Source organism: Talpa occidentalis, unplaced genomic scaffold, assembly GCF_014898055.3.
Source record: "Talpa occidentalis isolate TD23 unplaced genomic scaffold, MPIMG_talOcc4v2.1 talOcc4.16, whole genome shotgun sequence".
NCBI classification, from domain to species: Eukaryota; Metazoa; Chordata; class Mammalia; order Eulipotyphla; family Talpidae; genus Talpa; species Talpa occidentalis.
This window is the reverse complement of record NW_023601653.1, coordinates 10487407-10775764: the sequence shown is the minus strand read 5'-3', so window position 1 is coordinate 10775764 and position 288358 is coordinate 10487407. Positions and strand designations below refer to the sequence as shown.

The following is a 288358-nucleotide window of genomic DNA, read 5'->3' as shown; positions in this document are numbered from 1 at the left end:
TCTCTTCATTTTCATCATGTCCTTTCACTGCTCAAAACCCCTTTGGAAAGCTGTGCAGTTTTTTTTCAGCAAGATTTTAAAAGTCATCAAGGACAATGGCAATACAGAGAAATATCCTCCCTTGCCCCCCAGTCACTTTATTCCCCTTTCCAGAGTCAAGCAATGCTCTGGGTTGGTTGTGTATTCTCCCCTCTGATATTTTATGCATTCACTCACAAATACATAGATGTGTGTTTATCAATTCCTTTTCAAAATAACTTTATATTTTCAATTAGTTTGTGAAACATAATCCTCCCCAATGATAACATCTTGAATAAGCCCAGCCCATTCTTAAAACCAAAAAAATGACATTAGTATCCTTGGAATACAGCTATAAAGTCAAATACAGACCTTATGCCATCCATTCACTTTTATAGATCCTATTTTCATATGGTAGTGTATTATAATAATATAACATATTATACATTCTGTTCTGCATCTTACTATTTATATAACTGTATTATCCACTCCCTCACTCCTGAGTTTTTTCTCATTTCTTTTATTTGAAACACCCTCTCCATTTTTCTTGTCCAAATTCTGCTGTCACCTTGGATTGTGGTTGTCACTTAATTGGAGATCTGTACTTGGAACCTGGAGTGGCAGATAGATCAATCAGTCGGATTGATAGAGGCATAGTATTTGGTAAGGAGATTTGGGGGAACAAGATGATAATCCATGGTGCTATTAAGTCTAGATGAGTAAGCAAATATCACTAGTCAGTACCAACCCAAAAGTTCATGGGGATGAGACGTGGTATGCCTAAGGGCCATGAAGAGAGGCCAAGTAGCCACACAAGGGGCTTGGTGAAGCTAAGATGCTATTAAGCAGAGTGTGATGTCCTGAACCAGATGTTTTAGTAGAGGGTTCTGTATTTATTTATTTTGATAATAGACAATAGGCTTTCTACTACTCAAGGAGAGTAACCTTTGCAAGGTAGGGTCCTTGGATACTTTTCATATTTCTGCTACTCTAAACTTAGAGCTTCTAGCTTTGGTTTGCATGATCGATTGAAAGGAACACACAAGTATTTAGTAAAGCAAAGCGTAAAAAGTTTTATTGGATTCCGTTTTGGTATTTATCCCACAACAGTTGCACAGATTTTTTTTTTTTCTTAATATATTAACTTCTCTGTCTTGAATGTGCTCTCGCTTGCATATTTTCTTGGTAATCTAATTCAAAGGATTAGCTTCTGCTCCAGATTTGAGGAGGCACTCCAGTGGGGGTTAAGGGGCTTGGTCCAGGACCACATCTTTTTCAGTGAATCACTCCTTAGTGAGGTTACCCAGTCCACATGCAAACTTGGTAGGTTACAGCAATCATCTGCACTGCCATTTTTCAGTTCAAGTTTGTAGGAATGTTTTGAATCCAGCTTCATATTTACATGAGGGCTTAATGACTCCCTTGGGAAAAATAATAAGGAAATATTTGGAACAGAGGGATGGACATGGAAACATTTGCTTTCTTCAAGTACTTTCTGATTTTTCTCTCTCTCTCTCTTTTTTTTTTATTTTATAAATAACCCTCCTTGTTCCAAAATAGACTTACTATTTGCCCTTGGGGGGGAAAATAAAAAAAAAAACTTCATTTGCTGAAGCAAACATTTTATTTAGGAAAAAAATGTTCAGAAAATTGTTCCAACCAATGTAATTTCCATCCTCTCTAAATGATAATATATTTTTGCCAAAACCTTTTTCTCCACTTGATCACCTGCTGTCTTCACATTATCACATAACTGTTTCTGGCTTTTATCCCCTAACTCCAGAGAAGAAGATGTATTTTATTCTCTTTGAATATCCTTTAGTACTTAACACATCATTTGCAGTTAATATAAATGCAACAAGCATTTGCAGAATGAATGAATGAATAAATTGATTAGTCATCTGCTAAAAGCTTAACTTTGAGGCTGCCTGTAGAATTTTTCAATTTTTTGTGGGTTATAATTTGTCTTATAATAAAGCAATCTATAAACAGGCATTTCATATTTAGGCAAATCTACATTTTCAAAATATTAACAACAGCAAAAGTTCGTACAAACTTCTTGGACTAGAGACAGATGGTCTCCAAAGTTAAAAATGTGAAGATGTGAAGAGTGTTTGGAAATAAGGGTAGAAAAAAGGAGAAGGAAGCTCTTTAGAGAAACTGGAGATCAGCAGGCAAGACGCTTAAAGAAGAAGAGGGGACAACAGTGGCCTGCTAGGTGTTTTATTGGATTGCACAAAAAACAGAAAACCCCATTTGATTGTTAAACAGACGTGTGTTTGTCTCATGTGGGGAGGCAGGCCAGGGCTGTTGAGGTGGCTCATTGATATCTTCAGGGCCCCAAACCCCAGCATTTTCCTGCCCTGTGCATGTCAGCCTTCATCTTCACACCTCTCCCCTTGGGGTTTCAATGATTGTTACACTTCTAGGCCTTACATTCAAATTCACAGCCAAAAACAAAAAGGGGAGCATGAGGAAGAAATAAAAGGGGTGGGGGGAAGGGACTTGCTTTTTTATTCAGGAAAGAATGGTTTCTCTGGGGACTTCTGGGACTTTAGCTCACTGGTCAGGACCTGTATCTCGTGACCATTCTTAGTTGCAAAGAAAACTGGATAATGGGGTATTTTCAGCTGCCACCTCCTCCCTGCAACAAAATCCAGCTTAGTAAGGGCAAGGAGTGGGGGTGAGGATGAATGTTGGTTAAGCAAGACTCTCTGTCATAGCATGATGACATGATGAGTGCAATGTGGTTGGAGAAGCTGCTACTAGACTTGACCCATGTAACTGGCCAAGACCAGAAGAGAGAGACTATTCAGGGAGATTTCCATGGCTGGCAGCTTCATTGGGAATTCCTGATCAGCACTCAGGGCAAGGCTGTGGTCTGGCCTGGCCTTGAGAGTAACATGTAGAGACACTAAATGAAAAGGACATTGTTTTCTTGCTTTCTAGAAAAACCCATTAAGAGAATGTTTGTGGATTAAACAGAAGCAACTGCAGAACTAGGAAGGCACAGGGAGAGGTTCCATGAAGACCTGGTGCCTGTGTTAATTTATAGTACCATAAAAGTTTAGAGCTTGAAGAGACCTCAAAAGCCTCTATGCTCCTTCATTCAACAGGGAGAAAACTAAGTATACTTAAATGACCTGCCCCAAATAACCCAGACAGCACCAGACTTCAACCTCTAGCATCTAAGTACTTCAGCTTTCAGTTCAAGACTATCTTCCTTCCAGTGGTTTTCACATGGGGATCATCAACCTGACTAGGGTCATTGGCTAAAATTCAGATTCCTGGGCTCAGCGCTCAATTTATTGAATTCAAGTTTCCAGATATGGGCCCCAGAAATCTTGATATGATATGGCACATCATGTTGTCCTGATGGAGATCCTGAGTTGAGAATCATTTATATCTTGCCAAATTTCTATCTGTAGGAATGTCTGTCTTGAGTTTTCTTCATGTTTTCCTAAAGTTGTTTTGATCTCTAAATGGTAGCAGTAGGGTGTTGGACTAAGAGTTCTCCATGGAGGAAGATGAAGGAAAGTGAAGGCATATAAAAGTTACTGCCCCAAAGTTATAATTTGAAGTGTAAAAGATGTTCTTTGGAAAGTGGCAGTAGCATTTTACCACTGAGTAATACTAAAGAATATTCTGTTTGAGGTTGGACTCAAGTCTATTTCATCAAGACCTACAGCAAAATGGTGATTATAGTTTTCAATATAACAATTAATATGTTGCTCACAGGTCATCAAATCTCTCAGTAGGCAACTAAAGCAGTAAATATTTTAGGTTGATTTATAGCTCTTTCATTAAAGGAAGACAAAGTACTTTGTGGGATGTATAAAATGGTGGATGGGAATTTAGTTTCCCCATTTCTGTCTCTGTAAAAGTATTTTTAAGACTTTTTTCTCCTTGGGTTAGAAAGTTTCCACTTCCAAATTTCAATGAGTTGTTTGTTTTCCCCCTTGTCATTTATTTTCCTTTATTACCTTCTGTGTAGATTAGTGCTAGCAGGTGTCAGCATTGCTTTGAGGCCTGGTACTTAGAGGATAATTGGAAGAAGTTGCATTTTCAGAGAAAGCTTAATTTCTTTAATTGAGAAGTTAAACTAATGGACTTTTATCTCATTTGCCTGGTGCAATGGTCCCTGAAACTGGCTGATGATCAGAATGCCCTGGGAAACTTTTAGTGCATTTTTTCACTGTTGATTAATTTCAATTACAAAAGTAGTTTGTGCTTTTGGTTAAAATGATTCAAAAAATGCAAAAGAGCTAAAAGTGGAAAGTAAATCTTTTTCCCTCCTCTTTCTGTTTCCTAGAATAATCCCCCTGCTGTTTATTATTGTGTTGCCTTCCAAAATCTTTTGTACACAGTACAATCACTCATATTTATATCTCTTTTTCATACGTGTGACTATTTTATATCTACTGTTCTTTAACTTGCTTTTCCAGGCCATTGTCTCTTGGATACCTTTCTATGCATATGTAGGTCCACTTCAAATCTTTCAGATGGGTATGTTTCCCATTAAAATGATAGATTCATTTGGATCAGGCCAGGCCTAGGGGTTTATGTTTTTTAAAAGATGCTCCTCCATTACTTCTGATGTAAGCTAATCCACGAGCTAGCACTTATAACTGCTGTCTTGAAATAAGTTTTGCCACCTGAAGTAAGATATAGCATTTCCACTGAGGCTACTAGAAGTGTTAGGGGGAAAAGGATGTCCCAAAGCTAATTCCATACAGGCTTTGTGGACTCCACCCCCACCCCAGGTCAAAGCCAAAGACACTGGGAACTCCAAATCCCATCACCACCAAAGGGAAGGTAGCTGGGACCTGAGGGTGGGGTTAAGCAGCCAGGTGTATATAAAAGGCAGACACGTGGGCTTTGGGGATCCCCATTTTGGCTCTCCGCCAGCTCGCAGCATCCGGCCAGCTCTGAGAGTGACTTTGGGTTTCCAGGTCGTCGGATCGGGTAGGACGCATTAAAGACTTTATTTCCCTATTTTCTCCCTGAGTTGTACATTTTCCTTATTTCCTTTTTCCCTTGTAAATAAACCTTTTATTAACCTTTTGTGTGTGCCTGTAGTGGAGTATTCATAAGTCCCTTGTAAGCGCGCGGGTGAGGACCCACAGCCAGGAACCCGTCTAATATCGGGGCTGCTCTATAACAGCTTGGCGCCCAACGTGCTTTCCAAGCTTCATCCGTGGTTGACCAGCCCAAAGTAATTTTTCTTGCGTTGGTCACCATAAAGCGCATTAGGTCTGCAAGGTGGGGGCGGAAGCAAAGTGGGGAGTAAACCCAGTGGCCTAGGGTAGAGGACTGTGGGTGCTGTGTGGTGACCTACATCTGAGAAGGTGTGAATCTGTTCCCTTGAGTCATCTGCAGTGTTATAAGCCAATGTTCCCTCAATAAAAAGTAGAAATAAAAAAAACAAGCAATCAAAAACAAGAAATTAAAAAACAAAGCTCAAATTGTTAAGCTTGTCACTGTTGAGTATATTATTACCTCAACTTGATTAAGGGCATTAAAAAAAAAGATCATTTCCATATTTGGCTGAAACATTTCTTCATTAGGATTGGAAACATTTTTTCCCCCTTTTCATTGCTTAATAAGAATGAGAAATGCAGTTGACCCCAAAGAGTTTTTTGTTTTTGTTTTTTTAAAGAAATGACAATACATTTCTCTTATATACACAAGGAAAGAAAGGTTCTTGGGAGACTGGTGGCAAGTATGGAAGGAAATAGGTGGAATTATCATAAGAATAAGGTAACATTTCTGCTAAAAGAGTGTCTGCCTGTGGAACCCAGAACAAACACCTGATGTCCATAGATGAATAATAATGGCAAAATAATTAAAATTAAATGCTCCCTACCCTTTAAGGTTAAAAAACACCCTCCTCTGTCAAAATCATCTTTACCTTGAACTGAGGTCATGGTGAATTAACTTTTTTTCAATCAAGGGATGAAGACTTCATTTTTGAAAATGCCCTCCAAAGCCATGGGAAGCTTTGAATTGTCTTCTAGGAAACAATTAAAAGCCAATAAGCCTGCCAGGGAGATTCTCTGGGGTGCCCCTGAATTAGCGGCTTGTCATCCCCCAGTCATGAAATGTGTTTTTCTGCAGCACGAATCTTGGCTGGTCAAATTAAGATTTGCCAAGAACACTAATTAAAGCAATATTACGTTGGGGTCCATTTTCTCCCTTAAGGAAGATTATGAATGATGTGACGGAGGGCTCTTGAGAACATTGGAGGGGACTTGAGAACATTATTATGTTCCTTACCTTAGAGGAAGGTGTGGCCTCTCCAACCTGTGCATCTCCCCAGCTTGTGACAAATGCCAGAAATTAGCTCCCGAGGCAAGAAAATCAAGTTTTGTGTTAGCCACTCTATTTTCCAAATTGAAAATAATAAATCAAACAAAACTCAAAAGATTTTTAAAATGTGCCCCCCCGGCTCCCCCAACCCCAGCTATACAGGAACAGCTGGACTCAGCATAGAAGCCAAATCCTTTCAAAGAACACTCTCAGATATTCCAATTTGGATTTTATCAGTCATGGAACTCTCCCATTTTGAAAATTAGCACGTTAAGACGTCAAACGGCATGAGAATGCATATTACAATATGATAACTATGGAAGAACTCCGTATTTTAGTTTGTACTTCTAGGTTGGCTTTGAAGAAGCACTCATTAATCCATACATTTACTAATTATCTTATCAGTTACATTGTTTTGGCCCCTATTGGAAACCAAGGCAGATAAACTCAAGAAAAAAATGGGCTATAAAAGAAAATGTCTAGCTTTAGAGAGTCAAAGGAGGAATTTGCCATAGCTGTCATGGCAGCAAATCAAGTAAACATTTTCCAGCTGTAAGTGTTCCCTTTTATCAAAATCATCTTTACTGGGTGCTGCTCAATAGCTTTAATCAACTATTTTAGTTAAGGAAAGCAGGAAAAAAGTAACCAAGTTAGCTCCATGGGGATTCCATGAAGAGGCTCTTTTGGAATTTATCATCAAGATGACTCAGTGCCAAGTGCTTTGTCAGCCCAGAATGAACCGCAGCCCACTCCATGACTGATGCTCCTGTAAGTTATCGCTGCTCAAGGTCCCGTCAAGACCACACTGACTGGGAGCTGGAGAGTTTCCCAAAGGAAAGTCAGGTCTTTGACAAGAAGAAGAGAAAGGCAGTGCAGGGCAGGCAGAACCCAGAGCAGCCAACTACTGCCACTGGTGTGTCCATTATTATGGTTTCAGTGTAAGTAGCAATACTTAATGGTATTGTGAGCAGTGGAGATTTTATGTGTCTCGCCACCTTACAGGAAGTCCAGAAGTTGGTGGTCCAGGATGATACTCAACAAACATTCATGATGAGAAGACAGAGAGAGCTGGAAAGACAGGAGGTGGGCCATATGCTGGGGTAGTGAGAACAGCTAGAGCAGTAAGGATGGAATCAAGCAGTAAATTTCTACAATTGGGGTGTCCCTGGACAGCAGGGTGGACCCAGTTCCCCTTATTCCAATCCTAACCCCCAAAACACAGGTGGACATGCTGGGAGAGAATCCATCACTGTTCACTGTACCACCCTCTGCGATGGGGGGATGGATTGGGGGGCCCTGTCCCCAAACCAGGAAAGGGCTCTTGAGACCCTCTGGTCAAGCATGAAACAAGGACTCCAGAGACACTAGTGAGAGCAGGCAAGGAATCAGCATTTATTAATTAGTGAAAGAGCAAGGAAAGTGGGCTCCAGGGAGCCCTCTCTGGGCATGAGAGAGACTCCCCAGGGTGCTAGCTAGGGGTCTATATAGATTTTAGGATGGGGTTTGAGAACAAAGGAATCAAGCTACTGGCTGAGAGCAGGGAGAGTGGATTTGGCTAAAGTCCACTGTTGTTGCTGACTGTGGGCGCCCATCAGCCACAGCTCAGGGGTCGTGTGGGGTACGTGATCTCTCCAGGGTGAGCATCTCACGGAGGCTGTGTCCTGCAGCTCCAGGCTAAGCTGGGTTAGTCTCAGGTCTGTGACTCTTCTTTTGAGTCCGCAACTCCATTTTCCCCCACAGACTTCGATTGATAAGTTGTGGAAAAATAGCTCAAAAATGGTAAAACAAACAAACAAACAAATAAACAAAAACCACAATAAGCCAAGGAAGTTCATGGCCACAGCTGTCCAGACCTAGAGTCGCCAGGTTTTTAACCTCTTGTTTGACAGTCCATGGGAACAGCAAAATTTTGTCCTTGATTCCTGTCCTGTCCCCATTCCTGTCCTGGAACACTTCCTGTCTCAGGGGGAGACAATCACATTCTTAAAGCTGGTGAAAACTGATGCTCGCTGGAGGTGGAGGAAAGAGGTAAAGTGAGATACCTTTTTTTTTTGGTAGTAGAGAAAGTACATCTAGTGTAGAATGGGGTCGATAATGTCCATCTCAATTTTTGAGGAGCATGGCTGGACTATGCAGGCACCCCAACACCTGCCGTGGCAAGTGAGAAAGGAGAAAAGGTTGCTGAGTGTGCATAATCTTGTTCTACTGCTTTATTTTGCTGTTGACCTTCTATTACAGCAAAACCTTGTTTGTTCTCAGTGACTTGGGTGAAGCATTTCTCAGCACCATTCAGGTGGGGACCCGAGCACCAAGTGCCCATTTCTTTCTTTGTTTTTTGGCTTCTAATTCTTCCCTGTGTAATCTTTTTTTCTAAAGATTTATTTATTTATGCATGCAAGAACTGGGGTACAGGCCAGAAGTGTGGGGGGTGAGAGGATTCACCAGAGTGGGGAGCAGAACAGGCAGATCTGAAATACAATGCTAAGGAGAGCAGCAGGCAAGACAGGAGAGGTCTGCTGCGCCATGTGGGTGGCTCCCTGACAGGGGATCGAATTCGTGCTGCAGTGGCTGTGTATTGCTTCATAGTGCAGTGGTTAACCCCTTGTGCTACCAGGGAGGCCCTGATCCCGCCCTATAATCTTTTATTGTACTCATCAAGTGGTTGCATAGGGTATGAAATATTACAAAATATAATCTATAGAAACAATATTCTTAAATTTATTTTGTGGTTTAAGGTAAGATCATCGGGAGAAAATTGTTCATAAAGATGCTCTTCCGTGGTGTTCCTCAAGAGTACAGTTACCTTCTGTTATCTACAACCTTGAATAAGGTGAGCAAGGCTTATGTTGGTGGCAGGACCACACTTTATTCATCACACATCAACAGTAACACACTAAGAACCAATCGGTAAACATACTTAGTTCACACACAGTCTAAATAAAACATTTCAAAATCCAATCTGGTCATGTGTTGCTTAGAGACATTTTGGTCAACAATGAACTGAATAAGATGGTCCCAGCAAGCTCTCCCGTCTTGCCAGGGGTGCGAGAAGCTGTCCTGAGCAGGTTTGTTCGTTGTATACTCTGTGATGTTCTCACGACAATAAAATGTCCTGACAGTTGCGTTCTTCTGAACATGGACCTGTCATTAAGTGATGCATGACTGTCTCTGTCCCCTGGCCGCAGGTAATGAGAACCCAAAAAAGGCTTCTCTCCTGATAGGATGATTCATCTGAGCAGCAAGTGTGCAGGGTCTGAATTGGTCTCGTGGAAATCCCTGAGAAGCTACAGAGAAGGAGATTTTCACTCTGTGTCAGTTGGTAGGAATTACTTCCAATATACTGTGCAGGGCAATCTAGGTCACAGTCTCTAATCTCAAATGGCCAATGAGAGCTCATTGGATGACAGGAAAAGCTCAAATCCCAGACAGGGGTTTCAGGGGGATGTGGGACTTCAAAGGTGTAATTTCTACCAATTATTTTTTTCTTATTGGCTGTACATTTTAAAAGCAAGTGATTTGGGAGTCTAAGGACATGCTGCTTGTGTTTCCCTGCACAAAATTGCAGCGAACAATGTCTGAGCTGGTGGATTGACTACTTCTTCAACGTGTTCTCCTTCTACTGACTTCATGACTCTGGGAACATCTCAGCATCCATCAGGGAAAGACTAGCTCCATTTTATCAAGAGCTTCCCATGTGTTTGGGTAAACTCAGAATGCAAAATCCAATACAACCTGATCTTGTGTTGATCAATGGTTTGGAATTTGTATTTTAGTTTGGTTAGGGGCTTGTGGGACAAGAGGAAAATAAACAAGACAAAATGATACTATAATAATAATACTAAATTAATGTACCTAGAAAAGGAAGAGTATTCTTCCCTGCAAATAGAGGAGACCTTCCGAGGAAGTGATGTTGGGTGGACCTTGAAGGTTGAGTATGAAGTAGCTCAAGGGAGGCTGAAAGAAAGGAAAGGAACCGTGTTGGATAGGACTCTGTGGGTGGGCAAAGGTGGTGACAAACTATAGGGAGTGCTTAGAACCCAGTGCTTGTGTAGAGGAGTCACTGGAGTTGGCACTGCACAGGAGGCAGGTCAGATGGAAAAGTAGTTTAGATGCCAGATAGAGCTGGGTCCTTGTCCAGACTTTATCTTGGTGGTACATGGCCATGATGGGACGCAAAGGAGGAGAGTGGTGTGGGGTGTGGCTGCTTCCTTTCCTGGAATGCTCCCTTGTCTCCTCCATCAGGTTGGCACCACTCATATTTTGATTCAGCTCAAGTATGACCTCCTTTGCCCCCTTGAGATTTGCCAGTCTTCCTGGATCCCCCCCACCCCCAACTCTGGGCTGCCATGAAACCCTGTGTTAGTGTGTGACACGGGACCTAAGTCCCTCATCACACTTTTGTTTCCCTACTCACCTGAGGGGTTTGAGGACTGGCCTCTTATCTTTGCATCTCTGTAGCAAGTCTCCCGCACAGTAGCCAGCATTTCATACTCATCCAATGTGTTTAATGTTAAATCCATGAGATTAAGCAGCCCCTGCTTTCATATTTTCTGAAGCTGTGTATATTTAATAAACACCAGTGACTGAGGTGTGATGAGCTTCATGATGTCATTTAATTCACCCACAAAACTATTAGATAATAGTAATAATATCATCTCTACTAAGATGACAATGACTACTACTACTAATGAAATCTTATATGGTGATTATCATGTGCTAGAAGTAATTTGCATATATTAACTCGTTTAATTCTCCTGGCAACCCTCTGATAAAAGCACTATTACATCTCCCTTTTTTTTTTTTTTTTAACAAATAAGGAAGCTGAGACAGAGTGTGACTAAGTAACTAGTAAGTGATGAATTAGGATTGGGACTCTGGCAGTCTGACTCTGGAGTCTGTGTTCTGTCTGTTGCTTAGATTACGTTCATACCATAGGTTTAAAGAGGTTAGGAGGCTTTAGGTTACTCAGTGATAAATTTCAGGGCAGGGAATTGACCCCATGTATGTCTGGCTCCCGATCCCTGCCTTGTTTCATCTTAAACAGAATGCAAGTGTTCTCCAGAGAGATCACGAAGACATTCAGAAAACTGAATTTCTACAGATTTAAACAAAGCAGTGTAGAAGTCTGATTCATGGTGGGGTTGGCAGCAACCAGCTGTGGGGGAGGCTGGAGAAACTCGACGTGGGTGGACTGAGTGTCTGTATGAAATTGGGATTCAGAACATAGCTTCAATGGAGGAAGTTTCTAGCCTAAGACACTATATCTGAAATCACGTTTTTAAAGATCTCCAAGCAAGGAAACACTGTAGTAGTTTAATACATTTTTTTTTTGGATCATCTGTTGAAGCATTTAAAACCAGAAAGTGATGTCCTCATTTTCTCTCTGAATCCTGGCAGATTTTCTCTACTAAAAGGTTCTGAATTTGGAAATCACTTCCTTTAAAAATCTCTTTAAACCCAGACACAGGAGACTATGTCCCATGTACTTTAGCTAATGATTAAATGTCTCTTTTCACCTTTTTATGTTTCTTCCCTCTCTTCCAAGCAATTTAATCTTAACCATTTAGGTATGTTATTTATTTAGTCATGGCAACCAGGCCATTGGGTAGGCCAATTAGCAACTAAACTTAGACATGATATTGACAGTTTGGCCATGTTAGCCAAATTTTTGAGATTCTGGCATAAAGGCTGGACTGATTTCCAAGGCACTTGGAAATGTTGGTGGTGTAGCTAAAGAAAACATTTTCTTAGCGTTTTCAAATACATTGTTTTCATTTTCAATGATATTTGAAAGGCACTCAAGAGGGTGAGCATGTGAGCATGTAGTTCATTTGGTTTCATTAAAAGTCATTGATGAAAAAAATAATCCAGGGAGGGAAGGAATTCTTTTGGAAGAAAAGAACTTTTCAGGAGAAATGTGGATTTCAGCATTCAACATCAAGCTTCCTTTTATTTGGCTGTTTCAAGAAACAGACATGTATTTGTTAACATCCTATTTTAAAAAAGTGAACTAATGGAAGGACAGGCTGCCGTAGTGAAGACTTCATTTAAAATAGGTGATTTTTTTTTTAAAGATTTTATTTATTTATTTATACAAGCACTGGGTACAGTCAGAAGCGCGGGAGGGTGAGAGAATTCACCAGAGCCAGAGCATGGAACAGAACAGGCAGACTGACGAAATACACTGCTGAGGGGAGCAGCGGGTGCGGCAGGAGAGGTCTGCGCGCCATGTGGGATCTTCGCCGGCAGCGGGGAATCGAACCGGCACTGCAGAGGCTGTAATTCAACTGAAAGAACTATATTCAGTTAGTAGTTACGTCTGATGTTAAATTTGTAAATGAATCTATAATACTGAAAGACTTTCTGCCTATTTTGTAATTCATCAAAGATTATTCAGCCCTGTTGTAAATCTTTAGAATTAATACATAAACAAAAAAAAATTCTTAGGTAAATTACTTCCTACTCATGGTTTACATTTAATTTGATCTCTCTTCTGTTCACGGGGCAAGCCCACCCACTCTCCATGGGTTAGTAGGATGTTTAGGCACCCAAGGAAATGCTTACATTCCCCTGAGGGAAATGAAGATATTTTCTTAATAATTTGATTCAGACAAGGGAACAGGCCATTATTGATTTTACGTGTGTACTGAACTTTCCTCAGGAGGCTGGTAAGGCACTGGGACTTGTTAACTTTCCTGCTGTAAATCATTCTCTAGTTTCTCCTCATTGTTGTAAATATCACTGACTCTGGATACAATCTTTTTTTCCAGGTCTCTCTCAGATCTATTCAGTCTCTGACCACGGGAGCACTCACTAATGTACAAGTTTTGAGAAGAGGTAATAACCCCGCCTGTGACTGGTAATAACATCTCCATTGATATGAAATATCCAGAGACCATAGAGACAGAAAGTAGATTAGTGGCCTCAGGGGCTGAACATAAGGGTGGGTTATAGGGAATGACTGCTTAACAGGGCTGAAGGAAATGTCTGTAACTTGATAGCGGTGCTGGCTGCTGACATTATGAACACGAAATGCCACTGAACTGTGTGTTCCTCTATTAAGTGGTTCTGTCTGTTATGCTATACTATGGTATGTTACAGTGACACACCCTAGTCTCTCAATGGCTGAAACCCAACAAGTTTCTTTTTTGCTCATACTGTCAGTCCAGTGTGGGTGTGGGTGGGGACCTGCCTGATGTCGTGACTTCAGGATCCTGGTTAATGGACACCGCAAACCTCTGCTTCCAGGATGCTGGCAACTCTAAACCAACTTGCAATCAAGAACGTTGTCCTCTGCAGCAGGCTTGGAGGTGATTCACTCAGATCTCCCTTCAAGAGAGAAATTGTAGTGAGGATGGAAGCTGGCTGTCAGCCTCCAGCTGTTGGTACCTTGGCTGGGCTGCTGTATTCAAGCTGAGGACAAACTATCTCTGGGTAGCTCATACCCTAGCACCATTATTAGGGCTTGACCATGTCTGTCCAACATGGGAGAAACATACAGGCAAACTGCATTGGGATATCCCCTTGAACATGGCCCAGACTTTCTCAGAAGATCACCGTGGGAACTTCCTTCTACTCAGCCCTCCTTACATATCTTTCTTCCTATTTCCCCCTGACAGATGTCAGGCCAGCAATGCAGCCTGAAGATTTTTCCTGCTTATTCTGATCCCTCCCCCGGTATCTTTCAGACATTACTCATCATCAGCCTGTTACACTACTGATTCCTGGGTCTGGGCAGACCGGAGCTCAGGGAGCTATTCAGTCATATTTCACTGTCTTTGGTCAAAGCTAGTGGTAGGTCTATGTCCATCTTCAGGGAAGTCTAATCCAGCAGAGAAATCGATATTGAGGTTCATTTGTAATATTTATCACCTTTGTACTGATTCAGCCACTATCAATTAGCTTCCTCGTCTTGCCAGGTGAACCCCAATTTTGTTCTTGTAGAAGTGGCATGCACCCTGCCATGACTCAGGGGTAAATTGCCACTTAGCAGAGTCAATTATAGCCATCCTATTTACATCCCAGAGGTTGGGTGAGAAAGGGGCGAGTGTTCCAAGGATGGTCAATGAAAAACAGGAGAGAACGTGTTTTAGGTTCCTCCTGGCTTTAAAAAGTGATAGGAAAGGGTGAGTCCCCTCGCCCCCCACTTTGTTCTGCTGAGTACTGTGTGTGCAGATGAGCTCCTCAGAGCTGTGGCAGCCATCTTGGAGCATGTCAACAGGGAAAAGAGGAAAAACAAAATTAAAACTGGGGCTGTCAAACATTTTATGGGGGAGCTCTTTCTGGAAGAAAATCCATGATAATTGAGACTTATTTAGCTCCCTGTTCTCCTGCTGTTTGCCTTCTTTTTCCTGTCAGATCAATTTCAGTCACACACCTCTTTTCTCCTTCACACCACATCAATTCTTGTGTGAAGAATGAAAACAACAGCTAAATGATGTGATTTAATTGGCACAGAGAAAGAAACTAAAATTGACCAGTCAGGAAATGAGGCACACATTCATTATTTTCTTTTGACTCATTGTTTTTGAAAACATCCAAATGCAATTAATGCTTGCTGTAAAATAAAATAAATTCCTAAAAAGGCAAAAGGAGACAGGAAACTTATTACTCTCTCCTCATTGGGGACAGTATAACAGAGATGTCTCCGAACACCTCAGGCAGGTGGACTGGGCGTGGGGAGTAGCACAAGAAAGAGAGACACTGGGAGACTGGAGAAGAGAGATGTGTGGAGAAGAAGGACCGGCTTGCATCTTGGCTTTGGAATTGTACCCCGGACTTGGCGGTCTTGGAAGAGATACATGGAGGAGAGACATGTAGAGACATTCAAAAGAGACATGCGGGTGAGACAAGTGGGGAGGCTGACAATGGCAGCCGTTATCTTGATTTGTACTTTAATTTTGCTTCTTTCCTTCCAGACTTGCCTGGCCCCTTCTGCCCCTTTTGTATTTCCCAGGGTTCTGCCTTAGACTTGTAGCAGGTTTTGGGCCTCAGCAGACCTGCTTGGCTGGGCATTTACCTACGAGGACACGGCTAACTTTGGGTGTTTTGTTGGAAAACTGTTATCCTTTTTTCTCTTTTCTCTCTCTGCACACTAATCCTATTAAGGTTCTTTTGTACTAAATGTGCTTTGTCTCTGGGCACCGATGACTGAACCCCTTTAGAGTGTGCAAGTTTGGGGCTCCCAGTGTGCCCCTCAGTCTTCATACTAGAAGAGGACTGACATTGATTGGGCCCTTATCACCTGTCCGACACTTTATTAGGAACTTTTCATACATTATCTCATCATGTAATTTTGCTTGCCTCTTTGAATAAGATTTTTGGTCCTCGCCAGGCCCCTTAGACCCTGTGTGCTCTGGCCAACCTCTCAACTATTGGCTTCCATCTCTGCTCTAGCTGAGCCATCCTGGTCTATTTTTATTTTATGAAAGGAGTCCTGAATGTTCCTGCCCCAGGGCTCTTGCACTTGCCTCTCCCTGTGCCTGCGATGCTCTTTCCTTGGTCTTCACAGGTCTGCTTCTTCTCATCAGTCAGATCTCAGCTAATATATCCCTCCCTCAGAGAGGCCTCTACCTGAAATAGAACCTCTTCCTCTACCCCTAGCCTCCTATTCCAGTGTTCTGCTTTATATTTTTTCTATCACACTTATAGTATCTAAATTGCTCTTTTATTTGATTTTTAAATTTTTAAATTTTATTTTATATATATTTTTTACATCATTTTTCATTTTTGCACAATGTATGCATTTTCATCTTGGTTATAGTCCTCATACAATTCCCACCCCCCTTGTTTTGATCTTACTCCCTTCCCCCTTCCCCCACCCCTGCCCCGTAGTGCGTCTCTGGTTTATTGTTGCTTGTTGATTTTGATTTTTACTTTATTATAATTAGTCTTTTTCCTGGTCCCTTATTTAGATTTTCTAAATTCCTGCTGTGAGTGAGACCATCTGGTATTTTTCTTTTTCTTTCTGGCTTGTTTCGCTGAGCATGATCCCTTCCAGCTCCATCCATGTTGCTGCAAATGGCATGAGTTTATCTTTTTTGAATGCTGAGTAATATTCCATGGTGTATATGTACCACCTCTTCTTGATCCAGTCATCTATTTTTGGGCATTTGGGTTGTTTCCATAGCTTAGCTATTGTAAACAGTGCTGCTATAAACATAGGCGTGCAGGTGCCCTTTTCAATTAGTGTTTCTGTGCCCTTTGGGTAAATACCTAGGAGTGGAATTGCCAGATCCTATGGATGCTCTATCTTTAATAGGTTGAGGAACCTCCACACAGTTCTCCATATTAGTTGGACCAGTTTGCACTCCCACCAGCAGTGCAGGAGAGTTCCTTTTTCTCCACATCCTTGCCAACATTTGTTGTTACTAGTTTTTTTAATAACTGCCATTCTCACTGGTGTAAGATGGTATCTCATTGTAGTTTTGATTTGTATTTCCCTGATTATCAGTGATGTTGAACATTTTTTTCATATGCCTGTTGGCCATTTGCATTTCCTCTTTGGAGAAGTTTCTTTTTAGCTCTTCTGCCCATTTTTTGACTGGATTATTTACTTTGTTTCTGTCGAGTCTCTTCAGCTCTTTGTAGATTTTTGTGATCAGTGCTTTATCATTAGTGTTGTGTGCAAAAGTTTTCTCCCAATCAGTGGGGTGTCTGTTTTGATTACTGTCTTAAAGTAATCTTTTATTTGATTTTTATGTGTCTCTTCTCACTGGATATTTTTTCTTGGTGCTCTGTGCATTGCACAGAGCATTTAAGCAAGGATGCTCAATAGTGTCTGTTGAAGGAATGGACACTATAATGTTGTAAGGTAGAGTACGTATTTACAAAGGTCAATGTCCTTCAGCCAACCCCCCTTAGGAACACCCCTTGTACTTGAAGGAGTTGGATTTATTGCTCATTGCAGGAGAAGAGAATGCACACCAAGAAGAAACAGAGATATCTCAATAACAGGGTGTTATTCAATAAAGTTCTTTTATTGAAAAGAACTTTAATAGGATTTGTGTTTGAAATAGGTGATTTTGGTTGGGGTTTAGAAAGCAGGACTTTTTTTTCTGGATTGGATGTTGTCAGGAAGCAGGGACAATTCTATGATGGCATAGTTTTCATTAATCTCACCCCTAAGGCAGGAAGGCTGCAATGGGGATAAAAATGTAAATGGTAAAAAAAAAAAAAAAAAAAAAAAAAAAGCAACAGTTATTCATATAAGTGAGAACTGGGCGATGTTGGGTAATTTGTATTTTGCCAGTGATCTTGTTTTTTTGTCATACTTAGACAAGGGGTCTTATTTTTTTGGTCTTACTTTTTATCACACAGTTGTAGTGTGGCCTTGTGCGATCTTGGGGTTTTATGCCTCTGTGTGTGACAGGAAAGTATGAAGGGGTAGCTGTGTCAGGTCAGTTTTTGGATGCCAGGGTCTGATTTTCTTTTTCTCACAAGTATCCTTGGGCTGGAGTCCAGTGTCCGGCAATGCAGAAATAAACAAAAGCATTTCTTTTGGCTTTTTGATAGTTCCCCATCCCTGCCTCCCTGACTCTGCATTTAGCTAAACCACTCAACCAAGATAGTAAAGGCCAAGTTCGAGAAGTAGAGCTTATAAAAGTCAAATAACTCAAAGGCCCTTATTTGTTCAACAATTAATTACCATCTCAGCACACTCCCCTTAGTATATTTAATTTTCAAATGGAGAATGATGTAGCTTTTATGTCCTGAATGATAGGACTAGCCGGTCCTCAGTAGATAGGAAGAAATGACCTCACAGATCATGTTCTACAGTCCATCAGGGCCTTGGTTCTGGCTCAAGGATTTTTCTAAACATAATGCTGTGTTTTTAGGAAAGCCTCTTAACCATATCGCAGCAACCTCTGGGTTCCCTCACACTCTGTATTCCTCTGCTAGTATCCTTGCTCTATTGTAATTAACCAGCTCATAATCTGTCTGCCTGGTTAGACTATCTCCCACGTGTTTGTGTCCCTGGAACTTTTAAACAAAGGACTTGGCACAGGCTGAACGCTATAAATATTAATCAGATTTAAAATGGAGATTTAATTCCTGGCTTGAATTCATCTTAAAAAACATTTATTGAATCTGTTCTATGATCCAGGAAGACCTATGATAAATCAGATAGTCCTTACCTAAGGGAATTCATATTCAGCTTTAATAGATCTGAGAATACCTGCCATTAACTTAGGATCAGGCACTGTTAGGTGATTTATATATATATATATCTGAGTTACTGCCGTTTTACCGTGAACAAAGGATGCGCTGTTGCGTTAATAACTTGCTGAGGTCACACTGCTATTAAGGGGCAGTATAGGACCTGTAACTGGGGTGATCTCACTCAGCAACACTTGCCCAACTGTGAGGCTGACAGGTGTCTTGTAAATTCACAGTTTTGTCATTAAATCAGGGCGGAGGTCCTGGGTCCAGGTTATCGACATTGGATCAGAGGTTAACATTTCCAAAGAGTAGGTTATGGTGGGAACCTTAGGTTCTTTGCTAGTCAGTGACATCCGGGAACAGAGTTGCATCTGCTTTCTGTTAAAGCAGAGATGGATTTCGGCTCTGGCTTCAGACCTTCACAGTGTGCACTCATTTATTGGGCGCCCACTCTGCGCAAAGCAGTGCTCCCCACTGCCTCTCCTCCGCACATCCTGGAGCAGGGGAGGGAGAGTGGGGAAAGAAAAGGCACAGAGGGTGTGGAGGACAGACAGGTGGACACCCCCTGCCGCCCGCCCCAGCCCGCGCCAGCCACGCCCCTCAGCCTCGCCCTCACCACAAAACCCACTTTAAACTCCCGCCCCACGGCAACGAAGGCCAATGCCCGGGCGGGGAGCCCGCCGGAGGACGCGGGTTGGCCCACGCCGTGGTTGCCTAGGTGACGAGTGGGTCCGGCGGGGTCCCGGGGCGGGCGGGGACAGGGTGCCGGGCGGTTTCCGCCCAGGCGCGCCCCGGCCCGCTGCGCTCTGGCCCGCGCGCAGCAGCCGCGGGAAGGGGTGGCCCCCGCGCGCACCCCAGCCCGGCGCGCCCCCCGCCGGCCTCCCGCGCCCGGCGCGCGGCTCTCCGCCCCCGTCTCCGCCCCCAGGACCTGCGGCCGCCGGATCCCGAGCGCGGCTCCCCGGCCAGGGCGCGATGGGCTGCGGGAACTCCACCGCCACCAACGCGGGCGCGGGCCGAGGTGAGCGCGGCGGGGCTGCGGGGCACAGCGACGCGGGGGCGGTGGGCAGCAGGGCAGGGCAGGGCGGGCTGTTTCTGCGAGGGAGACCCCGAGAGAGGCGGCGGGAAGGAAAGGGGCCAGGGACCCGGGGGCGGGAGGGCGCGCAGCCCCTGCTTCCCGTCCCCATTTGTGGGGCTCGAGCGGTCGGCCGGGATTTGGAAAGCCCGAAAGCCGGGCTCCCCCCCCCCCCCCGCCCCGCTCCCCCGCGCGGAGGCGGGCACGGCCGGACGCGGGGAGCCTGCGGAGGCGCGCGGGGAGCCCTGGCACCCGGCTGCCCTGCAGCGGCTGCTCGGCGCCACCCGCCGGAGGGGGTTCCCAGGGGCACCGGGTGTCTGCGCGCTCCCTTCCCACACCTACTCCCCCACGTCTCGCCCCCAATCGCGACCGGGATGCTGCGCCTTGGAAAGTGCAGCAGAGCAATTCAGGACTTTTCGAATGTGGTGTTGGGGAGGGTGGGGTGTGTGTGTGTGTGTGTGTGTGTGTGTGTGTCGCGTTGAGAACTGCAAACGGGGCTCCAAAAATTCATCCGTGTCCCTCTCCATACATCAGACCGGCCGGCCAGCTTGTAGTGTTTCTCTGAGAAACGGCAATATTAAGGAAGCTTTAGATGTGTTTTTCAGAGCTCTCGTATTAGCAGTGATCTCTTTATGTATTTTTCATTAAAAAAGCCTGAAACTTCTTTTCACACCCCTTCGTTTTGTTGATTAGCAGGTGAGGTCTTCCGGATCCCCCATCAGCCTGGCTTTCTGTCCAGTAGCTTCTTCCAAACCTCAAGCCCCCCCTTTAACCCAGCTAATGTGTCTTGATTTAAGAGTCTGGATGTGTTTTGAGCAGCGTCTGCTGACCTGTTTAGTGTCCCTTTGGATAAAGATCGTCTGTCTCCTCCAATTGAGATCAGTCAGATGCCACATTCTGTCCCCCAGCAAAAGCAAAAATCTGTGTGATGCTGCAGTATTTCCTAGGAGAGCGTGTGCCCTGTCAATGACTTTGTGACCTTGGATCTGTCCCTTCCCTTAACCTAGACCTCAGTATAAGATGTGGTTTAAAATCCAAGTCCTATTTGCTTATTTTATTAAAGTTTATTTTGATGTTCGCATCGTGGAATCAGATGTGGGACTCTGCTTAGTTAATTGGCTAAGTTTGTTTTTCCACTTTGTGGGTAACCCCACATATAGAATATTCCATTGTAAGAGAAGGCACTAACATACCTCACCTTCTACTCCTAAAACTGTGAAAGAACTCAGTTATGATTCGTTGAAAGTTTCTCAGCTACAGGTCACCTTACCATCTTGAATTAAATTCCCATCCTTGTCATATACGAAGAGTTGCTGGAGGAGAAACCTTTTCAATTCTTGTAATAATGAGACACATTGGCTTAGTTAGGGCCTTGTGCTAACGAAAGAAGGACAGGACTTTAACCTGAGAATGGTGGAGAACTCTGCTTGGGGACCTGGAACCTGTCAAGGCTAGATCCTGCACCATGAGTCGGGGCTCTGAATGTCCCTGCTCTGTAGCCCTATTCAATGGACTGCATGTACGCACTACTTTGAGAAAGGTTTAGGTCTCTCCCTTCCCTCAGCCCCTCAGCAGCTTCATGGCTGGGTGCCTGGAACCTGCAGGGCCATCCTGCAGAGGGCTCCCGGGGAGGGCTGACCCTGGAGCTGCCCAGCAGCTACTTTAAAGAAAGTTAAGAATCATTACCCACCTTTACAAAAATTGCAGGACGTGTTTGTAATAGATTTCCTTTGAAGTGGGGCCAGTATAGTCCTTTGCCACTTTTATTTTTTGATGAACTGCTTGTCGAGTTTGGGGAGAAAGGGCTGTGTGCCCTTGCTACACGAAAATCCGGACGACGACAAGGTAGCTCTGAAATGTCGTTATAAGAAAACAGGAAAATATTACAAATACTTGGTTGGCACGCTCTTCCAAGGAGCACATCCCTCCCTCCTTTTACATCCCTCCTTATGTAAAAGACAGTTTAGTTATATTGCAAAAACCAAGCAAAGCACATGCTTTCATGGTGAGTAGCTTCACTGGTGTTTATGCAGGACAGCTCGTGTGAGGGCGATGTTCTGGCCCCTTGCTGCTCTGTGCTTACAGTGACTTTATGTGCAGGGGAGACCAAGGAGCAAGCACAGTCAAACACGAAGGAGAAAACATCGTGAGGAGGGTTATTTCATGGCCTCCACCATGGCTCTGCCCTTGTCTTTGAGAAGTCATTCCTCCAACATTTCCTTGCTAGGGAGGCCATCTGGCTAGCTTTGGGATTTGCTCATTGTTATTTTGAAATTTTCTGTCAGCTGGTGGTAGGACTTTGATTTCAGAAAGGAAATGCATCAGGATGAGAGATGGAAGGTTAAGAAAATAAACCCACAGTGCAGGGGTACTTAAATTTCTCTCAATTGTGAACTTGGACATTGGCAGCAGCTCCGCTGCAGACCCAGAAGCACGTGTGTGACACTGAACTCAAGCATGAAGTGGGTTGAGGGATGCCCTTGCCTTGCTACGGTGCACGAAATCTGAAATATCTCAGGTGTCATCCAATTCAACAGTCTTACGTTTTTCAGGGGGAAAAATTGCACAGGGAGAGAGGGTGGGAAGGACACTAAACTTGGAGACTTAAACTTCACCGTGGTGCTCTGCTGGTTGCTGTATTGAGGACATTTACTTCACTTTTTTGAATCTCAAAACTAAAATCTCCATAAGCCTTGTCTTGCTCCTTATGTAATTCATGTCAAACCAGATCATAGTTTTTCCTTTCCTTTTTCTTGGATAACTGCTTTTCTTTTCTTTTTTTTTTTTTTTAAGATTTATTTATTTATGCATACAAGAGCTGGGGTACAGGCCAGAGATGCGGGGGGTGGGGTGAGAGGATTCACCAGAGAGAGAGTGGGGAATAGAACAGGCAGATTGACTGAAGTACACTGCTGAGGGGAGCAGTGGGCGAGTTAGGAGAGGTCTGCTGCCCCACGTGGGCTACTCCTTGGCCATTGAGGATCGAACTCATGCTGCAGAGGCTGTGAATTGCTTCATAGTGCAGTGCTTAACCCCTGGTACCACCAGGAAGGCCCGATAGCTGCTTTTCTTGACTTTTGTAAGATGAAATTGGTTACTATGACAAGTTAATATTTAGTAGGGTACTTGGGTAAATTTGATTCTGCATATCCAATATGTGGAGAAACTGATAAGCAATGAAATGGTTAGATAGTCATAAGGAGTGGGCCCCTAGATCATTCAGGCTGTAGATCTTCCAGGTTGGATCTCCCCTACGGGAGATTTCTAACCACAGCTTATCCTCAGTACAGCTCTCTGCAGTGTGCTGTTCTTCTCTGGGAAATTGGGGTCAAGTATTGGGGCTGTGGGGGTTGTAGAATGAAGTCTAACTCTTGCTCTTCAGAGGTTGGTAGTCTAGGTAGGAAGATGAGATTAAATGCAAAGAATAATAGAATACAGATTGGATGCTGAAGTGCTCAGAAGATGTTGACTAATATAGTTTAGTCAGAGGCTTCTGGAAGAGGTGAGCTGTCTGTTTAGATGGGACCAAGAGAACCTGTCAGTTACACAAGAACATTCTCCATTGTAATGTTTTAGTGAGATCACTTCCTCAATGTAGAATTTTTTCCAACCTAGAGCTCTAGTTGGAGGACTTCTTATAGTTTCCATTCAGTGAAGGCTCAGTACATTTTCCTGCAGAATCTAGTCCTAAATTATAGAGAAACATCTAGATTTGTCTATTTCTAAAGTGCTGCATTTACTATAAAGCAGGGAGTGCTGGCCCTTTCTGTGTTTCTCTGCTCCCCACCCCATCTCTCTCTGCCATCAGACTCTCTATTTCCCTGTTTTTCCTTGGATCTAGTCCTTAACTAGGCAGAAAAGTGAGCAACCCTGAATTTGAGCGAATGATCTACAACAGGTCAGGCATTCCATTTATACAGTCGTACAGAGAAATTGGTAGGCAATTCTATAATATAAACCAGAAAATCCCCTTTTATATAAACCAGGAAATCCTTTAAAAGTTAGCATGGTTACAGATACCCATGATAACCCATTTCAAAGCAGATGAAGACGGTCGAGATTTTTTGCAGCAGTAATTATTTCAGAAGTATTCTGCTTGTGACAGTTGAGATAGTTGACTGAATTGGTAATTGCATCTTTTCTACCAGACATATGTAACTGGCAACCAGCTGACTATGATTTTGTGAGAAGTTTATTATCAGATTGTTTCTCTAAATTTTTTTTCTTACTGTAGAACAACAGTCTGAGGAGGAGGAGTTTAATAATTATTTATTATATTTTACCTATGTACCCAGGGAGTTAAAATAATCACCTCAGTGCCAGTTATTGAGATTAGTTATCTCTTAATTCTCAATTAATCAGGTAATTGCATTCTCATTTGATTTGGCTGCACAGGCCGGCCTTACTTACATCTATAAATGGTATTGGAGTATTGCAATGCTGCCACCATGCTTTACATTAGTCCAGGCCATGTTGGAGAAATAATATAAAATTTGATTGATGTCATCAAAGAGGCCATTTCTGCCCTCTGCTGTTGCCCACTTAGGCCCTACAGTCATTTTCATCTAGTCTTTAAACATGTGAAATTCACTCTTGTTGTTTTCTCTGTGTTGGGAACACTTTTTGCTAGAGAGCCAATATTTTGCTCTATCATCCATCCATCTCTCTCTCTATCATCTCTTTTTTTCCCCTCCCCCAATGGTAGATCTCATGCTTCTTGTTCACAGCTGTTCCCTCAGTCTCTAGACCAATACCCAAACTTCCAGTGGGATTTTTTTGGCTCTCAAAATATTACTTGTTGAATGAATGAAACCTATTTTGGAAGCAAAATACAAGAGTAAGTCCTAAATTGTGTGGGTCTACTGGGACTGATGTAGCAACTGAGAGAATAAAATAAAACCTCAAACAGTCAGGGAAGCATGTTTGGAAGAAGTGGGACTTGAATTGGCTTTGGAGAATATGTAAGATTTGAACAAGCAGAAAATGGAAGAGGGCATTTTTAGTGCTGCATGAAATCACAGGGACAGGAATGACTCAGTGCATGTCAGGGCAGGGAGAAGTTTGGCCTGACTGCCTTTAGTAGTGCATGTGAGTTGCAGAGGATTGGGAAGGACATAAGAATGGATAGGGTGGGGGGTGAGGATGACAGGAAGGAAAACCATATAGCTAACAGTCAGCTCTACTGTATTTGGCATTCCTGTAGGTCAATTTCCAACAGGGGTGTAAGTGCTGAGCCTTCCCCATACCAATAGGCAATTCTCAGACACCAGAAGTTTCCTGAGAATTCAACTCAGCTCTGACACTCTCTTCTTGGAGTTTGCTTAAGATTCCACAGGCAAAGGACTCAGTCTCCCAAGACTACCCTCTACTTCAGATACCTTCTGCAGGTCCAGGCTGCCCCCTGGCTTCCAACCAACTGACTGCAAATCAAAGATTCCGCAGCCCCTTCTCAGACTTCAGGTGCCTGTCCCAAACCCAGATCATTATCTGTGCTTCTGACCCATTAAATAAGAGTAAATAAGAGGTTCCCAGGTTACCCTCTGCACCATCCTTGATTAATTTGCTGGAGTGGCACATGGAATTCAGGAAATGCACTTGCTCTCTGGATCGCTGATTTATTATGAAGGGTGCTAAAGGATACCAGACAACAGCCAGATGGAAGAGATGCTTAGGGAGATATATGGGGAAAAGGTGTGGAGCTGCTATACCCTCTCCCTGCATATCACTCTCCTCTAAATCCTCACTTGTCCGCCCAGAACAGGTGAACCTAGAGCTCTCCAAACCCCAGTCTCTTTGGCTTTTGTGGTGGTTTCATTATAGAGGAGTGATTGATTTAACATATTGTCCACTCACAACTGAATTCAGCCTCTAGATTCTCCCTGGAAATCAGGGAACTGAAAGTCCCAGCCTTCAATTTCTATTGGTTTCTCTGGCAACCAGCTGCCATCCACAGGTGTTTTCCAGCTCTATTAACATAGCAAAAAACACTCTCACACGCACAACACTTGGAAATTCCAAGGCTTTGGGGGGAGCTGTGAAACCGAAACGGTTGCTAAAGATGACATACACGTGAGAAATATGTATTTCCTGTAAGTCACCATACTGCAAAGGCCCCACTTCAGATACTGTTTTTGCCCTTTCTCAGCTGTGTTACCTTGGGCAACTTGTTCAAACTGTCTGTACCTTAGTTTCCTCAATTGTAAAATGGGAGGGAAATAGTAGAATCTACTCAAGATTTAGCAAGTTAATGTATATAAAGTGTGTATTGCAGTGCTTCCTACATCACAAGCACGCAGTATGCTATTTATTATCAACATAGGGAAAGATTCATAACTGGTACAGCAGGAAAGAGAAAGTGGGAAACTTGATGTCTGGAATTAAGGATGTGACAGGGACCAGACCCTTGGAAGATGGCCAGGCTGAGGAAGGAATGGGCTTCCTGTGAGGTAGGAGAGCGGGGAGGGAAGTAAACATGAACCCAAAGTGTTAAGTCTAGTGTTGTGCAAGCATCCTAGGCTGGGTAGGCTCATTGTTGATTCGGGCAGATGAGAAGAGAATTTTGGAGCCCTTGATGGATTTGATAGGCCTTTAATGCTGAAGCAGGGAACAAGGCACACAGGCAGACCAGCAGGCAGGAAGGCAGCAACTGAGCCCCCCAGCCCCTGTGACTCTTCCCTTTTATTCCCCTCACTTCTTGGACTGGGGGTCCATTATCACATGTGTGCACCAAAACCTGGGAAGGAAGCAAAACTGCAGGTAGCACCTGTAACGCTGGTGGCGGGAGGTGAAAAAAAGCTGAAGCCACTCCATTTTCCCTACCCCTGGGTAACTGGAAGGAGATGCCACCACATCTAAAAGGAAGGTAGGAAAATGGGGTAGATAAACTCTTGGGTGTATTTTGTAGTGATGGTGAATGATGAGAGATGTGGAATTACCTCTTCTCAGACACGTTTCACTGACATGACAGAATCAGGAAGTTCACTTGTTCCACACCCCAGAATTAACAGTGCTACTCTCTGAATGGTTTGTTAAGGTGACCTAAGTGAATTATTCAGTTCTGTGATGAGCCATTCGCTTATAGCTCAGTATATACATGGCTGAAATCATAGAGCTGTCAGTGTGTTACATTGTGTCTGTACTTATATGGCTGCCTTTAATGTTAATTTCTACCCCACCAAAGTGTAGCTTCTCAACAGGAACAACCTGTAAACAAAGAGATTTTCTGTGAAAGCGCCTTTGTTCATTAACATAATTTTATATTTCTAGGACACATTGACCTGATTATTTTTCTCCATTACTGGAGAATTTTTTTTAAAATAAATTTTATTTTTATATTCCCCATACAATTGCAACCCCCTTATTTTGACCCCAATCCCTCACCTCCATGCCCCCCACCCCATTACTGGAGAATTTACTTATGAATTTATCTTTTATTGTTGAAAAATAAATACTGCTGTAGAGTGACTGAAGAACTGTAGTTCTATTTCTTTTGGCCAAACTGAGATCATGACGTAATTATTATGGGTCAAAGGAGACACAGCAAGCTGTCAAAATTAGAGAGAGTTTTGTTTACTTTTCTGTTGTTATATTTGTACTGTTCTCAGAGGGACTGTTTCCTTTTGTAACACAAATAAAAAGTAAGACATTCCTACTTATTTTTATTACTTCCTATAAGAGTCATAATTTATGTTTCTGATAATTCATGCTGAAAAAAGAGTGACTTGTAAATCTTCCATGCTTTTTAGAAATTCTTCATGTACATAATTTTACATTGGAGGTGTGTATGTGTTTAAATTGTCACTACTCAGTCTGCACCAAAAATGATTTAATATGCAGTTTAGCTTATGAATATTTCAACTTTATTACATAACCTGTATAAAGTGTCTATGAAATAGGGATGAAAATGGCATTCATAGATTTTTTTAAATGTAAAAATGTATGTGATCTTTCTTCTGAAAGAGATGTTTTCTTTATGTTAGAATTTGGCATGTGAAGAACCCAATAACAGTAACTATATAAATCTGAAAATATACTGGTCAGTATGACTCATTTGTCCTAACTTATGAGACTGGTCAGATTGCAAAGGAATCTTTGCAAAGGAACGTCTGTCCTGTAGGAACCCAGATAAGATTATATCTATTTAGAATTACTACATTGATGCAGTGTCCAGCAGCTAGATTGCTTTATCATTCACTAGGACTAAAATTTTGACTGTGTATATATGTTATCCTACATTTTACTCCCATATTGATTTTTCTATATGCTTCTTTTCAAAAGAGAATTTCTGGTTTTGGAGAGGAAGGAGGAGGGCAATGTAAGAAGCTATAGTGGTTGAAAGGTATGGCCATGTGCTCATCCCTGGAATGTATGAATGTAACCGTATTTGGAAAGAAAATGTTTTTGCAGATGTAGTTAAGAACTTTGAGATGAGGAATACATCCTAGATTATGTGGATAACCCCTGAATGATAAGTGCCCTCAGAGGAAGCACAAGAGGGGGAAGACAGAGAGGTGATACACAGATGGAGGGAGACTAGAGTGATGTGGCCACAAGCCAAGGAATGCCAGGAAATGCTTACTGCTGCCAGAGGCAAAGGCTGGCATGGAATGGATTCTCACTGGAGCCTCTGTAGAGAGAAGGAACTGCTGACCCCTTGGTTGTATACTTCTGGCCTCCATGTTTTCCTCTTCTTAGAGCCTATTTGTCTTGTTTTCAGCCCCCAGCTGCTATAGGAAACTAATACAGAAGGTTTTCCTGCTGTTGTTCTAGAATGAGACAAAATTAGAAAATAAAATAATAAATAGCTTAAAAGCTCTATACCTGGAGTGTAAATAATTGCTGAAATAAATACAGAACAATCTTGGTGTGATTCCTCGAGCACTTCAAGGTTTTTCAGAGCCAAGTGGCTACAAATTTGGGGGTTCCACTGCCTGTTCTTCAAATTCGGTATTTTCCTAGAGTGCCTTGGAACTCAGGAAGGTAGTTGACTACCAGTTTCAGCATACTAGTTTTTACATGAAGGACACGTCTGCACAGCCAGATGGAGAGACGCCTGGGACTTGAGTGCAGCAGACTCTGTCCCCATGGAGTTGGGGTGGACCCCCCTATTGGCACAGGAAGGCAGTGGCTAAGTGAGAAGCTCTCTGATCTGCCCTTTTGGTGGGAGGTTCATTAACCAGACACTGTTGATCAAGTCATTGGCTATTTGTAATTGATTCAATCTCCATTGCATTTGCCTTCCTGAAAGCTGGGGAGTGTATTGAAAGTTCCCAATACCTCATTAAGGCTCTGCTTTTCTGGCAACCTCCCCCACCCTGAAACGGGGGTTCTGTTGAGAGTCACCTTAGTGGAACCAAAGAGGTCCTGTCATTCTTATCATTCAGGAAACTCCAAGAGTTTGGAAGTTCTGTGCCAGAAAGAGACCTACTATCTTTCTATGACAACACAATATCAGACTAAGCCTTCAAAAAATGTTTGGGTAGCGCCTCCCCTGGTGGCACAGGTGGTTGAGCGCTGTGCTGTGAAGTTGTCTGCAGCCTCTGCAGCGCCGGTTCAATCCTGGCTGGCCGGCCAGGGTCCCACATACCTCACCCGCTGCTCCCCTCAGCAGTGTATTTCGGTGAATCTGCCTATTCTGTTCCCCACTCTGTCTGTGGTGAATCCTCTCACCCTCCCACACATCTGGCTTGTACCCTGGTTCTTGTATAAATAAATAAATAAATAAATCAATCAATCAATCAATCTTTAAAAAAAATGTTTGGGTAAATTGATTTTGCCATGCATTTTTTTAAGGAACAGACTTGACTTCGAGACTCATGAATAACTTTTTTTTTTTAAGATTTATTTTATTTATTTATTTATTTTATTTATACAAGCACTGGGTTCAGTCAGAAGTGTGGGAGGGTGAGAGAATTCACCAGAGCCAGAGCAGGGAGCAAAGCAGGCAGAAGGACTGAAGTACACTGCTGAGGGGAGCAGCGGGCAGCAGGAGAGGTCTGCGCGCCATGTGGGACCCTCCTTCGGTGGCCGGGGAGCAGCCGGGGATCGAACCGGTGCTGCAGAGGCTGCGGGCAGCTTCGAAACCCAGCGCTCAACCGCTGCACCACTGGGGAGGCCCATGAATAACTTTTGAAGCGTGTAAAGTAGGTGTACACAATCATGGTGAAATGAAGTGATATTGTGAACAACCAACAGTGTTAAAGAAAACCTTTCATTAAAAAAGTCCTTCCTTCCTTACCGTAACCATGACAGTTACTCTTCATCACTGGAACTGAAGGTGATACTTTGCTGAGAGCAAACCCCCCTCCATCTCTGTATTTTTGGAAGATACTTAAAATTATGATTATCATGTATACAGTTTGGGCATCATCTTGAGTCTTTTGTCTTTTGACCTACAGGAATGCTAATGGTCTGTATATTTTGTAGTGTTTTAATTCCACAAGAAATATTGTTACCTCCCCCCACTTCCACTTCTAACGCCATTACATTAAGGCACCAAGGCTGTGTTTCAACAGTGAAGAGTCATTTTGGCAAGAAGTAGAACTAACAGGGATGACTCCTCTATCCTGGGGTCCTAGAAAGAAATAGATCCACTATAAACATTTAATAAATGATAACTCACATGAGCTATAAACACAGTTTAAAGCAAGTGGAATTTTCCCACTATTTGAATAGTTCTAGTCAAAGTCTATTTTTAGCATAAATTATCTAGAGTAGGGAGTCTCCATCTGGTTAATTATAATTATATAGGTGAAGTGTGATTAAAATGTTGCAGTGAAGGGGATAATTCTATACTTATGTAGAATAAAGACATTTTATGTGTAGGTTTCTTCCATTGTATGAAACTGGAATGTTCCTATTTGGTACAATTTGGTGGGTTAGTTTTTGGGGTCTGGGAAAATGATTACCATTCATTTATATGGAAAAGTTTTTCAGTGTTCATAGAGGATCCAAAATGTAACCTACCAAATCATACTGAATAGGAACCTGAAGCTAGTAATTCTGATGGTTTTGCCAGTAGTTTGCCTGTCTGGGCCCAAAAGCAAAGTGATTAGTCACTATTAGACTAATGTAGGAGCCAGCACTTTTACTTGGGGCTTCTGCTGTCCAATTCGAGGGTGTTCTCACCTGTCCCCCTGCTGTCCCTGTGATGGGTGGGATGGCTTTGGTCTGCTCTGTAATTTCTGCCGATTCTAGATGGCCCATCACCTCTAGATGCTGAGGACTCACATCCACAAGTTGATCTTTGCTTTCATGCTCATGTAAGACTTCCACAGATCAAAGTCTCTGATACCTCTGATTCTCTCCCCTACTCCAACCCTGATCCTGACAAAACCCCAAAAGATTCCCTATCCTTTTCTATGAAAATATAACTAAGAAAATAAAGGGTGTTATTTTCTTTCTAGACTTTTTCGAGATCCTCATGCTTGTTTTGACTTAGAAAATAGTTTTTCTCGTGCATTTTGGGTGATGCTGATCCTTTATTTTTCTAATCAAAACATTTCACTGTTGGTTGTTAAGATTGTTCTTTTAATTTTAGGATTTTTTGATTTTGTGATTTCAGATTGCAAAGCAGTTTTTACTTATATGATTTTTAATGATAGTTGTGACACAGAAATATACTCATCCCTGAAAAAAGGAACTGAGGTACAAAGATTGGGCTTGGTCAAAACCTTAAAAGAATTTCTTTGAGAGATAATCGTGATTATGTGTATGTTCTGCTTTGAATTTGAAGTATTAGAGATCCCAAATGACTATCAGTGGGGTGTATGTCCTGCAGCTTAGGCAATAACTTTAGCTTCAGACCAATTTGCTTTGTAGCACATCTTCCTGTATTTTTACATCTCTGAAGTTATCTTAATTTCCATTTCATAGATATGGAAATTGAGATATTAAGTGAAATGTGACTGCTAATTATGACATAACGGCCTATTTTTATGTACCAGATTTTTTCAAATGTTTATATGCTTTTTTTTTCAATCTTCACAATAACCTTTGAGAAAGGTGCTTTACTGTCCTCATTTGACATAAGAGGAAGCTGAGGTTATAGGAGGTTAAAGGATGCTTAATGCTCCGTAGCTGGTAAGTTGGAAACAAATTGTGTCTCTCAGATAAGGTTGTTGGGAGGAAGAAATGGTGAGGTGAGTGTGTTGTACAGAGAATCTGTGATAACTGATAGGAATGCGTCCAAAGGACATGGGTTGTTTTTGGCATATAGGCGGGAAGCAGAAAGGAGAAGGTTCACTCATATTTAGAAGCAGAGTCTGAAATGCATGTAGTTCTTTTGGACCTGGGCGTGTCCCTGAGACTTCTCGATTCATCTAGGACACCACTTCCATTTGGCGTGACTCATATCAATGCTACTATACACTCTACTTTAGAAAGTCTGTGGCTTAGAAAAGGAAATATTTCCCAAGTGCATCAGTCTCCTTACCTGTAAAATGAGGAAATATGTAAAATCACTTTCAGAACCTCTATCTTACAATTTATAGGAATTGTTAAAATGGGGCAGAATAAATTCTAAACTTAAGATTTGAATTTTATGATGTTCTTATTCTTGCTATTTTTTAAAAAATGGTCTTTTAAAAATCTATATTCTTGGGCCTCCCCGGTGGCGCAGTGGTTGAGCGCTGGGTTGCGAAGCTGCCCGCAGCCTCTGCAGCGCCGGTTTGATCCTTGGCTGCTCCCCGACCACCGGAGGAGGGTCCCACATGGCGCGCAGACCTCTCCTGCCGCCCGCTGCTCCCCTCAGCAGTGTACTTCGGTCCTTCTGCCTGCTCTGCTCCCCGCTCTGGCTCTGGTGAATTCTCTCACCCTCCCGCGCTTCTGACTGTACCCAGTGCTTGTAAAAATAAATAAATAAATAAATAAATAAATAAATAAATAAATAAATAAATAAATCTTTAAAAAAAAAAATCTGTATTCTTAATCAGTTGCTTCCAGCATGTTATTTTAGTTAGTTTTTTGGTTTATGATTTTGTAGCTTTACCCTCACACCTAATATGTAAAACTATCTTTTTTTTTTTTTTTTAGGTCCTGCAGGAGCAGCTAAAGATGTGTAAGTACTTTATGACTTTCTGTACTCTTTCTGAGGACGACATTGTATTGTCATGATTATGACCTACAAATAATACTTTTCGGTATTATCATGAAGAGATATGAAGAGATATGAACATCCTTTCTTAACTAAAATGCTATTTGAATAATGTTTTTTACATGACTTTTCACTTTAGTCTTTTAGTAAGAGGGGATTCTGGGGCTCAGGAGCCTTTTCATTATTTCCCTGTGCCCCTCTTTTGTGTCCTACTATCTCCAGTCGGTAAAGACCCTGCACTGGTTCACTATTTATTTACTTTTTGCAGAGATGAGATGTAGGTATAGGAATGAGTAAGAAAAGCTGAGGGTGGTCTGGGGAGGGGAACGTGATCTGTGTGCGGGAGCTCATAATCGTGGAAGTAGGGCCTAGAACAGGCAAGGACTGAGGGTTAACCTTAGAAACTTGAGGTCAGGAGAAAGGAATGTGTGAAGATATCTACAAATCAGATCACCCTGAGACAGACTCCCAGGCTCATCAGGGAGTGAGCTTTCTATTTCTCTCTCCCTCTGTCTCATTAAATCACAGTGCTGAAGCAGGGAGGAGAAAACAAAAGTGAACTCACCATGATGTCAGTGGCTGTTTTCACAAACATGCAAAAATCAACCATGCTTTTATTTTGGTTCAGGAAATTCTTTTAGCTATTTGGCACAGATAGGTTGTGTTGGGATGTTTCTGATTGGGCGTAACACAAGTGAAGCTTCAATGGGCCTAACAGACAAACAAAAAGGAATTTCTTTGGCATGTGTAAGAGGAAAGCTCCAGGGTTCTGACCCCATCACAGCTGGGCCCAGGTGACCCAAGAGCAGGAAGAAACTCTCATCTCTGGTTTTGGCTCTCTTGTTAGGAAGCTTTACCCTAGTGGTGAAAGAAATGGCCGGCTTATGGCTTTTATCTTATTAACTTAATAATTCTTATGGAAAAAGGGTTTCTCTTTCCCAGTACTTTGATTCAAATTCCTGGGACTAGGTTCTGCTGGGGCTGTGGGCCTTTCTGATCAACCAGGGAACATGGGCTCATTGGCTGAGCTAGAGTCATGTGCTCACTGCTGGAACCAATCAGGATGCTCTACCTAATCTTACCGCCAAAGAGTGGGGGAGTATTTGTTCCCACACCAGAGAAAAATCGTGGCACTATTACCAAAATGAGGATAATTTTAACTGGGCAGGCAGAAACAATGCCTGCATTCTGTGTCCGTCAATCTTCATCTTATTTAAAAAGTGTTCTTTTTTTTAAAGACTTGTTTATTTATGCATACAAGAACTGGGGTACAGACCAGAGGTGTGGGGGGTAAGAGGATTCACCAGAGACAGAGTGGGGAACAGAACAGGTGAATTAACTGAAATACACTGCCGAGGGGAGCAGTGGGTGAGTCAGGAGAGGTCTGCTGTGCCATGTGGATAGCTCCCAGGCTGGGGATCGAACTCTTGCTGCAGTGGCTGCGGACAGCTTCATAAGTTGCGTCTTAACCCCTTGTGCCACCCCCCTCAAAAAGTTCTTGATTGGAACTTTAAGCAATATTTATAAGAATATTATAAGTGTTTCAAATAAGAAATAGCTGTTTCAAATTTAATGTTTTCTGTTAAATTAAAATTAAAAGATCATAGTCATTCAGTTGAAGACAGATAATAAATGCTTCTTTTATTTACAATTTGTAAAGTGACCTTTTATTGAGTCCTTTCTTGACAAAGCAGTTTTATCATTATGGAAGGTAGTAGCTGTAAAGAGAAATGTCTTGGAATGAGTTAACAGGAAATATGTTGAAGCTCCATCTTTTAAAAAAAAACAAAAAACCATGAGTCTCTTATCTTGAGTTTTCTTGGAATTCTTCATAAATTTCCCATGTCAAATGCACCTCTTTGCTCTGGGTTTACAAACTGAGAGTATCTGGTGTATTTGTCTCTTCCCTGGTCGTCTTCTGAGGGTGAGGAAATTGGGGTGGATGCAGCGTGGAAAAAGCACATGTTTGGAAAACAGAGAGATTCGCCTTCAATTTCCCTCCATCATTTACCAGTGATGTGATAGCGCGTCCTTGGTATCCTTCGCTCTGAGTATCTAGAGATACCCAGTGTGCATGTACCCCGGTCAGCATTCTCAGCCTGTAGCTCCTCTTTATCAAGGGCTGTATGTCCTGTAATGATTCCAGCATTTTAAGTTCATTATTGCCGTCTGTGCCCAGAACAGTCTGCTGGAGACGCGAATGTTACATTTTATGAATGAGGAGTTGGGCACAGAGATTAAATGATGAGGGTGGTGGGTACCACATATTCAGCAGCCTAGGCTTATCCTTGGTACTATGCTTTGTTGATCCCTGGAAGTGGGAGCTGGAATTATTAGGTGGTGTGAGGTTGTTGAAAAGACTCCGCAGGGCCAGTGCCAGGAGCACCTGATGGCATGAAACCTGGTGCGTGGAGGACCTTGTGTGTAAAACCTCACACCCTCCCAGGGGTTGCCCAGCATGGCAAGAGGAGATTTTCCTTAGGTTGGAGCCAGTGGATCAGGAGCAGGAAGAGAGAAAGCAGACGGTAGATTCAGCCTGAGATAGAGAGGACTGGTGGTGCCAGCAGGTGTTGCTGCCAGGCTTGCCTTCAGGGAACATGCTAGAAAAGGGTGAGGGAAGAAAAAGGGCTAATGAGTGGGGGAGCAGGAGGGTGTACCCTTCACCCACTTCCATCTTCCAACTCTCCTCCCTCTAGTAACCTCTAATTTGTTTTCTGTCTCTATGAGTTTTTTTCTTTTTAAGATTCTACATATAAGTGAAATGATGTGATAATTGTCTCTTTCTGACTTACTTCTAAATCAGTCCAGAAGAGGTGATGTACAGCGTGGGAGATAAAACCAATAATATGGGATTGCAAGCTTGAACGTTGCTCAAAACCTGGCAAACAGACTTTTGTTGAGCATTTTGCCTTGTACACAAGCATTCCTTGATCACAGTGTACACCTGAAACCAAAATGATGTTGTGAGTCTACCAAAAAGAAAAAAAAAAAGAAGCAAACAGGCTCCTTGGGAGTGGGGGGATTGGAAGGCAGATACCCCACCCCCGGGGGATTTTCTACTCTGAAATGTCAGAGGTGAAATAGTTCCAGGAACTGAGCCCCAAGGATAGCCTTGGGAGGAAGTCATTACAGTAGCAATAAAAGTCGCTTGTCTCCAGGAAGCCAGCAAGTGGTCAAGCAGGGGGTTGATTGCGTGTTTCCATGCTGTTCAAGATAATGATGGCTAGGAAAACCTCTGAGTCAGAAGCACCTTTTAGTGCCTTTGGGGCTGTTGGAGTAGGGCTCCAGGGCCAGAGGAGAGTCTTTGAGTGGAGGTGAAATGGCCTCATTGAAAGAGATCTCTGGGGAGTTTGGAGTGAGATGGCTCCGGCTCCTTTTGGAGACATTGGGGTATGGGAAGACAAATTGCATATTCTTGAGGTTTTGAGAAAAAGGATACCATCAGGGAAGAGCCAGGTTTCTTAAGGGAAGAAGGTGGAGAGGACATTCTGGTTTTGTTTACAGTGACTGATAATGTCTAGCCCTGACAGTATGTGCTTGTTGGGACAGCAGCAGAAGGGGAGGGACATGGCAGATGAGCTCGTGACCCATTACCCTCATACAAAGAGTGAATCTTACTCATGTTCTCTGGTAATGTCTTCTAGAAGAAAGAAAAGGGCCAATACTGGCCAAGGGGCTCATGCAAGGAGATATTTTCCAAGGTAGCTGTCCAAAGAAGTTTTGAAATGGTGAAGAGATGTCTATGATGATGACATATGGGGCAAAACAGCCAATGATAAAACATCAATTCTGTCAGGAATTCTCTGTAATGGTTTGGTAGAATTGATACTGGAACCACCATAAAGGCAGGGGCCATCACAGAACATATGATAAAGAAAATTACATGATTATACTTGTTCTGAAGAACTGTAGTGTAAATGGAAGTGAACAGGGTCCATAAATAAACTGATTCCAGAAGATTATCATGAATGGCAGTTAAAAATAGCTCATTAGAGCTACATGCATGGTCTCCAGAAATTTCCATATTAAATTTATACTGTTGACAAATCCAAATAAGTTTGACCTCTTGAGCAGCACTGCAGATATGGAAAAAAAAAAAAAAAGACTGTAGCCTGTTTTTCTGCCTCTTGGATCTTTGCTAATAACAGTTCTATATTTAGAACATTTTCCTTGATGAATAAGTAAAAAGTAAATCATTTCTTTGCCACATAACTATGTTAGTTCTGGGAGGCCAGGGAAGTGAGAAACTTTCTGAATTTGAAGGCAAAATGTAGCAGGATGGGGTAGAACGCTGGTGGGATTAGCTGGCTGCTGATCTCTCTCATCTGTATTTGTTCCTGCTAGCGTGCGTATTATAGCCAAGCTGTAGTTCATTATTTTATCCTTGAACCCCCCTTTTTTTAAGATGGGTCATTTGGGATAGCTGTTTTATACAACCCAGAAACTAAGGTAACATAGTGATGACAATACTTTGGGTCCCAATGTGTGACTGCGGAAGAGTGGTTTACATTTGATAGAGTTGCTGCTCATAAGGTTTCTCTTAATGAAAGTGACAGTGATAAGATGATAATCACGGTCGTATAAACGGATTGAAAGGATTTAGTGTTCTCCATGGATATTGGGTTGGAAGTAGGCATGCAGAAGAGAGCCAGCCCACCCGAAAGAGCCACCAAGACATGGGGCTGCTTTTAAGGCAGCCCCCTGCCTGGAATTTTGACTTTTAAAAAGTCAGAGCTTATTTACCGTCAAAGAGAAATCAGTCACTGTGTTTCATTTAGAAAAGGTCTCCAAAGCTAACAGGAAGCAGATGGATGTGGAATTACTTAGAGCATCTGGATCAATATAGATATTCAAGCTGAGACGCTGAGGGAGAGGACCTTGCTGGTTCACTGGAAATAGGCTACAGTCTTTGATGGAAACTCTGAGACACAAGAAAGCAGTTTGAAACCTGAAGTTCGCCCAACTCTAAGTTTAGTGCTGTGGTTGCTGGGAGTCTGTTGCTTTCTACTTTCTTCTTTTCTTTCTCTGTCTGACTTGGCCCTGGGTGGGCTGGGCCACCTCGGGTGAGATAGTCATCACTAAGCAGTATTTACCCTGCAAGGGTGAGTCATTTTTAAACCATCAACTGAAGATTTATCTTTTCAACAATCTCCAAAGCTGGGGACTCTGGTGACCCACCCTCAGTAACGCTTGTGTCTGCAGATGTTCTCGGGGACCCTGTGCCCAGGAGTGTGTCTGAGCCCAGAGGCGTATGATCTCACTCTGGAGAGCACCCTGGTGCCAGCTGGATGGCTGGACCCTCCACACGGTCTTTCTCCTCCAACTCCTGTTCTTTGATAAAAGAAGCTGAATCTTTGCTAAAGGAAAGAGCCCCAATTTTAATGACCTACCCAGTGTATTTTTTGAAACCTGGTTCGAAATTGTTCAGACGTGTTCTATGTGTTAGGACGTATTCTCGTGACTTTAAAAGGTTTCCCTCGTAAACTGGTGTGTGATTTTAAGATTAAAAAATACTTTACTATTAACAGTGGGGTTTTTTTTTTTGCCAATATTACATCACTTCACAAATTTTCAAATAAATGTCTGTGATTAGAAATAAATACTGCAGAAAGCTCTTCACCATCTTCTGTCATGTTCCCCTCGAAGGAAAAACAAGTGTGTCACACAGATTTCCTCTTTACAACAGCGGCTTCTGCAGAACTGGAAACGAAATGACTCCTCACTGAAACAAGTGCAGGCTCCGGAGAAGGACTTTCTCCCTTTGCTCTTTGGTCTACACAAGCTAAGTCTTCCTTGTCAGACTGGTCTTGGCTCAGCTGTCATGGATGGTTTAGACTTGGCTCCCAGCTCCTAGATCCAGAGCCTCCCTGTGGGTGCATCTCCTTGTCTCTCTCTCTCTCTCTCCCTACATCCCTCTCTCCTTTCCCTCATTGACACTCAGGCACATGTGACACGTAATGGAGAGCTGAAAACTTTAGCCAGCGGTCCTTTTAAAATATAATTAAATCTCAGCCATTTCAGACCATGAAATCGTTCAAATATGTGGCTGCTCATACCACTAAAAAAAGCCTAAAATCCCAGCCACCTGCCTCTTTCTTCATCTTTCTCTCCCTTCCTGTGCCTTAGCTGGGGAGGCCAGGACTCAGGGCAGGCCCTGGCACTCGTGTCTTGGTGCACTCGGCTGTGAGGTCAGGGCATCACAACCATGGAACGCGGAAGGCCCTGCTCTGTTAGCTCATTCAGATTCCGTTCCACGTTGCAGGGAGTATTTTGTTGCCTTTAGTCCCTCATTAGATTAGACACAGCTGCGGTAGCCTCTTCTGTTTCCTATTTCCTTTGGCAAGAGCCCTAGAAGCGCCCACATTCGCAGAGGTGAGGAGTGAAGAGCTGACTTTATTTCCCCATCTCTCCAGCCCAGAGCTTTCTGCTGTCCTGGCAGGCTTGGCGGTGCTGTGCCCCCATGGCCTTGGTCATCTGTGCAGGTGGCCCTTCCCCCTCATTGACCTGGGCCCCTGGCACCTTGATGGTGTAATTGGGGGCCAAGGCAGGGAGGGGAAGCACCTCTGACTTTTTATTTTTAGGGGATTTTGTTGGTACCTGTGCCCTTCGCTCTTGTAACGGTTTAGGTCCTCTTGGCAGAAACCTTCTTCACAAGGTCCGTTCCCACCTCTGGTAGATTCAGGGGTGCTCTGTTGTCCCCAAATCCCTTCTCTCACATTTCTCATTTTCAGTGCCTCTGCTTGTCGAAAGCTGGGCATTGGCTCCTGAACTACATTCTAGAACGGCTCTTCAGAAGAGGCTGACTGTGATGGACACTCACCCTCCGGGGTGGGGGATGGGTGCTCACTTTCTGCTCTCCTAAAGGAGCAAGGTGATGGCGAGGCTGAGTCTGTGGGGATATTAGGGTCAATTGGCTCCCGAGGAGTGTCATCAAGTGCAGCGGGACCGTTTGGCCTGCTTTCCAGGTCATCCACTGTGAATTGGCCTCATTTTCACGTTATCTTTTCCAGCATGGAATAATTCAATCTTCAGGCTCTGAGCTCTGAGGGAAGATTTAAGAATGAAGTCATCCATCTCTTTCTGTGCCCTTCCTGATCTGCCTTAGTACTGGCAGAGAATAGGGTAATGAGGCCTGTTTTGGAGAAACTTCTGGGCTCTCTGAGTGTCAGCTGTTCTCATAAAGCCGGGGGAAGGTGTGTCTTTGTGTTTTGCCCTCTCTTCCCCACTTCTTCCTTCATTGGTTTAGGGAACACATTTGACAGTCCCTCGCAGTCCATGCTATGGCCCTGCCCTCTCACTCAAGCTATAGTGGCCAGCAAAGGAAAAACAATCAAGTCATTGGTGAGAAACATGTGGCTCATCTGAGAGTTCTGTGGTGGGGCTGCTTGGCCAGACCAGGCCCTGGGCCTGACTTCCTGCATCATTAGGGGTGAGGGAAGACCACAGACTGTTTACATAGCTTCAGAAACGGCACATGTGCTTAAAAATAAGGCTGCCCAGCCTTCAAAATGTAAAATTTACTTGCCTTTGATTCAAATGACACAAATTCCCTGTGTGACCCTTAATTATCCCAAGTGCCTCAGACATTCTCTTTGGTGCTTGTCGGTCTACAAGAAGACCTGAAGAATATCAGCAAATGGATAATTTAGACCAGTTGATAAATAAAATCGTCAACATGTGTTTTATAAGGGGAAAAACCAGTGATTTCTTAAAATGATGTACAGGTGGGGCAGCCCAGCTCTTCAAACAGCCTGAGCTTTGTTCAGAAGTTGAGAATTTCCCCAAGAACAAGAATCTCAGAACTTGCTAAGTTGCTTAGTGGTAAGATATATTTAACTTCCTAGTTTTGAACTGCCTGAAGATAATACCTAGGTCTCTTGTCAACAAGAAATGGTATGTCAGAGAAGTTAGTCCTCTACACCAGAAGGTGAGATTTTTAGTGTCTCCTTCCTCCAATAGCCCCAACATGGAGCCACGAGTAAGCATGAGGCCATTGCACCAGCTTTTCAGAGCCTTTGGCTTAGCATCACCAGGCCTCCTTTTATGAGGGAGCTTTAATGTTCCTTGCGAGCCCTTCCTTTGGCTAATGCTACCTGTGCAGCTGAGACAGGACCACTCCGTTCCTGCTGGTAAGATGCTGTCCTCTCAGACCCAGCAGGACAGCCAAATATATAACAGCTCATGCCTGTATGTCCACAGGGGGATTCATTTTAGACCAACCACTGTATTTCTGATTTAGCCTCAAACTGGACTTGGTTGTCCAGTTTTTTTAAAAGATTTATTTATTTATGCATACAAGAACCGGGGTACAGACCGGAGGTGTGGGTGTGAGAGGATCCACCAAAGTTGGGGACAGAACAGGCAGGCTGACTGAAATACACTGCGGAGGGGAGCAGCGGGTGAGACAGGAGAGGTCTGCTGTGCCATATGGGTTAACTTGTGCCAATGGGTCATACATCCATTTTAATTGAAAGTAGTGAACAATGTTGTTACACTACTTCAGTCAGCAGGCGTCACACCATTTCTAATACAGTATGACTTTTACACCTTTGAATTAAAAAACGATCCAACTTTAGCAAGAAATAAATGAAGCTGATAATTATCTGGCACCTTTAGGTGATGTGCTCAATTTGGATGATTTAGAGCTTCAGGTGGATTTTACACTGTGGAGTATGAGCCGCGTGCATGGCCCATGTTCACCAGGTCACTGCCACTTGACACTTCCTCTTTATATACACTTCCCTTTACTGGCTGCTACAGTGAGGCAGAAGCTCAAGTATGTTTACATTTGAAAAATGTACATTTTTTGAATGGCTGAGACCACCTGAGACAATTCTTAGAAGATTTGGTGAAGCTGGCTAGATGTTTTCAGATTGCTTTCTTCTTGACTGAAGGCCCTTAGAATTACATGTTGAGTTCAGTTGGATACAATGGGTTCTTGTTGAATTTTTTTGTTCTTTCAGAAAAAAAAATTGATGTACGCTAGCTTGTGCTCATGGAGTGCTTCCTGAGCCTCTGTGAAACGGGCCAAGGAATTTAATAGAAGGTGGATTTCTTTTATGCAAGGAAAGAGGCTGTGCATTTTAAAGTAGTGATTTCCTCTATATACTTCCTTTAAAATATTTCCTCCTTTTTGCAGTAGATCATGTGTAAGACGACTAGCTTTTTAGATAAAAGGAAATAAAATTGGCATTGCCTTTTTTGCTGAAGAAATCTTACATGCCTACTGTAGTGTCCCTGAACTGGCATGAGGAACACAAAATTGTCATGTGTAAGCTCTGGAAGGGACCTCGGCGGTCATCTGGTCGACCCCCTTAACTTACAGGTGTCTTACAGGCAGGCGATTGGCCCACAGCCTGTCTGTCTGTCACACAGGGAGTGGGTGGTGTGGCCCAGATAAGAGCCCAGTCTTCCTAGCTCCAAATTCATGTGCTCTTTCCAATCTTGGCTGCCCTCAGCTTTTTACTTTGTTGAACAGTTGGGCTTTTGGTAAGTAGAAAATTATCTCTGGTTTTTTTTTTTTAATGCATGAGTGACTGAGATGGAAACAGAAGACTATGTTACAGAAATACTCTATGGAAGAACTTGAAATATAAATAAAATTGACTTTAACTCAGCATCCCCCTTTTTCTCATGACCAAAACTGAAGTCTAATAGAAAATATTTTTCACCTTCTAGAGCCGAAGAATCGATAACAGATGACGACAAGAGGAGGTATGTTTGGTACTGAGACTGACTTTAATGTGAATAATTTTGACCACCTCTTAGGGATTTAACATGTCATGGATTAATTTAAGTCATGGATTTAATTGAACACTGTAGCACATTCTCAATAATACAGATTCCACCAGGAAAACATTTGACGCTGAGGATACAGGAAGGAGCATGAAAAAGAACTTGCCCAGAATCCACAATCTTGGCTTCGGTCTGGCAGGCTTGGTTTTTGTCCTCACATGGCCTTTCAATCTTGTGGCCTTTGACCATTGGAAGTGTTAGTTTTCATGATTGGGGGACTCCCCCTTCATTCTCTCAGCCTCCTGTGTCCTCTCATCCCCACCCTGGTTCATTGCCCTCTACTCCTTAGCTCTCTTCCTACCTTTTGTGTTTCTGTCTGCCAATAGGACAGTGTTTTTTTGGTGTGTCCATAGCACCTGATACCATGTCGATCTCTCTGAATTCTTGATAAATATTGACTGATTTAACAGTATCCTGCCATTCTCCTATTTAAATGATAACATCCATTTCTCGTTTTAAGTAGAATATCTAAAAATTGTACTAACTTAATACAATTTCCCCCTCTTGATATATACATTTATATACATATACTGTTATTAACATAAAAAAAATAGTTGTATGTTCAAGGACAATAGTATCCTGACTTTAACTTTTAAAGTCAGTTAATGTTTAATATAAACATTATGTTTAGTTAGTTTATGTTTATATTATCAAGTATATCAAGTTAATATAATATTGTTTATATTAACATCAAGTTATCCGATGTTTAATATAAACAATTCTATAATTGTTTGAAGTCCTCTGCAGAGATAAAGTACCCTTTCCATCCATCTGACTTTTCTTATCTGCTGCTTTTCTTTTAGAAACTACGGAGGGGTGTATGTTGGCCTACCATCTGAAGCTGTCAATATAGTCTCCAACCAAACAAAGACTGTACGAAAAAGTAAGTAAAATGTGATATTTATTGTCTCTATTTTTATGTTTTGTGAAAAAATATAAAACTTGTATTTCAGCTTGTCTGACTCAACCTACTTATTACTTAGTTGCAGCGAACTGTGTAAAAAAGCCATGTATCTGTATGTTGTAATCATTTGGTGAAAGTGGTGCTGAGAAGATGGGATAATTCCAGAGCAAAAAAGATAGCATCCGTTTGTGGTTATGCTCCATGGATATTTTAAATTATTTGCTAATTTCAGTGATGATGAGTGTGAAAATGAAAGGTAACATTTCACTAAGTTTTTGCAGAACAGAATGGTAAATTCTTGTAATATGTTTTGAAGATGACTCACTGATATTAGTCTGGGGGTTGCAGGAAAAATGACTGCCTGTGTATAATGAAATGAGGGTTCTTTTCCAAGTTTTAATAGTAATTGTGGGGCTAATGAAGCCCCTTTGCTAACAAGCATGACTACAGCCTTGTCACTAGCTTCTTGCTTAAGTAAATCTTTAAGGGAAGCTGGTAGTAAAGAGTGCTGATTGTACAGTTGTACAATCCTCTAATATGTAGTATTGAAGGAATATTAATATATCTAATATGCACACAAGGCAGCACTACATTATTTTTTAACATTTTATGTTTATTTGTTGCCAATTGCTTCTTGTCTATGATTTAGATTAGCAGTTACACATGTCACTACTTTTTATAGTTTTATATGAACTTGGAATATATTTTTTATTCTGTGACCATTTAATTTTTCTTAATTTTCTCTTTAAGATTAGAAGAAAATAGTATCATGACTCATGACCAAGAGGTACTGTATATCTTTCTAAATAATGTTATATATTTAGCCTTGACAATGGAAGAAACATAGCTAGTATTGCTATGGATTTCTGAAAAAAGTCTTGAACTTCAAGACAGGGGGGCGTCTTATTTGGGGTGAAGCCTGTAGAATTGAACATGTTTTATTATAAAGAGGTTTTCAGTGGCTTGATCTATTGTCTTTGCTGCTCTTCCCCACCCCCCACCGTTTCATTTAGTTTAAAATGCAACTTTATTTAATAAGAGCAAACTAAGTGTCCACCTGAAACAACAAGGTTAGGACTTTGGAAATGTCGGGGAGATACTGGAGAGGCTAGGACTGGTAAATAGATTAGGATCAATGTTAATTGTTTGGCAATAGCCTGGGATTAGTTAATATACAGAGAAGAAAAGTATTGGTACCTAAACTCTGATGGAGATAGGTAATCATTAATATATAGAGATGCAGGAAGAAGAATGAAATCATAGGCCAAGGAAGAAGAATGAAATCATAGGCCTTCTTCATTTTCAGGAAGAAGAATGAAATCATAGGCCAAGTTACAGGTTGGGTATTATAAAACATGCTCAGTGTGGACAGAAGAAATGATTATCCAAAAGGTGAAGCACTGGGCATCTGGGATCCTGGTCAAGAGCTTGGAGTTAGAATAATGATAAGATGAGCAAGAATCAGGACAGAAGAAAAAGTGACTTTCATTTACTAACCACTTTCTATGTACCAGTCTCTAAAAATTATGAGCAACAGATCCACATAGGCAAAGACTCTTTGTTCACTTGGTCTAACTCTGATCATTACTAGATCCCAGCTTTCAGTATTGCTGACTGACATCCGACCTCTTGAATCTCAGTCATCAGAAATTCTCTTGTCTCCCGAGGTAGCCCATTCTTGGCAGCCTTGGATTTGTATTTCACTGGCTAGTTGGGCAAGTTACTTTAGCTTTGCAGCCTCTATTTTGTAATCTGTGAAATAGAACTAATGCTTGAATGAAGGGTTATTATTAGGATTAAATATGGAACAAGTGATAGTGTCTGCTCTCATTGCTGTGATCGTGAGCTTCACGATCATCATCATCATCAGAGTAATCAGAATCCAGCCACTGGCAGTCCAGCCATTGGTAGCCATCTAGTAGATCAAATCAGATCAGTACTGATTAGATGGAGAACCAACTTCTTGCCTAGATACAATACTGGAGCTGGTGCTTTGGATGGGGAAGGCTCATTGAATAAACTTACAGGCAGAGAAATGAGCTTTCCCACTGTGGGAAGGACACAGAAACTGGCACAAAATTCTTCCTAATAAGAACTATACCCATCTCTGGATGTCACTTCTTTGAAGATATTATCATAAGGCAGCAGCATTTTGGAGATTTATTAACTAGTTACTCATAACTAGGTAATGACAAATTCCGTATTAGGATGTTGAGTTCTCTTTGTGAAATTGTTGGAGATTTCCTATTTCTAGTATTTTTAATAGAGTTCTAAACCTCCATATAGATGTCTAAGTTCCCTGCTAGTTTTTCCCTGTGCAGGTATTCCTTTGTTATTAACATCGGCGGGAAAGGTAATCTAGTTGAAATAAGCACACATTACTGTTTACCCTCCTGCAAAGAGGATATATTTTAAAAAATCTGGGGATAGAGGAACGGGGTGCTGTGTAGACAGCTGTCAGGTCACGCAGAAGCTCTGCTATTAACACTGGATCTTAGACACATCTCTTCCCTTCTCCTAGCCTCCCTCAGTTTCAGTTTCTCATGGGAGAGTTATGCAAGATAAATTATCAACTTTGTGTGTGGTTCTAAAATTCCCTGATTCCCCGGCTGCCGACGAGGGTCCCACATGGCGTGCAGACCTCTCCTGCCGTGCCTGCTGCTCCCCTCAGCAGTGGATTTCGTCAGTCTGCCTGTTCTGTTCCCCGCTCTGGCTCTGGTGAATTCTCTCACCCTCCCGTGCTTCCCTGATAACATTTTATGAGTATTGCTGCTAAGCCAGCCCACATAACTTTAGACAGCTAGCTAGAATATTTCCTTACTGCACATGGCTATAAATATACATTATTTTATTCCCATCCCTCTCCTCAATTTTCCTCATTCTGTAACTACTAAAAATAAATTTGATCTAGACTTTCTTTTGCCTCCTATGAATTGCCTGAAACATGCTCTAAGTTGAAGGACTGTACTTTGCTTTAGTTCAAAGGTCCTCGGTGGTCCTTCTCTCCAATCTGTCTGAAGTCCTGACTTTCTTGGCTTTAAATTATCGGGCACACACCCTGATGAGGACTAAACCTTTGAAGAGAAAGACATTTTGTGGAAAGGATGGAGACACATTTTTTTGACAGAGCTTGTGAAATCACTCTAGAAATAAAGCTACTGGACTTGCTTGTTGACTAAAGTTCAAAGAGATTTGGTAACTTTCTGAAAACAAATGTGGAATGATTTCGGAATCTCTTAAAACTACTTTTATCATGATACAGATGTATAGGTTCTGCCACAGAGGACTAAAGGGTGAAAATTATGCCCCACTTAGATGTGTGGAGAGCTTCTAGCTCAGGGGAGCTTAAATAATAGCACTTAGTCACCTATGATGTGCTAACTACCCCAGTCCCTCCTGGGAGAGGAAGATCGATGTGATGGCTGTACCTCTCCCAGGAGGGCCTGACCACGTGCAGAATGGATGAGGTGGTAGCCGAGCAGCCTGTCTAACTGGAGACATGGGGTGTTACCATGTTGCACTTCATCTCAAGTTTTCTAGTCTCCATCTCCCCTGGAATTTGTCCCTTTATATAAAGATCATCTGTGTTTAGCACCACACTGGCCACATATTAAATTTTAAGTTAATCTAAAGTAAACATTGAACACATGTTTTACTTACATAGTCAGCAAGGTATTTATAGGCTTAACGCTGGTATATTTTTTTATCAAAGTTGTACATTTTCAAGCCCGCTAATTCTTTTCCTTTTTCTGCTTGTTGTCTTCATAGCACCCTTATCAAGATCTGGAAAGAATTTCTTCCCATGGGACATTGGAACGGGCACAGACATTCTAAGAAATTCTAAACATTCTCCTGTTCTCCTGGCCACCCACCTTCCCCAATAGTCTTAAGTCTAGAGTCTAGTTAAAACCGTGAGCACGTGTTGGCTGTTGTCCTAGGTAGGAATTGGTCCAACAATACACTCGGACGTGGAACTTTCTGTGGTACATCTGTAACAGATGAGCTGATGCTGTTTGGGTCTGCTGGGCTCCGGCTATTGTGGGCCCCCCACCACCTATGTCCTGGCCATGTGCCTGGCTCATGAAGATCATGTCTTTTCACTGATACTTTTTGATAGTTTTATATGATGAAATCCTTATACTATTTATAACTTAAAACAATAAGGCACTATAAATAAATTACCAAAGGTAATGTATTTGTCTGTGATCTTTCACTCTTCTTTACGTTAATTTTCAGCTGTAAAATTGTTCATTTGATTCTCACTGTGACTGCTTTCCCTTTTCCACGGCTTGATTTTCAGTTATTTAAATGTCAGAATTTCCTGCATAGGGACGTTGTATTACATGGCAACATTTAAAAATAAACTGTGGAAACGTGCATGCCATTCGCATACCTTGATTAGCTTCCTATCTTCGCTAGCCGAGGCTTCTGGGATGGCCCAGGCTTCACTGGCGTCGAGCGGCCCGCGTGCCCTCGGTGTGTTCACGGCATCTCATCACGTTCATTCGATACTATTTTTGAAGACTTGTGACTAATGGTTAGTAGGATGTTTGGAAAGTTCTTAATTTGCTAATAAGCACGTGTGTCCACTCGGTAGAGCAGTGTAAATTTTTCAATCAACCAGTGTATTTCAATAATTAAAACATTTATATCCTCTTTACCTGGATTTCTTAATCACTTGTCAAAAGAACGCATTCAAATGTGACATGGAGACACACAGATATATCAAGAGAGAAAGGGAGTGAGAGCACTTTGGCGCTCACATAGCCCTTCTCTAAATTTATCTTCTCTAAATTCAGTTTCATCCAATTGCTCCAAAGATATACTGAAACCATCGATGTCTTTTTTGTTGCTAGCCCCTGGGTCAAGCCAAGGCCAAGCCTAGATTGTGGCATAATCTTTCAGAATGAGGGTGCGCAGGGGTGTCAAGGCAGTGTCGTGTGACATTGCCAATCATTGTTCATTGACTTTTATACCTGGTAACCCCTGACCCCTCACCCTAGGGCAGTATCAGGCTCAGAGGAGTGATAACAAGGGTCCATTGAGCGTTGACAGATGAAAGAAAGTCCTTTCATTTGCTTGTAACCAGTCACTTATATATATATATATATATATATTCAATCCTTGAAGCAATCTTCTATACTTTAAGGTAACAGAAAAGTACTTTGTATCAATTTCTTCTTTAACAAGAAGCATGATATCTGCAATTAAGTTTTCTCTGTCTAATGTCTTAAAACACCCTGGGTTCCAACCATGTGGCTATAATGCATACCTCTACTGACCTCTGGTGGATTCCATTTCTAATAGCAGCTGACTTGTTTCCTTTCACTATTTTGATGGGAGTAATTCATAGCTTACTTTCCATGAGGTGTTCATGGATTCCAGGATCCAGCAGTTTCTTTATAATAGCACGGAGTTTATATGTTGGCTTGTCCACTTAATAGCTGTGGATCTTGGGCCATTTACTTCACTTTGTTTCTCAGTTTCCTAATCTATTAAAGTAAGGACACATTAACAATGGTAAGGTGGAAGGCTAATATGTATCAAGCACTTACTACATGCAATGCATTAACTTACTGGGTTTCCACAACAGACATATAGTAACAAATATTATTTCCATTGTTAGAAATGAGGAAACCAAGAGTCCAGAGAATAATAGTTCCTACTTATCAGAGAAATGTAAAAATCAAGTGAATTTTTATAGGCAGCAGCATCAGAGAAGGGCATGACATGGAGTCAGTGCTCAGAGACAACATCAGCATTACTGTGAACAAGTCTGGATCTGGGACAAAGTCATTGCTTTGCACCTGTGGATCCTTGTTTACACTTGGATTACTCTCATTTGTGACACAGGCCAGTTACTTCAATAATGATACACTACATCAAGTAGTAAGCTGTGTTTGTTTATGCATATTTTTTCTAGACACTATTCTTAAGTCAGGACATAGATCTCATTTCTTTAGGGACTGATATGTGGTCAACCTATATCATTCTTGATTGTACTGGGGAAATCCTGGCATAGGGGAATGCAGAGGAAGAGGGCAGTTGCAGTAATGTCAGCTTGCAATGGTCTGGAGGTGAATGGGACCCCTATACAGTTTCCCAGGTATGGGGAGTGGGGACGAGGGAACCTCAATGGTTCCCTCTGTTCGCATAGTTCCTTTGGGCACCCACTTCTGATCTACCCACTCAGCAAATGTATACTGAACCCCTCTGTGTCTTACACTGTCTTAGGCACTGGCCTCTCCCTCAACTCCCCTCTATGAAATTCATCTTCTGCTGACACCAACAGAAATAAAAGAAGCAGGGACATAGATTAAATTGGGCATGCAGCCAACACATGGATTTTCTCATGCACATATTTTAACATTGCCTTTTAAAAAGAAAAAAAGGTAGTGTTAAGAAATTCAATAGTGAGAACATTTTGAACTTTCAACTTTTGATGTTAATTTTGATAGTTCAAAGGGCTAACACAAAATTAATGCGTTGAACTTCTAACACATTAAGTTTAAGGAATCGAGTCCAGTATTAATGAGGTGGGAGGGAATATATTTTGGAACTTTTTTTTTTTTTTTTTGGTTTAATAAATGGAGCACGTGGAGAGCTGAGGAAGTTTTAGAGAACACTCAGTAAAATCTGTTTTAACTATTTTTAGTCAAAACTGAATTTATTAGAGTATATTAGGAGTTCAAGAATTGGGAGGGATGGAAAAGGAAGGCAGAGAGTGTCAGGCTCTGAGCCTGGAGCCCTGGAGCATGCCAGGGGCTGCTCAGCTCACTCATTGCTGTTCCCATTCATGATGCTGGGACTGGATGGATACCTCAGAACCTCAGAATGACTTTATTTATAAAAAGTCTTCACAGATGTGATTAGTTAAGATGAGGTTATGCTGCATTAAGTGAGCCCTAAGTGTCCACTGTAACTGATGTATTTATAAGAAAACAGAGGCACACAGGGAGAATGTTTGGGAAGATGGAGGTGGACCTCGGTGATACAGTTGCAAGCCAGAGGGTGCCAGGATTGCTGGGAGGCACCAGAAGTTGGAATAGGCAGCAAACGATTCTCCAGAAGAAGTATGGACCTGCTGACTCCTTAATTTTGGACTTCTTGCCTGAAGAACTAAGGAGACAATAAATTTCTGTTGTTTGAAGCCATCCATTTGGTGGTACTTTGTTATGGCAGCCACAGGAAGTGGGTTGGAGAATGTGGCTTTCTCTTTGCTTTGAAAGTGCCTTAGCTGTGAACAGATGGACTTTCCCACCCAGTCTTAAAAGCATTTCCCATGGAAATGCAAATCAAAACTACCATGAGATACCATCTTACACCAGTGAGAATGGCACATATTAAAAAAACTAGCAACAACAAATGTTGGCGAGGGTGTGGAGAAAAAGGAACTCTCCTGCACTGCTGGTGGGAGTGCAAACTGGTCCAACCACTATGGAGAGCTGTGTGGAGATTTCTGGACCTACTAAACACAGAGCTTCCATAGGATCCAGCAATTCCACTCCTAGGTATTTACCCAAAGGACACAGAAACATCAATTCCAAAGAACACCTGCACCCCTATGTTTATAGCAGCACTGTTTACAATAGCTAAGCTATGGAAACAACCCAAATGCCCAAAAACAGATGACTGGATCAAGAAGGTGTGGTCCATATACACCATGGAATATTACGCAGCATTCAAAAAGATAAACTCATGCCATTTGCAGCAACATGGATGGCGCTGGAAGGGATCATGCTCAGTGAAATAAGCCTGAAAGAAAAAGAAAAATACCGGATGGTCTCACTCATAGCAGGAATTTAGAAAACCTAAATAAGGGACCAGGAAAAAGACGAATTACAATAAAGTAAAAATCAAAATCAACAAGCAACTGTAAACCAGAGACACACTACAAGGGGAGGAGGGGAGGGGAGAGATTAGGGTCAAAATAAGGGGGGTGGAACCAATGGGGAATATAACCAAAATGAAAATGCATATATTGTGCAAAAATGAAAAATTATGTAAGAATTATATAAAATAAAATATATTAATAAAAATTAAATAAAAGCATTCCCCATGGGTAGGCTGGCTCCCAAGGAGGAAGATTAGCTGAGCACATCTAGTTCCTCTCAGAAATGAACTAATCAGAAGGGAAAGATGAGAGGTAAGAGGGAATCTAGCTGAAATTCCTGCCCTGGGAAACCTGAGGAGCAGGGAACAACAGTTCCTACCTAACAGTGGAGTGCAGATGCCAATTTTCAGCCTGCACAAAGTTTTTCTAAAAATATTTGAGTCCTTATCCAACATTGGAAAGTTGGAACATTTCATGTAAACTCCAGATTTCATGCTGCTCTTAGAAAATGGTCTCAGTGGGCCATATTCCCATAAGGCAATGACTGACTATTGCTGCAAAGAGGGACCTTCTTGAGGTTGGTGCAGGCTGTGCAGCTCCCCACTCTCCCAAGACTTCTCCCTGGCCTGTGACACTCCTTTTTGTTCCTGCCTGGTGCCTTTAGACATTTTGATTTAGGATTCCCAGAGTGGATATTAAGATTGTGAAGAGAAAAAGAGCTACCTTGGAGGCTGCTGAAGTCAGTAAGACAGTGGCTCCCATCTGCTGGAAGAGCCCTGTGCTGAAAAGTACAGGAACCTTCCACGGTCAGCTGGTCCCTGCCAGGTTTAGAAGTTGTGAGAAGGAGCGTGAGTAAAGGCCTCATTGTCTCCTGAAACCATTAGGGATACTTTTAGGATAAGGGATTTCAAGTAACCTTTGCTCCCTCCATTTTCCTAAACACGGACAGCTGTAACCAAATTAAATTAACTCTGTAAATTAACTCTCTGGATGGCTGTAAATTTATGAATCGTGCTTCTTTACCATAAGCTAAGTTTGTTAGACACCAACCTCCTTTAGTTATCTGAAAATATTTGAAACCATAGATGCCTTTTTCCTTTGTTAAGAACAAAATGTAGTCTTTCTGTACCCTTTCCTATCTAAATGGAGACCAAAAACTCTGAAGGTGGGGGCGAGTCATTGGAGAAACCTGTTCTCCAGGGCTAGGGTCCTCAGTTCAGCTCTGAATAATTTCTTTCATAAGTTTCTCTTATACCAAACCTTGAATTTGCCTCATAGTGGTGATTATTTCAGTCAACAGAACACAGACTCCGGAGTCAGGCAAGTCTTGTGTTCAACTCTGAGCTCAGTCACTTCCTAAATGTGTGAGCTTGTACATGTTACTTCACCTCACAAAGCCCCCTATTTCCTCTGTTGTACAACAGGAAAAATAACAGAATTTACCTTAAGATCCTGGTGTGAGAATTCAGTAATGTAAACACTAGATTTTTTTAAATTAAAAAATATTTATTTTGCTGAGGTAACATTGGTTTGAAACACTATATGTTTTAGAGGTACAGGCTCACACCTCTTCAAATGTCTGTCACCACACCACACCCACCACCAAAGCCCCCATAATCCTTCACCTTAGTTCACTGTTCCCCTCCCCTTTGCTCCCTACTTCCTTTCCCCACCCCCACCCCCTCTGGCTGCATCAGCTCTGCAGTCAGATTTCTAGGATTTGTTTTGGTTTAGTTTTGTCTGTTCCTTTGTTTTTGTTTCTTTATATTCCACATATGAGTGAAATCATCCAGTATTTATTTTTCTTCTGTCATCCCCTCCAGTTTAATCCATGTTGCTGTAAATGACATGATTTTATGTATTTTTATAGCTGGCTAGTATTTCATTGTGTATGTATGCCACAACTTTTTTTTCTTTATTTTTTCTATTAATTTTTTTATTTTTTTACTTCATAGATCATTAAGTCACTCATCTGTCTTTGGGCACTTAGGTTGTTTCCATCACTTGACTATTGAGATAGTGCTGCAGTGGAAATAGGGGTGCATCGAGCCCTTTGAATTAGCGTTTTGCCGTCTTCAGGTGGATACCTGGGAGTGAGGTTGCTAGGTCATACACGAAGTCTACTTTCAACATTTTGGGGTACCTTTATACTGTTTTCCATAAGGTCTGCACTAGTCTACTTCCCACCCACAGTGCATGAGGGCTCCATTTTTGTCCACATCAGTAGTTGTTTGTTTTTTTTAATCTGAGCTATTCTCACAGGTGTGGTATCTCACTGTGGCTTTGATTTGCATTTCCCTAAGTAACAAGGAACATTTTTCCATGTGCCTATTGGTCAGTGTATGTCTTCTTTGGAGAAGTGTCTATCTAGCTCTTCTGTCCGCTTTGTGATTGGGTTCTTTGCTTTCTTGTTGTTGAGTTGTATGTGTTCTTTGTAGATCCTGGCTAATAGCCCCTCATGGGATATATGATGTACGAATATTTTCTCACATTCGGTAGGATGTCTTTTCATTTTAATGAAATAATTTCTTTTGTTATGCAGAAGACTTTTAGTTTGACATAATCCCATTTGTTTAATTTTGCTTCTGTTTCTCTTGCTGTTGTAATCTGGTCCCCAAAATCATCAGTGGAGTCAATATCATAGGGTGTTTTTTTTTTTTTTTCCGTGTATTTTATGGTTTCAGGTCTTATAACCAGGTCTTTAATCCACTTTGAATTAATTTTTGTGTGTGGATCAGAGGTGTTTTTTTTAGTGTGTGTGTCCACATGCGAGGCATTTAATAAATGCCAATAAGTGGGAGCTGATCTTATTTGAAAAGTAAAGTGGGGCAATGTAAGAGGGAGCCTGGAGGAGAGACAGCCTCTGGCCTGAAGTGTGCTTTGTCTGGTTTAGTGCTGCCCTAAACCATCTCACCAATTTTCAGAAAAATATTTTAATAAGCCAGCTTCCAAGGAGCTCCTTTTGTGCAGTAACTGGTCCTATAGCAGTTTTGGGAATTAGAGGTCCAATTAAGGTGGTTTTCCCTCCTCCCCCAATTTTATTCTCTCCTGGAAGGAGGTTGCAGGGAAGCAGGAAACTCTGGATCCCATCCAAATACTTTGATGTCTGGGTTTTAAAATAACCATCATCTTAGCTAGCTTTCCAGACTTCCTAGTTGCCCTCCAAGGACAGCTTTTGCTCTGATGGATTGCTTCCTGGGGGGACCCAAATAATGGAAGATATAGGAGAACCTAACTGACTTCCAATAGCTTATTTTAAGGTATAGGTGAGAAACCAGCTGGAATTGGGGTAGAGGCAGGGTGGCGGAGAGGAGAGTTGTCTTTTTTTTTTTTTAAATGAATGACATAGACACAGTGAGGAGACCACCAACTTCTGAAACGGTTGCAAGATACAAAAAACCCGACTCAATCAAGTTCTTGTACAAAAAAAAATTAAATTTGTTTGGAAGAATACTGGAATATTCCATAGACCCCAAGGACTATGAGATTTTCAAGAGACTTGAACCGGGAACTGGAAAGTAATCACATGCAAGATGTGAACTGTTGATACAACTTGATTATTGGTACAACAGATGGTGACCTGGTTTTTCAAACATCAGGTATTGAACGAGCCATCATTTCTCAACTGGTGTGAAAGTGCCTCATTTATCCCATTCTAATTTGTGTGTGTGTTTGGTTAATTTATGGCAAAATTCTACTGCATTTCTTCTCCACAGTTGTGATGGCTTGAATTGTGTCCCATCGAGGAGATATGTTGAAATCCTAACCAACAAGACCTTAGAATATGATCTTATTTGAAGATAAGGTCTTTACAGAAGTGCTCAAGTTAAAAAAGAAGCCATTAGCATGGGCCCTAGTCCTATATGACTGATTTCCTTTATAACCAGGGGAAATTTGACCTCAGAGACAGCCATGCACAGGGGGAAGAGAATCATACATAAAAGGAGGGCTGGAGTGATGCATATGTATGCCAAGCAATGCCAAGATTGCCTGCAAGGCACCAGAAGCCAGGAAGAGGTGGGAAGAGCCTTCACTTCAGAGGGCGCCAACACCTTAAGTTTGCACAAATAGCCTCTGGGGCTGTGAAATAATATTTTTTTCTCCCATATTGTGGTACTGCTATGGCAGTCAAATGCCTGTGTGTAATTGTGGTACTTTGCTATGGCAGTCCTAGCAAATTGTGTTAATTGTTATAGATTTATAATTAAAAATGCCTGATTATTAAAAAAATGCCTGATTATGTTAATCCCAGAAGGAAAATTTTAAGATGGTAAAGATTAGAACCAATATAAATGCTGAAGATTATAATCTAGAATATAATTTAAAATTAATTTTAATTATTTAGAATGTTCATTAAAAGGCACTCTTGAAATGGGAACATTTTATTACCTGTCAATTATAGCTCAATAAAATTGATTAAAACAAACAGTAGAAATAACACAAACTAAGATATATTACATAAGAGAATTTAGTGAATGGGGCCACCACTTGCTTTTTAATATATGTTGCATGTTTTATGTATACTTTGGGCCAGAGCTCTGCATATATTTGAGATTCTTATGGACTGGGTCTCATCGACTTAAGGGGTGGGGGATATACATTAATAGTTGGAAATAATTTGGGCCAGCTCTCATCTGCTTGCCTAAAACTTATAATCCGTGTGCAGGTCATTCTCAAGCACAGGCACATGAGGCTCTGTCATAGCCTCACAGATTAGCTGGGAAGTGATAGCAGAACATGTGGAGTTGTGACAATATAATGTCAGAGATCATTTCCATATTTAAGTTTTTGGCATAATTCTGACTTTAGTAATGTGGAGCTCATTATACTGCCATGCCTACAGGAACAGCTAAATCCTTATTAAAGTAATTGAAAAATTCAATCTTGAATTCAACATTCAAAACCAATTAGAGAGTGTTGGAATATTTCCTGAATATCTGATTGGGATTTCTAATAATGAAAAAAGTCATTGAATGTTTCAAGATACACTTGAAAACTGTTCTGGTTTTTAAAAACAAGGAAAATTTAAATTGGATGAAGAAATTGTTCATCAAATCTCTTGTAAGGCAACATTTCATAATTAAGGGAATCTGAGCATTTATTAGACCAGAAATTCATTAGACCTACTTTCTTTCAAGTTCTGGGCCTGTTCCATTATACTGAGATGGCAACTGAGTTATTGAAAAACTGTTATGTGTGTGTATACAAATACATGTTAAGTGAACTGTGGTAGCAATGGATTTTGTCTGCCTGTAACCCTTTCTTTTCCCCCTGCATTGCTAGCAGAAACCTGTTTCCTCTGGGGATCCATTCCTCATGGATGGGAAGAGCCAACTTCTTATTTTCCCTTAGCATCAAGATGGTCGCATGATCCTCACATTTGGGGAAAAGTAAGAGTTTCCCAATTTTCTCTCAATTTTTTTAAACCCTATAATCCTCCCTCTGAGAAAGGCACATGACCTAAGACTTCCTCCTGGAATTTTCTCCAGAACTTTCAGGGCAAAATAAAAGCATTCTTTTATCCTCTAGGGTCATGAGCTTAACTGTACTTTCTAAGCCTGGAACCCTGGGACCATCTGTCCCTTTGCAATGGGAAGGTCTCTTAGAGTAAAACCAAGGTCTCTGAGAATAAAACCAACTTGAGGAGAGCAGTTGCTCTCATTCGCAACATAAAACTTACTGGTAAGGTATAATTACTGATAACTTGCCTGATAGTGAAAATTAGGATCATTTGTGCAGCTGTACAGCAGCAGTAGTACCATTCACAATAAGAACAGCAACAAGAGCTACAACAGTAACTACAACAACAAATGCAGATGCTGAAGCTAATGTGAACTGAACTGTGCTGTATTATGCAAATTTCCATGGTATACGTTATTAGACTCATCAAAAGAACCTCAGTCAAACTCACTCACAGACAACTTGGTATTAGAATGATACATTTGCATGAAAAATATTACTTTATCTCTGCATTTTTTGCATGAAAGTTTGGATAACATTCATTTAGCAATGTGTTTCCTTGCTAAAAATTATATGAAAATGACTATGTTGGGTGAGCTCTCAAGGCATTGCTAGCCTTGAAATCTTGAGATTTAGATATCCTTCTCTAGACTGAGTGGAAAAAAGAAATATATAATAAGAGGAAGTATTAGTCTTACTTATTTGTATTTTTTTTTTCGTTTATTTATTTCTGGACTAACTACTCTGTGTTGGTCTTCCACTAAATTGTGAAAGTAGGGAAGAGGCCTCTTTTGTGGATTCCTAGGAGCCTGATGCAGGGAGGAATTGCTCAGAGAAAATGGCCAAATAACTTTTGAAAGGCTGTAAGTGGAGCTTATGCAGACTCTACTCTTTATAGTAATTCATTGTGAAAGTGTTTAAATTGCTCTTCCTACCAAGAGCTGTTTGGTTAGGGACAGACAAGCTGATTTGTTTAGTAATAGTTTTCCTTCCCTGTCTCTCTCCCTTCTTTCAATGATGAAGAGAATGACTGATTTCCTCTTATTAACAACACCAAGGTGTTGTTAATTTCTGAAACCTTCCTCTATTGCCTCCATTTAAACACTAAGAGGTCTTTGTGCTGTTTTCTCCACTTGCTTTCTCTCTCTGAGAGGAATTAGTTTCCCACTCTGAATTTGCTCTGAGGCAGAATGAACCAGAGAAATAAATACAGGGCAGGAATGGCATGCTGAGAGGGAAACGTGGCATTTGTGCGACTTGTCATCTTCCAAGGCTGACATCTCATGGGCTGAGTAACAGAAGCACTGACCATGAACAGAGCTCTGGCCATATGCCAGGCTCAACCAGGCCCTTGGTCTCATTTAATCCTCACAAGAATCTCTGAGGTAAATACAGTTATTATCCATGACCTCTGTAGGCTGCATTAGTCATTCCCATATTCTAGTGTAATATTCTGTAATGTTCCCTCAGAGCATCTACAATTTGGAATTGTGTACATTCTCCAGGGGAATGTAAGCTTAATAATAACAGGATCTATGTCTATTAATGATGGATGCCCAGACCCAACACAGTGCCTGACACGTAGCAGGTGCTTAGCAAACATTTGTTGAATAAACAAATCCTCATTTAACATGGAGAAGTTAAAGCTCAGAGAAGAGAAGTATCTTTCTCAAGACTGCACATCTAGCAAACAGTGCAGCCAGTGCTGGCACCCATGTTCTCATCCCTTTGCCTCTCTGCAGAAATGTTCTCCCAGCTGCTTCACTCTAGGTAGAGATGCAACTACATCCACTGTAGCATAGCTGAAACATTGTGTTAGGTGAGTAAGCAAGTCCCAGTGGGTGGGAATTGGTAGAGCAGAAAGAGTAGACCCAGTATCACTGTGAAGGAGATGAAGTTGACATTTAGTACTTACCCATGGTCAGTCCCTAGTGTCTGACTTAAGTTTAGACACTGGAATATAGTCACCTAATACATAATTTTTCACAGAAGCATTTGAAACATAATAAGGAGTAGGTATTTAAATGATAGTAATGACTGTCTTGACTTGAGATCTCTAGCAGTTTAGCTGATTACTAAATCATTGTTTGGTAGAATGAGAGAGGTGTGTCAAAATCTCCCAGAGTTGGGCCTCCCCCGTGGTGCAGCAGTTGAGCGCCAGGCTGCGAAGCTGCCCACAGCCTCTGCAGCACCAGTTTGATCCCTGGCCACCGGCGAGGGTCCCACATGGCGCCAGACCTCTCCTGCCGTGCTTTGTCAGTCTGCCTGTTCTGCTCCCCGTTTTGGCTCTGGTGAATTCTCTCACCCTCCCGCGCTTCTGACTGTACCTAGTGCTTGTATAAATAAACTAAATAAAAAATCTTAAAAAAAAATCTCCCAGAGTTATGTCAGATTTATGATTTCTCTGTATAAGTATTTTTAAATTCAATTTCTGCCATAAGTATTTTGAGTACATTTTATTGATTTATACGAGAGTGTGTGTGTATATTCCTGTTTATGTCTTTTTGGAATATTGGAAAATTGAGATGTTTATATTATTCTGATTGCTATTTTATTGCCAGTCCCAATCCAGTCTTCATGTGAATGCAGTACTGGCCAGCATCCTCTGTACAGCCTCATGAGAAATTGAGCTAGAAATATCCAGCTAAGGTGCTCCAGAGTTCCTGACCCACAGGAACTGTGCAGGATAATAAATATTTATTGTTGTAAGCTGCTAAAATACGAGGTAAATTGTTATACCGTAACAGACATGAATACGCTGTCCTATTTCCTTGTTGGAAATTTTGAAATTGAAATTTTGAATTCTTTTCTCACTTTTCCTTCCTATGGCTCAGGTGTTCATGGGGGTAGCTGAGTCTTGTCTTTTCCTTGGCTCACATTTCTGTGCATTTATTGAACTTGTGTCATTTTCAGCCATTGCCTATTTCAGAGAAGGATTCAGGGATGGAAAGAGCTTCCATGTCATGCTTTTATTCTTCTCCCAAAACGTAAGCCAAGTTTATTGAAGTGGCCTTGAAGCCCATCCCTTGGGAGAATGTATCTGAAGGGGACTCGGGTGTTGGTATTGCTCAATCACCAGTGAAAGCCACAGGAATGGAAGCAGTTTATTTTGGCTTTGAAATGGAGGCTGTATTTTCACTAATTGGTGAGAGGGGTAGTGGGAGGCTTTGGCTGCAGAGAGTAAATTCTTCTTTACTGAACCATGGAAAGTGACTTTCCTTCCCTGGCCAGTACCTTCTCAGATGGCTTTTTAAATGGTGTTCTTCCAACTAAGGATGTGTGGTTGGGAGTTGGACTGTTGGAAAGGTTCTTGGCAGACTTGAGGACCCTCCCATGAACTACGTCCTTCCCCCTCAATTTTCAGCAGTACCCTGCTGAGTCCTAGCGACTGCCCAGATGTTTGCCTAAGTTCTTCACATTTGATGACTGGGGATATTATGTCCATTAGGACTGGCGTTTTGCCCTGCCCTCACCTCAACATCCAGACATTTTTTATGTGAGGAGATTGTAGGTTCTAATCTCCAACAGATCTTTGAAATCTCTGACGTTCTTGTTTTCTGGACTGAGAGGGGCTTTGTAGTTTTCTGCCCTAAAATGCTCATGTCATCCAGTGAAAATATGAACCACACTTTTGTGTTTACCTGGTGAGGCACTATGCTTGCTGACTCATCTGCCCTGCACTCACCTATGTGGTGAGGACCCCTCCTGCCATCCTGTGGGTGGGACAGTTGAGACTCTGACAGGGGAAGTCCTGCCACTAATCCAAGCTGGGGGAGAGAATAGACCCCAGGTCAGAAGGGCTCAAAGCTGACTGTTTAACCATGGTGCTGTGAGGGCACCCCTGCCATGCCAGGAGCCCTTTGCTGGGACAGCATCTGCAAAGCTGAGGGCAGTGGAACAGAGACGAGCTGCTGACCACATCACCACCTTGGGTTTGGGGGACTCCTGTTTTAGCAGGTCACCCAACCCCAAGTTTTGCTTAAACAGTAATTGTAACAGGGTGGTCCCCAGGAAAAGGGGAGGTTCCAGGTTCCCTGCCCCACCTAAGGGAGCTGAGCAGGGAGGAGAAGAAGTGGGTAGGAGATTGTAGAAGAGAAAAAGCAGGACAGAGAGCAAGAGGGAGACCTGGAGGAGGCACATGGAGCAGAGAGGCATGTGAAAAAAACTGCGCTTGCTTCTTGGTCTTGGACTGGTTGAAACATTTGTGGATGACAGACCCATGGGGAGGTTAACAGTGGCAGCTTTTCTCTTGATTTTGATTTTGCTCTTTTCCTCCCAGACTTGTCTGGCTGTTCCTGACCCCGCCAGAGGGTGTTTTAGACTTAAAACAGGCTTTTGGGCCTTGCTTTGGGCCAACCCTGTTTGGCTGGACATTTACCCACGAGGGGATGGGTAACTTCAGGTGCTTGGTTTGGAAACTATATTCTTTGTCTTTTCTGTATTACACACTAAATTGTATTAATGTGCCTTTCCAATAAAGGTCTTATGCACTAAAGTATGTTTTGTCTTGATGTGGCAGATGGCAGAAACTATTTAGAGCAGACAGATTTGGGGGTTTTGGGGTGCCCCTCTCCCTGCCCTGTAACATAATCACTATGACCATGACCTCAAAGACAACAACACAGGTCATTCAGAAGATTTTACCTTTCTCCAGAGAAGTCCCTATTGGGGAGACTTGACCCACACCTTCGTGAGATGTGTTAACTCTGCATGTATTCTGGGTGTGAGGGTGCAGCTGGCTCTCCTGCTCTCCCCTCCCTGCCACTAGCATCCTGGGTACCGCTGACTGGTGGTCATTTCCACCTGCAGCCTGGGAAGTTTAGCCACTCCCTGCTGATGTTGCCAACACCTTCACCCTCACTCTGCTGCACAGGGTATTCCCTTTAATGTTTTGAGGAGATCCCCTATATATATTGGCTGAGCTCCTCTTAATAATTGCCCAAGCTTTTGACAGAGTGAGCTCTTTCTTCTGGAGGCCAGTGGTGTGTCACTTCAGCGAGGTCCTCTGGAGTCAGGCTGCCCTTAATTGTACTTCTGACTTTACTCCCTGTGCAATGTGTGCGCTCACACATGTGGGTTAACCTCGCTGAACTTTAGCCTCTCCATTGGTGAACCAGCGATCATGATGCCCATCCACTGCTGGTGCTGGTATGAAGAGTAACTGCAATGATGCGCTGAGCACTAGTTAAGTCCCTGGGAAGCAGGGACTTAAAAAAAAAAAACAAACCTTCTTTTTGATGCAAATAGCTTATTTTCTTTATCTTCATCATGTCTTAAAGTCAGAGGGGATTTGTTCCAGCAGCTCAGGCTGCTTGGGGCTGTGGGTTCTCACAGACTGTAGATAGGTTTGGGCTTCAGCCCTCGGTGCTTCTGTCTTTGGTTTTCTCATTTTCCTTCACAGGTTTCGGAGGTGATCTCCACATCGGAGAACTCCATATGCTAAGTACCACCAAGCAGCCTCCTGGAGAGACTCCCCCCTCCCCGCTCTGCTCATGAGGCAGAGTGTGTGTCTTGACATGACCCTGTGAGGCACCGGGTTGCACTAGATACACTATCACCCACCATCCCGTTTCAGTATTAATTAGCCCGAGAGACCAAATCCCACGGGTGAAAGGGCTCAGGTGAGAGATTTCCTCTTTCCCCTGGCTGGAAAATGGTGATTCCGGCTGAAAGGCATTTTCAAGATATTTCATATGGGATATGAGTGCTAAAAAGGCTTTGAGTTTAAACTCCATTTTACAGATGGGGAAACTGAGGCCAGGAGCAGGACAATGCTGGGTGTTGTCAGAAGACAGTGTTGCTGCCTCATGAAGCCTATTCACGGTGAAATACCAATTCCGGGGGCCTCTCTGGTGGTACAAGGGGTTAAGTCTCAGCACTAGGAAGCAATCATCAGCCACTGCAGCAAGAGTTTGATCGCCAGCCAGGGAGCTACCCACATGGCACAGCAGACCTCTCCTGTCTTCCCCTCAGCAGTGGATTTCAGTAGATCCACCTGTTCTGCTCCCTCCTTCTCAGGTGAATCCTCTCACCCCCACACCTCTGGCCTGCACCCCAGCTCTTGCATGCATAAATAAATCAGTCTTGGAAAAAAAAATCCCAATTCCTTGACCTTGTAGCTATGTGACCTAAGCAAGTCCCCAAAGTCTCTAAATCCCGACTTCCTCTCCTGTAAAGGAGAAAGAAACAGTGCTATCCTCATCGCGGAGCCACTGAGAGGATTAAATGAGGATGTGTGTGTGCACGCGTGTGTGCACGTGTCCTCCACCCCCATGCCTGGCACAGAGGACATGCTCCACCAGCATTAATACTTGCCTCCCTGCTAATTCTCCTCTCCTCTTTCCGTCTGACCCTGGCCATGGAATGCATGCTTACAGCACCCAAGGGAGCTGCAGCTGAATGCTCTTGCCTTCTGTTTGTCCCCACGATGCTCACATGCTGAAATTTGGGGAACTGAGAATTGACCTCCTTTCATTTTTTAAGGTTTCCATAGAACCCCTGGTCACATGTGCTGCTTAAGCTTTGGGGCCCTGTTTGTTTTCCTTACTTATATCATAATCACAATCATTATATAATCCCAATATCATAAGGAGTATTAGTGAACATGTAAGGAGGGTATTCAATGTACCACTGTGCCAACTCCACAGCCACATTGGAGGCAGGTTCTATTTTTAGCACCCTGATTATTCAGATGAAGAAACTGAGGTAATGAGAGGATAAGTAATTTGTTTAAGGCCACCAGTTGCAAAGTGGGGTGTCTAGATGCTCCCAGAGCGCTCCAGTGTTGGTTACTATGTTTCCCTCCATAAACTCAGAAAACAGGACTTCGTTTTTCCATCGACCTTATTTAAAGAGGATCATTCCCTTTATTTTAAAATCCATGTTGATTTTTCAAGTTCTCTGAGCAGTGGTAGAGTTTCTCCGTTGTTGAGTCTCGGTGTGGGTATGGGTATGGGTGTGGGGTTGGTGGTTTCTCTTTGGATGAAACTGGAGATGGCTAAGGTCTACCAGTAAGCTCCAGCTATTTGACAATGAGTCTTCTCTGCCACATTTTCTCTTTCCATTTAGCAACTTTTGTTTCAGATGGAAAAATTTACAGCTTTTTACAAAACATCTTTTTAAAACATTTGAGGGTTGGAGGTGATGGATGGAAAAACAGGCAGGGTAACAGCAAAGGTCTATTTTTTCATCTGTTCTTAAAAAAGCTCTTTTTGCTTGGTCCTTAACATTTTGGCTTCCAAATTTTTCTCTTTTTAGTGGTTTTACCCTGTCTCTGTTTATTCTGTGATTCGTGCCTGGAGGGAGGTTTTCTCAGAAGAGAATCACACACTACATCTTGTTTTGGCCACGCGTTGACCACTGACTTGGTCAAGGCCTTTGTGCAGTAGAGAGGAAGGTTGATTCTTGTTAACGGAGTTGCCATATAGAAGTAAACCTTAGTTGGGGCAGGGATGGCATAAACTTCCATTGGAATAACCAGACATTTGAGTGGTCCTACCCATGACATGGTATTTTCCTGGCATGGAAACCACTTAAGTAGAGGTTTAGTACAAAGGAGTCTAACGTGTGTGACTAAAGCACATCAAGATGCTCATCATTTTAGTCAGAACTAAGGACAGAAAACTTCACTCCAGGAGGGCGGTTTGCTCCAGGGCTCGCCCATGAGCACTCGGTGGCCTTTGCCACTGACTTCCTCTGTGCTCACATGGCCAGACGTAGCCAGTGCCAAGGGTGGTATCAACCCTCTTCGTGAGAACCACAATTGCTCATATTTATAGAAGTGTTTTCTAAACATTTTCATTTTATTCTCATGAATATCACATTGAAATCGCTACCTTTATTATCTCCTGTTATAGATTAGGGAATGAGGTTCAAGGGACCAAGAAACTCACTGAAAATCACACAGGTCAACTAGAGTCAACCCCCCACATGCAGACTGGGGGGGCACTGTTGTGAACATCAAGGAGTCAAACTTCCTTCTGCGGTGTGGGTACCAGAGTAGCATGATGGGGATCCACAGTGATTCCCTCTCCTAGGCCAACTCCTCAACCTAAATATCTCATATAGTCTCATGCCAGCCTTAACCACTAGGCCGTGTTTGAGAACTAGGTGCAGCCCTGGGGTGCAGATTGTAACTGAGACATGGTTACAAACCAAGCGTTGCCTTTCTTTCCTTTTCCTGCACACAATCCTTTCCCTGAGGTGCTGACTCCTGTTGTGCAGACCCAGGTACTTAAACTCTGGCCAGTGAAAGTATTGAGTTGCTGTTTTGGTTTTGGCCCCTGGGTTAGGAGGTGGCAGGAGTTTTGAATATCAGAGGCTCAAGCTGTAAGTAACAGTTTGATCTATGAAGAGACACAGGTGATCTGACCTGGCTCTCTCTAGTGATTTGGGCTCCAACTGTTCTGTATTAGGAGCCTCCGGCTCAAGCCAGTAATCACTCTGCAGCCTGCTCCCATAATTCTCCAGTGTGCGCCCTCTGTCCTGGATGCCAACTGTGCACCCTCTTATCCAACTCAGTGCTGGCTCTCCAAAGTCCCTGATGAGGTCCTGCACTGCTGATTCAACAACTGGAGGGAGCTTTGTACAGCAGCTGCTCCTTCCTCTTATGAGTTATGCTGCCCAGTTTCACTATAAACACAGTTCAATTAAAGTTTTTCCAGTCCCTTTCTGCTGGACTGTTGCTCCTGGAGCATGCGGTAGTCGTTCATTATTTTTCAAGGGTTATTGACTTCATTTTGCTCCAATCCAGTTGTAAAGGTATGGAGGAGGTGAACTCAGCTTCTTCATTTTTGCAGCATCCATATCTTGCCGAACTCCCCAGTAGTTCAAATTCCTGAGAAGGAATGTGATGGGCTAAGCTCAGTCTATAAATCTCTCCCTCCGGCCTCCCTTGGGCTAGGTGTGCATTCTTGAATCACTTGGCTGTGGCTAGAAGGTGGGGTCATGAGGTTCCAACATGGCAGTCTACACATAGAGACAGAGAACTTTTCCCACAAAGGGAAGGGAGTAATCAAATCTTTCTATTATGCACCTCCCATTCCATTCTGAAACCCTCTCACTGTTCTCTCCAGAGGGTTATGGTAACTCGGCATTATGTCTGTGTTTCTTTTCCTGAGCTGTAGGCATGGGGTAGGGGCCGGCGGTGGGGGGGGCTTCACCAGCAGCTCAGTTCTGCCCAATTCTGGAATCAATCTACAGTGTTGGCAGTACATTGAGTGCCCTGTGTCTGCCAGTGGGTGGGGTTTGGAAATTAGTTGGCAGCCATAAGCAGCAAGTCTTTGTGTATCTACCATGTTGGTCTCTCCCTACCTCTGGTGAGGTCGTTCTATCTATGTTCCTGCCTCATTCTTGGTATTGTACCCGAGTTTTCAGTCTTTTGTTAGAGCCCTTCAAGGATCCTGCTATTTGCTCCCCACTCCCTGGGGTCCTCAATCCCTGGTTGATGTCCTGCCCTCATCTGAACAGAAAGCCGTGAAGCACAAACTCTTCCTTCCATGATCCACCCACCCATCAAATCCGGGTGGGTATTTTGCTTGTGTCTATTTTTCTTTGAACTTGTATTATGGAAAATTTCAGACATTCACAAAAATGTACAGACTCATAAATTAGATCTTCATGTACCTATCCCCCAGCATCAACAATGACCAAATGTGCCCAAACTTGATCAAAATGATGACTCAAATCTATACGTCCATCTAATTTTCCCAATAATATTTCAAGGTAAATTCCACATTGTCACTGCATCTGAAAATATTTCAGTTTCAGAGTTGGATCTCTAAATGATTAGAATAGTTTTCACAGTATCACAACGCTTTTATCACACTTAAATATAGTAACAATGATTCCTTAATATTGTCAAATAAACCAGCCAGTGTTTCTGTTAGTGTGTAGACTGAGGGGTGCTCCAGAGCCTCCAAATTTGCACATCCTAAATGGGTTCTGACTTCTACTGCATAAAGACAGAGCATACACTTAGTGTGAAAGAACTTTTTTTTAAAAAGATTTATTTATTTTATATAAGAACCGGGGTACAGGCCAGATGCGAGGGAGAGTGAGAGGATTCACCAGAGACAGAGCGGGGAGCAGAGCAGGCAGACGGATGAAATACACTGCTGAGGGGAGCAGCAGGCGAGACAGGAGAGGTCTGCAGCGCCATGTGGGACCCTCACAGGCCGGCGGGGATCGAACCTGTGCTGCAGAGGCTGCAGACAGTTTCACAGCGCGGCGCTCAACCCCCTGCACCACCAGGGGAGGCCCATAGTGTGAAAGAACTTTAATAGAAAAGAACTTTACAGGATGCGTGTTCCTAGAGAGAAAAGAGAATTTTACCAACAAAATATCCAGTTTCCCATCCCCTTGTGGGCAAATGCCCAGCTAAACAGATTTGGCCCACAGCAGGGCCACTGAAGCCTGGAAACTTGCCGCAAGTCTAAGGCACCTTCTGGTGGGGAACTATAGGAAAGGGGAATAACGGGCCAGTCAAGTCTGGGATGAAAAAAACAAAATCATAGTACAAATCATGGTAAGAGATGCCATTGCTAGCCTCCTCGCCTGTCTCATGTCTCTTCCAAGTGTCTCTACGTGCCTCAGCTCCCTGTGTCTCTTTCCATGTCCATGCAAGTCCAGTGCTGAGAAGCAGACAGGCCTTTTCTCTTCACAATCTCTCTGCTCCACGTGCATCCTTCAAGGCTTCTCTCCCAAGTCCTTCCTAGCTTCTCCACCCTGCTCAGCTCTACCCCCCATTAGGTGGGGCAGGGATCATGGAACCTCCCCTTTTATGGAGATTACACACTAACGGGTCTGTATCTAGTGCTCTCACAGATGTTTTAAAGGTCTTTTCACTTGTTGTTTGCACCAGCATCTGAGTAAGGACTAGTCATTGCGATTGGTTTATGGAATCTCTAGATTTTTTGGTCTCCATCTCTAGGTTTTTTTCCCTTTGCAATTTTTTTTTTTTATTTATTTATACAAGCACTGGGTACAGTTAGAAGCGCGGGAGGGTGAGAGAATTCACCAGAGCCAGAGCGGGGAGCAGAACAGGCAGAAGGACCGAAGTACACTGCTGAGGGGAGCAGCGGGCGGCAGGAGAGGTCTGCGCGCCATGTGGGACCCTCCTCTGGTGGCCGGGGAGCAGCCGGGGATCGAACCGATGCTCCAGAGGCTGCGGGCAGCTTCGCAACCCAGCGCTCAACCTCTGTGCCACCAGGGAGGTCCTGCAATTTATTTCTTAAAGAATTTGGATTGTTTATCCTGTCGAGTTTCCCATTGGGGTGTACTAATAAGATATCCCTGTGTACATTAGCTTTGGATAGAAAGGCTTGTATTTTGCTGGATTTCTCTTGGCAAGACCACTTCACAGGCCATGCCGTGCTTCCAGTGAAGGCACGGGGTGTCTGGTTGTCTCTGTGAGTGTCCATGCTGTTTGCTGGTCATGCACTGGGTACAGACAGAAGCGCGGGAGGGTGAGAGAATTCACCAGAGCCAGAGTACACTGCTGAGGGGAGCTGGTCTGCGCGCCATGTGGGACCCTCCTCCGGTGGCTCGAACTGAGAGGCTGCAGCTTTTTGTCAATGCTCAGTGTTGAAATGTATTAAATTTGAATAATGTGGTTCTTTCTTCATTTTAGGTGGAATACATTTTACAAAAAAGGGCCTCCCTGGTGGTGCAGGGGTTAAAGTCTCAGTGCTGTCAAGCTATAGCCAGCCACTGCAGCATGAGTTCTATCCCTGGCCGGGGAGCTGACCTAGATGACACAGCAGACCTCTCATGTCTCCCTGCTGCTCCCCTCAGCTGTGTATTTCAGTAGATCTGCCTGTTCTGCTCTCCGTTCTGTCTCTGGTGGATCCTCTCACACCCCCGTACCTCTGGCCTACACCCCAGCTCTTGTATGCATAAATAAATAAAAATAAATCTTTAAAAATACATTTTATGAAAGAAATTTTACTTCATTTACCATTTGGTTGCCCCATGGCAAAGTTGATACAGAAAAAGCAGAATAAATGCCTGATATTTTTCTTTATCATTTTGATGAGTATGGAGTTCACTTATTAGCCTTCTCCAACAGTGAACAGTAGGATTTTTTTTTTGGAGAAGTATCATTAAAATTCATAGATTAACTATATTCATGAGGTTTCAATTCATTTTGGTTATTAAATTTATTCATGCTCTAACTGTTCCACCATTTACCTGTGGAAGCCCCTTTTAATTGGCTTCTGAATCATTCATTTAACACCCCCATCTCCCTTGGTATGTGGATGGAGCCTAGATTGAACCCAAGTCTTTCAGGCCATTTATGTGTTTAGCATAATGTCTGGCGCACAGTGAGTGGTTAACAGATGGCAGATATGAATGCTATGGCTATTTATAGAAAACCTAGCCTCCCCATTCAGGGCCAGCACTGAGACTGGGATTCCTTATTCTTGCCCTGCCCAGCCTTGATTTCTGGGGTGTATGTGTGGAGAGGTGTGGGGCAAAGCTCCATTTCTCTCTTAATCTAGCTATGTCTTGACTGCTCTTCCGCTTACCGACTGCTCCCCTGGGGGAAGAGGGGCAGATCTCCGTGGAGAGATTGAGCCCAGGGGAAGAGCACAGGTAGTAGAGCCCCTTTGGGACCCTCATCCTCTCAGAGATGGGCATTCTCCACAGCCCCACGCGCTGCGAGCACCTGCCTTCTCTGCGGGCAGCAGCCCAGAGCAGCTCCAACATCTGGAAGGGGTTGCCTGGGATGATGGGAAATGGAGGTGCAGGAAATCTGCAGTCATACCTGAGAGAGAGCGTATAAATTTAATTCATGAAGAAGGGGTAGAGGTCCCCTATCCCTTGTGCTCTCTAATCAAGGGGTAGCAGCCACAAAGCTGGTAACATTGGTTCTTATTGGGGTCCCCTTTCTGCTGGGTCATTCAAAGGAAAAAGGTTGCACTAAATTTGCACCCTAGAAATGCCACTAGCTACTTTACTTTCCCTCCCTCCCCCCCCCCACAAAATCACAAGCTGTGAGGCCTCACCCTCCCTGGAGGCAAACCTTGCCCAAGGTCATTCAGAAGGCTCTTGTGGAAGTGCAGATGTCACCCAGATGAATAGCTGTGAGGTAACAAGCTGATCAAACAAGGCATCTAGCACATTTCTTAAGCAGGTGAGGGCTGAAGCAAGTATTCACTAAAGGAACAGAGGGAGTTTTTTCTATTTATAAACTTTTAGACTTTTAGGAAACCGGAAACTACTTGCCGTTGCGCACCCTACCACCAGCTTGTGAAGAAGCCCAGGCTAGCCCCCAGGAAAAGGAGGGGGGCCGTCTTCAGCCCAGGGGAGCCCCCCAGACCTGTGACTGTGGCATCCTGACCATGCAGGCTTGGGCAAAGGGCCCCAGACAAAATACCCAGGAGACCTCCAGGATCATGGGAAATAATGAGTGTGTATTCTTTTCAGCCATCACGTTTTTGGGGTCACTTGTTACATAACAACATAAGCCTGGCGCTTTGTCAGGCCAAATGGGGAAAGCATTTTTGTATTCAGCAGGCTTAGATGGTTTTCGTCCCCCTGCCTGGGTTTCTAGATTTCTAATAAAACTCTAGCCAAACCCATGTTTTCTCAGAGCCTTTACAAAGCACCCTTTCAATTACTTTCCTCAGCTCAGAAAAAAAGAATGTAAGAGACCTTTACCATTTATGTTTGCTAAAGAAAATACAGGCTTTCAGAGCTGCCAGGGTAACTGAACAGAAAACACAATTACTACTGGAAAAAGCCAACGACTGTTATTTGATCATAAATGTTCTAAAGATAGCAGCGTGCTGAATATTAGCTGAATTGAGTTTTTAGAGGAGCATTTGAAGACCTGATGCAGTGAGTTAAGTGGAAATGTGCTAAGATGAAAAAGAAAGATCAAACCAAAAGAAAAAGCAAATCAAGCACCTTCCAATTGCTTATTGGAAAAATATTTTCATAGTATGTAGTTCTTGGCACTTGATAAATGTTTGATGAATGAACAAATGAATACATGAATGGTAGGAATATGTGCTACTATGCTAGAGAGACTTGCAACCCTACCGCCTTGGCTTCAAGGTCCTCACCTTTGAGCTTGGAAAGATCAAATTGACATGAAAATAGAGGAGCTGGGTTTGGGAATCCTACAGATTTCTCTTTGCAGATCCCACAAATTTGAGAACTCACTCAAATTCTGGAGCCACCATCCTGAAGGCCTGCTGACCCTCTTTCCATTCCTTGATTTCTGCCCCCCCCCTCCCCGCCCCCTGAAAGGGAGGCCTAGGCTATCTAGAAAACCTAGCTTTGGGAACTGGTGGTGGGGTAATGGCTTGTGCCTGGAGAAAGAGTGATGTGGGTTTACTTTCTAACTCAGCATATCATCAGCCTGGTGTGTGTGATGGTGAGCACATTACTCAAAATCTCTGTGGATGGTGGACAATAACACGACTCGCAGGGTTATTGGGAGAATTGGGGATAATATATGTAAAGTCCTCAAATATAGATGCTAAATACCTGCACATTACTATTACTTGATAATGGGTAAGTGGTAGATGGGTGTAGAGTGGGGAGAATAATATTTGCATATTCTAATGACCTTGTGAAGTCTAGTATTTTTGATTTTGCTCAGTTATCAAAAATGGGGGAAATCTCTCTGTCCCATTCAGCTTACATCTTCATTGAGGTTCTAAACTCTTTCTCACTCTCCGCCCCTCTCAGCCCCCAAAGGGAGAAGTCACATTTCTCAAGCTGTTAAATCAGATGACAGCTGCCTCTTATTCCATATGTTTCTCATTCCAAAATGTTGTTTTGAACATTTTCAGCTACGAAGCACAAACTCTGCCTTTTAATTTTGTTGGGTGCACATTTCAGATGCCCGCTTTTGGGTTTTGCATTATTCTGTGGTTTCCTACTCGTTTGCCCCTCCCTTTAATTGCTCCACCAGCACTTAGTCTTTGCTGCCTGCCAAGGCTGTCTCTCCTTTTCCCTAATATCCCTGGCTTTCCCCAAGGGCTGTCCTTAATCCACCGAGCTCTTGAATGCTTTGCAAAATAGAGCCCCCTCTGTTTATCCTGCCCCCTCCCCTCAACGTTCATGGCGGTTATCTCGCATGGACTCCCATTTCCTGCTCTTATTCTTGGCTCCCTGCCAGTCATCACACATTCACATGAAATCCTGCCTCTCCTCACAGAAGGGAAAGGCTGTTTCCATTCATGGAATGCTCATTTGCCACAGAGATGCTACACCCTAGCCACAGGCAGGGTGTTCTCGGGTTTCCGGACATGTCCAGGGCAAGGCTGGGAAGTTTTGGCCCGGACAGTGATTTATGATAAAGGCAGATCAGGCCAGAGTACAGTGTGGTCTTTGTGGCCAAGGAGAGGAGCATGGACTGTCAGTGCTAACTGAGCTGGAATGTGGTCTATGTTCCATTACTGAGCCTCAATCTGTTTATCTGTGAAATGGGGATCATAATAGTACCTACCGCACAGTCTTGCTGTGGGGATGGCAATAGAAGGGGCTTTGTTCAAGGCCTGGAGAAAGGGTGTTTGCTCCATAAATATTTTATTTTCTCCCCTAAGGCCTTTGGGTCAGTCAGCGTCCCAGCAAGGAAGAGCTTGGCACCTCAAAGGTTTTAACTGGTGAGAGTGGAATAAAGATTATTCCTAGATTATTTGTAGAGGTGTGAGCAGGGAATGAGAAATACCTGAGACTAGCAAGCACCAGGAGCCTTATCACCGCTGAAGGGCAGGTGAGGGTATACACTATCCCTACCTGGTGAGAAATGGAGCTGTGATACCGGGGTTAGGGCAGAGTGGACTCGGAATGTGTTCTGAGATCTTAGCAAACTTAGATCATTTCCTCTTCTCTTTCTTAGGATTCTACATTTGTAATAAAGCCTAGACAAATCCCAGTGTTTTTAAAAAGTTGAAGTGGTTGGAAGAAGTTGTGTGGTTCAGGTGGAAGAAAGTAGCCACTGATAAAATGGAGAGAGAGAGAGAGAGAGAGAGAGAGAGAGAGAGAGAGAGAGAGAGAGAGAGAGGGAGAGAGGAGGAACAGAGGAAAAGAAGGGAGCTGAAATATTCTCTTTTCTCTCTTCCTGCACAGACCTTCTATTGGCTGACCCCAACTGGGGTCCAGTAGTGTTGGCCTCCTGGGCACAGAGAAAGGCAGAGAAAAATGGAGAATGACTAAAGAAACAGAGAATCATCTTGTTATTTCTTATCAAAATGATTAGCCAGTCATTTAGTGTGAGGTTCTGGACCCTGGTTTCCTATAAAGTGGACATAAAACTAAGCTGCGTATCCACCTCACGGTGTCACTGCAAAGATCAGGTGGAAGCGCTGTCCTCATCTGCTTGCACTGAGGACCTCTTCTTCGGCTACATCATCTCCCTGAATTACTCAACAACCAAGTAAGGTATCAGGCTTTGGATTCAGGAGAGGGTGTTCAGTTGTGGTTTGGCCAAGCTTTCAACTGTGGGATCGTGAGCAAGAAACAGCCTCCCCAGCCTCAGTGCAGTCTTTCTTTGGGTTTCCCAAAGCAGATCCAGAGACAAGTATTTGTGTGTACATGGTTTATTTGGGAGTTGATTCTGGGAAGCATGGCCTGGGGAGGGAAGAGACAGTGAGGCAGGGTAAGCAGGAAACCAACAGGGCCTCAGTCCTGTATGAGCCTTAGGGAGATGGTGCAGGACACCAGTGCTCCCTCCTTGACTGGCTGAGGGTTCCTCCTGGAATTTTATCTCCCTGGTGGCCTCTCTGTGGGCAGAAGAGACTCAAGTAGCCATAGACGCAGGAATCCACATTGATGCCCTCTGAGTGAGCCACGAGAAAATAGCTGGAGATCATCTGCTTTGGCTTCCTAATTTGTTTGATAAGGATGACACCTCTCTCACTGGGCAGTTGTGGAGATTAAATGAGTATTGATCAAATGATGAAATGCCTGCCAAGGGCCTCGTCCAGCATAGGTATCTGGTCAATAGCAGGCATTCATAATAAATATTATTCACATATTACAGAGTGAATGGGACTCCAAGAAATTAAGACATTTACCCTGTATCTTCCAGACAGTTCTTTAGTGGCCTAGTCAGATCTGACTCCAAGTTTGGTCCCCCTTCTGCTCTGCCTACTTGTGTTCTGTTAATGGACTGTACGTGTAGAGTGCTTTTGCATCATAAAGTGTGAGAAGCTCCATAAATATAAAATGTTTGCAGTCCCAGACGTGCCTGCTCAGATCCACTTAAATGGACTCTCAGTGGCTCTTCCCTCAGCCCTGATTCCCATAAGCTCGAATATATATTTTCTTAGTCCCCTGGGATCTCCCATTCTGTGCCCCCACAATCCCCAGTCCTTCATTAGTGATGCCTAGGTGTCTCCACATATTTCAAGGGGTGCCAGAAAGTCTCCAGACAAAATAAAATATGCTGTAAAACACCGAGGGCATAAAACTCTAGACACCTTGTTCTCCATGGAAGGTTTTGTTTTTAAAAGCAAATGTTTTCAAATGCCCTCTTTACTGTCCTGCTGATACACACATAAAAACCAATAAAATGCAGAACTATTTTTTAAATGGTAGTAAAATATACATAACATCCAATGTAGCATTTTTCAGTGTATATTTCCTGGGACTAACTAAATTCACGTAGCTCTGCAACCATCACCACGAGTCACCAGAACGTTCCACCTTCCCCAACTGAAACTCTGTCCCCACCTATTAAGTAAAAACTGCCCATTCACCCCCCTGACCTCCAGCCCCTGACAACCATAAGTCTACTCTCTAGCTTTATGAATCTGACTCCTCGAAGTTTCTCATATAAAATGTTTGCAGAAACTACAGTAGTTGTCCTTTTGTGACTGGCTTACTTGACTAAACATAAGGTCTTCAAGTTCCTCCATGTCAAAGCACTCGTCAAAATTTCCTTCCTTCTTTAAATAAATTAAAAAACAAATTAATCAGAGACACTCTGCAGGGGTGGGGGCAGGAGAGGAATCAAAACAGGGGAGAGAATGTGATCTTCCACAAGAGACTATGATGATGGTGTGCAGGTGAATTGGTGATGGGAATTTTGCAGTGACTACACCTGAGAGGAGAAAGCATGAATTGTACAAAAAGGAAGAGCAATGTAAAATATATATAAAATTAAATTAAATTTAAAAAAAAGAATTTCCTTCCTTCTTCAGGCTTACTGATATTCTATTGTGCGTCTGTCCACACCACGTTCTGTTCATCAGTCCATTCCTGGACACTGAGTTGTTTCCACTTTTTGGCTAATGTGAATCATGTGTACAAAGAATAAATAACGTGAACAATGTATACAGATACTGTGTTTGAGTCTCCAGTTTCCATTCTTTCGAGTGTAGACCTAGAGTGGGATTGTGGTTTACTTTCCCGAGGAACCGACCTGCTGTTTTCCATAGAGGCGCCATCATTTTATAATCCCACTGGCCCAACTCCTCATAATGGAGAAAAGTGGATCTTTCATTCATCATGAATTCATCTGGAGGGTTTCAGAACACCAGCTGGGCTGCCTAGAGACAAGGCAGCAGCTGCGTGCCTGGCCAGCGAGCCGCAGTGCAAGACACAGGTGCCTGTGACCCGGGCTATTCTTGAGGGCATCGCTGAAAATCACCAAGCCCTTACCCTCAGTGCCACCTTCACTTGCCTTGCTGCAGTCCTAGAAACTGGCGTGCACAGTGGCCCTTGAACAATTTTGGGGGCTAGGGAGGCTGACCACCTCTCCATTGAAAATCCTCTTTAGCTTTTGATTCCTTCCAAACCTAACTACTGATCACCTGCTGTTGACAGGAAGCGGCTGGGACAACTTAGATGGTTGATTAGCACATAATTTGTGGTTACTGCTCATTAAGTGGAAGAGGAACATCACAAAGGGCTTCATCCTCACTGTCTTCCCTTAGGTGGAGGAGGAAGAGGGGGGCTGGTCTTGCTGGAGGGGTGGCAGAGGTGAAGGGGGTGCACAGGGAGGGGGGAGAGGCAGGCACATTTGGTGTAGCATATTCATGGAAATAATGTCATAATTTCTCTGACTTACTTGCTTTTTCATTTCTCTACAAGTATTTTATACCAATCCTTTCACCATTTGCATTAGTTTTAGTGTCCATATCAAGTGGGGTCCATGTTTCCAAAGACTGCATTTGAAAGCAGTCTTGAGTAACAGGACCTTTCCTTCTGTCTGATGTAGGTTGGTTTTCTGGTTGCTTCTGTGTCTTCTTTCTCATCATCTGGGCTGATAACTTTAATTTATGAAAACTTTTTTTCCTATTGAGGTAACATTGGTTTATGGCATGGATATGATTCAGAGGCACAGGATCACAGCCTTTAGTGAACGTTGTTAACACTGTACCAGGGTGGTCCCCAGGAAAGGGGGAGGCTCCAGGTTTCCTGCCCCACCCAAGGGTGGGTGGAGCTGAGCAGGGAGAGAAGAGGCTGTGGAGGAGACTGAGGAAGGAAGGAAGCAGGATGGAGAACCAGAGGGATCCCTGGAGGAGGCACATGGAGCAGAGAAGAGAGACACGTGAAGAAACTGCGCTTGGCTTTTGGACTGGGTGACACAGATGTGGGTGAGAGAACTGTGGGGAGGTGACAATGGCGGTTTTTGTCTTGATTTTGCTCTTTTCCCTCCAGACTTTTCTGGTGGTTTCTGATCCTTTTCTGTGGGTCTCCACTGGAAGGTGCTTTAGACTTGGGGCAGGCTTTGGGGACTTGCTCTGGGCCAATCCTGCTTGGATGGACTTTTACCCACGAGGGGACGGGTCACTTTGGGTACTTGATTTAGAAACCAGATTCTTTGCCTTTCCTGTATTGTTTCATAATTGTGTTAAAATTCCTTCCCATTAAAGTCTCATATGTTTTGTGTTGTTGCGGCGGATGGCAGAACCCATTTAAAGTAGGCAGGTTTGTGGGGTCTGGGCTGCCCCTCTCCCTGCCCTGTAACAGATGTGGTGCCCAACGTGATTTAGGACAGAGCCATCCATGGTTAGTCAGCCCCATGGGGAAATTGAACTTCCCAATGGCATTGGCTACCATAAGTGCAAATGTGATTTTTGGTTTCTCTAGTGTGTTTGTTTCATATGTAGATTTGCTGTTCAAAAACTGGATTGGGCTTTGTGAAGATTCTGTGTGTCTGTGTGTGATTTGTTTGTAGTGACTTGCTAAGAGATTGGATTCTGTGGAAATTGTTCTGTGCAACAGTTTTACTCAAAAGATTAGGTGGTACCTTGGACCACGTGGCCAGATCAAAGATGGAGCCTGAGGCCACTTGGCAGGCTCCTGTAAAATTCAGAGGTTCTTGTTGCTAGGACTTTGGACCTTTATTTTTCTTTTTTGTGATCTCTGCTGTCTCATTAGCATTTATAAAGGCAATAATGATTCTTCATGACTTGTTGCTTTGACTTCCACTACTTCCTGACCTCTGCCTGAGGGGTTTTGCAAGCCAACTGTGGAGCAGTGGTGTTTAAATTAGCAAATGTATGCCTGGGTGTTAAGGAAAAGAGTAGCCTTAAGCAGTAACTGGTACCCATTTAGAGTAGGCAGGTTTGCGGGATCTGGGGTGCCCCTCTCCCTGCCCTATCACAATACCGCACCCACCACCAAGGCACCCACAGGCCCTCTCACCCGCAGTCCATTGGGTCCTCTCCACTATGTCCCCTGCCAGCCTCAGTTCTACAGTGAGACTTCTGGGGTTTGTCATTGGTTTGGTTCCGTCTGATTTTTTGTTTTATTCCACCTATGCCCACACATAAGCAAAACCATCCCTTGCTTTTTTCCTTTTATTTCTTAATTGGTTTATTTCTTCATTTCTCCTGCACATGAACACCTCCCCAGTGCAAAGCTTGCTCCAAGGAGCATGCCGTCCCGGGAAGAGCGGAGTTCACCAGAGAGCAAGCCCAGCGGCTGTGCATTTGGATTTGACATTGGCAGGAAAGTGGAGTTGGGTTAGGGAGGTGTGAAAAATGCCAACTGTGGGCTTAGCGTTAAACTGTCCTTGCCCATGGCTCTCCTATAGGAACCAGGGTCACGGAATATGTTACTCTTAAATTCCACCCCAGCTGCCCAGTGACTGTGGGCCACACCTCGGCTGGCCAGGCGGGGCGCCAAGGGAGAGCAGCTGGGGGAGCGGCCATCTTGCTGGTCCCACCGCAGTTGCATGGCGGTCAAGCAACTGTGGGTGGGTGGATGCATATTGGAAAGTGTGTTGCAAATATAAAGAGCAGTCTGCTGTGAGCTGCCAGAGGCCTCTGGCTTGCCTGGGCCCTTCCTCCCTTTGGTCTAAGGGGATTTGCTCCTCATTCCCCAGTTCCCCAGGCAAATGGAGCTGGGTAGACACACCACTACTCTCCTTCCCCCAGGGTCTCCAGTCATTTAACGGTGCCTGTCCTGTGTGGCTTGTTCCCCAGTGTGCTATAAAGTTCTTGTTAAACTGCCCGAGGGAGGCCTGAGATAGCTGAGGCCTCTTGCCTCCCCCACACATTCCTCTCTTAGCACATTGCCTGACTTCCTTTTTCTGATTCTTTCTTTCTTACCCTATGTGGCCCCCAGGCAGATTCCCAAACAAACTCTGTGCTTTCTTACCTTGGTTGGTCCCCACCCCAGGCCTGCCTTTGTTTCCACCTTTGTCCAAAGCCTGACTTCTCTCTTCATGGTTCAGCTATGTTTCCTTGAACTTCCAGACCCAATTCTATCCCCTCTGGGGCATTTCTAATGCAGCAATAACCTCTGTCTGTCCACTGAAGGGAAAAAGTGCCTGTGGATAACTGGAATTACAAATGTGGTCAGTGCAGAGAGATGTGACGCGCCAGGGATTTACTAGGGACAGCGGCTACGAAGGGTGAAGGAGGAGAGAGTGGGGTGGCCGGAGACTCTCGACCAGAGTGCAGGTCTGATACCTGTGAAGGGAGGGCAGGAAGGAAGGGTCACTGGCTAGAGCCTCAGGTGCAGAGCAGCTCAAGGGCGTCTGGGCCAGGCCAGTGGGGAGGCTCCAGCAAGATGCCCTGACAGGAGTCCTGCTTTGAGCAGAAATGGCCAGATTCTGGCTCTCTCTTCATTCCCAGGCCTTGACTGTGGGAACCGGGGAGAGCCTGGCCTCCACGCAAACACTGCGGGATTCTTAAGAAGCAGCAGCTGAAGGCTGAGCAGCCAACTGTGCCCTTCACCAGCTGTCTCCTGAAGGGAGAGGTGAGCGGCAGACCTCTGAGTGAAACAGCGAGGGAGCCAATGCTTTGAGCCCAAATATCTGAATTACTGGCCATGCGACCATAGGTAGATAATTAGGCTTCCTCCCTTTCTTCCTTGTCATCTTTTTTTCTTCAAATTCACTTATCTTCAGCCAGCGAGGTCAGGTATGTGAGATGCCTATCATAGTTTGGTTGCTCAAAAACTGTGAGTTATCTTCCCCTCCAGAGGCAATGTAGAAAAGTCGCTAGCAGGGCAGACACTGGAGAGAGACCACCTGGGTTCAAATCCTGTTTCCGCTACTTGTTAGCACTGTGCTCTTGGACAAGTTACTGAGCCCCTCTGGGATTCAGATATCTCCTCGGAAAAATGAAGACAATAGCAGTCCTTAATCCCATGGGGTTGTTGTGAGCTTTGAATGAGATAAGCCATGCAAAGTGGCTGGAACACAGCTGTCCTTTGCCTGGTTTCATCAGACTTCCCTGGGAGAGGGCCCTGCAGGGGAGTAGCCTGTAGAGGGCAGCATCCCCGCAGTAATCTGATTCTTCTCTGGCTACTGCAACTGGGCCTTTCAAGTTTAGGGCAGAGAAAAACAAGCCGGCATCTCTGGCCTGTACCCCAGTTCTTGCATGCATAAATAAATAAATTAAAAAAAAAAAGAAAAGAAAAAAGCAAGCTATGTGAATTAAGGGAAAGAGACCAGATGACAGAATGTACTAGAAGAGATGGGACGGCACAGGAAAATGGACAGAATTATAAAATAATAATATTTTTGGATGGGTGACTGCAGTGAAACAGAATGGAGAAAAAAGTAAACAGAATTTAAAATAAAAAGTCCACACACAACTTAAGGTGATCGTGCAAAAGAAAGGCACACTGAATATGACACACCTGCTCTCTGAGGACATGCCTTTCTGGCCCCTGGAGTCTGGTCACCTGGCCCTGCCTGGTTTGTTTGTGCAGTTCTTCAGAAACACTTGGAATGCTACCTACAGGTCAACAATCCTGAGCTGAGGAGTGGAGAGTGGCGCAGGGCTGGATTTACGGGCCGTCTGGTGTCTGATGACAGACAGCTCAGTGTCTGACTACTAGGTGACTTAAAGTGACCATGGGAACATCTGTCCTTCTGGTGCAAACAACGTTTGAGAATGGAACAATGGGCCAGGGTGGGGATTATCATTATCATCTTCCATGCCACATCCTCCCCAGGCCTCCTTTTGCTTGTTATCCTGCAGGTCATCCCTCTAGTATATCTAGAATAAATCAGGGGTGTGTTGGTGGGGGGATTTTTCCCAAGCTCCCAGCGATGCTGTGACTCTTTGCTCCTCATGACTAATTGTAACCTCTACTATCTGACCTCTTTGGAGTCTCCTGGGACCATCATGAACTATTGCTAAACACAGAAGCTCCTGCAGGCATTTGCCTTGGAGCCTCCACAAACTGCAGTTTTGTTTTATGTTGTTCTTAACCTAAATGCTTAAATCCCTGCCTCACCCTATACAGTCTGTCCTCCTAACCCTCTACCTGAGAGAGAATTTCCCAGGTCACAGGTACAATTTGACCTTGTTCTCCACAGCAGCCTGATGATGTGCTGTTGTATGACAACACCAGAATCTATATAAGAAATCAGGTGGCAGTGGGCTCTTAGACTCTTGGCAATTTCCCCCTTTCAAAAGCAGACTTGTAAGATCATCCTGCATCTGTCTCGTCCACATTTTCAAGTCTTCCACTAGCATGGGCACCTAAAAATGGAACTGCCAGGTTACAGGAGATGAACATTCAAAAATTTGACAGATAATGCCAAATGGCCCCCAAAGGCTGTGCCTATTCACACTTTCTTTTTCTAATGTGGTCTTCAGTGTAGTCCCCAGGTGGCAGGAAGTTTCTATGTTAAGAACTGAAGGATGTGGGCCTCCCAAGTGGCACAAGGGGTTAAGACACAACACTATGGAGCAATCTGCAGCCTCTGCAGCATGAGTTCGATCCCCGGCCAGGGAGCTACCCATATGGCACAGCAGACCTCTCCTATCTCGCCCGCTGCTCCCCTCAGCAGTGTATTTCAATTAGTCTGCCTGTTCTGTTCCCCACTCTGTCTCTGGTGGTTCCTTTCACCACCACTCCCTCCCCACACCTCTGGCCTGTATCCCAGCTCTTGTATGCATACATAAAATAAATCTTTAAAAAAGAAAAAGAGCGAAAGAGTGTGAGAGCAGTAAAGCTTAGTGGTCAAGGGCCAGACACTGCATTTAAACCCTCATTCTACCCCACACAAGTTAGGTGAATGTGGCCAAGTTACTTTAACCTCTTGTGATTTGGTTTTCTCCATGGTAAATGCTAACAGAACAGGCAGTTGTGATAACTAAATGAGTTAATGTATGTATATATTTTTTTTTAAAGATTTATTTATTTATTTATTTATTTATTTATTTATTTATTTATTTGTACATGCACTGGGTACAGTCAGAAGCGCGGGAGGGTGAGAGAATTCACCAGATCCAGAGCAGGGAGCAGAGCAGGCAGAAGGACTGAAGTACACTGCTGAGGGGAGCAGCGGGTGGCAGGAGAGGTCTGCGCGCCATGTGGGACCCTCCTCTGGTGGCCGGGGAGCAGCCGGGGATCGAACCGGCGCTGCAGAGGCTGCGGGCAGCTTCGCAACCCAGCGCTCAACCGCTGCGCCACCGGGGAGGCCCGAGTTAATGTATGTAAAGTACCCAGAACAGGTGCCTGGCAAGCAGCAGCCACTTACCCACCATTTTGTGTCATTGTTATACCAGCTTCTCTCATCTGTAAGGTTCTGGGGTGTTTGGTGGTGACTTAAATGTGTGAGAAGTTGAAAGGTGCATGTCAGATCTGAGGGTAAATGACATGTGTAAATGTTGATAAAAATATTAAGTAATGCAACCAACAAATACCTGCAAACATTTATATATGCCAGTGAATAGACACTCCATGGAGAATGTAAAAAACTGACATGACTTCAAAATAATGACATTTGAAAAGCTGAATATCTGTTGAGGGTTTGTGGATGAGATAATTTGACCCCCAGAGGGTGTGGGCTCACTTTGGATTATTCTGGTGGGAAGATTATTATTAGAATAACTCAGTAGAAATAACTCTGAACTGAGGGCTCTGGCTTGGCTTTCCCTGATTTCCTGCCACTAAGGACAGCTCCTAGCAATGACATGCAAATAATTCCTATAGACAACCTATATTAATTTTTGGAGTAAATCAATGAATAGACATTATGTGAAATGGCTTCTAACTAGTGTTCTGTAAGTAGCTGTAGTCAGTGAGGTAGTCAGAGTCATTTCTCATCTCTGTTGGGAAGCTGCTGGGAGAGATAGGTAAGCCGGAAAATGTTAGATTCTTACAGTCTTCAGAAATCATTGAACTTTATAATGGCTCACTGACAGTATCCTTCACTCTTTGTCCTTCCTTCACTCTTGTATTTCTGTTGTCTTTATCTTTTTTAACACTTGTCACAGCAATTATTAAAACTCTAGTTGTCTCTTCTCAGCAGCTCCTTTTGTCAAGGTGAAGTGAAGAAGCAACTTTGAATGTTAGCGTGAAATTAATAAATACTTGAAACAAATACTTGAACTGGGGCAAGTTAGCAAAATTCTTGGGGCCTCCTTTACCTCAGTTTACAAATGGGATCATATCTGTAGCAGGTAAGAATCCTTTTGCTGCAGAAACCGGAAAATATTCTGAAGTAAATTTACAGCCTCACATCATTGGAAAGGCTGTGAGTTCCCATTTTAGGTTTATTCCGATGCAGGAATAAACAGATACTCAGTTTTCATGCTTTGATTCATCAGTCTTGACTTTATTCTGAGACATCAAGAGGTAGCAAGATGGTTATAGGGACTCCATTCTGGGACACCCCGCAGGTTTCTATCCCAAAAGAAAGTTTGTGTGCTTTTGACCTAGAATTAACAATAAATAGCTTGCTGGGTCTCACGGAAGCTGATTGGGCCTTGCTTTATCCATGGACCAATCCCATCACTGGCTAGAGGGATGGGAGGTTCTGATTGGCTTAGGCTAGGTCACATGACTCTCTACCTATTGGCACCCCCTTGGATGCCTTAAACTGAAGGCAAGAGGAGGGTATCCCCAAGTCAAAAGCAGTTGGATGTTGCTAAGAAGGATCTTGGGAGGCCCAAGACAAATGTTTGCTGGCATATCACTTCTCCAGCAAGTTTGTGGTGTGGATAATGAGGTGAAATAATGACTGGTATAGCTATCTGGCAAAGTGACAAATAATGTGAGTTTTCTGCAAAGGTTTCCTGTCTGGTAATACTCTGGCCGCTGCTGCTTTCTCTAATTTTGTTCACTTTGCAACAGTTTCTCTATTTATATCTCCAGTCCAAGCCTCTCTCCATCATTTTAGTCTTGAGTCTCCTCCTACTGACTTCTGATCATGTTCACTCACCCTCACAGCAACCTATAGTTCAACATGGAAGCCCGGCCTCTCTTGGGTCTAAATGAGATCCTCATTCCTCAGTCCTTTACTTCTGCCTTGGTGTCCAGCATCCATCAGGCCTGAGGTTGCTTTGATATTGTAGTCACTTCCCTTCTTTAATGCCTGGAGCATTAAAATGGCCAATGTGTGGACCCTTCCTTGTGAATCCTGGATCACAGAGGAGAAGGTTCTGGAGTCCCACTGCCTGGGTGTCCTACCTTGATTACGAGTCTTACAGGGCATGAACTTGAGTAAATAACCGTCCTAAGCCTCAGTTTCTATTGTAAAGTCTACTTTGCTTTTTTCATGACTCTTTTCAATTTAGACTTAAATCAGACGACTAGTCTTTGCAGGAGTGTGCGGGCAGGCTGTTTCGTGGACATGGCTGCCGGGCGCTACCCTGTATGCTGTCTCCTAGCCCATAGTATGATTTAAGTTACTCATTCTTTTTTTCCCAGCAGCAGATATTTTTGATTTAGAAAGTGTTGGCCAGCCCTATTGAAATGCAACTTTCACACCTGTGGAATATCATGTTGCCAGACATTCAGTGCTAGAGCTTCTAATCCTCTCCAGCTCTGGGATGTGTAATTATATACACTCCTTCTCAGCTCTGGCTGTTACAGTCCCACTTCAGGGTTGCCTGTCTGTTTCCTCCTCACCTTCCAGTGACCCCTAAAGGGTGGTTACCTGGGCGGTAAGAGGAAAATGCAGTAGACATACTCACAGGCTCATCTGTAAGAGCCAGCTCTGGAGGAAGGGGGCATTGGACTGTTCCCTGTGTCACTGAGCAGCCCCAGGTGAGTGAAGTAATGGTTGGAAGCAGAGGGACAGGGAGGGACCTGGTTGTGTCTTCATCACACCTGCGCTGTCCAATGTTTTAACCAACAGCCATGGCCACATGCAGCGACTGACTGAGAATCAATGAAAAATAAAATTTCTTCTCCTTAGTCATACTAAACACATTTTAATTTCTCAGTAGCCACATGTGGCTACTGACTTCCATTTTGGACAGCACAGATGCAGGACAGTGCCATCACCTTAGAAAATTCTATTGAGCGGTGCTGCTCTGAAGCCTGACAGCAGGAGAGGGGGTTGCTGGACCTCAGCCAGGGCTGCTGGGGAAGGTGTGATGGGAGAGGGGGAACTGGCATGATTTCAGGGGTCAGTCCCAGGCCTGGCAGTGCTTAACATCCAAAAAGTGTCCAAATTTGACTGAAGTTCCCTTACTGCTATCTGGGGAGGGTGGTTTACTCTTGTTGGCTAAGCACCATCTGCAGAGTAGACGTGACCCCCGGGAGCCAAGCCCTGTACCAAGCACTTTATGTAGATTATTTCATTCAACCTCGGGGGCAGATAACGTTACTGCCTTTCACAGAAGGAGACTGAACTTCAGAAAGGGAACCCACATGCATGCGCCTCTGCACTGCTCTGTGCTGCCTCCTGGGCAGGCAGAGGGACCCAAGTTCAAGGGAAGCAGCCATCTGAGCTCTTGGCAGGAAGCTGACTAGAACCAGGCAGGTGGCTCAGATTGGGGCCGACTCCCCAGCTCTCAAGGAGGACTGAAAAGTCAGGCAGAGACCAGAAGGGTGACCAAGACCAACTGAGTGACTCCCTGGGGGGTTTGAGGAGGCTGTGGTGAGGCAGTCCGTGGATCTGAGAGGGACTGCAGGTCCTCAGAGGGTGAGATTCTTAAGTGGTGGTGGCATGAACCTGGATTCTTTGGGGTCACACAACCCTTCTTTAAAGGGATTTTGCTGCAGCTGAGGTCACCTCTCTGAGCTTCAGTTTCTTCTCCTCTAAGATGAATATGACAACATGGCATTTATTAGTATCATTGTTATCTTAGGAGCATCAGATACAAATACCATACTTAATATGAGAAGGCTCTGTAAAGAAAAGCGGAATGGAATTGAATCTAGAGAATGTAAGGGGACCAAAAAAACCCAATTGTTAAAGGCCAATGATTACAATAATTACAATAAAAAACAAGGTCATTTGATTCCTGCCCACCAAAGCATTCATTCAGTTTTGCTACTGAAATCCCAGAGAAGTGTCCATTTGCTAGAAAAATGACCATTCAATGCCACTATTTTGTGACCATTTGTTTTATCAAGCTATGTATTTACCTGGCAAATGACTAGACTCAAGCTAGCAATTGACAAATTATTGTTGTCTGTTGGGTACCTGTACCCAGAATAGTATGAAACCATTTGTCCTAATTCAGTTAAATAATTATTCTGAAAATGTTCACTTTCTCAATATTGATGCCAAATTTAAAATTGGTTTATATGGGTAGTTCTAAGAATTGGCACAGGAAGGCTTCTTTGGGCCGGCCAGAATCATAATCTGCTGCCAGATGAGGCTGGTGGGTTCAGCCTATGTGTACAACGTGGAGTTAAATTCAAGGTGAGGGAGGTGGCATTCAGGGTCACTACCACTTGTGGCCTTGTCAACAGATGTTATTGGATGCCTGTTCTGGATACTAGCGGCCTTCCCCCACAACTGGCCAATATATAGGTGTGGTTGACTCATTCCCCTTTGTTACCTCCATGCAGATCTGATTTTAAGGAATCTAGGTACTAGTCTTACTGGAAACTTAAGGTGTTTTGAATTCATGTTCAGCTGTTACTACCTTGACATAATTCTCACAATTCATTAAGACATTACTTGTACTCACTTATAAGATGTTACTTGTATTCATTTACTAACAAAGTCATTACTAGAGTCTCAAACAACGGCATCTGCACCAGTAGAACATCCTCACCCATTATGATCTTTGCAGCCATTCTGGGAGGTAGCCAGACAACATGCTTTTATTCCCTTTTTAAATGAAGAAACACATTTTCAGAGAAATGGACTCTTAAGTTCCCTCCACTAGTCTGTGATTATTTTATCACAAATAACTGATCAAAAATGTTTGCAACTATCCCAAGAACCATTCTCTGTTTAACATAGAGAAAAAGTCTCCTGTTTCTTCATTAGGCAAATAGAAATTATTTCGCAGACAAACTTAGGAAAGATTTAGAAGTGGGAAAAGGATTGTGATGCAATTGGGTTTTTCTTTTCTGCTCCCCAGGACCCCCCACTGTTCAAATTGTAAGAGAGAGAGTTCAGCTGACTGATCTGTGAGCTATTGAAGTTTTCACTTAAAAAGGAAATCTGATCTCTGTCTAAGTGGCACTAATGTGTGGGCTGAGAGCAGCTACTGTAAATTCAGCGAGGGATTCATTAATGCTGTGAAGCTCCTGGAGCGCCCAGGATGGGTGACCTCTGAAATAAAAGCATGACCGGGGAAGATAAGACTTCATGCCTGATCTCCAGGGCTGTTTCTGGTGATCTTCAAGATATCTTAAAGTCAAGAGTGCTTAGGGCCAGTGAACCAGGAGTTGGATGTGGTGGGAGGGGGGTTGGGGGGTGGAGAGGGAGACCACCCAAAGATTAAACGACACCACACAATAGGTTCTGGCTACTTGAAATTCTTTGGCAAATCTCTTTTTCGCCTCACTGTTCTCTTTTCTGGGAATAGCTTTTGCACTGTTCTCTTTGCTGGGAAAAACAGGCGGCTGTTTTTGAAATTATGATGCGTCAATAGGCTTGTGAGTGGCGCTGGGGAAGTGGGGCTGGAAAACACAGTTGAATCCTGCTGGGAATCCCCCTGGTTGGGGTGTCAGGCAGCTCTGGAAGGCTCTGACTTTGACATGGGTATGGGTTTGAGTATATGGGACAATGGCCAGGCTAGACTAGCCTTCTGTGAGCTTCCATTTATAATACCAAAGCTTTTGTGAGCACAGACCTAATTGTTTTCTGTTGCAAATTGATACTCTGCATTTGGATTTCAAATCATATTTAAAATGTGATGTTTCCCCTCCCTTAGCTACTGTATTAGTCTGCTCAGCTGTCATAACACAATACCTCAGACTGGGTGGCTTACACTATAGAAATTCATGTTCTCACAGTTCTGGAGGCTGAGGGTTGAAGAGGAGCAAGGTTGATGTCTGGGGGGTCCTTTGTGGGCTTGCTGATGGCCATCTCCTCTTGTCTTCATGAAGGATGCATTTCTCTGAGATGTTCACTTAGACCTCCCAACACAGGTTCAGAATGGGCTTTCCCTGGGTGTGTCACTTTGGTATGGGAATTATTTCAAGGTCAAGGGCTGAGGTCAACCAAGGCCCTGCAGGCTCACAAGAAACTACTCCCTTAACTACCTTGAAGGATAAAAATTGGGGTTATTACCCAGAATTAGGATTTTTATCAGAAATAACCTGCCTGTTGGGGAAAGTTCTCTATATGGCAGGGTAAGCATCTAATTACAGAGCATCTGGTCTTCGTCAGAGGAGTCACACAGGCCCAGTTCTCCATCCCACTTCTTAGCTCAGCATACATATCCTCATTTCACTCATGGGCTGGAGAATTCAGATTCATGCACATTCTCCACACATATGTAATTAAATTGCTTTTCCTCCTACTAATCTGTCTGATGCTAATTTGATTGCTCCACTAGCCCAAGAACCCCGAGGGCTTGGAGGAAATTTCCTCACTACTTCTGTACTCACATGGGCTTTTCTCTGTGGGCCTGGGCAGAGAGATACCTCTGAGTCTTTCTCTATAAGGATGCTATCCTATTGGATTAGGGGTTCACTCTTATAACCTCATTTAACTATAAAGAGAATGACATTGAGGGTTCAGTATGTGAATTTGGGGGGGTCACAATTCAATCCATAATAACTACAAAAGAATATACTTACTGTAACGCACTAAATGATACTGAGCTACAATAAGAAAATAGAAACTGTCCCCTCCCCCTACTTTTTGCCCAGTCAAGTGACAAATTGGTGTGTAACTCACCACATCTTTCCTTTCCTCATACAAACACATCTCATCTTGTGTTTTTGTTTTCACTGCAGTGAGGTTGTATTGTGTACATTACTCTGCAACATACTTTCTAATTGACAAACATTAAATTGATTTAAAAATTCTGTTGACATTTCCCCTGGGGGTCTAATGACTATAGAACAAATGTTCTAACTTTGGATTTGTGAAAACCTAAGAGTCCCTGGGTAGAATTCAGGAGATCCAAAACTTGGATGGGAAAAAAATCTGCATCTTGATTATCACTTACTTCTCACTGAAATATGTGTGCCTTTTCATTAGGAATATAGATAAGAAAACATAGTTGTATTTGCCAGAACCTCAGATGTTTCCATATGCTGTTATAGTTTTACAGTTATTTCAAAATATCCTCTATGCTTTCTATTACAATAACAGTCGGGTCTGCTACTGAAACGTGACTTAATGTATTAATAGACATACTTGTATTTCTATATTGCAGATTTATTTTTATAAAATCTTTTTGATGACATCTTTTTTGGCTTTCTCTATAATCTATGTTCTTGTTTCCCCCCAGTTCCCAAGAATTAAAAAACAATATTTTGAGAAGGGACCTGTAGACTTCACCACACAGTCATAGGAGTCAATGGCACAAAAAGTGTTAAGAACTGCTGTAGAGGCATGACTTAGACTAAAGATGTAATATTTTTCTTGGAAGTCAGAAAGGATGTGGAATGTGGAACAATATGAAGTTTTTAATACCCAACCAACTGGGAGATTTATGAAGATGAAAATGTATCACATCTGTGAGCACCCATTGGACAGGATGGAGATTTGTGTCCATGCATTTCTATGAGTTTCATATAAATAATGATGATAATCCCAATTACCATTAATTTCTGGTGCTAAACATAATTTTCAAAGAATAGGTAAAATCATGACTCATGCAGACATAATAAATGGGTAACAAAGATTTTCTTTAACTCAAATGAGACTGTGGGAGAAGATGTAAGAGCTAAGACTTGATCTTAGTAATGAGATTATAATTATAGCCTATAATTATAATTAGGTTATACTTAGACTGGGCACTGAAAAACCAAAGCCCCAAGTCCCTTTCTATGGAATATGACCTTGTGCCATTCCTTGTGTCATTAGCATGACCTTCTTCCAGGAATCTGATGCCCTAGCAAATGGTTTTGATTGTTCATTTCAAAAACTTACTAAAAAAAATTCCTAAGATTCTTTGAGTCTCTTGCCTTTAAGTCTTCACCTTGGTGCTTGTACCTATCCTGGACTATGGTACTGTGATCCCTACCCAACCCTAACCAGGCTTAAATCAGACTTTCAAACCTCACGCAATTCTGACCTCACCTTTCCTTCTCTGAGACACTCTGGGCACTGCTGCTTTCTCTCAATGCAGTGAACAATAAACTTGGCTTCGTTGGATCAAGAAGGTTGTGTTAGTGTTATCTGGGGAACCAGCTTTTGACAGACTTGGTGGCCTTCCTGAGATCCAGTTGGTACTGAGAGCTCACTGTCACGGCAGTGCCCTGAAATGGGAGAAAGGAAGCTCCTTGAGCCTTCTGCTGGGGACTTTCTGAATGTGATGACGGGGCAGGTGAATTGATATCACTTGGGTTGGAAATGTCATCTCTTTCAATGATGTCCCAGATGCTGAATTTATTTTGTTTCCTGGATTAGGAAGCGTTCCATAGTTGTCCAAATTTGAAAGATGCTTATATATTCTTGGTGGAAATCTGCTGTCTCATTGTCCTTATCAGTTTTGTTGTCCATCGATAAGAGGAAATTCATAAGGAATAGGACAGGCGTAGGTCCCCCTATAAGTCCTATCCTTAAGCCGATGCATGGACTGAAAAGTTCAATTCCAAAAAAGAGCAAACGTGTTACATTAAATGGTCCTCATTTCTCCACTGGCATTAAGAAGAATCCAAGAACATTCAACTTCTATTATCTCTTCCTTAAGGGATTCCTTGGCCAGACCAAAAGAACAAGTGTGGAAAAGTTCTCTTTTAGATCCTCCTTAGGCATAGTTAGAACCTAACAGTCGCCTTCATATTAATGCTCTTTGCCTGTTCTGATGCAGAGGAACAGGACCAGTCTCTCCTCCTGCCCCATCAGATAAGCATTCCTAGCTGCTGCATTTAACAGGTTTGTCCTCTTGCATTCTAAGGACAAGGAAGAACATCCCGATGAATATAATAAGGAAGTTAAACATCTGAGGAAGTTAAACATTATGTGTTAAACAAAGCAAGCTGGTGCCCACCCGAAGAAAGGAAACAGAGGCTGGCGTTTGGTATCAGTTCTAGACTCTGCCACTTTTTTCTGTCCCTCTAGCTCCCTCTGAAATGTTCCTCTACCCTCTAGCCTGCTAGAATCCTCTTACTCTTAAGCTCAGTTGTTTCTTTTTCTTTTTCTTTTTTTTTTAAGATTTATTTATTTATTTATACAAGCATTGGGTACAATCAGAAGCACGGGAGGGTGAGAGAATTCACCAGAGCCAGAGTGGGGAACAGAACAGGCAGACTGATGAAATACACCACTGAGGGGAGCAGCGGGCGCGGCAGGAGAGGTCTGCGCGCCATGTGGGACCCTCGCCCAGTGGCCAGGGATCGAACCGGCACTGCAGAGGCTGCGGGAAGCTTCGCAGCCCAGCGCTCAACCGCTGCGCCACCAGGGGAGGCCCAAGCTCAGTTGTTTCTTAATGTTAAACCTTCCTCAGAATAGACAAAACTCTTCTGTTGATTCACACCCTAACTCGGAGCCCACACTCCAGAAAGGACGGGGAAAGCACTGCAGAGGAACACAGAATCATTTTATGAATGTATAATGCAGAACTCACTCATCCATGTCCGTGGGAAGCTAAGATGTTAAGAAATGGATGGAGAAAGCAGGATTGGAAGCTCTCAAGGATGATTTAAAGGACCCTGAGTTTCATAGGAAATCAGAGGGATTTAGAAAAGCTGTATATGTTAGAAAGATCTTTTTGAAGTCCATCCCCAAAGTCTTCCCTGTGAAAAGTAGATTTGATTCTAATCTAATCCTAAGGATGAGTCCCTTAGAGACTTCAGGAATAAGCTCTTTACACCTTTAGGTAGTATTCAAGAGAAAATCTAGAAGCAGAAGTGACTTCAGCTCTCTCTCACTTTTTATATAAGCTGTTAGTTAAGCCAGGAATTGAGTATTTAATACTGAAGCATAGACTAGAATAGAAAAATAACCCCGCTGCCAGAACTCCAATACCTGTTGAGCATTTTCATAATAGCTTAGGATAAAAGCAAAGTACAAATTTGCATATATGTGTGCCTTTTCACATGAAACATCTAGATGCTCTTGTCTCAGTCATTTAACTCCAAAGGAGGAAGTTTCTTTATAGAGAGTTGCAGGTATTGTTTACAAAAAGAAGAAGACATTGGAAAAAGAAATGTGCTGTATTCACTGAGGAAGTATGAAAAAAATGGAATGATTAAGTTCTTAGCATTAAAGATCCCATGTCTATTTCTGTGGACTCTTCGGATTGGAGTATAGACTGTGTTCTTCTACTTTGATTATCCTTGTCTCCTGACGAAGAAGTGGATAACCAGAGCTGACCCATAATCCATTTTGTACTTGTCTGTGCATCGGTGTTGGTGTGTGTGATCTCCAGAGTTGTTAGTGCTGTTGCTCAGCTGCTATCTCGGCAAATGATCTACAAAGACCATGTCTTGATAATAATTTGAGTCCCTAGATGTACTGTATCTCTAACTCACCTCTCTCCAAGACTTTTCCTATGTAACCCAACAAAGTCTTCTTCTTTGCTTACACTAGCCTATTAATATTTCTTGTCACTTGCAATAAAGAGAACCATGATTAAAACTTTGAATATATCTGATTTTTGGATGCTTTGACCCTGAGAATTCCAAATACAGGACATTACACTGATAATTAATGATGCCAGTCTCAGGAGACTGGAGCAGGAGTGACAAGCTTATAAAGACTCGTGGAACCACTTGTGAGGATCGAGACAGCTCTCCAAGAGCTGTGATGTCTGTGAATCTCCCAAGGTCTCAAGCAGTTGAAATTAATTGTATCTGAAATTCAAATATCTCTGGAGAGAAGTCACATTGAACTGGAACGAGAACACATACAATCATCCTTGTTTCCACTGTAACACCAAATTAGTCCCCATTCATTGGCCCCTATTTACTTTCATCACTGTTGCTTTTAGATATTTGTGCTGGCATTTTAGTCAGGAAGACGTTAGTGAGGTCTAATTGCTCAGCCTGTATTTAACAGCCAGCCTGCGCTATCAGATAGCTCTGGAAAGAAAACAATAGAAGCTTCACATGCCACTCTAGGAATGGCAGGTATGTCAGTGGTAAAATCTAATCATTTCAGAGCAGGGAGCATCTCAGATGAGCTGATCATCTTCTCTGTGACCTGAAGTGTCCCCTCCCCCTGCAATGAATGAAAGACTAAATGCATTTCTAGCTGTTAAGATGTAATTTTTAGAAGATCAAAATTAGGACTCTCGTGTCAATATAAAATGAACCCATGTCAAAGATTCTATTTTATTCATCTGTTAATGAGGGAACCCTAAGGTGTTCAACTGGTTCAAAGAGGCAGTTAAGAGCAGACACGTGCAGGCAATTTGAGATGCCAACATGCATTTGTTAAAATCTTAAAATTCAGGACCCGACTACTCATTTGCATTGAATGTGGACAAAAATGGTTTACATTACTATAGGGTTTGTTCTTTGACTTACAGAAGAAATAGCTCAGACAATGCAAGGTACTGACCACTATCAAATTAAAAACCCAAATTAAAGAACTGAATAGAGCCCAGGATTCCAGAAATCCCTTTCTCTCCTCACCATTGAATGATCTGGACAATTTTTCTTATCCATAGATGATGTTTTCACTGATCCAATATATATTACATATGTTATTTGAACATTTCCGTGGTTTTTGAAAAACTTCATGGAGTCTCATTTTCCTCACTTGACAAAAGGAAATTGTAATATACATTTTGTAGGGTGTGGTGAGGATGAAACATACGATATCTGGGAACTGCCCTAGAACCACGCCACACACCCAGCACCTAGTAGATTAGGGAAGAATTTGTGCTTCCATGGAAAATTTCGCAGTGTCTGGAGCACATCCTTCCGGGTCATCTGATTGTGATTCTGTAGGGGTTCATCTTTCATTGCCTTTGACTTCTTTTATGGCTCTGTAAATTGTAGATAACTGATAGCACTGCAAGTAATTTTTGTCTATAGACATGCAAATAAATTCTGTCTGGTGGAGGAAGAAACTGCTCCCTCCTTTAAAAAAAATAAAGGCTGGTTTGCAGTCATTTGCATTCATTTTATTACTTCTGATCTGTAAACTTCTTCTCCTTAAAGCAATTATAACATCTGTTAGTTCTCTAAATATCACCAACACAACCTCTTGATAAAAACTAAGCTGGGTTTATTGCTTACTGCAGTAAAGGACAATACCACCTGGCAAAGCTGTGGCAGAGTCCCGGAGGAAGGAAGTAACATTCAGAATTTATTAGGGATTGCAAGTTTGCTGTAAAGTGGGTATTCAAAATAGGAGTTTGAGTGGGATTGGGGAAGAATCGTGATACAAAACTCACTGCAAGGTGAGGACCTCATGGCAAGGAATTCAAAGAATCTTTAGGACATTTCAGTAGTGAACAATGAAACCATTTGCCTGGACAGCAGACTCCTGGAAGAATAAGGTCATGCAAACCAAGACAGAGGAATGGCATAAAATAATGCTAATGGCTGATGGAACGGGATGGATAATGGCTCTATCTATGAACTGAGTTGGGGACACACGAGACCAGGTTGGGGGTTAGGCTTGGTGATACTATGGTGTGAATGTTGTGTCCCCCCCACAAATTCACATGTTGAAATCCTCACCACCAAAGGTGATGGTATCAGTAGCTGGAAATTTTTATATGGTATTTTTTAATATTTTCAGGGAACTCAGGAATTGGCTGGATGCTCATCATTGGGAAAAGCTCAGAGATTTGAACTCTCAGTTCAAGTATCCCCTAAATCAACTAAGAGCTTATAGATCCCCTAAATCAACTAAGAGCTTATAGGTATGTCATGAGGAAGACCCTTATCTCTGGCAGGAGGGGTAAAAATGACTGATATTTTTGCCTATTCCTATGACTCTGGGCCTAAAGGTCTTTTTTCCAGAGGACAGAATGCTTCTACTGGATACAAGAGTGATTGCTGGTTATCTGTAGGATAGTTGTAAGTAAACCATTGTTGGGGAGAAAGGATGTCCTAAGACAAACTCTGCAAATAGGTTTAATGGACCCCATCCCTACCCCAGACCAAGGAGATCCAAGACACCAAGGACTACAAATCCCATCATGTCATCACCACCGAAGGGAGGATTTCTGGGAACTGAGGGTGGAGTTAAACAGCCAGGTTTGGTACATAACCAGACATAGGGGCCTTGGGGCTCTTGGTTTTTCTCCAGCTTTCAGCAGACTGTAGGGGTTCTAGCTCAGCGGAACAGGGAGGACACATTCACCAATTTATCTCCCTCTCTTTCTCCCTGAGTTATTCATGTCTTCATTTCCCCTTTTTGTAAATCCTTTATTAGCCATTTTGTGTGTGCTTGCAGTTGAGTCTCACATTGGGGTCGCCCAGTAACACTATGACCTTGTTAATGTCATAGTGTTTGGAGATTAAGTGTGGTTTAAGGGATGTAAATAGGTATCAAGCAGATAAGGCATGAACTTGTGATGGCTCATTTTATGTGTCAATTTGACCAGGCTAAGGGACGCCCAGATAGCTGGTGAAACATAATTTCTGGGTATGTCTGTGAGGGCATTTTGGAAAGAGATTAGCATTTGATTCAGTATATTGACTAAAGAGACCCTCACCAAGGTGGGTGTATCACCTAATCTGTTAGGACCTGAACAGAATAAAAAGACAAAGGAAGGGTGAACCCTCTCTCATAGCTGAGATGTCTATCTTCTCCCATTCTTGGACATGGGAGTCCGTGTTCTCAGCCCTTCAGAATCTGGAGCTTACCCTGGCAGTCTCTCCGTTCTCAGGCCTTTGCACTCAGACTGAATTATACCACCGTTTTTTGAGATTTTCTGCTTGCAGACAGCAGAGGGTGGGGCCTCTGGACCTCCATAGTCATGTGAGCCAATTCCTATTAAAAAAACTGCTCTTATGCATATCCCCATATATCCTATTATTTCTGTTTCTCTGGAGAACCCTGACTAATACGGATGCTTAAGATGTTGGATTAAATCAAGGACATGTTGAGTGTAGGTTCCTTTGAAATGTAAAGTTGGCAGTTGTAGATATTTCTCTGGAACTCAGACAGAGGCCAAAGAGCTTAGACACACATTTGGGTGTTGTATTAATTTTTTAGGACTCCTACAGCAAATTACCACAAACTTGGCAGCTTAAACAACAGAAATTGTTTCTCTTACAGTTCTGGAGGCTAGAAAGTCAAAATCAAAAACCCGCAGAGTTGGTTCCCTCTGAAGGCATTGAGGATGTGTCTCTCCTAGCTCTTGGTGGCTGCTGGGGATTCTGGACTTGGCCGCATAACTCCAATCTCAGTCCTGACATGGTCTTCTCCTCCTTATTTTTATCTATCTATCTATCTATCTATCTATCTATCTATCTATCTATCTATCTATCTATCTATCTATCTATCTATCTATCTATCTATCTATCTATCTATCTATCTATCTAAGCACTGGGTACAGTCAGAAGTGCGGGAGGATGAGAGAATTCACCAGAGCCAGAGCAGGGAGCAGAATAGGCAGACTGATGAAATACACTGCTGAGGGGAGCAGCGGGCGTGGCAGCAGAGGTCTGTGGTGCCATGTGGGACCCTTGCTGGTGACCAGGGATTGAACCGGTGCTGCAGAGGCTGTGGGCAGCTTCGCAGCCCATCACTCAACCGCTGCACCACCAGGGGAGGCCCTTCTCCTCCTTAAGTCTCTGTAGCTTCTCCTTTTTCTGACTCTTACCAAGTGACTCATCATAGGAATTATGGTGCAGGATGCAGGATGATCTTATCTGAAGGTCCCTCACTTGATTACATCTCCAAAGAGCCTCTTTTCAAATAAGTCACATTGACAAATACTGGCTAGAACTTGTGTCGATCTTTTGGGGACATTAATAAAGCACGATAGGTGCTATCAATTTAAAGAGGTCATCCAAAACCTGGAACATGCCTGCGGTCACCTCGAGGGAGGATATGGGAGAAGATAAGAGGGACGAGAGCAGAGTCTTAAAGAATTCCATCATTTGATGTTTCCATAGAAGTGCGTGAGCCTGCACAGTAGAATGTGATGAAGATACCAGGAGGGTGGAAGGAGCACAAGGAAGTGGGTGTCATAGAAGAATACATTTCAAGATGGAAGGAGTGATGCTTAGAAAATGATCACCAAAGCAATGCAAGATGTGTGCTCACAGCAATATTTATTATTGGTCTTGACTTTTCAAATCTAGGGCTAATGCACATTTATTTTAGTTTTTCTCAGTTGAAGTTTAACCAGAACTGCATGTGGATATTGACTTTATCGAACCTTCAGATAACCTACCTACTGTCAGAGAGATTTCTGGACTCTGTTCTGTTTTAGTGGAGACAATGCAAAGAACTCATCACTTGACTCTTCCTGACCAAGATTAAATTATTATGTGGTCAGTCAATTTATTCTTCAACCTTTGAGTAAACCAGAATATTGTCCCGAAGCTTGACTAGCAGCCACATTTTAGAAACACTTCTTTTCTTTTGGCGTCTTTGTGGCAGAATGCTTTTGCCAGAAAGAAGATAAATCTTAAAAAAGATTTTAAAAGGTAGACAAGACCATAATTTCTACCACTACCTGTGGGCTCAGAAGAAGTCTTAGCACACTGTTCCTTTTGAGGATGAACATGCTTTGACAAAAAGCTACCACATTGTATTTACCCAATGAAACTCGTGGGTGCCTGGTGGATTGAAGACAGGTTCTACCTTCGTGGAGGGATTCTTCCTCTTTACAAGTATATTGGTGTTTCTTGCTTTTTGCTGGTGTTTTCCTGGATGTGTGGGGGCCAGATGAGGCTGATGTTCATTATAGATGGAGTGATGGGAGCTGGAGGATGCCCTGCCAATGCTAGCGCTAAACTCAGCCTGACACGGTTGGTGTAGGGAGTGACAGGCAGAACGTTGGGAAGAGATGAGAATTTCAAATGCACAGGGCCTTGAATACCAAGTTCAGAACTTCCCAGGGGGATCTGTCCCAGAACAAAAAAACTCATCTGTCCACTGTGATTCTTCTTTGGTTTTCAATGCAAGTACTGCAATCCAGAGTGTGGTTATTTGTGTTTTCTTGAGGTTGAGTTGGGAGTTTCTCTGAATGGAGCTAAGATTTTCATAAATCAACCTGCAAATCCTTGGCTAGAATTGGTAGGAGTAGTTTAGGTAGAGTTGCCAGATCTGGGGCATCCCACTGCTTAAATCACCATAGGGATCCTCCCACTCTCACAGACTTGGCATCACACAATGTTGTTCAAATCAAATGGGCCATCATGGTGGGTTCTCCATCCTTTGTATGTTTTTGTTTTCCCCCTTTTTTTTAGCTCAGAGAGGCTCTGGAGAGATGTGTTCTTTCTGCTTTTAAGTTCCCCTGGTTTGAGGAGTCTTGAAGGGGGAGGGGGTGTGGAAGAGATGTGCTCAGAGGCTGGGATTATAAGAACATCCTTCCAGTGGGTGCTGTCTGCATGAGGTGGAGGTATGGTTTCAATTCCGCTCTGGCAAAGCGGGCCGGCCCACACTGCCAGCACATAGTTCTCTTTCAAGTCTCGCACTGACTGGAGAGTTTGTAGACAACTTTGTACTTGGGCCCGTGCCAGCTGTCCTGAAGAAACCACTCCCCTTGGCTTCCCGTCTCGGGCTCATACCTCTCCTCTCCCAAGCAAAGTTAGAGAATGGTAATTGTTTTCTTAGCAAATACTACGTCTAAGTAAACGGAAGGCAACCCAGGCAAGTGTGCCCTGCGGCCCCTGCACGGTCCTTCTCTCGCAGAGAACAGCGCCCTCAGATTTCTACCTCTCCAGAAATGCATACATGGTTGCTAGGTCGGGAGGAATGGCTTTTTGTTTCGTCTTGTTTTTTCCACTACTAACCCAGTCTACATTTTTTTGTGCTCAGCTCGCCGCTATGTTTTCTAACATATGAATGAAAGGAAAAGAGATGTGTTTACATTTTATTTCTCTTTTTCTCCAAAGTGCCCTTGCTCTGTGACAGGTGTGATCTCTGGGTTCCGGTTCGCCTGCCTGTGGGATCATCCCCGCCACTGACCTTGGTCTTCCCCCACCCCTTCTTACACGAGGAGTCCTCTGTGCTTTGCACCCAGCTGGGGTGTAGAAGAAGGGAAAGCGGAATTGGGTCTGCCCCACTGTCCACACCCTCTTCACCAGCAGCGACACTTGTGTAGAATGCTGGTCTGATCACTGCCCCCATTAGCTTAAAACAGGGGTCAGCAGCTTTTCCTTTAAAGGGTCAGATCGCACATGTCTTAGACTCTGCGAGCTATGCGATGTCTGTTACAACTCTTCAATGCCCGTCTTGTAAGACAAAAGAAGGCACAGATAATACGTGGGTGCATGGCAGTGGCTGTGTTCCATTAACAATGCATTTACCACCACAGTTAGATTTGGGCACGTTTGGCTCAGGGCTGAGGTTGCCAAGCCCTGACTTAATACCCTCTGGTGTCGTGCCCACGCCCTTAGACTGGAGCCCAAACCCATACCCAGGGTGAGGCCAGAGCGTGCCCACCCCAGCGCACTTTGTGTATTCCAGCAGCACCTGTCTTGCTTCTGTTCCTCAAACCTGCCTCACTCCCCCTCACCTCGGGGAATTCTCCCAAGTTTTTTTCTGCCTTAACCCATCTTCTAATCCCCTCTCTTCTCCTGCACACGCTGACATCCAGTTTACCCCAAAGGTCTTGGTTTCGTCTGCTCTTCCTCAGGCAAGTCTCCCTTAATCCCTGTGTAAGTCAGAACTCTTGAAAACAAATGACTGAAATTAAACTTGATTAAACTGAGGCATTAGAAACAAAGGATGTGTTTTGGGCTGAGATAAACAAACTCTGAACAGAGCCAAGGTGAACTGAGCTTAGGGATGACTGAAATCAGAGCTGTGATGAGTGACAACATTGTGTAGACGAGATACCCCCCACGGCGGCCGTCAGAGGTGGCTCTGACATCTGGTGACTTCGGCTGATGAGAACATAGCTGAGAAACTGGAAACAGCTAGGACCTTTGAGCATCAAAACGGATGGAACACACACCTTGTATTAAAAAAAAAGTTAAATTTTAATTGTACTCTTAGGACTATTCCTAGATCAGAACCCATTTAGTTTTAGTTCATCCATACTCATAACAGGTTTATCAAGTGTCCCAGTCCATACCAGGTTAGAGTTTCTTAAAATATTTTATTGGGATGAGGAGGAGCTTCCAAGAGCAGACATGCTGGACGAAGAGTGACAGATAAATAAATGACAGAGGAAAACTTGCAGGAAGCGCAGGGGCTGGGGCTGGTTGGTGATGGAGAGAAAGCATTCACATTCTCCAGGAGCTGCTGAGAGCAGCAACGCTTCCCAGTTCAATCTAATAGCAAAATTATTTAATGCTTGTTTTATGCCAAACCCTGTTCTAAGTACTTTCTGAGAATATTTAATCTTGCAATAATTCTAGCAGCGAATATTATCATTACCATTTTATAGATTGAATTAGTTACCTCCATCTAGAAAAAACTTAGTGGTTTAAAGCAACAAACATTTATTTTTTTCCACAGTTTTTGTGGATCAACATCGAGGGTGACTCAGCTGGTGTCAGAGTCTGGGTTTCTGTGTGTAATCAAGGTGTCAGCTGGGCCGCAGCTAGGTGGGGTGGGTGCAGGGATGGGGGCAGGAGTCAGTTCTTTTCTGGCCTTTGTATTCAGGGCCTCAGTTCCTTGCTGACTGTTGACTGGAGTCCATTGCCATCTGACTTTACCCTTAGGGCAGCTCATAATAGGGCAACTCACTCCATCAAAGTGAGCAAATGAGTCAGAGAGAGACTGGGAGCAAGATAGGAGTCACAGTCTTTTGTTACCCAATCTTGGAAATGAATTCTATTGCTCTGGCTACATTCTATTCACTAGAAGAAAACCAAGCGCTCCAGCATACATTCAAGGGGAGGAAATTGTTGCAGAAATAAATTCTAGCCTTTTACCCAGGCAGGGGAAGAACAAGCAGTACTACAGGAATGGTGAGGTCAGGAAAGCTTTATTCCTCATGCATGAGGTCCCAGACCTGGGTAGTCCCATAAGGTCTGAGCCCTGGTCTAGAGACAAAGAGTTTCTTTTGTACACAGCCACTTTACATTGATAAAGTTGGTTAGTTAGCATACAAATTCTTGACACAAGAAAAGGGGAAGTGTGCAGATCTTTGAGGATGGCCTGGGAGATCAATCAGCCTAGCAGGCTGCCAGACCTTGTTTAGATATGCTTATTAAGGAAGCAAACTTGTTATTTACTTTACATTTCCAGATCTGTGACTCTTTAACAGGGAAAGATTTCCTTTTCTTAGCATTTCCCTTTCAAAATTACACAAGCACATGGATGCCTGGAGTTTGGATCCTTTGGGAAGCATAAAAGAACTCATGGCACCAAGTTCATGGATCTGACCTGAGGTCACACAGTTAACAAACTAGAGAACCTGGAAATTAGACCTGGGGCTTGTGCTTGTAGCCACTACGCCTGTGGACAATGATATCTGTGTAAATCCCTGGGGGAACCTAATGTATAGTAATCCTAATGAGATTGTGAATCAGTTGTCTAGCACCTCTCAAACTTCAACATGCACACAAATGATGGAGAAAGCAAAGTCTCTTCAACAAATTGTGCTGGGAAAAGTGGAGAGCTAGAGGCAAAAGGGTGAATCTAGATCACCATCTCACACCATACACAAAGATTAATTCAAAATGGATCGAAGACTTGGGTGTGAAACACAAAACCATAAAACACATAGAAAAAAAACAGGCAACACTTCCACAATGTTGGCCCAGTGATGTGTTTGGGAATTAAACTACATAGACAAGGGTGGTCTAGGGTTAAGTCTCAGTGCTATCACTACGAATGCCCTAGTTCGACCCCCTGCCAGGGAACTGACCCTCATGGCACAGCAGACCTTTCCTGTGCTACTCCCCTCAGCAGTGTATTTCAGTAAATCCACCTGTTCTGTTCCCCACGCTGTCTCTGGTGAACCCTCCCACCCCTTCTTCTCTGGCCTATACCCCAGTTTTATGCAAAAAAGAAAATAATAAATAGAACTCTCTTAGTTAGGTTGCAGAAGAAACAGTGATTCTATTCTTGCCTTTCAGGTTTGGTTGAAATGTTATTTCTTATAGGAAACCTGCTCCCAAAGACTATGTTTATATGAGCTCACTTGGTTTTTCATCAATGCATTAATCACATTGTATTGTAATTGCTCGTGCCTCTGCTACCCCATTTGATGGTTTTGTGAGAATTTAAAAAATACGTTCCTTTTCCAAGACTCGATTCATTCGTCTGACAACTAAATATACAAGTGTGTGATGTAAATGATGTCGGTGATGACCTTGAAGTTGTGGCGTGCTCCTTGCTTTTGTCTTTGTTAGTTTCCCACACTGGATGTCAGCTCTGGGGTCTGGATTATGTCTGTTTCACCTCTACATCCTCCAGGGCCTAGCACAATGTGTAACATGTGGTAAACATGCAAAAAATACTTGTTGAATAAATGAATGAATAGACGAATGAGTGTTCCTTATAGAAAATACTGAAAGGCAAGAAAATAAAATCCATGTGTATCTATTTACAGAGATAACCAGTGTTTGTTATATTTTGTATTTCTTCCATTCACAAATGTCTGTGTCATCCATATTTATGCTGCATTCCTATATGTGACTTTCCTTCTGCTTTTGAAAAATAGCCAGTATTTACTGGTACTGTGCAAAGTGCTGAGAAAGCCCCATTGTAATAAGCCCCACTTCTTGTCACTAAGCCCCTGGGAATGCAATCTAGGGTTAGAACTGGAGTTCTGGCTATCAAGGCACAGCTGTCATGAGGTTCAGTAGTTTGGAATTTAGAATGCCATCTTTGATATGAAGTGGGGAGAGTTCTTGGTTCTAGCCCTTCTGGGAGGGGGACAGACCCTAGGCTCCTGACCGACAGGTCATCCTTCCGGAGACCATCTGACCATCAATTGCCCTCTACTGCGAAAGGGCAATTTTATTCCGAAAATCCCCCACAGTAGGGTCAATCATCCAGAGTCAAAACACACTGTTACTTTTAGTGGGAAAAATAATTTTTCATTGCAAGCCCTCAAGTTGACCTGTATTCTACTAAAAAAAAAAAAAAAACAAACCAGAAACAAACAACCACCAAATACCATTAACACAGACAAAATTGCTTCAATTGTTAATTTAGTATAACAAAGTATGCAATATGACTATTTACTTGCTGCCATTAATTCATTACATAGAGTACAGTTAAGACTTGGCTTGAATTATGATGCTAAAATTTCAAGGGATTCAATCTTTAGGGCAAACAAATAAACCAAAAAATGAAGGAAAAAAGAGAAACAAATGAAAGCAAAGAATTATATGATACTCTCCAAGAGGTTGCTATCACTAGACATAAGATCCAAAACTGTGTCCTGTGTTAATGAGCAAACCACCAGGATTCTTAGAGGAAAAACTGAGGAAACAGGGGCTAAAGGTTTGTTTGCAAAAACTACCCCGTGGTGAATGCCATTGTGACAATCAACTACAGGTGGGTTGGTGGGGGGGGGGGTGAGCAAAAGGCAAATGCATCATCCACTTATAAAGATTTTAGTAGCTGACAGAGGGCTACTAAAGAAAACTGCCTTGATAAAATGAATCTAATTTCCCCTTTGTATAATTCTACCCATATTGTTGCAAAGTTTCCAAAATACAGTGGAAACTGGGAAATGAATCACTCCTCCATTGTGTCTCTTACCTCCAAATTGACTTCTCCTGTCTTCTCCATCCAGTAAATAGTATGCAGTTATGCAAACTAAAAACCTAGGTATCATCTTTGTGATAGTGAATTTTATGTGTCAACTTGAATGAGTCACGGGCTACTAAGACATCTAGTTGACTGTTATTTCTGGGTATGTCTGACAGTGTTTGCAGAAGAGATTTGCATTTCAATTACAGGACTGAGGAAAGCAGATGGCCCTCCTCAGTGTGACTGGTGGTCTTTAGTCCACTGAAGGCCCTGATAGAATGAAAAAGGAAAGAAAGCTTGAATTTGCTTTCTGCCTGCCAGCTTGAGCTGGGATATTCACCTTCTCCTGCTCTTGGTTGTCCAGCTGTCAGGCCTCCAAAATACAGCACCAGCTTCCTGCATCTCCAGCTCGCAGATAAACTTCTTAGCCTCTATGATTTGTGAGCCAATACCATAACATAAAATCTTTACATAGGCATGTGTATGTTTTCCTGTTGGTTCTGTTTCTCTGGAGAGCCCTCAACTATACCACCTTGATTTCTCTCTTGCGCTAATCCCCTATATCCAATTTATCAGTAAGTTTCATAAATGCTACCCCCAAACTCTGTCCTGAATGTGTCCCCTTCTCACCATCTCAACTGCCGCCTGCCTCATCCTCACCTTTCTGGACATCCTGGGCTAATGCCATAATCTGTCATCTCAATGGATCCCTTTCTTATGCTCTTATCCCTTTAAAATCTATTCTTCATCGTGATGCTTTTTATGAAATGCAGGTTAGATCACATCGCTCTTCTGTGTAAACTCTACATTTCCAACATACTTGTAGTAAAATTCAAATTCTTCCTGTGGTGGCCTGTTGCCTTGTGATCTGGCTGTAGCTCACCTCTCTAACTTCATCTCCCACCACCCTTTTCCCAGCTCACCCCATTTCAGTGACTGTATTAGTGATCTATTGCTGTGTAACAGATGACCCTGTTGTTGGTTTGTTTCTATGGGTCAGGAACTGAGAAGTGAATTAACTGGGTGGTTCCAACTCAGATTATGTCATGAGGCTGCAGTCAGGATTCCAGTGTAGGCTGTGGTCACCTGGAGGTCACCTGAGCCGAGGACCTGCTCCTAGGACAGCTTGTTCACATGACATTTTGTAGGAGATCTCAGGTCCTCGCCACGTGGCTGACCCAAGACAGCAAGACAGAATCTAAGGGCCTGGAAGCCCCATTTCTTTAATTTTGCTCTGTTTTTTTTTTTCAGTCATGTACAATCTAATATTGAAGGGGACTAGATAAGGCAAAAGTATGGGGAACTAAGAATCACTGGAGGGTCTTGAGGGGCAGACTGTCCCAAGTATGTATCAACCACCTCCAAAATTTTTACCCACCTGGAACACTGCAGTTGCCAGTCTATTCCTGATTCTCCTCCCTCCCTTCATTCTCCAACCTGGCTTTTCCCTTATCCTCTATGTCTCAGCTCAGCTGTCTCCTGCTTGGAGAAATGTTCCCTAACAACCCAGCCCGGGGGAGCTACTCTTTCCTGGTGTTCAGTCCACAGTACAGTACAGCTTCACCTAACACTGTCAGGAGGTTCCTGGAGACTGTGACTTCAGGCAAAATGACCTGTAGTAACAGAGATTCTTTCCACATAGTCAGGGCTTTTTTCCTCATCAAAATGACGGTGATGGGCTGTGTGCATGCTAATCTGCAATTGTATTATTTATTCTGTCATTTATTTAATGATTTGTGGTCACCCTCCTTCCCCACCAGCATGTTAAACTCTGAGAACAACTGGGGTTTGCTATGACCCCAGCATCTAACATGGATTCTATCAAGTCTGAAGACCTCAAATATCTATTGAATGAATGAATTTTTAAAATTAAAGCTGAGATAAATTGGCTCTTTTTCTTACTGTAGCTAATCGAACATGTTCAATTTTAACCAGGAAGGGGTCTGTGGATAGGAGGGAAACCAGGAGGTCCTATGGAAGGCAGATTAAGGACAGGGCTGAAGGAAGAAGACACTAGAATGGAACCTGCCTTTTCATGCTTCACTGGGGAGGATTGGAAGACAGTGGCTCAATCCTTCAAGTGCCCCTGGGGATCATCAAGATCTGATACTGAATCCAGTAGGAGGGGGTTGCCACTGGGATTCTGAAAGAGGCAAAGGATTTTCTATTGATACATCTAGCTGTTGCCAGAAAGTAGCAGAACAAGGTAAGACGAGGTCACCTCCTTCTGGTGTGGCTGGTCCTACTAGTGGGAATGAGGGGTGTGTGTTGAGGAGACCCAGGTACTCCATCCTTTTCCGCCACATTGCTCTGGATTATATATTCTGGGAGCACTTAGAATCAGCAATCCAGGCAGAACAATGTGAGGAAATTTGCACAGAATGTTATCTCTGCACTTTGCCAAGTGATTGGTAACCCCCTGGGGGCTGTTTCAGCCTCTGTTCTAACCTGGAGCTTTGTTTGGAAGCAGGGAAAGAAAGCTCTTCAGTGGCCCCCACATGCCTAGTTTGGTAGTAAACTCCTAAGTCTGTCTGTGCTTCTGGCAGGGGGCCAGGTCCGGGGATGCTCTGTCACCAACTCAAATTTGAAAGGTGTTGCTGGGATGTTTTTGTTCAGCCAGGAATCACATGGCTTCCTTAAAAGCCTTGTTTGGGCCCACGGACAAAGTGCGTCTCCGTACATGGTGTTAAAGTGTGCTTTCCAAAAGGTTAAAAAAGCACAACTCTACAAGCAACAACAACAGAAGACTCAGGCAGGCACAAAAGGAAGGGATGCATGTCCAAGATTTTTTCAATTCATTTCATTAGAGAACCAGTAATATGTTTAACCATATTGCTCTGTCCAAAGAGCATTTGAGAAGCTAGGAATGCAGATAAACTTACATACACACGGTGGGTGTGGATATACATCATGCTATGTATTATATAATGTCATTATGTATACATGTGACATAACTACGTAATAAGTACCTAAGACTGTATCTTAGATAACATCTGTGCACATAGGTATGTATATATATATATATATATATATATATATGTCCTTAGTTTCCCTAATAATAATGGATACAATTGCACATATATACATGAAGTTTTATAGATTGCTGGGTTATTGTCCACCAAGGTGATACGTGGCAATCTTTGGGTATCCGATGACCCAGGCTAATTTTTGCATCTTTATTGGACAAAATTCTACAAGTCAGTGTTGCCCTTAGAGTTATAAAATAGCACTGGAAATAGACAATCAAGAAAGCATTGACTGAAAGCACCCCCAGCAATCTCTATTTGTCTATTTCAGGATTCAGAACATTTTTATGATAATAGATTCCAGTGAAAGTTCCCTCCTCAGAGTGACTTGATAGCCATGGAAAAGTGCCCCATATCAAAATTTTATCCTGCTGTGGTATCCCATTCCTTTCTGTGTCTATTCTCAGACCTGTATTATCTGCAACAATGATAGCTAGCATTTATTAATCATCTACTCTGGGCCAAATACTCTGCTGGGTGCTTTATGTGGATAACTTTATTTAATCCTCACAACAAATCCGTTATTTTTATCTGTTTTGCAAATGAACAGGCTTTGAGAAATTTAATAATTTGCCCAAGGTCATATGGTCATCAGGAAATGGTGTGTCCAGGATTTGGAGACATGCAACAGACTCTTGAGCTGCAAGAAGTTGTGCTAGACACTGAGTTTATAGAGAGATGAATTCTACACTATCTCTTCTCAAAATCATCTTGGAAAGGTTAGTTTCCACCAAGGCAAAGCCTTGTATTTTACTTGCACAGGAGATACTATTCATGCCTTCACCAAGCTGCTGTGAGGATAGGTGAGATTATGTGGAAGTGCCTTAGAAACTGTACATTGTTGGGCAGACTGATGTTGTTTTTAATGAACAAATAAGGTCTCCCTTTAAGGACCTACTATATTATAATCACCTGACAAGAAGTCAGGGGTGTAGGGAATAAAAAGAGGGAGGGATGACCTGGAGGTTCTCACATCTGTTGTCAGGAAAGTCCTCTTAACAGGTCATTTTGATTTATATCAGGTGAGTGACAAGATAGAGCTCTTTCCTAGAAGTTTGCGTGCACAGAGAGGCACTGGGTATCACCCTGAGTGGATCTTTGTGGGGAGATATCACTTGAGCTGTAGGAAATTCATCTCCTTGATGGAGTCTTTTTTTGGTTACCTCAGCTAGAAACTCACTTATCCACCTTAGCTCACGATCTTGAGCACTTTTTCATCCTCTCTTGAGACTCCTACCACATTCTCCCATTTCCTATAGTTATTTGTGTATATTTCTGAAAATAGGGCCCTTGTCTAACAATTTCTTTTCTCCCTTAGAAAAGCACAATGCCTTACTTATAGGGGAACTCAATGCATTTTTGTTGAATGAAGGGAATTTGCTTGTCGCCCTGAGGGGGGTGGGGGGCAAACCTCCAGGTCCTCTCAGCAGCCTTGCTCAGCATGGTGTGGAGGGAGAGTGCCCGGTCAACAAATCCTGCTGACTGACCGACCAAAAAGCTGAGGAGCCTCCCGAGGATGGTTTTCTGGGTTTTTCTGCCTTTCACATGTAAAAGGCCTTGTTTTCTTTGGTATTAAGTTTCTAAATACAGAAGCTAAGAATTTTTCCTTTCATAAGGTAGGAAAGACCTGATGGAAGGAAAAGAAAATCCTGCCAAAACCTTAAGAAAACCCTCAGCAGAAGTCCCACTGAACTCCCAGGACTCCATGGAAGCCAAAAGGCTCTAGGGTATAACTTCAGCTACCCAAAGAGGTCTTTCTATGGTGACTCACGGGGTCAAATTCCCCTGGTGTGCACATGTATGTTTGAATAAGGAAAGCTATTGTATGCATCTCGGATGAAGGGATGGAAGTTCTTTTAAACAGACCACCCAAGAGTGGTTAAGTTCAATAGCCATGACTGAGGTGAGGATGTGCCCAGACAAGCTGAGGAACTGGACAGCCGGGGTTGGTTCTAGACAAGATGGAGACAGAGGGCCCATCTGATGGGGCTTCCCCTTTCAGGATTCCTGGCCATCTTTTTCCTCCCTTTATCATCCCTTTTTGCCTCCCACAATGAGGGGCACCCCACACTAAGGTGCCCTGTTCTTCCTCTCGGTCAAGACCTTTCTGACCTGCTCCCCTCCCTGTTGAAATGTGGACATCCTGTCTCTGCTTCCTCCATGCCTGCTCCTGGAGTCCAGCTAATCTGCTAATGTGATAATGGGGATGCATGCCTTTCTCCCTACCCCAGATAACGTACTTGCATTTTATTTTTACTCAGACACAGGCATGCAGGGAGGTTGTAGGAGTAGGGCCAAGGCTATCAGATAGCATCAAAGTTACTGCAGTTCAGCCTTCTTGTTATTGTTTTTGTTTTTAAAAAAAAAAAAGCAAAGAACAAGCCAACCAACAAACAAAATAGAAGGTGTTTTGCAAATTCTGGGCCAATTTATGGCCATTGTGGCTCTCAAATTTTTTTTGGGGGGGGCAGGGATGTTGGGTGGACTCTTACATAACAAGTCTCGCTCCAGCTTGTAGGCTGTACACGATGTTTTTTATGGAAGATTTGCATAAATAAGAGCAGTTCAAAAATATTGTCTCCTCCAACAATAGATCCAATGCCCATTTCTTTCCATTTCCTTGGCAATGAGAGCCTTCTTCACAGACAGGGTGTGACCGAGGAGTGTGTTGACAAGGCTCACAGTTCCCACAATTCCCTGAATCCTCTTCCTGCTGCCCCAGCTCCATCCTGCTTAGGATTCTAGAGACTTGTATGCAGGGAGAGATGTGACAATGCCAGTTATTTCTCACCAGAGCTTTATCTCTTGTTCCTGCCTACTTCTTTCTGACCAAGCAGCTGGACTATGAGTCTGGAAAATTCCCTTAACTCATTTTCCCAGAGCAACCCATGACATGTCATTTTCTTCCTCCTTGTTTTTGTCTCTTCAGTTGCAAGATCCCCTGACTAAGCAGGTTATCTCATTTCCTCAGTTACTAAGGAATGACAGGAGGAGCCCATCCCAGAGAAGAGAACTGTCTTTGCTTCAGCTTCCTGCCTGAAGCTACACCACCAACTTCAGCAGCTCCAGCATTGACCACCATGTGCAAGAGTGGGAGAGTTTCTGGGGAGTCTTGATCTTCTCCTGGAGGTTGATAAAACAAGGTGCAAGCTCTGCACATCTCCTTTTAAGGCACATGGCAGACATCACTAATCAACCATGACTTTCCACCAAGCTCCCCAGGCATTACTGACTGTTGGAGTTTGCACTGGAGAGCAACCACATTTGCCTTCCTTGCATAGTGACAGTTCATGCAGGGGAGTGGAGTAGGGGCATCCTTCAGCTGCCTGTCACTAACAAGACATGGGGACCTCAAGAGGGAGAAAAAATTTTCACAGGCTTCTTGTGGGTTCAGCTTTAAGGCAAAAAGCTTTACCTGATTCACCTGTGCTGGCCCTGAGCGTGGCATCCCCACTCATTTTCTCTGTTGAATAGGAAACACAAAGTGCAAGAAACAACTGCTTCTGGATAGCAGGCGCCAGGCTTCTCGGGGAAGAAAAAGTGACAGCGGGCCTCCCCTGGTGGCGCAGCGGTTGAGCACTGGGCTGCGAGGCTGCCCGCAGCCTCTGCAGCGCCAGTTCGATCCCCAGCCACCGGTGAGGGTTCCACAAAGAAAAAAAAAGAAAGAAAAAAAGAAAAAGTGACACGGGCAGCACTGAGGGCCCAGGAGGTGGAGGAGGAAGGATGTCGGGCTGGGGACCGGGGCGCTGAGCTGGAGGTTTCCAGTTCCCTGGCAGCCCTGACGGCATGGCGAGCCTGCACAACAGCACACGTTCTCCTTGTCTGCCGCTGGTATTTCCACGCCGCTGGAATGTCCTGGCAGCACTGTCTGTCCAAATCCATTCAAAATTGATTTTTGTGTCTTTGATGGGGAATTTGGGCCAAGATTCCTGTTGCCCCCCATTCAGATATTCTCTTTTCCCTTTAGCTTATTAGCTGCCTCTCTGTGGGAGTCTGGGCCTTCACATTCCCTCTTGAGCCAGTTCAAATGATCGGAGCCCGTAGAGAGGGTGGAGGTGGGCTGCACGGCGAGTCTGAGATGCCCAGATGCATTTATTTAAAGCAGCAGCCTCGCAGCAGGGTTGACACAGCTCGACACGGAGAAATTGGGTTCTCAGCCAGGATCCCCCCCTTTGCTAGAGTCAGGAAATGGGTAGGAATGTCCAGAGTCAGAGCAGACGAGAGGGGAAGGAGTAGGAAAGAAAAGCAGTGGCTGGAGAGGAAACTTGCTGGTGAGCTTCTCAGCAAGACCAGCTCCTCCACCCACAGCCCTTCTCCAGGCTGCTGCCTTGAGTTTGCCACCCAGTTGGCCCTGGTGGAACATTGGTGTGTGCTCCTCGGAGGCAGAGAGGTGGAGGGAGGAGACCATCCTATCCTGCAGGAATTTCCAGTACAATAGGAGAGAGGACATGTGTAGCCTGAGAAAAAGGAAAACGCTATGGAATGGAGGCTGCCAGAGAGGGAGGGTGGAGGTGGGGAGCCAGCGGGGTTGGGGCCCAAGGACTAGGGTGGAGGATTATTGGGGCTTTGGTGGTGGGTGTGGTAACATCCCTCTGAAGAGGTGTGACCCTGTACCTCTGAGTCATGTGGTGCTGTAAATGGAAATTATCTCAATAAAAAATAATACGTTAAAAAAATCAAAATGTGGGGAAGGTGGGCAGTTAGATTATGTTAAGAGGAGTCCAGATGAAGTGGGGCCACCATCTTCTCTATGGGCTTAAGAATTAGTTTTAAGGAATCTGTTTGTGTGGTGTGTGTGTGTGTGTGTGTGTTTTAAGAGTTTTCTGTCTTCCAGACAAGTAACTGTCATTCTCAATTTTGGCTTCTTGGCTGTACATTGGCATCCATTGATGACCTTGAAGAAACATTGTCCTAGGCTCTACCACTAGGGATTCTGGTGCCATTGAATCTAAGACCAGGGAAAAAAATGATTTTTTAAAATAAAAAAAGATTTATTTATTTATGCATACGAGAACTAGGGTACAGGCCAGAGGTGTAGGGGGTGGGGTAGTGAGAGAATTCACCAGAGACAGTGGGGAGCAGAACAGGCGGATTGACTGAAATACACTGCTGAGGGGAGCAGCAGGTGAGTCAGGAGAGGTCTGCTGCACCATGTGGGTCACCTCCCTGGCTGGGGATTGAACTTGTGCTGCAGTGGCTGAGGATAGCTTCACAGTGCTGTGTCTTAACCCTTTGCACCACCAGGGAGGCCCTGGAAAAAATGATTTTCAACCAACATGCTTTATGATACCAGGTTAACACTTTCCTAAATTACATATTAGACTACAGGGACAAAGCACCTAACAGTATTTCCCTGTGTTCCCATCACATTTAGCAGGGGTCATATTGGATGCACAGATGCCCAGAGCTGCGTTAAGACGAGCCCCTGTGACACCCACCAGCTACCTGGCACCACCTTAGAGGCAGCATTCTGCAACTGTTTGTAGAAAAATTAAAAAAGTGGCGAGGAACCTATGACTCATTGCTATTATTACTGTCAGATTTTCTCACTGGAAAAATTATGAATGGTGTGATTAATAGTCATGACAACCAAATTATCACTTACTATTTTTGGAGTTTGTTTTCATTGGGAATTCTTTAAGTCAGATCCTTGCATTCATCTTTTCAGCCCCACTTTACAGGCCTCATCTTGCTCCCCCTATTCTTTGGCATCTGCTGGGCACCCCTCCTGCCTCCCTTATCTTCCAGAATATAACCCTCTGCTTGTTTATGCACTCCTGAAACTACTTGTCCTTGGTTTGCCTGGTTCTTTTAATCTCTGCACAGTGCTTCACTGCTACCTTTGAAGCAAAGACCTCATCCATTCACTCCTTCATCCTCTCAATGAAGATTTCCTGGACACCTTCCAGGGACGTGGGAGCTTGAATTATCGTGTGCCTCATCCTCCTGCCACATCTAATGAGACACAGGGGCTGGACACTGTTTTAGGTGCTGGGCACCCAACAGTGGACAGATCAGCCCTGTCCTCATGGAGATTTCTTGTTAAAGGGAGAGACATAATAAAACAAATTGAAAATTATATTCTGTGATAGACGATAAATCATATAAAGAAAAATAAAACAGGGAAGGAGGCGGGTGCTAGACTCAGGAGTAATTTTGATTCTAAATAGGTATTCAAGGAATTTATCACTAAGAAAATATTCATGCAGGACTTGGAATCAGTAGATATTTGGGGGAAGAGCATTAAAAGCAAAGGGAACAGCAAGTACGAAGGCTCTGAGCCTGTCCAGGGTGTTTGAGGATGATGAGGGAGACCAATGTGGAGTGGGTGAGTGAGTGGGGTGTGCAGCAGAGGAGGCCCTGGAGGGACCCTGGGAGGTTAGGCCTCCTTGTCTCTGACACCACCATGAGAACAAAGACTTTCAGCCTTCACAGGGCTTTAAATAGAAGACTCATATCTGCCTATGTTTCAAAAGGATCGTTTTAGATGCTGGTGGAGAACAGACAGGGGTAGGGGGTTGGGGGACTGGATGGTGAGAAGTAAGAGACAGAAACACCAGTATGGAGGTTATTCCTCAACTCTAGGAGCAAGAAGAGTGTGGTAGCCTGCTCTAGGGTGGTGGCTTGCACAGAATAGCAGCAAATAGAGCCATAGCTTGAGTTGTCACAACTTAGTCATCAATTTGTACAATAGATGTGTCTGTCCTAATATTTCTGGGAGTAGGGGCAAGATGGAGGTCTCCAAATACTTATAAAATTTAACCAAACTGACACATTTTTTAAACAAAGTGGTTTCAACACTTGTTAACCATCTGTCTTCTTGAACATGCCCATCCTAGTGGTTGGAAAGGGATGTCTTTAGATTTGCATAATCACAAGGAGTAATGACAATGCTTTTCCTGACAGTATCAGCCATTGGTATACCTCTGTTAGGACATGTTTATGTGTAGACTTTGTCCAGTTTTTAATTGGGTTGAGTGGTAAGACCACTTTCTTTATTATGGACACCAGTTCCTTATCACAATTGCAAGTATTTTCCTCATTCTGTGTCTTATCTTTTTACATTCTTAATTCAACTCTATTACTGACCTTTCTAGGCTTTGGAACAGTATTTAGACTTCTCTGACTCATATCATAGAACATTAGAGAAAGGAACAAATATTTATTCAGTTGATTCATGTATTATTCATTTGAATTCCCACAACAGACCAAGGGTATATATTATTAGTCCCATCTTACCATGATGAGAATGAAGCTCAACACTTAGCACTAAGCACTGAGTACTCTGCACAAATCCTCAAACTAGTAGGAGTGTGAAAGAAGATATAAACTCATTGACTTTTGATTGTAAAGCTGTACTTATTCTCTAGCTGCTAAGTCCCTTCCTAGTACACGGAGTTGACACCAGAACCATAAGAATCACAAAAATAAAATACTGATATCAAAGGAATTATTAAGGGTTTGGACTAACAGACCAATCACCCCTAACACCACCACCATTGAAATGAGTGGGAATTGTGTGTATCTGGGAACCTGGCTGGGAACTTGAGACATGTCAAGTTGAGACACGTGAGCATTGTTGGGAAGCCATTGTGTTTGCTCTTCCTTTCTGAGGGTGTTGGGAGAGCCCACATGGCAACTATTTATTATTCCACTTGGCATCTGTAGCCTGGGAGTGGCAGAGTGAGGCCCCATGGCATGCTGGGATACTCATTATCACAGCGGATAAAGGAGCTTGACATCACCACCTGACTTGGATTTCCTTGTGAGATCAAGAGGGCAGATAGCACTGGGAGAGGGAAGGGGCTGTGGGTAATGTTCTGGGAGAATGGTTGATGGTGGAAGACGAGGAGGCCCAGCTTTCCACAATCCTCTTTCTCTCTGGAACATGACATTAGGGGCGTCTGATAAAATAGGATCCCAAGGCTGACACAATGTATTTACATGGAAAGGAACTCTGCTGGAAATAAGACCATTTACTCCATCCAGCCTACAATCTCCTTTTTTTTTTCCTGGAAAAATAACTAATATTATAATATTAGTTATTTAATATATATTAAATATATATATAATTTATATATATTAAATATATAAATAACTGATCTTATATGTGTATAAAAAACAGATGCTCCAGGTAGGCTTTCCTAGAACTTCCAGGTCTGGCAATGGCCAGTGTTGGAGGTAAGAATGCAGCAGCTTCCTGGCCATGGTACCTCCTTCTGTTTCCAGTCACCTTTTAAATCGGGCACAATCAGCAGAGATCAGTAGAGCAGATGGTGTGCACTGCCGATGGTGGGCATTTGGTTAGTGGGTAACCTGAGGGAGGATTAATCAGCCTTCAAGTGGCCTCCAAATGCATGCTTTGTCTTCACACAGTGCCACAGAGGTGCCGGGGGAGGAGGGCAGATTGCTAAATTCTGGTGTAACTAAAGGAGTAGGGTTTGCCAAGGCTCAGGAGCCCTTGATCAAATAAGACACTCAAAGTCACTAATTATTAGGCACATGGCATCACCCTGGAACTGTGTGAGGTGCTCTGAGTCCTAGCAGATTTGAAGACATGGCGCATATACCAGTGTGGCTGACTGTGGGGGAGTGAGGAGATTGTTATGGTTCAGTTAGGAGGTAAAGTGTCTTATTCTTATTCTTTTTTTTTTAATTGATTTATTTATACAAGCACTGGGGTACAGGCCAAAGGTGCAGGAGGGTGAGAGCATCCACCAGAGAAAGAGCAGGGAGCAGAACAGGCAGAAGGACCAAAATACACTGTTGAGGGGAGCAGTGGGCGAGACAGGAGAGGTCTTCTGTGCCATGTGGGTTATCTCCCTGGCCGGGGATCGAACTCATGTTGCAATGGCTGGCGATAGCTTGATAGCTCTGTGTCTTGTGTTAATTTAAACAGGAGGTGTTTACAGGTGGGGGCTGTCACTCAGGGCAGGGGATGTGGTGAATTCTCCACCTGGGCTTCAGAGGGAGACATTTTCCTTAGTGGATTTGCTACATTGTACTATCTGGCCTTCAGCCTTGTGGATTCAGATGTGGCTTCATTTATTCCCTTGGGGGGAGTGGATTTTGAGTGCCGACTCACATTAACTGCGCATGGAATGCTGATGTACAAACTAGCATCCCCCTTATTCAAACTAGAGAGGGGTGCCCTTCTTACCTGGCCACTGCAGTCCTGCACCGGGGGCTTGGTGAGGATAGTGCTGGAGAGTCCTCAGGACCCCTCATCTGCACCAGGTAGCTCATTCAGGGCACAGTCTGGGAAACAGGGGCATGTGGCACTGCAGCTCTGTTTTAGCCTGCATCCGGCTGCCCGCTGAGCTGTGAGCAGGGATTGTGTCCTATTCCTTTCATCTACTGATGCATTAGAGCTCATACGTAACAGTTCTGTGAGGTAGAGCAGATGGATTTATTTCATTTCATGGTTTGTAAACTCAGAGAGCTTGTTCAACTAACTGAAGGTCACACAGCTCAAAGGTCTTTGAGTTGGCTTAGAAATCCTCTCTCTATTATATATTTTATGTATATAATATCGATCTCCCATGTTTGGGATGTATATGATATATGCAAACATATGTATCTACATATCTCTATCATTTGGCTTCAAAGGAAGCGCCAGTCATGAAAGCCCGAGTGATGGAGCTGCCCCAGGAAGGACATGGCCTTACATGTGGTTGCTGTATTAGCGCAGCTCTGGATGGCTTTTCCTGTTTAATAAACTGTGTTAACTTTATTAGCACTTGTTCTTGGCTCCACTCTACAGCCGTGGTTTAGGCAATGTGTTGGAAAAATGTGCTAATTGTAGGCTCTAATTTTCTTCCATCTTAAAATAAATACTTAGCATTTTAGTACTTGGAGAGAGGAATAGCGTAGTAGAGCTCGGGGACTCCCCGAGGTGGTGGCTTACAGGGAGGGGCTGAGGGGCAGGGAAACAGTGTATGCAAGGATAGAAAAACAGGACTGCAGAAGGTCCTGGGGTTTGGGGCCTATTTACGGGTATGTACATGGGTATGTGTGTTGAGAGGGGGCAGATGCTGTGCAGGGAATGGTATAAAATCTTGAGGAGAGGCTGGACCCACAATGCTTGCTCTCTCCTCTTCCCAGAGGAGAGGCTGGACCCACAATGCTTGCTGATATTTGGCACTTGTAAGTGCATAAGGTACCAGGTCATGAGCTGCACAGATTACAGAATAGTCCACTCATCCTGTAAGTGTTTTCTGAGCTATTTCTATTTCTATTTTTTATTTATTTTGCATAGAGGAACTGGGGTATACACCAGAGGTATGGGGTGGGGGGTGAGAAGATTCACCAGAGACAGTGGGGAGCAGAACTGGTGGATCTACTGAAATTCGATGCTAAGGGGAGCAGCACAGAGAGGTCTGCTGCACCATGTGACTCAGCAACCTGGCTGGGGTTTGACCTTAGGCCTTGGAGGTGATAGCTCTGAGATTTAACCCTTAGGCCACCAGGGAGGCCCCTGAGCAATATTTTGGATGCTGACCACACAGTAGGGACAAGGCAGATATGGCCCCCGGCCCCAGGGAGCTGACAGTGGAGTCCAGAATACTAGAGCAAAAGGGGACCTTGAAGCGAATCTCTTTGACCCCTTATCTGACAGTCACAGAAATGGAGGCTTAGACAGGGTGAGTGAACTTGATTCATATCACAACTCTTTAGTCGCAGAACTCAGACTGGAACCCAAGTCTCTTGTTCCTGAGCCCAGACTTACTCCATGGCTTCAACTCAAATCTTCTCTTCTGCCACTTAGTAAAGCATCTATTCAGCATCAGGAGCCATAGCTACTGGCATGCGCATTACAGAGAGGGTGATGCTGCAGTCAAATCTCAAAGATTTAAACAGTGGAGGGTGATTTCTCTCTTATGTTAAGTCCTTTCAGCAGAGGGAATCCACATAGATTCTGTCACATTTAAGCTGTGACTTCTTGCAGCTATCATCTGTAAAGATCTGGATTGAAGGAGATTTGCATGGACTCAGGCCTGGAAGTGGTGCTCTCAGTCTGTTTGCTAAGCCTCAGCCCCATGGCAACACCATGGTGAAAGGGATCCTGGCAAGCCAGTTTAGGGCACCCAGGAAGAGGGAGAGTTGTCAATCACTGCCATGATTACCACTTATGAATTTCACTGTATGAGAGAAAAGGGAAAGTTATAAAGTACTTGTGGTGTGTCCTGGGAGGAAAGCTTGGAGATAGTCCCAGTTTTCCTTCCGCATGTTTTCCAATTCATTCCTAACAAGACACAACTTTAACCTGATAGAGTCACCTTGGCCTGTTTGGAAGGGCATATCCGTGGCAACAAGGGAGAGAAGTCTGCAGACAGGCTGGTAGCAAACAGGCTTCATGCCTTGTGTGTGTGAGGTCCTGCACTGGGCAATGTTGAACCTGATGCCACTGATGATCATGTTCCTTAGTTGATGAGCAGTGAAACTTCAGAAGGCCTCCTATTGGGATGGTGCTTTCTGGCTTACAAAGAACTTTCTAGAACATTTCCTCTCTTCAGCGTCACATCAAGCCTGAGATGAAGAGGGAGAAAGGGAAGAAACCCAAAGAGAGTTCAGAGGGAAGGGAGATTATTTCTAGCTGACAAGGGCCTCACTGAAGAAGTGGCATTTCACATGGATCTTGAAGCACACACGAGCAGAAGACAGCACTCCTGGCAGAGTCCGCTTCGTGGACACAGGTGTGGAGGAGGGAAGGCATAGGCATGTCTGGGGCCTGGGAGGGAAGGTCAGGATGGCTGGAACTCAAGACAGCCTGAGGGAGGACAGTGGAAAGCCAGACTAGAAAAAGCAACTGGGTACGGATTCAGCATCATTGCTGTCACCCCCTTATTGTCCTCTTTAAGACATATTTCCAGAACCCCTGCTGGCTGCCAGCCTTAGTTAGGTGTGAGAGACACAAAATATATCACACACAGTTCTTGCTCTTACCGAGCTTCTTATGGCCCACATATCTGCTACCACAGCAACCTTTAACAGAACACATAGGGGCTACTTGTAAAGTTTGCACTTCCATTTAATTTGTGCATGCTTTCCTGTTCAAATCAGAACAGCAGAGCCCCACCACCACCCCCACAACTCCCCCTTTCATGTGTACCTGGAGCCCTCTCTTAAAGGACCCTATAATTAGTCTTTGGGGAGGCAGTGTGGCCCAGTGGTTAAGACCTTAGTTTCTGGAGTCTGCAGCCCTGGGTTGAAATCCAGCTTCACCACTGATGACAGAGGACTTCTTTAGTTCTCCAGCCTTGTTGATATAATAGGAAGGGGCAAAATAAAATAAAATAGGGATGCAGATGTTACCTGGTTGACTGGCTTGTGGGCCTACACAATGTGGGAATGTATTTAGTTCCATGCATGGCACACAATAAGCATTCAATGCTAACAAATATAAAAGATGCTCTCAGGCCTGGCTTAGAGCCTGCTGAGCAGCAGCACAGTCTGAGCGGGGAGAGCATCGAGGAACAAGAGTTCCGCTCGGGAAGCACAGCTAGGCTGGTGTTCCAGGTCACTGGGAACGTTTATTGGCTTGAAGTTGAGTTTTCTTAGTAAGTCAGGTGTTTCTTGTAGACACACGCCACACACACACCCTCTTCAGCAGCGCTTGGAATGCAGAGAGGATGTTTTGAACGTGTCACCCCTAACTGTTACATCTTGTTCTGAGGCCGTGTATTTCTAGCAGCTAAACAAGGCCAGTGTCAGGGTGAGCATAGGGGGCTGGATTGCCAGGAGCCTGGCTCTGTGGCAGCAGATGATACATTCCTCAGGAATACGCCGACTCCTCAGGGGCTTCCTTCAATTCTACTGCCCCGCGTGAGTTTGCACACCCTCACACACAATTGGCTTTCCTCTCTCAGAAGTCTGGGATATTTCAGGCCTTGTGAATCAGCTGTGTTTATTAGATAGCCTTTGTTTTCCCCTTCTCAGATAGGAAGCTCATTAGAAACAAGCACAATTACCCTTTAACCCAGAGTTTAAAATGTGGCCTGAGAAGCAGGACATGTCACAAGGGCCCATGTTCAGAGGCACAGCCCTACGCAGGGTAACTCACCACTAGTCAGGTCCTTGGTAATGGCGGGCTCCTGTAGGATGACTCTCCACATCCTAAGGATTTTGAAGTTCTCATGGCCTCCCTTCTGTTGTCTCAGCTCCAGGAGAGAAAAATCTTGGGTGAAATATAATCTGTCCCTAGTTATTGGCATGGTATCTGGGGTCAGGCAATATGGACTCGTGTCCTGGCTCAACTATCTCGTAACCATGTGATCTTGGGCAAGTTCCTTAAGCTCAGATAATGAAAATGTGCTCTTCATAGGATTAGTGTGAGGCTTCAGTGAGATAATGTCTCTGAATATTCTACATTATTATGAATAGTAGCATCCACTCATTCGTTCATTTATTCATTCACTCAACTGATATTGGATAAATACCCTTATACAACTCAGATGTTCTTTGGGCTGGAGATACAATGGTGACTCAGATGGACACATCTGTATCTATTAGACCCAATTGAAAAGAAGTCATCAGGGATACAAGATGACAGACTATCCCTACATGGTAAAATAACTAAGATTAGATAAGTTACAGGGTCTACTGTGAGCACAGAAGAGGGACTCCCAATGGAGCCTGGTGTGTGACAGGTGCCTTGGGAACCTTCCTGGAAGAACTAATATTATCTTGGCTGAAGAACACAGAAAATGGATGAATATTTAAGGTGGAAGAAGAAACATACCAATGGTCAGAGGCAAAGAGAGAGTGGATTCAGTAATGGTAGATTTTCCATGTGGCAGGACATGAGAATGTTCTTAAGTGGCCTGCATGGCAGCTTCACAGCTTCTTTATTGTTTATTATGACTTATTTTGAGACTTTTTTGAAGTAACCCTATTAGAGGAAGATATTTTTCATGTGTTAGGCCTTTTATTTGCATTATGAGGTAGAAGCTTCATCATCATTATTACTAGAGAGTTTGAGGGGCTTATAGATCATCAGATAGTAGGGGACAGAATCAGAACTCAAAGTCAGTTGCTTCCAGCTACCACCGCCTTCCATTCCTTTCCCTGCCTGACCAAATGCTGTCTCTTTTCCTGTTTCCTCTAGTGTAATACCTTAAATTCTTATCTGAGAACACTGGAGTGATCAGCTAACACCATAGTTATCAGTCAACAACAAGAAGATTAACAGAACTAGTGCTCTGAACACAGCCAGCAAGGTAGGCAATTTCCAGCTATTGTAAGTGGGTGGGCAGAGAAAGTAAACTGCCCGCCCTCATTATTGAGCTGCCTCCTGGCTGGACTTGTGCCAATTCAGCCTCAAAGTGGTCCTGTGTGCAAAGAAATCTTTGCACTGAACTTAAGTCTGAAACTAGAAAGCACAAAAGTATAGAACTAGGGCCACCAGATACTAATATATCTGGGTAGATAAACTCTTGTGCTAACCAGAGGCTCCAATAGTGCTTTTCAATAAAAGCTATTGTGTTTTTGTTACCCTATAACAGCTCTGACCAGGCTTTGCAGGTGCACACTGATGGCACCTGAACCTGGTATAGGAACCACTTGGCAGTGGTCACCAGGATGCACTCATTGAGGAAAAGGATTTGCTCTTCCTCTGGGTGGACAATACTGAGATACATTTTGCCTCACAATTCAGGCTCTCCCTGTGGGATTAATTCACTCGTGGCTTGAGGCCTCTTTGATGACTCATCTTTTTATTGATTTTCTCTCCATCCTGTTTCCCCTTTCTTCTTGCCTCATTCCTGCTCCTTGGAGCTTACTCCCCAGAAAACTACTCACACTCTAGCCTTTGTTTCTAGGGAACTCAGGTTAAGGGTATGTTTTTTTTTCTCCTCTGGACTAATAATGTGTTGAAATACATTTATAAAGTTTCTGAGGATTAATCATTCTTGCATTTTTTTGGGTAGACCTGCCTGGTCATCAGCTTTTTTTTTTTTTTTTTTTTAAATACACTGCTGGAATTAGTTTGCTAACATTTGGTCTGGAAATTTCACGTCTGTATTCATGAGTAAGATTGGTATGTGTTTTTACTTTTTCTTCTTGTCTGGTTTTGCTGTCAGTGTTATATTAACCTCATAAAATGAGTTGTGGAGTGTTCTCTCTTTTTCTGTTCCCTGGAAAAGATATTTGAAGATTAAAAATGGTCTGTTCCTTGAAAGTTTGTGAAACACACCTGTAAAATTGTCTGGGTCTGGATTTCTATTGATGATTAATTTTCCTTAATGGTGATAAGATTATACAGTGTTTCTATTTCTCTTCAGGTCAGTTTGAGCTCATAATTTCCTTGGAATTTATATATTTTAATCTACATTTTCAAATTTATTAACATTAAATTTAAAGTTAATTTAAAGTTAAATTTATTAGCATTAAATATTCACCTGGTATTGTCTGTGGTAGTGTTATATTCCCCTCCATTCCTAATATTACTTATTTGTTTGTTCTCTCTCTCTTATTTGTCTCACTACTGGCTTATCCATATCTTTAGTTGTTTCAAGAACAAACTTTGAGTTTTGTTTCTCTTTTCTATTATGTTTTTCTTTTGTATCATGATGATATCTTTCTTTTCTTTTTCTCCTTTTCAATTAGTTGCTCAGCTCATTAATTATAAACCTCTAGTCTTTCCTACCACAAGTCTTAAGGAGCGTGAATTTCCCTTAAACCATTGCTTTCACTGTGCCCCATAACTTTTAATATGTAGTAATACTGTTATGGTTGCATTCTTTTAAAATTTTTAAATTTCCTTTTTGGTTTTTCTTTTTTCCATGTGTAACTATAAATTTGCTTAAAAATTTCCAGTGTGTATTAAAAGTTATTTTTCTGTTATTTATGCCTAACTTAATTGCATTATAATTAGACACCATGTCTATATGGCACTCATTCTTTGAGTTTTGTTTTTCAACATACAATGTAAAAATAACTGTTTTATATGTGTGTGAGATGCACACTTCTAATTATTGGAAGCAGGCTTCTAAATATGTGCTTAAAACAAGTTTGTCAGTGAATTGTTCAAATCTGCATTTTTCACTTTTTAATTTATTTGACCATTGAATTATTGTAATGGTGGATTTGTCAACTTCTTTCTGTATTCCCATAATTTTTAAATCTATATATTTTGATTATTTTATTAAATGTATTTAAGTTTAGTATTGTGTCAGAGACCCAGTAAGTCTTAGACTTACTGACCCAGTATGTCTAGGGTGGAACTCAGATTCTGGATTTCTGACAGCTCTGGAGTCATCCTAATGCTGCTGGTCCATGGACCACACTTTGAGTAGCAAGGAGATCAGGGGAAGATTTGGGACTCAAAATGAAGTTTGAGGTTTCCAAAAACAAGGCCATTGTACTAAATTGTGTGTCTCCATCTGCCACAGGACTGTAGTCCTTGGAGTTCAGGTCATAAATCTATCTTTTTCATCCATCACATGTTCAATTAATAATTGTTAAATGAATGGATGCATGAACGTACTGACTTCCTTTCTGATGTGGCAAATGAATAGTATTGAATTTTATATGCCAGGCGCTCTTATTTTATGTCTAGTTCTAAGTATGTGTCAGAATGTCAGATTTGCAATGCATCAGAAACTAGATCTCAAATATCCATATCTTGGTTTACTGGTCCTCCTCCTCATTTTACAAAGAGCTAATCTGCTGAGGAATCCTGCTGGTTATAGTATTTTGATGGTGACTGTTTCCACTTGGTTGATAATCATTCTTCCCACCTTTTTTTCTTTTTGAGATTTCCATTTGGAGAAAACACAAAGTCAGCAGGTTTTTTGTTTCCCTTGAGGAATATCAAAGTGCTGATGAAGGAAAAGCAGGAAAGTGACTCTATAAAGGGTAACAGGAAGACCCCCTACCCATGTGTGTCTGGAGGATCTGAGATTAAGTTGGGAGTTTCTATAGTCTTGTTATGAATGAATCCAAGGTCTTTATTCGGCTTTAAAAAGTAAAGACTCAGAGTGATTTTTGTTGCCAAGAGGATTGACTCAATGAAAGCTCTTACTTCAGACCCAATTGTAGATATAAGGAAGTGGGCTACTATTTTAGATCAATCAAACAAAATGCTTTTATTGAGCACCTACTCAGCACCAGGAACTATGCCAAACAAGAAGGTTGCAAATTAATATAAAATTATTTGCAGGTGTTTGGGGGTATGTGTGTATGGGAGTACAAACCATTTGCAATTACTAGCAATTTCAGGGAATCTTACAAACTTGCCTTGAGAAGCATTTGAGGATCCCCCAGGCTGCAAAGCCAGAAAAGGCCCACAAAAGTACACTTTTTTCTTTTTGCGGCTTAAGACATTTATGTTCATTATGTTTTTTTTGTTCTTTACAACAGCTAGAGGAGTTAATTTTTATTGTAGGTTGTAGATTTAATTATAGATTAGCAACCTGAGGCTCTGAGAGGCACTCTTAGCAAATTAGGGCTTGACTTCAACCTGTTTAAGAAGTAATAAAAATATTTAACCTTTACTGCAATCCTACTATGCCCTGTTCTAACCGTTTTAATCAATTATTGGCTTTCCTTCTCAATAAAAGCCTTATGAAAATTTGTACCATTTTATCCCCATTTTGCAGATGATAAAATTGATGCGTGGATTGGTTAAAAAAATTGTGCAAGGTGAAAAGCTGCCAGAGGTGGGATTTGGACACCCAGGCTCAGGTTCTGGGACTTGTATACCTTAACCCCAACATAAGCAACACAATTTAGTGCAATGGCCTTGTTTTTGGAAACCTGAAGCTTCATTTTGAGTCCCAAATCTTCCCCTGATCTCCTTGCTACTCAAAGTGTGGTCCATGGACTGGCAGCATTAGGATGTCTTGAGAGCTGTCAGAAATCCACTCTAGACTTACTGGATCAGAATCTTCATTTTACCTAAGTCTCCAGATGAATCTCCTGCTCATTGCCTGACATGGAAACACTGTCAGATCAGCTTTGCTCCCCTTTATCCAAAAAACCCCCAATAAAACAGGGGACCTCACTCTCGGCCTCAGTTTCTCCAACTGTAAAATGAGGAGGCCTTGGGCGTCTGCTCCCTCCCAGGGTTGCTGTGGAGATCAAAAGGCAGGCGGTATGTGGAAAGGCGTTGTAAATTGCACAGTGTTCTACAAAGGTCAAAACCAAACAGTGAACCAGAGCGCTAAAGCTTTCGAGACAATTCGACAAACAGATAATGCCTTTTATCCTCCCGGCCTGGCTGAGCAGGAACTCACAGTGCTGTGTGCTATGCAAAATAACCAGACAGAAGAAATGCCTTTTACAAGCAGTTCCTGGAAATTTCAAGCTTTATCAAGGAATTTGGTTTCTCCAGTTCACTGCCTAGTGAAAATAGCTGCGTCTTAATAAGGCCCAGATGTTGACACAGCCACTCACCTTCCCCATGGCATGGATGCGTTTCATACTGAATTTCACCTAAGGAATTTTAGACTTTAAAGATAATAATCAAAAACACTGCTAGCTTCCCTTTGGGATTCTTGCTGATTTGGGAGATCAAAAGATGTCCCAACAACACAATGAATGTCGACAGAACGTTAGGTTTTTTTCCCGTCCCAACTAATGAAAAGATGAAAGCTGAGTAACAATGGCCATTTTTGCACTTTAGTCCCGAGCTCTGCTCAAAAGCGGCTCAAGTCTCACACACTTTTATCACACCCCCATCTGCCCTTCTCCCTTCCACGCTCATGGTGAATGTGGTCGGTGTGTTAACAATGTTAGCTTCTGTTTCAGACACAATTAAATAGATGCCCTTGCTGGTTAATTCTTGGCATACCTCAAAAATACTTTCTCTGCATCTAGGAAAAGTATGAGATGTTTAAATTCCAAACAACGAGCGGTTCCCCAGGGCATCTCACATGGAGTTTGGTGGGATGGGAATCTGGCCCAAAGGAAAGGCACCCTCCACGGTGGCCCCTCACTTTTTCCGGAGGCGGTCTGATTTGACTTTCTGTGAGGGGCTGAGAAATAACATCAGTCTTGACTTTCCCCGGAGCCCCGCGCGCTGGCGGACACACATCTCGAGCCGGGCTGTTTTCATTACACATGCACTGGAATGCATGGGATCTGCTGGGGTCTCCAGGGACCGCACAGGGCCCCCCCCCCCCACAAAGCAGGAATGGCAGAAATTTGACTTTTCAAGCTCCCGCCACCCCTCTTCAATTTGCTCTGTGCTGCCCTCCCCTTCTCCAGAGAAATTTTTGAGACAAAGCATCTCAAATTTGTTTTAAAGGGCCAGGCAGTGAGGACCTCTCCTTCCCAGCCGGGGTGGGCGGACATGGCTGCTGGCTCCAAGACAGAGGCAGGGACACTGGAAGCTTCCTGCCCTTGGGCACTGGGTTTGCAGCCTGGCTCTGCCACTCATGCAGGACTGAGCAGTGGGCAGTCGGTCAACTCTTGGGAGATACTGGGGTTGGCTGTATAGATGGCCAGTCAAGCTCCGAGGGTTCTTAGGGAGATAGCACAGCCCCTGCTGCTAATAATCTGTGCATTTCTCTAAAAATTTGTTTCCTTCCACACCATCAGGCTTTATTTTGAATTATATTATTTTAAAAATAGCAAAGATGCAAAATAAAGAGTTGGTCTATGGAAGGAGCATGCTAGGTACTGCTGAGCGCCCGGGTCTACACCAGAAGCTGTCTCAGTGGGAGAGTCCCACGCACTGAATTCATGGCAACAAAAATGCAAGGAACTCCTTCTCCCTGGCAGGCTCTGAGTGTGGGGCTTTAGTCATAAGAGTGAGTGAGACAGATGGGGTGTCTGCTAAGTTGTTGGGGGGGCAGAGTAAATAAGCAAGTCTGCAGTTACCCGGCAGTGCCCTGGGATCCTGCTGTGAGACCTGGGTGTGGGGAAGAGCTCTTGGAGGTAGTCATGCTCAAGATGTGGTCGAATGAGACAGGCTTGAGGACACCTGTAAAAACTGGGTGATGAGACGAGGCAGTGGAAGCTGTTCTGCAAGGAAATAAGTCAGGTGACAGTAAGGAGGAGCAGGAGATGGACAGCAGATGAAGCTGAGGAGAATGCAGGCTCCATCACAGAGAGCTGTACACACCAGCTCGAGGAGTCTGGATAAACCTGAAGGTAACTGGGAGCCACTGAAGTACGGCAAACAATAGGAGGACCTCGTCAGGTTTGTATTTTTCTAAGCAGGTTCTTTCTTGGCCTCTGCTCCCCATCTCTGCTCTTATCCCACTGGCAGCTCTTACCCTTCCATAATTTGTAATGTCTCTGGAAGACGGGGATGGGGTGTGCTCACCCTTAAACCCTCAGTTCCCAACAGATTGCCTGCATGTCATGGGAGCTCAATATATGTTTTGAGAAAGAACAGTGAACAGCTCAGAAAAGCATGTCAGGCGTGGAATCAGCAACCGTGGAGTCATTGCATCTTTGCAATGACCCTGTGAAGTAGGTATATTTGGTCTCTGTTTGTAGAAGAGGAGGAACATCTCTTAACAGAATTTAAATCATGTGCCCACAGTTACCCAGCTAGGAAATAGCTGATTTGGGAGTTGACCACAGACTGTGGGGTCTGTCCTTCCCTGCTAAAAGAACTCTCATCAGGTTGCTAATTGCTTACCCAGCAGAGAGTCAGCGTCTCTACAGGCTATTTTACATCACTTCCCTGCTCCATCCTCCACCCTCTCAGCCAAGGGGGCCGACTGTGAGCGTCTGGAGGTGCCACAGGAGAAAAGGGGGTTACACAGTCTCCTGTCAGGACCTGGTCTTTCAGCAAGACCTCTCAGAGAAGTCCCAGCCCCTCCCTGAGGTAAGCTAAATAGAATGAAAGGCTTTTGATGTTAAAAGTGCAAGAAGCACTCTGCCAAGCTGTGAAATGCTGAGACAAGTCCGCAGAAACACAGATTTTGGAATAATAGCTGGAAGGGTCTGTCACAGTTCTTTCAAGTATCTAGGTTATTTAAGTCCCTCTCATCTCACCTCCAGGCAGCCTAGTTATTTATTCCTCTTCACCACATCCTGGTCTCCATGCCACTGCTCTTCCATTCTGTCCTCCTTGTCCAGTCTGACTCATTCCTCCTTGTCTTTTGAGATTCAGTTTAGATTCATTTAACTGTTGATTCTCTCATGTACTACCTCTGTGGAGCTATCTTCATCTCCTGCCCAGGCCTCCTAGCTGCTGGTGACAATCTCTTAACTGAATCTTCACTTCCTCCCCTGCCTCCTAGCTGACTTGAGTGACCAAGTCTTACCTTGACCCACCTTTGAGTGCTTTTCTACACTGGTTCTTGACCTTACCTTGCTGCCCTGCTCTTGGCCTGTTGAGTCCAGTTAAGAATCCTACTAAGTTAATTTAGCAAGAACCCTCCTACCCTTGATATCTGCTGAAATTCCTGTCCCCAGCCTTTGTACTCTAAGTCTTTGGCCTACCTTTAGCAAGAATACTGTTAGCAAGAATCACTAGTAGGCCTCTCCTATCCTTGATATCACCCTTGTTAATTTTCCAAACACTGACCCACTCACTCTGCCCATTGGCTGTAAATCCTCACTTGTCCTTGTTATATTTAAAATTGAGTTCAATCTCTCTCCCTATTGCAATAGTTTTGAATAAAATCTTCTTTGCCCTTTTAGCAAACATCTGAGTAATTTTTCTTTAATACCATCCTGTTTAAATATATAAAAATTAAAATCTTTACCAGGATCTGTAAGCTCCTCTAAGAGTCAGTCCCTCTCTGGAGTCATCTCATACTCATCCTGCCAGTCACTGCTTTTGACCACACTAGTTTTCACCCTATTGTTCCTTGGATCCTCACCCTTCTACTTTTGTCTGTGTTCATCCCTTTTCCAGGAATAATCTTTCTCCACTTTTTTCATGATTCACTCCCTCACTTTAGGCCACTGATCATATGCCACCACCTCAGACCAGCCCTCCCTGGATTTCTGTCCAAACTGGGCCTCACTACACAACTCTCTAATTCCTCATCTCACTTTTAGTTTCTTCATACTATTTTCCCACATATGTATATGTTTTGTCTTACATCTTATCTTCAATTCCTGATAGAATTTAAAACCTCAAGGGCAGGATTTCAGCTGCATGCCTCACAGTTGCATCAAAAATGCCTTAAAACATGTCTGGGATACAGTATATATTATTAAATGTTAGTTGATAAATCATTCATCAAATATATAATCACTGTCACAGAGCAGTGGTGGCAGGAGACAGAATTACATTACCCTCAGATGGCTCAAATGGAGCAACTTTTGGGAGACACACAGTGCCGTAATTGGGGATGGGGTGGGGTGGGAGTAGAAAAGAATCATCCTGGGCTCTCTCTCTTCCCTCTCTTGGATCATCATGACATTAACCTGGCCAGCTAGAGCACTCCAGGGGAACAGCCCACAGGACTTGGTATTCTGGGACAAAGTGTAAGACAGACAATGGATCTGGGGAATGTGTATGAACATCAAACAACCAGCTTAAGCACTCAGTCTATACAGGACCTTTGCTTGGCATGAGGAATACAGAATAGAATAAGGTACAGTTCCTTCTCTCTCTTGCTTATACCTGTGGGGAAGTTTCCTTTGACATATGCTGAGATAAATTATGGCCCCTTCTACAATGTTCATAGAGCACTCAAATAATCACTGTCAGCTCACATATATCATACCAGATTGTATATAGGTAGCTAAAGTCTGTTTTACTTTCTCCATTGTGAGCTCATTAATTTAACTAACAATCATACAGCCTCAGTGGCACACAACAATAAGCACTGATTTAGCTCAGTAGTTGCGTGTGTTAGCTAGGGGCTACTGATGGAGGCTGAGCTTGGTGGAGGTAACTCTGATGTGCTCCATGTGTCTCTCATCCCCCTTGGATCAGTAGCCCAGACTTGGGATCCTCTTCTCAGAGGAATCACAGAGGTTCTAGACGGTAAAGAGAAACAAAAACCCATCAGGTCCCATAAGGCCCAGGCTTAGAATGAGAATTCCATCATTTTTACCATATTCTATTGCCAAAACAAGTTACATGGTCAAATTCAAGTTTAAGGAGCAGAAGAATCTACTCTTGAGTGGAAAGAAGTGCAAAATCAAATAACAAAGGGCATCACTGAATACAGGGAGGGTGAATTGGAACCAAAAATGCCATTTATTACATCAACCTTTTGTATCTTCAGTGCTCAATGTAGGAGAAGGAGCTCAGTACATGCTGCTGATCTGAAATGAGAAAACTAAGATGAGTGATAAAGTGATTTGCTTAAAGTAAGCTGATAGCAGGAAAGGAAATGTAGAGCAGGAAGCATTCAGTTAGAAGAGTAAAGCTGGAAAAGATTTTCTCAATGACATATGCTGATTTCCTCGATTTACAGAAGAGCAAAAATCTGAGGTTAAGTTGTTCACTCAAGATTATTCAACTCATCTTCGGCAGAGTTTGCCCTACAAAGTCGATGTCCTGTGCTCTTCTGAGCTCCTCTGGTACAATGTGTTGTGAATCGATTTGCTGTTAACTAGTCGAGGGAGATATTGCCATTGTAATGGGATGGAAGTTTTCTCCCTCTTCATTGCTTTTCCAGAAATGAGACTACAACAAAAAATACTTTGGTGTTGAAGCACTAAGACACTAAATCCCAAGCACTGCACTCAGAAGATGTCCATCTTGGCACTGTGAAAGTCTGCTTTTCTAGAAAATGTTCCACTTACAAGATGAAAAGAACTTTTCCCCCTAGGCAGATCCCCAGCATAACCACAATTCTACAACCCTACTGAAGGAGGCTAGGTCTGTCAGAGTTTATTATTAAATTCTCTTACTATTAGATGGCCAAGCACACTCAGAGAGTCCAGGATAATGCACAAAAGAATCCTTTATTTTAGTTCAAATCCCACTCTCCAGCATTCACAGGGCACACTTGGAAAATTCAGGAGTAGCTCCACCTCTTCTTTTTTTTTTTTTAAAGATTTATTTATTTATGCTTATAAGAACTGGGGTACAGGCCAGAGATGTGGGGGTGGGGAGAGAATTCACCAGAAACAGAGTGATTGACTGAAATACACTGCTGAGGGGAGTAGCGGGTGAGTAAGGAGAGGTCTGCTGTGCCATGTGGGTCACCTCCGTGGCTGGGGATCAAACTCATGCTGCAGTGGCTGCAGATAGCTTCATAGTGCTGAGACTTAACCGCTTCATCACCAGGGAGGCCCTTCTCTGCCTCTTTTCTAACTCAGCCTCCAACATCCCGTAAGTGTATATTCCTTTATTCACCTACCCAGGCAGCTCCCCTTCTTGTGGTGACTAGAAGATGGAAATGTCTTTTGCTCTGCATATTCTTCTCTTTAATCACCCTCACCTTTCTCTCCTATATTTAGACTTCAAGCAGAGCATTTGCCAGGCACTTATAAGCATTTATGCCGGCGTTATGCCAAGAGAGTTCCTGGCTCTTCCTTGGCTTTACCCAAAGTCTTCTTTTAATAAAATACAGCCAGATCTTAATATCTTAAACGTGAGTGTGGGGTCAGGCCAGAAAGGTGGTGCAGGTGATGGTGTTGGTGGTGGTCACGGTTGTGATGGGGATGATGATGAAGGTGATGAAGGTGATGGTAGAGATGATGGTGGCAGTAATGGTGGTGTGGTGGTGGTGGTTCTAGTGGTGTTATTGGTAATGTATTGGTGCTGGCTGGTGGTAGTAGTACATGTGTATCATTGATTAGTGGGGGTAAAGGTTAAATTTTAACCTTTACCTTTGCAGTGGATTTTGTAGTCTTGATTTCATTCTGCATTGCTTAGATACTCTTAACAACAATTATTTGTTATTACTAGGTATGCCTTTAACTGCTCTTGATCATGTTGTTAAATTACTTGAAAAAATATCAGACAGTAATGACTTTGGGAAAATATGCATGGGGATCAACTCCCTGTTGAACAGCTTTGAGTCTGTTTCTGTGTTCAACCTGCCCTCAGACACCTCAGCATGTTTGCACAGAACCAGCCTGGTGAGAATGGAGATCAACAGAATCATAACGATACCACTCATTTAGCATCTACTCAGTGAAAACTTGGAGAGTTCACATACATTATCGCTAACTCTAAAAATCCCACAAGCCTTGTTTCATACTATTTATTTTCACTTTCATTCAGAAAGAAGTTTTAGATTGATGAGTTTATCTTAAATACATAAAATGGTATTGGTTTAAAAATTAGGTACAAGACAAAAAACAAAACACACCAAGAATGCAGACAGAAGTGGAGCCAGAAAAAAGGCTGAAAACCTGGCACGATGGCCATCTCGTGATTCGGGGGTCACACAGTAGGTACTTTACTTTCTAGCAGCCATTTTTTTTTCTAGCAGCCATTTTGAAAAGGGAAACTTGATTAGTGGTGTGAGTCAACCTTCTTTCTAGAAAGCCTACTGGTTACTTGGTAGACCAGCAGTCTCTGGTGAATCCTCTCACCACCCCCACATCTCTGGCCTGTACCCCAGTTCTTATAAGCATAAATAAATAAACCTTTTTTTAAAAAAAGAAGAAGAGGCAGAGCTACTCCTGAATCTTCCAAGTGTGCCCTGTGAATGCTGGAAAGTGGGACTTAAAGTCCACCTTTCCAGTGACTAGGGAGCCAAGTGTACCCCCAAAGTTTTCTGTCTGCAACACCTGTGCTTGTCTCTCCAACTTGTGTTCATGCTCATCTCTTTTCTGTAGAAGAGGCAGTAGATTTTATAGACAAAATGGGGTTACTTATAACTCTTTCAAAACAGATGCCCCTAGCCAGCTTACATATATACTGTGAGCAATCTGAGGTCTGTAAAAGGCTGAGATCTAGGGATTTGTTGGTCTGCTTGTGGAGACACACACAGACACCCGGGCCTGCTGCTGTGGAATTTGTGGTGCCCTTCAGCAGTTTCTCACCTCATGGATTGCCTGCTTCTCAGCCCTAGGTGCTGGGAAGGCTCAGGGCAGAGGGAGTGTGTGGACAGTGGCATCATGTGAGAGGGGAAAAGAGGCCTGGGTGGGAGGAATGAGTGGGACTTTACCAGTCTCTCCATTACAAGGGATTTAGATGCTTAACTGCCTTTCACACTAATCCCTGGAAATCCTAACACTTGCGGAATGAGAATTTCTCACTTAGGAGAGGAGACTGGAACCTGATTATTACCCTTCTGGGTGATGTGGGAAAGTTCAGGCTACATGATGCATTAGCCGATAAGAAAGTGAACCCAGGAGGTGAGCGGCTCCAGTACTCTGTGCTCCACATCTCCTTGTTTAGAATTCTTTCTCTGAGATATGATATGATCTCCAGGTTCCATTTATCCCTGTCAGCTCAAGATGGAGGAAAATGCTGTGTTTTATGTGCTGATTTCATTTTATCCCTCTTCCCTGATGCCTCCATGTCCCTTGTTTAATACCTATCCGTTGAGAGGTAAGTGGTTTGTGCTTGGATGGTTATAACTTTGATGTTGCCAGGGAGTTGTGTCCCAGGTACCACACTGATCACTTTACCTGGACTGCCTTGTTTGCTCGTCAAGACTGGTTCTCTTGTTACTGCCAAATGCACATGAAGAAAGTAAGAAATGGGGAGGTTAAAGGAGCTGGGTAATGTCACATGCTTTAGATGTAGCATGGCTGAGATTTGAACCCAAAGACTGTCTGATTCCAGAACTCACAAGCTAAGCCACCAGTTTCTGTAACTTTGTTCCAAAAGAGAAACAGCACGTTAGTGCAACCCGGGGGTCAGTGTCTGCATTTTGATGGTGGCTCTGCCAGAGACAGTTGTGATATTTCTTTCTCCAGGACTCAAGTTCCTTGACTTTCAGGGGGCATTGTTGGTCTAGACATTTTCTAAGGTGCCTTCCAGCTGCAGGGGTTGGTGATTCTAAATGATGTCTATTTTGAGAACTGGAAGAAATTATTGTCTTTTTTTTTTAATGGACTTGTTTCCTTAAAATGGAGCATTGCTTTGGGATTAGGACCCTGATTTTATTTAGGAGGTTAATGTTCAGCACAGAGTTTTATGGGTTTGGAAACTTTGGGCCAGGATGCGAATCATGGTTTCATTATTGGTTTTCTATAAGTCCCTTGATCACTCTGAGCCTTAGCATCCTGGTCTGTAGGATGAGGGTAATAAGCCCTTTCCTACAGAAGATCCATGGATAGCTCGACTAACATGGGAACATAGCATTGTGTACCTGAGTGTAGGACCATGACTTTTATTTCTGCCAGGCATGGAGTTGGTTTAAATTTATCTTAATGGGGGAAGAAAGACAAGGCAACTTTCTCTGAACAACCAGGCAATGACCCTCCTTTGTTCTAAGTGGGGAGGAATATCTCTGCAGTCAACCATCTTCCGGGATCTGGCCAGATTCTGCTCCGGCCTGATAAACCCACCTATCAGTTCAGATGACTGTGTCACCCGCTGCTATTGCAGATGGATCATGCACAAGTGAAGGAACAACACACAGTATCTCTGGCTTTCATCATGGAAGTAAGATTTGGGATGTGCCAATTTTTCTTCTTTGGCCTCACATCAAATGACCACTTTGCTGACATATTTCCCCTTCCACACTGGCTTGCACGTTGGCTTACTTCAAGGTCCTCTTCTCCGGAACCCCCATCTTGAGATGTCGTCTTGGGAGGCAAATGGCTCTGGTGTCAGACATCCCTAGGTTGGATCCTGCTTATTATTATATTTTTTGAGCGGGGGGCAGAGGGAGGTTGATTATCTTTCTGAGCCTTGGTTTCCCTGATCATGAAAGGAGATGATAGGATAGTGCCTGTCTGCTAGCAGCTGTTGACGATTAATGAATCTCGGCATAAGGCCAGGGCTCAATAATTGGCAATTGTTTTTGCTTTTGTTTTGGCTCTCCTCTGCCTGTCACTGGGAACTCATGGTGACTAAGCAGACTGATGGGGAGAGAGAAAATCAAAGTGGTGGATTTCTTTTAAGCTGTGCCAGTCATTCTGACCTATAGCTGAGTTTGAAGTTACAGTTGAGCTCTGCAGATGCATCTGTGATGATCAACTACAATCATCGGTCTTAAAGACCGAAAGTGGTCTTAGTGATCATATATGGTAATCTCCTTTTGGAGTTGGGACAACTGAATGAGAGAACATCCCTCTTCCTGTTTTCGAAAAAATCAGTGGTTTAAATAAGATAGAAGTTTACTTACTTATTTTCATAAACAGCAGTAGCTTTGGGCTTAAATAGCAGTTCTGTGATCATTAGTGCACTCAAGCGCCTTCCAGCTTGGCTCTGTCATCCTCAATTCAAGAGTTCCACTTTGTGCCAAGAGAGCAGTTCCAGCTCCAGCTATCACAACTTGAATCCATTCCCCGGGAAGGAGGAAAAGGAAAGAGAATGGCACAAACATTCCACTTATGTAAATATTGTGGAAGTCACATGTGTCATACTCAAAAATTTATACACATAGGGATCATACACGTTTCATTCATTCAGCAATCCCATTGGCTAACTCTTTGCCACATATTGAGAACTAGCTGCAAGGAAGCTGGGGGAGGAGAGTATTTATTCTGGTGGTCATGAGCCTAGCCTATGTTTTTTTGGAAGCTGGGGGGGAAAGTTCTACTGTGAAATAATAAAGGGAGAATGCTGCCAGGAGGACAACCAGCAGGGTCTTCCATACTCAGGTAACACACCCATTTTATTGCAAAGTTCAAATACAAATGTATTTTCCTCTCAATCCATGTTCCCTCCATAACATCACAAGTTCAGATTGCATTTTTCTTAGGTTCTTAATAAGATTTCTTGAAAAAGTCTGGTCACAAGGGGTAGCAGCTGGCAAGTGCCAAACTGAGACAAACTGGCAGGAGTACAGGCAGAGGGTGGGCGAGAACGAAGGGGGAGAGAGCCGGGGCCAGCCGTGATAGGAATGCGTTCTGTCTGACCAGCCCCTCCTGTTGAGGAAACGCATGTCTGGCCTTGCAGCAGGGCGGAGGGACCATCCTGCCTGACGTGGAGGCAACGAGGAGAAATGACATTGCTCAGTGCTGAGGAAAAAGGACAAGAACTTCTGGGAAAAGTCAGACACTTGTAAAAATTCCATCTAATCTGTAAAGTGATTTGCTGTTAAGATAGGCGAGCCTGGCGGGCGGCCAGTGCAGTCCCTGCCACCTAAAACAGCAACCCAGGGCTCTGGGAAAAGGCAAAGGAAGAAGGCCTGGACCTGGATGAATAGGGGGCAAGAATGTGGGTGCCAGTGCGTTCAGTCTGGGACTTGGTGAGGGTGTGTGAGAGTGTGTGAGGGTGAGTGTGTGAGTGTGTATGAGTGTGCATGTGTGTGAGTGTGTGTGTGTGAGAGAGACAGAGACACAGAGAGAGACACAGAGAGACAGAGAGAGGCCATGGGGAAGGAGCGATGTGGGCTGACAACACCAGGACAGGCTTGGAGGAAAGCAGTTGTAAAGAAGGGAAAGTGGGTATGAAGGAGAAAGTATGCGGGTGGGGGGAGAAACAAGGGTGTTTAAGACAGAAAAAAAAAAAAAAGACAGAAAGGCAGATTGAAAGAATCAAAGAGAGAGAGGAGGAAGCATGGAAATAAAAGAAAAGAAGAAAATAAAGGCGAGAAGATGAGAGGGGGCAGAGAGGACAGGGAGGAGAAACCCAGGCAGGATGGAGGAGAGGGGTGCGTGTCTGCAAGCCAGGGGTGACTACGGACCCATCAGAAGCAGAGCTGAGCGGTGGAAGGTATTGCAAGCCCTTTCTATTAACTAGCCGGCCTGCCCTTCCTCCCCTGAGCGTGCATGAGAACATCACCAGGTCCCAGGAAGAAGCGAGGACCCAGGCCGTTCCTCCACCCCCTCTGGTGAGCCCAGTGCTAACCCCCTGAGCCCGGTGCTAACCCTGCAGCATTTCCTCCTCTCACCCTGTCTTCACCCCACTGGATCCTGGGGCCTCTTGGGACGTGGCGGACTCACTTCACCAAGGTCATTGGCCGTGCTGTGGCCACGGAGCCCCGGGGCTTCAGTCGGCCACGTGTCTGCAGCATGCTGGCTGTCCACGCACACATCTGTCAACCTTAACATCGGAGAACAAAAGCTGGAGTTTGACATGAAAAGGACAGCGAGGGAGCAGCCCTGGCCTGACTGCCATGTGGCATTCCGAAGCGTGCCGGGCTTCGGCCTGGAAGATATGCACAATACTTGAAAGGAGTCTTTTATCCAGGCAAGAGGGGATAAACACATCTGTATGGCATTGATCCCCCTCCCCCCTTCTTTCTGGGATTTGGAGCCGGGTGAGGGGGAAGGAACAATGAAAACATTCGAAACATCTGACACTGCGTCGGGGTTGTGGGCAGGCAGCATTTGGGGGGAAATGAAAGGTGAAATGCCAGAATTAGTTTGGCTCTTCTTTCTTTCTGGCGCCATTTTTCTCTCCTATTCGACCCGTATTTTCCTTCGACCTGAATTCCCCACTGGTGGGGATGGGAGGTGGATCATATAACATTCCTACTTAGCACATACATAGCTCGCCTTGTCTTGAAAGGGAAATATACACTGACAACGGAAACCTCACAACCTCCCAAGTGGGAGACAACTTTAGGATTCTGGCTTCCAGGATATTTATTTTGGTTACTGTTTCGTGTACTGAACCCTGACCAGGATCCCTTGACACAACTGAAGTGAGATCAGAATCCAAAGGCATGACGTCTCTGCTGGAAACACAGAGGTTGTCGCTATAGAGGAACAATTATATTCAAGTAGAAATAAGTGATTTATGAAGGGGTGGGGCTCAGTATATCTGAATGTCAGGAAGAGTTTGGGATGTATTGTTCTGGAGTGGGTCAGGCTGTTTTTATCGAGGGCCACCACACACAGGCTACTGGGGCAGGCGGGGCCCTGCTGCGGTCTATCGGTTGTCTTGGGGAAAGGTTAGGCAGAGCAGTCAGGTAAGCGAACTCAGGGGGCCCATGACTTGACACTCAGAAGACATGGCTTAGCATGAAGCGGGTGTTGTAGCAGGTCTTGGTTAAAATCCAGGTGTTTTATCTAGTAGCTGAATTGTCTTTGGAAATTCAACCAAGCTTTCTGAATTTTACGTATTTAAGTTTCAAAAATAGGATGTTGTGAGATTTGAATGAAAATAGAATACTTAGGGATTAAAAATCCTGATATCGTGTGCACTTAAAATATACTAAGTAAACTATTTTCTTATCTCTTGCCAAATGTGTCCACAACTGGATGGTAAAATCAGTTTGAGATATGATTTCATGTCATAACAATGTTGATTCTTTTAAAATATACATGTCAGCAGCTTTGGGTGTATTCACGGAGTCGTGTACCTACCACCACTAATTCCAGAACATTTTCTCCATGAAGGGGACAGGCAAGCCAGGAAGGACTTGGGTCACAGGCTCAATGTGGAGGGGTGACTCCAGTGCTCTGCCTGATGATGAGAGGCAGTTGTTTTCTGCTTTGGAGAGGGAGAGAAGAAAGATGATGGGAGGAGTGGGAAGAAGAGAGAGGAAGCAGGGAGATCAAGGAGGGGCCCCTCAGCCATGAAGACCAGGTTGGGAGTAGCCAGGATGTTTTAAGGTGTCAAATGTCCCTACTGATGTGTTTGTGCTCTATTTTATTTTATTTTTGTGCTCTATTTATTTTTTTTTACATCATTTTTCATTTTTGCACAATGTATGCATTTTCATCTTGGTTATATTCCCCATACAATCCCCACTCCCCTTATTTTGATCCTAATCCCTCCTCTCCTCATCCCCCGTAGTGTGTCTCTGGTTTAGAGTTGCTTGTTGATTTTGATTTTTACTTTATTGTAATTCGTCTTTTTCCTGGTCCCTTATTTAGGTTTTCTAAATTCCTGCTATGAGTGAGACCATCCGGTATTTTTCTTTCTCTTTCTGCCTTATTTCACTGAGCATGATCCCTTCCAGCTCCATCCATGTTGCTGCAAATGGCATGAGTTTATCTTTTTTTGAATGCTGAGTCATATTCCATGGTGTATATGTACCACATCTTCTTGATCCAGTCATCTGTTTTTGGGCAGTTGGGTTGTTTCCATAGCTTAGCTATTGTAAATAGTGCTGCTATAAACATAGGGGTGCAGGTGCCCTTTGGAATTAATGTTTCTGTGTCCTTTGGGTAAATACCTAGGAGTGGAATTGCTGGATCCTATGGAAGCGCCATCTTTAGTAGGTTGAGGAATCTCCACACAGCTCTCCATAGTGGTTGGACCAGTTTGCACTCCCACCAGCAGTGTAGGAGAGTTCCTATTGACGGAATCTTTCCTCTGCTTCCCTGCACCTTTAAGGAAGCCTGTCTCTTTCATAAAAGCTTTGTGGGAACAGGTTTTGGAGGGAGTTGAAGAAAGAGCTGGGCTTTATGTCTTGGTTCACATGGCAGGAAGCTGAAAGGATGAATGAAAGGAAGCAAGAACCTGGGCCTGTGACTACACCATGACTTTGCAGAAATCTTTGGGGAGAAACTTTTGTGAGTTTGAGCTGATCATAACTGTGTCCCAGGCATTCATAAAAGGGCTACCCTGATTATACAGTCTGTAAGTGGTGAAACACCCCAGCAACTTGATATTCTCAAGTCACCTGTGCAGGAAGGCCCCAATTCTCTGGAAAGATGCTTCTCATTCTCTCCCCCTCTACCTTTCCCACTTTCTGTGATATCTCTTCCTTTTGTCTTTCTCCTTTCTGCCTCATCCTGTCCCATTTAAAGCAATTGGTTTCTGGCATCCTTCTGTGTATTTTGTTAAAAATTCAGAAACCTGGTAATGGACCCAAAGATCAAAAGATCATTCCTTTGGGCATCATGGGAGGGAGGGTGTGGAAGAGGTAGATTGCAAATCTTGGCAGTTTATTTTTATACCTTTCTCATGCTCATATGTACAAACACACATAAAGGTATATATGTCTATAGGTCTTATCAGAACTTCTAATTTTAAAGGTTTATTAGAGTAGGGACCAAGACTTTTTGATGAGCCTCTATTCAATGACTCAGATAGGGAGTCACCTGACATCTATGGAAATATGACATCTCTTATATGCCAGGCATAGCACAAGGCACTTAATACTATATTCAATGCCTACTGTACACCCAGTACTCATTTAATTCTTACCACTGTGCCAGGTCACTCAGTTCCAGAAATTGTGCAATATGGCGACCAGGCTCATAGTCACATCACAATATCAAGTGAATACTCTTACAATACAATATGAGAGTCTGTGATTCTGAGAATTATGAGTTTGGCTCAAGTTTCCACAGCTTCAGTGGTAGAAGTAAAGCATTTGCCCTCATCTTTTTGATTCTCCACCATAAAATAGATGTATTTTAAATGTTTGCAGACAACATACGTAGAGGCAGGAATGAGGAAGCCTGTGCTCATGGCCAACACACAGTGGAGCAGGAGGGGAAAGTGCCGGGACAGGATGGCACTCTCCAGAAGTACTGGTTAAAAGGGCCGTTGCCGACATTTTTCAGCTCGACTGTGCTTCATCATGCAGAAATTGTCCATGCATTGCTGGGTATTTTGTATCCTTGGCGCTTGCCCATTAAATGGTAGCAGTGCCCCTTCTCTTTGTTACACTCAAGATATACATGCTCCTAGATATTTCTAAATGTCCCTAAGAGCGTGTACAGACCCTCCACCCTAACATCCCTAAGAGACCAGTTGCCTCCCTAAGTGATCTCCTAGGTCCTAGTTTTAGTACTCAATAACTTGTACAGAAATGAATGAATGTGAGAAGATGAGGAAAGATCCTAGGCATGGAGGGGATATTACTAAGGCCTTGGCATGCCGATCCTTGGGGAATGCAGGAAGATACTCGAATAGAAGTGTGATGTATGATCCAGACATGAGATGAAAGGACCCAGAAGGCAGACTTCATCTCTGCAGTTTACCTCTAACCAGACCCCTTCCCGGTGCTTTCAAGACTGTCAATGAAGACTCTGCTTGCTCAATGGCAGCCCAGAGCGGGAGCAGAGGACGGGAAGGAGGTGCCTCAGCCTCACTGTAGTAAAGTGGAATACCATCGCTTTCAGCGCTAATGCAAACCAGCTGCCGGCCGGCCCCAGCTTGTGATAGAACAGGCGGAATTCTTGGACACTGAGTTATTCTTAGAAGCATGTGCACAGCCCCCTGGCAGGGCTCGCTGTGAACTGGCTGTTGCCAGCCCCCTGTCAGGACGCTGTGCCAGCAGACCCGAGAGTGATTGTTCTTGCTTATGAAAAATAACTTTGGGATTTTAATTTCAAATTACCCACAGAGCTGGGGCCTGGATGTAGAGAACGGTGGTGAGGGCAAAGCGGAGAGCAGGACAAAGGAGGGGAAAGAGGGACAGCAATATCATTCAGTCACTCAACAAATATTTATCAGTGTCCAGCCTGCGCAGCTACTAGGGTTCTCTCTGCCTCCAGACTTCCTCTGAAAGAGGTGGACAATTTTTTGGGCCTTGAACGTTGACACTGGGGTGTGTTTTTGGGTTCAGCTAATTGAGTGTCCAGCTCTTTATACAGGCGATGTCATTCCATCTCCACGGGGACACGGAGAGGTAGGATCATTGCTTCTATTTGTCAGGAAGCTGAGTGATGGAGAAGGAGTCTGCTCAAGGCTCCACAGCTGTCAAGTGGCAGAGTCAGGATTTCAGCTGGGGCCAGCTGACTCCCGCCTTCCTGCCTGTGTTAAGCACCTACCCGATGCCAATACATTGGGAATGTGAGGTCAAATAAAGGGGCTGAGTCCCAATCCTCAAACCTCCCTTTTACAGGGTCTGTGGGAGAGACAGGCAGAAGGCAAGGAATTATAATAACAGGATTTGCAAAGCTACTGATGAGCTCCACCAGGGTGTGCTGGGGGCAGCTTGGAGGAGCGGGGATGGTTGGATCTCGCACAGGAACCTCCCAGGAAGGTGATGGAAGACGAACCCTGGACCCCAACAGCAGGTGTCATGGCAAGTGCTCAGTGGGGCCTCCGTGCAGGGAGTGTGGCGATGGAAGGTGAGAAGACAGGAAGGAGAGCAGGGTCTGACCCTGACGGACTGAGTAGGACAGGCCAAGGAGCTGCATTTTATCCTGGAGGAAATGAAAACTCACGTATACATTTACTTGGTCATCTGCTCATTTACCATATACTTACTGAGCATCCACTCTCTGCTCAACACTCTGTTTAAAGGCTAAAGAGTAAACATGTGCATGCTTCGCATTTTAGAAAAATAAAGGTACCTGTGTGGAAAATTATTAAGGGACTGTCATAGTGGCCCAGGAGACAAATGATCTAAAATTAGCCAACGGTAACAGCTGGGAGTTTAGGGGGCCTAAACTTTCATAACAACATGAAAGACCTTTCTCCTTGACACACCCGGAGAGTTAACTGAAGCTTCTTATGTTCTCTGCAAAACAGACTGATGAGTGCAGGCCCACATCCCACGAAGTGTCTGCAAACACGGGCTGCTCTCCAGGACACTCCTGGATGTCTGCTGCCATCCATAAACTGCATGTCCATCAAGGCTCATTTGCATTTGATTCCAAATCTGCTTATGCCAGTCTTAGTTGTTAATTACTGAATGAGATATTAACAAAAAAATAAAATCAGTATGCAAAAAAGAGAGAGAGAGAGAATGTTTCTATAAACGCTGACTTGAAAGCTTTGAAAAAATTCAGGAGAATTGCTAAAATAAATCGCAGTGGAATTGGGTGTGGTTGAGACAATGAAAGGATAGGGGAAAAATCATAAAATTATAGCAAGATTCTGCACTCAGATTGCTTTACAGGGGTCTTGAAGGTCTCTCTCTACTTCAAAGAAACTGACACTGAAACCGTAGAGGATGCATGATGGGTGTGGTTTATGTAAGAAAGATGACAAGCAGCTCCAGTCGGCAGACCCGCTCTCAAAGAAAAGCCTTGGCCCCACATCAAACGAGTGGTGAATGAATGTGCATTTATATGCCTTAAGTTAAAATTAAACAGGTTTGAAGTATTATGTATCATTTTTTAGCTTTAAGAAAAGTTTTTATTGAAGTGTAACATGCAGAGAGAACAGTGCACGGATCTCAGAGGATAGTGGGATGTCATTTTGCAAAGTGAACACCCAGTAGAACCAGCCACCAGACTGGGAACTACAACTTTGCCAGCAGCCCCCGATTTTCCCTCATGATCTGCCTCAATCACAACACCCTCTCGCCTCAAATGTAAGCACTACTCTGATTTTGATCAGCATTGATTACTTTTGCATATGGTAAAAATCAAACTGAATGCTTTTGTTTCTGTCCTGATTTCTTTTTTTGGTATTAGAGTGCACCTGTGTTGTTTAGGGTAGTAATACTATGATCAATCTCATTATTGTATAGGGTTCTATGAGCTACATAATGGTACACAGTAAGCACTCAATAAATGGCAGCCCAAAAGATATGTAAGTAACTGCTAGAAAAGTAAGATAACACTCGGGCAGCTGTCCACCATCTTGAGTTCAAATGGTGCTTCAGACATGGTGTATCTGCAAATTCATCTATATATTATATTAGACTGCTTTTCTATTTCAGAATATTTATGGTGTCTTCAGTGTCTGTTATGAATGGTGCTGCTATAAACTTTTTTATACTCGTCTTGTGATGAACATATGCATGATCCGGGGGAGCAGGCTGTTAACTATCTAGGAGGAGTATTGCTGAGTCCTAAGTTGTATCTAATTCAGATTTTGTAGATACTACTGAGTTTTCCAAAGTGGTTGTACTAGTTCGGGCTTCCATCCAGAGAACATGAACATTCCAGCCTCCTTGTCAAGATTTGGTATTGTCTACGTCTTTGTTGCTTTTAATTTTAGCCAAAATCATGGGGGGTAAGGCGTTATCTCATTGTTTTTTGTTTATTTGGTGGTTCCCTTGTTTTTAATACAATTGTACAATAATTTTAGTTTTACAGGCAAGTGGCAAAGTTATCCTTTTTATTGCAGAGCCTGTATCAAGTCATTTTAGCATTTGAATGTCTACATTTTTTTTTAGAGATTTGCAGATATTTTTTTCTTTTCCCATATTCTGCATTTGAATTCTTCATTGAATATATGTTTTGCAAATATCTTCTCCTCTGTGGCTTGTCTTCACTTTATTGGTGGTGGCTTTGAAAAACAAACATTTTTGATATTATGGTACAATTAGTCATTTTTTGCCTTTGTGGTTCTGTTTAGGATTATAACTCCATTCTTGTGTTATCTTCTGAAAGATATACTGTTTTATCTTTATATATAGTTCTACAATACACCTGGAATTTATTCATTTATTATTGATTTTTTTAATCAAGGGAACATAGGTTTACAGTACTGTAGATGATTTAGGGGAACAGGTTCTTACCTCCTCAGATGTATGTCACCACACCACACCCACCACCAAGGCACCCATAATTCTTCAGAGTGATGAATACATTGACTGATTTTGAACCTAAAACCAACCTTTATTACAGGAATAAACCCAACTGGATTTCACATGTTATTCACATGGTATTCTTTTTTATATGGCTAGATAGTTTGGATATAATTTTCCATCTATGTTTATGGAAGAAATTGATCTGTAATTTTCCATTCTTATAAAAGTCCTTGCCATTTGTTTTCAAGGTCATGGTGGCATTAAAAGATAAGTTAGTGTGTGTGTGTGTTTTGCTTTTATTTGAATAAGATTGCTTAAGATTAACCTTATTTCTTACTTAAATATTTAGAAAAATTCACTAGTGTACCATCTGGGCTTTGAGATCTCTTTGTGAAGTTTTTTTTAATTACAGAGTCATTTTAAATTAGAAATAGTACTATTTCAGGTAAACACCAGGATTCTTTGTTATTTCTGAAAATACATAATTAAACCAGAATGTACCAAAGATTTGATCATGAGGAGATTTGTTTAAAAATGTGGATCTAATGCCGTAGTGTCTAGATTTCAACATGAGTGTGCCCTTCAATAGTTAGGAATTTGGGGGTACTTCTCTCTGCTTTGATAGCCTCAGCTATATGTGGGGCTAGTATCTGCATCTAGTAGTAGAGACTTCACGAGGATTAGATGAGTTCGTCACTGTCAACACAAAAAGGATGTTTGGCAGATGGTGAGTGTTCGCTAAAAGTTAGCCATGAGGATAAGCAGCATACCCCTTCTGATATCATGCATGAGGAACCTGATGGTCATGGCCAAAGTAATTCAGAAAATTATCTAGATTCTGCGTTTAAATAGACTTTGTGGGCTAAGTTGAATGTGATATTGATCAAGCAAGGGGTGTCAAAGTATGCGAATACATGTGTGATAGTCACAAAAGGTGACTTAACGACACTTAATGTCGTTTCTCTTTCACTTTTTCACGAGAGCGGTTGTTAAATTACAGTCTCAACAACTGAAATCTGTAAACCATCCTCCATCACGAGTGCCAGCATCCTTGCCTGGGCTATGGCACTGACCTTCTAGCTAGGCTCCGCAGGAATTCTTTTCCCTTTTTGCAACCTTTGCAGAAACAAGTTGGATTAACAAATGCAAGTTGGATTGTGTCTCCTCTGTGTGGAAAAGCATCCAGGGGCTCCCCACTGCTCTCAGAATACATAAAACATATAAACAAATGTTTGGAAATAAGAAAAAACAAAGCAGACTGTCTCCCCTAAAGCACAACCTTGATTCATAACCTTGATCCTAACATCTTCCTCTCCACCAAACCTGAGGGTTGGTTGGAGTGGGTAGAAGAGAACTAACACTAGAGATTAAAAAAAAAACAAAAAACCAGCCCGGATTTATTGAGCTATACTTTATGCACAGTAACATTTACATTTTGGACCTGCGGTGCAATGAGTGATGACAATGAATACCATGGTGTGAAGGCCACCATAATTGAAATGCAGGACATTTACACCCTCTAAAGCTCTCCCACCACACAATCCCCTCCCCCAGGCCATCTTGACAGTGGAAAGCAGAGCTATGTGTCCTTTGCAGCACAGAGGCCCCCAATGAGGCTACACTGGCCGGCCTGAGGTTTGACTCTGGGTAGGTCTCCTGTCTTCTACATGGGAGGCCCTGCTCGGAGCCAGTAAAGGATGCAGTTGGAACATATAACTTAGCCCCTGGGAAGAGGATCTGGTTTGAGTGTGAGAGACCAACCTCTGGGTCTGGAAGAAGCCCCAGCCTCAGCGGGTGAACACAGACACTGGGTGAGTGCCAGGAGGGTGCCACGCCAGAAATCTGGATGCGGGGACTCAGCATCCAACACCTAGTCCAGTGGGTTCTCCTGGCGGGGCCCCCTCTCATCACAAAGGATCAGCAGAGTCACCGGGCTGGGGTCAAGACAGAGGGCATAGGAAGGGGGAAGCTGCAGGCGCTGCAGACTTGGGGATGTGTGTGGATTCCGAGACTGTGGCAAGACATTTGTCCATCTCAAATCATCTTAGCTGATTTCAGCAGGGTGGGGATTCTGGGAGCCCCTTCTCTAGGTGCACACAGGACCCCCCCACCTGCTGCTTCTCCCGCAAGCCAGCGCTGCAGCCCCGGGAGGCAGCGTGTGCTGGGGCTGACGTCTCGGCTCCTGCGTGGTCACCCCCGGCTGGGGCAACCGCACATTCTTAGACGCTCTATGTCATGGAAAGAAAGGTGAAGAGTTCTGTCTGCTCTTCTCTCCCCAAACATTACCACAAAAGGGGGGCACGGTGGGGAGAGACTTTGTTTCTTCCCTTGGAGGGCGGGAGAGTCTTTCAGATCCTGGAGTCCATGGTGATATTAAATTTGAGGAATTTTTGAAATCATCCTCCCGCGGAAGCCTCTGCTAACCACCCTCTGCACAGGGTCCTCCTGTTGACGGCAGAGGAAAGGGCCCCAGCAGGTCGTGTTTTAAAAGAATGATGCTCCTGAGGAAAGAGGAACCAACTCTCTCTCCTGTAGCTGTTTAGCATAATTGATGAAGCTGTTTCAGAAACTTTCTGGGCTGTGTGGGAGGTGAGCAAGATTGGCAAGGCCTCTGCTCTCCTGAGCTGTTCACCTGGAAAGGGTGGTTTCCTGTGGGTCCCAGACCTTGGGGGAGTTCCTGGGGGGTCTCTAGCAGGGTGGGACTGATTGATGCGTCCATTTCCCAATTAATGATGTGTCTGGGCCTGTGCCCTTTACAACAGAATTGTCTTAGTCCACTTGGGCGGCTGTAACAAAAATGCAATAAACTGAGTGACTTACAAAAAGTAAATGTTTGTGCCGGAAGCTGAACAGACAAGTTGATGAGACTGGAAGACTCAGTGTCTGGTGAAGTCCCTCTTCTGGGTTCATAGACCCTCTTCACTGCATCCTTCATGGCTGAAGGGACTAGCGAGCTATGAGTGGGCTCTTCTATAAGGGCACTAATCCCATTCAGGAAGGTTCCACCCTCTTGACCCCAGCACCTCCCAAATCCCCATTTCTTAATACCATCACATTAGGAACTAGGTTTCAACATATGAATCTTGAGGGGCCACCTAAGCCTTGCAATCTTAGCAATAACTTTGCAGCTCTTTCCATCAAGAGTTGGAGTCGATTTGGCCGTTCTTCAAGCTGACCTTGTGACTTGCTTTGGTAGATAGAAGATAATGGAAAAGATAACTGTTGTCAACGTAGGCCTGAAGAGACTGTATGTCCCTTCTTTGTCTTAGGAACCCACCTCTGCTGTGTGAACAAGCTTTTCTAGTCTGCTGGAGGGTGGCAGGCCACATGGAGGGGAGCTTCGTTGTCCAAGCTGGAGTGGCTCCAGATCAGGCAACCCCCTGACTCTCCCATATGTGCGAATCCAGACTAGATCAGCAGAGCTGCTACTATAATCTCAGGCACAGATTGGCCCAGCCAGGTGCAGCAGCCCACCCAGTTCAACTGTAGCCTCACAAGCCATAATAAATATTTACTTTTGAAGCTTCAGAGTTACTGGGCACACAGCAAATGCTCACTGGTACAATGTCTAGGGTACAGGAGGATGGCCCTGAGGCCCCTGTGTTCCTTTCATAGGCATCACTCAGGAAAGACGACATGAAGCGACTTGACTACAAGCTGGGCAGCTTAGGGATTAAAGTCTGGTCTTTGGAGACTGATAGGACTAAGTTTGAATCCTGGTTTTGCCACTTCCAGTTATGTGAACTCTTTGAGTCTCAGTGTCTGATCTGTGAAATGGGTGTCATGATGGCTCCAAATAGGTAGAAATCTGTGGACTCTCAACTCCTTCTGTGTTCTCTTCTGCTTATTTAGCTTCCAGCAAATTCCTTTTCCAGCATTTCCTTCCAGCAAATTCCTACAGTTGCTTGTAGAATTGTCTTTTATGTTGAATTATCTATTATATTGAATTGTCTGTTATATCTGTTTTATTTTATTTTATTTTTGCATAGAATAGCTGGGGTGTAGATCAGAGGTGTGGGAGGTGAGAGGATTCACCAGAAACAGAGTGGGGGAGCAGAACAGGTGAATTTACTGAAATACACTGTTAAGGGGAACAGCGGGTGAGACAGGAAATGTCTACTGTGCCATATGTGGGTCAGCTCCCTGGCCGGGAATTGAACTCAGGCCATAGTGGTGATGGCACTGAGACTTAACTCCTAGGCCACCAGGGAGGCCTTGTTATGTTTGTTTTAATCATGCTGCATTGTTTTGCTGAATATAAATTTTTCAAAATATTTCATTTCTTGTGACTATGTAATATCATCTTTTTCCTGAGTAACTTGTTAGTTTAAATCTCATGAAAACTAAGATTTCAAGTACAATATACTGTCAAAAAAAGGGCTGGACTGATTTTTGTGTCCAATTAGGTTTCCTTCTTCAAAAGTAAACATTTATTATGGCTAGGAATCTCAAAGCTATAGTTATCCCTTCATGCCAAGTGCGCAAGACTCCACAGTATGCATTTACTGTATTTCATGGCTTCATTTATCACTCCATTTAATATTTCTGTTTTGATTTTTTTCATGGTGATATAATTCATGTCATCTTGCTGAAACTGTGTGTCTAAATCCTAAATCCTCTCTGTACAAGATGGGAAAATATTTTATAAAAGAATAAAGAATCATCCTCTGGCATGTAAGGTGCATTGGCATATGGATAATTCCTATATTCAAATTAGGGTGCATAGTAATTCAGTAGGATTTTCAACTTCTCCTTTGATAGTTAACCTGAGAAGAAGGTTGAAAAATTCTTCTACCAGGAATATTGTTGGTTTCTTCTTGTTTATTCCAAGCTTCAATTTAGAGGAGAAGAAGAATGCCAGCTCATGGGGAGTGCAGGCTGCACCTGGGTGGGGCTGGGCTGGAGCAAGGATATGGCTCAGTGTTTCTGGGCCCATGAGATCACAAGCTACATTCTACAAGGGTGCCATTGTGCCTTCTGCCTCACTGGTGACTTCATTGCTGGGCTGTCTCCCTTCAAGATGTCTCGCAGCCTGGGGAAAACAGCTGTAGAATGATTCTCCAGTGAAATCATTGGGCCCAAACTAGCTGTCAGCCTCACCCTATGCACCAACGTCCCAGTCTCATCGCCTAGGGCGGAGGTGATGAGAATCGAGCAAAATGCCTAAGTCAGCAGTGTGACTCCGGATCTGCTAACCCAAAAGGCTGGAAGCAGCTGAGCCCAGGTGAGCTCCCCAGGGAAGCCTGGGGAAGTCCTTCCATTGGAACTGCATCATGAAACCAGGTTTCCGTGGCTGAAGGATTTTGGCCTCCCTTTGCCTTCCAAGTCACAGAGTCTTGGAATTTTCCTTGGGGGGTGATGTTGATTAGAGATGCGTGCATGACCACACGTCTTCTGAAGACTGTGCGTGCCATATAGTATGAATGAACCAAAAATGAGCTAATTTAGGGAAATATATATTGCACATGGCTCCTAACAAAGAGCAGTTTATTTTATCTAGCTAATATGTACGGATTTGCCTAAAGGGGTAGTATAGCATAATGGTTCAGGGTAAGAGTTCTGGAGCCAGACTGCATGGTTCAAATCAAAGGCAAGATTTGAACCAGCTGAGCAACCCTGGACACATTATCTGACTCCCGTGTTTCTTTATATATAAAATGGTGATTAAGTATGTTGAATCTCGGTATGTCCCTGCTTTCTCTCTTGGTTTTCTCTCCCTGGAAGAAGTTAATTGGCATGTCGTGAAAATACTTAAGCACCATTACAAAGACATATGTGGTGGAAACTGAGTACTGCCAATAGGTATGTGAGTGAACCATCTTAGAAATGGATCATCCAGTCCCAGTCAAGTCTTCAGATGAGTACAACCCATGCCAATATCTGGAATATACCTTCATGAGAGATTCTGAACTAGAACCACATACTCCTGAGTTCCTAATTCTCAGAAAGTGTGTGAGATAATAAAGGTTTCTTTTAAACCACCAAGTTTAGGGGTAATTTGTTATATAGAAATAGATGACTGATACATCCCCTTTTCCCATGTATAAGACCACCTGGACTCTGCCATGATTGTTAAATTCTAGTGGAACATAGAAATGGATCAGATGACATCTAAAATGCATGCAAAAAACACCATAGAGAAAGCACAGGGCGTGACGGGAATATTAAATGGGGCACCAGGTATAGCCTGAAGGTGGTTGGAGGGCTTCCTACTGAGAGTAACATCTAAGTTGCTTCTTAAAGGATGAACAGAACTAGTCAAGAAGATGAGGTGAATAGGTAAGGAACAGCATGTGCAAAGTCTTGGGGGTGAAAATTGGCAGCCAGGGGACATTTGACATGAGTCTTTAGGCTCCATAATAAATAAGTTTGGATTTTGAAGAGTTTTAGGGTGGATGTGATGTCCATTTAAGGAATATCAGTATGACTATGATTAGTCTAGGACTAGAAAAATTGGGAACCTAATCTTTTATTTTTATTTATTTATTCTATGATGATGTTATAGTATCTATATATATGTAAACATAACAAAAGTAGAACATACTGAGTATGCCTGACATATTTAAAAATAATTTCATGTTGTTAGAATTTTATATTATTATTATTAAATGAGGTCTGCTATGAAGTCATAGGGCATTGGAATGTACCACAATTGAATTAACCAATCTCTTATTGATGAATTTTTAAAAATATTTGACTGTTATAGATAAGACTAGGATGGATGTGGGAAGGGTCTCTGATAATATTGGAATTTATGTGTTAATAAACAGTAAGCTTTATTTTCTGGTGGTTTTGAGTAAGGAGTTGAAGGGCTCATAGAAGCAGGAGGATGTAGAGGATCTAGCTTGAGCCCTAACTACCTACTGTACTGGTGACATCATCTCGGGTATTTTCTGAGACATTCCTGATTTGGAACATTCCAGCTCATTGGGGCCATATATCCTGAGATTTTGTTTGGAAAATATTATCACCTCTCCATGCCATGAACTTCATGCTTCAGCAACTTTGACTTGCTTTTCACATCCCACACCTGCTCTGCTGTTCTTACTTCCCTGCTTTTGCTTATGCTGACTCCTCTGCCTGGAATGCTTCTACTTCCTTTCTACCACTCTTTAAAGCTCATCTGAGACATCCCCTCCTGGCAGGTTTTACTAAAATCTCACTCCTCCACCCCAGAATGGGGTGGGATCCTTTCCTCCACGTGTGCATAGTGTTCTGTGCTTACACCTTTTGACTGTGTTCAGCCTTCTGTGATTCTTCACCATTCAAATCATGAGCTCTTCAAAGAAGGGTAAATAATCATGGATTTAAAAAAGAAAACAATGTCCAGTCAAATTACTCTATTGACCGCAGGGAATTGGGTGTGGGCTCTCCTGCTGGGGTCTGCTGTCCATTCCAGTGTTTGTGCAAAAGGCACACAGATACTCTCAGGCAGGCACTGACTGTGGAAGGGATAATAAGACAGGTTATTGCTGGAGACATGGGTCTCTGATGATGGTCAGCTTTGACTTGGAGCTCCCCTGATAAGCTGGGCCAAATTTTCTTAGGTGGCTTAGCACTTTAGGGCATTTCTGCCCCTCCTTCCTTCCATTTCACCTTCCCTTGGGGTCAGACCTGTGTTCTGGCCCCAAAGATCTCCTCGCCTCACCCACTTCCCATTGCATTTTTTTTTAAGATTTATTTTTTTATTTTTCCCCAAAGTTTTATTTATTTATTTATTTATGTAAGCACTGGGTACAGTCAGAAGCACGGGAGGATGAGAGAATTCACCAGAGCCAGAGTGGGGAGCAGAACAGTCAGACTGACGAAATACATTGCTGAGGGGAGCAGTGAGCATGGCAGGAGAGGTCTGCGCGCCATGTGGGACTCTCGCCAGTGGTTGGGGATCGAACTGGCACTGCAGAGGCTGCGGGCAGCTTCGCAGCCCAGTGCTCAACTGCTGCGCCACCAGGGGAGGCCTGAAGATTTATTTACTTATGCATATAAGAGCTGAGGTACAGGCCAGAGGTGTGTGTGTGTGTGTGTGTGTGTGTGTGTGTGTGTGTGTGTGTGTGTGTGGTGGTGGTTGGGGGATGCTGAGAAGCTTCACCAGAGACAGAGTGGGGAACAGAACAGACAGACCGACTGAAATATACTGCTGAGGGGAGCAGCGGGCAAGACAGGACAGGTCTACCGCGCCATGTGGGTTGCTCCCTGGCCGGCCGGGGATCGAACTGGTGCTGCAGAGGCTGCTGGTTGCTTCATAGTGCAGTGCTCAACCCCTTGTGCCACCAGGGAGGCCCTCCCATTCTATTTTTTTCCTCAGTGCTACTTTCACTAATAAAATCTTTGCACATTTAGTCCAATCTTGATAATTGCTTCTTGGAAGACCCAGAATTACAATGAATAAAGTAGGCAGGTTATGGGAACCTAGGGAGCTTTGACTTTACTCTGAAGTCTAGTTCTGGAGCATTAGCTCTGAAAATTGCAATAAAGTTAAGTAAACCAGTGAACAATAGTGAGCATTTACTCAGTAGTGACTAAGTGTTAAGAGGAAGGTGGGCATCATCTCTGCAAGCCCCTACGTTACAGGTCAGAACTTGACACTGCAGTGGAGTGATTGGACTGATCTGGCAAGTGAGGAGCCCTCAGGTGGCCCCCCAACCCCCCAACCTGTTCTTGCTTCTGCATTGTCTTGCCTTTAAGGAGGAGGGGCTCCCCAGGCACAACCAGGAGACTTGACCAGCACCTTCTGGGACTCAGACATTTTGGGTGTATCATTGTCTATTCATTTCTTCAGTGTTACTGTTGAAGCTCCCACTGAGTTTCTAAAGCCAGCTTTTCTATAGGTCGAGATCAGAGTTAACAGACCTTGTGATGGACAAATTCAGAGTTTTGATCAAATGGTAGATTGGTGCAAACATTAGGAGCCACTGGCAGCGAAAGACATCCTTACATCTCATCTAATGCATCTCATCTAATGAGGTAGGGAAGCTTGATATATTTCACATCTCTCTGCTTCTTTCTGAGCCAGCTCTTGTCCAGGTCTGAGACTCGAGAGAGCCCAGATGAAGGAGATTTTGAACACTACTCAGATGAAAGTCTAAGTGGACTCTATGTCCTTACTGCTCAAGGGCAGGTCTGTGGGCCAGCAGTGTGGGTATCCCCTAGGAGTGGTTAGAAACACAAACCCGTGGGGTCCTCTACAAACCCCATAGTCTACAGTTTTACAAGACTCAAAAGTGATTCTCATGCACCTTAAAATTTGAGAAGCAAAAAAAAGAAGACTGAAGAAAACAAAACAAAACAAAACACTGTTCAGTATCCTGGAATTTTTAGCATTTTTGACTAAAAATAATATGGCTGTGCTTCTAATTTATCTTGTGGGTGCAGACTCACTGTCAACATGTTCCTGGAAGAATGAGAGAGACAGGAACACTTAAGAGGAAAGATAAATTTAGATGCCAAATAGAAGCTTTATTGTCCAACAACCTTTGAAGACGTAGCATACTTGGAAAATGTTGCCAATGATGTAACGACCTTGAACATTAAGGCATTAGAGATATGCAGTGTTTTATTACAAGTGTCCTTAAACTCTGCTGCAAATGCATTTCTGCTTGGGTGACACTTCCACTCATTGATATAACACTGTTTTCAAAGCGGTTTGCAAATAACATTCTTAGAAACAGCTTTATCTCAAGTGTTCTTAAACACTTCCTTGCATGCATTTCAAAACTGGTGCCATTTACATTCCCTGGTAAAACAAAAAAACAACAACAACAAAAAAAAATATATGCAAAGTGAGCTGATGAGTTTCACCAAATGGGATTAGAGCTCAATTGTCTAGACAAAGGGTAAAAACCCAGGTTGAAGTTTCTCAAAAACTCCTAAATAAGAGCCAAGCATATTGATGCCCCATTTGGCGTCTTTCTTGTGATGGGAGCAGACCCTGTAGGCCCTGCACAGGCTCTCCTCACTGTGACTTAAGCTGATTGACAACCAGAGCAGTACACAAAAAGAGCGAGGAATCACTGTGCTAACAAGCTCCTTGCCCTCTTTCTGGAAGAATGTTGACTGACAGGGACACAATTAAAAGGGGATTGATTTATTGAGCTGGAATGCTCTGGCCCTCCTAATCTCGGCATCGCTCTGTTTTATGCAATCACCATTTCCAAACAAGAGTCAGCCTCCATAAATGAAACCCTCGTGATCACCAGGGAGCCAAAGACACTCTTAGTTTACCAAAGGTAGCTCAGGCCTAGAAGCCCATAAAGAAAAACCACATAAAAGAAGTCCTTTCCTGTATCAGGGCCTGGATAAGGATCTGGAATTCAGCAGGGAAGGATGATCTAAACAAAAAGTAAGCAGTGGTAATGAAAACTGCTAATCTTGACTCGGAGGGGAGAGGGGTTAAGAAGAGTAAATGGGCAAAGAAGGCTATTTTTGTCTTTTTATATAATGAAACTGTAAATTTCTGTTAGAAATTACAGGGTCATCAAGTATCTGGAATGTTGATGGGGGTGGAGAAGAAAGTCTGGGGATTTGAGTTCAATCCTTCCTTTGAACTGTTCCATTGAACCGATGTGGTCAAACCTCAGTGGTGTGTATGCAAATAATTATTTATAATTGTTGGGGTTTGGGGCACCCAATAAATAGCACCTCTCTGTCTCTCTGTCTGTCTCTCTCTTTTTTTTTTTTTTTTTAACTAGAGTGATGAACTGATTAAGAAAGAAAGCAAAAGACTTGGCAGATGAAGGAGAGTTTGGAAAATTTAGCTTATACCTATGGACGGGTAGCTTTCTTGTTACTGAACTCCCAGCCTAAAAGGATTTTGGTTCCCAGTCACAGCAGCTCCACACACGCCTTTATGGAACGTACTAGAGGAGGGAGGGGGATCAGAATGTGCTCTCTGCAGACAGGCTCATTCCCAAGAGGAAGAGGAAAGAGAGACTGGGTAGCACATTCTGGATTTCGCTCCCCAAACTTAGCAGAATGAAAACATTCCTTGTTTTCCCATGGGGTGAATGAGGGAAGAGTCAGACAGAAACCAGGAGTGAAGTGGGGCCTCTCCCCACTAGACGGAATCATCACACAGGAGGGAGAAGCACCCTTCACCCCACTGCCCCGCTAGCAATGCCCAAACTGAATATGATAGCAGAAATGATAATGGCAACAATAATAATAGTAATGATCAAAGTTACAATTTACTGATTGTTCACCCTGCTTGGGTTCTGGGCAGAATTTCCCTCCTCGACTATTCATCACGACCCATGGAGATAATTTTATTATTATTTCTCTGCAACAAATAAGAAAACAGAGCCTGAGAGAGGCTGTGTAACTTGTCCAAGGACACACAGCTGAAGGAGAAATGCAGTGTCAGCCCAGCTTTATGAAGTGCTCTCAGCTGTTCATGTTTGGTGAAAAAAGTAAATGGGTGAATGGATGAACGAGGAGACATTTGAGAGTGACAGGCAGAGCTGTCCCGTGACAGGCAGGAGTGGGGGACAGTCTCCATACTGGATTATAGATTCAGCACTGTCCCCTAACTCAGAGGCTGGCCTGAGGACTTTTCACCTGGATATCCTGCCTGCTGAGTCAAGAAGCTTCCAGCATGTGGGCCTAGAGCTGGACCTGCTATCCCAGGAGCTCTGTGTCAGGGGGCGTGGGTAACACGGCCCCTGGTGTCTGCTCCAACACTTGGCCATCCCATCCCTTTCTCTGGTTTCCTGCTGGATTGTCCAGTGGATGTACTCTGGTTGGCCTTCCAGATGACCAGTAGTCTAAACACAACTGTCTGGAGGAGCTTCTGGACAACACTCCACGCCCAAGGCAGCAGGATGAGCCTGTCCCTGCCGGGGCTAGAAATCTGACTCACAGATTAGGAAGAGGAAGAGCAAGGCCAACGAGGCTGACAGGCAACTTCCTCTCTCCTGGCAGGGATGTTGGTCTCCTGTGCATCTGGTCCCCATGTTTGCAGACACCCTTCTCACCACTGGCTCCGAAACAAAAACCAGAACCTCTGATACCTCATTTCCCGCCCTGGTTCTTCACGCCCTGCAATTTATCTTTCTTCCTTAGAGCAGCTCGAGGAGTCTTTATCAGCATTAGCAACTTGTCCTTCCCCAGGTATCTGCTTCTCTGCTTCCAACTCATCAACTTCACCACCTTGGTCTCTTCCCTCGGTCTATGACATGCTGGCAAGTGCCCTGACTTCTGTTATCTTAACCTGATCCTTTGGCATCTCCTGCCACTTCTAATTTTTCCAAATTTTCTCCCTTTACCTCGGCCTCCCTTCCCGCTCCCACCCGCACCCCCCCATCCCTTTATCTTCTCAGCCTTCTTTTCAAAGATGTTGTATTCCTGTTTCTCCTTGTTTGAGCCAATGTGACCTGACAGGGTGAAGACTGAAGTGTTAGATTGAGGATAGAACTGTATCCTCATTCTCCACAGTTTTTTTTTTTTTCCCAAAATGGGATATTTGCAATCAATTTTTGTGGTTTAAGTGAAAGGATAAGAATTTGCTATTTAAAAATCAACCTCCACAAACAAAAAATTTGGGGTTCTTTGCCCACTGCAGTCAGGTCTCCACATGCCTGTGATGCATAGACTGTTCTGGAGAGGATGTCCTGAGAACGACTGCCTGGAACCCATGCCTTTTCCTCATGCCTTCTGAACACCAAATTCCCGGAGGGTGGAGAAGATGCTGTTTTTTGTCTTCTTTGACCTCCTCTCCCCGAGAAGCAATGTCCAAAAGCGGTGCCTCCAATGATGCTCCTGAGGGGCACGAGACTAAGATGGCATCATGCCGAGGTTCTGATTTATTTGAACGCCTCCAGGAGAAGACTCTGAAAACAAGCTTCCAGGACACCTCAGGGCAAAGCAACCCTGAAGTATCAGCTGAGACCCTGACTGCACACCCTGACTGCAAATCTCAGTAGATCTGGTCTCTCTCCCATGCACATTTCCTTTCTTCAGCTAAAGACCCCGAGAGGTCCAGGGTGGGTACTGTTCACACCCCCACCCAGCACCCTGGCTCTGGGCTGGTATATCTGCACTCCAGGTGTGCTTGTGCCATCTGCTAAGGACAGCCATCCTCCTAGCTCCTGGCCTGTCTTCACCCACAGCAGTATCTCCTGGGAAGAAACTACTTCCCCCAAGAACCTCCTGCAGCCTCTGGCCAATGAGTAACCAATGCAGGATCTAAAGGGCCGACCGACCTCTGTTTCAAAGTGAGATCCCCTCTGAGGTACAATTCATGCTCCAGTGCTCCAGGAGGGGCTAGATGGGAAGCTAACCCCCCGCTGAGACGACAGCTTGGCTTAGTTCCTTCCCTCCCTATTCTGCTTTCTTTATTTCCTCAGGAAGACATGTGTACCAAAATCCTTGTCTCAGGCTCTGCATCCGGGAAGTCAGATATAAAACAGAAATAAATTTAATTATAAAAATAAAAAACAAAGCTTTCAAAAATGAAACAAAACAAACTGCCATGTCAAATTGGCAAAAGGATCTACCCCATCAACACCTTAACCTGATTCTGATCACCCACAATGAGAGAAGCTGTGAAGTCTGTTGGCCAGAGGGGTCCCCCAGTGCTGAGTAGAGCCTGTGTAGATGGCCTGGCTGAGCTTGCTAGTGTGTCGTGGGGAGGAAGATTCAGTCCTGGGTGACCAGTCACTGACAGAGTAAGAGAGAAAGTGAACTGAGGGATGGAGAGAATCAAGGAGGAAGGAAGCTGACTCTGGAGGGCTTGGCCTCAGGCTCCAAGGAAGAACGACTTGCTGAGCTGGTGGAGAGTGTGTCTTAGGTCCCTGCAACTACAGAAGTAAATAAAGAGTGTGAGAACCTTTATTCTTTGTCCCTGACCTTAGGCAAGCCCAGCTCTGTCTCACCTGTCATAAGCATTTCTTCCCTGGAGGTGGAGTTGGGGTGGGTGAGTATTGACTGAGCAGTAGGTGTGGTGAGGACGGGCAGTGAAAGGTGAAGTGAGGTCATGGTCTTCTCCCAAAGGTCCATTTCCTACATCTTTGTCTCTCCTTTGTCTTTCTTCTTGAACTTCAAATCTTTCTTGCCCTTCCTTGCTGTGAAAACTCAGCCCACCTCTTGCTTCTCTCAATTTTTTCTCCCAGTTTTCCACCTGGTCATGTTCATGGCATTCATTCAACAAGTGTTTCCTTGGTGCCCACCAGGCACCAGGCATTTTTCTAGACATCAGGGATTCCCTAGAAATAGCTGCACCCCACCGTTGCCAACAGAGGAAGACACACAGTGAATGTGCAAACAGTGGGGTAAACTTGGCTGGAGATAATCATGGTGACCAAGTGAGCATTTCATGCACACGTTACTCTGACATTTGTCTCCCTGTGGGTCTCGACTGCCCTGTGAAGCTGCAGAGTGAGCATCTCAGCCGACACCTCCTTGCTTCTTTGGAGGAGGCTAGTCTAGTGTCTGGATATCCTATCACCATCAGAAGTCAACCCAAACTTATTGATGTCGGACAGCAATGGCATTGGGACTTTTCAACTTGGAACCAAGCTTAGGTTTCAAACCATTTTGCCCTTGGGTGTCTTCCACCACACCATCCGTGTGCCCTGGAGCAGATGTGACCTGTGGTGGAGCCTCATGTGGCTGCTGGTGCGGGACCTGGAATTTCTACATTTGTGGAATCAGTTCCCTTCTATGCCTGACAGGGGTGGTGGGAAGGATGGATTGAGACTCTGTCATGTTCTGGAGGGAGGTTGCTGGGTGATGGGTCAAGTCCTCATGTGTTACTACCACAGGGGTGACCAGACACAGGAGGATCCTAAAAAGAATGTGGGAGCTCCTATAGTCCGGTTAGTTTCCAGACAGTCTGGGCCGCTGGTTTGGGGCCTGAGGAAGGTCCTGAGCATTGACAGGGGCCAGGAGAGGCAAACAGCAGGAGAGGGACTCCTTCCCTGCCTTCCCACTGTCCCAGGTGCCCAGTTCAGCTTTCCTCTCCTCACACTGAGGTCCTCCTGCTGGCCTTATTTCTCTTCGTGGTCTTTTCCTTTCTCCTATTTTCCTCCTCTACTCAAAACCCACGTCTCCCTCGTCCTGTGTTTCTCCAGCTGCCATTATTTCTTTGCCCCGTCCTACTTCCAGCCCCAGATCTTCCCTTTGCATTTCCGGATGGCCATTATCACCTCCTCCTGGGTATTTCTATCCCCTCTTTCTCCTCATTATAGTCCAACTGTCTCACTTTGAGATCCTGCTTCTCAAAGTGTGAACAAGAGTTCACCCTTCAGGCCGGCACCGGTGCTATGTTTTGCCTGAGCCCCTCTCCTTCCCCACTTTCTGTCCTCACCGCTGCAACCAAATCTCCTACTCACTCACTGCTCCCTGAACACACCCATCTGCCTGTCTCTGAGCTGTGCTCCCGCTTCCTGCTGTCTTGACTGCATTTGCCCTGTTTTTGCAAAGCCTGGTTCATCAGGGGTCCCTGACTCTGGGACTCTCACCTCCACACCTCGCCCCTTATCTTGCACCTTTCCCGCTGCTGCTCTGTGCATGTGCACTTGGGTGAGGCTACCACTTCCGGACCAGAAGTGTCAATTCCTACAGAGAGTTTCTGCTCGCGTTGGATGAGCACTTGCCTTGGTTCTTTCTCTTGCGGCGCACGTGCCGAGCCCAGGCGTGCTGAGACACTTGACAAAACGTGAGGGGATCATAGTGGTTGAACCAGGGGGTGCGTGGAGGGGCAACCAGAATGTGCTGGACCAATAGGTACCCCACACAGTGCTCCCTCTTCCTGGGATTTCCCAAATCTTCAGTCAAGATGAAGTTCTGAGGCTATAGGCCTTTCCATGGAACCAGAGACAGCACCGGCTCTTGGACCCATGGAATCCCAGGCAACCAGGAGTTACGGGCCAATGAACACGAAGAGCTCCCTGTCAGCAGGGACTGTACAGAGGCTTTTTCCCCCCTCCAAAGGGGAGGAATGTGGTTTCTGGCTAGTTGCATGTCATTTTTTGTGAGGTTGCTTGGAGAGAGGGGCCTCAGAGGTTATCTGGGCTGTTTCTTGTCTGAAAGATTTCTGGGGAAGAGTCCTGAAATCCTTCTCTTTGTGTCTCAGCTCAGTGCTGGTACAGCTGTTGGTTTAAATTGAGATACTCAGGGTGGGTGGTGCCTTCTTTACGGGGGAGTGGGTGTCACTGGCCATCTTTGTTTCTCTGACTTGGTGTGAAATATGTGCCTTTTCTTCCATCTTTGCATTTTGCTCTTCAGACAAACAACAGGAGTAAGGCTCTGATAGACTCATAGACAGAGGAGGAAACTGCAGCTCAGGGAGGGTGAGTGACTTCCTGAAGATCTCACAGCTAGGACCTGGCAGATCTGGGCCTCGATCTCAGGTGCTCCTGTGCATGGTTGGGAGTCAAGTCAGGTCATAGTAACTCCCCAAAGGAAAAACTATGTATTTGGTGAGTAGGAGCCAATGGGAGGACTCTCTTCTCTTTATGAAGCATTTGGGTTATGTATCTTTATGAAGCATTTGGGTTATGTACAGATAACTAAGAGCCCCCAGAATGGCTTCCAAAGTGATTTCAGGATCCCAAATTTGGAACCATCAGAAACCATCCATCACCTGAACCTCCAAATCAGAGCCCATTACTCCCCTCAAATTTGAAGGATTCTCATGTCAAAGCCCCCCGCTAGTCCTTGTGGGTGGGTTGTAATCTGCAATTTGTTGCCTTCACTGCTGTCAAGCATCCATCAGAGAATCAAACAAATCCCACTGAAACTATGAGAGATATTTTCCTTGTGGCCAGTGAGGAAATGAGGCTCAGATGAACTTACTTGCCCAAGTTTGTGCAGGAATAATGGAGTGATGCGCAATAACAACCCCAGTATTCCTACTCCAAACCCTGCATTCTCAGCCACTCTGCTATCCTGCCTCCGAGGCCAGAGAGAGGTGCTGGAGAGAAGAAGAGGAGTGGACTGTCTCTGAGACACTCCTGGTGCCCCTGGGGGACCTCAGGTGTCCTCACCCCTGGATCCAGCAGCCTGGGAAGTGGGGAGGCTTCTGGGCATCTGGAGAAGGACTTGACCTCTCAGGAACGCTGATTTAGGATGAACCGCCCCAGAACCGGCCACTCCATCACCGGCCCCCTCTGAGGTCATATTTCAAAGATTGGCTCCGGGCCACTGGCTGGGGCGCACGGCTGTGAGATCATGGCTGAACAATCTGACTTTAAAAAGTCTAAGGACCAACTTGGGAGTTTTATCGCATTTCTGCCGCCCAGGCATGAAGTCAGCTGGACCGCGCGTGACACGCAGCGTTCCTCTCGTAATTAGCTGTTTCTTTCTTTCTTTTGTAAATGTCCTGCTAGAATGCTGCTCCCTCTGAGCTGCCCCTCAGCAGTAGCGGAGGTGAGTCATGGCCATAAAATCTGGGAGGCTCGTGTTGGGTTGGAGGGTGGTGGAGAAGTATAAATTACTGTTATCAGCCTTCCCGGCCAGGCCAGAGGCCCTGGAAGCGCCCCCTCCCCAGCCCCTCCGCGCACTCGCTGCAACCTGCATAGATTTGCTCCCAGACACTGGGGTGTGTTTTTCTAAAGCAAATAAATTTGGCTTTGGTTCCCCACTTGCCAGGACTGGCAGGAAACCCATTCTCAGTTGTGTCTTCTTGGGGGTGGAGGTGGGGGGAGCGGCGAGGCAAGGGTTTTTTTCTCTCCTCTTTAGGAACATAGGTTATTTAGCAAGATTTAGGGGCACGTTGCTCGTGTTGAGTCCACTGTAGAGAAAACCCTACTCATGGGCTCCCATGTGGAAGGGAATGTCCCATCTCCCTCCACCCCAAATCCTACAAGGGGGCTATGCAGAGGCTCCCCAAGCAAGCGGCATCATGTCCGCCCTAGGCACACCCCTCTGTTGGTGGGAGACTGTGAGCTGCGAGGTGCTGTCCACAGCTCTCCATCCTGAGAGCAGGGCTTATCTTGGTATCTTCAGCAATCAGGCCAGTACTTGGCATCTTTGGGCATCCATAAGTGTTGGGACAACTAAATAATTGCAACAGAGAAAGAATTAGGAGCCACTGGGAGAACCAAGTGTCCTTTGCCAACCCAGGTGAACTGGCCTCATATGCTATGTGCACACAGCTAATGTGCCTACGTATGGACCATGGGCATGTGCAATGGGCGTCTAGTTGGCAAGACATAACCAACAGGAGGACTGCACATTTGGTCTGCTCATGCTGGGTACCAGAATCCTTTCCTCCTTCACTGAGACACTTCAATGAGGATTGGAAGTGACTGGGAGACCAGGGGTTCAAGGTGAGGCCGTGCAGCCTGTTTGCATCTGTCCAAGGGCCCAGCCTACTCCAGGCCATGCTGCCCGATGGCCACATGCTCTCAGGGGCACCACACAGGGCAGCTTTACTTGGGAGAGGGTTGAAGCAAAGATTCCCAGATTCCAATCCTGAGATTCTACTTTTGTAGTTTGGATATCTGTGCTGGAGATCTTTATTTTAACAAAGATGAGGGTCAAAGACTACATTGAATAAACATAAGTCAGAGGGGCTGGTGTATGTAAAGTTTTAAAGTAAATGCATCATGCCTTTGGGATTCTAAACCAGGACGTCTTAGTTTTTCTGTGCTATTGATTGGCAATTTGTTGAAATCTATAGACCATTCTCAGATGAGAATGTGGCTCCTAAATGCATAAAATAAAAGGCATAGGATTACAGAAGGAGCCAATTAGGTTGAAGGGCAGCGGTAAGAACAGTAAAAACCCCAAACTTTTTAATATGGTACTACTGTTTACTAACATATTATATAAACAGAATTAGTGTCAATGAGTCTATATCCTATTTTGAAAAGCTGTGACTACTATAAAGTGATACCAAAAAAATCTGTGATTTTTATGGCCGTCATAAGAACAGTTTTGGTAATTTTTATAGTAATAACTGCTATCTCACAATTAAATATATTTCAGTTAGAATTAGTAGCCATAAGATAAAACCATAAAAATTTTCCTCAAGTCCATTGTATGAGTTTTGTCCATAGAGCCTTTGAAAGTTCATGAACTTGAGAACCACTGGATTGAGAACCACCACCTTCATCCTTTTCCATCCAATGCCCCCTGTCATGCTTTAAGTCCATCGCAAACCCAGATTCTCCTGTTCCCAGCCCAGGTCAAGACCTGCCCTCAGAGGTTACATGGTATGGGGAACCAAACATGGATTTTGGAGACAGAAGGTTCACAGGTTCAAATGCCATCCTCACTCCCCCGCCATGAAACTTACAGCTGATGACTTAATCCTCGGAGCCTTGGTGGCTACATTTATAATACCCACTTTGCAAGGTTATAAGGAGCTAATGAGGATTAGAGATTGTGTATATATACTGCTTGGCACACAGTAGGTGCTGAATAGAGATGAAGTGTTATTTATTACAACATGCAGTAACTGATGGCATTTTTTTCAGTGTTTCCCAGTTTAGGAGGTATTTCAGTTTTAACAATGACTCATAGCATTTCAGGCCTCTGTCAGGGAAAGAGGATTGGGTAGGAAGCATAAGCATTCCTCAGCTCACTCCAATTTGGAGCTGGATGGATTCATTCATTGAACAGTGTTTCGAAAAGACTGTAATGCCTATCCCTACTGTGTGCATGGTTGGCGCAGAGGTGCATTGGGAAGACCCTGTTGGAATTGGGGTTGAGTTTAGCAGCTCAGACCTCCCAAGGTTTAGCTGACCTGCTTGTTGCCATGGCAATGTGAAGACCAGGCAGAAGGCAGGTGGGGTGCTTGTAGTGGCTTGGACACTGCTGGAGACGTGGTCTGGGCCTTGCCTGGTGTGAGGCCACGGTGTTGAGAGGACAGGCAGACAGGCGGGTAAACATTCCACCCCGTTGTCCTGGCCTGCTCTCGCCCCGGGCCTGTTCCTAATAAAGCCCACGTGTGTGTGAGGGCCTCTGACAGATGTAATGGGGGCCTCTGCTTGCCAAGTTTGCTCCACAGGCTGTGCTCTGGCCCACTGGGGGAATTGTCTGTTTAGCCACAGGACAGGCCTTCCTGCACCCCCTCCTCCCCTTCTCTTTGCGGTTAGAGTTAACCTTTGGAATTTTCCCGTTGACCTCAAGGGTCTGGTGATAATAGTCAGGCAGCAGAGTCTATGGGGCTAAGCGAGGGGGGAGTCCATCCTATGCTGTGGCTCATGTTCTGGAAGCAGCACCGGCCCATCTTCTGCCTCATCCATGATGACAGTAATCTTTGTGAAGCAGCGCCATGATACAAGGAAAACAAGAGAATTAAGATAAAGTATCCTGAACCTAATTTGACTCTGTTTCCACCAATTGCTATTTGTGTGACTTTGGACAAGGTCTGAGTCCTCTGGGCCTTAACCCTTCTGGGCCATGATTTTTTCAGAGTATAGCGTAGATGGAAACTAGGGTCACACTGTCAGTAGATCATGAAAAAGGAGGCTTAAACCTCTCCTCTCTCCATCCACAGTCCATCAGAATCTCCCAAATATCTGAATCCTGGGCTCTTGCTTCCTCAAAGGCAGTCTTGTTTCTGTGCTACATCAACCTGACATGAAGCCAGTCTCTTCTGAGAGTTCTACAAAAGGCCACTTACAAAATAGCAAGAGTAAGTTTAGTAGAATTGCCCAAAATGTCTTGGTTTTTTGTGTTTACTTTGGTGTTGGTGTTGGAAAGAGCAATGAGGAGTTTACATGGCAGGAAACTTGTCAACTTCAAAAGGCAGTAGGCATGATGCTGCCCATAAAATGCCCGTTAGCTGCCCACACCACCATGAGGGTCTTACTGACTCCTTGCTTCACCTAACCTGAGTCCTTCCCTTTCTGTGGGTTCTCTCACCCTATCTTATGTTTTCTCTTCTCTTCACAGATTTCAGCCTCTTTGCCTCTTGTCCAAGGTCAAGGTAGTCCCCTTGCTCTGTTGTCCAGGTCAACATCCCTGCCTTCATCATACTCACCTACCCAAGCACCTCAAAGCATTTTCTCCTAAAAGACCATAGCCTCTCCCGGTGGAACTCCTGTCCTTGATGTTAGTAATCCACAAGTTCCATGAAGATTCCATGAGATCATGTCAATGAAAGATTATCTGAAAACTAAGGTGTTGCACACATTCATCTGTCATCCATTCATTTATGGAATAAATCTTTGTGAAGAATGTACAGGTGCTAAAGATGCCTTCAAGGAGTTCACAGTCTAATGAGATGTTTGAAAAAAAATTGCAATAAAGTAATAGATACCATTAATCATGCTACATCTCATGTAGTGGTGGGATAAAGGAGGCAGTGATAGATTCATGTTGTTATAAATATAATGGAGTAGATTTTCTAAGTATAATACAGATAAAGCAAGTCCAAGGTGCTCTAATGAGCTCTTTTTTTTTTTTTTTGTGGGACCCTCGCCGGCGGCCAGGAAACGAACCGGCGCTGCAGAGGCTGCGGGCAACCTCGCAACCCAGCGCTCAACCGCTGCACCACCAGAGGAGGCCCTCTAATGAGCATTTTAGAGAAGAGCTTTCTGTTTGATTGATCTAGTCTTGGGAATTACTATCTATTGACAGCTATCTGCCTCTTCTGTATGTGTCGGCAGAGTAGATCTGTGTTCAAGTTCTGTGACTTTACACCCGGGATAGGTTACTTGACCTCTTAGAGTTTCAGTTTTCTCACATGTCAATTTGAACAACACAGAATCATTTGCTCCTTCTTTCAACAACTTATTATTAATTACTGTGTGCCAGATACTGATCTGGAAATGGGGTTCTGATAGCGGGTGTGGTAATAGATGGCTTATTCTCTCATAATGAGCATCCTGCTGGGGAGTAATGCCGATTGGTGTCCTGCTCTGTTAATTGGCACCTAGGAACTATGCAGCTTCTTCAATGCAGCCTTTCTTTTGAGGTTATTTTCATTATTCAACTTCCCTGCTCCTTGCCTCAAAATCCTCACTTATGTATGGAATCTGAAAACAAGCTCATAGAAAAGGAGCTCAGAGTTGTAATTCTAACCAGAGAAGAGGTGGAGGGATGGGAAATTATTGAATAGATATGTGTTCAGAAGGTACAAACCTCCAGCTGAATAAGTTACGGGATATATGTATACCATGACAGCTATAGTTAACACTGCTGACTCTAACTAGGTAAATGTAGACATGACAGTTGCAAGAGAATAAATCCCAAGTTGTCATCATAAGGGACAAAGCATTTTTTCCCTTATATTTACACATGATGATGCATGTTCACTAAATTCATTGTGATAACCATTTCACAATAAATGCAAATCAAGTTACTATGCTGTGCACCTTCAACTGACACAGTGCAGTATGTCAATTCTATCTCAGTAAGATTGGAAAAAAAATCCCATGCCTTAGAGTCCTGAGAGATGCATAAGGAAACCCCTGGGAGACTGGGAGAAGTGACCAACCTTGTCTCTGGCCCAGCAGGCTGGGTTGCGGAGTCTGCGCTGAGAGAACAAAACACCATAAACTTGGTGGCTTACGCCACAAACACCTGTTTCTCACCGTTCTGGAGCTGAGAAGTCCAAGAGCAAGGTGTAGGCGGATTTGGTGTCAGGTGAGGACCTGCCCTTATGTCTTCACATGGTAGAGAGATCCTTTCTGTGTCTCTCTTTTAAGGGCATGATAGGAAATTCATGAGGCTCCACCCTTATGACCTAATCACCTCCCAAAGACCCCACCTCCTAATAACATCACATTGGGGGAACGCAAGGAATCAGTCCAAACATATCTGAGTTTTAGGGGGATACAAGCCTCTGGCCCATAGCAGGGAGAAAGAATGGAGAGAAAACAAAAGACACGGAAACCAACAAGCAAATTCTCTTTGCTTCCTTCTGCCAAGGGCACTGGGGAGAAACCCAACTTTTTAATGAATCCTCTGTTTCTGGTCCAGGATTTATTACAAATATGCTTCCTTTGTTTCTCCTGTAATCATGTCATCAAGTGGCCTGGAGATAAATGTCAACAACGCAGCCCTCTGAGTCAAAAGGAGCCCAGGGAGGCTCGGACTTGTCATTAAGGAGCCCTGGCGATGGGGAGAGTGGGGGAGCCGAATGGGGGGCTGGCAGGCTCAGCGGAGAACACATTCATTAAACTGTGGGAGGGGTGGGTGAGAATCCAAGCCCTGGGTCTGGCAGGGTTTATAACCAAGTGGTAGGAAGCCGAGGGAAAGTTCTCTCAGCCATTGGGCTGATTTTCTCTGGCTCCTTTGTTAAGTCTGGGCTCTTCAGTTCTGACATTTGTTTTTTCTTTTGGACTTTTCCTCTCATTACAAGTAAGTGTCATGATTCAAGCCCAGAGGAACAGTCGTGTTTTAGTCATGGGACTTGCGAAAGGAATTTAATGCCCTGGACTCATGGGGACTAAATCTGAGGTTTTGTGGGGTGGTGATGGGGGAGGAACAATGCAGATAGGACAAAATTCAGGAACAGGATTGGGTTTCTGACCTCCAAGCTGAGCTGCCAGCACTGTGCAACCCCAAAGGGCTCTGTCTGAGGGTCAAGATTACACCATCAGGGATTGTATGGGAAGGGCAGCCTCCTGAAGGGGAAGCAGAGCTGTCCTGACAAAGGAACCCTCTCCCCTGGGGGAGAGCCACACCCCATACTGATGATGGGTTGACAATGCCAAAAACTTGGGGAACATTCAGGAGAGACAAGTTTCCTGCACTGTCGTGAACTAAGGGAGATTTTCCCTGACTCCCTGGCCTCTGTCTCATCGCTTGTCACTCTCTGGGGAGCCAGAGTGAGTCGTCGGGTTGGCAACAAGAGCCAATTGTCTATGTTCCATATGTGGTGCTAATTTATCAGAGACCCTGGGAAGAGGATGTGACCTCTCTTCTCCATCCTCCTCTGCCGGGAGAAAGATGTTCCTTTGCAGGCTGCACTTTGCTCTCAAGTTGGTTGCTCCACAGACCTATTTAGGAGTTAGAGAGTCAACAAGCCCACTTAGATTCTTTCTCAAATACTTGCTCCAGTCAAAAGGATGCAGTTTGGCTCCATCTACTACTTGCTTTTGTTCTGATTTAGAATCAGAAGGAAAAAAGGAGATATTGATTGTGTCCCTCCAAAACTCCAGCTAGCAAAAATGTCACCTATTATATTCATAGCATTTTCTTCCTCTTGAGGCAGTTATGAACAATGAAAACTTAGGGTTTCCTTCTCCACTGGTTTAATCAGCAATATCCCAATACCACTATAAATGATTCACGAACCCCACCTGTCCTCTCATTCCAACTCCTCCACACTCCTCACCCCAACATCATCACTCCACACCCACCTATCTTCCTGTGCTGTTAGCATATAAACCCTCTTCTCAGAAACAGGTCCCTTACAATGCAAAGAGAGGCTGCCATAAATAATGTTGAGAACCTCATTGCCCCACTAACTTGGGCCAGGGCCATGTTAGGTCAGCCTCACAAAAGCCTGCCAATCATCTAGGAGGAAGAAGGATCTTGTCTATGAGCCTTCTCTGTCTCTGGAGTGTTTGAAGACAGTCCTACCCAGTGACATAAGGGAATTAGACAACAATAATGGCATCACTGGGTGCATGGAATACGTGTGCACATGCAAAGTGCATGCCTGTCTGCATGGCCCAGGCATCTGCATCTCTCTGTGCCCAGGTTTCTGACAAGCCCAGTGATCCTCAGTTTCCAGTTCAGGATCAACTCTCAGCCACTTGTGAGTTAGCGAGAAATCAGAGGGAGGAAGTGGTTACTACAGAATGTCTAATAGGGGGCTTGGGAGACAAGTTGGTGATGGGAGGTGGGTGGGAATTCAGGTAGTGTTCATATAGCACTTCACAGCATGTGAAGGAAGAGGTGGGGTGCTGCTGGAGATTATGGGTGGATCTAAAGCTCCCCAAGGCCACAATGATTCTTGAGATCACACTGCCCAAGGGACACTTTCCATGGCAATTACATGCTCTTACTTCTGAAATTCCCCACCATTTTTGCTCACTCTTCTTGATTGGGTGTGTCTCCATCTGTGATTTCTCCTCTTAACTCGTACCATTCTTGTCAAACTTAGGGACTAGTGAGATTTCAAGGGCAAGGATGGGTCTGAGTCACCTTAAACACAATACTCAGCAAAGCTGGGCACAGGATAAGTTTCAGGAAATGTGAGTTGCAGAAGAGAAGCAATTTGCTATCTAGAATGTGTAGATCCTCTTCTAATGCCAACACATCCTTTTAGACTCTCTCTAGTAGCTCCACAGTGAAGCATCTAATCTATAGCTCATCTCAAAAGTCTGACTGAATTGTTAATGCTCCAGAGAAAGACAAAATAGATATTTATCAAGACTTCTCCATGTTTTCATGCTAAAGAAGATGAGAGAAACCTAAAAAAGCAGTTCCTATTCTTCTACTCCTTGGAATCACTATCTGAAGAGATGTCATCTCATTTCACCCTTGTTGAGAGTCCATCAAACAACCAGTAATGCATGGACTGTCTCCAAACTAAAAGAAATTTCTGATATTCTGGACATCACCCATCATGGTGTCCACTAACTTTTATTTTGCTCTAGGTAAAGTCGTAAAGAGATGAAGAGAATCCACACGGGCTGGAATGGAAGACCCATGTGCTTAGCCTAGCAGAAGTTGATGACAGAGGTTGCTTTAATAGCCAGGGAGATGGCACATAAACAGGGAATGCCAATATCTAATCAGAAAGGGCTAGGGAGAGTCACAGAAAGATGTGAGTGGCCACTCACCCAGACAAAGGGAGGCAGACTTCCTGGAGAAAATGACAGCTACGAGAGGAGCATGAGATTTAGCCAATCCTTGTGCCACCTTTATGCAGAAAAGGGTGGCTGAAAAGGGGATGGGGGAGAGGCAGAAGGAACAGCATGAGAAAAAGCAAGAAAGAATATGACCCATTTGGGAAAAAGAAAAACAGTTCAGTATGTCTGGAATAGACAGGGGTGACAGATGAGGTCAAAAGTATAAAGAGGGGTTCTCAGAATGTTCAGAAACATTTGAAATCCCACTGAAGGATTTCAGTAGGGGAATTGCTTAACCAGATAGACATTTTTCAGATATTTCCCTGGCAGAGATGTGCAATGTGAGTGAGGGGTGGGTGGAGGAGATAAGGGGAGACCTAGAAAGTCGCTATACTGAAAGTGGGGGTGTAGTGACCTGCGCTAGGAAGGCGGCAGAAGAAATGGAGAGAAGCAGATGGATCTGAAAGATATTTTAAAGATATAATTGATAGGACTTGGTGAACAGCTAGATACGGGATGGAAAGAGAAAGCAATCAAGGTTGACTCCTAGCTTGTGAACCTGGGCACCAGACAGGATTTCCTGTGGGCAGGGCGACTGTGTGTGCTCAAGGACAAGACCGAAGCCAGGCATGTTCCTTTGCACGTCCTATGCACTGGGCTGAGCCTGGCCCCTCTCATCAGCTCTGTTACAACTTTGCCACATCTGCCCCTGGCTGGATACACAAGCACGTTTCTCTTCCAGACCTGTCTCGGCTTTGGAAAAAGGCAACAGGAAGCTTGTTTAGGCTTCCAGATCTCCATGTGATCCCAATACAACTCCAGAAAGTCCTGCAAAGGTGGTAGCAGGACTGGTGGGCGGTACGGAGTGAATAGACTTTGGGATACTTACCCCACTATTATTACAGCAGTATTTTGTTTCCATTCAGTGTTTGTCTGTGGGGAGTTTGGATCTTTCTGTGGAGAGGCCAAGACTCACAGAGGAGAGAATGTTAAGGTTCACGCACCTAAGCCTTACCCCTAAGTCCCTTCGCTCTTCATCTTTGTGACCCTAACACTGGCCTGTTGCTAGAAGGAAAGAGAAGGGAAGAATGGTGAATGAGGAAAGAGGAGAGGTCATTAAGGGCATTTCCAAGTCACAGTAACAAGGTCCTCCCCTTCAACTTCCCCACCATGTCTATGACCACCCCGGATTCACCCTAAGTGGGCTCAGGCCCAGTTAGTACTTGGAGGGGAGACCAGTTTCCATAGTCAGTCCTAAGAAGGGACTCCCCTAGGGCACCACAGAACAGAGTTCCCGCTCCAGCCTGGCGACAAATGTTTTGATTCTACAGGTCCCTCACCTGTGTCCCCACAGCAGAATTCCCGATGACCTCCACCTCCCTGCATCTGGCCACCCCTCTCCAGTACATTCCTTGCATCCAACTAACTTTTAAGGAAATTAAGTGAGCCCAACCCTTAAAAAACTAGGAAGACTGAGAGAGAAAAAGGTGAGGGTGTAAAGGCCACAGGATTGTACAAGCCTGGAGGGCACCATTTACCTGTATCCAGCCCAGGGGACTCTGAGGACAGACTTGGCCCTCAGAAGTTTCTGAAATGAAGCAAACCATGTATTAATTAAATCACTTCTGTGGACATTGTGTTCAAGGCTGAAGTCTTATAAGAATCCCTACTTCCTATCCCAAGTGATGGCTAGATACACTGCATGATTTAGCTGCAAAGAGGTTCTTGTGTAATGGAGAAGCAAGGGTGATGGGGGGCTGTTGGGACAGTCCTGAGATGCCCTGAGGTGGGAGAGCAGCGGCTGTGAGACTCCTGTTGGAGAGTCACCTTCTGCTTCTGGAGAGGAGCTGCTATACTGGACTTGGGGCCTGAGAACTCCATTCAAGGCAGGAATGAGGGTTCAGTCTGTTTCTCTTTCTTCTCTCCCCCCACCCCCGACCCCTCAGCCTCTCTCTCTTCCTCACCCTTCCTGAGTTAATAACCCCACCAGCGCTTCCTGAGAAAAACAATCAAGTCAGCAAACACCCTGCCTCTCTGACACCAGGCCCATCTCTACACACCCACAGCTCATGAGCAGCCACTCCCAGTGTCACCCGGGCCACTGAAAGACTTCCTGTTGTATTCTACTGCCAGAGACATTGTCGTTAGCACTTTTTGGCACAGGGTCTTGACAAATGCCGTGGAAGGAAAAGGGCACCATGGGGTAGCGGAAAGAATGTGGTTTTTGGAGCCAGGCTGAACTGGGCTCTACTCCCACTTCTGCCCTTCATACCTGCCCAGCCCTGGGCCCATCACATCAGCTCTTTGACTTCATTTCCTCATCTGCAAGACAAACAAAGCAAAGATGATCATAGTGGTCTTACGGAGCTGTTTTGAAAGGCAAGTGATTCAAGGCATGAAATGGGCCCGCAGATGTGTTTTAAAAATTTGGGAGCTATTCTGTGTATGCTAATTGCAGAGCTTTATGAGTCTCTTCTGCTTGCTACATAGCAGGGCTTATTCAGACTCTGATATTAGAGAGATCGTGCATCGTTTTGTTCTGCATGAGGAAGTTCTTCTTGAACAGTCTTCATGAAGCTTTCCAGTGGATTAGCTTTTATTTTGATGTAAGTCTGTGCAATTTCTTTCTTTCTCAGTGGTAAATTCTAAATTCTCATTTGGAAAATGTGTATACTCTCTCACTGGATCTTTGCAGTCTTTTCCTTGCTAGATTGTCCCTGTTTCATAAAATGAGGTTGCCTATATATGGCCACGGAATTTATAATGTGGCCAGAAGTTCACTGGACAGATTCTGACTGGCCCATGTCCTTGTGGGCTTCATTCTGGGCCTACCCTATAGATAATTAAAGATCTTTTGTCCTTCCAGGCTTTGAAGCTTGGATGGAACCAAGCTGAACCAATCTACCCTGAGATCAAGGGTGGTAGAGAATGTCTCAGCATGTCATGTGGATGTTTCCATTAGGGTATCCCTTGGAGTTACTGGATGCAAGCAACAGATTGTAACAGAAAATGCACAAATTGAAAAGTTATTAAGTGTTCCCATTGGTTTTAAAACCAATGGAAGACCAGAAAACCAAGCTTCAGCAATGTACATGCATGGAGAGGCCACAACTGAGGTTCCTTGTTAGCATGCTGCCATTATGTCACCACTGCTGCTGTCACCAGACCCAAGACATGTCACCCTGCCCATTGATCCATTAGATATTAACCCTCAATTGCCTGTCATTGGGTTACTGGCTCTATTTTCACAACATGAATTAGAATATCCTATTAACTGATCCTAGGTCATATACAGGGAGGGAAGTTCCTGTTGTCTGATCTTAGGTCACAGGTGCAAGAGAGCAGGAAGAGTCATCTTTAGCTTTCCTAGTGGGGCCACACAGTATGGAGTTTCTCCAAAAATAAAAAGGTGGGAGAAAAACCAATGTCCACAACATTAGAAAACTAGGAAGATGTAATTTATTGTTACAAACTTTGGTCTCGCTCACTCCTAAAACTTGGGTATAGCTGCAGAAGTACCAATTTAGATGCAGATTCTCTTGACTCTCAGTTTCTTCTTCTCTGAAATGGGAACTAAAATAACTATTCTGCATACCTCTCTCAATGTTGTTGTGAAGATAAAATATAGTTATATAAGTCCATATAAATACATACTGTGAAAAGTATGAATATTTGCTCCGATGAGCCCATGAACCCCTGGCAAATATGATGCCTACAATATAGGCTATTCATTGTCTGAAGTCTGCTGATGGGCAGGGGCATGAAAATTCTCATTCTGCAATGAAGGTGTCCAAAACCCAGGACTGCCCCTGAGGTCATAGAGCTGATAATTGCAGAGCAGGATTTATACCCATTTCAGCCTGAGGTCTATTTCCTTTAGGGGAGCCTGGTTTTTACTCCCAAAGAAGGATGAATTGGCTAGAAACTCAGGGAGGAGGAAAGAAGCTCATTAAAGAAGTCCAACCACAGAAGGAAACCCATTCCTAAAATTCTTAGATGATGTTTATTCCATCAAAATGCACTGAAACATTGAATCTGGAAGATTTTAATGAGAACCACAAAAAAACCTTCTCAATAAACCCATGAACTATTGCACAGAGTGGTTTTCATTTTGTCGATGAGGAAATTGAAGTTGACAGAAGTTAAATAAGTTGCCCAGGGACACCCAGCTAATATATTCAGGGTCTGAGATTTTTGAGATTCAATTCAATTCTGGCATATCATTTTAGATTCTTATTTGGAAACATCAGAATCCAATATTGCTTAAACAAGAAAGTATCAATAATTTCATAAAAAATATTGAGTGGCCCTGGGGAACCAGTCATGGAACAATATTCTAAATCACACTCGTTCAGCAGCTTATACTGTTAACCTCACGATTAGTTTTCTTGTGCTGGAGCCTCCACCACTGCTGTCTCTGGGTACTGGGTCTAGCTGCCACTGCTTTTGTTTAAGTAGATTCTTCTTGGTGCCATCTGAGCCCAGGTTACATGCCTGCAAATTAGATGCAAGGGATTTGGGGGAAAGAAATATATGGCTTTCATAGAGGGAAGAAATTTCTTGGTTGCCCCGAGATGGGGGATTTCCCCAACATTGGAGAGTGTTCTAGTCACTGGGGGTACAGAAACTTTGCTTGCTCGCAGCTGAATTCTCAATACCTACAACAGTGCTTAGCATGCACTAGGCATTATGGACTAAAAGTCTGTATCTTTCCGAAAATTACTAAATTGAAGCCCTACCTCCAAAATGTGATGGCATGCAGAGCTAGTGCTTTTTGGAGGTGCTTAGGATTAGAGATGCTCAGTAGGGTGGAGACCCCATGCTGAAATCAGTGCCTGTATTAGGGAAAAAAAAAAAAACAACAACACAACACCTGAGCTCGCTCTCTCCACCCTAGGAGGATACTGCAAGAAATCAGCAATCCACAAACCAGGAAGTGGATTCTACCAGGAACTGAATCAGACTTCACCTTTATCTTAGACTTTGCAGCTTTGAGAATGGTGAGGAATAAATGCCCATTTGAAAAGCCACCCAGTCTATGGTATTATTCACAGCAACCCAAGCAGACCAAGACAGTAGGTGTGCAAGGAGTATTTATCAATTGATTGTCCAAATAGTGTTAAAGTGCATGACTGTGCTGTGCAGTCATATACTCTGCCTCCATACTTTTTATTCTATGCTAGCTTTCTACTCTACCTCTCTGTGCATGGTCCTTGATGACTCTAGCACAATATATGTTATTGTGTAACAGTGGAATTATGTAAATCTCTATCCTATATGAAACTAGCTTCATGTATGCTTGTTATTCACCCTTTCAGTAAAACATGCTACTGTGTTTTATGACTATGAACACTGAAAAGCAAGGGACCTACAGATCTCGTTCACCATTGTGCTACTCATTTTTCATACATAACTTCTGCAGAATGAGCAAGGGTTAAATAAATGAGTGGACTGATGAATGAATGATATAAGAGGTAAAGTCGTTAGGACTCTTAGGCAGTGAGTAGTGGGTGGTGTCCAGAACGGCTTCCAGGTATTTGGATTGAACATGTGTTTGAATGGTGGATGCCATTTACTGAGATAAGCAGCATGGGAGGATGAGCAGTCTCTGGAAAGAAGATTATGAATTACTTTTGCACTACTGAGTTTGTGTGTCTGAGAGACATGAAAGTGGGGTTGTTGAATGGACTGCTAAATATATGGGTCTGGAATTTAGGAGTGATGTCTGCAACGGCGATATAAATTTGAAAGTTGTCAGCGTTTAGCTAGTAACTAAATCTACAGGCATAGGCATGAAAACATATATATATATATACAATAATGGATAATATATATGAAGCTACAAATATTGAAATACAATGTCATAGACATGTATGACCATGCATATTATAGAATTAAGTCCTTGGAAACATTCAGGAATGCAGAATACATAATAGATAGTTGAGCAATGTTCAGTGAACACCAAAGTGGCTGAAATCATAGACTAGAGGTTGGGATTTGTAATTTCAAGTTAATCTGTGTCAAGGATAATACAAACATAGATCAGCTGTGTGATCAGGTCTTGGAGTTCCTCCTACTATGCGGTTGGACACAGAATGTTAGAGTGTTATATGGATGTTAGCCATAGTGTAGGCATTCATGTCAAAACTAAGAACATTCTGGGGGTAGAGCACAACAGTGGGGATGTTAAGCACAGACATGGCTGAGGCCTGCAGAGGAGCTCCAGAGAGATGGACTGAAGAGAAAACCCCAGGTTCCTTCTTCTCTCTGTGAAAGATATTTTCAAGGGGAAATTCTAAACACTTCACATACATTAGCTTATTTAATAGTCCTAACTGCCCTATTATCCCCATTTTACAGAAAAGGACATGGTGGCTCATAAATGTCACACAGCCAGTAAGTGGTAGAGCTGGGATTCAACCTCACATAGCTGGATTAATATAAACTTGAAAATAAAAGATGATTCTTGGAATTAATTTGGAACCAACTCTGGTTTTATGCTTCCAGCAGAAACTCACTGGGAATCTCTTGCCTGGAGACCTAATGAAATGCCTGAATTCAGACAGAATTCAGCTGTCACCTCCTGCACCCCCGTGTCATTTGGGACACACCCATTTTGAGCATGGTTATGTGAACATTTGAACCAGTGGACATTAGGGTTCAAAGTCCCTTGGAAAACCTCTTGTCGTTCTCTGGGGTGTATGCTTTCCAATCAAAAATTAATAATGAAGCAAAATAAAATGAAAAGACTTAAATAATTGCCTGACTGTTGAACTGCCAAGAGCCCAATTAGTCAGAGCAGACCTTACAATAATACCAGACCAGGGTGCGTGCACACTGGAGGAAGTCTGATAAGAAAACACCGCCTAAGATGATTTTTAATTGGCAGCGAGAAAAAAGCTTGGGAACAATAGCTCGATGGTGCCAATTCCCTTCACATTTCTCACTCCATCAATGTCTTTCCCCATCCGGAATGCTTCCCCTCCACTTGACCCACCCATTTATATAATTACCTTTGGGACTTGGCTGAAAAGTTAGCTCCTACTAAATGCCTTTCCCACCTAGCATCAATTTGCTTGGATTTGATGGGTTGAATCATTAATTCCTCACTCACTCAATGAGGGCCTCTGGGTATTCCATATTCAACTAGTACTGAAAACAATAGTGAAATAGTCACCATTCCTGGCTTCTTAGAGTTTAGGACTTTCAGCGATAATGAAAATATTCTATGTTTCTGTTTTCCAGAGTAGTAGCCACGAGCTATGTGTGGCTAGTGAGTACTTGAAAAGGAATTGTGTTTTAAAATGTTGTGTAAGTTTGATTCATTTCTATGTAAATAGTCACGGGTGACAGCAAAAGTCTAAAGCGGGTGACTGCTAATGGACTTGCAGCAAAGTCTTTTTTGGGGCAGCTGATGGAAATCCACGAGAGTTGGAGGGAGGGGGCCAAGTTGGGACTGATGAGCTATCCCTGGAAGAGTCAGAGTGTTTAGGGGGACCTTGATGCATACCCCCTGGCTCAGTTACCTGGGTTCAGTGCAGGTGTTCTGTGTTGCCTGGATTACAGACAAGCTGCTCGAATCCTGTTTTACAAAGGAGGAACCTGAGACTGGATGAGGGCAGAGCTGAGTGGAGCTGGAGAGGAAGCAGAATCAGGGTCTGGCCCAGCGCTCCAGGCGTCCCCTTTTCAGTATGCATGACAAAGCTCTCCCATATTTACTTTTCTGGGCTATTCTTTCTGAGAACCACATTCCAGTTCTACTTGCTGGGTCATTCTTCTTGCTCACTCACTTGCCCACTCACTGCAAAATAAAATCACTTCATTGTTTCATCGGATTGCAAAATATATTGTTTTTCATTATTAAAAAAATGCAGAAAACAGAAATCGTAGAAAATTATAAAAAAGTTCAAATCTTGCCACCTAGAATTTCAAGAATTGAGTAGGCAAAGAGGCTTTTCCAGAGAGAATATACACTGTACATCATGCTCCATAATTGATGCTTTATGAAATAATTTGCGGTGAATATTTTAATTTAACATAGAACTTCTTACACATTTTAATGACTCCATAATATTTCCTTGTGCCATTGTGATGGACACTAAGATTGCTTATATACTGTCTCTAAATTCTAAAACATTTTATAAATACAAGCATTATATACACATATTGCATATATATATATATTGCATGAAAAGGCAAAACATATATATAAATATAATATAATTTATTCTATTATATCCATAGAATAAATTCCAAAATGGGAAATTTTGGTATCAAAAAATAAAATTAAAATTTTAGGACTTAGTAAGGATTGCACTGGCTCTGTAGAGTGCCTTGAGTAGTGTGGTCATCTCGGCAAAAATTCTTCTAATCCATCAGCATAGAGTGTCTTCATTTATGATTAGTTAACCATTTCTTGAATGATGAATGTTGAAAATTTACATTCTGCTTATAATTAAAATGAATTAGAAGTGTGGTTGATAGTATTGAAATCCATATAACATAGAATTGTTTTTAATTAAGGGGTACTTTTGTAACAGGGTGGTCCCCAGGAAAGGGGGAGATTCCCTGCCCCTCCCAAGGGAGGGTGGAGCTGAGCAGGGAGAGGAGAAGTGGCAGAGGAGACTGAGGAAGGAAGCAGGATGGAGCCAGGAGACCTGGAGGAGGCGCATGGAGCCTAGAGACACATGAAGAAACTGCGCTTGTCTTTTGGTCGTGGACTGGGTGACACAGATGTGGGTGAGACCCATGGGGAGGTGACAATGGCAGCTTTTATCTTGATGTTGATTTTGCTCTTTTCCTTCCGGGCTTGTCTGGTTGTTTCTGACCCTTTTCTGTGGGTCCCCACTGGAAGATGCTTTAGACTTGTGGCAGGCTTTGGGGCCTTGCTCTGGGCCATTCCCATATGGATGGACTTTTACCCACGAGGGGACGGGTAACTTTGGGTGCTTCATTTAGAAACTAGACTCTTTGCCTTACCTGTATTGTTTCCTAGTTTTATTAAAGTTCCTTCCCATTAAAGTCTCCTATGTTTTGTGTTGATGCGGCGGATGGCAGAACCCATTTAGAATAGGCAGGTTTGCGGGGTTTGGGCTGCCCCTCTCCCTGTCCTATAACACTTTGAAGTGATTTAGGAAAGTGGCCCAAAATATCCTAGGAGCCACTGTTATGAAAGACCCCTCCTACATGAACACGGGGCCTCCCAGATTCTCTGGCAGCCACCCAGCTGTGGGTGCGCCTTTCCTTTTCCGAATCCCAGAGCGCCTGTAAGAGATCCACTGGCCCACAGCCACGACGGCTGTCCACGCATGACCATGGCCTCCGGGTGGTTTTTGTTGGCCCACTCAATGTGACCTACTTGGTGCAGAAAGAGAGCGCCGCCTCCTTGCTGGCAGCCGGCTGGGGCACACCGTGGGAAGCAGGCGTGGTGCACTGGCCGCCCCTGGAGGACCACCGCGTCACTGTCCGCCCCGGGAATGCGTTGGCCTTCTCGCCGGACAGCTGTCGTTGCTCCTGGGCCCACAATGGACAGGGAGCAGCAGACCACCCGAACAGAGGCCTGTTTCCCATTTGCCTGTTGCCACGCGGCCTGTCCACCTCAGTGGCATGAGGAACACCAGATGGCTGGAGGAGTCTGGAGACAGGAAAGCTTTTCTCTGGATGATTCTCCTTGGCTCTGAACTACCAGGGAGCTTGGAGAGAAGCAAAAGATCAGAATGAGGTCGGGTCATGGGAGGGAAGAAGAAATGTAAGCACCAAGGAGGTGCTGTGGCCTGGAGGGAAGGAGACAGCTGTGTAAGAAACTAGGGAGGAAGAAGCCCAGGTGGGTCTCTTGGTGCCATATGGAGTTCCAAGAAAAGGATGCAGGTCAGCTTTTTCTTGCAAAAGGGGTGCTGTTGAGTCGGACTTACAGTGGGTCTGAAATCTCTAAGAACAGAAGCAGCAGCATATGGACTTGTTCATGCTGCCAACAGTTTTCTCTGTAAGGACAGAAGCTGAACTCATCTTGGGGATAAGGCTGGTGTTTTATTTTGTGAAAAAGTGCTGGAGCATGCCAAGGTCAAGTTAAAATCCCACTCTGGGACGAGGAACTTGAGAAAGAAACTCCACAGAAGGCTAAACTATTCTACATAACAATGCAGGGTAACAAAACTAGTTGCTACTCTGGAAAGTACTACTTGTCTGAGGAGTTGGGGGAGCTTGGATTTCAGGACGCACATGTAGAAAGGTGGGCTGGTCCTCAACATGGTGGATGGGGCTGCTGAATGGAGCACGCAGGTCATAGACGTCAGGAGCGATGGTGTCTGATACACACTTCAAAATGTCTTCTCGCGCCCAATATAAATTAGTGAAGCTTAAAAAAAAAATTTCAGACATTTAACTAACGGGAAAAAAAAGGCACCATGTGGGAATCTCTCTGGCTGCCTGGGAATCGAACCCGCGCTGTGGAGGCTGACGACAGCTTCACAGAGCTGTGCTCAACCCGCTACGCCACTGGGGAGGTCCCATGGTGCAGAATTTTAAGCCATAGGAGAAGGGATGAGACATGCTCAGGTCTGCATTATAAGAGATTTTAGTGGTGGTGAAGAGCAGGAGTTAGTGGAGGTGACAAGAGGTGACCAGAGGCAAAGAGGTAGTGGTGATACCAGGACTAAACCCTCTCTTCCAATCTGAGTGCACCAGTTCATGATTCTGCAGCCTTCTTAGAAGCACTTTAGAACAATGTATGAAATAGCACAGATTGGGAGACCTGGAGTCCAATTCTGAATAACTGGATAGTCACTGGTTCTTTCTAGACCCTTCTAGGTGTCCATGTCCCCATCTCTAAACAACTCTGAAACTCTAAGTTTCACCTATTTTACAGAACATCTCTGTGTTTTAGCTCCTTCCACATTCCCAACCTCAAAGCCTGAGAGCCTCACAGTCAAAAGTCAGGCCCTGGCATTTATATAACTGTCGGAATCTTCACCGTGTTTTTCTTCCATCAACAGTTTGGTGCTATCAGCTCCAGCTGCCATTGGCAGATCCATCACATTAAGCTGCAAGAAATCACACCTGTCAGGTCCAAACTGTTGATCTCAATAATTTCCCTGCATAAAGCACAAACAGGGCACTATTTATTTTCTTTCCTGACATACATAAGGCTGTTAAAAGTCTGAGGGCGCTGGCAGTTTACATGAAGCCAACCTTAATTGCATTCTAGAGGGCCATAAAAGGAAGATCAGGCCTCATTAGCCAGGACCAATTTTACATTTTTTTCTCCTCTAACCAAAACTGTTTAAAAATGTGGGGTACTATCTCCTCCCAGTCAGACATAAATTTCAGTGCTGTCAAATGCCCTTGCTGAATTCCAACTTTTCTCATACTCAAAAATATTCAGTGTGTCCACTTGGACAGCAGAAAAGAAATGTTCTATGTTCCTTCCCAAATGAATGAAAATCTCATTTATAGCACAGCCTCAGTTATCCAGAAGATATGCTCCAGATCCATTTTTTTTTTCCCATTATGCAGGGTTTATCAGAAACTCTTTCAGTCCTTGTGGAAAATTTTCCTGGCCTTCCTACCATTTCTGAGGCATCTGTGGTGTGACGGGCACACTGGAAATCAGTGTGTTATCTCAGTCTCCACAACCGCATTCCAAACACCCCCCGCCTCAATTTCCCTTCCAGGCCAATAGCAGGATGGAGCCAAAGTGCTGGCAGCACTGGACCACCTTTCTTCCGCTCAGCTTCCCTTCTGGTTGGCCAGTGCTGCTCAGCTCTTTGGAAAATTCTCCCTCCTCTTCCAGCACTGTGTGTGTCAGGTCTACTTCTGGCTGCACCCAGAGAGAGCTGGGTTACTTTTACAGAACCAGAAAGAGCCCTCCTCCAACTCTATGATCCCCACTTTGCTGCTGCATCCCCAAAGCAGTTCTGCTTGTGTGTAGGATCTTTGTAATCCCCCATGAGCGTCTACCTGTCTCTGCCTCTTCTTCCCCTTGGGTGCTCCACCAGGCCTGGACTGTGAGGGAAGTCTTCCATAGGCCTCTCCGGTCCCAGCCTCCCTCATCACTGCCAACAAGCTTCTCTTTCCTTCCCTAAGCGCTGTGTGGGCCTTGTTATTGGACTTTGGGTCAGATGCATCGAGTGGAGTTGCTATGGAGCATGTTAGAAATCTGGGGACCTTGGGTATGTCACTTCCTTTCTCAATACTGTAGGGCCTTGCCACTGAGGTGTGGGGTTGTACATCCTCTCTCTGATTCTATGTTGTGTCTTTAGTCAAATAGAATCTTTGAGTCTCTGGAAGTGGTTCCAATCTCTCGTACAGATTATTATTATTTTTTAAGGAGTTGCCTTTCCACCTTCATGCAGAATATTGTTGGTGAACCAGACTGGAGGACTCTGACTGGTGGCTGCCGTTGGCGAAGATTCTGCTCTGCTTTGGTGCCAGGTAATTGGCAAACATGTCCTCATCTCGGGAGCTTACCACCACCAGGACTTGCTCTTCCCTTGGGAGACATGGGCCCTTTAATCCTGTTAGTCTTGCTCACATGTGTTTCACTCAGAAAGGACCTAGACTAGAGGGGTAAGTACTTCACAATCCATGGACAGGCTCTCTCTCCTATTCTCCCTTTCTCATTTTCTGCCCTTCCATCTCTCTGTGTGTCTTCCTCTCTTCTCCATCCTTTTTAGTAGTCATACTGGTCTCACAGCTATAGACGTGGGACATCTGTGGAGGAGCGGTGGGGTAGGACTACTTTCTCTCAAGAGGGTCTGAATTGTCTTCTTGCCTGTGTACTCTTAAGTTCATTTCATATTTTTAAACCTGCAAAATGTGAGGAACTTGGGCAATGGAGCTGGAGAATTTGGTCCTTCTGGGTTCTGAGAGCTGTGTGCTCTGTGATCCTGGGCGTGTTACTTAATGTCTCTGAACTTCAGTTTCCTCAGCTCAGATATGATATCCTCTACACTCACACTGTGGTGGTTGCCTTCTAACTTGCCTTTCATCCAGACATTCTAGGGCAGATGGGTGGGGCTTTCCTCTGCCTCTTACTGCCCCGTCTCTGCTTTCTCTACTTCTCCTCTTCCTCACCCTCTTCTTCCTCATCCTTCTAGCATTTTCCAAATAGGAAAATGGAGAATTATACAAATGAGAAAAAGGTCAAATCAGATGCCCCCAAACAGGGATAAAATAATGACATGCAGCAAAAAGTCTTGAAGCTCTTACAACATCTGTTTTCTGGGCAAGAGAAAGACCCTACTTGTGTTTAAGTCCAAATCATGGTCTTCAGGAGCTCCTGGGAAGTCAGAAACTGGAGTAACGAGATGCACACAGGACTGTGGAAGAAAGTTGGACTCTAAGTGGCAGTTCCAGCCATCATAACTCATGAAAAGCCAGATATAACACAAGTTATTTATTTGATTTTTAATCATACGAGGCCTTTCTAGGTTAGTTGATTTGAAGCCCAGAGATAAAGCTGGCTTTCTTATGAGATGACTATGAAAACATGCAAGGAAAACCATTCTGTTCTAACCTGGAAGCTCATTGGAAGGGCCTTTATCAAAATGTTATTCTTTTCCAAAAGGCATTCATCATTTTCAACAAGCCTTCCTCCTGGTGTCGTAAAGTGAAGTCTTGCCTCAGGCAGGTTAAACGAGCAGCGACATTCAGGAAAAAAATAATTCTTCTGACTGCATCCAGGGAGCTGTCACTATGATTAATTAGCCTCAAAGGTCCCAGGTGGGTGTTAAGGACCCAGGCTTTCTCCCCCACTATTTTTACTTTTCAATGACAAAGATCTGGACTCAGGTCCCCTGCATGTCACCCTCATTCAGCAGAAATGGCCACCCTTAGTCCCATCTTGGATAAGTCAATGGACAGGTTTGGTTTAACCATGGAGAGGCAGGAGTGTAGGCTGACTCTGTGCTAATTTGCTATTTCCCAAGAGGGTCTGAATTGTCTTCTTGCCTGTGTACTCTAAGTTCGTTTCGTATTTTTAAATCTGCCAAATGTGAGGAACTTGGACGTTGAAACTGGAAACTTGGTCCTTCTGAGTTCTGAGAGCTGTGTGCTGTGCGATCCTAGGCATGTTACTTAACATCTCTGAACCTCAGTTTCCTCAGCCCAGATATGACATCTTCTGCACTCATACTGTGGTGGTTGCCTTCTAACTTGCCCTTCACCAAGACATTCTAGGGCAGATGGGTGGGGCTTTCCTTAAACTCTCACCCCCCCCACCTTCTTTATTTCTCTTCCTCCTCCCTCCTCCATGCCCTTCCTTTTCCTCATCCTTCTAGCATTTTCCAAACAGGAAAATGGTCAAATCAAATGCCCCAAAATGGATAAAGTAATGACATGCAGTAAAAAGCCTTGAAGCTCTTACAACATCTGTTTTCTGGGTGAGAGAAAGACCCTATTTGTGCATAAACCTGGAATCCCTGAAGGTGCTATTTCCCAGACACCACCACTCTCCCTTCTCCCTCCAGTTCTTTAGGCTGGGATGGGTATGGGACTCTCACATCCCTTGGAAAGTTTCTCTTGGAAGAACAAATCACTTTTGAGTCACCAAAAGCTATTATTGTTATTACTATTATTAGTAGTAGTATCATTACTCACTTAGAAGGATGATAGATAGCCCCACAATTTGGGGGAAGAGGGTGTAACCAAACTCTTTGTGTTTGGAACATGTAAAAAAAAGCTGTTTAACCCTTAAGGGAAAAGAGGCAGTAATTTTAAGGTCATGAGCTAGTAGACATCGTAAGCCATTGTGACCCAGGGCTCTGGGGGGCCTGAGAATCTTCCATTCTGTAGACCTAAGCCTAGCAGAGGTAGCCCAGAGAAACCAGGAACATCTAGGGAGCCATGGCGAGCACAGTGAGATGCTATAGCAGCCAGGTGTTGGCCTGCAGGTCAGTCTTCAGGGGCAGAAGTCCCTCGTGCTCCCTGGCCCCTTGTCTGGGAAACCAGATTGAACATGCTGGGGGGTTTCTTGATATTTGGGAGGAGGAGATTGTTGAAAAGAGAATGGATTTTCTGGTAATAAGTTTGGTGGGATTTGATCATGAAAAATTAGTGAGAATGAGTTTTTCAGTGGGGGAGAGAGGAGCAAAAAGGTGAGAAAATTTGGGGTGGATGGGGGAGCAAGTATAGCTCAGCTTAGTCGGGTTGTAAGAAAGAAATGATATACAATAGTTGAGAGATTGGGTTTTGGAGTCAAGCAGACTTAAGGTTTTTTTTTCCTCTTTTGGTTAGGTAGATACTTATATTTCCCTCTTCTGTTATTTTACTACAAAAACTTTCAAAAATACAGAAAAGTTGAAATGATTTCACAGTGAACGCATATCACCGGATTCTATAATTGCCCGTTTATTGTAGTTGTGTTTACCATTTATCTCTATCTAGCCACCAATCCATTTTTAATGCATTTCACAGTAAGTTGCAGACATCAATACAATCTCTCCTAAATCCTTTGGATGCATGCCATTAACTAGAGTTGGCTATTTGTAATTTTTTAAAAAAAATTCCTTTGAGATAAGATTTATCTACAATGAAATGCATAAATCTTAAGCATACCATTCAGTGGGTTTTGATGAATGTGTAATCCAATGCCCTATCAAGATATAAAACATTACCATCACCCTAGAAAATTCCCTCTGACTCGTCTAATCATTCCCTGCTCCCATATCCCCAGGGACAACCTCTGTTATGATCGTTTCCCTCCAAAGATTCGTTTTGCCTGTTCCAGAATTTTTATCAATGGATATGTATAGCTCATACTCCTTTGTATAACGTTTCTTTCTCTCAGTGCAATGCTTCTGAGATTTGCCCATATTACTGTGTGCATTGGTGCTTTATTCCATTTCTCCACTCAGTGTGCATAGACCACAGTTTGTGTATCTGCGCTTCTACTGATGGATACCTCTGCTGTTTCCAGGTTTTGTCTATCATAAAGCTACTGTGGGGCCTCCTCGGCAGCACAAGTCTCAGCACTATGAAGCTATCTGCAGCCACTGCAGCATGAGTTTGATCCCTGGCCAGGGAGGTGATCACATGGGGCAGCAGACCTCTCCTGTCTTGCCCGCTGCTCCCCTCGGCAGTGTATTTCAGTCCATCCGCCTGTTCTGCTCCCCGCTCTGTCTCTGGTGAATCCTGTCATCCCCCCGCACCTCTGGCCTACACCCCAGCTCTTGTATGCATAAGTAAATCTTAAAAAAAGTTATTATGAATGTTTATTATACATGGGTTTTAGCAAAATTTGGGGTCTCTTCTGCGCTGTACATCTGATGCGCAGAGGCCTTGACAGCATTTGTTCCACACTATTTTGTTTAGGATGTTTGCATTTTGAACAGTCCTGGATGCTAAAAGAAGCAAGGGAGCCTACTCTGTTTACTGTTTAGTGGAATGAAGATACTGTTCTCCTTCTGAGACAAAGGTAGGTAGGCTTCCTGACCATTATAAAGATTCTGAAGGGTCCCTTTCCTGTAATGTAACCTACTATGTGTTTAGATGTCTCCTGGTTGTCTTCATGTCACCCTGTGGGAATTAGGGCTTGAAGAACTGCACTGACTGGTACTTTGCTGCCATAGCTGTGAGTAAGAAACTCTAACTTGGGTCTCTAAATCAGGCCTTGTGATTTCTGTCAGCATTCAAGAAATTGAGGCAGCTTCACTTGTTAGCATGACCTCTCAGACACTTGAACAATTTTGCACTTTTTTGTTTGCAACAAAACACTTTAACAATGTTTTGTTAAAAAACTTGCAGATTTTTTTTTGGTCTTTTTTACATAGTTGTGTTGCATTTCCTCTAACTTTGTCTTCTTTTTCAGGCTCAAGTTAGATATGAATTTCATGATATGTTTGTCAGTCTCTAGAAAATTCCCACTGAGACTTTTTTTTTTAAAGATTTATTTATTTATGTGTACAAGAGCTGGGGCACAGACCAGAGGCATGGGGGTGTGGGGGTGAGAGGATTCACCAGAGACAGAGTGGGGAACAGAACAAGCAGCTTGACTGAAGTACACTGCTGAGGGGAGCAGTGGGCGAGTCAAGAGAGGTCTGCTGTGCCATGTGGGTTGCTCCCTAGCTGGCTGGGAATCGAACTTGTGCTGCAGTGGCTGCGGATAGCTTCATAGGTTGCCTCCCACTAGGGAGGCCCTCCCACTGAGAATTTCGATTGTAGGATTGATTCTATCTCAACACTACCCTAGTAGTCTTTAAACAGGTTGTAACTCCCCATTATTTAGGCCATCTTTAATTTTTGTCATCAGCGTTTTATAGTTTTCAATATAATGTGCATACTTTTTAAAAAATGCATGCTGATGGACATATCTTTTGTTCTTTAACACAACCTTGCACACTTACTAGTTCTTATTTTAACTTCTTTTTGTAATAGTTTGCTGCTAGTATATAAAAATACACTTGGTTTTTATAGAATAATTTTGTATCCTGTAACCTTACTACATTCACTTATTGTTTTAAGAGCATTTTCTATAATGCTGTCTACAAATAGACAGTTTTGCTTCTTGCTTTCTAAACCTAATGGATTTTTTCTTCCATTTTTACAATGGCTAGGCCCTCCAGTACTATAGTTTAATAGAGATGGTAAGAAAAGCTCTGTCATTCCTGAATTTTAGTCAAGTGTTCACTTGTTCATCATTACATGACTTAAGGATGATTTAAGTTACCAATTTCTTATAAATGCCATTTATGGGATTGAGGAAAGTCCCTTCTGTTCCTGGTTTGCTGAGAATTTTTTTTTTCATGAAGGATGCTGAATTTTATCAAATGCATTGTCTAAGTCTATTAAAAATAAGTGGATATTTTCCTCCTTTATTTTTTTAAAATGTTGAGTTGAATTGATTGCCTTTTGCATGATGAAAAGCCCTGCATTTCTGGGGTAAATGCCACTGTAATGTTTGCTATATATACTTTAAGGAAAAACTGCTATTGGAAAATAATCTTTAAAAATCCCATTATTTGTTGTATATTGCATGCAGAGGAGGACTAATTATTTACACCTCCCGGGGATAAAAGTGAGAGAATCTGGTCATTTTGTCCAAGAATCTCACTTTCGTCTTTTCAAGGTCTTACCCATGCAGTCATTCCACAAAGGTCAATTAAACACCAGGAGCCAGGCTAGAATTTCACTCTTTTTCTTTACCACTTTTGGTCTCTAAATAGTTGACCCAGAGTTTGAGTTGGGATTAAGCCATCCCAGATCTTGATTTGATAAGGGAGAAGGAATTAAAATGGACAAAAGAAGTGAGGCTACTTGGCACCTCCAAGTGATTTTCCCTTTGTAAATGGCCAAAGAAAATCTCACAAGGAAGAGTCGTGTCTGCTTTCTTCTGTTCCCTTTCGCTTGCCCCAACTGGCTCCCCTTCAGCAGACTTAAGCACTAGATTTGAGGCTATAGTGAGCTGGGCTTTATTGGGAGTGTTTACTCACCTTTCATGAGGCTTCTGTTTTCTGTGTTTAGAGGATTACAGACCAGCCACCACATTTCATTTGGAATTTATTTGACATGGACAATTCTCCAGAATTAATGGCTGAAAGCCCTACCCAAAGGGGAAAGAATTCAGAGATAAGTAATTTAATAAAACATAATAGGAAAGCTAATTCTTCAAAAATAAAATTCTTCAAAAGTTTTCAGAAAGCTGAAAACTTTCTCCCAAAGTCCAGACACCCAAACTATCCTACACCTCAGGGTTTCATCTCTGGCCATGTTGTGGACTGCAAACCTTGAATCTGCATTTGTAAATAAGAAATAACCTCATGACAGTTTAATGGGGTTGGGGAAAATAATTGCTTTTTTATTTTTATTTTTTTGGAAAGTAGTTCTTCCTCTCGTGCCTGTTATGGCGAACCAGGGTGGTGGATTTGCTAGAGATAAGATTCTTAGAGTGAAACTAAAATAAACACAAAGATAATCTTATTCCATTTCTGAGCTTAGGCTGTCTACCAAAGAGAAGTGCATTCATTGTAAAAATGAACAGGATTCCTGACCAGGTCACGTGATGGAGGAGGGGTAGGAGGTGGACTTGAGGGACAGATGCCAACAGCTGGGAGCCCTTCTTCATGTGGCCTCCTTTGGCCTTGGCACTTACCCCTTGGCACTTACTGGTAGCCTAACCACCATCCATCCCCGCCCCATGATGCTGTCCTTTGTTTCAGCTTCATTCTGGCCCAGGGTCATCCTCAGTGCTTCATTTTAAGTCTCTTTGAACTTGTATGTCCTTTCTTATGTCTTTGCTTTGTCAACCCTCACCCACCCTCCAGGGATCCTCTCCGGCCCTCCTCTTGTTCTTTCACAGAACTTTGCTCAGTGTGCCATCTGAGCAATTGACAGTGTTTATAGTATTGCTTATCTGTTCACATAAGATTCTCTCACCCTAAACTCTGAGCCAATTGAGATCGGGCACGAAGTGTTTATTCATTTGTTCATTTGCTCATGCAATCGTTGAATCAATATTTATTGAACACCCAGACCGTGCTAGTGATGCAAAGGAAAGCACAACAGACACACCCGGAGAAGGGGACAGAAAGCACAGTAACCAAATAACCAAATCTTCACGTCCCTTTACCTCTATTTCTATGCTTTTTCTTAGTTTTCACTCCAACTAGCTCTAATCCTCACACTCACCAATTCAATTTGCATTCTTTGTTCTTCAGGGGTCAAATCTGGTCTCACTTCCTCCAAGCGCCACCTCATTTGTCAGCCCCAGCACACTTGGGGCCCCCAGAGTACAGCACCAATGCTGGCACGGGTCCTTTCTTCTCTCCTTTTTTCCCAGTTCTTTCATTGTTCTTCTTGTTCTTGTCAGTGTTCCCCTTTCACCTTTTTTCTGATTCCCTCTTCTCTGCCTTCTTGGTAGCTAACATGCATTGATCACTTAGTATGTTCAGGCTCCGCGCTAAATGCTTTCTTGCATTATTTTATAGAACCCTCATAACAATTCCACATGGCCAATTCTGTTACACAGATGAGGAAGTCAAGGCTCATTGGGATTCAGTCTTTTGCCCAAGCTGCCCATTTGTCTGGACAGCCTGGGCAGCACTCCCTCTTCTAACATCTTACTGCATCGCAGACCCCTTAGTGACTCTTTCCAAGGAAAATTTAACTCGTGTATTTACACATAAAACTGCAGTCACTCTTTTCTACCCATCTCTACTGTCATCCCTTAAAAGTCTGGATTGTGTCTTAGTCCTTTCTTGTGTCTGCTCAGAACAATAACACCAGTGAATATGCTAATTGGCGGCCTAAGGAAGTCTGGGGACCCTATGTTGGGTCTGATTAAAAACAAAGAAGTCGTTGATCAACAGTTTGAGGTTATTGGCAAAACTGAAATAAACTTGATCATGCTTGTCTGTTGCGGCCAAAACTAATCAAGAATTCAAGGTTCATTGGGGCCCATAAGCTGTGCTCAGACTGCACGACACGCACGTTGCCTCTTCCTTCTGTTACAAAAACAGAGGCAAATCCCTAACTACTCAAAACTCTGGAGGGGAGAAATATGAACTAATTTTTCATGCCATAGAGGGGGCCAGGACAACTGAAACTGAAAAGAGAATTTTGCAAACATGAGGAATTTTATTAGTCTGGGCGGAAAGTCAAAATCACTAAATTTTCCTGCAGATATGTTTTAGGTCTCGTTCTCGAAGTCTTGGGCTCTGGTGCACACTGCCTTCATATTGGGTGAGTGAGTGGTTAACCTAGCTTTGCATGGTGGAAATAATGGCTCCCAATGCGCTCGTTTTGTATGGGGCACTTTTGGGGTATCATGGCCTCATTGCCCCTAAAATGTAGCTGCTGCCCCCCGCTGGCCCTCTTCCCATCCCAAAATACGTGTGCATGGATGGTTGAGGTACCTGGCATCTTCCATATTATTCATTGCAACCATCAAGCATCTTCTGTTTGGAAGGAAAAGAGATGTGACAAATGTAAACCCTGGAGAGTGGGAACTCCCTGGAGGACGGACGCCATGTTGAAGCAGATGAAAGCTGGTGCTGCCTTTGCAGCTAATGGGCTGGGTGTTCTCTCTCTGCAGCTTCCCCGAGGCCCTCTGTTCTGCTATTATGATATTCTCTTTGATTCTGACCCATAGGCATGCTCTGGAAGTGAGGTTCTGATTATTACAAAACTGCCAACCTCATGTTTTTATTTTCATATGTGTTTCTAGTTTGGTGCCAGGCTGCAGGATCCAGATTGGATCAAATTAGTTAAGGGTTTCTTGCTTCCTAGGACAGGTGGCAGAGCAGATTTGTCTTTTGTCATCAGGACGGAAGGACCACCTGATTCAAATGTTCATGGAAGCCATGACTTTAAGATCGAGGTGCTGGCTTTGGAGGCAGAGGTGGAGGTTTATAAGCCTGGGAGCAGGTACAGACAAGTTTTATGAACCAAGTCAGTATCTTACTTCAACCCCATCCCTAGGAAAGACTGAATTAGCTCCTGGCACTCAGAAAGTAGAGCTAACATTGGAGTTGGCTGACTTTGGGTGGTGCCCTCACAGTGGCCATCCAGGTGAGAAATCTGGAAACAAGGCTTGCAGTATGTTAACTGCTGGCTGGGCCTCCTCTGGTCATTTTCTCATTCCATTTCTTCTCCAAACAACTCTTGCCTCAGACAAGCCACAGTGTAGAGCAGAAGTTAAGGGAACAGATGTCATAGTCAGAAAGATTTGGGCCTGAGTTCCAGCTCCATTTTTCATGCTCAGCCAAGATTGCATTTGGTTGCAATCAACAGAAAAGCTGACCAGTGATAGCTTAAAGTAGGGGAGTTATTTGTCCAACGCAACTGGAAGTCTAGAGGGAGGAAGGCCAGGGCTATCATAGCAGCTCAGGGTCCATTGTGGACCAGCTTCTTCTATCTTCTTGCCCTAGTTCCTTAGGGGGTTACTGTGGGACAAACATATAACCCCAAGGTCTTCTTGGAATGTAGTTTATTTTCAAGAAAGGATGCAAAGCTGGTGTAAAAAACAAGCAAAATCAAGCAGAGCATCTCAGGGCCCCCAGGGGAGATTGCTCTGCATTTCAGCTAGAAGCTTCCCTAAGGATGTTCCCAGGAAGGGAATTCATAGGGGTAAGACTCCGGAAATTCTTTCCTGGGCTTTATCAATGATCAAGCACATATGCATCAACATGATGATGTATTTTGTCTTGTAGTTAGGCTCACTTATTTATTTTTATTTATTTAGTTTTTAAAAAGATTTATTTATTTATGCATACAAGAGCTGGGGTACAGGCCAGAGGTGCGAGGGGTGAGAGGATTCACCAGAGAAAGAGTGAGGAGAAGAACAGGCAGATCTACTGCAATACACTGCTGAGGGGAGCAGTGAGCAAGACAGGAGAGGTCTCCTGCACCATGTGGGTCACCTCCCTGGCTGGCCGGGGAATCAAACTCATGCTTCAGGGACTGGCGATAGCTTGATAGAGCTATGCCACCAGGGAGGTCCCCAGGCTCGCTTATTTAAGAATGATTCAACATGGAACAGACTTTGAACTATATTCTACAACACTTTTTACTGCTGCACAGCCTTGAGCCTAAGCCAAAATGCTGATGGGCAGTGGTGCTGGGTTGGACAGTAATTGGTTGATGGTCCAGGTTGACTCTGGGTTCTTCAAATGCAAGTGCTGCAAGTGCTGGGATGATGGTGAAGCCATGAATTGAAGTTGAATTGACGCCAAGAGGGGGAATATGTTCAGGATGGAAAATGAGTTCAGTTTGGGACACAGAGTTTCTGGGGATAAGCAAAGGCATATCCAGTGGGAGAAACCCAGGGTACCCGTAGAAATCCATGCCTATCATGCAAGAGAGGCATTGGTCCCCAGTTTACCAAAATGAAGTTTTACCTTGTAGACATCTGATCTCATATCCTAGGTGTATAACATCTTCCAGGTTAATAACTACCATTTATTGAGCTAAGGGCCAAATAGTGAGTGTTTTGCATAGAATAATTCACTTTTCACAAAGACTCTGTGACATGACACTAATATTATTCCTTGGTTTCTGCTAGATGAAAAAATTGCCAGAGATTTTCTCACTGACGAATGAGCAATAATTGAATGCAGATCACCTGTGTTTAATTACACAGACCTCATCCATCCACTTTATATTTGTACCCATTATACTTTATCATCTTAGGAACTGCCTAAGGGAAGAGATTGGTGATCAAGGTAGAAGGCTGGAATTCTTGGGTCCCCTGGACGTACACCATCAAAACGCTGTCTAGAGTCCCTAGTAGAGGCCAACTCAAAGATAAAAGAACACAGGAATGCAAAGCCATTATCTGGCTAATTAGAACCAAAACTCAATTTTGAGTTGCATTAGCAAGGCAGATATTTTTCAAAATCTTGCTGCCTCTCTTCCGAACAAGCAATTAGCTCTGGCTTCCTGTAGCTGTAGTTGCAATTTCTATAATCTCATTGGTCCTGTGATCAACAGATGATGAAAAATTTTAATAGGTCGATTTTCTTTGAGACACTTAATGAGAATGGAGCAGACATTCCTATCTTAGAAGAAACTGCTGATCAGAAGGAAAGGTCACAACCATGCATTGACATGAATTGGGTATAATTGTCCCAGACTGACTTTGCCCTGCCAAAAGTGCTCTTAGCTTTATGACATTGGTCAACACTGGCCCTAACCCAGAGGTTTCCAGTTTTTCTTTATGGAGGTGAATAAACTAAACTCAGCACTTTTGCAGCCTCTCAAATAAGTGCACTGACATCATTTGGAAGTTATAAGAATCCATATATCAAGCCAAATTCCATCCTGGGTTCCACATCCGCCATCCCCTCCCCCTCTCTGAAATCAACCCTCAAGAGTATGGTTAAGTGAGGGTAGAACTTGGCTGGAAACTTGTTATTTTTGCAGTTTTAATTACACATACCTCATCCATTTGCCCAAATTAGGAGTGAAGGTTCATGGAGGGAACTTCGCCTACTGGCATGCTTCAGTGTCTGGTTCTTCTAGTACCTAACTTGGGAATTTCAAGAAAATTGTCAAGAATTGACAGGCTACATCTTTAGGGCTGGAAAAACTTGGGTTATGGGTATCTAGTCCAAACCTCACAGTTTTATAGACCAAAATACAAAAACAAAAATAAAAAAAGTCTGAGGTTGAGGGAAAATCACTCAAGGTCGTACAAAAGATATGGTGGGCCAAGCCAAAAATAATAAATAAATAAAGAAGTCACCAGTGTGTTTCTTTTGTTAGTGTACTCTCTGCACACCCCTCTGGAAAAGGGTGTTTTGTTTTGTTTTGTTTTTTTGCTCCTATTGTAACCCAGGGGTTTTAGAACCACTAAGAGAAGTGAATCCAAATTCAACTACTACCTAATCATATGCACCTAGTTTCCTAACTTCTCTGCATCTTAGCTTTCCTATACCTTGAGTGGGAAAGAGTAATACATGCTTTCTAAGGATGTTGTGCCAATTAGGTGAGGTCATTCCCAAGACAAGTGGACCCAAAAGCTATTTGGTTCTTTTCTCCTTTGGACTCTGAGTTGCAAATGATGGAAACTCAAACAAGGGATGGGTAGGAGCAGAAATATTACTCTTTTGGGTGTTTCCCTCATGGAAAATAACTACCCTACTTTCTCACCAAGAAAGTTTCTTAGAAACTGCCATAGAAACCCTGTGTTGTGCTGATGGTACTTGTGTCCATGGCTTTTGAACTGAAGGGCCATCTAGAAAAAAGTAGGTCCCATCTCAGTGCCTCACACTACTCAGAAGACTAGTCCCAGGGAAAATTTATTATAACCCACATGGGTGTAAGGCAGGACAGGACACAGTGCAGGTTTTCTGATCCCATGCAGACCGGGTAAAGGAGGAGTCAGAGTCCTCAGTGGTTTTTTGCAGGTCTTTTATTGGGGTTCAGCGGGTATGTGGCAGGCAGGGGCGTTGGGGGGCTGGGAGGCTGGCAGTCCTCCCAGCCCCCAGCAAGTCTTCACTCTATCTGGGCTCTCTGGCGTTCGTTGTGCTGCTTCTCAGCTTCTCTTTCAGCTTCGGCTTCGGCTTCTACTGCTGCTGCTTCGGCTTCTACTGCTGCTGCTGGCGTCCCCATGACGCCGTCCTTAAAAGCACAGTCTTAGCTCAGCTGAATCCCATCTACCTATGCCCACACCCTACTCCAGGTGCCCGCCATCAGGCATGCATTCAGGACAAGGATCCATCATCTATCCTGGTGGCGGGAGGGCAGAAAAGCCTGACATTTTCTTTACCCTACAATGGGTAACCTTGAAACAGCACATTCTGGGCTACTTGAGGGGAAAATCGCAGCCAGGAGGGATTGCTTCGTGAAGGTAAATAAAAATCACTATTTGAAGGTCTGCTATGAATCACTTTATTGGTATTTTACAGTAACATACTTTCACTTAATAGTTTAACACTATTTATTAAATCTTTCCCATTTTCCAGTTAGCTCTTTTAACCCTGCAACCAAGCTTGAGAGTTGGGTAGGCAGCTGCGGTGCATTGGTGAAACCCTGAGTCAGATTGTTTAGGGTTTCGGTCTGGACTCTGCCCTGGGGTCTTACCTTGGGTGAATTCTATGGGATTCAGTGTCCTCATCTGTAAAGTGAAGATAGTAAGAGCATCCACCTCTTAAGTTTCTTTTGAGGATGAAATGAATGGGGCAAATACAAAGGGCTCTGTCACTGTAAGTGTTGACTGCCATTATTAGCGCCGTATTATAGGTGGGGAAACTGAAGTTTGCTGAAGCTGACAACCACACAGGATGTGTGTAGGGCTAGGAAAATGTATCAGGCTTTTCTGCCCTCCCGCCATTAGGATAGATGAGGGAGCCCTGTGGTCCTGAATGCATGCCTGATGGCGGGCACCTGGAGTGGGTACACCTGGACTAAGACTGGCTTTTTAAGGGCGGCATCATGGGGACACCAGTAAAAGCCGAGGAGTAGAGAAGCTGAGAGAGAAGCAGAGCCATGAGAAGAGCAGAGAGAATGTGAGAGAAGGTGTGAGAGAAGGCCGGAGAGCCCAGAGTGAGGACTTGCTGGGGGCTGGGAGGCCTGCTAGCCTCCCAGGGCGCCGCCTGCCCCGATGATGAGTCAACGCGTGTTTCGGCTCAGGTTAGAAGGGTGCCCTGTGAAATTCCAAGGAATTTGGGGTTTTCTTCTTTGCTTTCCTTATAGAGTTAGTTTTTATAAACAGAGTTTCCCAAACAGGAAGGGGAAACCAGGTTCCAGTAAAAACAAGTCACTTGAGGAGAGGCAGGAAGGAAGTTGTGTGGGTGTTCAGGGCTACTCGCTTTGCTTCTAGAGGGTCATTTTGTTCCTTAAGTGTGGCCAGTGGATTTAGTCAACACCTTGGGACAGAGCTCAGGAAGATCTCGAGAGTTTCTCCAATGTCAGCACTGACGCCTCCAGGGGGTGGGCATCCATCATGCCAAAAGCCTCCCTTGCCTGCTTCTCCTGCCCCCCAAGGAATGGTAAACTCTTTCTGGAGTCCAGGTTTTACATAAGGTGTAATTTTTTCAAAGACTCTGAAACTATTGGCTCAGGGATTCACACCTGCTGCAGAGGCAGGCAGGACAGGAATGACTATTCCCATTTTGCCCTGTCTCTTGTCACACAGGTGGCAAGTTGTCTGACTGTGGTTTAACTCAGAGCATACTGAGAAGCCCGGGGAGCTTGGGTGTGTGTATGGGGGGGGGCAGGAGCAGGGCTGCTAGCATGGAGGAGGCTGCACTGCAAGAGAAGGAAGGGGGAAGCTCAGTTTTCTGCACCTGTGCACCCTGCTATCTGGTCCTGTGCCTGATCATCGTAGTCCCAGGTATTAGTTAAAATGGTTAAAAATAAGCCACCAGAAGGCAGGATTGTCTTGGGGCCAGGTTAGGGTCGAGTCTTAACATAGCAGGAGCAGGACTGCTGCTGGGAAGGGTGCAGGGAGCAAGGGGGGGTCTGACACCTAGTAAGCTCCTGATAAGATTCTCCCAGAAATGTGTCTTCAAACTCTAGCATGCAACAACGGTGCGTTATGTTGCTTCCTCTTGTGCTGGGTCAGAAAGTAAGGGACCAAGAAGTAGGATGAGATGCCTTTCTCTGGCTCCACATCACCCCTACGTGCTGCCAAACAGCAACCTGCAGCGCCCCTTTTGTGTCTATCATGGCGCCCTCTCTCCCCTCCCTCCTGATAACCCAGTTCTTCCTGGTACAAGGTCATCTTCCTCCCTCAACGTGAAGCTCGTTGGACCCTGTTTAAGAAATGCACACAGGCCCCCTCCTTCTTACTGGAGATGGTGTGGGGAGGCAAGAAACCTCTGCAGTCAGGCTGCCTTGGGGTCCCCCAGATCAAGGGCTCCTGCATACATCCCAGACCTTACGGTAGCTTCCCCCTCTTTTGTCCTCTGCCATGGCCCAAACCACAGCCCCAGGTGTGTGGTCTGGATGTGTCATATTTGGCTTTGGAGAATGCACAGAGAAACAGTTTTCTCTCAGGATGCTGAGAGAGCCCTGGAATTGCTTATTGGCAGGGAGGGTGGGGGGATGGATCCCAGGCAGCATCCTAAGGCTGTCAAAGAGGGCGCTTTGCTCCTCTTCCCCTCCACCCGGCCCCCAGGGACTGTCCTCTGCTCACATCCTTGGAGGGATGCCAGGATCTCAGCTGCATTGTGCAGCTGCCAGACTTTCACTAAAGGACATCCTGGCTTTTTTTTTGCAAGTGCAAATGGTTTATGTTTCTGGAAGGACTCCTTTCAGCTTTGAATATTTAGCCTGGCTCAGGAGGAGGCAAACATAGAGTGTGTTTCTGTCATACCAGATAGATACCAGTGAGTAATAGCAGTGAGCATAACGGTTATATAGCAGTGGTAAGCTGTGCTTGACCCTGTTACACAGCAGACACTGTGAATATGCAGAGCAGAGAAATGAAAAGGATCTGGGTTCTTGATGTCACCCACAAACTCACCTAACTTAGAAATATACCCCACCCTTGGACTTACAGCACCCCACAGGCCATTGAAGCCAATGTGAATTTGCATTTCCTTTCACTTGCTTTCCAAGACACTTGCATTGCTCTGCGTTATTACTAAAATATCATTTTCCCTACTTATCATAACATCATTGGGAGTGAGATTTGTTTCATGTTTATGCTTGTGTTCCTATTACATGGCACATGTAGTGCCATGTTTTATAGAAAAAGCATGATGAATGCATATTTCAGTGAAAATATTTCCAGTCATATGTATGTATGCACATAATTTTTTAGACTTTTTAGAGGTCTCAAGTTCACTACTTTAAATAGCTATATAAGTGAATAATAAATGCAAACTGGCCTCTAAATATTTAAATCTGGCAGATCCAATATTTTTCAAAGAATCCAAAAGTTAAAATCCATACAGTTTAAATTCAGACTTCTAGGTCCCGTATGCCTGGGATGGACTTACTCAAAGCCATGGCCATAATATAAAACGATACAGATATCCTTTATGGAACCCCAGGAGTGTGGCTGGTGTATCGCCACTGAGTAGCAAGGCCAGCCCAAGCCCTGGTGTCTGCTCTGTATTTATGCAAATGAGCGAAAGTGAGGGTGGGGTCCACCCTGCCCAGTGACTTTGTTTGATGAGGTCATGGGAACTGGACAAGCTTTGCCCTGACTTCTGAATTGTCAGCTTGAGGTCTGGTGATGTAGTGTGGGCATGTCATAGGCCAATTACTCAACTTTCACAGGTGGAAAATCTGAGACAAACAATAGTGAGACAACTGGTCTACGTCTGAAGGCGACTGAGGGGTTACGGGGATAATTCTCACTGTTGCCCAGAATATGTCTGCCCCTCCGCAGTGCTGTACTTTCAATTTAATTTTGCTTAATGTTCAACAGCTATTCTGTGTGAGGCACTGTGAGGGATATAAAGGTGAGAAAGAGGCAATATTTCCTCAAAGGATTAGCCATGTCGTAGGAGACAATCACAAGTATATACCTCATTCATCTATGTGTTTCTTCTTTCATTCATGCATTCAACCGTTGCTAAAAACTTGAAATGCAGCAGTGAATAATCCAGATATAGTCTCTACCTCAGTGGAGCTTGTGTTCTTACACAAAGCCCATATATTTAAGCATTAACTACCTAGACAGTGACTTAACTGCATTTTTGATATTTGCCACATAGGAGCATGTACAGGACGACACCACGAGATCATCAACAGGTGATCTAATCAGGGCAACTCTTAGCTCCATTTTATAGATGAGAAACCACATGAAGAATGAAGCAACTTGCCTGTGAAGCCAGATTGTCTCCAGTTCTTAGTCACTCTGGCCTGCAGGGAGCTATCAGGAGTTCCAGGTTTTCCATGGAGCAGGCAGTTGGGTAAATAAATGTAGACCCTAAAGGAGGAGTCTAGGCAGGGGTTATATCAAAAATGAGTGCAACGAACTCCGCGAGAGAAGTACAGTTTGCTGTGGGAGGACCCTGTGGAGACTGCATGTATCTGAGATAAACATAGATAACACTTCCGGCAGGGTGCCATTTACTTCAGACCCAGAAAGAAATATGGAAGCATTTCTACAGGGAGAGAGAGATCAAAAGTGAAAAAGGGCCTTCTAGGCAGAGAGAAAGTGTGTGGGATAAGAGTCTGTAGAGGCAGAGTGGTTACTGAGGAGGACTTGGTGCTCTCTTTGTCCTGCCTTGCTATTTTCTTTTTGACATCCTCCCAGCACATGGCACACTGGTGGGCAGGCAGGGGCACACTGAATGGTAAGCAGCTGTTGAATAGACATTGGGATCCCTGTTTCTACCACTCTTGGGAAGCAAGGACGCCAAATTCAGCATCTATCACAAAACAGGAACAGTGTTTCTCCACCGGTCTCCTGGCCCAATTCTAATCTTAGTTTGAGGAGATGTTGGAAAAGAAACTAGTTTAACAAATGGGAACCTAAGTTTGATTTAGATACAGGGACAGAGCTTACATAGGATACCCTGGAGTCAGGCAATCCTCAGCCCACTGTGATCTTGGCCTAACAGACTCATAGACCTTTAGAGCTATTGTAGAATGGACCCAGAGATCTCCCAACCCAAAGTTCCCATTTTACTGCCTATGAATTGAGGAAGGTAGGAAGTGACCACCCCAACATCATGCACCCTTTATTCAGCCATTTTATTCTTTCCTCCATCTCCTTGCTGTCTCCCTCCAACCCAGGAGCTCCAAAAAATTCCTCTATCTTTACCATCTCAAGGTGTGGCTTTGTAATGTCCATCTGTTCTCCCGGCTCCACCCCAATCTTTAGTTTTTATATGTTTGTTTTGTTGTAGTTTATACTCTGATTTATTTATTTATTTAAAAGATATTTATTTATTTTATACAAGAACTGGGGTACAAGTCAGAAGCGCGGGAGGGTGAGAGAATTCACCAGAGCCAGAGCAGGGAGCAGAGCAGGCAGATGGAGCAAAGACAATGATGAGGGGAGCAGCGGGCGCGGCAGGAGAGGTCTGCTGCACCATGTGGGGTTCTCCCTGGCCGGTGAGGAATCCCTGCAGAGGCTGTGGATACCTTCACAGCATGGCGCCACTGGGGAGGCCCAACTCTCTGATTTATTTTTAAATGAGGTAATATTGGGAACCCCAGCAGGTATTACCACTACAGTGTGTGCACCACCAACTCACCCATGTTCTACCACCAGAGACCATGTGTTTTCTTCCCTCTTTGTTCTTTTCCTCCTTCACTACTCCCCTTGTGGCATTTTATTTTGTTTTTAACCATTTATTGAGAATTAACATGGCCCAGGGGTGCTGCTAATTGATTTACATGCATCATCATGCATCAGCTTTTGAAATCCTACAACTATCCTGTAAATTTTAGGTGTTCGTTTTTTTTTTTTTTTTTTTTTAAGATTTTTATTTATTTATTTACACAAGAACTGGGGTACAGGCCAGATTTGCGGGAGGGTGAGAGGGTTCACCAGAGACAGAGTGGGGAGCAGAACAGGCAGACTGATTGAAGTACACTGCTGAGGGGAGCAGCTGGCGAGACAGGAGAGGTCTGCCTCGCCATGTGGGATCCTTGCCGGCTGGCTGGGATCAAACTGGCCTGCAGAGGCTGCGGACAGCTTCACAGTGCGGCACCCAACTTGCCTGTGCCACCACTGGAGGCCCAATTTTAGGTGTTCTTTTGACCTTTTTATGGATGCAGAAATGGAGCCACTGGGAGGTGAAAGTGCTCATACAGTCTCCCACACAGCTGATATTTTGTTGAGCCAAGATTTCAACCCAGGTTTTCCTAACTCAGAGCCTGTCCTCATATCTAGTCACCTACAATGCCTCTTATCCACAGCTTCTCCCTCCTGGAAGACTGATTGCTTCCAGGTTAGAAGCATTGATTGGCTGGCAGAATATTTTCACCTTGAGACATGGTGGTGTTGGGCCAGCTGGTGTTGGGCCTCCCTGGTGGTATAGGCAGTTGAATGCAGCGCTGTGAAACTTGCCGCAGCCTTTGCAGCGAGGGTTCGATCCTGGCTGGCCGGGGAGAATCCCACAATGGTGCAGCAGACCTCTCCTGTCTCGCCTGCTGTTCCCCTCAGCAGTGTATTTTGGTCAGTCTGCCTGTTCTGTTCTCCTTCTGTCTCTGGTGAATCCTCTCAATCTCCAGTACATCCAACCTATACCCTGTTCTTGTATAAATAAATCTTTAAAAAAAAAAAAGCTGGTTTTTCAGGCCAGACTGAAATGGAAAAATGGCATCTTCTCATCTTCACCTAGGCAAATAGGGTGCTTTTTAATATTAATTTTTATGGATTATATTTTACCTCAAAAAGAAATGTAATCTAAGAGCCTTGGAGAAGGAAAAGCATTGCTAACATTGACTGTTTTAATTTTGATAACCACTTCATTCCCTACTCCCAGTATGACCTCCTTGGCTTATTTGATAGAATAGAAAGAAGGGACTTTATCTGTCACCCAAAAGGATACGATGCTACATCTCATTGTTTTCTATGTCTTTCCTATGGGATCTCAACAATTACTTTTATTCTGCATTCATTTATCTTGGCCTAGAAGCAGAGAACATTATCTCCATTCCCAGAATGCACTTGGAGGAACTACTTGTCAAATTACCATACATTACTTAGGAATGCCAGGACTCTTGCTGCTTACTGTGAATTTACAGTTCTTCATCCTCTTCCAAACTCCTAGTATTTCTTTTGTTGTGAAAAAGCAATTTAAAAATATACCATATCTAATATAACACATGGACACATTCACCCCACACATTCTTTTAATTAAAAGAATCAGTACAGTGCCTTTTGCTGACAGTTAACACCAATGCTTTAATGCCATTTTCTATTATTGATTTATGAGGCACATAGTCAAAGCAAATTAGGAAATAAATCATTGATGACGTTGATTTGCTTACCAGTTCTCCAATAAATGTGTGTAATTAATTGTGGGTGTGCTACCTGTTTTTGCTAGTTGAGACCTTCCCACAAATCTTGGCCTTTCCTCTGTGTCACATTGTTATACTCCTGGGCTTAATAGAGAAGGATTGGTAGGAAACCTGAAGGCGGAGTATGGGTGAGAACTCAAGCCATCAATACCCCTGATACTCTGGGATGCAAAAGGAATTTTTTCATGCTCTGCAGGAGAGGGTTTGAGGAGATGGTGGGGCAGGACTTTTTGCAAAGGGTTTACACCAGTCTCAGTAACTCCTCTGGAACCAGTTATTTATCAACAAGGATGGACATTAAATGAAATGGTTTTTATTTACATGGTCGAGTGAGAAAGGGCCTTGGTCTGTAGGTGCCAGGGAAGAGGTGGCCCATGTTCTTGTTTGATTGGTCAAAGAGCCTGTCCTTGAAAAAAGCAAGTCTCTCCTTTGAATGCAGGAGGGAAGCCCCTCCAGGCGAAGGTCTTGAGAGGCAGTGCTGTGTGGATCTGCTTCCCCCAGAGCTCGGTGATAGTCCAGCAATGCCACTCATCCTCACACTATGGTGTGACCTTTGACAAGTAACCTTTTTGGTCTCAGTTCCCTTGTCTATAAAATAGGAAATATTAATAGTAGCTGCATCTTAGGGGTGCTCTAAGAATTAAATGAAATAATTTGTAAGAAATATTTAGACTCAAACCTGGCATATAGTTCACATTACAATATATAAGTACCATTATTATATACTGTTCTGGAATTCAGGGGTGAGTTTGTGTGTGTATGTAAATATGAAGTTCTGTTCCCACTATCTGTGTCTGTGCATATTTCTGGGGAGTAGACCCAGACGTTTGTTAGGGTTTCAAAAAAGGCCCTAGTCTTCCTATGAGTTGGAGGCTCTCTGACCAAGGGTGTCAGCTTTCTGCTTTCAGAGCTCTCTTAACTTGAGCACCCTTCTCTGCCTTAAACATACTGTTCCACCTGCTGAAATACAGTTCCAAGTCCCTCTCCCTCCTTTCCAGTAACACTACTGCCACTAACAATGGTATTAGTAACGGCTAATAGGGCATCTATTATGTGGCAGCTCTCAATTTACTAATTTTTCTCTGAGCCTCAGTTTCCCATCTTTGTAGGACTGTTGTGAAAATTAAATGAGATAATATGGTCTGAATAACTGATAATCTGTTTGTATGAATGATACAGTCAATGCCTCCTCTTTAATTTCTTCTGAATCAATTGCGATGGTCTTCATTAAACATTTCATCTATGGTAAGCAGTCGTGTAGGTCATGTAAAAAAAAATGTGATAATAATAACAGATATGCAGCATTTTACCACACTCTAAGTGTTCAATGTCACAAAATGCAAGAAGCATGCTAATTCACTGATTTATTAACCAACAAATTAAAGAACCCCAATTCAGGACCTACACCTACCTATTGTCCAGCATGGTGCTAAGAACTTGGTCTCTCTCCTCAAGGAGCTTGCCTCATGATAGTGAGGGACTTTGCAATGTACAAAATAGAGAGTGTCTGTGATTCATGACATTTAATCAGACTCAGGTATTAGAAAAGTTTTCCTGGGGGAACTGACACTTGAGTGAGGGAAGTTGGGAATGAGGAGCGTAAGCATCTCAGCAGAGGGTCAAATTCTGCAAACACTTGATGTCTCTAGAGTTAAGGTGGGCTTTGTTTGTTAAGATAAATGTAGAAGTAAAAAAAAAAAATTGCATACAATCCTAACTACCTGCTCTGGCCTGGAAGTTCCATGGGGTCTGGCTCCTGGCTCCCTCAAAGCCATAGCCTCCACCACTATTTTCCTCATTCACCATGGTGTAGTCATATTGACCCGCTTCCTGTTTCTTAATGCCAAGTCTATTCCTGATGCAGGGGTTTACATCACTGGTCCCTACTGGAGTGTCTGCTTTCATATCTTCCCAATACTGCCTCTTTCTTATAAAACATGTGTCAGCTCAACAGTCTACCCAATCAGAGCCATCTGCCTGCAGTCACTCCCCTTGTGTCCTCATGGCATTTGTCTCTCTGAAACCCTCCTGTTCTTCCTAAAAGTCTTCCTAAAAGATTCTGGAGTATCTATTAGCCCGAGCTCCTGACTAAGGACTTTGTGATCAGAGCATATCACCAATCCTCAGTGGATTAGAAACGTGAAGAGGATAAGATAAGAAGTTCTTGGGATTGTTTGTTGCTTCAGTAAGGCGTAGCCCATTCTGACAGATACGTTGTCATATCCCCCTGTACACCAAGGAATCAGCCACACTGCTAACTACTCAGTAAATATATGTTGGCCCATCAAATGAAGAAAAGGAGAAAAGGAAATTAGGAAGAGGAGGAAAGGTAAAAAGTTGGAAAGAATGAGGATGAAGTTAACTAAAGTGACTCATAATGGGTAATCTCCAGGATGATGGCCTAAAACAGTAAAAATTCTTTCATCTAGAAAACAAAGACTTCCCAAAGTCTCCCGAAGACTGGCATATAATTATAAAGGGCAGGCACATTTTTGGTTTGTGATGGGATCCAGGGGTTGAGAGGGATACTCCTCTTTAGGTAGTCATGAGTGTGGTGTTACCAGTGCTCCTTGGTGCCTGTATCCCCTGAGGAATACAGTGTGTGGATGCTCTTCAAAATGATGGTGGATGCTCAGCGAAATAAGCCAGAAAGAAAAAGAAAAATACCGGACGGTCTCACTCATAGCAGGAATCTAGAAAACTTAAATAAGGGACCAGGAAAAAGAATTAATATAAGAAAGTAAAAATCAAAATCAACAAACAACTATGAACCAGAGACACTCTACGGGGGGTGGGGGGTGGGGAGGGGAGGGATTGGGGTCAAAATAAGGGGGTCGCAACTGTATGGGGAATACAAAAATAAAAAAAAGTTTACATTAAAATAAATAAATAAATACCAAAAAAAAAAAATGATGGTGGAAAATAGTGTTGGAAGCTGTGCCTTTGACGGAGCTAGAAGGTCAGACCCCACTGGAACTTCCTGGCCAGAGAGTTAGGATTGTATGCAAACTTTTTGAGTTACCTGTACATTTATCTTAACAAAGCCCACCTTAACTTCTAGACACATCAGACCTTTGCAGAATTTGACCCTCTGCTGAGATACTTTCTATCATCCTTCCCAATTTACCTCATTCAAGTGTCAGTTCCCCCAGGAAACCTTTTCTAACACCCGAATCTGATTAAATGCCCTGAATCACAGACACTCTCTATTAGTTTTGTGCATCTAGGTCTTTGATTCAATTAACAAAAAACTCCTTCTCCCCTGTTAGCCCCATGGTCTCACTGGAATGTGGCTTGCACCTCTGTGGTCACCTCTGGCCCCAATGGCTCCCAGGCATGATGTATGCGGAGATTCCATGTACTCCTGATTGCGTGGTCCCATAGAATACAGAATGAGATCAATTAAAAACAGATGCCTTGCACCACCACCAATACTCCTCTCTACTTCTAATTTCCCTAATTCACACTGGACTGGTCCTCAGAGTTCAGGAATACTTGGGCTGGTGACGTCGTCGTGTGAAGGCCCGCCGAATTGTTGGCATTCTTTAGTTCTGAGGAGAATAAACTAGTTTCAGTTAAAATAAGAACCAGATTGCCCCAGAAATGTCTAAGTCTTGGGACTCGCCGGTTAAAAACAACTTGTAGAGTGTTTGAATGAGAACTTTTCCCAAGGATGGCTTTTGCGAGGGAGGAGCACTGCCAGATATTGCATCATTAACTAAACACCGCAGAAAATGGCTTTGTATTTTATTGCTGTGTGTGTTAAACTATGGAGAACAAGAAATTAGGAAACCTTAAGCTGAGCTATGTTCAAAGAATAGAAAGCCAAATAGCCCAGCTTTTCTGTTTGGGGAAGGATAATTCATAAACAGAGAAACAGACAACACATTTTTGGACCTGGCTCAACAACTAGCTGGAAAATATGCTGGCAGAACTCTTCTGGCCACCAAGCAGCACACCCCACCTGCTCCCCTCAGATGTGTCTGAAGACATGGTTTAATCCCATGCTGGAAGAAGTCACGCATCATGCATGAGACTGTTTGTCAAATTGCCTTGACCTGTTTGGCGACCATCTCTTGCTTATATGGACCTTGCAGAGACAGGCACACCTAACACGATGCCAACACAACAGCTGTGGCTCCCAAGTTTGGGTTTTAAAAGAGGAAAAAGGAAGAAAGAAAGTAACCTATATATATGTGTGTGTGTGTGTGTGTATATACATATATATATATATATATGTATATATATGAGACCCATGCTGTTCCCTTTTAGGATCTAACTAGAACTTCCATTCAAGTTGGGGGAAATTCATCTGGTGACATCTGCTTGACCTCCTGGGAAATGCAAGAGGGTGGGACTTGCCAACAAGATAACTTCCTCCTTCCTCCACTTCCTGCAGCCTCCCACTCCAGCAGCGCCATGGCTGCCTTCCAGCTGGGCCTGGATACTCTGCTATCACAGACCCCACCCTGCACGTTCCTGTCTGCATCTGGAGGCTCTGCAGCCTCTGGCGGTTGGCCTAGTAGAGCAAGGCAGACTTTGTCAGCCCAGCAAAGGCGTTGGCCCTGGAGACAAGAGTATAAGCCTCGAGGAGCTGATGGATAAAGAATTCCAAAGGCTTTGTGGAGTTCCCAGTGACAAATGTGGGTCAAAACTTATTTTTCTGAGAATTCTTTCTTCAGCAATGTTGGACTCTGTTATTTCCTTTGAGCAAAAGCATGGGCTAATAAGTAAAACCCATTTCATTTCATTTTGGCTGCAGATTGCCACTAATCTGTTTTTGTGCAGAATTGGTATTTTAATATGGTTTTACCTACTATCTTATTTTAACACTGTACCAATAACAAAGAGGGTAAAAAGAATAGTAAAGGCAGGTCCTCAGGGAAAATAGCCTCCAGTAAGGGAGATGGGCATGTAACTGGATGATTAAAGAACATGTGAAGAGTGTAGAAGTGTAGAAATATGTGTGTGGGATGGAAAGGAGTATGTAGCAAATATTGTTTGATCAGCATAGAAAAGTTTATCAGAATCAGTTTTTAAATTACTGCATGTTTGTATATAATGCATGAACTTCTTGGTATAAGACTAGTTACTCTCTTCTAATACTTAGAGTGAGGAAAAAGAGGTGTGTAGCATTCTTTTTTTTTTTTTTTTTTTTTTATAGAGGCATGTTTTATTTATTTATTTATTTTATTTGTTTGTTTGTTTGTTTTTGTTTATACATGCACTGGGTACAGTCAGAAGCGTGGGAGGGTGAGAGAATTCACCAGAGCCAGAGTGGGGAGCAGAGCAGGCAGAAGGACTGAAGTACACTGCTGAGGGGAGCAGCGGGCGGCAGGAGAGGTCTGCGCACCATGTGGGATCCTCCTCCGGTGGCCGGGGAGCAGCCGGGGATCGAACCGGCGCCGCAGAGGCCGCGGGCAGCTTCGCAACCCAGCGCTCAACCGCTGCGCCACCGGGGAGGCCCTGTAGCATTCTTTTTTAATGCAGGCTTCTATTTTTTAATAATTTTAGGTTGTCAGAAAATTGCAGAGATAATACAGAAAGATCCCATATACTTATCATCCAGTTTCCCCTAATATCTTATATTATGATATTCATATTTGTCAAAAGAAATCAGTACTAGTAGACCACTATTAACAAAACTCTAGACCTTATTTAGTTTCACTGTTTTTTTCCACTGCTATCCTTTTTCCGTTCATATTGCTTTTAAGTGTAGCAGATTTAAAATGCACATGCAAATTCTTTGAGACACCAGTGGGGTCTGGGGCCTCCCTGGTGGAGCAAGGGGTTAAGACACAACCTATGAAGCTCACCACAGCCACTGCAGCACAAGTTCAAACCCCGGCCAGGGAGATACCCACATGGTGCAGCAGACCTCTCCTGACTCACCCGCTGCTCCCCTCAGCAGTGTATTTCAGTATATCCGCCTGTTCTGTTTCCCACTCTGTCTCTGGTGAATCCTCTCACCCCCCACACACACTTCTGGCTTGTACCCATAAATAAATAACTCTTAAAAAAAAAGAAAGTGGGGTCTGTATTACCTTACTTTAAAACTGAGAAGGTCTTGGCAATATTTTGCCCAATAGAGTGCAGTGGGAGTGACTGTACATGGTTTCCCAAGTCTAGGTCACAAATGGTGATTCATTTCATAGTCTTCAGCCTCCATATGAGCAACCCAACTGCCCCGAGCTGCCATGCTGGGAGGAAGCACAATGTAGCCCATGCAGGGAAACCACAAGAGAGGCCATGAGACTAGACAGAGAGAAATGCTCAGCCAGGTTCCAGCCTCCACACTCACAGTTTCTCCATCCTCACACTGCTCTAGCTTTAACCACTGTCAGACCACCACCAAGTAAGACACCTTGAAGACCCACACTTCCCAGCCAATTATTTCTTGAATCCCTGACTCAGAGACACTGTGAAAGGCATCAAATGATAATGTTTTAAGCTGCTATGTTTGGGGAGTTTCATTATGAAGGAGTAGATAAAAGGAATAAGATGGTTTCATCAGCAGGTCTTAAATGAGGTATGAGGCTCATTTGCATGTAACAATCAAGACTTTCCACTATTTCATCTATCATATATTCACTGAGCACCTACTATGTGCCAGTTACTATGCTGGTTCTGGGGAGACTAGGTGACTTTGAAGTGTTTATAAACAGAAATAAGAGCAGATAATTTAATAAGTACCTACAATATGATAGATATATTAAGGCAAAGGGTCAAAAGACCAGGAAAAAGGGGCAAATTTCCTCAAGACATTCTAGATACCTTCCCTCTGCCAGAATTTGAAGGATCCATTGGAGTTTTCCATTGGGGAAGGGTGTGAGAATGTGTATGGCAGAAAACCTAGACTAGCTCTGTTTAACTGTAACCATATGGTTTCTTTGCATGAGTGTGTATTTGGGGGTCCGGGGTGGAGTCACCCATGGAAAGGTAGTAAAAGTGAGAAGAGCTGCCCGAAGAAACTGAAGTCAAATTTCCAGAGTGGAATCTAGGGTCTGAAGTGGAATGTCATACCTTTAGCCTGAATCAGATTTTGCTTCCAGAAACTCCTCCAGAAGTTTTAAATGTTAGTGCCCTCAGGAATTTGGACTGAAAATATACATCCACTGTATGGAGCTTGACCTTCTGGAAGAATAAACTTTGGAAATGATTGGAGGTTAGGGTTCAAAATCCTCTAAGCAAGTCTGCAAGGTGCTGGTCCAAGGGTTTAGTTGGTTTTTATTTCTCTGGTTTGTCTTTTCCATGAAACCACGGGGTTGGGTGAGGAGTGGGGTGTGGAATGAAAACATGCATTTTCAAAAGTAAATAGAGCTTAGGTGAAAGGAAATCGAATAAACTCTGTGAGGGCAACAACTGAGGACAAATGGAAAAAGGTTGAAGGAGAATGAATTCGAGGCCAGGAGGTGAGAAGCAGCTTTAGTCGACTGGGAGTTCAGAGTCTAACATTCGGAAACGTGGACTATTGCGCTCGTCAGTGGAGCTCCTTTTTCTGGTTAACCTAGTTTGCGTTTGTTTACTTCCCTTGAAAACAGAAGCAGCTTGACGAATTGTCCAGGCTTACATAGACTTTCTCATTGGTCTCCCGCCCTCCAAAATGCGGATACTCTAAATAAATAAATAAATAAATAAATAAATAAATAAATAAATAAATAAAAGCATTTACCCAAAGTCACACAACTGGCAAATGGCAGCTGGATTTGAACCAGACACCTGTCTGCCAAGCAAGTGTTCCAGAAACCATGGCAACACCTCATGCCCACTGCCCACGTTCTATCCTGCCTCTGATCACTTCTTGCCCCACTTCTGATGCGAGAGAGCGTTAACTGCATCTGATCCCCCAGAGGCTACCGCGGGCTCTCAGAAACTCTGAATAATGGGAAGGAACATCACTGTAGAGATGACATCACCTGTTTTCATTTCTCATTTTATTTCCTCAGCTTAGAAATATAGAAAGAGAAAATACCTTTCCCTTGACATTCAAGGCAAGGCAAGTGTAATCGTCTGCTCAGGTTGCTGGAACAAAATATTGCAGACTGGTATTTTGTTGACACTTATTTTCTTACAGTTCTGGAGGCTGTGGATCCGAGATGGGTGTGCCAGTGTAGCCAGATTCTTACCTGCCTCTCTTGCAGACTGCTGTCTTCTAGCTGTGCCCCGTGTGGTTTCTTCTGGATACCCTCTTTCTCTCTTCATCTTCTTACAGGGCCACCAGCCTCATCAGATCAGGGCTCCACCTTATGATCTCATGTAACCTTAATTACCCCCTGTAAGTCCCACTATTGAATATAGTGGCATTAGGGAGCAGGGCTTCTGGGCATGAACGGGGGTTGTGGGGGTGGGGTGGGAGAGAGTACAGCTCAGGTCCTAGCAGCAAAGAGGATAATATTGCTACAATTTCAAGATTAAGGAACTGAGACTCAAAGACGTTGTTTCACAGCCCAGGAAGTAACCCAGATGGAATTTGAAACCAAATCTCTGAGTCCAAAATCCCTGATCTACATTCCCAGGACTTTTGATGCATTTTTATCATTAATGATGTGAAAATACAATTAGCTAAGGCTTACATAGTGCTTACTACATGCCAGGCATTGTTTCGTGCTAACAGTTCTTACATTATTTACTCTTCATGACGATCCTGTGCTGCAACTTGCAGGTGGTGGGTGCAATGCCGAAGTCACTGGAGATGACTCTTTCGAGCCAGTGACCTTCACTTTGACTTCCCTCCTCACTCTTCACCTCCTTTTTGCAACTCACCTGCACTTGACAAGAGCATGGCAGGCACGAAGCAGAACAGAATCCTCAGATAAAGATCTGACTCGCTTTCTTTCGTCCCTCGGGGTTCAGTTGCTTCTATGCACAACCTTCCCCATTCTACAGTTCCAGGCCGGGGGACCTTTCTCATTTGGGTCTCCCTTCCCACCTCCCTTCCTGCCTCCTTCTGGCCAAGACTGATCTATCTCTTTGACAGCTAACACCTGCTGCCAAGAGAAATAATTCCCATTGTACAGGGTGTTACCGAGGGGAACAGGGTGGAGGAGGAGGGAAGAGCTTCCTGCCAGCAGCCCAGTAGGCAAAAGGAAGGCTGCCTTGGGTCTGCAGGGAGGGGCAGAAGTATGCAGGGAGGGGTCCTGAGGGTGGGGGCACAGGGCCAGGCACAGCTGGGAAATAACATGGGTGGGAGAAGTTGGAGGCAGAGGGGAAAAGGAGGCAGCTTTCAGCCTTAAAGGGAGGAAGTGGCTGGAGGCTGAGGAAGCCCACGGGGAGGGGTGGTCTGGGTGAAGGAGGAGGGGTGGGCAGTGGTAGCAGGTTGTGATTTATAGCATTTCATAGCTCACGCTGCATTTTGACCTACCTTGTCACGCCAGGGAGACTTCCTGAGGCCGTGCCTTTTGCTGAAAGTTAAGACGAGGCTCAAATCATCAGCGGGTGACAATAATGCTTATTGTGTGTCCACTAGGTGCCAGAGTGGGTCTCAGGTGTTTTAGATCTGTGGACAGATCCATCCCCAAAGCCAGTTGTGAGAGGTATGTTCACAGGACTCAGTATGATGATCACGTTGTAACGTACATAAATACTAAATCAGTGTGTTAGGCACTGAAACTAAAATAATGTTCTATGTCAATCACACCTCAGTTCCCAAAAATAAAACAAAAAAAAAAAAAAAAAACCCAACCCAGTGGCAGGAGGTAGGTCAGCCCCTTTGGTAGAGAGGAAACAGGTTTCAGTCAATTCCTGCATTTCAGAAGTTCTAGATGGTACAGATTCCCAGCAGAGGCTGGAGGTGACATTGTACAAACACTTGCCTTGGGCCAGGACTGTTCCGAGGGCTTTGCATGTACAGTTCCCTTTCATTTTCACAACAAGAAAGAAGCTTATTGTTATTATCTACTTTTTACAGATGAAGAAACTGAGTCACTAGGAGGTAAGATGGCAGGGGGTAGGTAGTGGTGGAGTCCGAACCCTGGTTCTGGAACCTAGGGTTCATTTAGCCAGCTCCACAGCTTTGCTCTGAATCCTAGAGACTGACTCCAAATCTTGAGCAGCTTTTCTCATTCGGGTGCCTTTCAGGCTGAGGTGGGGGGACAATACCTACATCTTTTTTTTTTTTTTTTTTATAGAGGCATGCTTTATTTATTTATTTTATTTGTTTGTTTGTTTTGTTTATACATGCACTGGGTACAGTCAGAAGCGCGGGAGGGTGAGAGAATTCACCAGAGCCAGAGCGGGGAGCAGAGCAGGCAGAAGGACCGAAGGACACTGCTGAGGGGAGCAGCGGGCGGCAGGAGAGGTCTGCGCGCCATGTGGGACCCTCCTCTGGTGGCCGGGGAGCAGCCGGGATCGAACCGGCGCCGCAGAGGCCGCGGGCAGCTTCGCAACCCAGCGCTCAACCGCTGCGCCACCGGGGAGGCCCAATACCTACATCTTAAATGGAGTGAAAAGGGGGCGTCACACCAGACATGCCGTGATGAGCTGGACAAGCGCTCCCCATCCCAGACACAGGGACTCGCATCAGGATCCTAACAAACCAGCATGCCACGAAAGATGTCCCAGTCTCAGGTTCCTCACAAGCTGAGCAGGCTTCAGTTCCTCAGGTGACACAGCACTCCAGAATTTCTTCACAGAGGAAAGGATATTCAAGTGCTTCAAATGAAATACGCAGATGAAATACACCGCTGAGGGGAGCAGTGGGTGAGACAGGAGAGGTCTGCTGCGCCATGTGGGTTTCTCCCTGGTGGGCCGGGAATCGAACCCGCACCACAGAGGCTGCGGACAGCTTCACAGCACGGCGCTCAACCGCCTGCGCCACCAGGGGAGGCCCTGATTTTTATTCTTGTCCAAAGAGGTTTGATATTTTTTAGGATTGATAATAATTAATGGAAAAGGCCTTACTTTCTTTTATATAATGTAATATAAATTATATAATGTTATAAGGCAGTGTTACTTCAGTAAAAATACACAAATACAAGCAAAAAAATATATATCTTACACCGTATCATCTTAATTCTTTAGTAATTGATAGGAAGAAAGAAAGGAAGGATTCACAATTAGGGTTACAGTAGGTTCTGCCACAATTTTATATTCCTTGCTCCATATTATCCTTCCTGTACTTTCTCTGATCCCCACCGCACCACTTCCTCAAATTCATTTATACATTCTCTTGGACACTGTTCTGTGTGAAGAAGTGGTCTAGTTAAATAGCTCCTATACAGTGAGTACATTTAAGATTAAAATGTGGCAATTACAAATGTATAAATATAGCGACTGGTATTTACAGAGAATAAGGAGAGAAAAGCTAACTATAGGGTATGTTTACTTTCTCCCTATGACCTTCTGAGCTGGTTTTAGCAAAGCAGCTTCTAGAGGGTTTTCATTTGTATGATTCATCTAAGACAGCTTCTCAGTCCAGTTGCTCCCAGGACCCTGCATTCCAGCCAGACATTTGGGGACCGGAAGACTTGTGCATGTCTGTGCTTATGTTTGAAAATTCGAATGGAATTTTGTGCCTCCTTTTTCTGTCCTGAAATCTTAGACTAACTTCAGCTCCAATAAATAATGTCCAATAGTGTAATTTCAAGGCAATACTGTAGCATTTTTCTTTCTTAATGTGAATCTGTACTTACAATGAATTTCTAGTCATGGCAGCTAAAAAGATACCTAATCTGGACTTTATCTAGGTCTTCTTCATCATTCTTTATCCTTTACCTGTATTGTCTTCTGAGTTGTCCCAACTTCCATGACTACTGCACACACCATCTTTTGGGCCTGGACTGAGTTATTTGGCATATTTTATGGGAAGTTTTTCATTTTGATGTAGTTCCTATTATCAACTTTTTTTGAAGTATATTTTTGGTGTTGTGCCTAATAACTATTTGCCAAGGCCTAAGTTCTAGAGAAAAGTTTTCTGGTTTACATTTAAATCTATGATCCATTTTGAGCTTATTTTTCTATAGGTTGTGGGACTCAGGGGGTAAGTTTCATTGTTTCTAAAGATGTCCACTTTACCCATCACTCTTTGTTGAAAAAATAGAAGCAAAACATCACACAACAACCCTTGAAATCTGACTCCAAGAACTGATGTTTACCAGAAGGTGAGAGAGGCGGGGAGTTGGTCAGAGCAAAGGTGGTAGGACACCAATGAAGTATGCTAGTGGTTTTTGGGGGCGTTAGTGGTTGGCATGGATAACATATAATTGTAGAGGTGTGAACTTATCACTCTAAAACATTTACAGTGTGTAAATCAGTGTTATCTCATAGACAATTTTAAAATATCAGCTGGTTGACTATGCCTTTAGGACAGCTATGTTAAGGATTCATCTTGGTAGAGTAATCCATTCATCATTATATAATGTCCCTTCCTGTCCCTTGTCATTTTCACTGCTCAAAGTCTATTTTATCTGATAATAATATTCTTACTTTCTTTTGATTAATGGTTGTATACTATATCTTTTCCTTTCCTTTTAATTTCAACCTGGTGGTATCATTATGTTTGAAGTATCATGCACACAACATGTAATTTGGTCTTGTTTTTTAATTGATTAAGTCAATCACCTTTTTAATTGGTGTATTTAGGCCACTTATGCTCAATGTAATTATTTATATGCTAAAGCTTAAGTCTTCTGTTTTACTTTGTGTTTTGTTTTTCATTTCTCTGTTTTCTGTTTCTCTGCTTTCCTATGGATTAGTCGAACATATTTTATGCTTTTAAGCATACAAGCAGGCCTCCTCTGATACTACTCTGGTGTATAGAGAGAGGCTGACTCATTACTGCCAGGTCTGGTTAAAAGTTCACGTTCTCTCTTTCCATTTGTAACAAGATGGATGGAAATGGAGAGGATTATGCTAAATGAAATAAATCAGAAGGAGAAAGACAAATACTAGATGATTTCACTCATATATGGAATATGGGGGGGGGAATCAAAGGGACTGACAAATCTAAACTGAAATAAACCATAGAAATATGACTGCAAAATTAAAGCTGCTAGAGGTGGAGGGAGGGTAGGAATGGAAACAAAGGATGGAGGAAGGTGGTCCAATGGCCTAGGGTAAAGGAATGTGGGTGTTTTGATGGTAGGAATGAGGTGGTAACATACATCTGAGGAGGTGTGAATCTGTTCCCCCGAATCATGTACAGTATTTTGAAACAATTACTTCAATAAAGAGAATAAATAAGTAAGTTAATAAACAATAAAAAAATAAAAGCAAAAAAATTCAGGTTCTGTCCTTGAACTATGTTAACACTCAAATGAGAAAAGGCTCCTCATAACTGGGTGGGGGAAAGTTCAATTTCTCCAGTAGGCCACTGCTCATACCACCCTGGCTTGAAGGGGAAGGGAACCTTCTTTCTGCTTCCCACATGGCTCCCACTGACACTTTCTGGGGCATAGAGGTGGATCTTTACCTCAAAGTAGTAGTGGTCAGAGTTTTGACTCTTCTCTAGGTCTCCTCTGATGTGAGAAAGTTATGGGGCCCTGTTAACTCCAGCTAAGAGTAAAAGCTCATCCTCCCCATTTGTTGATGGGAAGAAAGAGGAGGGACTGGCTGACAGATAAAAATCCTGGCCTTCTCTAAAACCACCCTCATTGGAGCATTAAGACACTTTGTTACAACCTATAGTAGAAATCCTCTATTGCTAAGACTCTTTGAACACCCAAACCTCTCTTTTCTTTAAGGCAAAAACACTAGGGAGAGTTACCACCTGTTACCCTGGTTTCTCAGAGTCAACATGCACTGACTCTACAATGACCTGCCTTCTTTCTGGTAATGTCTTTCCTTCTTGTCTCATGACAGCTGGCTTTAGATCTACTTATTCACTGAGGACTGCTTATATAACTAGACCATGCTTATGACTCCGAGCTTCTCTACATGCCTGGGACACCAACTACCCGTAAGTTCTTTAGACTGATGGAAGAAGTACTGGAAGACTCCAGCTGCACTTTGTATTTGTCACTTACTGGTTCCTTAAACATGCTGAAGTTGAGTTTCCTCATTCCTCTGTGGGTATCAGAATTCCTTCTACTCCAGAGGTTTTGTAGAGGTTTAATGACATAATGAAGCATAAATGACAAAACACTGGAGCAGGTCAGGTATGGTAGATATTGTGAAATCCAACCAAATCTATTCCAACAATAAAATTGTGTACACTGCTAATTGTCACCCAATATCTAGTTTCTGCTTTTCTAAGCAATGCCTTTCTCAAATTTGAGCTGGGTTACCCAGAATGAACATTGATATTCCCAATCTCTCTTCTATCGAAACATGGTCAATGGATATAAGGAAAAGAGATGTGTGCAACTTCCCATGAGTAATCCTTAAAAGAAAAGAGCATTATTTTCTTCCTTTTTTCTTCTTTCTATTAAATGGAATTTAAACATAATGACTGGTGCACTTGCATCTATCCAGAATAAGAAAGGTGAGAGCCACTCTTTCAGAATCTCAGAGTGATTAGGTTTCTGATAGAGACTTTCTATCGGAGGGTCTCTGATAGATTCATGATGTTTTGATATCAGTTCTGGATAGTTGACTCAGACTATTTGCATGAGGAAATAAAGCCTTTGGTGTTTAAGCAACTGCTAAATTGGATTTTCTCTTTCTTGTAATTGAATTATCCCTAACAATACAAGTGTGCCAGTAAAAAGTAAAGGGTTCAATTTAATTGCCTGTGATAGAAATGAACATCATTAGCAATTACATAGCCCTGGGAAGATTGGTGTGGGTTAAATACTTGTAGCAACTCATTTTTCATTGGCGCTTCACATGCCCAAACCTACAAAACCTGTTATTAGGGTTTTTCAAAGCCTAATCTAGGAAACAATGAAATTAGAATTTATTTGTGGATGGTTTTTAAATGGAGACTTCTGGGTCACCTCCCCAATTTATAACTAGAATTTCTGGATGAAAGAATCATGGTTCTATAATTATAGTTCCCACCTGAGTTTTGATTATTTCAAAACTTGAGAGCCAACTTAAATGTAGATTTTTAATAAATTTCATCAAATGTTCTCTATCACAGAACTGCAGATGAAGAATATTGAGGTGACCTTGAAAAATTGTAGCCATACATTATGTCAAACTTAATTTAAAACTCAATTATCTTTCTCTCATAAAAAGCAGCTAAAAGTTTCATCAACTGTCTTGGTGAATGTTTCCCAACCATTAATAAGAACATAATCAGAAAATAATTCCATATGCTATGGCCATTTGATAGTGAAATACATTATAAGTAATTAAGAAACAAAATCCAAGGAATTTTTTAATGTAACTTATAGGTACTACTGCAGAAATACTGTAGAAATTCATCCAATCTACAAACATTTATGTGTATCTTCTCATTAATAAAATTCTGGGTGCTGTAAAAAACTCCCATTCTCAATGCCTTAAAAGAGAGGAATTTTAATTTTTGCTCATATAATAGTCCAATGGGGATCTACCTGCACTTCAGATCTTTCACATATATATTGTGATTCTGCCACCCTCAATTGATGGCTTTCAAGGTTGTGCTAGTTACCATCTCCATTATAATCAGCAAGAGAAAAGGGATGCAGAACGTAGTGCCTACAGGTTTTTATGAACCATAATTAAAAGTGACTCACATTTTTGCCATAAAGATTATTGGGGAAAAAATGTGATTTATGAATAGCTAGGGACAGTAAATAATAAGCCTGGGTATCCCCCCCAAATTAACATTTATAATATATATATATGATATATACATGTGAATATATGTAATTATATTTTCTAGAAATCAAATCCTAATAGGATATGTGAAAAGGACAGAGGAACCAGCATGGAGGTGATCCCACTGGCAAAATTTGGGCAACATGATCATGAAAGGAATAATTGGAAACTGATAGAGAGGAAGAGACTTGGGGGGGGCTATTAAATACTATGTTTTATTGATTAAATCTCCCCGCAAAAACAAAACAAAACAAAAACCAGAGAAAAAGTGAAAAATATAAGAACAAATGAACAAACAATAAAATCCATCCACATCTATTTTAAGAGCTCAGAGGTGCCCAATTAGTGAAGACCTGAGCAACCAGGATCATAGAGCAACCCAAAGAGAAGTACAGTGAGGTGAAGTCTATATCCAGGCAGTGAAATATAGCTTCAATTTAATTTAATCTTAAATTGAATCAGGGTGATCTGCCCTTATCCAAATAACCTGATAGGAGAAAAGCAAATTCTCTCTTGAGAAAGATTACATCATCCAGAGCTTGAAATACAAACACTCTACTACTGTCCTCAGAAGTGGACTTTAAAATAACTGTGATTAATAGGTTTAAGAGAATAGAGGACAACAGAGACATTTTGGACAATGAGGACATTTTCACTACATGTGAAACTTATAAAATATAACATAATAATTTTACAAATTAAAAAAAGCAATAGGTGAAATTAAAAGTCAAATGTTGGGCATACTCATAGATTAGACTCAGATGAAGAGATCTAAACTGGGCTGCCATTGTCTACCAGAAGGCTTGTCCCAGGCAAGCTTGATGGGCCCCAAACTTGAAAACCAGCACAGATCCTAGACCTTAACTACACATTCCAAAAGTGTAAAACAGGATGGCTCAACATGGAAATCAGGAGCTCAACGAACTGGATGCCATGGGGCTCAGCCTTGAGACTGGGAAGGTGGACCAGTAGGATGAACCCAGGCTCAACCCGGAGGCTGAGGAGGTTGACCAGCAGGCCAGCCAAGCCTCAGCCTGCAGGTGGCCAAGGTCAACCAGCAGCTGGCACCAGCCAAAGGATTGAGGTCAACCAGCAGACTGGCCACAGTTCAGTATGAAGGCTGCCTATGTCAATCATCAGGCCAACCCCAGCTCAGTGTGGAGGCTGCCCAGGTCGACCAGTAGTCCAGCCCTTGGCTCAGCTGGGCCCAGTCAGGATACGCAGGGCTGAGGTTGACCAGCAGGCCGGACCCAGTTAGTCTGCATTGAGGTTGACTAGAAACCCAAACCTAGAAAACCATGAGCATGAGCAGGCTTAGGTCAACCAGCAGGAATGAGCCAGTCAGCCTGGACAGGGCTGAGGTCGACCAGCAGTTTGGATCCAGTCAGCCTGCAGGGTGCTGGGTAGACAAGCAGGCTGGATCTAGTCAGCCTGCAGGGGACTGGATCCACCAGCAAGCCTGAGCCAGTCAGCCTGCATGGGCTAAGGTTGACTAGCAGGACTGAGCCAGTCAGCCTAAGGGGACTGAGGTCAACCAGCAGTACAGACCCAGTCACCCTGCTGGGGGCTGGGGTAACCAGCAGGCCCAAGCCAGTCAGCATGCATGGTCTAAGGTCAACCAGAAGGACCCAGCCAGTCAGCCTGGATGGGACTGAGGTTGACCAGCAGGCCATATCCAGTCAATCTGCAGGGGGCTGGGTCAACCAGCAGTCCAGACCCAGTCAGCCTGCAGGGGCTGGGGCGACCAGTAGGCCCAAACCAGTCAGCCTACATGGGCTAAGGTCAACCAGAAGGACCAAGCCAGTCTGAGGTCGACCAGCAGGACTAAGCCGGCCAGCCTGGACTGGGCTGAATCCACCAGCAAACCTGAGCCAGTTAACAAGCAGGGGGCTGGGTCGACCAGAAGGCCAGATCCAGTCAGCCTGCGTGGGCTAAGGTCAACAAGCAGGACTGAGCCAGTCAGCCTGCAGGGGCCTGAGATTGACCAGCAAGCCTGAAGCAGTCAGCCTGCATGGGCTAAGGTCAACCAGCAGTCCCGACCCAGTCAGCCTAGTGGTGGCTGCAATCAACCAGCACACTGTCTCCCATCAGCCTGGATGCTGCCAGTCTGATGTTTGCAGAGATCAGCCTGCAGGCCGGCCTGGGCTCAGCCTGGAGGATGCTGTGGTCGACTACCAGGCTGGCCCTAGGCCCTGGATGTACACCTCTGAGGTCCACCAGTAAGCCAGCCCCAGCTCAGACCAGAGGTCACCAAGAGGTCAACCAGGAACTGGACCCAGCCAAAGTCTTAGGCAGCAGACTGGCCTCGGCTCAGGCTAGAGGCTGCTGGGGTGGACCAGCAGATGGCCCAGAGGTCAGCCTGGAGGCTGCCAAGGTCGAGGAGCAACTGGCCCAAGTCTAAGGCTTTAGGCTGAGGAGGTCGACCAACAGGCTGGCCCAGGCTCAGTCTGGAGGCTGAGGAGGTCGTCTAGTACCGGCCCCAGCCTAAGGCTGGAGGCAGCCAAGGTGGAAGAGCAATAGGACCTAGCCTTAGGTTGGAGGCTGAGGAGGTCAACCAGCAGGCCAGCTCTGGCTCATCCTGGAGCCTGAGGAGGTTAATCAGCAGGCCATTCCAGGCTCAGCCTCAAGGTTGCCAAGGGCGACAAGCAATTGGCCTCAACCTATGTCTGGAGGCTGAGTATGTGGACTTGCAGGCCTCAGCCTGGAGGCTGCTGAGGTTGACCACCAGCTCTTACTGGAGACAGCTTGGACATGGCCTAGGGCAATCACCCAGACTTGTGCAATTCCTGGAGATTGCCCTAGAGGCTGCAGAGGTTGACGAGTAGCCCAGGCCGGGGCAGTGGCTAGCAACTGCCAGGTTGGCCAGGAGGCCGGTCCCAGGATTAGGGTCCCTGGACTCAGAGTGGAAGTTTCCAAATTCTATAAGCAAATGGCTTGAGGCCAAGGCTGGAGGCTGGTGAGGTAGACCAGTTGGCTGTTCCTGGCCTCAGCGTTGAATCTGCTGTGATATGGCCCCAGCCTAAGGCTGGAGGGTGATAAGTTTGCCCAGAAGGGCATCCCTGGGGTCAGCCTGGAGGCTGACTATGTCGACTAGTGACCAACCCCTGTCTAAGGCTAGAGGCTGATGAGGTCCCCCAGTAGGGCACCATGGGCTCAGCCTGGAGGCTGCTGAGTTTGACCAGCAACTGGCCCCAGCCTAAGGGTGGAGGCTGTGGAGGTTGACCAGCAGGCCTTAGCTGAATGACATCTGGAGATTGCCTAGGGCAATTACTCACCCAGAACCATGCAATAGCTAGAGGCTGCTGATGTTTAACAGAAGGCCTGCCCAGGGCTCAACCTAGAAGCTGCCAAGGTTTACCAGTAGCCCAGTCCTGAATAGTGGCTGGAGGCTCCCAAGTTTAACTAGCTACTGGCCCCAGCCTATGGCTAGAAGCTGATGAGGTTGCCCTGCAGGGCATTCCTGGGCTCAACCTGGAGGCTGCTGACGTTGTCCAGCAACCAGCCCCAGCCTAAGGCTGGAGGATGATGAGGTTGACCAGCAGATGGCCCTGGGGTCTGCCTTAAGGCTTCCATATTAACTGTCAGTCCAATCATGTCCCATACCTTGACTCACCTTGAGGCTCTCCAGTCTAGCAGCCAGTATCACCTTAGCTCAGGCTAGACCAGCATGCAGGCGACTGCCCCGCCCAGCCCCACTGGGAAGTGGAACAGGACCCGGTCTCATCCTGGTGGTGCCCAATGTTGAACAGCCCACAGGTCCTAGACCCTAGATCAGCTAGAAGCTCTTAAAGAGTAGCTGCAGGATGGCCCTGGTTCAATCTGGAGGCCAGGGGCTTAATGAGCTGGATGCCCCCAGGGAAACCTGGATACTGGGAAGATCAATCAGCAGCTGGACCCCATGCTCAACCTGGAGGCTGCCAAGGATGATTAGTAGCCCAGCCCAGGGCAGTGGCTAATGATTGTCCAGGTTGACCAGGAGGCCAGTTCCAGGCTTAGCCTGGAGGCAGCCAAGGTTGAGGTGCAGGCCAAACCCAGACTCAGACTGGAGGTTGCTGAATTCGACCAGCAACTGGCCTGATCCCAAGGCTGAAGGCTGATGACATAGACCAGCAGGCTGGCCCCTGGCTCACCATGGAGGTTGCTAAGGTTGACCAGAAACCGGCCCCAGCCTAAGGCTGCAGACAGAGAAGAGAGGAAACTTACAGTCTTAAACACATATATTACAAAAGAAAAAAGGCCAAAAATCAATGGTTAAATATCTATCAAAAAGGTTGGCAAAAGAATAGCAATTTAAATCCAAAAAAAGTCCCCCATTTTGGCTCTAGGCCAGCTTGCAGCGTCCTGCCTTTGGGTTTCCAGGTCCTGCCTTTGGGTTTCCAGGTCGGCGGATCGGGCTGCCGGCCCTGAGATGAGAAATGTTCCCTCAGAAGGGACGGTGTCATTTGAAGACGTGGCTGTGAACTTCACCTGGGAGGAGCGGCAGTGCCTGAGTGAAGCTCAGAGGACCCTGTACCGGGATGTGATGCTGGAGACCTGCAGTCACCTGGTGTCCCTAGGGCATTGTGTTCCCGATCCTGAGGAGAGCATCAGGTCGAAGCAGGGAGTACAGCCGTGGTCTGTGGACGATCCCCCAAGCCGGGACCTCTCAGGTCACAACCTCAGGAGATTGTTTAAGCATGATATGAAACCACTGCCATCCATGGAGGGCCTGGAAAGATCTTAGAATATTGTCATATGTCCTTGGGCAGCTTCTAGGAGCAAGGAAGGCAAACAGAGTGTATACTAATGGGAGAAGAGACGGTGGTACTAAAAGACACTTAAGGGCTAAGAAATATCTGGAGGATATGGAGAGATAAATCACTGCACCTTCCAAGATGATTCTGAACAACCACACAAACTATTCTTTAATGCCCAGAAATGTATGGCTTCTTCTACTTAATCCATTTCTTCTATACAACGTGAAGAAAACAAGTGCAAAGGATAGACTAAGGTCATGGACTACAGGTGCTTTGCTGGTTTCTAAATTCCTGCTATGAGTGAGACCATCCAGTGTTTTTCGTCTTCTTTCTGGCTTATTTCACTGAGCATGATCCCTTCCAGCTCCATCCATGTTGCTGCAAATGGCATGAGTTTGTTTTTTTTGAATGCTGAGTGATATTCCATGGTGTATATGGACCACATCTTCTTGATCCAGTCATCTATTTTTGGGCATTTGGGTTGTTTCCATAGCTTAGCTATTGTAAACAGTGCTGCTATAAACATAGGGGTGCAGGTGCCCTTTGGAATTAATGTATCTGTGTCCTTTGGGTAAATACCTAGGAGTGGAATTGCTGGATCCTATGGAAGCTCTATGTTTAGTAGGTCCAGAAATCTCCACACAGCTCTCCATAGTGGTTGGACCAGTTTGCACTCCCACCAACAGTGCACAAGAGTTCCTTTTTCTCCACACTCTCGCCAACATTTGTTGTTGCTAGTTTTTTTAATATGTGGCATTCTCACTGGTGTAAGGTGGTATCTCATGGTAGTTTTGATTTGCATTTCCCTGATTGCAAGTGATGCTGAACATTTTTCATATGCCTGTTGGCCATTTGCATTTCCTCTTTGGAGAAGTTCCTTTTTATCTCTTCTGCCCATTTTGTGACTGGATTATTTACTTTGTTTTTTTGAGTCTCTTCAGCTCGCTAAGAGCATTCATGTCTGGAGCCGCCTGGAGCATGCGCCGTGTTGCGCAACATACGTGCCATTAATTAAGTTTTGCTTTACCGTTTTGCCTGCTGAGAAACCACAGGTGTTTCCTATTAATCAAATGAGACTGGGAGGTACGATGGGAGGAGCCACCAGGATATAAGAAGAGAACCACGAGAAGGTCGAGAGGTTATTGCGAGAGAGGTTATTGCGAGAGGAGCAGAGAGAAGGTCAGGGAAGGTAGAAAGGGAAAAGTAAGAAAGGAAAAGGAAAAATAAAGAAGTAAACGCTAGCGTCAAGTTGTCTCAAGCCCCTCGTTTTAATCCTCAGCCCTTCTCTTTTCGTGCCTACGAATCCCGCGGGTCGGGACAGGTGGCGCCCAACGTGCGGCACGAAAAAGAGCGAAGGACCCGCTGCAGGACCAGCTGTGGTGAGCCGGCAAGTAAAGGAAAGTAAGGTAAGGTAGCTGGGATCATGGGCAATTCAATGTCCAAGGGGCAGTTAGTTATTTCCCTAGAAGCTCTCCTAAAAAAGTTTGGGGTTCCTCTCAGTAGAAAAATTCTTAAAAGATTTGTAGAGACTCTTAGTATCACTAGTAAATGGTTTCTGGAGCAGGATCAGGTCGATAGTGACAAATGGAATAAGGTAAAAGGAGATACCGTCTTACATCAGCAATTATATGGTCTTGAGTCTCTTCCTGGCACTACTTTGACGGTCTGGGGAGTGGTGGGAGATGCTCTTAATGCCGGTGGCACTGCTGCCGTTCAGTTAGCCACTGAGGCCGTCAGGACAGCGAAACAAACAGAGGAAGAAGATAGAAGTTCCATTATGAGTTCTACATCGGTAAGTCCCCCTTCCTCTACTCAAAAAATTCCAAGAGCCCCTCCCCTAGATTATTCTACTGATGAGTCGGGAGGAGACGAGGAACAGGATGAGAAAGGCCTCGGTTGTTATAAGCCAAGGAAGCGTAAAAGGAGATGGAAAACACCTGGGAGCCACCTCCTGAGCCACCTCCTAGAACACTTGACAGGGTTGATCTTCCGTTAATGGACAGACTGTGCTCTATGATGGAAAGAGTCCTGGTTTCCCAGGCTCCTAATTATGCTTACCCAGTCGTGGAAGGGACAGATCCTCAAGGGGTGCTTACTAGGGTACATGTCTCCATCGACACATTCTCTGGTTTTCTTTTCGCCTCCCCACATTGCGGTGAAAAGACTTCTGATGTCCGCTCACATTTGTTACAAGCGTTTGTGGTAATGGGCCGCCCACATGTCATTAAGACAGATAACGGTCCTGGTTATACCAGTAAGGCTTTTGCCTCCTTTTGTGCGGTCCATCGCATTGTGCACAAAACAGGAATTCCATACAACCCGCGGGGGCAGGGTATAGTTGAACGTGCCCATGGTTCTCTGAAAACTATGCTTTTAAAACAAACAGGGGGAGAACACTCCCCCAGGGACCATTTGACTACAGCTCTCTTTACCCTTAATTTTTTGACCCTAGATCCCCAGGGGCGGTCAGCTGCCGATGGGCACTGGTCGCCAGACCCTTGGCAGGTCACGATGCTGCAAGCGAGATGGAAGGACCCAGTTAATAATGAGTGGCAACCACCCGCGCCAGTATTAATACAGCTGCCCGGCAGCATTTGTCTTTTCCCACAGGATGCGGAATCACCCCGATGGGTTCCTGCTCGATTGGTTCGGTTTGTCGATGTACCTGACCCTGCTAACCTTGATGACACGAGCGTCCCAGATGTCAGTACAATGGGCGATTGTGAATCAGCTGTTTTTTTTTGCTCCTCATCGATCGTCATGATTCCACTTTTCCGCAAGTGTTTGCCACTAATCTTACTACTGGTCTAGCTTCCAAGCCATTGGATAGTGCCCTGTTGGGCCAGGGTGAGGTAAAATTATTTAATGACATTTAATCTGCAAACATTAGTTCTACCATTGAACAATCTGTTAGTATCCAGAATAATAGATCAGAGAGTTTGTCTACTGTTGTTTGCCTGTCCCCTCCTTCTTTTTTGTCCTCTTCAATAATGCAGGAAATGCAACTGTGTTGAACTGTTCAGCGGAGCCCTGCACCCTCTCTGCCTGCTGGACCCGGAGTGCGGAGAGGGCAGTGATCGTTCGTCTGCCTTCTACTTTAGTCATACCCATGGATGTTTCTGCACATCTTTCCTTTTCCTGTTCTACCTATGAGGAGACGTGATTTTGGCATCACCGCAGCTGTTGTCGCTGTTTCAATAGCGGTGGCCGCAGCTGCTGCCGCCGTCTGTCACTCAAACTGCTGCAAATACTGACACTATAAACAATTTAGTTGCCAATGTTTTTGTGTTATCAACATAGCAAGATATGAATGAACATTTATGAAATGGACTTGATGCTTAATTAGCAGATAGCTCTGATGTAAAAAGAGATAGACACACTTTTGTTAACTGCTCACATGCATTGTAACTTTTTGTACAGTTTTATTTGTGTAATTCCTGTTATGGTGAAAAATATGTTTATGGAAGAAAATAGGTTAAATAGTGTAATCAGAGGACCTTAGAACCACCAGCTCCTGAACCTGACCTCTCAATTGGCGAGACAGCTCATAACTGTTAACAACACTCGGGTTACCCTGTTTCGAGTAAGGGTCTCATGGCCTGGTTTAGAGGACTCCTCCCAGAGTTGCTGTTTGTGCATTCGGCATATGGTTTCTCCGTCGGCTACGGAAGCGAAACAAAAAACGTGCTATTGTGGTCAGGCAAGTACTTGGCGCCATGGTACTTGACCAGGACTCCCCAGTGGCATCCAGATGGGTCAACTTAATCCTAGAGAATGTGAGAGCCAAAGACGGGTAAGAGTGTAGCCCGTCCAGACCAACCTAAGACAGTGGTCTGGACCAAGTGCGCCGGATTAGCGATGACAGGTAAGGCTGGTCACGGAATATGCCAACCTAAGACAGGCCAGGTGTCTCATTTAAAAGAAAAAAGGGGGAGATGTCCGGGGCCGCCTGGAGCATGCGCCGTGTTGCGCAACACACGTGCCATTAATTAAGTTTTGCTTTACCGTTTTGCCTGCTGAGAAACCACAGGTGTTTCCTATTAATCAAATGAGACTGGGAGGTACGATGGGAGGAGCTACCAGGATATAAGAAGAACCACGAGAAGGTCGAGAGGTTATTGCGAGAGAGGTTATTGCGAGAGGAGCAGAGAGAAGGTCAGGGAAGGTAGAAAGACAGGGAAAAGGAAAAGAAAGGAAAAGGAAAAATAAAGAAGCAAACGCTAGCGTCAAGTTGTCTCAAGCCCCTCATTTCAATCCTCAGCCCTTCTCTTTTCGTGCCTACGAATCCTGCGGGTCAGGACACATTCATTATTCCATGAGGACATCAGAAGTCTGCATACTTAAATCTCTAGAAACTTCTAAATATTGATTTTACACACGATCATCACCAAAGAAATCTTTCAGGATCAGTACAATCCTGATTACTTTCTGAACTGTGTAGGTTTTTCTTCTGATTCATCAATGAAAAATACTTTAGACTTGAAAAATCCCCATACTTTGCCCCCTCTTGTCACCGATGAAGACATGGAGGTGCTGCTGAAAGCCATCTTCCCTCAGCGCCCAGGGGCCCTAGGAGGAGACAGTGATGATCACTGAGGGAAGGGAAGGGAAGGGCAGCCGTAGTCTCTTCTGACTTGCTGGAGAAGCAGCTGTCAGTAGTTCTCCTGAAGCCTCCTAATAAAGGTTAAAGGCTCCATTTAACTAAGGCCCTGGTGGGGCCTCCAGGATGGCCTAGGGGTTAGTCTCAGCGCTCTCACCGCTGCGGCCTGAGTTCAAGCCCCGGCCAGGGAGCTACCCGCAAGGAGCGTGGGAGTTAGCCCCCCTAAGGGGGCATGGAGCTAGAGCATGTGGTGCAGCAGATGGTCTCTTCTCTCTGTGCCTGCTGCTCCGCTATGCTCTCTGCTTCAGATCTCCGCTCGCCCCCTCCCCCTGCCCCGCCCCTCCCCCGCCCCTCCTCCCCCTGCCCCGCCCCTCCTCCCCCTGCCCCGCCCCTCCTCCCCCTGCCCCGCCCCTCCTCCCCCTGCCCCGCCCCTCCTCCCCCTGCCCCGCCCCTCCCCCCCTGCCCCGCCCCTCCTCCCCCTGCCCCGCCCTTCCTCCCCCTGCCCCGCCCTTCCTCCCCCTGCCCCGCCCTTCCTCAAGTTATTCCTAATAATAAAATCTGACACCTAGAAAAAAATCCAAAAAAAGTAGAAGGAATGAAATAATAAAGATAAGATTAGAAAATAAGAAAGGACTAATAAAATTGATAACCTCAGAAAAAGATAATTAAATGAAAGAGAAAGCACAAATAACCAGTATAAACAATGGGTCAGATATTAAAGAGATTATTATAACATTTTTAATGAATATACTTGTCAACTGAAATAAGACAGATAAATTTCTCAAAAAACACAAGATATAAACATTTAAACAATTCTCTATTAAAAGCAATATATCCATAATTTAAATCTTCTTATGAAGAAAAATCCAGCTGGTTTCACTAATGAATTCTTCCAAATATTTAAGAAAGAAATAGCACTAATCTTAGATAAACTTTCTCAGAGAATAAAAACAGAAGGGATGCTTCTCAACTTGTATTAGGAAAGCAAACCTTGATATCTGACAAAGATATTACAAGAAAGGATTCACTCTTTCTCATGTATGTACACGATCAGATCTTAAACAAAATATATCAAGATACACAAATATATATATATCATGATCAAGTCAAGTTTTGTTTCCAATAAAGTGTAATCTAACATTGGAAAATCACCAGTATGATTTAGTACATTAATAGAAAACAGAAGAGAATTCAGATAATTATATTGATAGGAAAACATTTATTAAAATTCAATATCCATACTACTTAAAAATAATTATGACAACTTAGAAATAGAGGGAATGTCCTAAATTTGATAATTATCTAAGAAAACTTACAGTAAATTTTATATTTAATAATGAACCATTAAAAATTTTCTTCATTAATTTGAGGTTGAAGAGGACATGCTGAAGACTACCACTGTATACCACTATTTAACATTATCTTAGAGGTCCCCGCATTAGTAATAAGGTAAGAAAAAGGAAAAAGAATTGCCTAAGAAAGAAAAAGAAGAAAATACCATTACTCATGTGTGACATGATTTTATACCTAGAAAATCCAAAATAATCTACCAATTATACACTGTAATTAATAATTTAAAACAAAACTACTAAGCATTATCAAGAGAAATTTAACAAGATTTAAATATTTTATGCCACATGGTTTCTCCTGAAATTGACCTACTGATTCAATGCAATCTTAATAAAAATTGAGTAGGTTTTTTTCCCTGGAAATTATCAAGTTGATTTCTAAAACTGACATAGAAAGTAAAATCTCCCAGTAACAAAAGCAACCCTGACTAGGAAGGCCAAGTTTGGCCCTCATATACTACTGGATATTAAAAGTTGCATAGTTACAGTAATTGAAACAGCATGATATTATTGGCACAAGAATACACAAACCAATGGAGGAAAATAAAGTCTAGATAGAGACCCAAATGTATATGAATTTTTGATTTATGACAAGGGGAGCATAGTAACACAGGAGAGAGGATGGCCTTTTCAGTAAAATATTTTGGTTAAGTAGAAAAATAGGCTCACACCATACTTTTTCTTATACCAAAAAAATTAATCCCCCTAAAAAATGTCAAAAAAATTAATTCCAGATGAACCGTGGAGGATCTCAATGTGAAAGAAAAGATTTCTGAAACAGAATATAAAACCATTGGACAGAATGGAGTTGACTGATAAACTGGAATATGTTAAAATTAAGAATTTATATCATGAAAGGGTTCAATTCAGGGAGGGCAAATTTAATACCACAGAGTGGGAGAAGTTTTTTTTTATTTCATTTTTTTTCAATTGAGGTAATATTGGTTTACAACACTGTCTATGATTCAGAGGGATGTTTTAAAAATATATAACCAATGAAGGATTCATATCCAATCTTACAAATAATTTTATAAAAAAGACAGGCAAGCAAATTAAAAATAGGCAAAAGAATTAAGCATTTCACATCTAGATGATCATAGGCACATGAGAAGATACTCATCTGGCAAAGGCAATTAAAATTACAATTTAATATCAGTACAAATGTATAAATGAAAATTTCAATTGTCGACAAAATTGAAAAGCCATTGACATTGATACTGTTGATAGGAGTGCAAATTGGTACAAGCACTTGAGAACACTGAATATTTGCATGACTTAGTAATTCTACTTCCAGTTAAATGCTTGTAGGTGTTCATCAAAAATACTTACAGAAGATATAATGCCACATGAGGTATACAGCACACTAGTGAAGGGCATGGCCCAAAATATTTAACATGAATCTGTTCAAACTTAACTCTTTACATTCAAAGCAGGATAAAGAGAAATCCTGACACCACAAGAAAACACTCAAGTAAATTCAGTATATTGGATTCCATACAAAATATCCTGAACTCTTTAAAAGTCACTATCAAGAAGGAAAAAAAAAAAAAAACAAAGGTGAGCCAAAAAATAAAATACTAAATGTTATAAATGAACCAGCATGGGGTGTTATTTGAGCAAATACAGAGTGTAGGTGACAATCTTGTGACAGCTGGGAAATTTGAAAACTAGTCATTAGATGTTATTATGAAGTTATTGTTAGCTTTCATTGTGTAAAATGATATAGAGGCATGTTCTCCTAAGGAGGTGCATGTTGTGTATTTAGGGGTAAGTGTTCTGATGACTGGAATTTTCAAACATTGAGCAAAACTCAGCATAGATGATAGTTGATACAGACTTTGAGCTATATATATCATGAGAAATAAGGCAAATATGGCCATAGGTTAACAAATTTTTAACTTTAGGCAGTGGATATTTTGGTGTTTATCATGCCACTCTTGCAACTTGTTCATATAGATATTTAAAATGTCAATAATAAATCCTGGGAAGATATTTTTAAATGGAATTTTACACCTAGGTGTCTTCAGAAGGGCAATTAAGTTCTGCTTGACTTTAGGAAAATAGAAAGTAGAAATTGTAAAGTAAAATATATTTTGTAGCTGTAGATTACATTAGAGATAATGTTGGAAATCCAGTCAGAGAACTTAAAGTCAAAGCATCCTTTGGTTCTACCTGAAAAATATGATTCATGAAAGTACATTTACATGTTTTAGGTTAAAATAAGAAGCTTAATGCATGTACATATCAATTTTCAATTATTATCAGCTTTAGCCATGTTTTTCTCCAGTGAGTCAACTAATTACTAGTGCCAATTAATATCAAATAGGAAGACATCACCTTTTGCATACTTCATGTATGTCAGGAATATGTCACTCAGCTAGTGACTGCTGGTTCCGTGATTATAATTGGAATAACCATCCATTAATGATACTGGACCTTCCAAGAGAAAGTAGAGTAAGTAAAGACTGCTGGTGTTTTAGCAGCCACATGCAACACAAGACTTCAACAGCTGGGTTCCTCACTATCATGTTGCATGTGTTGCCTGCATTAAATGAACAGACAAGAGCAGCGTATTACTCCATGACTTTTACAAAGCGGGTGGAGAGGTAGGGCCGATTTCTGTCCTTCCTTACAAATCCTTAGGCTGAAAGTTACCCTCTTCTCTCATCTTTTGCTTTTGCCATTAGGATCAGTAATTCTTGATTTTGCTGAAGGGACTGGCTGAGATCAAAAAAAGGTGCTTAGCCTGGTTCTCTTCCTGCCTAAGAAGTCCTGGCCAGTGAGCTAACTTCATATACAGCCGTGGTTCTCAATCCTGGCTGCATTTTAGAATGATCTGAGTCTTGGCCCCCACCCTATACAAATTAAATCAGAACCACTGGAATTGAGATCCAGATATTGGTTGTGTTCAAAAGCTCCCTTAGTGATTGTGTTATGTAGTACAGTTGAGAACCATTGGCAAACAGTCATATGGACAGCACCAAAAATCTCAGTGTTGAGTACAAAAAGTAGAAAAGGATTTATAACAGAATACCATTTAACAATATTAAAATTTAATCTGGACAAAGTAAAGCTATACATTCTTCAAACACACACAAAAATATAAGGCTCTATATGAAATCCCAGGAAGGAGGAGAAGGGAGGAAAGTAGGAGTGAGAATGGAGAAAAAGTGGTAAAATAAAAAATGTTTTTCTAGGGCCTCCCCTGGTGGCGCAGTTGTTGAGCACTGGGCTGCAAAACTGCCCACAGCCTCTGCAGCACCGGTTTGATCCCTGGCCACCGGCAAGGGTCCCACATGGTGCGCAGACCTCTCCTGCCATGCCCGCTGCTCCCCTCAGCAGTGTACTTCATCAGTCTGCCTGTTCTTTCCCCGCTCTGGCTCTGGTGAATTCTCTCACCCTCCAGCACCTCTGACTGTACCCAGTGCTTGTATAAATAAATAAATAAATCTTTAAAAAAAAAAATATTTTTCTATTTCTAAGAGGGAGGCCATGCATAGACCTTAAAACCATCAACTGAAAGTGACCCTAAACATGCAGTCTCATGAGTTAATATGAAGAAAACACTCATGTCTACCAAACACAGAGTAATTGCTTTACCTGGCTTACCTTTGTTAATATTCACATCACTTATGAGGTCGATAATATTACTTAAAGTCATTTCACAGTTGAAAAAACTGAGGCGTACAGTTGAAGGATGTGAACTTCTGCTAAGGTCAGGCTAGTCAGTGGCAGATTTGGGGATAAGCCCTGTCAACTTGGTCAGAGTTGGGTTGCTCTTTGCTCTGTTCATGACCTCCCTTGGATCTTCTTGAGTAACTTCTGAAAGAAAGCTTCCTTCTCCTTACTCCTACTCCCCAACCCTAGTGAAGGGAAAAAATGAGCATTCAGTACTCAGCAGAGGAGGAGGCCTCCATGTGTCCTTCCTAACTTGGAAACAGAACAGCCAAGTTCAGCTCAGCTTCCTCATGAGGACTAGCAGTATTTGTTGGTTTCAAGGACCACAAAAAACCTCCTTGGATGGAATAGAGACAAAGGACAGTGCTGGCTAAAATGGCAGAAAGGGGAGCTTGGAACTCTTATATTTATTTTAATTGACTATATTTAATAACACCATGCATTCCTTTTTCCTTACCTCAGACACAGCATATAGAAGATATTTGGGTAGTTTCATATCCACTGCTCACGATGATGTTGTTTTTGGAGATGTTGGGTTTGGAGAGTGAGGTCCTTGGATTTACTCTGGGAAAGGTTTCACCAGAGCTCCCCTTTCACCAGCACCGGCGAGTTCCCAGGTGAGTTTCTCCACGACACAGACGTTAGTTATATCCAAAAGGGCAGGTTAATTACAAAAAGGAGATAGAATAAAGGACACTTGCATGGACACAAATGGGCAGAAAGGACTGTCCTGAAAGGGACAGGTTTGCTAAGAGAGAGGACTGCATGATCGCAGGCGGGTGGCCTTGAGAGAGCTGCCTCTGCTGAGGGAGGTCAATGAGGAGATACCCTGGTCACGGCAGGCAGGAAGGCTGCTGCGCTGCAGAGGGACAGAGAGTTGGCAAAAGGAGCACCTGCATAGCCTCAGGTGGGCAGAAGGACTGCTGCCCCATGCCAGTGCAGAGATTGCCGTGATACAGACTTCTTCTCTTGGGGAGGGGCTCACTCCTTCATGGAGTGGCCTGTTTGTTGTTGACTGGGAATAAACTATGTAGAATTTGAAAGGGGTCCGATTTCCACCATGGTGTAGGGGCGGGAGGGGCACAGTGTGGGTTTTCTATGACCTGAGCAGATGGGTGAAGGAGGAGTCCTGGAGCCCTCGGTGGCTTTTTCAGGCTTTTATTGCGTTTACCAGGTACATGGCAGGCAGGGGTGCTGGGTGCCGGGAGGCTGGCAGGCTTCCCAGCCCCCAGCGAATCTTCATTCTTTCTGGGCTCTCCAGCGTTCTCCCGTGGTCTCTGCTTCTCTGCTGGCTCTCTTCCCATCTCTCGCATGTTCTCCTCCTCTGCTGGTTCTGACCCTTTGATGCTGCCCTTATAATCCCAGTCTCAGCCCAGGTGTACCCACCTACGCATGCCCACACCCCACTCCAGGTGCCCGCCATAAGGCATGCATTCAGGACTGCAGGGATCCATCATCTATCCTAATGGCAGGAAGGCAGAAAAGCCTGATACTTTTTTCACTTGCCCTACAAATGGCCTTCAATCTCCTTATCTTTTCCTTCAGGTCTGAGCTCCCGACATTCCCTACAGCAGTCTGATACAGCTTGGGTCTTGTGCTTTGTGATCTAGATCTACGCGTTGGTGCCTGAGGATCTTTGCTCCTATAGCTGGGTTAATGGCTGTTAATTACCACACCTCCAGCTCTTGGCATTGTGCGAGCCAGGTTCCTGGTCTTGTGGCTCTTTCTTTCCTGTTTCTATCCTTATCCTCCACCAACACCACCTATGTCTGAAGACAGGATTCTCACCATTGTCAGGACACTCGGAAATGAATATAATAATACCGTACTTATTGAGGCAGGCATAAACATTTGTCCCCTTTTTTGTCAGAGAAAAGGGAGGCATAGAGGAGCAACTTGAGCAAGATTTCCCAGTAACACACGCTCAGGCAGCAGAGCAGGAAGCACAGTCTTGCTTTTCTGGGTTGGCGCCCTCTAGAGGGGAGTTGACATCCAAATTTCTAGGTGGCGTCTGATATTCCAGAAGCCAGCCCACCAGTCTGTGGTCTCCTCTTGGGCTACACGCCTAGGGGTAGAACAGAGAGGCCTGGCTCTTTGTTTTGGCTGTGTGTGCAGTTGCCTCTGTGGGAAAAATTGAGAGGCACTGGAAAGTTCTCTTTCCCACTTGCTTAAAAATATCTCCCTGCTGCCTACCACGGTATCTGAAGTTATCCTCTTGGCCTGTGGAATGAAAAGTTTTTGATAAATTATAGATCTCTAGTTGGAGGGGGTGTGAAAAGAATAAGGAAGTTTTCGCAAATGTTAATGTGCCTAAAAATGAAAACTTATTGAAAATGCAAATGCTTGGGTCCCAGTAGCAACGGTTCTGATTCAAGTTACCAAGTACCTTACAGAAGGGCCCAGAAATGGGAAATTTGAACAAACACCTCCAGCTGTTCTGGCGGTGAGTTTCCTGAGCCTCAATTTGAGAAGCACTGTGTCACCAGGACCCCTTTAGTTCTAAATGGCTCCTCAGATTCTTGGGGGGAGGCCAACTGCTCTGTGCTGCCCTCTCTGCTGACCAGGGAAGTGGAGATGCCGATGGCCACTCTTCTCTCATCTGCTCTCTGCAGGTCGGAGTAACATTCACGGGGCTGGCTCAGAACCCAACTCCGTCCTAAGCCTGGAGTTTGACACAGGCGGTGCTTTGACATGCATTTGGGGCATGGAGAAGACCTTGTGCTGTCTCCAGATCTCACACAGTCATTCTCAGCCTGATGGACCTACCCAAGAAGTAAATGTAGGGAGACAAAAGTGACAGTTATGGTCACTTTTTATAAAATAATTCCTTTGGATCATCGGCTGTCCAGCTGGGATGATGGTGAGCATAGGCGTCTGAGGCCAGGGTTGGGAGCCCAGAGACAGGTGGGGGCTGCAAGTATTGTCTCCTCACATCCTTCAGAGACTTGGGTGGCATTACAGCGGAGTGCCACTTGAGGGCGCTCTAGCGAACGGACAGGAGCAAACACCTTACTAAGTGGGGAGAGGGTGGCGCTGATGGATGTCACCTTCAGTCTTGAGACTCCTGAGCTCAGAAGGATCCGCGGAACTGCGGGGGAGTGTGTGCACATGCACAGTGGGGAAGAGCGAGAAGTAGAGAGTAGAGGTTGATGTAGGACCAATAGGGGAAAAATTAAAATAATGAGCCTTCAGAGGTCACCTGCTTTGTGATTTGAGAGATCATTTCCTGCACTGTCATTGTGCCCCACTCCACCCCCCTCCAGGGAAAAAAAACATCAGTTGCCACAGAGAGTCCACGAGGAGAGAGTAGTGGAGAAACGTGCCAGAAGAAAACACAGAGGGAGTCGGTGGGGAGCCTGTCTGGGGTCGCCCTAGCAGGACCCTGCCCCTGCCAGGCCAGCGCCCTCGGGGCAGAGCCTGGAGACTGGGGCTCCCTCCAGCAGCTGCCTGCAGACTCAGGCCCCAGAAGGGCGGCTCCGGTTACACATTAGTCACAAAAATAACAGTGATCAAAGGGAGCCAAAGGCATGAAACGGCTTCATTTTCCCAATTTAATTACAGGACTGGAGGATCCATTTAGATCTGGAAGGAACCTGATTTTAACTCGTTATAAAATAGTGGAATAAAGTGCGGGATATTATTTTTATTTTCTACTACCCCAGCTTTTCCCGCCCCTTGCCTTCCCTCCCTACCTTCAAGGCAAGCCTTTAATGGGCCCGGGGGTGCCCCCTCCCCCAGGATACAGTTGAGAAACTGTATTTGACCCTTTTTCACAGGGGAGGCCTGTTCAAGAGTCTGCAGGGCCCACTTAGAGGCTGTGCTAAGGCCCCTGGGGCTGTCCTGGCCCCCCAAAAAGGAATGACAGCAGGTGAGTGATGAAGGACCTCCCCCGCCTGGCAGGTGCATCGATCTCACTGTGAAGGTATTTGGTCATCTGGAGCACCCAGCCCAGGGCTGCTGGATCAGATGGCAGTGCTGCCAAAGCTTTCTCTGTTACCAGTTGTTTGGGACACAGATGATGTTGCTCAAGCTGCATTCCAGGTACACACGACTGGCTTCCCCCTCGCCCCCTCCCTGGAGCACAGGCATGCACACACCTGGGTGCACACATGGACACATGCAAGACCCTTCTGCCCTAGAGTCAGGACTTGAACTTGGAAAGGTTGGCTGAAAATCAGATCAAGGGATGTGTCGCTCTCTTCAGCGTGGGCTGTTTTTTATCCTTATTAATAACTAAATAAAATGAGGCTGTTGCTCTGTGAGGCAGGGGCCGCCAGCTTTTTGAGGATGCAGGGAGTGGAGGGAAATGAAATAATTCCTTTGGATCATTGACTGTCCAGCTGGGATGATGTAGTGAGCATCACTGAAGCCGGGGTTGGGAGCACAGAGACAGGTGGGGGCTGAGAGTCAGGGCACCACTTCTGAGCCAGTTCTGCTCTGACTTGCTGTGGGGGCTTGCGGGGGCGTCACCCCTCTGGGGTTCATGTTCTTCCTCTGCTTTAGGCGATTTCTCGGAGCCTTTTGAACTCCAACTTCTCTTACTTAGTCCAGGCCTTTCTGAGGCTCAACATCTTCATGTAGAGCTTTTATTTTAATTATTTATTTATTTATTTATTTTTCATGCAGAGCTTTTAAAAGTCCTCTTCTCTTTCCTGAACTGTGGCTTTGAGATTTATTTGGAATTTTACTCTAGGTCAAACTTAAAGGAAAGGGGAGACTTTTTCCTGCCTCCCAGGAATTAACCAATATTTTCAACAGCCAGGAAGTAGCTAGAGCTGATCAGTGTGGAAGCCTTTGACTTCTTTTTCCTCCACTGTCTTGGATCTCTCTGCCTGCGCATCTTAAAGCCCAGCTCTCACTTTCTTCCTTCACTTTCCTGTTTTTAGACTTCTCAGGACTCGCCTCTCTCAGCCGGAATTCACTTGCTTTCTGCTCATTTAAAATTCCAGTGAGCTCTGCCTCGCAAAATGAATAAACATATATATATATATATATAAAATTTTTTTTTAATGTGGGCAAAGTAAAAGCAATAAGGACAGGATCTGCACAAATGACATTGACATTTTCTCTTAACCCAAAGGGACAGGTTTCTTAAAACTGTATATGGATGTATAAATGCCATCCAGAAGTAGGGCTGATAGAATTCACATTGAGGTTGAAATGTGCATGCTCAAAACTAGTAAGATGTCACACAGAGGGTAAATTATGTCTTATATTTTGTGTGATGTACTTGGCAACATTAGTAATCACATCCGAAGACCAAGGATTAGCACTGGCCAACAGAACACAGACTACGTAGGCAAAAAGGGTAGAAAGAATTTTAAGCTTGGAATTCCCTGTCTGTTAACTATTTAGGATCTTAATCTCAAAACTGGATCCACAATAGTTTTTGTTTTTGTCATATTTAATATTCATTCATTTTTCTAAAAAGGGCCAAAGAGTAGAAGAGTGATTTTCTAAAATCCACATTCACTCCTGATTTTCTACATTGGTGTTTTTAGTGGGTTTTAAAATCATTAGGGAATTTGTTTAAAATGTGGATTCTGAGATCCCACACCTCAGACAGTGTTTCACTGAGTGAAAACCGAGTTTGGGTGCAAAAATCTGTATTTTAGCAGATATTCCACCGTGATTCACATGTCTTTAGAGCAGGGACATTGCATTTTATGTGAAACACTGGTTTCATATAGATTTTGTCCAACTAGCACTTTTTCATTTTATTTGACTATTTTATATACTCAAAGTCTTAGTTGTATTATTAATATTATAGTTGACCTTAAATGAACTTTAAAAAAATTAATTTGCCAGTCGTTTACATGTCTATAATTTTGGAGTTGCATTTTTATTCCTCCATGCGTGCACATGCTTCACGCCCCCTCCGCCAAACTTCCAGTGCCAGTGACCTTCCTCCTCCTCTCATTTCCCTCCCCCCACCCTGTTCCGTAGAGGTCTAATTCATCTTCCCAGTTCCAGGACTTTGTGCCTTGCCAAAGCTTCAGCTGTGATTTAAAATAGCTACAATCTCTGCATCTTTGCGTTAATTCATGCCTGTAGCCATAGATTTTTTTATTATCATTTAAGTAGAATCTGTAACAAGCTTGCTTATCCTGCTTTCTAACTTAAAGGAAATGGGGAGTTAGAGGCAGTACCTCAACAACTTCCCCTTCAGTTGTCATCACCTCAACCCCATATTCTCCTGCTAGAGATCCTTCTCCAGTGCTTGCTGATCTGAAACTAACCATCATCCAGAGCACACTGGGGCACCTGCCCTAATTGTTATTACCTTCTCTTCTGATCTCCCCTGCCACATTGGACCTAGAGCTCTTCTTTTTTTTAAAGATTTATTTATTTTTTTATACAAGCACTGGGGTACAGGCCAGAGGCACAGGAGGGTGAGAGGATTCACCAGAGAAAGAGCAGGGAGCAGAATGGGAAGAAGGACCGAAGTACACTGCTGAGGGGAGCAGCGGGCGAGACAGGAGAGGTCTGTCTGTGGGAATCTCCCTGGCCGGCCGGGAATCGGACCCGCATTGCAGAGGCTGTAGACAGCTTCAACTCGCTGTGCTCAACCCACTGCGCCACCAGGGAGGCCCCTAGAGCTCTTCTGAAACAATACTTACAACAGCCAAGCAAATCATTATGGTCTTTGCTGGCTACCACAACTCCTCAACCTTTCACCTTAGAAGATAAAATCCTAACTTCCCATTTCCATTTTTAATTCCTACATACCTTAAATCAGTGGTAGAAATTGCAAATGGTCTCCCAAGTCCAGAGTGTAGTATTAAAAATCTTGAGTTTGTACTGTTCTATTAGCAACTAAAATATAAATTCTGCTTAGATTCTGATTTGTGTGTGTATGTACACGTATATCTATGTAATCAGTTCAAATCCTGTTACTTTTGACTCTTAAAAGTCTAGAAAATTCACCCACCTTGCCCCATCTTTACCACCACCTCTTGAGCTAGTTCAAGTTACCATCTTCTCTCACTTAGACTTTTACCTTATTTCATATCCCATCTGTTCCATATTCCGTATCGCATCTGTTAACCACCCAGAGAGATGTCACAATGCAAAATGATCTTATCTCTTTAGACTTAAATGTTGCATAGTTTCCCATCGCTTTTAAGTTAGATAAACTTTCTCTACATGAACTACAAGGTCCTACCTGTGTGGGCTCTGGCTACTTCTCCAGCCTCATCCCCTGGCAAGCTCGCCTTTTCTCTCTGCATCAGTCACAGCCTTCTTTCAGTTTCCCATGTTTTCCAGACTTCTGTCTACCACAAGACCTTTGTACATATTTTCTCTTCTGCGTAATCTTCCCTCACATCTTCATCCAAGCAGCTGCTAGCCACAGAGCATAACTCAACTCATATCTTTCCCTGACTTCCTTGGCTAGGTCAAAGGTCAAACTTCATTCTGATAATACTGTGACCCTTTCTTCACAATGCTTAGTGCAGTTTTAATTTTATAGTTAATGTTTTTGCACTTGAAAAATATTTTTTACTTCAACTGACAGCAAGTTGTGAGCACAGAGGTTATAATGGTTCTGTTCACCATTGTGTCCCATGTATTTATTTCCATGCTTGTACAATGGCAGAACTTGATAAATACTTATTGAATGATCAGAGTTGGAAAGATTTATTCACAAACTTAAGTGTCTAATTCATTGGGAATGTGAATGTACAAATTAGATTCAACCCTTTATATTTAAGATGTCACTGTCTAGTTCATAAAAACAAAAACTTGAAAGGTTTTAATTTTACAAGTGTAATAAAGGGATGACCAGGGTGCTTTAAACTGAAAGGAGGAGCAAATACATTTGCTCAAGTGATTCTATAGGCACTTCAGAGCGGATATAATGTTTGAACTGTGTCTTGAAAATTAAATATGAATTTTCCAAACGTAGAAACATCCCATACAGAAGGAAAGCATATTTTAACATACAATAGCTGGGTGATCAGTACTTAGATTTCTAGAATGGTGTTGAGTTGGGATGATGTGACATGGATGGGAAATAAGTGGAAGGTTGAGGTAGAAAGGTCTTGCTAAGGACATTGAACTATAAAAAACAGAATCAATGGAAATATAGCTAAAATACATTTTAGGATGCAAGCTTGTTTGAAGAGAAGGTCGCTCAGACTGCAGTAAGGAATCACAAGGGGGAGAGAGAGAGATGAAAGAGGGAGAACAATGAGGAGACAACTTCATAGATTACATGAGAAAATAAAACAAAAGCAGAGGCAGTGATAGCAGAGAAAGAAGCAGTTAAAATTGACAACTGTTTCAGAGGAAGAATCAACAAGACTTAGTGACCACTTGGGTGTGGAGATTGAGAAAGCAGAGGAAGCAGAAGGAATTTCAAACTGAGACTAGTAAAACGGTGGAATTGCTAATCTGCATACAAACACTCCAGGAAGAGAGGGGTGAGTGTGAGGGAGAAGATAAATAGCTGAGTTTGAACAAGGCTGAAGTTTAGGTGTCTGTGAGAATCTAGGTGGAAATGTTCAGGAGAGGGTTAGCCAATCATAGGGTTGAATACAGTTGTTCCTATAAATACTTGCTGCTGGCTTTTTCCTCTGACATTGCTGGTGAATAAGCAGGGCTTTGAATAGCATCCTTACATTTAACATCTTTTGTTATCATGCCTGTGAAAACATTCCAGCTGATGTTGAATGGCACACCATTATTTGGGGACCTGCTTCTGTTACTTGTTTTTCTGCTTAAAGTCACAGTTACCGAGAACCTATTAATGACATTAAATGAAGGCTTACAGTATGTCAGTCCTGTGTGTCCTTACAAAGACAATAGGCCACATCTGCCCCTGTGTCTGGAGCTAGGAACACCATCACCAGGGCAATGAATCATTCAAACAATAGCTTGATTGAGGGACGGTCAGCAGAGACTGAATAATTGAAAAGGTACCTCCAGTATTCAATTGGAGTTTTAGTTTGGAATTAACTCTCAACAGATGGATGCCGGCAAGCGAGTGAATAGAATGACACTCTCTTAAGATTTAATATTATCAAGTAGAGCCCAGGCGATACTCACAAAGGACAACTACATTCAATTGTATCACATTCATCTACTGAGGTTACTCAGTGTTCTCTGGTTTGGCAAGGGGCACGGCAGCCATCTCTCCTAGACTCAACTCTAAAACCACTCACTGATTTCTTCATCCAAGTCACCTTTGAGGGCACCTAGGTTCAAAATTGCTTGGCAAGAGGTGAAGGCAACAACTCTGGTTCTTGCTCTTGGTTAAACTTAAGACACTCTGGAGTCAGAGAACTTTGGCTTCAAATCTTGGCTTTTCTGTTTATGATTGTGTGATTAATTTTATTTTCTGTGTCACAGTTTCATTTTCTGTAAAACAGAGATTATGATGATAACGATTTGGGGGACTTTGTGATGACAAAATGACTCAATATATGTGAATTCCTTGGGGGAATTCTTAGAATTTAGGAAGTGCCCAATAAATGCTAGCTTTATTAGTGGATTTTGAAGTCCAGAGGTTGCAAACTGGCATAGTATTCTTCATAGTCAGCATCTTGAAAAAGAAATCTAAATGTCTTTCAGAAGAGCAGATACTCTGCAGTTCTTCAGGTTCCATTAATCACCATGGCCGTCTTAGTAAACATACTCACATTTTTGTTAAATTCCTGGTCCTTGTAAGTTTTGGAATCTGTATACCCCAATACATATAATTGAAGAGTGTTTCAGATCATGGCCTGCTCATGGAAGGGAGGAGAGTTTTTCTTATCTTTACAAATAAGAATAATTTATATGAGGGCAGAATAAACATTTGCTGCTTGGATTGATTAAAAAAGACTAAGAAAATCTCATTGATTCTGAAATCCCAGCATGAAGAATTGGTTTTTTGGATGAAATACCTTAGGGTTGGATATATTCAGAATAGCAGAGGCTAGTAAGTCTAGCTTCAGATATGAGCTGCTCTTAGATGTCTGGAGATTAAACTCCTCTGGATTGTTGATCTAGATTTTAAAGTTGCATTGGCGTTTTAACTTGGTGGAAGGTGAGTTTTGACTCCAATTAAATGTGTTCCTCAAATGGGCTCTCAGTAGCATCAAATGGACTTGATACTTTAGCATAGGAGCCCTTTTCTTCTTAAGCTACCTTGTGATTGTCATGGTTTTCTTGGAAAACATGAGACTTGAGGGTAGGCAGAAGTGACAATGAAGTGCCTGCCAACCCCTTGTCCTATCATTTTTATATAACCCAAGCTGGTTTATTTCCAGGAAGCAGGAGGCATAGCAAAAATAAATCAATGAACAAGGCTAACTGTGCTCAGAGGCAAAGCTAGCACCAACCTGTTTTTAAATATAAATTCAGTTACTCAGGTCACACAACTGATTTCAGCAGCAAGAGTGCCGGGAGTTCTCTGAAAACCACTCACAGCTGTTGCAGTTCATTCCAGCCCCTCCCAGAAGATTCCAGACAGAGGACATATCCCCTAGATTCTGCCTGCTTGTAGGGTCCTGCTCTTCATCCTGGGGGTAAAAACACAATGACGTTCAGTGATAGTGCTGTCACCAAGCTGTTAAATCTTCCTTGTCAAGGAACTATCTGTTGTCATGGCTTTTGAACTACACATATCTAGATGACCCATTAAAAAAAGCCTGACTCATCTTTCCTGTGCTCGTTGCTTTGCCTTGTTTTGTTTTTTGGCTTTTTTATCTACTGGGATAACCTGAGCAAAATGAGGAAGCACAAGTTGCATGTCTTTACCATACTTTGCACTTTCCCTTCTCTTTGAGCCTTTCTTTGCCTTTTCAATGGATCAAATCTTTGTCTATTAAAGGCCCAGTCACTAACTGGGGAATTCTGGGAAAGTTACATCTTTAGGGGCCATCAATAAAATGCTCTTTGCTTCTGTCTATATAACACCAATTAATGTGTCATTAAACTCTCTGTGGAACCCCTTGCTCTGGAACAAGGTTATCTAACACATGAGAATTAATTGCTGAGGTAGGCAGAGGGAATAAAGAAGAGAGTATATTTGAGAAATATTTAGGGTTGATGGATTGTGTAAATTAATGTAAGAGGAGAAAGAAAAGATTGAAATGTTTCCCCTTTTCTGAATATGCTGAGGTTTGAATGGTACAAAAATATCAGCCAACCCATATTTTATTAATAGGGCTGTATACGTAAATTAATAAACATTTTTTTAAAAACTCAATGGAAAAATAAACCGAGTTTTAAGAGTGAGATATTTTTTACATTGGGTCAAAACTGAAATTTATATAAGAACGTTGATGGATGTGATCTTGCCGTTGCTTCTGTGCACCATAATTAAGCACAGCCATCATAAAATGTGATACTTTAATAGCTGATCCATCCCAATCTGTTGTCCCCTTTCAAGGGGTCAGGTTGGGAGTTTGCTCACAAACATACTGTAACGGTGCTGCCCATTTATTGCTGCAAACTTCTCTGTTCTTCATAAGCAAGTTTTTTTTTTAAGTCAGTCTGTGAATTGTACAGGAATGTAGATTTCATTACTTCACCTCCCCTTACCCCAGTCTTATTTTTGCCTTAACATAGAAACACCCATTTCAACCGCCTACTTTGTTCACATGACTCAGCTTCCAGTGATTTGGGCTGCTTTCGAAAGGCAAACGAGTGCTTAAAAGATAGAGCTGTTCTCTGCTGAGGGCTTGTAAGATAATATGCTGCAGGTTTTTAAAGCCATATGGAACTGACATTTCTGCTAAGACGCCATGGTTCTCTCTGTCATCTGCCTTTGGGCAGGCTGCTCCTTCTTGCTCTAAGCGCTCTTCCTCTTCCCCCTATATTTACATAACTTTTCTTTCAGAACAAGTTCAGCTATCTCTTCCCCTGGAATTCATCCTAGGATCAGAAGTTTGTCCCCCCACAAACTTCTGGACCAGTGTCTACACTGATATTCTCTTGGCTGCTCCCACCATGTGTCTGATCTTAGAGAGATTTGGACTTGTGTTTTTTATTCCCATCACTAACATAGGACTTAGGTGATAGATAAATCACCTAAGTGATTTGTTTAATGATTGAATATTAATCAACCTGGAGGATTGTTTTTTAAAGAAAGCAGCATCAAGATGGTTAATCCATACTTTCTGCTGGTGGTAATCACTCTGGCAGATGGTGATACTTCAGATGATTATACTCATCAGGAGCTACATATGAGCACTCATCTGTGGATGTCTGAAGTCAAGTATATTATTTTACTGGTCATGCAGAAGAATAGGAATGCATTTGAAAGACCAATTGTTATAAACACATCTCTAACAACAACAGTACCAACTGTACCTAACTTTAACTAGCCACAGGTTTTGCACCAGGTCCTTTGGCAGAGACTTCAAGTTGCCTGTCCACACCCAACATCTAACAGGTTTCCTTGCTAACAGAACCCCTATTGTATTAAGGCAATGATGTCTAATTCTATATTTCCCAGTCTCTCTTTGGGTGTGGCTATATGACCCAGTTTAAGCCAATGATGAGGAACAAAGATGTAGGGAAAGACACTTTTGGAAGGATTTCTTAAAAGGTGCACAGACACTTGTGGAAAACCCTTGTCCCCATTCCTGACACTTGTGCCATTTGGAGCATGAAATTTCCTCAGAAGTGCATCTAACTCTATGATGTCAGAGCCAAAGATAACAAGCTCCTAGCTGCCTGTGACTTCATGGACCCAACATGTCAGTAGTAATCAGTTATTTCTAGACATCTTTTATACTTGGAAATGAATCCTTGTGCAATTAAGCTGTTCTTATTTTGGATCTTCAGTTACAACTAAACCCGCTTTTAATAAATTTAGATGTCTTATAGAGACTTTCCATAAACCATCACAATATCCCTGCGAGTTAGGTATTTTTATTCCCACTCACAGAAGAGGAAGTTGAGGTGGCAGAGTTGGGTTAGAACCCACGGACTGTCTGTTTCCAGATCCTGCTGTTATATGAGGATGATTTTCTGTTTTGAATGGATTCATGCTTTTCCACCTACATTGTTCATTTTAATGCTTTCCTAAATATTTTTTTAGACATTTCTACCTTTTAAAATCATTTTTCAGGTGATCAAGATTTATGATTGGAGGAAAAAAGAGTCATCTTGTTCCTAATGATTTTAGGAACACAGAAGGAAACTAAATGATTAGCAACTCAATCAGAGGGGAAGTTCTACTGCTCTCCTGGCATCTGTATGGTAGAAGTTTTACTTTAGGGAAATGCTGATACTTCCTGCTCTCATTTCATCCCTATGATGCTGTGAGAGCAGTGTGAAACTGCTGCTGTTCCATTATTTAATGAACAGAAAGGTTGAGGTTTCCAGGTTAGCTCTGTGTAGAGCTAACCTGAGACCTCTGACCACTTTTTTTTTTTTAACATTTTTTAAGTTTTATTTTATTTTATGTATTTTGTACATCATTTTTCATTTTTGCACAATGTGTGCATTTTCATCTTGGTTATATTCCCCATACGATTCCTAACCCCCTCCGACCACCTTTTGTTCTGTATTCAGGATTTAATATTTGAGATCACTCAGTCCTACCTGGGGAGTTTGGGGGGACCAATGTAATAAACAGTACCCTAGAAGAATTTATAACCTCAGGGAAATCTCTCTGAAATCACTCTCTTAATATATGTCTTTAAATTCAATTCCAGTGTTCAAATTCATATCATTTTTTATACCAAGAATTCTAAAAACACTCCCAGAAAAGGAAAAGAATAGAGGTTTCTGTTCATCTGCCTTATTGGGATGTAAAAGGGCCTTTATGCAAACATACTGCCACTTATTCTGTACTTGTAAAAGAGAATTAAATTTCAAATAAATATCTCTCAGATTCTTCTGTAAGATAATAAGCTCAGCTGTGTCTTTGCCTTTCTCTAATGAAACTCATTCTAACTCTTAAGAGGATCATGTCATTTTGCACATCAGTTAATAAGCCTCACAACTCTCATTTCCACCCACAGAAAATGCCCTTGAGATTCAAACTTGATGGCCAAACACAAAAGGTCCCAATGCACTAAGATTCCACAGATGCTTGTTGAATTACTAGGATGCCCGCAGACTGCAAATACTTAACAAAAGGGTTTTTTTCCCCTGGCACCTCAACTCTCCCTCTCACCACAATGAAAGGAAAGACCCCCAAACTTCAACCAGGGCACCTGGCTGTAATCTTTTCTATATGATCAAATTGCTATTTATAGTTGTATATGGTTGGGGAGCAGAGGTGGGGGTGGAGACTCCTTCAACTAATAATGAAGTATCAAACCACAGAATGATTTCATGCCATCGGTTGTTCCATTCCAGGGCAGCCAACATCTTACATTAATCTTCAGTTGCAGGAAATACAGTTCTTATACAAAGAAATACATTCCTAACAAGGTACAGGGATTAGTTTTCAAAATGCCATTAATGCAAAAACAGCAAAGTGTTCCAAGTTGTTTCAGAGTTTCAGAGTGACTTTATAGATGTCTGAAAATTACTCAATTTGTGGACCTTTAAAAAACATTAATGTTAAAAGAGGAAAACTCCGGTGTAAATAATTGACCATGATTTTAATTACTCTTTCATGTTTATGAGTATGTATTTAATGTCCGCATCACCAATTAGATTATGTATGTTACACAGACAGGGACCCTAGGTATTCAGCAAATTGCCAGCCAGGCACATAACAGCAGTTCTATAAATTTTTGTTGAAATCAAATGTATGAAATCCCAAGTCAGTAGACAGTTCTTTAAAGGTTTACTGTGATATCCTGTCTCCAAATGATTAAAAAGGAAGAGATAGAAAGAAGAGATTTATAGAATTCTATAAGTTGTATTGTTTTTGTTTAAAGTGGCTTGTCTAAATGGAAATACTCTCCACATGTAGTAATAATGAAGATTATCAGTAGCAGTATTATTATTGGTAGTGGTAGTAGTACTTATAGCAGTAATAATAGTGGTAGTGACCTTGAGTGATTATTGTGCAAGATATAAGATTTAATCTTTGCATATTTTATTTTCATGACTTATCTATATGACGGTTATTATTAGAATCTCCATTGCACAGATGAGAAAACTGAGAGAGATATATTAAATTACCTTCCTGAAGTCCAAGCTTTCCCATAGCTGGGAAGTTTCAGAGCCAGTACTAAACTTCAGCTGTAGCCCTTATTTTTCTTCCTTTCCTCTCACTTTCTCTCAGATGTCATATGTTTCAGAGAAGTCAGACCTCAAAAACCAGACTCCGTTCATAATTTCTGCATTAGCACATCATGTCCTCTCTCTGGGTCCCAAGTTTATCAATGAACCATGCTCCTGCTCCTTACAGAGGTTGTGTGTGCCTTTCCTCTGCCTAGAACTTTTCAAAAGAAGGTTAGATTCCCAGGAATGGTTTATGTTCATATGATTGGGGATGCAGCCATGCACCCCGGCTTTCCTCGATCCTGTTCCCTTAGCATTCAGAACTCTTACACTGATGTCCACATCATCATTTAGAGGAGCAAGGTTATCTATCCACAGAATGAACACTGAGGTCAACTCTCCCTCCCCAGCCATTCACATAGGGATTTGCTGGGGTTAGCTAATATCGCAGATCAGCAATAAAACACCGTATTAAATCTCTTTTAGTCAAGCTGTGAACATTAAATTTCTTAAATAATCCAAATGTTATTCCCTTCCTTCCATACTCTTTTGGCATAAAAGTCTCTTAATTACACAGGCTGGCTTTGTTCTTCCAGTAATAAACTCTCCTAAGACCTGGCACTTTATTCTTGAAATTACTCATAAATATTCAATGTCTTTCCCAATCAGCTGTGAATTCCATGAGGCTGGACACCATTTCTGATTTGTTCACTGCTACATCTGTTATACAGCAGAGCCCAGATTAAGTGCTCAGTGACTGTTTCATCTAGATTCTATGAGTGAAGGAGTCAGTGTGGATTTAAAATGCAGGTCATAAGAATTTACCTCTTTATAGCCCCAGAGCCTAGAGTCATATAAACAGTAGATACTAAATAAATGATGATTGATGCCTTTGCACATATTATTTCCTTCTATCTGGACTGCCCTCTTTCTGCTTCTGAACCTACTAAAATCTAGCTCTTCAAGACTCAAATCATCCCACCGTATTTGACGCCACAGGTTATGGTTTTCTACTCCGCTGATGTTGGTTGTGATGTGAATGGCGCCCCCTGGGAGTGTGGAGTAGAAAGTCCCTCCCTAACCCAATCCCAGCTCAGATTTCTCCTTTACTAGGAAACTTCTCTGGATGTAGACTGTAATCTCCCTGAGGGCAGTGATTTTTGTCTCTCTCTCTCACCTAGAACAGTCCCCACCTTATAGCAAGCAGTGAATAAGTAAGTGTTGACTACTTGAGTCACCTTTTCAGTCATAGTCATTCTCTTCTGTGCTTTACACCTTGTCCCTGCTTCTAGTTTGACAATTTTGTGTATGGCTTGGTGTTCATAAATCCACTCATGATTTTGATTCAGCCCCTAGTGATTCTGAGCCTTGATTGTTCTTCTCTTTACCAGAATGTGAGGGTTTCAGAAAACCTGTAATTATCAGATTGAAAGGCTCATGCCACATCTACACAGGTGGACAAACTCTCCATTGAAATTTCTGGAACTTGGGCACACCCATGTTTATATGGCCTGGAAGACTTACCTCAGCATGTGGTACATGCATTTCAGGCCGCAAACCATGATTTCTAGGCAGTACTGATTTGAGAGGCAGGACTCCAGAAACTTGGATAGGAAGCATGAACAAGATCTAAAAGAGGACACTTGCATTCAGAGACAGCCAGCTCAGCTCCAAACACTAGGCACAATCACAAGGCTTTGCTGGCTTGAGTTGTAGGAGAAGGCGGTGCCCCATATCCAGAAGAGTTGGGGGGAAGAGAGGGGATGTGACATATACTCAGGTGACCAGATTTTGTGTTTTTGGCAGAATCACATAACTGGGATATGTGATTTCATGGTCTATATATTTTGGGATTCCAGACAATACAGGACCGGTTGTTCTCTTGCATATATTGCAGAGTTCAAGGACCTACCCATATTTTGCCAGCTACACATTTCTTGACAGGACATTTCTGCAAAGAGTTTCACTGATGGCCTGAAAAAGTGGTCCAGCCATCTTCCAGCTTAGAGGCCTGAGGGTAGGTATTAGCAAACTACATCCTCTGGGCCAAACTGGCCTGCTTTGTTTTTGTAAATAGAGCTTTACTGCCATGCCTATTATTTACATGTTGTCTGTGACTGCTTTCACTTTACAATGGTCAAGTGGAGGGGTTGAGGTAGAGACCACATGATCCACAGAACTAAAACTGTTTACTCTCTGACCCTACAGAGAAAAAGTTTTCTGGCCCTTAGATAAGATCTCCCTGTGCCAGTAGGAGGTGTCATATTGTAAACTCCTGTTACGTTAACTCTTTCCCTCAATAGATTTAAATTCCATGATGGCAGAGAGACATCTGTCTTACTCACAGTTGTATCCCCAGGAACTGACCCATGCTAAATGCTTAGTAAATATTAGTCAAAGTAATGAATGAAGGAATAAATATACTCTTGAGGAACACAGAAATTACCAGTCCTTTGACATTCACATTGATTTCTTTGAGACTTGTATATTAATTTTTACTATTGATTTTTTTGAGATTGAAGCACTCAAAAAAAAAGTTACATGTCAAGTAAATGATTATTGATTGACATCTAGTGACTATTTTAATTTCAAAAATCTTTGCATAGAAAATTTTGATCTGTGATGTGCAATAAAAAGTGCACTTAGGAAGTCAGCCCCATTCACCTTTTTAAGGGCATTTTGCTATCACAACACTTATCTATTATATTAACTTTTTAGGGTCACCATTGCAAAACCCACAGACTGGGTGGTTCAAAACAGAAATTAATTTGATTCTATAGCATTCTAAATTTTCTACTACATGTATGTGTTTCAGAAAGAAATAAAAATGTTTTGACAGAAAACTTGCCGTGATGCTCAACACCTTTGTTCTGGAATCTCTGACTGATCCCACGGTACCTGGGTATGCAGACAGCCACTCAGTTGTGCATCCTTCCAGTAACAGGGGAGACCCCAGCTGAAAAAGTCAGAAGGGGGGTGTTTTTTTCAGTGACTTTCAGACAATCAGAGCAGCCCCTGATTTATAGTACTCAGTGGAGGTGTTAATGTCTCCTCTCAATGGCATCTCTGCTATTAATAAGTGTTGGCCGAGCCTAATGACGACCTAATTGGTAACAGAGATTGGAACATATGTCTCACCTAATAAAAAGCCTTTGTGTCCACGGGCTGACCCCTTTCCGGCTTAACTGGGTATTGGTACCGTGCACCAGCCCTTTCAGCAATTGTCACTAATCAGGCATGCCCATTGGTTGTTGCTTGCTGTGTGCCAAGTCTACTGGATAAACCCAGGCCAACTGAGACTGCTCAGAGCTGCCTTCCCTGACCTCTGACCTAGATCTTGTCTTCTGTCACCTCATTTAATAATCACACGGCTTGGACTCTCTACCCCTCTACAATGGACCCTTGAATTCCCAGATGTCAGCAAGTGCAGACATTATTAGTGGTCCTTATCTTTCTCTTTAATAAAGGGATGCTGTGTGTGGTGTGAAGTGAACTGGCCGGAGATCCCATCGTGTGGCAGAAATGAGACCAAGGGCTCTCAGCAGGGTGGGAAGGGACAAAGGTGCTAGGAGCCAGATATCTCCTTTCTTTTCTCCTAAATGTACACTTGAGCAGGTAAGGTCAAGATGATGGTTATCACCTTGCAAAGGCAAAGGCATTTTAGCTTCCAAATTTCTGGTTAATGAGCAGAATATATTATTAGTAAGAGAATAGCCTCTTTGTGGAGACCTAAACAACCAGCTGGCAGAACTAAGGAGCTTATTTTAAGGTTAAATGACCAAGAGGCAGCATTCAGAACATAAGTAGAACATTCACTGAGAAATAAGACCTTAAAAGGTTTGTATTCTTTAGTCCTAATTCCAAAATACCTAAGTGGTCAAGTGCATTTCCTGGTCAAATAAATTTGGGCCTCAAATTTAGCTTACACAAATTGAAGTAAGTTGCTTTTCTACAGGACTTGTCATCAGAGCCTTCAATGTACAAGATAATTAATGGAAGTATATTCTCTGACTCAACCTTTCTTACACAACAGTTATATTAGTCATAACATAGCCCAGTCTTTATATAGAAACTGACGTGCATAGCTTTCTATCCAAATTTTTGGAATTTTATGTTTTATGAATTTCTGAGATAAGAAATTTGAATTTTGGGGGTGCTGCTATTAATCTCATTTATTATAAACATAATTTTCTGTATCAATGAATGGCTGGATAGGTGGATAAAATGGGGTGGGATGGAACGGGATGGGTAGGATGGAATGAAATGGAAAAGCATACAGCAGCAAAATGTTCTCAAGAGTCCTGTTGCTTCCCCTCCAGCTCTATTTTTATTATTGTTTGATACTTGGCCATTTCCTGTTATTATTACACTTATTGTTGTCAGAGGAATCCAATTTATTTTAATATTAGCCTGAGCAAAACATAATTTGGAAAAGAATCCACTACCAAAAAGGAAACATGTATGTGATGCTTTGCATTCCAAAACCCAGTCCTCAGATAAAAACAAAATGCAGAGAGTGTTCTCTGCAGTCTCCAAACATCCTGGCCGGCCAGTGAAAAATTCAGTCACTTCAGGGAAAAACAGTCTGAGAACCCAATGATTTACCAAGCTTTGCGCTATTACTATTTTTAGTTTGGAAAAGAGAAGAAGCAACAGAGAATGGAAAGAGAAAAGAAGGGGGTCAAAAAGAGAAAATAGTTGGGTTGAGTGATGTCTACTGATCTTGGAAAGGTATGGATCTGCTCCACAAAGTCCTTGGAGACCTCAATTTTTTTTCCAACTCATCACTCACCATGAGCACAAAGGATGGCCTTTGTTCTCGTGGTCCAGTGTAGCAGCTAGAGTTCCAGCCATCACACCTGCATTCCAGGCAGAGGGTGGAGGAAAGAATAAAGAAGATAAGGGTTCAAAATTACAAATAGCCTACCTTTTAGGCAAAATGTTTTTAAGTACCATGCCTCACTTTTCACTTCTGCCCATTGGGCAGATTTAGTCATGTGGCTATACCTACCTGTAGGAGAGGCTAAGAAAGACAGTCTTTAATCACGGATGTCATGCATTCAGCTAAAAATTTAGCTTTATTATTATAATGCAAGAAAGAGGGAAAGGCTCCTGGGGTGGCATGTACTTTTTGTCAGAGTAACCCCTTTGAAACATAAGTCAGATCATGTTACTCTGCTTAAAACTGGGCAGATGTCTCACTTGCTGGGCCTAGAAGTCCAAGCCTTTGCCTGTCTCACAAGGCCTTACATATCTGGCCTCTTGTATCTCTTATTCTTATTATCTTGTTCCCTGACCTTCAGCTACACTGGCCTCCTTGCTTGGCTAACAGCTCAAGCACATTCCTGCCTAAATGTTCTTCCTCCAGTTGTCTGTTCATCTCAGCCCTCGTCACTTCACCAGGGACTATCCTGTGAAAACCAGCAGACCCTTGCAAGGTCACTCTGTTTCCTTCTAATGCTTAACTTTTGGTTTTCTGCTAATTTCCACCTTATTCCACTGGATATAATCTGTATTTGTTCTCATTTGCTTATTGTCTGTTTCTCCTATTAGAAAAGAAACTCAGTGAAATCTGGGATTTCATTCCTTGTCTCAACACATTCTATCTCTAGGACCTAGAAGGTGCCAGGCACACAATAGGCATCCGATAAACAAGAGTTGAAAAGATGGCATGGTTGGCTGAATAAATTTCTGCTTTATCCATTTTCCAAAATTTAGAAGGTGATAAACTGAGGTATCCAACCTAAAAGGGCTTTGAAAATAGCCTCAAATAGAAATTAGAATTTTGCTATTCTTTGATCTCCTCCCATTTGTAAATGTACCCTGTTAACTGAAGAATAATGCAAATGCTGCTGGCTATTATTATTTTGAATGAAGGCCCAGTGGGATAGAATTTCCAATCATTTCTTCCCAAAGCACCAGAACTATTTATTCTAAATACATTTCTTCCCTGCCTTTAGCTTTGAATGAACACAGCTTTGCAGCACATACTTCCCTAATATATCACTTTGATGGCTTATTTCACCTTAAGTAGCATGGAATTGAAGTCTGAGACGGTATCGGGCTAATTTCAGGTCACCTTCCTTCCCTTTGTGCCCTCACAGAGGGGGGGTGCTGTCCAGCTGAGCTTGGCCAAGTTAAATGAGGAGACCAGATGGCCTAAAGAAAGGAATTTTGGTGCAGGTTTAGGAGGAGAAAATCTAGGCGAAAGCCCCTGCATAGTTTTGGACCAGGAGATCAGAGGACTCAGCACTGGGGTCCATTACTGGATGAAGAGTTCACCAGCCAAGGTTTGCAAGGTAGGAGCAACTCTTCATGTTAATTCCCTAGGACTTTCTGCCAACACTTCAGAACCATCTTGCAGGCCTGGGTTTGGGTTATACCCTGCTTTTCTGTTTCCAGTGACAGAGAGATTGATTAATGTCAAACACACATGAAGAAAAAAGCAGGCAGTAGAGAAGGGACTGGAAGTTTTTACTTTGAGTAGGCTGGTTTAGGGAAAGAAGCAAACAGTCCAAAACTGGGAAAGAAACAAAGGGGTGGTACAAAGGGCAGGTTTTAAGATTTCTGTTCCCCTCCAACAGAAAAGGCAGATTGTGTGGACACCTAACCAAAGAAATGGGCTGGGCTCTCTGGCAATAAAGAGAGAGATGGGGTGGGGGGGTGGAGAGAGAAGAGAGGTGAGGACAGGACAGGACAGGACAGCACAGGACAGGAGAGGAGAGAGCGCCAGTCAGTAGAAGGTGGCAGGGATCCAGGCAGGAAACAGGCCAAGTGTGAACAAGTGCTTCATGGTAGGGACAGATGGAAAAAGAGATCTTCAAGAAATACTGCTGCGAAGGGGCGAGCCTGGCTCCTCAATGTCCTCTGATAAAGTACTACACAGCCTTGGCCTTCGGTGGACCTTGTTTTTAATGTGCTTATGGTCGTGCTGGAAATAAAACAGCAGAGCTTTTGCTCTGTATTCTCCCAGCTTAATTGTTCCCCCAAAGATATGAACACGAGACATGGTCCCGAAGTGCCAGCGTCGCCTGGGCTGGTGGAACTTGCCCAGTTTTCTCCAGGAGGGTATCTAGCCTTCCAGGGTGAGCTGATGACAATGTGGCCTGTCTATAGCTGAGATTAGATGCCACATTCTTATCAGCTTTTCATTTGAGCACAACAGCCCTGGCACAATTGTGGAATGCATCATGACCTCCCAGTGAGGGGACTGAGGCTTGCTGAGGGTGGAGGGCTTGCTGGGAGGGCCCCTTGCCAACTGGGCTTAGACCCTGGTTTTCTGTCTCCTAATGTATTGTTTTCACCAGATTATTTATATGCATTAGTTACCAACTCTGCCAGACACCGTGGGAAGTGGCAAAACACAAGAAGTGACCCTTCTCCTTGAGATTCTTCTAGTATGAAGTGGGAGACAGGACAAAAGCAGATAAATGAATCTATTATAGATGCTCCCACAAATTTGGACTCAACAATCAATAGATGTTCAGATATTTTCATACATCCTAAGGGCCCTCTTGGAAGCTTCTAGTAGTAGACCTGTGGGGATTTGAAGAGATTCTGAAAACTGACTCAGGCTTGGCTGTGAGGCCATTCTAGATAATAGGAGCTATATTTAGTGTGGAGCCACATTTGTGATAAAAGATGCATTTGACAGGGACAGGGAACTTGAGATTGAGATTTGAGAGGGGGCTGGGCAGCACAGACACTCAATAGCTTCAGAAAATTCTAGGGGTGAATTCTCTGCCCAGATATGAGACTTTTCAGACTCCTTGTAACTGAGATCTGGATAGAGAGAGAGATCTGGATAGAGAGAGAGATCTTGATAGAGAGAGAGATCTGGAAAAATTGGTCCCAATTGTCATTTGGTTTCCTTTTCATGACTTTTATAGCCTGGCATATGTCAGCCTTTGGGCGGCTGGGGCTCTTGGAAATACTACTACCATCTGGGTCCGGATGATTCCCCAAACTCAGGATGCTAAGCAGGGAAAGGGGAGATAAAGTGTTTGCCCTTGGTCCACACTCTCTTGCCCTGGACATGCTGTAATGACCTGCACAGAAAGTGTGAGTGAGTCAATAGCACAAGGCCATCTTTTCATGATGCAGTCACCTCATGCTCCCACAAGAACACTCTGGTTTCTCCTTGGGAACCATCCTTCTCCCAGAGAGTATAGTCTTAAGGATCTAATAACCAAAATCCCCATTCACCTTTGACCACAGTAGCCTCAACCTCAAGCAGGACCCACCCCTGGATCTGTGTTTCTACAGAGACTCAAATAATGGAACTGGCTGCAGTTCAGTCAAGTAGACAGAAGATACCCATTCAGGTCTTCTCTACACCTGACTCCTCCAGCTTAGCCTTTTGTATTCTCAACTGCTTCCTCTTCTTCCTCTAAATTCCTTTTTATGTTTGGGACAAAGTTTTTTCTGTTGCCTGCAATCAAAGAGGCTTGAAAGATGAAGAAGTGACATCATAAACATAATTTCACATGCTCAGGTAAGGCCTATCTCTGTCCATGTTCCAGCCCACCTGCCTCAGAAGCTACCTACCATGAGAAGTTGATGGCTTTGCACTACTAAATCTGTGAGTCCATCACTGAGAATCACTCATCAGTCACCTATTAAGAATACAAGCAGGATGAAGAGCAAAGAAGAGTAAAGACAATCTAGGATCCAATGAGGATCTCTCGATCCAGCACCGTATCAGAATACATTTTGTGTGACTGCTGACAATAAAAGTTGCTAGTTAATTTCCACTTCAAAATCTTGAACAAATTCTTCTTTGGCTAACTTTAACCTGGAACCATGAAGATTAGTAGGAGAAAAAGAAAAGAATATTGGGAAAGTTGAGAAAGTTTGACCAAGTTGATCATAGGATGATTCTAAATAGTACACCTGTTATGAACTTAATACATTTCTTTAAGTTTCTGTATTTAACTTCCAAATAAATACAATGGAAAGATGATACTTTCTGCTAAGAGTATGCATCTATTTGCATACAAATAAAAAAGATCAACCTTCTCTGAGATAGCATATGCTTTATACCTCTGCGGATTAAGTTCACTTTCATTACTAGTTTAATCATTCTCCCCTGTAACTTAAATACTAAGTGATAAGGTTTTCCACTTTTTATCACATCCATTTATATAGTACACATAATTATATCAAAGAAAACAAGAAATGCTCATAACCTCTTCAATTGTTTATATTATCATGGCTGGCATTTATAGTTCCTTCCTTTCATTATTCTCTCTCTATTTGCTTTGACCTTAGGAAACCCTTCAGCTTCCTTTTCTGGTGAAATGATCCAAACTCTAGTTTTACTAGTAGTCTTGTCTTTGTTGAGTTGTAAATTTCCATTCATTTTTATCATAAGGCACGCTGTTACTAAGAGAGCCAAAGAGTATCCGCATTCAAGACACACTCTTCTTTGTCCTCAGTGAGAAGCAGTGACTCAATTTCCCCTTGATGACCAGACTCAATCATTCATGTCAGTCCAGTGACCTCCTTCTTTGCTTGCTTTTTCCCAAACATGGGGACCTCCAAGTGGCCAGGGAACAGTTTTAGGTTATAATAAATGGAAATATTGTTAGTCCTTGGTGAACAATCCTCTTTCAGGAGCATCTGGAACCTTCTCGTGTTTCTCTAAATTTGCCAGTGTCTTTTGGGACTTTCCTTTCAAACAGCTTCTCAGTTCTCTCTGAGGCATGGCTTGGAATCTAACACATATTGGCTCTCTCACCAAAAAGTGGAAACTGAGAAGGAGGGGAGAAAGATGTTGTCTTTCTCAGGAAAGAGAGATTTCTCAGAGATTATATCGTGGTCGTTTCTTCTTCTTGACCCTAGGGCTGTTACCACATATTTCTTATGGATCTGAAGCTCTCTTTTCTGATTTGCTATATCATGAGAAAATTAATGTGAGAAATCTGTTTAGGAGCAATGAGATCATGCATTTCTTAAGACCTAGAGTTGTGTTAATTCATAAATGTGAAATAATTCTGGAAACAAAAACAGAAAAACCACCTTCCAATCTTGGGCAGGACTTTAAAAGTTTAATCACTTTTATGAGGTTAAAAATAACAAAAATTGTAGTTTGACAAAATATTGAACACTTAATTCAAGACAGAAATTGGTAGCGTTGGGGAAAGACTTACACTGGCTGGGTTTTAACCTATAAATCAAAAGCCATCAACAGAGAATTTAATCCAAACATGTGCTGCACATAGTTTCCAGTGGCCTTGTGTTACCAGAGTTAGAATTATGGTTGGGTTCCCTGGTAAGAAAGTGAAAAATTGATGACATCTGCCCTCTGAGGTCTTTTTGCTTTTCTTGTAGCTACTGAGGGGGTATTGGCGTTCTGTGATGAAAGCTTCAGACACATGATGGGAAATATCATGTTGGGGTTGAACAACTTGGAACCAGAAGTCTGTCCATGTTCCCAGGGCTTTTGTAAAACCATTTCCACTTGCTACTGACAAGACCAGCCACCTTGGATGACCTGTGGTAGAGTTATCCTATTTTATGGCAAATCACCAAGATGGCGGTAATGCCTAAGAGTTATAGCAAACCCACAAAATCAGAGCATTTTTGCCTTCTGTCACTACCATTATGTCATTCAACAAATGAAGCACATGCTGTTGGTGTCTGCCATATCCTGTGACCTTACCACTTCAGTGCCCTCCAGTTAACTTCTTCCACCAGTATCTGTATCTCTGTACCTGAGGGGTTTCTCCAAAGGTCCTCTGCCTGCACTCACTGACAGATGAAGTGCTGAGTCATTATTGCTTTCTGTGAGCAGTTCCCCACCAACAACTGATAAGAGTTTTCTCACAAATAACTCAGTTTTCCCACTCCTTGTTTTGGGATGAAATAACAGCACATCTCTGCACCACTGCCCAGGGTTCTCTTTGGCACTGAACTCCAGTGGCCCACAGTGTTGGCTGATATGATAACACACCCATGTATAGGCTTCCTTCCCACCCCTGTACACCTCCCCAAGCCCTACCTGTATTTCCAGCACCCCTGCAAAATGAACTGCCTTCACTCAACTCCTTGTCTTAGAGTCTGTTTCTGGAGAACCCACCTACATACTGTGTGCCAGGAGCTGTGGGGAGAGTCATTGATGGAAGAACCTCTAGACTATAAGATTTCAGACAGCAGAGACAGGTTGATGGGAAGATTATTTGCTGAAAGTTTTGAGAGTCTGTTCTAATGACTTGCTTTATAGAATTAGTGTGAGGCTTAAACTTGTAAAGCATTGGAAAAGGCGCCTAGCGTGTAATAACAATGAAGCAATTACTAGTTATTATATATGTTACAGTGCTAAGCTAAGGCATGGGGTATTTAGTAGTTTCTTGTTAAAATATAAATGCCCATGCAAAGGTGGTGCCTTGAACTCTGAGCCACTATCAATGCTTTAGAAGGAATAGATTTGTTAGAGAAGTTTTAGCCACTTTTCTTGAATTGAGGAAATGAAACAAAAGGCAAGGAAAAATTTTCAATGTGATAGGGGAAGAGGGAAAGCTGACTGACAGGGTGGCAGAAGTAGAGTGGCATGGGACAGCCCAGAGGCACCTCCTTCCAGGAAGGAAAGGCTTGGGGTTCTGACTGTCTGGGTGGTGAGGATGTTTCTAGGGCAGGTGGATCTGGGCTTCTCTGAGTCCAAAGCCCTCAGTAGAAAAATGAAAATGCTGAGATATGAACCTAGGTCATGCTCCTTCTTTATTCATCTACCATTTTGAACCAATGTGTGATTATTTTAATTGGTGTTTCAGAGGTCATCAGAGTTGAACATGGATCTATGTAGCAGTGGTGTGCAACAGAACATGCTAAGTGCTTTGGTGGAACGTGTGTGTGGATCATAGGTGAGAGGGTTGCTCGTCCCATCCTGGTCTGGCAGAGGGAATTCTGAGCTGAATGTTGACAGGTGGACAGCTCAGATTTCGCAGGGAGTATGCAGCCCATGTCCCTCGGCTTCACCCCATGCCTCCCTAGTGACTCCAGTGTGGGCACCTCACTTCAGTTCTCTCAGCCTCACTTGGGTGTCACCTATAAAGTGAGGATTGTCCTCTAACTTCACAGGGTCCTCTGAGCATCAAAGAAGAGCCAGATGGGAAGGGAGCCCATGCTTAGCTGCAGCTTAACAAATGCCAATTTCCATGCTTTCTCGTCCAGTATGGAAGAAGCAAGATGCAAATAGGCAAGCCATTGCTCAGTGTAAGGACTGACAGTCTTGTTAACACATACTTTGGATGAGCAGGTCAGCTGCCCTGCGTCTGAGACCTGACAGTGGCTGCACTAAGGACATCAGCAAGAAAGCAGGGAGGGTATGAGCTCTTGAGAAGGATGGTCCCATTTTAAAGCTTGGCTTTATTCCACATTGATTGTGTGATCTTGCGCAGGTTCTTGGACTGTGTGCGAGTCAGTTACTTCACCCATGCATCACGAGTGATATTAATAGTTCTCACCTCCTAGTGTTGTTATTAAAATGAAAGGGATGATTTAAGTGCCTGGCACATCGTAAGCACTCAGTAGATGTAGTTATTATTTGGAAAGGATTCCTGGCAGAGGAAGAAATGATCTGCCCACATTCCTAACTTCTATATCTCCATGACCATAATTCTAGTCTCCAGGAGGAAGGGGGTAGGGCATGAGCAGTCAGTGCTTTCGATCTAGGCAGCTCTGTGTTCTGACTCCCTGGAGGCAGACTTTGGCTAGCCCTGCCCACAGCCTTAGACATTCTCCCCCGTGAGCTGCAGGCTATTTACTGAGCACATCTGTGAGGCTCAGCCTGAGAACACAGCTGGTCCAGCATCTCTGGCAGGCCGAGAGTGCCCTCAATGTGTGACAGAGGAGAGTTGATGGATAAACATCCCAGTTCCCTTACTGTCTTCTTGGGATATCATTCTGGGTGTCAACAAACTCAAAAGTCACCCAGGATGGAGGTCCAGTTGTCCAGAGTGGTAACTCAGTCAACAGACCCTTAATTAACTTCTGCATCTCTATCTCACGCCTCTTTCCCTACTAGTATATTCTAAGATCACTCCCTAAGTAAATTAATTGCGCTGAAATCCTTCAATCTGAATCTACTTCTGAGGGAACTCAAACTGAGACACTCACTGACAGACACCTTTGAAGAAGTTTAAAATGGGCCCAGGGAAGAGCAAGGTCATACCTGTGTGCAATCGTGGCCGTCTAGACGGCCAGATCAGGTCCAAGCAAATTTTTGCTTGCCTGAATTATTTAGGTTGGCTTGCCCCAGCAGTCCTGGACTCCCTCCAAAATTCTTCCAGCCCCCGCTTCCCTTCAGTCTTGGAGACTTAATCTCTGAAGCTGGCAAGGCTCGGATGGGAACAGCATATGATTCTGTGAAGGGCAAATATGGGCCTCTCCTGCGAGCAAGCACAGGGGAGAAACAGCTTTTCACCTGTCTTTAAGCTGAACACCAAGGCCTGCCCACCTCTTCTGAGGCTTAAGCAGTTATTTCTCCAGAATCAATCCATTATCAAAAGTGAATATTGACAAGGCACTAGAGGTATACATGGAAATGGGTCAAGTTGTAACCACTTGGTAACACTAATAGCTGGTCTACCCTCAGTCTGCAGCTCACGTCTGGCTTCCTGAGTTACTCTTATGCCTGTTCAGCAGAGCAAATGTGATTCTTGCTATCCCGGCCCTCAGGAGAAAGCTGCCAGCTAAATAGATAGAGAGCACCAAAGCCACCCCAAGTTCAGAGGTAAGGAGCCAATCTCAAGCGCCATAATAGGAGTCTTCAGTCTTCTCTCTAAACCCCTTCTAAGAAGAGGGGAAGGGAGGTGAGCCAGGAACTCAACATTGCAGATCCAGTGATGAGAGGGCATGGATGTCAAGAGGAGACAGAAGCTAATGAATGAACGAGTAAATAAAGTGAATGTTTATTGGGGGCTTCATGTGGGCCAGGCGCTGAACTCAGTAAGTCCATTATATAAACAATTGTATTTATTCCCTCCCCTCTCTACCTCACCCTTCTCTCTTGTATTATCCTAGCTTAATGATGGGGAAATGGAGGTTTAAAGAGAATAGCTTTTTTGCCCAAGATCACCTAGCCGTTAAATAAGGATGATGAAAATTGACCCAGGTTTATGTGCCCTCAAATCTATGTTCTTGTCCATTACACTCAGACTCCCTGACTCATCAGAGGAGCCATGAATTGTGCTCCTTCTGGTCTACCATGTGGCTATTTGGGGTAAAGTTCTCCAGGAAGATGGAGGAGCCAAGGCCCAGAGGTGGACTAGAATGAACTTGGCATATTTAGGTAACAAGAACGGAGGCCAGTAGGGCTGGGAGGAGAGCTCTGTCACTGACGCAGGAAATGACGTTTGCGTGTTGGCTGGGCACAGGATCATGGAAAGCTTACAGATTTAGAAAGGACGACCAGAAGTCACCAGAGGTTTGGAGAAAAGGCAGCACGATAAGTGGGTTATAGGTGATCAGTGAGGGTGGGGAGGTGTGGGAGGAGACTGGTGTGAAACCCAGCACTGGAGGTGACCTGGGCCAGCTGAGAAGAGTGAAGAGAAACAGTCAGAGGGGAGTAACACTGGGCTGCTGTGCTGACAGACTAAATGTGAAGCAAGGGAAAAAAGGGAGGCCAAAGCTTATGGTTAGAAGCTAGACAAATGAATTGCCATTTATGGAAACACGGGATGCCGGGGAGAGGAGTAGGTTTGGGAGGAGCGATAAGGAGTCTGGTTCTGATGCACATTCAATGTCGGCCAGAGATGTGGTGTAAGGCGTTTGTGATGAGTCTAGAGTCAAGAGGAGCCGTCTGGGCTGGAGATAGAAACTTGTGAGTCAGCCACAGAGATGGTGTTTCAAGTTGCAACACTGAAGGAGCTGAAGTCGGGAGAACGTATACACAGAACACACACTTGGGGCCTTGTGTGCATCGGCATTGCATGCTAGAAGAGAAGGGAAGAAGCCGGTTCAGGAGGCTTGAAGGACAACCAGCAAGAGAGATGGAGACTAGAGAAAGTGGCACATTGAAAACTAAGGGGAAATTTTCCGAGGCAGAAGAACTGGTTAGCTGTGGCCAATGTCCCTGACATTGGGGAGGACTGAGACATGACCTCTGGTTTGGTGGCAGGAAGGTGGTCTCTGAAAGGGTGGCCTCCGCGGGCTGGATGGGTGGTGAAGAAGGCTGAGGATGCAGGGCTCTGGATACTTCCAGCCCCTCCGATCGGAGTTTGTAAACACATACACACACATAATACACACAACACAAAATCACACAGTGCAACAAAACATACACAAATATACACACAAGCCAAACACAAGTATACACACATAATACATGCATAACACACACAACACAAACACACTCACGGACACACCATACACACATAAGACAAACACACACACACCATCCCAAGAAACAGAAAAATTGTAATGTTTTTGTTTCCACATTTCTTTGTATGATTCCGTGATTTTCCCTTCATTTTCCCCATCCAAATTACCTCATGAAGTATTGAGACTGTTATAGCAGGAATTAAAAGTAAAAGAAACCATCAATGTTCAGTTTAACTTCAGCCTGAATCAAAAATATTAGTTTAGAAAGTTAAAGCCTTGGCTTTACGAAGCCAAGTTTTATCAAAAAAGAAAAGATTTTTAATCATCAGCATACTGGGCGCTGAATAGGCTTTGCACAAAGGTGTGAGTTGCAGAGGCTGAGGAAGTTCCCAGACCACTCACGCCACTGGTCCTAGGGGACAAGATGAGGGTTGGCTGGCGGGGAGTAAGGCTGAAGGCAGAGGTTGGGCGTGATCTTGAAGGTGTCTTTGATGTTTTAGGCAAGTGACAAACCTGGCAGTGAGGATGGAGGAAACATAGAGAGGACCAGAGGTCAATAGCCAGCGAGTGGTCAGCACCAAGAGGCTCTGTGGGGCCAGGCTCTCCCACCATCTCTATGTGCGGTTCTCCCACCATCTCTATGACCATTTCTGTTGGGATTTTGAGCTGGAAAGTCTCCTGCCTTGGCCTTAACATTTTGCTAGGTCCAAGCCCCATGTAGACATCTTGCTTTTCAGTGACCCAGGATATGTGTAAATCTCCTGAAACAAAGTGTGGGTGAGGAGGGGTGCCCTGGATACCCGGTGGGACCACACATGAGAAGTTACTCCAACACTAATACTTGCTTTGTTTGGGACAGTGATGAGACCTGTGCCAGTTACATTCCGTTGACAAAAGGTTTCTGCCCTTAAAAGTATTTGGGAAGACCTCTTGTTCCAGTTTCAAAATATCAATAATTCAACCTTACAATAAGAAAACAGCTGAACAAACTGAAGTCATGATTTTTCTTAGATCCATAGAGAGCTGAGGGTGCAGGGGAAACCACCACCCTGAATCCAGAAAGTGGTGGGAGTCAAAGGACGAGGAGACAAATCCAGGACAACAGAGGAAACTGAGGAGCTTGTGGTCACGTCATGGAGACAAATACATAAATATGCAAGTACACAAAGATGTGATGACATAATAGAAGTGTGTATCTTCAAGGTAAAACAGGAGCCCTGTGATCTGCTTGAGGAGGACAGGCAGGCATTTTTAAGCTAAACAATGTCAGGGGAAGAGCAGTCTAAGCAGGTAATACAGCATGTCCACCGTGACAATCTTTGCTAGAATTATAATAGTGCTCTGGGGTGTAAAGTGTGTGTGTGTGTGTGTGTGTGTGTGTGTGTGTGTGTACAGAGGGGCTTAAAAGACCAAGTTGATAGGTATGTGGAACCAGATCAGAGAGAACATGTATTCCATGCTGAAGTTTTTCATACACCTTGAAAAGTACCAGGGGGTATGATTTACAGAAATAAAACATCAATAAATCTTTCTTATTTGTCTTTAAAATGTCACTTTGGAAGCAACATGAAAAATGTACTGAGGTTGGGGTGAAGTGAAACTAAACACAGAGAAACCAATAAGGAAGGGATTGCATTAGCACAGGAAAAGCGTGTTGTGAGTCTGATACAGGAACTATTGAGATGGAGATAGAGAGGGCAGATATTAAGAAGTAGAACCAGTCAGACTTTGCTATAAATACAGTCCATAACATTCACTATAAAATAGCAGTGTTTGCTGGTGGGAATGCAAACTGGTCCAACCACTATGGAAAACTGTGTGGCGGTTCCTCAGACTACTTAAAATGGAACTACCATATGACCCAGCAATTCCATTCCTAGGGATCTACCCAAAGGACACAAAAACATTAATTCAAAGGGGTACCTGCACCCCTATATTTATTGCAGCAGTTTATAATAGGTAAGACTTGGTAACAACCCAAATGACGTGACCACAAGCTCCTTAAAGCCAGGTGTGGTTGCATCTCCATAAAGTATTTCTGGCAACCAGCACTGAACCTGCACTTACTCATCAAATGTCAGACTAAATTGATAATTATTATTATTATTTTATAAACAAATCATTTTAACCCTTTTAGGCAATAAGAGCAGTAATCAATAAGTCATGAAAGCTACAAGAGGGGAGGCTAAGCGTGGATATATCAGTTTGTTTATTTGTTCATCAATTGCTGTGCACTCGTGTTATCTCCACATTGTGGCTACTAAGAATCATGTTGCATCAAATAACTATATACAAATTCTTGTGTGCACATATATTTTTATTTGCTTTGAGTATATAGATACATACCCAGGGTGGAAATGTCCTGAGGTTAACATTTTGAGGAACTCCCAGACTGTTTTCAAAGTGTTTACACCATTTCACATTCCCACCAACAACATCAACCTCCTTTTTCAGAAGAAGAAATTCATTATAAAAAAATGAGGATGGAATTCTGTGATCCCCTATGTCTATAGGACCATTTTTTTTTAAAGGCTAAAGTGGAAAATGAAAGAGTAATTGAAAATGGCAGGAGAAAGAGAGACAATTATCATACAATTGATGGAAAGAATGTCAGAAATGTCACTGTGAATTACCAGCAGCAGAAAGGTAAATTACAATCATTATGGAAAGTTGTGGCCAGGAGAATTCACTAAGTGGTTCTTGGGCATTTCAGGGAGAGGAACTGGAGGTGGGGGAGAGATATCAGACTGCAGAAGGTGGCAGGTAGAAGAGTGTGCAGGTGGCACGGTCTGGAAATTCCCCTGTGAGAAAAGAAAGGATAAGGAATCCTGCATTCTGAGAAGTTGGGGAATAAGCGTGTCTACAGAATCAAGAAGCCAAGAGTGACTGAGATGTGGAGACAGTCAAGTAGGTAGGGAAGAACCTGCTGGAAAAGCTGAGGAAGGTATAGCTTCAGACAGGAGGGAAACCTAGTTCTCTGAGACTGGTAACCACTTCTAGAATTTTCTATGTGCATAGAAGTCTTAAGAAGATATTGGGACATAAGCTATGTTTCTTCCTTCTCTCTCCTGTCCCCCTCATTCCCACGAAACCATCTGCAGATAGAGGTTGAGACCTGGCAGTTCCTCACTGCAGTTTGCAAATGCTAAAAAGACACTGAGGGGCATTCACAGTATTTTAGGTCACTCCACCATTTAAGGAAGAGGAAGGTTTAAGTCAAGCCAAGAGTTTGAAGTGAGTTATTTAGCCTATTCTGGGATTCTGAGTGTTCACTGCAGTATTCATGGAAGTTAGATGTTCAGAGGATGCTGGTAAATGTGGATTCCTGAGCTGTGAGGCATCAACCTAGAGGATTCTCCCGAAATGCCATTAATCATGCTTGTTCCTTAGTATGTTTATTATACATTACATTTTTTGCTCTTTCTAGCCCCCCCAAGCTTTCCTAACTGAAAAGCCAGGAAATAGTTCATTGTTTCTTAAAAGCGGAAGCGATAGTGCTCACTTACAGTAAGTTTCTGCCATTCCAGTTAACGGTACTGATTTATGAAGCCTGCTGGGGCTTTCCTCAAAGGGAAAGAAAACCCCCCACTGCATGTACTAGCAGCATACTTACCACAGCCCCTGGCTGATATCAGAGGCATTTTAATAAAATCCAGCATAGAAATGCAGGTTTTGTTACACGGACTCCAACTGATAATTAGCTGCAAAAGTTTGACAATCTCGGGAAAAAATGATCGGCACAACTACATGTGGTTTTGAACCTAGATTACAAGTGCTGAGGGGTGGAGAAGTCTGGGCTTTCAAGTGAAATGAGAACCTTTACTGAGGAGCAAGGGGACACCTCCTAGGCCAGCATGCACCCCTTTGCAGCAGCTGGAATCATTTAGACGGGCCTGTGTCTTCCCTCAGAGAGAGGAGGGTTTACTCCAGGCTCCCTCACAGAGCTCAACATGGTCCCAGATAGTCCAGGGGCAAGAAAATGCACCTTGGCTTGAATCAGCTCCTCCATTTTAAGGGCCTTTTCTATTTTCCTGGGACTTTTGCCTCCAAGGATGCTTTAGCAGCTGTTGTTTTGTTATTTTGTCCTGTTTTCATCACTACAGATGGGGGAAGCAAGACCTGTGTCTTTACCTGAGGTCCAGGGAGGTGACAGGATTTACATCTACATTTTTTTCCTAAAGGCATATAACAAGTTTGGGGTGGGCTGGAGGAGAAAATTTGTTTGAAGTTTCTTGACAGTGTTCTGGAAACTTACCAATCCAATCATGCCTCATAGACAGAAGTTAAACACCCATAACCTTAAGGATGAAGGACTAACAGAATGACCTGTGATTAGTTGGGCTAGGAAGAGGATTTCCTTGGAAGGTCACACCCAATAGGCTTAGTGTCTGTAATACAGATGTTGGCTCTTCAGAGAGCCCGTTCTCCAGCTTGCTGGAGTTGCTCTGGGCTACAACATCTATATTACACCTGCATGTACACCCATCCCACAAACAGTCAGTGCCCCAGCATGCTGCCCCAGTTCCTCCCAGCCACAGGGATTCTCAAGGCACTTAGGAATTTCCCAGTGACTTCAGGCTTTGCGGACTTCCGGATCTATTACCAGGGGAGCTTCCTTCCCAACCACCTGGTGTACCTCTTCCCTTGAGTTTTCCAAATTCCACCCATGTAGGAAATTCTTTATAGTATAATTTCAGTGAATATTTGGGGATGATGTCAAAGAGCAATGGATTGCATGGGCTATGTTGCCAGAAGTCACATAAAAGCAAACCACTCTTTTCAAATTCCTCTGGCCAGTGTGGTCCCATGAGTGTAAAGGATGTATACTGTGAAATAACAGAAGCTTGTCTTCTTTATTATCCAGCTGCTGAGAAATTATTTTTTTTAAAGATTTGTTTTATTTATTTATGCATATAAGAACTGGGATTTAGATCAGAGGTACGGGGGAGGATTCACCAGATAGAGAGAGTGGGGAGCAGAACAGGTGGATCTACTGAAATACACTGCTGAGGAGAGAAGTGGGGAGACAGGAGAGGTCTGCTGTGCCATGTGGGTCAGTTCCCTGGCCGGGGATCAAACTCGTGCTGCAGTAGTTGGTGATGGCTTGATAGCACTGAGACTTTAACTCCTGTACCGCCAGGGAGGCCCCAGCTGAGAAATTATCTTAATAACCAAACTGCCAGGTTTGTCTCCCTGAAGTTGTGCAAATGCACAATTGATACACTGGAAGCAGCAGCTGTTCCTCCCCTTGGGAGATTCTTAGGCCATTGCTGATTCATAGGGCCCTGTCTTCCTGCAACTTCATACCTCATCCTCTCTCTCTCCCTCTCTCCCCCACACAAACCCCCTTTTTTCCTTTGGTTTCCTTCAGGTTCCTTCTATTCTAGGTCTCTTTACTCCCTTCCTTTTGAGGTTCCTTGGAGAAATTGATAATGCAGAATATTTAATTATTTAAATAATTTTCTATCTCCTATTCATCCCATCCTGGCCCAAGGTTTACTGTTATTTTTAATGGAAATCATCCCTTATGACATCTGACTATGATTTCCTCAGCATTTCTGCTTCCAGCTTTTTACTTGAACTTTCTTTCCTTGACTTGTTACACCACCAACAAGGACTTGGTTAGTCTCTCTATTATAATCTCCACCCCGACCCCCAGCACCTCCTACCTCTCTTTTAAAAATCTTCACATTATGAACTTGGCATCTAGTAGAGGTCCATTAAAACTCTGCTGGTGGAATATTGATGATGGAATGTATAACATGATGTTGTTCTATTTTTTTAGGAAATAGTAGATTGTGGCCTAATAACAGAATTCCTGGTGTATGCTTAGCACAATGCCCAGCTCACAGTGGATGTTCAAAAATACTGGTTAAGTGTTTATCCATCAACAAAATAACCTGTATCTTACCAAACCCGGTAGAATCTGTGGTGCTAACCACCCTGAGATGAAATACAACAGGGAGTGGAGAGGCCTCTTGGTTCTCTAGATTATCGTGGTTAATTCACTCACTCATGGTATAAAATTATTTAGAATGAAACAGCCTTAGAGCACATTAGTCCCTTCTATGGATACGATATGTGAAAAGGAAATTCAAGAACATTCTTTTCATATCTTCCCCTCATAACTCTATGAAACATACTACCTCCCCCTGCCCCACACCACCACCACCCTCCTTTACAGATGAGGAAAGTAAGGTCCAGAGAGATTTAAGCAACTTGGTTAGACTCACACAGCCTGTCAATAAGGGCATGAGAACTTAAACGTAAGTCTACTAATGCCAAGTCTTTTACTTTCTTTTGCTACAGCAAGGTATGCGTCCATAGTTCAAAAGCATAGCACCATAATGTGTTTCCTTTCCAATGTAGATGTCTAAAAAATATGTTCTTTTGCAATAGCATAAAATATATGACTCAATACCAATGTAAGACTTCAGCCTAGAATGCAGCCTGTCAAGTGAGCAGCACAGCATACTTTGAATGAGGCCTCATAAAAACACAAAGTTGGAATTGTCTCTAAGGATTTTAGCTAAGTAGTCTGACTCTAGTGGGGAAAATAAAATCTCTTCCCAGAGTTTCATGGGAGTGGAAACTGAAAGATTGAGAGCTTGTGAGAAATAACAGATACTTTAAAAAATATTTGATTAGGCATAGAAGAATGATAGAAGGGCTTTCAAAGAAAAAGAAAATAAAAATGGTATAGCTTTAATATTTTTTGGAATCTTAGAATTTTAGGGCTGAAAGGAACTAAAAAGCAACTAAAACTTCCTTTCTTTGACATAAAGAAGCAGCATTTTGAGTCTCAATCAGGATCAGCTATATCATGTGTGAGCCCAGAACAAAATGGAAATGTGAGGCCCCTTGTTCAAAACTGAAACTTTCAAGATGGGGACTACAGGTCATGAAAGCCAGCATGAGACCCTCTTTTACACAAAGCCTGTTTACCAAATGAATATCAATACTTTACATTTGTATGGCACTTGATAATTTACACAACTTTTCACAGTTAGTTCAATTGAATTTCACTATAGCTCAGTGGAGTGAGCATGATGCTCACTTTCCCTCAATCAGTGACCCCAGAAGTGTGTTGAGATACTGGAATCATCAGGTAAAAGCATATTGGCTCCTGGAATCACGAGCTAAAAGGGAGTTTCTTTTTTTTTTAATATTTTATTTTATATAATTCTTACATCATTTTTCATTTTTGCACAATGTATGCATTTTCATTTTGGTTATATTCCCCATAAAATTACACCCTAAAAGGGAGTTTCTTTGGAGAACCTTGGGGCTCGCGATGGACTTGGTGTAAGCAAAACAAATGTTCATGTCCAAGAGACCTGGGAGTTTATTACTGCGACTTCACCTAGTGTCACCCTGACTAAAACTCATTCTGACTTGCTTCCCCTTCTCTGGTTTTACCCTTAGTGTCTATAGTCAACATATAGGAAGACTTTCAAATTTTTTCCTCAAGCATCTTTTTATTTCCCTGGAAGCTTCTGACAGCTGGCCAGTTACTGCTATTTTCAAAGGTGGAGGCCTCAAGTCATTTGATTCTACATTAAAAACAGGTGTGACCTAAAACTCTGAAGGACTTGCCAGTATCCAAGACTCAGAGGCTTCCATAACTTTCTAACACAAATGAGTTAGGGGAAAAAGTGACCAAACACTGAAATGATAAGTCAATGATTATCCATGTTACTAACCCGGGTCCTTGTTTTCAAGACATTTAAAACATTTTAGTTTGTTTTCCTTGGTCAGAAATGGTACAGGAAAAACAGACTCCCAGGCCTGGCCATAAATCTCACATTTATGTAGCAAATAACAACATAGTTATTTTTTTAAAATCAAGATCATAGCAGATGCAATAATCGCATGAGTAATGAGATAGCTTTATACCCAAATCATATGGAGGCATGAGTTTGCCCAAGGCAGTGGCCATCCTCGGAGGCTAAGAGGCAGAGTGGTCCTCCAACAGGGAGCATGTGTGGTGACTGCACTCATTCCTTGCTCAGTGTGATACAAAAGCACATTTTGAGTGAGAAGCATGGACTTTGGAATCTGAAGAATCACCTCTGCTAAGCAACGCTCCTCAGAGAAAGGGAGCTGACCTCTCCAAGATCTGTTTCTCAGCTGTAAAATGCAGGTGATAGCTGTGTCTACCTCCTAAGGTCACTGAGGAAGAAGTGGGAAGCTCGTAGGTTGTCTACACAGAGGAAGAGCTCATTAAGCATGAGTGAAAACTCTGGAAAATTCTCAGAGATGGAAATCCTTTATCTTTTAAGAATGCATTAATGTGTGGAGACTGCAAGATGCTGTCTGGAGTCAACACTGGTGAAATAGGATCAGCCATCAAACTCACCCATGTGAAGCAACTTAAACCAATAAGAATAGTTTCCTCTTTTGTCAGTTAATTTCACGGGGTCAAGGTGGTTGAAAGAGGAACAGTCCACTCTGATTGAATTAGTCCTAGGGAAATACTTGGGTTTCTAACAGGAAAGAAGGCATTCAAGGCAGAAATAGCAGAGCAAGGTCAGAAGCAGATCACGCAGATGAGAGAATGTAAAGTAGTTTGGCTAGAACAAAGGGAAGCTGAGGAAACTTGTTTGGAGTTATTTTCTAGAGCATCTTGAATTTTGCAGTGAAATATTTTTACTTGATTTACTCCGTAGTAGGGAGTCACTAGCAGTGTTACAGTGAGGGCATACAAGGGCTGGACTGAACAGGAAAGGTAGTAGAGAGGAAGGACGCATATGGGAATCCTCCAAGGTAACACAGGTGAAAGGTAAATCCAACTAAATTAGGGAGAAAGTAACAAAGGAGGAGATGGATTTGAAATAGAATATGGGTGACTCAAGGCAAAGTGAAAGGAGTTAGCGACCTGGTACCCTTGAAAATGTGGGTGTCATTTACCCAAACAGAAGCCAAAGGAAAGGATTGGTCTAGGGAAAAGATGGAGAAAGAAATTTGCTGGATGACAGGCTTGTCTTGAGATTGCCATTTGTGTGGGAACTGCCAATATCCAGAGTGTCCCTTGTTTAGAAGACAGTGCCAGCCAGGCATGGAGTTGGGAGGAAGAAATGGACTCTGCATATGACTGAATTTATGAGTTGTCACTTTAACCCCCAGCTAAAATTACCTTTGGTTGGACCTAGTTTTTACATTGGCAATTATTTCTGACCATTAAAGCTTTGTAATACTTTTAGCTACTAGTGGGCACAATTGATCATTACCCTTTTCCTGGCAAGAAGGGATGAAACATTTCCTTGCACAGCACTTCTTGGGCACACTACTACTATGATTATAAGTTTTGTATGTACCCCACATAGCCAGGTCAGAAAACTTACCTGCAGGATGATTAAGGGAAATCAGCTGAAAACTTGATCCAGGAAAGAAAATAGAAGTAAAAGCTACTAGCAGGAGACTACAATTTGATTCCTAAAAGAAAATGGAAAAGAGGGGTAAATCAATTGTTATTGATCTCCTCTTACATCCCAGGGTAAGTGCTAACATATTAAGGTGTATGAGACACAACTGCTTAGCACTCAGTCCAGTGGGAGAAAAGTCTTATATGAAAAATGATTACAAGGAGGTATGCTGGAGCTTATAGTTGAGGGGTGTGTATTTTGTTTTGGGGGGCATCTCACTTAGACTGGGTCACAGGGATCAGGGAGTTCATCTTTAGGAAAAAAAACTGAAATTCCAAAATGTTAAATGATTGCGTAACATCACGTGGTGTGATTACTAGGTCTCCATTGCTTACAGGTGAAAGAAATCAAATTCAGATTATTCATGGGAAAAGAAGAAATCACAATGGCTCAGTTATGGCAAAGCACAGGGCACAGGGTTGATCTGGCTTCCTTTATGGATCCAATTGCCCCCTTCATGCTCTGCCCTTGACTCTATTTTGTTTTGTGTTGCTTCACCCACAAAAAGCCTCCCCTCCATGGGGTGGGATTGCAGCTCCCATGGGCCTTCCAGATTGCAGCCCATCCAAATTGACCCTCAGAAGCATTTCCATTAAGTCCAACTTGGTCCAACTTAGTTGCCTTAGACTGGTCGCTGCATCAAGAGAGATTGCATGCTCTGATCACGGCCATGACCCCAGAAGCAGGTGGTGCTACTTGATCACCATCCACACCAGAATCACCTGCCACAGAGAGGCACATTTCTGCAATGAATTATATGGCAGCCCATCCCAAAGAAGGGGACAACTACAAGACAGCGCTGCACAGAGTTTAGAAGCTGCTCAGTAGAGCTGCAAGCCCAGACTGCATTCCAAAGTCTGTGTTTCCACCATGCAGAGTGCCCCTGCTTCTGATGAATGAGAACAGGAAGAATATCAGATGACAGGGCCATTGAAAGGAAAGGCAGAAATCATTTTGGGAGGCCAAAATACTGAAGAAGAAATGAGAAGAGGAAGTAAGAGGAGCAGGATGATGAGAGACTGTGGGAAAAAAGAAAGCAAGGACTGGGGTGGGGGGCAAAGTACTGAGTGGCCACCGGGCAGCCTTCCACCCCCCCTCTGGAATCTCTGCCAGCAGCCACTGCTATTTTTCAGAAAGCTTTTTCCCGTCTCCCCTGTTAAGAAGCTGAGAGCCAGAGATCCCATTAATCTTTCCAAAGGCCGCTTCGGCTTTTCGTGGCAGAGCTGTTCACATTTGACTTGGCTCCCTCACATTCATTTTCCCCCTCAAAGGTGCTGGAACTTGGAAGACCCGCCCAACATCCATTAGGACTGCAGGGGCCAGTGGCTGTTACCACAGCAACTAGGTTTTACCTGGGTAGACCCTCCTCAGTCCCTGTGCCTGAAGGATCCTCTCACCATTTGTCTGGCCAGACTCTGCTATACCAGATTCTCTCAGCTCTCTCAGGCTCATTCGCATTATGAGGGTTTGCATTATGTTAAAGGGCCAAAGTTAAAGGGCCAGAGCTCACTTTACCGCCACCCCATTAGGCAGCCGCTGGGAGCCTGGTACCATGCAGGGGGGAGTCTCGGATACCAGGAGATCCTTTCTCCAGCAGAGCTGACAGTTGCAGTGGAATAGGCAGAAAACAGATGCGTGGACTAGAGAGTCACACGACACAACAATGCAATCAAACACAACACCAGACAGTATAGGAAATGGCACAAAAGAGACTGTTTGTTCTAATGAGTGTCTTCTGTGGTCCATGTCCTGTGTTGGGTGAAGAGGGTATGGAATAAATCAGAAGCGTGTTGCTAGGAGGCGATACTTCCTCCTCCCCCAGGGTTTCCTGGAGGTGGAAGGGCAGCTGGTGTGAAAGGGCTTGCTACTTTTCACCCTGTCACCCCCTTCAGTCTTGGAGATGTTGGGGGGGCAGTTTGGAAAGAGCCATGTGGACTGTGCACCCTCTAATGAGCTTGCTTCTCTCAGTGCCACCATCTTGGCTATGTAGAGTCATGGGGTCAATCGAGAAGCTCCTGGTAATGGCTTCAACTGTTTCCCTTCGAAAATTCATGTGTTTAATTAAGTCCCTAAGTCTCAGAACCCTGGAGTGTGGCTGCATTTGGGGATCGGGCCTTAGAAACGTGACTAAGGTTCAGTGAGGTCATTGGGGATGGGCCCTCACCCAGTGCGTCTGGTGTCCTTATGAGAAGAGGCGATTAGGACCCCGACATAGAAACCGTGTGAAAGTAGACACGGAAGATGACCATCTCCCAACCAAGGGGAGAAGTTTCAGAAGAAATTAACCATACCTACAACTTGATCTTAGACTGGGAGAAAATAAATAAAACAAAACAAAAAATTTTAAAAAAATCAATTTTTGTTTTTTTAAGCCACCAGTCCATGGTATTTGCTAGAGCAGCACTCGAAAACAAACCTCCTTCTCCAGCCGGGTCAAACCCAAGTCCACATGAGACTGAATAGCTGTGTGCACTGCAAGTTCTCTGGATTAAATGAATAATAAAATGAAGAGTTTGGCCTCTGCCTGACTTTGTCTTTGTTTTGTTTATATCTCACTTCATTCAAATGCTGGTTCACGAGGCAGGGACTCTTTTCATTAATTTCCCTCAAAATCTCCAGGGTTTGGAAGACTGCTATCTTGTAGCCATCAGGATAAACTATATGATGCTGTGTAACAAATAACCCCCAGGTCCCAAGTCCCAGGGCCTTGACTAAACATTCCATTAGTCCTTGCTCACACTGTTATCTGCCAGCCTAGGTGGGGGCTTGGATGCCGCCCATTTGGCGAATCTCAGCAGGGGATCTACTCAGCCCAGTCACTCAGTCACCCAGAGGCCCTGCCTCTTCACAAGGATCCACACTCACCTCCAGGAGAGGAAATGAGCATGGAGAATTGCACACTGGCTCTTAAGCTTCCTGCCAGAAGTGGCACACATCCCTGCCGGTCATAGTGTGTTGTCCAAAGCATGTCATCTGGTCATGGCTTACATAAAGTGGATCAGGAAGGCGTGATCCCACTTACGTCCAAAAGAAGATAGTTGTGAATGGCCCTTAATGACCACTCCAGGGATGATCACTCCTGCTTCCAGGGGGTTCAAGTTTAGGGAAGGAGGGTGAAACATTGCACCCAAATTGCCATGCCTGTGTGAGGCGGTTACCCTCCTTGTGCGGGTGGTTGTGCAGGACCCTCTTGAAGGTCCTCAGATGAGCAAGTTATTCCCTAGGTGAGACCTCAGAAAGGGAAACCACGGCTGGCCACGCATCTGCTCATTCAATAAACAAATGTTTGTGAAGCTCCTATTAATACCCCAGGCACAGGCAATATCCTGAACCTTGCAGGATTTGAGGGGATCCTTGACCTCTCACTCTCTAAATACCAGTAGGATCCACCAACCGTTGTGAAAACAAAAACATCTCCATGGATTTCCAGTCTAAAGCAGGGTAAAATTATGCAGAAGTGTCTTTTTTGGTTAACTTTGGATGATAGAAAAGAAAACACACTCTTTGGGAGGAGAAACATTCATTTCATAGCAGGTTTGGTGGGGCGAGAGAGACAAAGGAAAAGCAACAGGTCTCCATCAAGGTGATCCTAAAGTGAATGGTGGAATGTTTATGAAGTGGAAGCAACCTCAGAGAAGTGCAAGTTCAAGTCCCTTATTTTATAGACAAAGACCCGAGACCTGATTATAGAGAAGATTGTTTTTTGTTAATCAGGACTTTGGGTTAAGGGTTAGCGAAAGGCAGCGGCTCCTCCTAACTACCTAGATCACATCTTCCTCTCCTTCCCAACCTGTCACAATGTCTATATACACCTTCCTGTCTGTGGCTTTGGATTTGGGTGGGTGGGGCAGAGGATTAAGCGGGAATAAGGAAAGGAGATGCTGAGAGAACACTGCAGGGCAGGTGCTTCCCTTGGAGACGTGGTGAAGGGGCGTTCAAGCTGCTGCAAAGAAGACCTGCAGCCAGGGCCCCCATGGGCTGGCTGGCCCCTGCACAGAGCAGACAAACCAGGCAATTTGGAAAGCACCTGGCTATCACTGGCGAGGAGGGCTCTGATGTAACTACCATGCGGTATTGTTATGACTACTCATATTTATAGTGCAGTTTCTAAGACTAGCAGCCTAAGGGGTCAGCAGAACTATTTGAGAATGAGGGCAGCAAATTGACTTGTAAGCGTCATCAAAACTTCGTTGGTTTCCTCTTCCTCTTTCAGACTGACAACATGGTTTTAAGAAGCATGAGAAAGCACTTAGTTCGTCCTAGCGGTTAGGTACTCCAGATGTTAGATCACCTGCTCCAGGATTTCAGCTGAGACTTGCAAACTTGTTTCATCTAATTCCTTAAGCTGGTTTCAAGCCTTGGTCCCTGAAGCAAAATTGAAGACTGTAAAAATAACCCCCTGGTACAACTCCCAGGCCTGAAGATACGTGCTTCAGGCTAAGCTGTTTTCAAGGTTAGAATCGCTTCTACTTTGGGGCTTCCCAGAAATGTCTGGGAGGATCCGAAGAACCACAGAAATTCATTAGGGTCAATCTGTTGCTTCATTTCCCTGAAGTACCTTGATGAGATGTTGGTAGACCATGGGAAGGGGTTGTGAGATGGTTGCCATGGCACCATTCAGTGCCACCTTCTGTGAGCATATGCTTTGGTTTGCCTGTGCAGGGACACACCTGGGGCAGAGTGGGCAGGCGGAGTGGGGAATACCATTGTTCCTCTGCCACGCTTTCAAGTTGGCACCCATGTGTCTGGCTTATTCCCCAGGGGACCTTGTGATTGTCCAGGTTGAGAGTAAACCAAGAAGCCTATGTCCAAATCTCTGCTCTCCTCAGCCCCACATAGGTCCAGCCATGAGACTGTCTCCCTTAGAAACGCACTCATTAAGCCTGAGCATTGGCACTGATTTCCAGCCACCCCAACAGGACCCTGCTTGGCTGTCTAAATATCTCTGACCCTGGAGACAGGAATCTGTTCTGATATCCTCACTTCTGGGCTGTATCTCTCATTATAATTTTAGGTCAAGTGTCCTGGGTTCCATCTCTCGAACTCCTGACTATAGAACATGGGTTTTCTTCAACTTTTCCTCACCTTTCTGTTAGGTCATAGCCACCTCAACAGCCCCAGAATTTGGGTAAGATCATTATATTGTAATATGTGAGTCCTGAGTATCCTTGGGCCTTTTGCACAAGGTTTAGGATCTCTAGTGCACAATGGATTTACAAAGTGAATTCCCCCCCTTCTCCTCCATTCCTGTGTAGCTGCAAATTTAGGAGGCCCCAGGCCAGGCCCCTCCAGGTGAAAGACATTTATAGCCTCCTTCCATCTGCTCCCTCTGTAACATCGCCAAACCTCCTGAGCGCTGTGGGATGTTTTAAACATTTCATGGGGAGTAAAATGAGTCACGTTCTGACCCCTGGGGTTCCTTCTCTGTGGGTCTAGTTATCCCAAGTGTGGCAGACAGGAGAGATATCAACATGGATTAAATTTGAAGCACCAGCTACACTCTAGTGCTTAGAGAGTTTGCCAGGAGCTACTCCTTTGCTTTAAAATATATGGCAATTGTCGAATGTACATTATTCTTCCTGTTCAACAGGTCCCAGGAGTGAAGTAAATAGGATGGGTAAATTCATACCTTAAATCCAAAGAGTCCTGCAGGGATCTCCGAAAAAAGAAAGTTGTCCAAGGAACAGGCATGTGTGTCTCTCCCTCTATCCAGTGTCCGGAAGATGTTAGCAGGCTTGGAGGTCGCCTTCCTGTGAGGGCCACCTCACAGGCATGTTCTTAGGTTCATAAATCAGCACAGTATATTGTGGCAGACTTTGAGGGTTTACAGAAGGCCTCCGGTTGGTCACTCCATTGAACAGGTAGTGAAGAAATGTATCATCTGGAAACCTCAACATTCAGATCAAGGCCCCAAAACAGAGGCCCCAAAGGTAGATGTGCAATCACTTTGTGTGGATGTATTCCTCTTCCCCTTCAGGATGGGTAAGAAACTGATCTTTATTTACTTCTTCAAGCATCACATTTGCCACATTGTCCAATGCATAGCTGGCAAGAAATAGATTGTGGATGATGATGGTGGAGCCAATTTATCTTTTGGTCATGTTCATTCACCAGATGTCATTGGTCTGCACATTGGGACCTTCCAGAAAAATCTTCTGCCTTCCACAGAACAAGTTTTTCTTTTTAAAAATAAATGCTTCCTCCCCTTCTGTCTATTGACATCATAATTCCTTTAGAAAATTTGAAAACAGCCATCATGTGGACTTTTGAGTAAGACAGGCCAGATTGAATCTCAGTTCTGCTTCTCTGTGGTCAGTGTCCCTGCAGTCCGTTAACCTTCTGTTAATTGTCTTTAAAACATGAATGAGAACCAAAAATTCCTAGGGCTGCTGAGAGAAGATAACACAGGTAATCTGGCTCTGAGGAAGGCTCAGCGATCAATTGTTGAATTTAAACCACTGACCTAGACCTTAATCCTAGCACATTCTCACTCCAAACTGGGTTTGTTTTCACTGATGTGTTACCACCAAACCCAACCAAATTGACAACAAATGCTCTTTGTTACTTATTCCTCCAACTATCTTTCTCTCTCTCTCTCTTTAAAACCTATAATAACACATCTGGGATCTATTATCTGGTGGTATATATTTCAGTATATGTTTCTGCTAATGCTTCAGTAAACAGAAACCACATGAATGTCGACTGCTCAAATACAGTAGCCACGCGTCTGCCTTGAGCAAAGCTCAATATAAAGTTAAATGCTGTAGGGTTTTTTAAAAGTGGGCCATCAAAAGTGGAACTCTAGACTCAATTTTATCTGAATCACTTTTTATAGTTAAGATACCACTTTTAACCACTTCCTGCTGCTTAAAAAGAATTTAAAAGTCTATGATGTCCTCATTAAAGGTGAGTGTATCCATTAAGAACACTGCTGGCTATTAATGTCCAAACAGTTAACTAATTGTGTATTAAATAAATAGAGGGGTATTTTGTTGTTATTTTCACATTTTCTCAAATAGAAACCTTGGTTCAGGGCCAGCATCTCTGTGACTTTATTGCTATTTTCCTCGTGGTTGTAAAATGGCTGGCCTAGCACAAGGGTCTAGTTCACCTCCAAGTGAAAAGTGAAGAGTAAGAAGGTAAAACCAATCATATGCCACAAGAGATAGATTTTTTATCAGGAGAATGTGATACATTTAAAGATAGGTAAGTAAGATCCAATATACGGATAATGGAAGTCCCCCAAGAAGAAAACCAAAACAAACCAAAGTAAGGGAAAAGAACAAATTCTAAAAACAATAACTTAAGGAAAGTTTCCTGAAATTTAAGAACGTGAAACCTTATATGGAAAGAGTATATTATGATCCTGAAAATATTAACATAGACTGAACAAGAAGAAGAAATGAACTGTTGTGAGAGTGGAAGTGATGTGTCTTTCTACAACCTGAATGATAGGAAGCTTCAATCCTCTTAAAAACCATTTTTAGTCTTCATGAACAGTAGTGGCAATATTAGTATAGTTCTTTTGACTATTGTGTATAATTATATAATATTGGATAAAAAAATGAATATTGATGGGATATTTTAATTTTCTCACGCACTGTGTTCTTGAAACCAAGGCAATTGGCATAGAAGAAAGGAAATATATATATAAGATATGGAAGGAATTAAATAAAAACCTTGCAACTCTGAATTTGAATAGAGAGAATTATTATAAATTTATGAGATTTTATATTTAAATATATATATATATATATTCTAATTCCTTCCACCAAAAATATCTAGAAACATAATCTAGTCACAATAAGCATCTGTAATGCCAGATTGTGATCTTTAAATAGTATTTCTTTTTCTACTCTAAGAAACCAGGGCTTCTTGGATGAACAGCTGATTCAAAATTTAGGGTAGAAACTCTACAAGGAGAATATGTTGCCTACCAAATAGATACTGTCTAATATTACCAAAGTCAGGACAAAAGGACATTGCCAGATTTAGAAATTTTCACTGGCAAAATGGGACAACTGGAGTTTAAGAAATCTAATGTATTTAAACCCATTCAGTCTGTTTCTATTCATGAGTTCATAATCATTTTTTTTAATCAGAATGGCCACTTTTAGAGGTTAATAGAGTATCAATTAGTTTTCTTGAAAACAGGTTCTAACTTTTACATATAAACTATGCAACTGGGTAACCAAATTACAGATAAAAGAAACATCTTTTTAAAATTATTCCAGCTAAACAACAAAATGAGATGTTAAATTAGAAAGTCACCATTTTTCAATCACCAATGAATTAATAGGTCTAGGCAATGAGCCTCAGTGGCTGTGGACATCACAAAAAGAAAGACAACCAGACACACACTCTCTAGTGGAATAACATGCCACTTCCTTTGGTCTTGCCAAAATGAATGAGTCAAAGTTTTATCAGTGTCTGGATTTAGCTTCTGATTTGCAGATAATACAGAGGACAGAGAAACAAAGTGAGCCAGTAAAACCCAGACAGTGGGAAATTTTATAGGTTAAACCACTAAGGGTCTTAAACAGATAAATTGTAAGCAATGGCAAGTGGTGGAGAGAAAACTAGTAGATTTAAAACATCAAATTTTTAAGAATGAGTAAGAATAACTCCAGTGGTAAGAACATACACTTGGGTGACAAAATCATGAAGAAATGTGGGGAAGTGATTACTCTAAAAAGTCAAGATAGTGGTTATTTTTAGAGAGAAAAAGGAAACACGTGTGGAAGGCTTCTGGAAAATCTGGAAAATTTCTATTTCTTGATCTGAGTGAGTGTTAGTGTTCTAATTCACTAAGCTACATGTTTGTTTTGTATGATTTTCAGTGTCTGTGTTTTATTTTACAATAAGTTTTTTAAGACCTGTTTAACTTCAGAACAGCCTCCTGATCCCATCCCCAAAACAGAGAACTGAGCATATCTATGTGTAAAAGTGAAACACACTGTAAATTTTTTAAAAGAATAAATGGGCAGGAAGGAAGAATATATTATAGATCAAGTTATATTTCCCTAAGTGCCTTTATTAAAACCCATTTCACAAAACCCTTTCCTTCCTTAAAAAATCTTTCCTGAAGATTAGGTGCACCTTTTTTCCAAATTTGCCAAGCTAAATAGCTAGAAGGTATTTTCTTTTCAAAGTCTAAGGAACATGCAATTCTCTAATAATAATAAAAAAAAGATGTATCAAGGCTTCCAATTTTCCACCACCTTTCCTTCCACTTTTTTAAAAAAAGATTTATTTTTATTTTTTTATGCATAAAAGAGCTAGGGTGTGGGCCAGAGGTATGAAAGTGAGAGGATTCACCAGAGACAGAGTCGGGGGTAGAACAGGCAGATTGAATGAAATGCACTGCTGAGGGGAGCAGCAGGTGAGACAGGATAGGTCTGCTGCGCCATATGTGGGTTAACTCTCTGGTCAGGGATCGAACTCAGGTCTTAGCAATGATAGCACTTAGACTTAACCCCCATGCCACCACAGAGTCCCCTTCCATCCACATTGGAGGGAAAATATATGTGTACCTCTAGGCATATCCACATATTTGTGAAAGCAGAATGAATGCTGTGATGGAGATATGAGAAGGCATTCAGTAAGGTACCTTTTCCAGGAAAAAATTATCTTTATTTAGCAAGAGTTTAGAAGGTGAAACAGTCTCATCAAATGTTTAAAATACATTAAAGAATATTGTTTGCCACGTGAGCTGCAATTTCAAAGCCAAAATGTAAGCCCAATAGGGGGATTTTTAGCAACAACTGAACTTGCTGCTTTTGAAAGGGGAGTTCTAAGTCTTTTGAAGTTCCCTTCTGCTTTGTCTTCAGATGTCTTGACATAATCAGCCCATTGATGCCTCATGCCATCTTGTGAATGCAAGCATTTGCTCACAATTCCACGTTAGGGTTGGAGACAAGGAGAGGTTCATATCCCTTTGACACTGGGGCACTGGGCAGGAAGTTCCAAGCGCACAGCAGTGTGAACTTTGAGCCGAAGCATTGCCCAGTGGGACACCCGTCCTTTCAATCTCCTTCAACTTAAGTCTTCAAAGGCTGGGGGCATCTGTATCCAGTGACCTGCACTGCTGGCCTGACCCATCTCTTTCCCATGGGGTGGTGGGTAAATGCCTTTATACCTTCATTTCTCAAACTTGAACCAGAACATGTGTGAGACCCACCAAGATCAACAAGTTCATCTCCCAGTTGCACTGGTGACTGATGGATCGTCTACTCCAATCAGTTGGGTTTCCTGCACTGGTTAGCACGGGTGATGATAGTAAAGCTGGCACATGCTTGCACATACTTAGAGCATTGTGAACATTACCCTTGTTTAATCATTATAACCACAACCATATTTATTATCTCATTTTACAGATGAGGTCATTGAGTGAATTCACCCAAGATCACATACATAATTGATCACATATATAATTAGCAGCAGAGCTGAGATTTGAATTCAAGCAGCTCTAGTCCCCAAGTCTGTTCCCTTAACCATTCTGCTATAGTCCCTATGACTAGAGAACAGCTATAGTTATAAACAAATCTGTATAGAGTAGGATCGATAATGGGTACCATTTATTGATCCCATGTATATATCAGGCACTACACCAAGATTTACAAACACTTCATTTAAATATACATACATATATATATATATATATATATATATACACATACATACACATAGAGAAATATAGAAATAAGGACATAGATACATGAAGACCGAACAGTTAAGAGCTAACTTCCAGTCAAACTGCCTAAATTTAGTTCACCAGCTGTCTTAACTTAGCAAATATTTAACACCCCTGAACTTCAGTCTCTTCACCCAAAACCATCCCTTTCATAGGTATACTGAGAGAATTAAATGAATAATATATGTGAAGCAGATAATAAGATTCCTGGCTCAAGATGGGCACCAATACATTCGATTTTATTATTATAGGATATTATGTTACGTATAATATATAATATTGTATAAAAGATGATATTATGTAATTATTATGGTATCTATACCTAGATAGTTTACATTCTCAATTTAGAATGTTTGGTAAAGAGAAAGCATTAATCCAAATTTTTTAGGGTCAAAGATCACACATACACTTAGAGCTGTGGTCCCCCCAAATATGGCCCCCAGACCAGCAACATTAGTGCCTTTGGGAACTTGTCAGAAGTGCAAATTCTCAGGCTTCACCCTGGACCGGCTGACCAGAAACGCTGGCGTTGAGGCCCAGCTATCTGTGTTTTAACAAGCTTTCTGGGAGATTCCAATGTGTATTCAAGCTTGAGAGTCACCGAATTAAAGCATCTGGTTCCAACTGACCTGAGTTTTTGCCTGTGAATGATCCTTGCCTGGACGAATGCAGTGTAATCCCAATAATAGGGCGAATTTGGACTAACGGGGAAGTCACTGCCAACCCTTCCCCTACATCCAATTCTCAGCTAAATCCCTATCCAAAAAGGAAATAGCTCCTTTTGAAAAAAACTGTTGCTTTGTGGCAAAAGGAATGGTTTGGTAATTTTAGGAAGATGGCCTCAGTTATAGACAGGAAGTCTTGAGGAAAGAAGCTGGAGAAACTTGAACTTGAATTTTTAAATTTTGAGTTCCTTTATTATTTTTCTTCAGAAAAAAGAAATAACAGAAAAGAAAATACCATCAGCAGCCCTCGGCTAACAGATCCCTGAATGAAGACCCCGATGAGATTGCTGAGAGGAAGATCCATATAGGAGCCCTCGTCAAATCTCCTCAGCTAATTTGAATACTCCACATCTGAACTTACTCATGCAGAATGTGGGCCTTTCAATGAGTAAAAAAAAATTTTTTTAAGATTTATTTATTTATTCAAGAGCTGGGGTACAGTCAGAGGCGCGGGAGCTTGAGAGAATTCACCAGGGACAGAGTGGGGAGCAGAACAGACAGACAGACCGAAGACACTGCTGAGGGGAGCAGCGGGTGAGGCAGGAGAGGTCTGCGCGCCATGTGGGTTTCTCCCTGGTCAGCCCGGAATTGAACCTGTGCTGCAGAGGCTGAGGACAGCTTCACAGCGCAGCGCTCAACCCACTGCGTCATCGGCGAGCCCAGATCAGTAAAAATTATGAGCCCTAGGAATTTTAAATGTTTTATCTCACTGACAAAATCTTGTTTTTATTCATAGATGAGAAAAACAAAGACTTAGAAAAAAGTCACAAAGTTAGGAAGTGGGGGACACTGCTCAAACACAAGACTTCTGACCCTGAATGCTTCTCTGTGGATCAGGGATGAGTTCTTTATGGTTGCTGGTTTGGGAGCTCTCATGGACCTCACACCGACCTTTAGAAAACTGAACATTTCAAAACAATTACTTAGTAAAATTCATCTTACCCCTGCTGTAGATCTCTATCAAAACCTGCTTGGTCAAGTCCTCACATTACCAAGATTTGCTCTCCTATGTAGAGAACCCAGAAGCTCTCCTCCATACGTGTGGTGTTTAGGCAGCTGGCTGAGGGCTGGAGCAGGGCAAAGGAGGAAAAACTTCGCCCATGGGTCTGAATTCCCTTCACAGCCCCTACCGCCTCCCTTCCTCCACAAACCCTACTGGGATACTCAAAAATCCCAACCCCAACAGCCTGTAAAGTATGAAAGAGAAGAGTCCCTTTTCCTGTGGTACAGTCTCCGTGACCTGCGGCCATCTTCATGGCTTCATGTTGTCGCTTATGGTGTGAAACCAGAGGCTGCTGGCCTGGGGAGAGGGTGGTTGTGGCAAGCTTCCCACAGACGTGAACTGCTGTCCCCTGAGGATGTCTTAACTACCCTAGTGTCCTGTCAGATTTGACTCACATGTCTTGGATACAGGTGAGAGCCTATCACCTTCTGCTAAGAAGTGCTTGATGACCTCCATTGCCTTTAGGATGAAGTAAGAAATGGAATGTAAATGAAAAATTTCCAAATTTACTAGCAATAAAAGATCTGCTACCAAGTTGTCATAGACCTACTCAGTCTCTCCTTCATGATTGATTTTTTAAAAACTATCAACCTTCTAAAACAAGATGATGAGGATAATGATGATAATAAAGAAGAAGATAAAAATAGGAGCAGAAGAAGGGTATCCATTAAATATTGCAACATTGCCCTACAGGAATCTAAAAAGAAAATGGATTTTACTAGCAAGTTTTGGCTTTTGGGTTGTAAGGAAAATTTATCATTTTTTTTCTTAAGGAAGTCATAACTAAGTCAATCATCTCATTCTCTCTCTCTCTCAGCCTCTGGGATTGGCTCAGAAATGGACATGTGTCATGATTCTTGCCAGTGAGACCTGAGAGAATATTTTGTTGAGGCTTCTGGGGAAAGAAATGTTCTGCTACAGAAAGAGAGGCCTCTCTATCCCTAAGGGTTGTCACATGAGGATTGAGGTAGTCATCTTCTAGCCAGAGGCCCATCCCTGGTCACAGAGGGTGACAAAGTCCAGTGAGTCACAGGGAAATGACCCAAGAACATGCTTTGTCTTGTGACTCCTTCTTTCTTTTGACACCAAGGATCTTGAGGGCAGAAGTTTGGTGTCACATGTTTCTGGCACCATGGGTCTGGCACAGTACCTGGCATGGAGAAGAGGCTCAGCTTAGGGAGCAGAGAACAAGCAAGTACTTGTAATTGAACCTGGGGTCTTCTCAATACTTTTCACTCAATTGCAAGTGTACCCTCTTGCAGGTACGGCATGTACTTCCCAAACTGAAACATCGGCACACACAAATCAAATTTCTGACAAAGAGACTTGGATAGCACGTTGGAGAGGAAAGTGACAGGAGAGAATGAGGGTGAGAAGTACAAAGGATCCTGACTTTGGGAAGACCCCACCAGAGTCACGCGTGTGAAGCTGGGAATCTAGAGACATGGCCTTCTCCTGTGGTTTGGTGCTCACTGAGCCATGAAGCATTAGTAAGGTGTCTGGAAGAAGCATTAGACCTTTATTAGCTTAAGTACTTTACCAGGTCTACATTACATCCAAACCTGGAAGTTTTCAACAGTAAACTTGCAGTGGTTTTCCAAAAGCCTGAGGTTTGCCTTCACTTCAGTCAAAAGGCAAACTGTGCCAGTTAAAGCTGAGAACCAGAAAACAACCGTGTAGATTTTGCAACTCATATTGGATGAGATTTTTCATGCCTTTCTGCTATGCAGACATCTAACGATGCTGTAGAGATGGGTCAAATCCAACCCTCAGGGAGAATGTTGCTTTCTGAATTAGTAACTGCCTTATCTTCAAGGAACTTCAAGGTCCAGTTGAGAACAACACTGATGTAGCTTTAACTTGAGCACTAATTTAACTTGGCCAACATGCTTGGCCTCTCTGGGCTTATAAGCTCTCGTCTAGAAAGCGAGGCATAGAGGTAAACCAACACTGAGTTTCTCTGTATGAAGAAATATCAGTGCATGAAATAAAAATCCAAATAACATTTAAAGAAAATAGAGCATGGAATATGAGGACAGCATGAGGTTCAAGTTCCACTCACTAAATGTATGACCTCAGTTAACTCACTTCACAGCTCTGAATCTCAATTTCATTACCTATAAATAGAAGTAATAAAACCTGTGTTGTGGGGATTTTGGAAGGATTCAAAGAGATGATACTATGCAAAGCAATTGGCACAAAGTAATCATACAATAAAAAATTAATTCAACAACAATACTTCTTGAGCATAAACTATGTGGCATATATTGTGCTAGCTTCCTGAAATAATAGAGTTGTGAGCAAACCAGGCATCACCCCTAATTTGGGTAGAGAGACAAAAATTTAGGAATCACATTGATGAATTCATATTTGAAATATGAGATAGGACGTAGGAAAGAAAGGAGTCATGCCTTGCTTAATGACCTTCTCTCAATGATGACCAAATGTATGACAGTGGTGCTAACAGGTTGTGTCATGGAGTCTAGGTATGCAGTGAGCTACATCATGTAGACTTGTAGTCACACTCTATGATGTTCGAAGAGTGAAGATATCCCCTAATGACACATTTCTCAGCGAGTATCCCATCATTAAGCAATGTATAATATGACACAGATGTAATAAAACAAATTCATGTTCCAATGACTTTTCATTCAACAACATCACCTAAGCCACTATTCACAAAATATTTCCCACTTAGCCCTTTTTTGTGGCTACCAAGGGAGAATTCATTACCAAACGAGGGAGATTTCCCACCAGATTAATTTTCCAGTATCAGAGGTCTTTGGGAGATTAGCTGAATCCATTTACAAACCATGAATGAAATAATTTAAGACTGTTCCCAGGAGTAGGAGGCAAAATTCTTTAGTCTACATGACTGTTCATCTCTGCTGAAGAAGCTTTGATTAATCAATACATGGTGCTACAGTCATCATCTACAAAGCTGTCTAACTATAAGGAGTGAGGGCTTTCTGCCCAGTCTGACACCCACCTGGTGCCAGGTAGATGCGGGGGCCCTAGGAGGGAAAGCCAACTGGTGTTGAACATGTCATAGAGCCAAGAAATGGGAAAAATCCTGCTCTAGTATCTTGGGAGTTCTTCTTTGTTACACAGGTAATGTTTGGTATCTGAGAGAAGCAAGTTACCTCTGTGCCACTACTTTCTCATTTACAAATGGGAACAATCACAGTGCAACTTGTACATTGTGCAGTTTTCATTCACATTGTGTGAGATGAATGTTCTATCACTGCTTTCAAATCCATCACTTCATCTACACATCTGTAACCAGAATCCCAGTTCAGCTTTCACCTTCTCATTCTGGATGATTATCATAACCTGCTAATGTATCTCTCGTCTCTCTCTTATTCCCAAATCCCATCTCCTGTAGTCATCATATTGCTTCCAAGTTTGAAAACTAAGTGATAGCCTATTGTCTTCCTAAAAATATTTGATGATGTTCCACTGCCTCCAGGATAAAGTCCAGATCTTCACTATTTGTGGCATATATGAGTTGCCTACCAGCAGGGACCATTCCTCTCCTTGTGCCTATCAACAGATCCCAATTTAAGGCCTGTGGGAGTCTCCATCACCAGAGGCATTCAAGAGGTAGCACAGCTAACCATAAAAGGGGAATCACTGTGGATTAGAAATTGTTAGAAGATGCTCTTGAAGGTCCCCTCCATTTCTAAAGGCACAATTCTGTCAACACTGGTAGCAAAAGCAAAGCAAGACTTGTTTAAGGAGACTGGGAGCAAAAAGAAAAGAATTGGCACATTGCTTCAGACTGGGTCCAAAGCAATCTGGCAACTTTATCCAAAGCAGGCAGAAAGCATAACTGCACACTAGCCTTGAAAAATAATCAGCACTTATTCCAGGAAAATGTCTTCCATTTGTTCAGCATCATGTGATTGGAAATGCACTTTCACATGCATTATATGGTCCGTCTTCATAACTAGGAGCCATTAATCCAGTTATACAGATGAGGAAACTAAGGCACAGGGGAATTCAGTCCCTCTTACTTAATAAGTGAGCAGTCGTCAGGACCTAAATCCAGGTCTTTTCATCTTCCAATCCTGTCTCTTTCTCTCCCAATCTCATTTCAGTCTTGGAGCCAGAGAGAAGCCTCACAGGACCATCAGCCACAGCCCCCCGTCAGGGTCTCCCGTCACTGATAACCAGCAGAAGGGGAGCAGGCGTCACCACAATCCAACTCCCCACTGGCCTCACTTAGATCTTCTTTCCTCAACAAAAGCCTGATTCTTCTTCTGCTTCAGGATGGACAGGTGGTCGTCATCTTCACCAGAATAGCCCCTCATAGACCCAAAGCCTGTCATTAAGCTGACACTTCATCTTTTTCATCTCCAGACAAAATAATTGACTTAACCTTTTCCCCCCAGTGACAAATATCCTCTTGAGTATCAAACACCCTTTCGTATAAATGGAGAATTCCAGAGTGCCCACTTAACAAGCCCCTCTATTTAAAAGCTCCTCTCTCCAAAAGCAAGAAGGCTTTTA

At 43.5% G+C, this 288358-nt stretch overlaps 2 long non-coding RNA genes across 3 annotated transcripts; both read left to right on the top strand.

Annotated features, from left to right (window-relative positions):
* The first annotated feature begins 38876 nt into the window (after positions 1-38876).
* Positions 38877-47485, top strand: LOC119247345 (uncharacterized). Its single transcript, XR_005125724.1, has 5 exons — positions 38877-39026; positions 42333-42368; positions 43253-43332; positions 44104-44140; positions 47122-47485. It is a non-coding gene; the product is annotated as an uncharacterized LOC119247345 (long non-coding RNA).
* A 28593-nt stretch (positions 47486-76078) lies between these two features.
* Positions 76079-226225, top strand: LOC119247344 (uncharacterized). 2 transcript variants are annotated; one of them, XR_008552151.1, is made up of 3 exons: positions 76079-76206; positions 215310-215406; positions 223212-226225. It is a non-coding gene; the product is annotated as an uncharacterized LOC119247344 (long non-coding RNA). The 2 variants fall into 2 exon arrangements; XR_008552150.1 differs by lacking the exon at positions 76079-76206 and adding an exon at positions 181504-181574.
* The last annotated feature ends 62133 nt before the right edge of the window (positions 226226-288358 follow it).